The sequence below is a fragment of the Argiope bruennichi genome, chromosome 3 (assembly GCF_947563725.1).
Source record: "Argiope bruennichi chromosome 3, qqArgBrue1.1, whole genome shotgun sequence".
Classification (NCBI taxonomy): Eukaryota; Metazoa; Arthropoda; class Arachnida; order Araneae; family Araneidae; genus Argiope; species Argiope bruennichi.
In genome coordinates this window covers 20127777-20379244 of record NC_079153.1, presented here as the reverse complement: position 1 = coordinate 20379244, position 251468 = coordinate 20127777, and the positions used below count along the sequence as shown (strand labels likewise).

The 251468-nt window shown below is 29.4% G+C and overlaps 7 protein-coding genes across 13 annotated transcripts; 3 read left to right on the top strand and 4 right to left on the bottom strand.

Annotated features, from left to right (window-relative positions):
• Positions 1–36184: 36184 nt before the first annotated feature.
• LOC129963473 (putative OPA3-like protein CG13603) lies at positions 36185–41478 on the bottom strand. The gene is made up of 2 exons (XM_056077880.1): positions 41188–41478; positions 36185–36767 (listed from the first exon to the last, which is right to left on the bottom strand). The coding sequence occupies exons 1-2, from the start codon at positions 41321–41323 to the stop codon at positions 36415–36417; spliced, it is 489 nt and encodes a 162-aa protein (XP_055933855.1). The 5' UTR covers positions 41324–41478; the 3' UTR covers positions 36185–36414.
• A 263-nt stretch (positions 41479–41741) lies between these two features.
• LOC129963682 (E3 ubiquitin-protein ligase FANCL-like) lies at positions 41742–59203 on the top strand. Of its 2 annotated transcripts, XM_056078182.1 has the most exons (13): positions 41742–41862; positions 44018–44137; positions 45310–45366; positions 45453–45550; positions 45657–45753; positions 47553–47618; positions 50599–50752; positions 52326–52409; positions 53416–53461; positions 54262–54343; positions 54788–54904; positions 57071–57142; positions 58622–59203. In XM_056078182.1, the coding sequence occupies exons 1-13, from the start codon at positions 41791–41793 to the stop codon at positions 58643–58645; spliced, it is 1089 nt and encodes a 362-aa protein (XP_055934157.1). In that variant the 5' UTR covers positions 41742–41790; the 3' UTR covers positions 58646–59203. The 2 variants fall into 2 exon arrangements, with proteins under 2 accessions (XP_055934157.1, XP_055934159.1); XM_056078184.1 differs by lacking the exon at positions 45310–45366.
• A 643-nt stretch (positions 59204–59846) lies between these two features.
• LOC129962772 (galectin-4-like) lies at positions 59847–65838 on the bottom strand. Its single transcript, XM_056076767.1, has 4 exons — positions 65713–65838; positions 65067–65108; positions 63404–63492; positions 59847–61595 (listed from the first exon to the last, which is right to left on the bottom strand). The coding sequence occupies exons 1-4, from the start codon at positions 65836–65838 to the stop codon at positions 61268–61270; spliced, it is 585 nt and encodes a 194-aa protein (XP_055932742.1). The 3' UTR covers positions 59847–61267.
• A 6097-nt stretch (positions 65839–71935) lies between these two features.
• Positions 71936–161609, top strand: LOC129962695 (H(+)/Cl(-) exchange transporter 5-like). 4 transcript variants are annotated; one of them, XM_056076619.1, is made up of 25 exons: positions 71936–72026; positions 76624–76668; positions 80356–80444; positions 86133–86324; positions 88704–88829; positions 89562–89633; positions 107619–107844; positions 108996–109223; positions 113418–113563; positions 118561–118722; positions 123043–123249; positions 127112–127192; positions 130560–130742; positions 131876–131965; positions 134357–134481; positions 139112–139247; positions 140971–141056; positions 142488–142609; positions 143641–143755; positions 148212–148310; positions 150107–150162; positions 151889–151996; positions 158212–158330; positions 159603–159697; positions 161411–161609. In XM_056076619.1, exons 4-25 carry the CDS (start codon positions 86295–86297, stop codon positions 161484–161486), a joined length of 2688 nt encoding a protein of 895 aa, XP_055932594.1. In that variant the 5' UTR covers positions 71936–72026; positions 76624–76668; positions 80356–80444; positions 86133–86294; the 3' UTR covers positions 161487–161609. The 4 variants fall into 4 exon arrangements, with proteins under 4 accessions (XP_055932594.1, XP_055932595.1, XP_055932592.1 ...); XM_056076617.1 differs by lacking the exon at positions 71936–72026 and adding an exon at positions 75601–75725; XM_056076620.1 differs by lacking the exons at positions 71936–72026; positions 86133–86324 and adding an exon at positions 75600–75725.
• A 374-nt stretch (positions 161610–161983) lies between these two features.
• LOC129962696 (uncharacterized) lies at positions 161984–179035 on the bottom strand. Of its 3 annotated transcripts, none has more exons than XM_056076622.1 (8): positions 178756–179035; positions 175111–175259; positions 169078–169212; positions 166075–166161; positions 164947–165113; positions 164657–164714; positions 163341–163609; positions 161984–162466 (listed from the first exon to the last, which is right to left on the bottom strand). In XM_056076622.1, the coding sequence occupies exons 2-8, from the start codon at positions 175240–175242 to the stop codon at positions 162292–162294; spliced, it is 1023 nt and encodes a 340-aa protein (XP_055932597.1). In that variant the 5' UTR covers positions 175243–175259; positions 178756–179035; the 3' UTR covers positions 161984–162291. The 3 variants fall into 3 exon arrangements, with proteins under 3 accessions (XP_055932597.1, XP_055932598.1, XP_055932599.1); XM_056076623.1 differs by lacking the exon at positions 178756–179035 and adding an exon at positions 178319–178382; XM_056076624.1 differs by lacking the exons at positions 175111–175259; positions 178756–179035 and adding an exon at positions 170508–170632.
• Positions 179036–187252: 8217 nt separating this feature from the next.
• LOC129963213 (SWI/SNF-related matrix-associated actin-dependent regulator of chromatin subfamily A containing DEAD/H box 1-like) lies at positions 187253–215039 on the top strand. Its single transcript, XM_056077398.1, has 19 exons — positions 187253–187383; positions 190945–191129; positions 197438–197534; positions 198610–199231; positions 200356–201681; positions 202483–202691; positions 203431–203621; positions 203712–203850; positions 204392–204527; positions 204630–204767; positions 204944–205039; positions 205700–205804; positions 207401–207544; positions 208772–208867; positions 208965–209057; positions 209141–209259; positions 209916–210098; positions 210609–210715; positions 212816–215039. Exons 2-19 carry the CDS (start codon positions 190985–190987, stop codon positions 212899–212901), a joined length of 4032 nt encoding a protein of 1343 aa, XP_055933373.1. The 5' UTR covers positions 187253–187383; positions 190945–190984; the 3' UTR covers positions 212902–215039.
• Positions 215040–217206: 2167 nt separating this feature from the next.
• Positions 217207–239601, bottom strand: LOC129962771 (uncharacterized). The gene is made up of 2 exons (XM_056076766.1): positions 239371–239601; positions 217207–218073 (listed from the first exon to the last, which is right to left on the bottom strand). The coding sequence occupies exons 1-2, from the start codon at positions 239599–239601 to the stop codon at positions 217207–217209; spliced, it is 1098 nt and encodes a 365-aa protein (XP_055932741.1).
• Positions 239602–251468: the final 11867 nt, after the last annotated feature.

Here is a 251468-nt window from a genome sequence, read left to right as displayed (position 1 = left end):
AAATATAAAAAAAAATAAAATTTTAAGCAATGGCAGTGATCTCCCCAAAACTTTCCCGCATACTCTCTAATAAACTCGTCATGTCAGAGAGCGCCTTACACGGCATTGACGAACAATAATTACGAAATATTAACCTTTGACGGGAATTTAGAATTTTTACTGAATCAATCGTGTTATCCTTGGTGAGTTATTTAGCGATTAAGGTGTACGTACACACTAGAAGATTTTTTTAAAAAATTTTAACTTTTAAAATCCAGTTTTTTTACAGTAGGTCATTAATATATGTTTCAACTCATTCCAGTGACAAAAAACCATATTACACTAATTGTCAATTAATTAAATAATATTTATTGAGCTAATTAGCATATTTTTTGAAACATGGTGTCTTAAATTCTAATTTGTACAGACACACAATTCTAGTTGAAAATTATGCCTAATATGAGTCTTCATGTTGTCTGCTTCAATCAAGTTATAAATATATATACAGGTTTTTTTTACCAATTTTTTCATCAACGATGAATAGAAAAAGCGAGATTTTTCCTGTAATTTTAACATTTAAATAGCTGTTAAGAATTTATTTCTATAAATATAATTTTGATTGAGACAAAAAACATCCACTGTTTCATACAGATTATTTTGATATATAAATAATTGTACTTGGCCAATTTCTGGTTGAGTTATGATACATTTGAATGAAGCAACATAGTGGAAAAAGATCATTCTTCATAAAATGAGTTTTTAAAAAAAAACCGTAACTAGAGTTTTTAATGAAAGCATCTCAAGAAAAATAATTATAACTCGAGAAATTTTTCGAATATTGACAACATCTTGGTATCGTTTGAAAGCTGAAGGATCAGAGAACATTATTAAGCAATAAAAAATATTCGATATTTGGAATGATTTTCAAGTTTCAAGTGTGTACATACACCTTAAACCCTGACATGCGGATAATACAATCGGAAAATCGAATTTGTATTTCAGACACATTTTTCTCAGCCGATTGAAACAAAAACTTGCAATTGTAGTCACGAAATCTCGTACCAAATTTGATATATCTAAGCCATTGCGTTTCTGAATTATCGCTTTTGCATGTTTCTAAAAGAACAGACCGACAGATGGTCAACCTCTCATTGAATTTGGCTCAAAATTTGATAAGTGTCTATTCTATAGACGTTAAATCTGTGTCCCGATTTTTAGCTATATAGATCTCTTAGTTTTGTAAATTTACATTCGAACAATCGGACTTCTACAGCACGGATTTTGTTCAAAATTTGACAGAAATCAGCAAATTTGGTGTAAATACCGTATACCCAATTTCAACCATCTAGATCAAAGCGTTTTTGAATGATCTTTGTCACAGACAAAGATACATTTTATAAAAATCTGTTTTTCGAACTCAGGGAGATCTGAAACGAGAATAATCGTCAAAATTTTGAATTTGATTATTTTTTTTTTTTGACAATTACTACACTTTCTCTGTACAACTTATACGAAATAGTAAAAAACTAGGTTTCTACCTTTAATCCAACCTATTGTAGCATCATAATGCTTTAGTGCTTATTCTTTTGTTTCGTTTTCTTCTGTCTTGATTACTTTAGCTGTTTATCATATGTGTAATGTGTTTTGGCATCATGCAGCTTACAAAAATGCCAGCCTAAACATTATCTTGTTAAAAAAACACCCAGTTTTGAGATTTGCATAAAATATTAGCTACTAATAGTGAAATCTAATATTTATTTTTATTCAGTTGTACATGTATATTATACAATATTATATGATATTAAACAAATCTTTCTTAATATGTATTTATTATCCCAAATGTAACTGTGTGGCAAATTTATTAATTCTAAGTCCAACGATTAGTCCTGTTGAGTGCTTTAATCCATTTTCGAATCAAACATCGAACAATTTACAGATGAAAGTCAACATATAAATGTTATTATTTTAAAATCTGGTTGAACATTTAACACTTTCATATAATTCTAATACTAAATAGGCATATGAAAATTAAGAAGATTAAATTCAAATGGCGCAAGGGTTAGATACAAAAATACTGTGCCAAATACTATAGAATCTGTAGACGGTAGAATCTCTTTCTTAAACTTGCAGGAGTGGTTATCCCAAAGCAGTTTTGCATATGATCCAATAAATGAATTTTTGTATTATTAGTTTTAGGCCGAAAGTGAACAATATTTACGAAGAAGCTTATTAACCTGTTAACTTTGACAATTAGTCATTGGAACGCAGTTAATATACAAGTATGGAATATTGAATATGTATTTTCGATATCTTTTTCTGGTCTATTGGAGTCAAAATTAGACACAGAATTACAATTATATACCAAAAACTGCATACCAAATTTCAATTCTTTAAGTGATTGCGTTTTTGATTTATCGCGTCTTTATACTTGTAAAAGTACGGATTTGCAAACGGTTAATCTTTTGACAGCTGTAGTTCAGATACTTTTTTAAATTTCTGATTCAGATTTTATTTTTAAAAAATCAAATGTGAATATAGGGCCAGCCATTTGGGGGGGGGGATGCTATGCACCGTGTCCCTACGATTGAGAGCCCCCTGACATGATAAAGAACTAAAATAATGTTCTGAACGGTAATAACGGGATGGAAAGAAGGGAGGAAGAAATTTAACTGGAACAATAGATGGGTTTTGAAATATACGAAATGTACAGATATATTACAATTTAGTGCAAGTGTGAAACATGTTATAAACCTAAAGTACGGTCATTTACCGCACCTACTAGGTTAAATTCATTTATACATTTGATAACTCATACTATAAAATATTTAATATTATTAGATATAATCATGTCCATGCCAAAGAAATATTCCTCTAGGTGTCGAAACTTGACTTCAAAAAAAGAAAAAAGAGAAAAAGCTAAAATTCAAAAAGTCATGAGTATGTCTCTCTCTCTCTCTCTTTTTTTTATCTACAAAGTAATTCTGGCAATGAAATTGCTTCGACTTCAGAAGTTATAATTCAAACTTCAACTGGTGAAGAATGTTCCCCAGAAACTACACAATCTTGCAATGAAAGAGTAGAAACTGAAAATCTTTGAAGAACGATATGTTTATACAAATATGATTGAATCAGGAAACAACGACAAAAATGAAAATAACAAATGTGATCAAGTGCATATAAGTGATTCAGGTTTATGACCAAACATTATAACTGTCAAGTGTAAAATGTTTTCTATTAAAAACATACCTGTACGACACAAAGGAGTTTGTGCAAAGAATGCTGAAGATAGATTATTTTCAACTACTTGTTACTTTTTTTAAAAAGTGCCAAATGTTTAAATGCAGCTTCGCAGCTGGTTGATTTATTCAAAAACACGACTCGATATTTTGTTTTTGCTGTACATTATTTTCCAGAGGAAATGAAAATTTTCTATTTATAGGTTCCACTATTTATAGGTTCTATAATAACTGGAGATAGCTATCAATAGTAATTCAAGATCATGAGCGTTTTATTTGTCTCTTAATTCATTTATTGCTTGGAAATAATTACTGAAACGACTAAAGTTACGTTCGACAATTAATAAAACAAATCAAGTTAATATAAATAAAGGAAACGGAATGACTTAAATTGTTATCTCAAATAATTGTAGATGTTATTCTATTTTCAGCAATTAATAAACTTTCTCTTCGAGGAAACCATAAAATAATAGACACGTCTAATAATGGAAATTTTTTGTTCGAATTATTAAGTAAATTCGACTTTGTGTTTATGGATCATATACAAAACCAACAAAAAACTCCAAAAATAGAATTGTGCATGATTTAGCACATATATTACAAGAACAAATTATTCCTACGTAAGTAAAGGAAGATCTTAATAAAATTAAAGACTATACAAGAGTAGCCGCATATTACAGTATCCAGATGGATTTTATAGTTGATTTTTCCCATAAAAAACAAACTTCCCGTTTTTATTAGGTATGTAAATTTTGAAGAGAAAAGATTAAGTAGAAATGAGACATTTATAAGGCTTATTGAAGTTACTGATGTGACATGAGAAGGACTAGAGAAAGCTCTATTAGAAATATTAGGTGAGCTTTATTTAGATATTATGGATTGTAGTTGAAAGGCATTCGACAACGGTAGCAACATGAAAAGGAAATATAAAGGTGTACAATCTAGAATAATTGCTCATGTAATTTATGTGCTTTGCCTATGACACTCTTTTAATTTATTAATTTGTGATGCCGCTTCCAGCAGTAAATATTGTAATTTTTTTGGATATTGCAACGTTTATATTTCTTATTTTCTGCTTCTACAAAAAGATGGAAAATTCTACAAAGGATTTAAATATTACTCTTAAACCATTTTGTAATACTCTTTGGAAAGCCAAAATAGATTCGGTTAAAGCAGTATATGAACAAACTTGTAATGGATTTATTGTTGCAAATGATAATAATACAACGGTATCCGGAGCTAAAATTTTAAGGGATTCAATACAAGAAATGACATTTATTTTATGTTTAATAGCCTGGTTGGCAATATTTTCAAAAATAGCACTATCAATAATCTATTTCAAGTAAAGGCAATTGTTCTCTATTCGGCTCTTAATTTAGCCAATAAAATTAAAACAAAAATCCAAGATTTAAGAAAACATTTAACTCAGTTTTAGACGAAGCAAAAACGATAGCATGTAATTTGAATATTTCAGAACATATTTCTGAAAAAAGGATTTGAAAAAGTGAAAAATTATATTTTGAAATAGCAGAAAATGAAATTATAGAAAACCAGGTTGAGGAATTTAGACGTTATTTTTTTTAACTCTGTAAAGATAAATAGATTTCAAAGTATTTAAGTTAATCACTGATATAAATACTCTAGAAAAATATAAATTAGAAAAAAATGTCCCCAAAACTTTGTAACGTTTTATGATAACAATGTAGATTAAAATCTAAGCCAAATAATTGTTTTGCTACGGGATTTCATTTTGAATGAAAGGGGTTTAAATAACGCTTAATATGTATTGCAATATAGACTAATTAATAATTATAATGATTTATTTCTCAATGTATTAACTGAGTTAAAACCTTTTTTTTTACATTGCCAATTACTATAATAAATGCTGAGCGCTTTTTTAATAAATTAAAATTAATAAAGAATTATCTTCAATCAAGCATTTGTGCATAACGTTTAAATGCATTTGCCATATTAAGTAAAAAAAATAATTGCAAAAAATTGTAATTTTCCGGAAATAATCGCAAAAACAAAATCATAAATTAAATAAACATGCGATAGTAATATGTGTTCGTATTTGTAGTTTTTTTTTTATATTTCAAAAAATTTAGGGCCCCAAATGGTTTCTTGCAGCTGGGTCCTTTCGTACAGAAGGCCGACTCTGTTTCAGAACTGCATCTAGAGAAGGAACAAATAGTTTCTGAGCAATCATTTCTCTTACCAACCTGGAAATCTAATGGTAGTCAATACTTGAATTCCTTTCAACATTTTGATAAACAAAATACTGAAGATATCATTTATTAGAAAATTTTTGCTGACCATCGTCAAAAATATTGTCAATTCAAACCTATTTTTACAGATGGCTCTAAAGGTTTCGATCATACTTCTTTCGCTTGGATTATTTCAAATTCTACAATAGCTAATAGAATTCATCCATTTTATTCCATTTTTTAACAGCAGAAGTAACTGCTATTTTAAAAGTTTTATCGTTTATTAAGATCGTTCTGTAGATAGCTATAAAATACTCAATGATTCAATCAGCATTCTGGAATCCCTATCATCTTTACAAGCTCGCAGTCATCTTTTGCTTTTCAACATTTTAAACTTGTATGACAAACTTATCTAGAAGGGCTTTCATTATTTTATGTTGGGTCCTCATACATGTGGGAATACCGAGAAATGAAAAGGCTGATATGGTAGCTAAATTGGCCATTTACTTTCTTGACAACACAGATTCCTCGCTCTGATTATAAAAAATATATATTATGTCACATTTTGCATTCCAAATGGCAAACTGAGTGTGACACGCAGATCCGTAATAATCTTCATACAATTAAACCTACAATAGATCTTTGGCCCATTTTACACAGCAGAAAACTGGACAGAATTTTAACTAGGTTGAGGATTAGGCACACTGGATTTCCTCGACATTTGTTGATGGAAGACCCAACATCATTTTGCCCAATTTGTGACAGTCCTATGTTTCTTTTACATATTCTTGTAGAATGTCCACGGTTTTCTTTACAGACTCTTACATATTTTCAGAAATCTCCCATGATTTGGGAGAGTTGCTTTCCAAACCTTCACATGTTAACCTTTTTAGTTTTCTAAAAAATATTGGTTTTTCTAATCATTTATAAACGTTAGAAGCACTTTTTAGTACCACCATTTCTTACATCATCGTTACGCTTTTTCATGACTCACATTTTTACGCTTTTAGACATTTGGATTTTGTAGAGACTCTGTATTTTGAATTTATAATAAATTGATACAAATATTTTAATTTCATGAATGGGACACAGTTTAGGCAAAGATGCCTTTTGTGCCATACTCAAAGCTATACCCAACTCAAAGCTACCAACAGGCAAGAAAAAGGCTAATTCCCATAGATGTTCTACTAGTTGAAAAACCATCTAGTACTGATTGCTTAACTCTGATTGTACCTTATCAGACAACAGATAATCCCCGACCCAAACCATTCCCATTTGTATTTCTGTTCATTCAGTTCCACATCTTTCAGGAAGGATCAGGGCAACATATTGACCATAAAGCCTTTAATCTATTTTGTCCTAACCGGCTATAAATATATGGCGACGAATTATGTTATGAATTTGTAAATTTTTGTCACTATAATTTTTCAAGTCATTATAAGATTCCTCCATCATGCTTATGATTTTCATTGCTACTGAATTTCTGTATGTGTGAGTTCTGCAACAATTCTTTGTTAAATACATATTTTAATTTTTAATTTTTTTTTATTTTTTGTGATTAAAAAATATATAATTCTTACGTATATCTAAAAAACATTGCAATTGCTGTTACCATAAATACAAGCATACATGTTCTGAATTTGATGCTTGTAATGAAATTTTGTGGCATTAAATCTCAAAATCAAAAGTTAGGTGTGCAGTTTTGTTAAACTAAATAATAAGATCATTATTTATTAGTTTTCACTCTTAAGTAGCCTCTTAGCCGATGCAATTCCAAAGAACTGCATCGTTGCCCAGGGAACACCACGTGGAGGTGGGCTACTTTCGTTCCCCGCCCACCCACCCTCCATAGCTGCATCCGAAAACAGTTCTGATCTGAAAACTGCATCGGGCAGCCGACGACAGTTCTAATGTTAAACTGCGTCCTTCTGCGACCGGTATCTCACTGGAATATCCAAGGCTAAGCAGAACTGGTAGATCGCAAAGGATTCTACAACTGGCACTCCGACAGGAGCCATCCGTGCAGGCAAACCCAGAGCAGAACACAGCTTGTAGACCGTATAGGATTCTACAACAGGGATATCTAACTTCGGGGTTGCAGATGGAGCCAGTTTCGCTGGAAGTTCTAAAGCCTGGCAAATCCTAAATACCGTATAGGAGTGAACCACTGGAACGGATTCTACTCTAGTCGCAGGTGGATCAGATGGTGTATCAACATCTTGATCCAAATCGGGATCGACAAACAGATCTCCGATTGAGGGTAAGTGAGGGAACATGTAATATTTCAACAGTTCCAAGATCGTCCACAGGACGATCCATCCAATGATGGCCGTAGCCTCATTGAAATGTTCAAAAAACGCACTAAGCATAGCTCAGCAAAAAAAGTCACACAACGATCAGTTGCAAAGAGAGAAATGATTCTTAACAGAGCAGCAGAAGGTGGATTCATTGTTTCGTCGATTATATTGTCTGTATTTTGTGCGTTTGTTTAACATTAAACAGTAATATTTCTGCTAACAACAATAATAAGAGTGATTGTTGAAACCTTCTGCATCCAATAACAATTGAAGTTTAACCAATGATTATTACTAAGTTAACAATGGAATAAATCTAATCAAGCATAGAATACTTGAGGGGTGGCAACAATGGGAGTTAATATTTAATTAAGTTATATAGGTTTTAATTAATATATATTTTTTCGAATATTATCTAGATTTTTCCTGAGGGATTTAAAACGAATACTATCGATCGAGATTGAAATTGAATAAAATTTATAAAAAATGTATTGAGTAAAATTGGAGAACAATATTTCCTTTTCGCTTAAAGTTAAGAAAGCTTAAAGTTTCGCTAATAAGTTAAGAAACAATTTTCTTCTCTATGCTGTATTTCAGGCAAATTATCATTTCATATTAGAAGTATAGTAATTAGTTAAAGAAAAGAAATGGTAGGTAAAAGAAAAGTGAAAGTAAAAAGAAAAAACACACAAAAATATACTGAAAAATAAAATACACGCGAAACTAATGCACAAAAATCTACATATTTTTAAAGTCTCGCACGTGAGCGTTTAGTATTTCGTTGTATAATGGATAAAACGAGTATGCATTTTGGACGCCCACTTGTCAACCAAATGAAACTCAACACTCCACACTAAACTATTTTAATAATAAGATCAATTCTCGGATTTAATTTATCCAAGTGGCTGTTACCACGTTTATACGCTTGTGAACGTGCAGACCTTAACACTTAACATCTCTCCATGCCCCTGCGACTATAATCTTAACGATTATTTAAACAGTTGGTGGACATGGAGAGTGAGAGTTGCAGATGGCTAAGCTAATGATGTGGAGGTAATGGTGATTGGGCTGATGATGTGGAGCTGATGCTGGCTGAGTTGTAGTTGGCTGGGTTAAAGATTTTTAGGCTGCAGTGGGTTGCAAGCGTTTCTCAACCTTTCAGTATTCGTGGCCCAGTTTTCAATCATAATTTTCATCGCGCCCCCCGCTTACAATAAAATGTATACAACAATAATGTATATTGAGTATTTTGGATTCTGTTTTTTAACTAACTGCCAAAACAAGAGTAAAAGCGAGCCAACGATAGTGAGAAACCACATCTTGCATTTTGGACAAGCGGGTGGTCAACAGATGAAGCGAATGAAAGCGGAGAAAATTTAAATATTATATTTGAAATGACAGCCAAACAGGGAGATAACGTTAAAAGAATATGAAAGTAGAAAAATTCAACAATGAAACTTAACCTATACGGGGTGAGCTAAATTTAGAAACTGGAAATACACTTTTTCGAATAATAAAAGAAATAAAACAGAAGCATGACAAAACAAAAAAGTGAAAAAAATAGCAACGTTTGTGGAAAGGTATACACACGACCGATGCAATCTCGAGCATGCGTGGTGCAAATGTTTTCTCATAAGAAGAAGGAAAATATTCGATAACGCAAGTTTCAATTCCAGTCAGTCTCATTCGAGTCGATCCTTCTATCGCTATCGAATCTATCGTGAATTTATATGTTATATATGTTTTCATGTTAACTGCAATTCACCATATTAAATATTCAAGCCAGCAGATTTATGCAGGCTCATGAATAAATTTTTAAGCGGAAGTAAGCAAGCATTACACGATAGTCAAGCATCAACAAGTACACAGACGAGCGTGGTACCGAAAATAAAATCAAAGAAATATTCTTAAAAATACTTAAATTTTGGGTTTACCAGTACTGAAGTAAATGAAGAAGAAAGGCCCCTGTGTATCATTTGCTCAAAAATGTTGGCCGCAGACAGCATGAAACCTAATAAACTTAAACGACATTCGGAAACGCTTCATAGTGAGTACGTCAACAAACCCAGAGAATTCTTCGAATTAAAATTAAAATCATATAAAAAGCAAAAATCATTTTTTAAAGAAACTTTGTCTGTAAATAAAAAAAGCTTTAATTGCATCTTACAAAGTTCATATAATTGTAGAAATTCTCCCACCATTGGTGAAGAGCTTATTTTGCCAGCAGCAATTGAGATTGCAGAAACTATGTTTGGAGATAATTTTTCAAAAAAATTGCAGTCCATACCTCTTTCAAATGATACTGTTGCCCGTCGAATTGGCGATATAGCTGAAGATGTACAGCGTCAACTTTTCTCGAAGTTTCGTGACAAATTGTTTTCAATACAGCTTGACGAAGCAACAGATAGTAATAAAGATGCTCATTTAATTAATTAATCACATTTGTGATAATATGTCAGTAGTAAAACTACTTTTCTGCAAACCAATAGAACTCAAAACATCAGCGCTCGCTTTATTTGTTATTTTAAATGATTTTATGAACGAGGCAAACATAGAATGGAAAAATTGCATCGGAATATGCGCCGATGGTGCTCGTTCAATGTCCGGAAGATTCCAAGGTAAACAAGCACTTGTAAAACAAAACTCGCCTCATTGCAACATTGCATGATCCACAGAGAAATTTTGGCTTCGAAAGAAAAGAGTCCTGGTTTGAATATTGTGTTAACTACAGTTGTAACCGTAGTAAATTATATAAAAATGAGATCCCTGAAATCGAGGATCTTTTCCGTTCTTTGTAAAGACATGGGTTAAGTACATTCAGCGTTACTATTTTATTGCAAGGCAAGATGGTCATCATGTGGGAAATTTTTGCAACGTGTTTATGAATTAAGAGAAAAAATCGCCATTTTCCTAGAAGAAGAAAACAGACAGGAGGCCAAGAATTTTCGCGATAGTTTATTTGTGATGAAATTGAGGTACTTGGTCGACATAATCGAGAAATTAAATAACTCCAAGGAGCAAATACACATATGTGGGATACGAGTGATAAAGTTAATGCTTTTTGTAGAAAATTGGAATTGTGCAGCAGAAATTTAAAGCAATAAACCTAACAATGTTTGTAAATGTGGATGATTGTACTAAAACTTACAAGGCTGAAGAAGAACACTTAAAAGTTGTTTTTGTAACTATTGAAAATCATTTAGCCATGCTGGCAAAGAATTTTTTAAAGTATTTTCATGCTGACGACAAACTGATAGCAAGTTACGAGTGGATTAGGGATCCATTTCATAAGACTCCCGAAGGAGTCTCAATTGATGAGGAAGAAAAATTCATAGACTTCACGACAAGTGGCGAAACTAAAAGGCAATTTTGTAATAAATCACTATTTGAATTTCGGGCAGGAGTAAAGTTGATTTTTTTTAACTAAAAACAAGGACATTTCACATTCTATTACCATTCAACATCCTACCTTTGTGAAACTGGATTTTCTGCTGTGGCTTCCTTGAAGACAAAATATGGAAACAGAACTGAGAATGGCTATTTCTAATATTAAGTCTTCCACTTTGCTCTGCAAGACAGGCCCAAGGAAGTCACTAATAATTATTAAATTTGTTTTTAATTTAGTATGTTTTGATTAAGTAAGTTGTTTTACTTTAATAAGTTATTAAATATTTCGAAATGTATTTTGTTTTCTATGTGTATGTGTGCTTTCCTTTCAGTCAGTTAAACAATTTTTTAAAATAATACTTTCTCTTGGATATTCTAGTGTGCTCGCGCGCCCCTATTGGGGCGCGCCCCACAGGTTGAGAATCGCTGCTTTAGCGGATTTGGTTCCAAATTTGAAACATATCTATACTTTAGATTTTCAATTTGTGCATCAAATATTATTCATTTAGCGTTCTTCGTTTTGTTATAATCGTGTTAAATGATATTCGGACCACCAGATTAACAGATTTTCTCTGAATACATTTCGTTCAAAATTTGATAGAAATTTAAAAATCTGAAGTAGAGACCATATACAAAATTTCCCCATCAAGCTGAAAATGCTTTTGAATAATTGTATTCACTCATAGTCGTAATTTTTTAGAAAGATATGTTTCTCCGATTTTGGAAGATCTAAAAAATGTACTAAATATGGAATTTGATTTTTTTAAACTATTATAAGTTCAAACTATAAAATTATATTTAAACTGTTATATATAAACTATATTTTTTAACTATTATAAGTCAGGGCTAGACAACCCGTCAACCTATTCTCATTTGATTGACTGCTGACTTTTCAATTAGTCGGCACGATTTTGTCATCTTTGACAAGCAACTGTAGATTAATCTTAAATCTTACCAAAACTTTAACTACTGTGTCTAACGATAAACGGTACGAGGCCGGCATAACCTGATTGGTCGGGTGTTGGATTCGCATCCGCTCGGTTGCGAGTTCGAACCCTGCCAGTCGAAGATCCTCTGTGTGATTGATGTAATTTGCAATCCATGTGCATGGTATAAACTGTAGCCCGTATAACTCCGTGTACAAGGCATAAATTTTTCGTATCCACAAAGTTCTCCAAGTCGAGACCATACCACTGGAGGTACTTGATCAGAGGTGATTGCTCTCTGATTCAGGTCTAAATTACAATCTGTGAATGAAATGTATGAATGAAGTACGTCCCGTGAAAAGGGCTGTGACGCATGAGTAGCTAAGTCGTATCCTTGGCACTAGATGGCGCTATTGCAACAAGAGATGCTAAAATTCGGCTTAAAATCGCTGACTTTGTCAGCTTGCCTATGACAAGTGCTATACGCAACAACAATATGAAAAGTATCCAAAAGCTGAACTGAATTTTCAAGTATCACAAATAATGCTCAAAACTTGGAAAATGAAATGTAATCATTCATTTTATTAAAATTTAATAATATAGAATGTATTAATTTAATATAATTAGTATTTTGTAGCTTTTTTCATGTTCTGTTAAACTAATCTTTAATTAGGAATCTGTTTTATAAATTAAAAAATTAATATTTTGAAACATGCTGATATAAATAATTTATATACCTTCTTCCTACAATTACCCTTTAAGCTTTATACATGAATTCAGTCTTAAACCCTTAGAAACCACAAATAAGTCAGAAAAAATAAAATTTCTTCTAAGTAAGCGATTGAGGGCTATTAAAGGTGTTTGTATAGCTGTCATCAAGCTTTGTCACAAGACTTTAATCGCTGACTTTGTGAAATGTTTCTTGAAATTCTTCACCTATGAAATATAATCTTCATGATCCATGTTTATAAGACTTTGTATTTGGCGATTTTTCTCCGTGTGTAAAGACATGTGCAAGCACATTCTTTTGCGTCATATAGCCGATTTTCCATGTGATATCGACAGCGATGGACTTCGTATTTGGCAATATTTCTCCTTGTTTAACACTTTCATCCGAGGGACGAGATAACTCGTCTTCCAGGAATATTCGCTATGCGCGAGGGATAACTCATAATTTACTCAAGGTTTTTATGTATTATTGCAGCGTCTTATATATAATTATATATAAGAGAGAGTGGCGCAGACTCTTAGCGCAAAGGGTGGAACAAAGGCGCGTTATTGCAGCGATCAAAGTGTTAAGAATATATGCATGCACATTTTTTTTTTTTTTTTGGCGTCGGTATTTCGATTGGTCATGATACACGATGGTGTAACAGAATTTTGTATTTAGCCAATTATTCCCCAGCATGTGTAAAAGCATGTGCATACACATTTCTTGGCGTCAGATTGTCAACTGGATTTTCAATAACGATAGGGTTGCATGGCATTTACATGATAATTTGATTATTATTTCAATATAAGAAATATAAAGAAATAGAGAGATGAGATGAGAGATTTTGAGATTTAATGGCGCAAGAGCCAAATATGGCTATACTGCGCCAAACAAATGGTTTTAAAAATGTCACGTATAATTCAATCAGTTTAAATTTATAATTTATCGTGATAAAAATAAATACATCCAATAATGAATAGTATCAGCGTTTATAAAAATGCCAATTACATCCCGGAAAGAAATTTTTTCCAAAAATGTTAAAAGATTAAAATATCGATGAAATTTAAAAAAAGGTGAAAATGCATCTTCCATAAGATAAAAAAAAGGTACAATAAATTACAAAACGAAGTGAAAAGAAAAAATCATTGCAATCTTTTGATTCGGTGTTTCTTCTAGTATTTGCTATGTATAGGGGTACTTGAAGTTTCACTGTAAAAATTTTTAAGATTAATCCATTTAACTTGACATTCTTGGGGACTTTGTTTAAAAACAGTTTTATCAACTGTGGTGGAATCGGTAGAAGGTTCCGCAGCAAGTGGTGTTTCGTCAATTGTTTCATGAGGGTTGTATTCTATTTCATTATCCGATTCTATTTCGCTGTCAGTGTTTGGTTTAGGTTTATTTGTGGTCATGAATTCAAGCTCAGGCTTGGCTTCATCCATTTTATCTGCTGATTTAGAATTAATGGAAGAGCTCAAATTTGAGACTGGCATAGGTTGGGAGACTTGTCGAGGTGAAGTCTTCCAGAATTTAGAATATGATATATTTTCAGAGTTTTGCTTGCGATCTTTTTTATATTTTTTCTTATAAGTGACAGTTTTAAATTTATTCAGGTCCTGTGACATTTCATTAGATGGAACATGAAGCGTTTCATGTTCATGACCAGTTGGCTGGTTAACATTTTTACTATTGAGATCTACTGGCAATGACGTTACAATAGCGGACTCGGGACTATTATCAGTAAGTATATTGTTTCTTTTGTTTTGAATACGATCAGTTGCAGGTGGTTTTTTCATCATAGATGAGTAGCTGGTTCCAGACACAGGAGTTTGAGATTTTACAAGTTTACGAGCTTCGGAGTAAAAAATTTGTTTTTTAATTTTTGTACTAATTATTTCCTTTCCTAACTTCCATGCTGGACAGTTTCGAGAAAAGGAAGTATGTGTACCTTGACAATTAAAGCATTTCTCCCTAGATGTGCATTCCGAACTATCGTGACCTGCTTCTGCACAGCGGGCGCAAGTTAATGTCCCTCGGCAAGAAGTTCTTGAATTTCCGAACCGTTGGCACTTAAAACAACGAAGCGGATTCGGTATATATGGCCGAACCAACAGGTGCATGTACCCCGCCTTAATGTACTCGGGTAATTTGTTGAAATTAAAAGTAAGAACCAGATGTTAGGTATTTAGGAGCTGGCCATCTCTCCGTATAGATATACGCCGTACATGGCTAACCCCTTGTCCTTTCAACTCTTTAGTTATTGCATCTATCGGTTCATTGAATAGCTCCCCACAGGAAATGACACCTTTGGAGGAATTCAGTGAAGAATGTGGAGAAACAACAACTGGTATATTTTCGAATGATTTTTTCATAATTTGTACAGATTGTTTACGAGATTGTACTTCGACCAGAAAATCGCCAGATCGAAGTTTTTTAGTACTTTTAACCTCACCAATATTGCCAGTTATACATCTTTCAACAAGAAACGGAGAGACAGAATGAAATGTATCATTAGTAGCAGATGATCTTTTGATAATGAAAAAGGTTGGAAAATTAGGTACTGTTGAAAAGGTAGAAACATTTTGTTGCCCACTGAAGGGAGCAGCTTTGCGTTTGCCCATACGACATTGGTACAAATTCAGGCCCGACGGCACCACCCACCACGGAGCCCAACAAGGGAAGGCAGCCACCGGCTCTGACCATTCCCAGCCTCGGCGCTTACCTTGGTGCTAGCCGGTACCTATACGCTCGGAGTTACCCCCGGGGACAGTGACCACCCTTAACGCCAAGCCCAAGGAGTAACCCCTTTGCTTGATCCCTAGCAGACTAGCCACTCAGGTGACTAGGTACCAGCCGATTGATGCACAGGGGACCACAGTGCACCACCCGTCTAATGGGTTGCCACGCACGGCAAACACGTGGGGGTATCTGCTGTCCATGAGAAGCAGGAAGCAAACAGAGCGGCGACAGCTTCTCATGGAGAGTTCCCTCGCCTACCCTTGAGGGAAAGAAAAAAGGAGACAGCAGAAGGCGCAGTGTAGAGTAAACATAAAGGGAGTAAAGATCCTTGGGAACCTCGGGATTGGACACCCGTACTCACCTATAGTAGGTGAGCCCCTGAGGGGTATAAAGAAATAGATACAATATAAAGAAATAGATATTGAATACGGTTCACATATAAACAAACAGAATGCACTCGAAGCTTAATGATTAACAGCAATTTAACATGGTATAGTTTTTTTCCTTTATTATTCCTTAATGTAATAATTACATTGCAAATGCATATTGTTACAAAATTTTTGTTCTACAAATATTGCAAATTAATCGTAATAATGCAGCGCATTTACTCGCTAGTTCAGCAGCTGTCTTGCTGTCTAATTCTCCAGTTTCTCTACGTGTCGGCGACTCCGACTCCTCTTACACACGACTTCTGACGATACACACACTTCACTGCAGCTTCAGAGTGCCCGTCTTTTATAGTTCCGGAAGGCGGGGCTAGAATCTTCAGACCAATCAGGGTGTATTTGAATGTATCTTGGTTCCTACTGGATGGATCGTGAAACTTCTCGAACTTTCCAGTATGATCCATTTAGTCTCCAAACTCGCCAAATTCGTCACCAAGTCGCCAAATGGTCGCCAAGCTCTCAGGTCATTGACGCGGCAGCCGCTCAGCACAGATCTTACAACGGTCTTTCTCACGATGACACTATTCGTACCGGGTAGCAAAATTACAGATTTATAACAATATATTTGTAAAGGATTATTGTAAAGGTATTTGTAAAGGATTTCTTGTTTCATTTTAGCCAATTGACTGCAAGGACCCAAAATATTTTTTCCCGTGCAAGAATTTCGTCTAATTTTCAAAAAATGACAAACAAACATAGTTAATCTCTAAAAGAAGTTTTAATATTCAAGATTTAGCAAATAAAAAATACTAGAGAAGTATTATTTGCTAAATATTGAAACGTTTCACTACAGAGTTTCAAAATACTGTTTAAAAAGAAGACGCCTTTTTCGATTCATTCAATGAAAACTATTTTGAATTTCAAAGAAATCGAGAAGTACAAAGTTATAAAGGCTGACGAAAAATAAATAATTGTCGAAATGGCAAGTTTTTACTTGAAAAATTTGATCTCTCATGTGTGATTTTCATAAAACTTGTGTTAATTTATTTCAGAAAATAATATGATCTCATTAGCGAACATAGGAAGGGAGGGCCATCGAGGGGGGGGGGGAGAGCGGCTGATACAATGCATCTGGGCCCGGGATTGAGGGGTACCCCTACGTGATCAAGCACCAATATAATGTTCTGAACAATAATAGCGGGGCGAAAAGAATAAAGGAAGAAATTTAATTGGATCAATCGGGTTTGTAAATATACAAATTTTACAGATATATTACAGTTTAGTGCAAGTGTGCAACACATTATAAGCATAAAATACCGCCATTTACCTCACCTACTGGATTAAATTGCATATATTACCTTGATAATTCATAGTATGAAATGTTTCATTTTGTTAGATCTAATCATGATCATGCCAAGGAAATATCCCTCTGGGTGTCAAGACTCTAGAATAATTGCTCTAAACCCTCATGCCATTTATGTGCCTTATCTATGAAACTCTTTTAATTTATTGTGACACCACTTCTAGCAGTATGTATTGTAATTTTGTTTGGATATTTCAACGTTTATATTGTTTATTTTCTGTATCTACAAAAAAGTTATGAAATTCTACAAAAGCGTTTAAACATTACTCTTAAACCATTATGTGACACGCGTTGGGAAGCCAAAATAGATACGGTTAAAGCAGTGTACATAGATTTTAAACAAGCATGGTCCCTAGAAGAATTTATTGATGCAAATAATGGCAGTATCTGAAGCTAAAAATCTACTGGATTCACTAGAAGAAATTACATTTTATGTCTAACAGTATACAATCATACTGTTAAACATACAATACTGTCAGAAATTAATCGACTATTAATCGACTGGTCTTTTAATTTGATCAATAAAATTAAAACTGAAATCCAAAATTTAGGAAAAAAATTTAACTCACTCTTAGACGAAGCAAAAGCGAAATAGCATGTAATTTGAATCTTTCAGAACATTTTCCTAAAAAACGAATTCGGAATAAAGAGAGAGAGAGAGAAATTTTATTTCGAAACAGCAGAAGATGAAATTATAGCAAATCCGGTTGAGGAATTTAAACGCTATTTTTTTAAGTCTGTAACTGATATGGTTATTCTACAGATAGAAGATAAATTATTTCATATTCCTCACTGATATAAAAACTTTAGAAAAATATACCAAAAACTTGGTAATGTTTACAATAAGGATGGAGATGAAAATCAATCCAAATAATTATTTTGCGGTGGGATTTGATTTTGAATGAAAAGGATGTAAATAACGCTGAACACATATTGCAATATATATTAATTAATAATTATAAATGTATTAACTGTGTTAAAACTTTTTCTTATATTGTCAGTTACTATAATAAATGCTGAGCGCTCTATCAGTAAATTAAAATTAATAAAGAATTGTCTTCTGTCAAGCATGTGTACATAGCACTTAAATGCGCTCTTTTTACTAAGCATCGAAATTAAATTGCCAAAAAAAAATGTAATTTTCCTGAAGTAATTAAATAGCGAATACAAAATCACGCATTAAATAAACATGCAATAATAATATTTGTTCATATTTGTTTTTTGTTTTTGTTTTTTACTTTTCAAACAATTTTGTGCCCCAAATGGTTTTTTGCACCCGGGCCCCTTCATAGAGAAGGCTGGCTCAATGTGAATATATTATATCCTCTTGATTATATACTATATTATTTGAATTTAGATATTGATTTTTTAAAAATGAAATGTGGTTAATATTTTCGTTTCTATAATCTATTTACCGTTCAATAAAAATCGATTTTTTCGAGGTATTTAATCGAAAGATATGGCTAATTTCAGAAGCGATCGGACTGTTTTCGATATTCCAAGACAAATGCTGGATTTCATTCCTTCGGTACCGACCGAAGTTGTACTTTACCCATATAAATAGACTTTTTTTAAAAGGAAGACGAGTGACATCGCAAAATGAAACCATGACATTTGCAAAATGAAACCAACTTTCATTTATTGTTCTTATGATCGTTTTATATTTTTTAAGCCGATATTTTACAAAAAAGACTTGACTTGATTAATATGTTTTGTGGGGAAAAAAATCTTTCTTTTTATTTACCAACTTTTATTCTTAGTTTGTCTTTATATACTTATCACTCTGTTATCTTTAACAAATCAGGTATACAACGTTCGTTAAAGAAAAAAGTAACCTTGAAGATAAAGCCATAATTGAATCAGATAACATTCTACGAATTTACATTTTATTTTATGAATCTGATAGCATGCTGAGATTTTACATCTTATTTTTGTTTTACGATTTTTTTTTATATTTGCATAAAATTCTACAGAAGAAATTTAAAGGAAATAAAAAGATTTGTCCTTTAAAGTCTTACCTTCTAAGTTAAAATCTTTTGCATTGCATCAGTATGGTAAGTTTTAAAAACTTACTCAAGATGCAATAATATTTCTTTTTCTGTCATGAATAGTTTTATTCGTAAATAAAGGGTGTTTCAAAATTAACGCAAGACTTGAATTTGCCACCATTCGTGCAGTAAAATATTAGCGACCTTATTAAAAAAAACCCATTTGACAGCTGATAGGGTCGGGTAAATAAAAATGGAGCGTTACCTGATAGAACAACGTATTAACGCATGATCTGAATTAAATAAAAAACACTGCTTTTTTTCCTTTCAATTGTTATATTTTTATTGAATCGTAAAGTATACAGGATAGAGTTATGTATAGAATAATACATAGGACATGGCTTTGCTGGCACATTCGTACTCTTTTGTCGATATGTTCCAATGTCCCATGACCATTTCGCATAAATGTGGCTGAATTTCGTTGATGCAGCGTTGAATTTCCTCCTTCAATGCACGCGTGCTTGTGGGCTTGTTGGCATAGACCTTTGATATCAAATAACCCCATAAAACGAAATCCAATGGTGTTAAATCACACGATCTAAGGGTCCAATTCTCAAATTTTTGAACTGTGGACACCAGACTTTCATTATTTCTGAAATATTTTTCAATGATGAAAACACGTCGTTCTATGGTGTAACGCTCAATTTTTCATAAACCTAAACTATCAGCTGTAAATGTTTTTTTTTTAAATAAGGTTCTCAACACTTTATTGCCCGAATGGCAACAAGCTTAAATCTTGCCTTAATTTTGAAACATCCTTTATTTTATTATTTTAAAAGCAACAATGTTTTTTTTTACATACCAGATATAATTCTAATTCTATTTATTTATGATTTATTTAATCATAAATTTATCAAGGCAAATTATCTCACATGCATATGATTCATAATTTTTAATTTCTGGCAAATGATTAAAGTGCAATTTTGTACGATAGACCAAAAAATTTTTAAGAAATAATCTATTTCGGCGTGTCAGGTTTTGTTAAATTTTCTTTTTACTCTAAACGGCGCGGCACAATTTATTATTTTAACATACTACTACTTACAGAATGCCATACAACCTGTAAATACCGACATACGACATGCATTCTGAAAAAAATCAATCCAAACGTTCTTCAGAACTGTTTGTTGGATCTAAAACTAACAAATTTGTTACAAAGTGACTTTTAAAAAAATAGGTACTCACTAATTTCAAATTTTAACTATATTTTTAGTTGAAAATGAATCAACATTTTTCATCAATAACTTCAGATATATACCTAATTCTATAACTATTTTTGTAAATATTTTCGATTCTCTTTCTTGGTACGACATACTTGTAATATTGATACAGTTCTTTTTTTTTATGTTTGTCCTGTATTATTTTGCTGCTCTTCCAACTACGTATATATTTTAACATTTAATAAATATCTTCCGTTTGTCGAAACATGTCCGAAGTTGATTTTGTGACGAAACAACATACAACATATATTCAATGCCACCAGCATGAGTGGGAATGTGCATGAAAATAATCAAATTTTCGTTATTATTTGACGCAAACTTGTTATTATTATTTGAAATAGCTTATTTGTAAAGTCTTTACAAACAAAGGCTATCATCTTATTAATTCAAAAATATTAGATTTTGTAGCTTTTAGCATTTCAGCTCTCGAAAAACATTATTTATAATTGATATTGATTAACTTATCAAAATTTTGGTGAGCAAATGTTTTTAGTGATTTGGTTACAAAATATTTTTAAACACCTATCTATCAGCTAATGGTGGATTCCTGATAAAGTAGATTAGGCAGCAGCCTAGAATCTGGCACTGCAAAATCAGTGCTGGAAAATGGATTAGAATGATGTTATAAGGCTATTTACCAAATAGATAAATTCGAAAATGCAAAACTTGCGAATTATAAAACATTTGGGTAATATTAACACTTTGTCAAGTATAATCGGTCACCTATCAATTCCTATTTTTTTGCATTATGTTCAATTAATTACAACAGTATTTATAAACACTAAATTATAGCTAACGTGGATGCAGTGTAATCGCAAGTTTAGTTTAGTTATATTAACGTCCCGTTTAAGCAACACTAGGGCTATTTTGTGACGGACCTCGTAATTTTGAAACGCGGTCAGATGATGAGGACGACACCTGAACTGGCACCCTCCCTCTCCACACCACCCCACCCCACACCAGCGGGAGGACGTTTGGTCAGGACGGATTTAACGTGCAACAGACCCCCTTACACGACGGTTCCTCGGTAGTTTTTGGGTCTCGAACCAGAAACCCTCCGGTTCCGAAGCAGAGACCTTACCACCAGGCCGCCGCGGCCCGCAGCGCAATCGCAAATCATAACAAATAAACAAAAAATAATTATATTTCACGCATCACTAAACTAAAAAAAAATCAATCCACCATTAATCATTAATATTTTATGATTAATGTTGGTTATTTTTTAAAAATGGATTGAAATGTGAAATTAAATTGACTAAGTAATGTGCCCTACATAGCGTCACGAAATGCCTAAATACATCTCTGCTACCTATTACACACAGTTATCAATTTATAAGAATGTGATTAATATTATTTTACCATATCTAAATACCGATTAAAAAGTTTCACAACATAGCCAAATATAGCGAGCTGTTAGATGAAATTCAGAATTATATTTATCAAGTGTTTACCATATCTTATGAATTGACTTCATTATGATCGATAGATTTTTAAAGCAACATTAGTTGAACCACGAACGTTTCAATTTTAGACACAAATAATATATATCGTCAGATTTAACCTTATTAATGTATAATAAGTAACGTGAATACATTAAAGCAAAAAACAATGTATTTCTTGTAAATAAAAGACTTTATATGACAACACACAAACGTAACGTTTTATAGATAACAATCAGCAGTGTGCATTCAACAACAACAAACAAAGCGATGCTTCAGTAAGCAGTTTGTTTTTTCTTACGCAACCTAATTTGTATGTTAGATTTTACTTTATTCCGAAAATGTTTGGATAAAGCACACTTACACTTTCCTTGCGGAAGTATTTTATTGTTACGAATCTGTAATGTTGCTTCCCGGCACAGTTAGTTCCATCGTAGAAAAGACCGTTTTACGATCAGCTCTACTGGATGCTGCTCGGATGCCGGATCAAAGACCCCCGGGCTTGGGGACAAAATGAATGATAATAGAATCTTCAAGAATTTTGGCGATAGGACCAATAAGAGCCGAGTTATACTTGATTGTTCGAGAACCTTCTCTGCCTTACTCCGGAAACTTTAAAAGGCCAGTCCAAGCCGAAGAGAGTCGTGGAGTAGTATAGAGTCGTCGAGAGTTTTAGAGTTCGCATAGCAAGTCGACACGAGTTAGTTGAATCAGTCCAGCAAAACGCAAGCGTTGAGTGGAACTCAAGTGATTGGTGAATTGAACTGTGAGCCAAATCCTGGAGTTTATAATAGAAGCAGCGTCGTATGAGGAGTAGTCAGTCGAATCGGCAGTTGGATACCGCTAAAGCAAGGAGGCAGTGGAGAATTGCAGGCGTTTGGTAAGACCGTAGAGTATAGCTACGTAGATTCCCTCCTTCTGCTGAGTTCTATGTGCTGGGTTGTTGTTTACTACGATAACTACTTGTGGTCTGCTGTTTATTGTAAGTGTGCTGCTGCGTGTTGCTTGTGTACGTCCCGGCAGTGTTTTGTTATCTCTGTATTTGTGTAATAAACGTAATCGTTTGTTATGCTGACTGTGTTACACCATACACCCACTACAAACGAACCTGAGGTCGGATTTTAGCAAAATCTTGATTTGTCCATAATGGTATGAATGTGCAGTAAGAGAATGGGATTTTAATAAAATGCAGCAGATGATGTGCATCTCTTGTTACATCCCTCATTTTATATATATATTTGGATTTCTGCCCGACCGCGGTTAGATGCAAAACGCAGTTAGAGTGACTCCCCAAAACTTTCTCGCATACTTTCTGATAAACTTTCCATGCCATAGAACGCTTTGAATGGCATTGACGTACAATAATTACGAAATATTTACTTTTGGCATCAATTTAGCATTTTTATTTAATTTATTGTATCATCTTTGGAGATTTATAGTAGCATGATAGCATGCAGTTAATAGTATACGGATATCTAATTTGTGCTTTAGACACATTTTTCCCAATCGATTAAAACAAAGATTTGATGCAAAACTGTAAATGTAGTCAAAAAGACCCATACCTAGTTTGATATATTAAAGTCGTTGTGTTTTTGAATTATCGCATTAACATATTTCTGAAAGAACAGACCAATAGACAGTCAACCCATTGTTGTTTTTGTCTCAAACTATGACGTCTGGATTGTTAAATTTGGGTACGAAATCTTATCTATCTAGATCTCTTCGTTTTGTAATTATCGTGTTAACTTATATTTGAACAAACGGATTTTTTCTGAACAGATTTTACTCAAAATTTGATAGAAACCTGCAATTTGGTGTAAAGAGCGTATACCAAATTTCAAAAGTGTTTTTGAGTTATTTTTGACACAGACAGACGAACATTTTCCAGAAATGTGTCTTTCGAACTCAGGAAGGTCTAAAACGTGGAGATTCGTCAAAATCTCAAGTTCGAATTTTTTGGTTCCATCTTACAATTTTCATCTTCGCAATTGGTTCCGATCAGTTCATACTCAGTAGGATTTCTTTTTTTCTTTCTCACATAGATCATATGACTTTTCAAGGATGATGAAGAATATATACATTTACACGTAGAAAAGAAAAAAAATGCGAAGTAAGACTTTTTTTAAATTAATAATAAGCTTTGTGTGCCGGAAAAAAAATCGGACTTTTTCGTATGTTTTAGAATTATCACATTCCATTCACTATTGACATTAAAGATCACAATTTGTAAAAAATTCTTCATTAATTTGGGAATTTTGTGACCTTCTTTGTTTTTTAAGATCTATATTCAAGGTCTTGTAGTAAAGAATATTATATTTGCTATGAAATATTTGATGAAGCCGCCTCGATAGATTAGTGATTTTTTGTCGTGGATTAGAAAAGAAAATATTTAAATTAATCAGGAAATTAATTAGTTAAAAATTAATTAAGAAAAGTATTTTATCGTTCGGTTAAATTAGAGAGAAATGTTCGAACAAGGATCTTAAAATATTTGAAAATATCTTACGAATTTATCGGATGCAGGATTTTCAATTCCAATTCTTAAAAATTTCCAGAAAAAATGAAAGTTAAAAGAAACTTTTTGAAGTCCAGTAAATTTGATCAGAGTTGTAAAATTTTAGATAAAAAAAATAATAATAAATAAAAAGATCAGAAATTCTGGAACAACAATTGCTTATTCTTTTTGATCATGTACACATTTTCTCCTGTAATAAATAGAAAACATATCACTGGTAAATCCATGTGAAAAATCATTAAAAAAATAGCACAAGATATCAAATAAACAACTTTCTTCATAAAATTCGTCCATCGAGTTGAAATGAATCCACATTAAGACTACCAGTGCATTAAATTTCATCGCTGTGATTGCAGAAATAATAATAAAAAAAAATTGCTATGTAACAAATTTTTACTATGTATGATTTTTCTGGAAATCGTACGCATGCACGCACTTTTTCTATTATACTTAATGATTCGTGGATTGTATAACCATTGGAGGTAGCGGATCCGACATATTGTTTGAGAGACAGGTTTTGCTATGTAACAGAGCTAAAATTTCCCACAAGATACAACAGATCAAAACAAAACCGAATTTAGCAATTATAAAGATGCGTTTAATAGGTGCAAACTTCCATATACTCAAACACAGCTCATTTTGAGTAGCAGCAAGTGGTAATGTCTCCAGTGAAGTGATGATCCGTCTTACAGCCATCTGCTCACGAATCTTATTTCCGATTCGAACATTGCTCTCGTAAATGAAGGATGCCTTTATTACCATGCAAATAAAAGCTGTGCTGTTAATAATGCAGAGAATCCACAAAGCTACAAAATCAGAAGGCTTATAGTTTTCAGGATGAAAAATAGTAAGAAAAACTCTATTGGCAGAAAGACACATTAGACTAACGTTGAAGAGACTGAAAAAGAAAAACAGAACAGATACAACTTCATCAGTAGATGTAACTAATTTTTTAATAGATTGGTAGCGTTTCAATATTTCATGATAGTCAGAATCTAGTGCATCCAATAATTTTATCACATTCGATAACATGCGATGTAAATAACGAACACTAACATGAAATACAGAGAAAAGATACTGGCTGGAAAGATTAGAAACATGTTAAAAGAAAAAGATACGATCATTCTAAGAAATATGATAAAAATATCGATGCATGGTTCGAATAAAAATTCGGATTTCATATATGTTTCATGTAGACGGTATATACATAAAATAACATTCATTGTAACAATAAATGTAGTCAATACTAGGAAACTTAGATCTTTCTTTTTAGGAGAATTGTCATTTGTCGATTCTACAAGATTACCAATGTGGGTTAAAAGCTTTCTGCAATCATTAATATAATAACACAAAATGAGTCTTTGAATCGCACATATTATTATGATTGACAGATTAATTTTTATGAGAGGGGAATCATGAATCTTCGGTATTCGAAGTTCACTTGAAAGCATATATAAAATGATAAGCAAACAGTTGAAAATTATCATCAAGTATTTCCTCCAATTTGAATATATGCTGGTATTCAGTCTGATATCAAATATCAAGCATAGACTAAATAATTTTAGAACAAATTTTATCAATTTGTTTTCGAGATTTCTCTGACTTTGTAACGCATTCATTTTAAAGCAATTTAAGTTGACATTTTCCCAAAGGTCCTCTGCAATAAGTCCTTTATCACATATAAGAATTTAAATAAAAGCTGAGATATATTTGCATTTTTGAAGAAATAATACTAGTTTTATGCTATCTTTAATAAGTAAAAAAATAACGGAGAGATATATATTAGCAAAAAAGTGATGGCTGCCTGTATAATTTGGACTTAACATGTCATTTTCTTTTATTGTACAAAAAATGCCCCAAACCAGACATTTTTCTCAATAACATTTATTTTGTAAAATGGCATAAACTCCATAACCAGATGCATATAATAATTAAACCTTTTAAATTTGTAATCAATTTTAACATTTTGCTTGCTGCATTATAATCAACTTAATGACTTTTCAGTCATAAATTCCACAATCGAACAAAGCCACATATACAATTTTTTTTTTTTTTTTTGTACAATTTATTGCAGAGTAGTCACCAATAATCAATATCGAGTACTTGCGAGTTATTATCTTGTCCTGATACAATGAGTTGCCTCGAAACCAAAATATTCTGATTGCCTTTTGAAATATCGGTTGTATAATAAGGATTGATGAGAAACATTATCTCAAATTTATGGTAATGATATCTGTTACCGTTACAATAAGTGTGCTTTCATTTTATTTACATTTCTCAAAATATGTTTCATTGTAAACGAAATATATTTTTTTCAGTTTTAATGTCATTTATGGGAATACATGTTATTAAAGTTCGTGATAGCTTCCCCCTTGTCTATAAGCCTTTTTTGTACACTTCAGGACGTTATTAAAAAAAGCTTATCCTTTATTTGTCACCGATTCCAAATACGAATTTGTATTCAATATTTGCACGCTTTGTACAGTTTCTTACATATTGTTGTATAATTTACTTTATCAGAGATTTCCTATTAAATTTTGATTTTTACAATTTCGAATATGCAATTACACCATGAGACTTGTTTTGTTGTTACCGGATGAATTATGTCTCCTTTTCATATGAAATATATCTGTAGGTGATTAAAAAATCGTCAAAACATCAGAGAATGGACTTTTTAAACAATTGGAGATGGCTCTTTTTTCAAAATGACTGATTCAGTTGAGAAATTGAATTCTCTGTAATTTAATTCTCTATGTTGTTACGATAAAATTGACCATAAATAAAATTATAGATTTCAATGAAAATGCACTATCAATTTATTTCTAAGTTACCACATATATATTTCAAAAGATTTAAAAAAATAATATTTAACATACATGCAAAAGCTTGTAAAACAGAAAAAGAAATATAATCGATTTAAACACATCAATATTAATAGTATAATTGCATTGATTTGTAGTTTGGTTTTGTGGTGTTTTATGGCGCAAAAGCCAGATCTATCCATACTGCGCCAAGCAAAAGGTTAAGCATTGATTTGTGGAAAATCTTTAAAAAAAGAGGGGGGGAATAGAAAATTTTGCCTTGTCCTCTAAAGGAGTAGAAGTATAAATTATTTTTAAAGAATTGCAAACCACATTTTATTGAGTAATTCTGACGAGTTGGCTGGCTGCTGACCTTGACGTAAATAGCATAAGGCATTTCTGTAACGCAGAAACAAATGAAAGGGGATCGCAGAGAAATACTTGGTTTATAATAAATATGATTGTCTTCTTTTCTTACTTTTTCATTATTATCTATCTTCAGTCCCGAGTTTTGAGGAATCCAAATACAGCCTGATCTGACAAAAATTGATTTACGCTCGTCTCCTAATTTATCAAAATAGACTCGTTTGATATTACGTAGTTCTTACGTCATACCTGACAACTAATCAGAGGCAAACTATAATCTGTAGACTTCCCTCAGAATATAGCTATAGCCTCAATAAGTTCATTTTTAAGTTGTGCAGATGCAGTGAAGAAGAAGAATTAGTATATACATTCAGAATCAGGATATATTTCTTATACGTAATCATTTCCTCATTGCTTGTTTTTTAAAACTCTAAATTTTGTGTTATTGCATTTTTAAAGGCTTAGTTTTTTAAGTATTGACTAACAACACTAGTCTGAAGATGCTAGGTCAAAGTTTTCTGTATCCCTTTGTAAATGAACATCTGTTTAGGAAATGCACTTTGGAAACGTATAGTACAAATCTTTTAATTGCATGCAATGAGTTGTATTTTCGCACTGTGTAGTTCTGACTTTTTAGAAATTAATTTTTTGACAATATTTTGAATTTGTGATGATATAATTAATCAAGTTTTTTTTTATTTGAAAAAAAGTGTATTAGTAATGTTATTGATTTTTTAATGTTAATTAATGCTGAGATAATATTACACATTACTATAGACGCATTCCTTTTTTAATGGATAATAAAAAGCAGGTTTAAACATAATACTTAATGAAATATATGAAACTTGCCCTTGTCTGGGTATCTATATATACTAAAACTTATATTACATTTAGGAAAAAAACAACAACATTGGTAGTATTTACTTTGCTACAACTTAGAAGTAATTACTGCATATGAGAGATATCTCAAAACAGAAAAGATGACACGCAAAAAGGAGAAGGTTGAATTAAGACGGACCTTTCGAATAAAGAATTAGTTTTTCAATTTTATCTTAATTCTTTAAAGTGGGGGGGGGTGAAGGTGATCGCTCACTGACGATTTTAATACAATGCATCATGCTTCTTTCTCTCTTTCCATTTATCCTCCCCTGGATGGGAGAACGAGATCTTACGTGAGCAATGCCTCATACATGAACATTTGATTAAATTTATATCTTTAAATGAGTCACTCTGTAAATTTCGTATAAGAGAAAGTAAAAAAGATGTTGCAGAGGATTAATGATATCTTTGATTTGATAATACAGAAAAGAAAGAAGCAAAGAACAATAAATAGATGCGTTTAACCACAGAAGAATTGTGAGGGTACTTTTAAGTTTTAGCAACAGCTAAATTATTTTAGCCAAATCAGATACCAAATACAAAGCAAGTCAAAAATCAAAATTAGGTTTACCACAATTAATTAAACGTCATTGGGCCAACAGTTTTTTTATGACCCTCGGGAAAGGAAAAGTACCAGTGTGAGTGAATAAAATGCCATTCTGTCGGAGATGTTATTAATGAATTTGGAATTGCTCAAATCACTATTGAATAGTTGTGGAAAAGATTTTATAATTGTCAATTTTTAACTTTTTATAGAGTTTCCTGATTTAACCAATCATATTTAGCAAAATATTCTTGACATTCAATATTTTTATCAAAAAAAAAAAAAAAAAAAAATCCCGCTCTTTAGCGACTAAAACTGACCGAATTTTGAAACCTTGAATATCGCTATTTTAGACCATTTTATTGGCTGCCTCATTGTAGATCCATCAATGAACAAGCAGTGCTTATTCATTGGTGGATATTATTCGACACGGTCATAGACTGATTTAAAATAATAAAATGCAAAACTTCATAAATTGGTTAGTTGCAAAAGCTAAAGGCGGCAACGTCGTGATGTATCGGATTTCCGCGGTGAGATAAAGAGGTCTCGAGCACCTCCACATCGTGATTTGGAATAGCAATTTATAATTTGTTAAGTTTACAGAAAAGATATGGAATCTTTTTACTTGTAATCGAGAAGAAAAAAAATTCGAATTCGAGATTTTGATGAATGTCCCAGCTTTATATCTCTCTGAATTAAAACAACAGGTTTTTGGACCTATATAATAAATATGTAGATATCTATCAAATTTTGAGCAAAATCCATTCAGTGGAAATCTGTCCATCCGTCTGCTCGAATATAAGTTAAAAAGCGAATAAAAATAAAAAAGGGTTAGACAGATAAAATTCAGCACATAGAATTAATACCTATTGTAGAGACACCTTTGAAATTTTGTGGCAAATGCAAGAAACAACATTATTGGATAATCATTTTGAAACCGGAAATACGTTGTATTTCCGGATGAACTGTCATTGGATGTTTGTTCTTTTTAAGTAAAAAAAGAAAATGGACACCGTCTGTGTGTAAGCCGTAGCTGTATACTCTGCCAGATGCAAACCTTTTTATTTTTTCATTAAAAGTATTTGATTTTAATCTAAATGCCTGGGTTTTTTTATATTCTGCTATTTTTGTTGAGAAAAACTCCAACATGGTTATGGGCCCAGCACGCTTCCACTGCGAATTCCAACATGAACACAGAAGCGCAAAAATATACTCACTTAAAAATATCAAATTTAGTATGTGATATTGCTTACTGAAGTAGTAGTTCTGTGGCAAATTTTGGATTCAATCGATTGAGAAAAATGCGCCTAAAGCACAAATTCGATGCTATTAACCGCATGCGAGGGATTAATCTCGTATAGATCTCAATAGATTCAGTAAAGATCTCAATAGATTCAGTAAAAATGCTAAATTCGCGCCAAAAGTAAATATTTTGTAACTATTGCTATGCAAGGTAATTTTTTTAGGGGATTGGAGGATAATATCATTATTGGAGTGTATATGAGAAAGTTTTGGGGTGATTATTCAAGCTGGCTTTAAATATAGCTAATAGATAAAACAATATATACAATAAATAACACTCCCGAGTATCCGGGTTAGTTTTCTTTTATCCTAATTAAATGAGGAATGCAAGGCAGAAACAGACATCTATTAAGGACTTCTATTTTAAGAGTTACATTTTCATATCTCTGTAATCATTTATCAATGAAAAATAAAATCAGTTTGAGTCAATTTTCTTAAGAAATAGGCCTAGGATTTACTTTAACGTTTTGTTTATATTTCCTGCATTTAAGATAGGCATTACATAATTTATGTTAAAATGTGAACACTCTATATCCCTTAACTTACTTTTTCTCTAATAAATTCTTGAAACGTGCAGTGCAGTATATAAACATATACAAAATACCAGGACAGAGCCTTCTATTTTAACTCGACACGTTACCGACAACTGCTTCTATGATTCACCGAGCTGCGTTCACATTCTACTTGAGATAAATAGAGGGCTTAGTACTCAATAACAAGTGGGTAAATACCTATTTCGTAATACATTTGGTATACGAATACCTATACATAATACATTTGGTATACTTTGTCTTCTGGTATTGGTGGGTAAAGAAATGAGTTCATAGAACTCCGGTCATCCGGCTTTTTTGTTATCCGTTCTACCCTTCCACCACATGAGGCCGGATACTTGAGAGTGTACTGTATTTCTAAATACGATTAATAGATAGGAAGATTGTATAAAAGCGGACGATGGGTGATGGCCAAATGAGCATGAAATGTATTGTTGGTCTGTTTTCAACCGTTATCTTTCAGCTCTTGTCCTTTATTTGAAAACTTATGATTTTATTTTATATAAAGTTTTATAGCAACGGTTACTTTTATAGTATCTTTCTAATTTTAACTATTAATTTTGAATCTCAAAAAAAAAAAAAAAGTTCTAAAAGGAGTTTTAATTTCCTGAAAATTCTAAGATTCCAAATGATAATCATTTTCTAATTCTTTTTATCAAATTGTCAATTGTTTTCTTTATTTTTAATGGTATTTCTGATTTCAGAGCCAATAAATACTGTCTAGTCATTCCATTCTATTTATACATCTTGTCAATTGATATTCGTATTTGTGCCGCGAATGGTTCAGACATTCTTTTTTCTTTTTTGTCAGTGCAAACATTTATATTTTAAATTTAAAATTGTCGGATTTAAATAAAACTTTGAATCAGTTGTGGAACATGAAAATTTTCATATTTCGTAATTTTTCTTAGAAATATATATACAAAATATCATTATGAAAGCAAAATTTGCATACTAATTCATAGAAATATCATTTAAACGAAATGGAATTTGGTAAGAAGAAATGGCAATTCAATACGCATCCCAGTATACAGCTAGAAAATTTCATTGGTTCAATGCTCTTACGCAATTTTAAAATGCTCAAAAAATTCTAAAAATAGCTGACACTAAATTTAAAAGATTTCGTTTGCAGGTACTATGCGAGTTTTCGATTGGAGTCATCTAGAATTCTGCGACTATAAGTGCATCGTACGTTTTCAAGAAAATGCATTTTATCACGCGTTTTATATTCTATTTGTACTGACTAATAATTAATGGGTTAATGGGGTATTATGATTTTTTAATCGTTTTGTTAAGAAAAATAGCTGGTTTATATATTATAAAACCAGCTATTTATAATATATAGCTGGTTTATATATTATATAATCCTAATAGTTCAGAATACCATTTATAAATTAATAGTATTTTACATGATTTAAAATGCAAGAAAACAGAATGAAAAGGTCATTTACAGACTTAAAGAATATGACTGATAAACAGAAACAAGCCAATTTTACAATTGAACATGGAAGGAGGGTAAACACAGAGGGTGGCCATTACAAGAATATTTTTTTCTCAGTTCCGATTCTTTTTCTCAGTGAATTTTCTAAAGAAGAGGCTACACAATATGGTTCATAACAAAGGTTTAATGAAATACAAATTCACAATACGGTTGTAAGAATAACAATATTACAAATTGTAATGACAGCTTTACTGTCGGGATTAGTTTTCCTTCCTAACCCTAGACGGCAGGACATTCCCGTTGTCTTGAAAGTTATGCACAGATTTCTTGTTCACTTGGCAGTCAAGAAACGTAGACGTTCATGTGCAGTGTGAGTGATCAGTAGCTTGCGAGGAAAAATAAAGCAAATTTATTTTAGCGATCAAGCAGAAACATAGCCAGTTTCTTGTGAAATAAGTAGTTTATGAAGAAAATAATTTTTATTGTCTTTAGGAAATATTCGTTACCATGATATAGAATTACTTAAAGGAAATTGTATAAAATAAGGAGTGGCTTAATGTGAATAAATAGATGACTAGTCAAGAAAGCTGCTTCCTGATTTCTCTTGCGTAGAATCCTTTATTTTTTGCAAACAGGAGCACAGGGTATGTGCTCATGAACATTGCAGAAATACTTCGTTAGACAAATGTCCCCTATATTCGACAGAAGCGTATGTAATTTCGGATGGCAAACACTTAAAATATTTTTTTTTAATCCTAGGAATACCAAGCTCAATGTTTGTCTTAAATGCCAAACGTGGAATCATTTTGGCTCTGTAGATATTTATACATTAGGCAAAAGAACTGAACAAAAGACGAAATACTATTGGAGATAAACATTTATTACAAAGAGAACAGCATAGTGAATATTTAAAATAGCATTAAAACTCACATATATATAAAAAAAGCAATTTTCAAGAAAAATAGTAGCAATGTTTTGTAACTGCCTTCATTTCAACTGTTCATCGATTTGAAAATAAATAAAAAAATTTAAAAAAAAAACATTGGAAGCATGATTTTTTACAAATAAAATTCCTGCAGTTTTGTTCACAATGTTTGTTTCGTTCGAAATTTAATAGAAATCTACAAATTTGATGTACAGATCACATACTAAATTTCAAACATCTAGCTCAAAGCGTTTTTTGTTATCATGTTAAAACAGGCAGACATAATTCCAAAACTCAATTTCTTCGGACTCAAGAGAGATCGTCAGGACTGAGAGACTCGGAGATTAGGAGAACAGTCAAAGTCTCGAGTTCCAATTTTTTGAAGACAACAATATATCTTCTCTTTCTTTACTTTGCATAGAAGAAAGTAAAAATAGAAGCATGTAAAACATTAATTGAAAAAAATCATGAAAGAATTTTTTTTGGTGAATTTATGGGAAATAATTTTCATAGACACTTTGAAAATGTTTAGGTGAAATCATATTGACCCTATCTTAGAACTCTGAAGGTCAAATCTCAGTCTGTTATGGATGTGCATCCAATTTTCCATTGTATCTGCCTTGCTACATATGACTTAAAATGATGATAATTCAAGAAACTATGTTTTTGTACAATTTATTTTCCATTAAACCTTTATTATACACTTTATCTGGTACGTCCGTCTCTTTTACTTAATCCAGATACAACCAACTCCTATAACAATTGAATCCCCAATTGCTTTCTTTATCCAAATATAAAAAGCTTTTGTTGTCCAATATTTGATTTTTTCATAATTGGAAGTGTTTGTTAGATGGTATTTTACTTTTATTGAGATAAATATCAATCAATCGTAAAAAAAAAAAAAAAAAAAAAAAAAAAGATATATATTTGCTAAGCTTTAAAACGATTATTCAACTAATTACAATTAGTTCACTATTAAATATCTTTAAAAAGTTGTTGAAAATATCAGAAATTCGTTAATTAAAAATTCAGCTTGGTTTGATTTCAAACCTCACTTTTTATAAAGAAACTTATGTAACATTAAAAAAAAAAAATTGATTTTTAAAGAGATACGAAAATATCCAACGAACTTATGCTCAGCACAGCTTTTTAGTATAAAGATTTAAATAAAAATTCGAAAAATATATAAGAAAGATAGTTAATTATTATTATTATTTAGCACTTTAGTAATTGTATTTCAGGAATCTCAAACATAGAAAAAGGGATTTAAATAAAATATATTTTTAATAACAAAAACTATATGGAGAAACAGATTTCAACATCTACCCGATTTTCTTTTCACTTAAGAATCTCAATTCTTGTGACTAAATAATGTTTAAATTTGCAGGAAAAACTTGTTTAAAGAAGCACCAAAATAAATATTTCATTTCAATTTTTTTTTTTTTTTTTTTTTTTTTTTTGTAAAAAAAAAAAAAAGTGTTACTGTTATTTTAGTCTTCAGACACCACACTGAATTTGAATTCAAAATGAATATTGTTTTTTCTAAATAATGTACCTACTAAGTGAAAGAGGAACTCACAATAGTTAGTTAATAATGTTGAATATAGGAACTCAGAATATTTAATTTAAGATTCTTTTGTATGAATCATGAAAAATGGGGGAAAAAATTGTGCAAAAGAAATTGCTAATAAAAAGTTATTGAAGGATATATATTTATTGTATTAAATTAAATGCTTTTTATGATATGAAGGTTTTAAGAATTTGAATCATAATTCAAATATAGTATTACCTTGCTTTTACACTTTTCAGGGAATCAGAAGAACAGTGCATATATATATATATATATATATATATATATATATATATATATATATATATATTATAAAAACTCCTAATGCAAATAAGAAATAAAATTTCTAATTGAAAAAAAAAAAAGGAATGAAAATTAATTTTTACATAACGAAGTATTAGATATTTTTAAAGATAAACAGCCTTTGATTATATTTATTGAATTTGATTGAATTTATGACTTACAGCAAGTAGTTTTAGCTTGGCATTCTAATACAAGTTCAATAAAAATTTCATAACCTTTCAAAAATATTAATGTAAAAATTAATATATAGATAAAAAGAACATATATAGTTGAATTTATAATAGAAAAAAAGTAAAATATTTATTTTAATAGCAAATGAATAATTTTGGCAAAAATTTTCACTAGGGCAATTAAAAAAAATTATAATGAAAGATTACAACAAACCAATTTCCTTCTTCTACCCTACGGATCCTCTGAAAGGAAGAGTGACTTTCAAATATAAATATGAAAAATCTCTGGATTAGTAAGTATTTTCTTGCTCCACTGGAGGACAACTATGATGTCATGGTTTTGTCAGCAAAACTCCTAATGAAGTGTTATACTTCTCATAGAAGAGATTGATGCATAGGCCTGTGAAGGTTATAATATTACTGATTATAGTTATGTTGTTAGTACCAGTGATCGGCGACTTATTTATTTATATTACCTGAAGGGCCTTTCAGTATAATACTTATGGCAATTAATCAATCAGTGCCGTAAACAGAAGAATATTTTTAACAGGAGAAGACTTAATAGCTGAAAAGTTGAAAAGCAGATTGAAAGAGAAATAAAACTAACAATGTCAGTACCAAAGTAGAAAAAAAAAAATCTGTACACCCATATTTTCAAAACATTGATGTATAAATTTACAAGATTTATTTTACAAAAAACATTGTACATATCTTATCCATAATATTTTCAATTTTTAATTAATATGGTAATGAACTTAATCTCAAAATAGAAGAATAAATGCATTTAAATAAATAATAAAATAAAATATTAAGTAGCAAAATAGAGAAATATGTTATAAAAATTATTTAATTGAAACTAAATGATTCTGACTTAAGAAGAAAGCTGTCTATAATGTGTACTTTTTTATTTATTCTCGATGTACATTTTGCACAGAAATTGAACTATTTTATCACAATAAAAATAAGTAATAAATCTTTGAATTTTAGAAACAATCCATAGAAATAAAAATTATTTTTTAACAAATTGCATATCTAAGAGAATGATTACAGTCTCAGAGTAGCAAATGTTCTATTCATATTTATCCTACATTATAAAATATTTCCAATGTAATTACTTTTTCTTTTTAGCTTCCATTGTTTCCACTTTTTCCTCCATTGCATTGTACATTCTAGTTAAATGCAAAAGCTCTGCATTTTGCTTTTCTACAATAAATTTTAATTCATCTATATCATCATGAATATTTCGAAATCGCTCCTCTGTAGCAGCTAGCTTAGCTTTTTCATTACGTGAAGTTCTTACATATTCTGCTGATAATGTCAATACAGCAACCATAAAGATAGTTGCTTCCCCAAGTAAATCAGCCCCTAATTCAATTGCCATTGTTTCATTCAATTTTGGAACTTCAGTAGGTTTTCCTAAATTCAGCATTCTCATCTTCACATTTACTTCAACCCAGTGATATACTAAAAGAAAAAAGAAAAAAATATATGTATAAATTTTTTTTTATTATATTAGATAAATTTATTTAAAATATTAGAATCTTTTTAAAAAATACACAGGGTCGGTATAAAGTTTACCTCTCAAAAAAAAAAAAATGTTATATAAATTAAAATAAACAGCAAAAGAAAAAAAATAAAATAATATAGCCCTGCTTTTACACATTCTTTCTTTTCCTTTTTTTTTTTTAATTTTTGGATAGATATTATAATAAATCCATAAAAGCTAAGAAGAAAAAAAGTCATAAATTCATAGAGATAAATTAGACATTTCTATTCAAGGAGAGAGTTTACATATTTTGTTACGGAACAAATCATGATATCAAAACATTGAAGGCTAGGCTAACAAATATTAGATTCATTGTTTCAATATGTATGTGTCTAAATATAACAGTTTCAGTGGAATAAATTTTTGTAACCATAAAAAGACTTCAAGGTTATTTTACACTTATACACATGCAAGTGAAATAGGCATTACAAACAAATATCCTCATTAATCATTACATTAAAAATACTATAGTCTGATTATTTGAAAGTAAAAACTAATATACTCTAAGTCACACTATTTCATAATAACAAATAATTAGTTATGTCATATAGAGACCAAACATGATAATGCCAAGGCTTTAATGATCTTCTTATTTATATATGTGGCCATGACTAGAAATCATATACAGCCAGATTATCATTTTATCTTATCATTAAAAGAATTTAAGAAACAGGATCTATCATCTCCTAAATATAGGGATCGTTCAGATATATAACACAAAAAGGATTACTTTTCGAATTGGGTATTAAAATAATATCATTTCACACCATACCTTAAAAGAAGCAAGAGTGAATTTTTTGAGTAAACAGAGTTGATTTCCAGAATTACTTAAAAAATTATTCAAAGAAATGTACAGTTCATTTTTTAATTGATTGATATATTTAATGAGATGAGTTCAAAATATGCATAATAATGAAAAAAATATTAGCTCAATCAAATATACATCTTTATATTTACAAGAAATTTTTCAACACTTATGAAGAATTGTAGAAACTATGCACCATGCATAATTATACTGCATTAAATTCTGTTTTTATTATTTTCCACAAAATTACAATGTATCTCCATCAAAATTGACTTCTGTGATAATGGATGGAGGTCCTCTAAGGACTGAAAAGTAATGGCTTTGCAGCTTACAATAAAAGCAAGACAAAGAATTTTGCAAAACATCCAAGATCATCCATCCATTATGATCATCAATACATAAAGTATTTTATGTTATTGTAATAAATATAGAAAATTTATTAAAAAATAAGAAAGAAATGATCAAACTCAAAAAGATCTCATAGTTTAAATCAGCAGCAATTCTCAGCTGTTTTCAGTGACCTTGAAAATGATCATTCAAGTTCATCCAATTCGAATGGGGTAAACATTTTAAGCAGTTCTGATAATAAAAGTAAGAAAAGATTCTATTTTTAAAAACTAAAAAGTTAAAACTGAAAGAAATTAATTTATTCAGGTCTCACATGGTGCAAAATCTATCATTTATGTTAGTAAAAATTAAAACATTTTCCATTTTTAATTAAAAACTGAGGAAAAGATCACACCATTATCAACATCAGGAATCAAGTTTAAACACTCAAATATAAGCCCGATCTTTGGGAATAGCAACAGAAAGATGAAAATTCATAAAAGCATCTATAGCTTCCGTATGCTTATATATTTACCAATGTAATAAGTTTTTGTCATTAAGAGATCTGGTCCTCTTTAAATACTTTTTTTCCACCAAGACCATCTGAAGTTTGCAAATTCCTGAATATTTTGTTCCAATTTCTTTGCTACATATTTGATCTATTTTTTACTAGTAAAAAAATAATAATTGGCCGTCAAGCCTTTAATTTGAAATGTTCAAGATACAGTTTCACAAACTATATATAAACATTTAAACTCAATTAATTTCTTTCACTGTAAATCTTGTACTTATTGCGACAATATGTCTTTTGATTCTTTTTGCACTTAAAAGTTTAAAGACAAATGGAGAGAACATATTTTTATATTAGAATCAATAATATGGCATAATTCTATTATGAAGAAAAGACATCAACATATAGCTCTAGTCCATTTTAAATCTAATATATCTTCAGTAAGATATAGAAAGAAATTTTTTTAGTTAAACAAGAGAAGTCTTCCTTAAGTCTAACCAATATATAAAAGGTGTCTGCTTATTGTGACTCACTAGTTAATTTCTAAACTTTTAAAATTATGTTTGTAGTTCCAGTTAGAAAAATGTGTTAAATAATGGGCAGAATTATATTTTATTTTGTAAGACTCAATAAATACATTTTCACAAAAAGGTATGAAATCTAACTTGTAAGATCCTATCAATCATATTTAGTAAAACTTTTTAGACATTATATTTTTAAAAAAGAACCTGCATTCTTCTGCAAGTAAAACTGTTTGAATCATGAAGTGTTGAAAGTCGCTATTAAAGAAGATTTTACAGCTAAATTTGCAGTCCAGGAAAGACGTCTTGAGAGATTATCTGGAGATTGAAATTATGCATTGTTGTGCTCATAAAATCATAATTTTTGGAATGCTTTACACTACTACTACAGTTTTGAAAACATTTTTAAGATATTATTTCTTTAATCAGTATTATTTCGTTAACAGTAACCTTTAATTTATATTTCATAGGACTATGAATACTTTTGTGCTCATTTTAGCAAAAAATTTACAAGATATGTTTGAGATAAGAAGACTTAAACCTCACATAACCAGTTAAGAAGGATTAACCTAAATACTAGAGATGAAGTCTAGCATGACTTAGCTCTATTTTTGCCCTTCTATGTCTTATCTTTATCAGTATATACTTTTCACCTGTTTGTCCATGCATGCAAACATCAGAATTATAATGAGACAGTTCAACTGTAAAATGCATTCAAAACTACTTTATCATCAAATTGTCTGAAAGTGGAATGATTATACATCTCCTATTCTGAGGATTTAATTTCTAGAAATAATAGATAAAAACTTATTTACAGACATCACAAAAGTTTAGAAAAAAAATAAAAAATACATTTTTCCAATTTTGTGGAAAGTGTTTATTATCCACAAAAGCATTTATTTTTTGAAAATGGAACTATTGTTATCAGACTATTAAATCATTTGTTCTGTAACTTCTTCAGAGGTTTTAGATGTTAACTGTTGTGTTATTAGAAAATAGTTCTAACATATTATTCATATCAACATTCATGCACATACTTATCCTCATTTTAAAAAGGTTTAAAATATTACATGTTGCCTAAGAAGTATATAAAATGATCAGAAATATATTAAATATTTCAACATTAAGAACTTATTAACTTTCTTTTATATGCAAACAAATAAGTGTAGATAAAAATCACAATGTATTGCTTAAATACCTCTTTCTAATTATACTCCCAACAATACAAACAAAAAATATTCAGTTGTTTCAATTTTTTCACTAGTTACTAATTTATAATATGTTTATCTAAATATATCAGAATTTAAAAATACATTTGTATACATAAATGCATTTATTATTCCTTAATAAGACTTAACAATATCAGAGGTCACATAATCATTGCTTAAACAGGAAATATTCTATTATAAAAATCATTTTATTTTTCCATAAATGTATGAATTATTCTTCTAAAGTAATGCTTAGATAATTTTTATCACATAAAATAAAATACTAAAAAAAAAAATATCTGAGAACAATTATTACTAGTATTATTTTACTTTATGCATAGAAAAATTCCGTTGTATTAAAAACCTATTTACAAATTTATCATTAATAATAATAAAAAAAAACATTTTATGGCATATTTCCTTTTTTAATAGTGGTGGCTTATAATTTAAATTTAGAAAAATAACTCCAATAATACTCCAGAATCTCAAAGAAATAGAAAAGGGCTGTTTGTTTTTTCCCCAGTTAAATATTTTAAATATGGAAAAGGACTTATAATAATGATAATATTTAATAAATCCAGAATAAATAGTTGCAAAACCTCGGTACATTTAATAAAACGTTGCATGGATATAAGTTGTTTTCCTAATTCTCATGCAATGTGTAGTTAAAAATTGTTACACAAATTAATGAATTATGCTCATGATAATCAAAAAATACTTACATTACAATATAACAGACGATACTGTTTTTACAGGTGAAGATATGATTTAAAAGAAGAGAAAAACTTTATAAAATCTTTAACAATAAATTATCAAAAATAACAATAGTCTTTAACTAACAAGAATCTTTAACAATTAAAAAAATTATATATAATCTAAAAATAAAATACATACATACATATAAGAATATAATTTTTATATATCATCGTAAAATTATATAATTGATAAAATAAACTAGGAGCTTACACTGAGCTGGAGGCATACATATATAGGTCCTAAAAAAATGACTGTTTTTTGCTTTGGTTTTTAATCTGTTCGCCAATGGTTTACTAATCTGGCGGAGAGCCAATGCTCCTAATTTTACTAATGGAAATGCAACCATAATTTTTCTATAAATTCATAACTGACTAAACTGTAAATATCTTTTTGACCATTGAAATAAAAATTTCACTCCAAAAAGCTTATTTAACTTAAGGACCTCATGTAAATCAGGAATTTTAAACAATATTTACTATTTGGTTCAATATTTACTTTATAATGTTGCCAATCCGTAGAGCAAATACATTAATATTTTTATACTATTCGGATAAAATTTTTCAAAAGAAAAGAAAAGAAGAATGAAATTTTTCTCCTTGCTATTTTAGAAAAATAATTAGTTGTTTCCTTTTTACAAAGTTACTTATTCAGTTTTTCATAGATTTATTAAAATCGGTTCTTGTTGGTATAGAGATATGACAAAAAGATTTGGAATAAAGTTTGGCATTCCTAAGGCAACAGTTTCGTTTTATTTATAATCTGGCCGCTAAAGTTGAAATTTTCTGTGATGCTCATGTAATAAATCTCAATAAAATGGAACAGTTCGATCAAATAATGCCCTTGGATTATTCCGGAAATGAAGTTAGTGGTTACATTAAAGCGATGGTGAGAATAAAGTTCATTTATTTAATTATTATTTGTTACTTATTAGTAGGGATTGGCCGCTAAAAAGATAACTTAAGATTAATGTTTCAAAGAAATGTCATCGTCAGATTTTATGTCAAATTAAAATTCCAATCTCCAAAAACTTTACAGATAAAAGTATTTAATTTTCCCATTTGTAATTGATTAAATAACACTGCTGCTTCTTTCTGGTTACAGTAGTTGAATAATGCGATTACTTCAAAACATCAGAATTTTTATGGCAATAACCGAATTAGATAAAATCAACTATGTTTGAATGGAGATAATATTCTCTAAGAGAAATAAAAATAAAATTAATAATTCTTTAAGATTCTAATCTTTTAAATTCTTTTAGAGAAGGAATGAAAAAAAAAAAAAAAAAAAGGAAATTCACTTATTTCAGAGCTTCTATAATTCATTTAAAACATCGACTTCCATAATTTTTACATATGGACTATTATTCCTAAATAATTTACTTATATGTTGTTTATTGATGTATTTTTTTAGGTTCCTTTGATTTCTTGATTTTTTCTGCAATTTGGTTACATGAAAACATTTCAAAATAATCTTAAATGTTTTCATATTGCCAAGTAATAAAAAAAGTCAAATGAGCCTTCAGTATTTGAAAAACATTTATGAATAAAATGGAAATGTCTACTTTAGCAGCTACACAGCATAAGTCTGTTAATCCTTTAACTGCAGGAATTTTTATGTATGTATTTTATGAACCTCTTCTGCAATTAAAGGAATACACATTTAAAAATTTAAACTGATTACTCTGATTAAACTTTCTTAATAATAACAAAAAGAACAAATTTTAACAGAATACAGAAATAAGTTTAAAATTTTATTTGCAAGTATAATATTTGTTATTACTATTAAGTAAATAGTCAATTTCACATGAGACATTGAGGAAAAACTGACTGTTTCACTGTTATGTAAAACATTTTGACATACTACTCTCTATGAGATTAATATGTAATATAACTATTAATAATATATATGTGCATAAATATAGATCGAATCATATGCTTCCAATTGATATTTCCAAAATGGCAAAAAATTTTCTTGCCACCTTTTGGTCGCTGTTACAATTGATAAGTACTGAGCACTGAGCAGAATTAAAAGTTTTAATTAAGAAACAGTTTTTCAGTTTCATTTATCTGATAGGCATTAAACATACTATGAAAACTCTTGTTGTAATTTAAAATGCAAAATAGCTTATTTAAAAGGTAGAGGAAACCCTTACTTTATCCTTTACTATTCTTTGTTGAACTTTTTTAATAAGTTTGGTAGAGAATAAGAATAAAATAAAACATAATTAATACTCCTCTATTGTGCACACACGCACTATTTCACAAAAAAAAAAAAAAAAAAAAAAAAAAAACCTCTTAATTTTTTTATTTACATAACATGCATTTTCTGTTAACTTGAAATTTACATAAAAGCACTTTTATTCAAACAGCTATTGAATTTCAAGCTAACCAATACTGGTCGCAGATATTGTTGTGTATGATTCCAATTTAGTATTTTGCTTTCTTTACAAGTGGTGTTAAAGATATTATGCTGTGGCCATGATTTAGTCAGTGATTGATAAATGAATGAGGGAAAAAAAAATAAAAAAAAGGCAGTGGACTCCTTTGTTTATATAATTCATATAGTAGAAGGCAGAGATTCTTGAGTGGATATACATCTTTATACAGGATATACATCTTATAATAGTAATGGTTTGAGATGAAATATATATAATTAAAAAAAACCATACATGCTAATACCATCACCATGGCAGAACAGCAAACTAGACTATGTTGACCTAGTATTTTTTTAACTGATTTATATAGAATCATCTCTCTGAAAGCTAATGCGGTCAAAAAATTATTAAATACTTTTCAATTGAGTTTAGAAACTGATGCCTGGTACCACTATTCTTTATCAATTTTATGTACCTGATTCAAATAATCAGGTTGATACGGCATCATGCAACACTAATGGATACTCTAAATGTTGTATAGCTATATAGCAAACAAATTGAGAAAGTTCTTTTTGGTTATTGTTGCATAATGCTTTATAGAAACAGTTTTTTTAAGGAGAAAAAAAAATGCACTTTTTTTATTTATTATATGTAATTTTGTTTCAGAATGAAGAATTTTACATCCATTTAATTATTCAGGAAAATGTTTATCCAAAAAAAGTATCTTTGAAAGGATGTGAGAAATTGTACGAAGTATTAAAGCCTATACTTGATGGTCTTGAACAGGTTTGTAATAATTTATTTCTTGAAGAAATTCTTTTACTATATTTTCTAATAACGGATTTCCTTTAACTCTTTAAGTGCAAAGCGTACAATTATTTTTTGCAGTGATTTTAAGATTTAAATGGTGAATTTTTAAATTGTGTGAACTTAACATTTTTGTATTTAATCAAATCACTGAAACCTTAAAAAAATACTTTATCCATAGAATTTAAAGAATATATACTCTTGAGAATGGATTATCTGCTTTTGGATTTTAATATGAAAAAATGGAGAAAAAATAGATTCGGCCTTTAGGGGATTAATTTAAAAAATTAATTTTCAGGTAATGATTGATAATCAGATGGATTTTATTAACTATGCCGATAGTGAGTTGTTGTTATGTTATAAATATAAAAGTTATTCTGATTTACAAAAGAGAAATAATGTACCAATAATAATTCATTTTAGAATTTTCCATTTAGTTAGGAAGAACCGCCAATACTTTTAATAACAGGCTTACAATTTATATATTAATATTTAATTGTGTTATGTTTGGAATAATTTTATACCTTATGATTTTCTTTTAAAGAGTTTTCTGCTTGAGATTATTGTCAATAAGCTTTTGTAATTTTTTTTTAGAAAAGGAGAGGTATTAACTCAATAATTTTGTTCTTAAAAATACATCTAATAATATACATGTAAACATAATTTTTTAAGCAGAATCTAGGCTGGTGACAGAGAAAGCACTTTGAATTTTTATTTTAGGTTCATTCCATCCCGGGAGGCATGATTTATGTACAAGCAGAAGCAACAAGCACACCAACACAGAACGACATAAGAGCGAAATGAGGAAAAGCTAATGAAAAATATATCACCTTGATTATATTCTGTGAGATTTTGATAGGGATATCTTCACATGTGTCAAATTAAGTAAAGGAATTATAGGGATCTTTTAAAAGGAATTTGGCTGACATTTTTTAATCCTTTGACTCTAAGTTTGGGAACTTGTCGATGTCAGCAATTTTAGAACTCATGTTGAATTAATTAAATAAAAAAAAAGTGGAATTGGATCAGCGAGAACATTTTTGAATGAAGTTAATATGGGCTAAATTAAGCTAAAAATTAGGAAATCAATTAAGTTTAAATTAGATTTTAAAATATAATTACTTACACATATATATCTGTACATCTTTCAGAACTTGCATCATATAGACACCATTACGGAGATGCAGTATGAGATTCAAAATGCTTTGGTAAGATTTGAAAACTAATTAAAAAACTTTTTTTTTTTTTTTTTTTTTTTGAAATCTGTTTGCTTTCTTATTTTTTTATTGTTTAGGAACAACAAATACGTGCAAGAGGCCCAAATCAGTCCATTGATGGGCATGCAGAATACAAATATTTTTTTGAACAGTTACAGGAATGTGGATGGGATAAGTAAGGATTATTTTTTTTTCCTTCCAGATTTAAAAATATATTCACATTTCATGTATATTTAGTGATTTATTTATATTTATATTAAAATTTTGATAATCTTTGTTAGAGTTCATTTTATAAGTCCAGATTTTCATGAACTACAACTTAAGGCAGTTGATGATTCCGATAGAGAACATATTTTAAAAATATGGATACCAGATAAGGTAAGTGTATGCAGATGTAAACAGATTGTTTATAATATTGTTTTTTAATTTAATAAAAAAAGACAAGCACTGCTCACTTTTTATGTAAAAAAAAAAGTGGCTTAAAATTTAGTTCTGCCTTGTATAAGAAAAAGAAGAAAAAAAATGTCCTTTTTTTTGGGGGGGGGATGATAAGTATTTATGAGAAGCAAATGATTGAATTAGAAAAGGTATTAAATAGTAAAAAGGAAAAAAAATCTTATTCATAAAACTTACAGTTGCACTTTGTTTTGACCTGTTCCACTTGGTCAAGCATAAATAATCCAGGGAAGTGTTGCAGCCTATGCAGATCAAGGTGACTTTGAACCACCTAAGTGTAATGAGATTGAAGTCTGACATTTGCTTATATGGTGGAACTCCTCACAGGAAGTTGCCCACATTTATATTTTTCTTGTAAGGAAACCTCTAGTGGGCAGTCCATTTAAAGCAAACCATGCATTTAATATTTTGTATCATGTGAGTCAAAAGCTTAGCCTACATTCATAATTTTTTGACTAAAGTTCTTCAATCATATAATGTCTTAAACCTTTAAGGATACCGATGTAATAGTTTCTCTTTATTAAGCAAGTCGGTAGAAATTTTTTTACTTATCAAAATTCAAGGAATTACTCTACTTATAATAAAAGTGTGTGCATTGGTAAAATACTTGTATGTATGTTGGCATTTTGTATGCCAGCCTTTTGTATACCAGAGTTACCAAACTTTATATATATATATATATATATATATATATATATATTAGAGAAAATGGAAATGTTCACCTTGAAGCAATTTTCTTGGAATTAGAAATTAAGCTAAATTTAGGTATTTTCTGTTACAACTTCTTAAAATATTGAAGTTAAAAAATAGTTTTCATATGATTTAAAATTTAAAAATATATTTTTTCAATTATATATTAATTGGGTTTTTTTCTATTTTTAATTAATTTTTAAAGAATTATTTTGAGTGTATTTTGCAACACTACATTTGTTGACGAGAAACTCAAGTCGTCTTCATTTTTGCTTATTTCTAAACATATGTCTAAGTGTCTGTAATAAAAGATTCTAATCTTTTTTTTTTTTTTTTTTTTGCTGCAATGCTTTTTTGGTTCAGTTTGTTGCTTTTAGAACAGAATACCACAGAAATTAATGAAATATATGATTCAAAATTCTAGAGAGAACAGAATAAGCTCTATATTATTTACATTTAATTTTTGAAGTTCTTTCACTATTTCCAAGAATTTAATTTCAGTTAACTTTATTTATGTTTTTCTTTCCACATGGAATGTATATTATATATGATGTTGAACAAACATTTTAAAAATGTTTTCTGTACTTAGATGGATTTTTTTTTTCTTCTTACAATCCTTGAATATGCTCTTATAACTATCAAAATTGGATTAATAAAGAAAGCAGTAATGGAAATTAGTATTTTATGTGAATATCTTCTTATTGATACAAAATTTAGTTTTGCAAAAATAGGATCTGCAGCAGAGTTTAAAAAATTCAATGTTCAGAATGAATGTATTAATGCTTCTTGTATATAAATGTTATTTTGTATCATAAATTCACAGGTATGGATATACTGCTTTTGAATTTTTTGAAGTAACAGTCTTGAGAGTGCTTGAGTTATATTCAGCTGTACATAAAATATCATGATATTTGAAGTAATTAATTGTAGATTTTCTTATCAATTAATTGTATTTTATAAATATATGGGATTTTCATATGCTGTTTAATCAGTGTGTTTTATGTTTAACATATTATCTTTATTCCTTCAAGTTTCCAAATGAAGAACCTAAATATGAAAGTGATCTACCACAAGAATTTCAGTATAGATGGCTACCGGTAAGTCTCCCACTCTCCTACATTATAAATATATTTTTTTTTTCTAAAATTATTTCCAAAACTGACATGTTTTTAAATTAATGAATACTGCTTTTTAAAATTGTATTTCAACTTTTTTTTTTGCTCTGAAATAATTAATATTTATGACATTTGGCCAGTAACAAATAGAATTTTTAAATTAGTTATATTTTTCAATATTTATTTATATTGATCCATTGAATGCAAAGATTTCTCAGTTAAAAAATTAGAAAATTGTGCAAATATATGTTCCGAATGTATTGTAACTGTACTGTTCTACTCATTAGTTACTTCGTCTGTTATGTTTGCATTTCTGATAATTTTTTAAAGTTTTTTAGTAGATATCCATATTTTAAATTAGGAGTAAATTATTTTGCAAATGTAGTAATGGTCAAAGTGTGGGAATTTTGGAAAATCTTTCAGAAAAAGTACATTCTAAAGATTTAATGAGTCATAAAAGCATTAATACTTACATTAATATCTTTAAGTTTCACATCATTTTAACAATAATTTAACCAAGAACATAATGTATTAAATATGTTTTTTCTTTTTTAAATTCTTATTTTAAGTTAAATCTAATTAACCAAGAAAAAAAAGCTGCTCACTTTCCTTAAATTGATAGGACATTTTTTTTTCATTTGAATATAGCCAATTAGTATTAATATTTAGACAGCCATTAAGGTGGTATCTTATTATCAGTAATAATCAGCAATTAACGCCATGTTTAAAACTGAGAGAAGGTCATTTTTCCATGTTTTTTTCAATGACTATTGTAATTATCATTTTTCTTTTTTATTCTTCCATTATGTGAGTTATGTATACTTATTAAATAAATAGCATAAAATTGTTCACTGTTGACCCAAAAAATGATGTGAAATTTGAATATTGCATGAACAAGGCTTTAGTCGTAATGAAATTAAAAAGAATATTTGTAGAAATCTAACTAAAGGCAATATTTCTACATTTTTTAATAAATATAAGAAAACTCAATTGCTAGAAAACATGACAAAAGCAGGAAAAAGTGCTGAGTATCAAATGAGGATAGAATAAGCAAAGAACTCTGTCTACATAATAGAAAAAAATTTGGGGGAGTATATTTTTTGAGAGTATAATAGAACTTTTTTTTTATGAGCAATGCTAGGTTGAGTAGGAGGACTATTTGATGTAGATTGCAGGAATCATAAAAAGTGCATTCCTTGATTTATATTTTTAATGTGAAGTGCTTGTCAAACGAAATAATATTTCCCACAGCAATCCATGTAAATTAAGACGGTGTGCTTCCTTCTGAGGAAAAAAAAGGTACTCAAGCAAATTTATAATAATATAATTTATTTTTTATAATGCGTGTTTTTTACATGAAAATTCCCTGATGACATTTGTCTTTGGCTTCAAAATTTAAGACACTGCATTAAATGAATTTGTATCACACATAGTATACTGCCTTGGTGATACTCCTTAACATATGATGCAATAATTTCCCATGCTTTCAGCATCTCCCCTTACTTCAATGAATGATTGTTGTTCTGTAACATCTATTATTTTCTTTTTCTACTGACCAAATCATTCCTGCAGATTTTTGCTGTGACACAGAACACAGCTCCATAAGTTCTTTGCTAATTCTGGCTACGTTCTTTCAACAGCTCACCAGTCCCATTGTTATTCATCTCTAATGCTATAATTTTGACAGAAACAAAATTTCATTGATTAAGACTGCACAGGCATGTGCTCAAACTCCTCGAAACATGAACTGTGTATGAGGCTGTGAACATAACTGCATTTTTCAGTTATGTTCACAGGCTTTAAAAAAAATTACCATGTTGTCACTACATTATAATTGTAAATGTACGTAACATTTTGCATTCAGTCTGTTTTTCTTTGTGTATATGTAAATATAATAGTTCAGAAACAATATGGGCAAGATGAAAAAAATTTTGTCTTAATAAAAGCATTATTATTTATATGACACTTTTGTAGGAATTTGTCAGTGGTAAGAGCTGGTTTCTTGTTGTTGTTGTTGTGTGCATGTATATGTGGAAGTATTTAATCTGTTTATTGTTTCTTGAACAATTTTTTCTTATAGTAAGCATAAGCATTGCTGTAGCAAAAAAATACAATTTCTTTTTTATTCAGAAATTCATAAAATTTAGTTCTCTAAAATATCAATTCCATAAAATACATTTTAAGATGTCTTATAAATGAAAATTTATAAGAAATTTCTTTAAAATTTTCAGGTGTCAATTTTTTTAAGAGGTTTAAATAAATTTTTATTTCATTTGAGATAAGAGTTAATGCCTAATAATCAGTTTCATGACTATTGAAGTTATTCTTGGAATTATTTGAAGAATAATTTCAGTGTTTACCGAGAATTTATGTTTGCAAGTTTCTATTTGAGTGCCAAAAGTGTAACCCCTCAATTTCTCTGCATATTTCAACAATATAATATTTATTGGACATGGCTTTATCGTATAATGAAGAGAATCAGGGATGCAATATAGAACAATACTTCTTTTCTTTGAATATTTTGGTCCAAAATTTGTCTCAGATTTATATATAGAAATATAAATAGAAAATGATATAGATTTCATTGCAATATTGATTTTGTAAGAGAAACGCCTTTTAAAACTGAAAAAAAAAAGTATAATTGATTTTCTCAACTCTAGCTTTAATCAGATATTATTATTATGAATTTTATCTTCTTTATCAAAGGAGGTAGATAAATTTTATTATATTTTTTTTTATTAATAAATATGTGTTCCTAAATTTCTACACCCTACTAAATTTTGTTTGTTTCTTTATTACACTTAGAAATGGTCATTTTAATAAATTACATGCAATGATCTTTTCTCAAAAATGATATAGATCTAAAATAATGCAGCCAGAATCATCTGAGTTAAGGTGAAATTATGAGATAAATTAATGTAATAGATATGAAACTTCATGAACTTTCATTTTCTTAACATAGGGCGACACTTTGCTCAATATGTTCATAGTATTTCAAGAAACTTTAAATATGTATGCTGAATTCTGGAATATTATGGATGAATTAGATAAAAATACTTGGATTTTAGAGCCAGAAGTCACCTCAAGAAAAGATTGTAAACGGAGAATAGCTTTGGGTATGTTCAATTTCCTTGAAGTTCAATATTCATTTATTATCCTGTTTTATTTTCTACTAGAATGCACTGTTGAGTATAATAATTAAAAAGATAATTATTATGCCTCAGACAATATGAAAATGCTCATCTTAGAGATAATAATCAGTTAATTATGTGTTTGCTTTTATTTATATGCTGTGCATTTATAAATTTAATTTATAGAAAGATTTGCTTTGTAGTTTCTCCACCTATTAGGCAGAAAATTATTATCATTTTTTTCAAACATAAAAATTAAATTATTATTTTCCTTTCAGAATCATTGTTGAAACTTGGGCCTTCCTCTTCTATTATCTCATATTTGTCCACCATACTAGTTTTGCTTAGATTATGTTTATATGCAGTAAAATGTCAGAGAAGTATTTAATATTTACTATAAAAAACAACAAAACAAAAGTACAAAATAAAGTTTAATGAATTGCATAAAATTAACTAGAATACTGTTTATATATAAAAATCTTTACTTATATTTTGAATTCATCTTGATATCTGTGAGATAATTATATTGTGGGTTTCTTTAATTGTTACCCAAACATTTCCTTTATTATGTAGAGGATTGGGATGTGTGAGGATAGAACCTGGGATCTTGTGGTTTACAGCCCAGCAACATGACCACAATACAAAAGCAATTGCTCGGGTAGCGTAGCTGTTAACTGGCTTATAAGCTTTCGCCACAGACTCTCCCGCCAGTGAGTCGGAGGTGAGACGAACGATATGGCTGTTGAGTGGTGATGTATTAGCTGTTGATTCTAATGCGCCTGTACTCATTTGAGTAGCACCAAGCATTATGGCGAGCATGTGTGGTTGTTGATGCTGTTGCTGCATAAAGTGAATCTGACGACTTGGGATTACTGCAGCCTTTTTTTGTGTGTTGCTGCATAAAGTGAGTCTGACAACTTTGTGTTGCTGTGTCAAGTGAATCTGACGACTTTGGTTTGCTGTGGGTAGATGGTGCCACAACAGCTGTGCGAAGATTGAAGGTTCATTGTCTGAGGTTACCAATATAGAGGATTGAGATGTGCGAGGATAGAACCTGGGACCTTGTGGTTTGCAGCCCAGTAACATGACCACAATACAAAAGCAATTGCTCGGGTAGTGTAGCTGTTAACTGGCTTATAAGTGTTCACCACGATTAGTACTGCAATCACAATCTTGCAATTTTTAAAAATCTAATTTAATAAAATCCTTTTTTTTCTGAATTATTATTATAGTGCTCCATTTATTTTGCTATTCAAATGTATGCTTATAATTTTAAAAGCATTTTTCTACTAAAGAAGTTATGAAAATTTTATGAATAAAAAAAGATGGCCCTTGTGTAAAAGTTAAAGGAACCTTTATCTTAATTATTCTACTTGAGTTAAGATGCATGAATGCTTCATGGATAAATGTTTTCTTTATTCAATAATTATATTTTGATTTGATTGATAGATTGTTCATCTGTCTGTTATTAAATTTTAATAATAGTTTTATTGAGTAATCATTTTTAAGTAATAATTGTGATTTTTTTTTAATGATTGAATTTTGATTAATTTTCCAGCTTCTGGGGTTTCTTTGCTTCTGGTGATTAATCCTCTGATGCCAACTTCTATTCCAACTTGCCATTACCTCGGACCTGAAAGAAGTATTTATATAAGCTTTCATAATCTTATGTCTCCCTTAATTTTTTTAATATAATAATATTTATAGTTTTGCATACTATCTGTAAATTATAATATGAGTGACGTGACATATATGATGAGGAAAGCATTAAAAATACTCTATAAGTCAGATATAGATCTTTGAATCCAGCTTACCCCAAATATGGCATGCAATTACTTACAATTACTTATTGGTTAATAGGTGTTCATTAAGAAGGAGTTCTTCTGAGTTTTAATTATATATTTTTTATTCAAGTATTAGCATTTTATCTACATAACTTTAGCATAATATTAAACAAAAGCAGCTTTTGCATTACTTTGAAATGATGAAAAATTTTGTTTCCTCTAATTGTTTTCTTTAATTGTAATAAGTTTAAAATAATTTTAATTTTATTTTGCAAGAATATTTCATGATTTCAATTATTGCATTTATACTGAGTTGCAGTGTGATAATATTAATACATTTTTTTATGTGCATTGCATCTCTGCTAAATAATTAAGAACAAATTTAAAAAAAAAAAAAAAAAAAAAAAAAAAAACTAAGGATATACTGAGTGTGTTGTGATTTTCTAATGAACTGCCTCGTTTTAAATATAATATATATTTTTTTAAATCTACACAAACACAGCTACACTACAAAATTTACAAACACGCATAGACAATTAGGTTAAAAAAAACAGTATGGTGGAGGGATTCCACCGTTTCCAACTGAAAGCATTCGGTGTTAGCGCAAGAGTTGTGCATAGGGAAAAAGTCGACCTCAGGATGCAGGTCTCCCGTTCAAGTACTTGTCTACTGTAAAACGCAACGAGGGGGGCGCTCTCTGCTCGAGGGGAAAAAGAGTTATTACAAGGATAAATTAACCAATCCTAACACATTGAACAAATTATGCTTTGAATGAAAAATTATAATTTATTTTAAATTTTGTGTTGATTTAATACAAAAATGTTCATTTCAGGCTTTGAATCTTTATGTATTTGTTTATTTCAGTTGTTGAACCAATGAGGTCAAAATTCAACAAGAATATTCACTTGTGGTAAGTTTTTACTTCCTTTACATAAAGTATTGAAAGAAGGTTATGTGAAATTATGAGTGAAATTAAGCGATGAAAGTGAAGTAAAAATAAATAAGTTAAATATATTTGATCTCAAGATTTTGATGAATTCTCTTGTTTTAGAGTACTTAAATATGAGAACACATTTTTGGGACTTTGTCTATTTCTCTATAAACATATCTTTAAAAAAATTAAATTAAATTTTAATTAAAAAAACAGTTAAAATTTTGTTTCTGGTCTTTACATCAAAGTTTCACATCCATATTAAATTTTAGGTCTAATTGATTGACAAACAGGTTAATTATTTTTTCCTTACATATGTGAACACAATAGATTATTAATCATCATTTTGATCTTAAGAATAATCTAATAAGTTGTTTTTATCATTATTCAACTCATCATGCTTAAGATTCACTTTAAACATTTAAATACTTAAATTTTTTAATATCTCAAGCTCTGTTCTTATAATTTTTGTTCATTTGATTGTTCAATTAATCATATTTCTCTTATTTCTCAATGTTTGGCTCTATTCTTTATTTTATGAAGTTTAGTTTTTGTTCCAAGCCTATGTCATGTCTGATTTTAATTTTCATCTATCAGTTTAATTTCGGTTCTAAAATTATAGATAGTAGTTTTGAATTATTTTTATATATCACATTTTTAAAAATGTAGATAAAATTTTTACTGTATATTGAATCTTAAAAAATATTATGTGATTTTAAAATTATTAATTTATGCATTATTAATATTGTTGTTTTATTCCATGATAAATTTTAAACTAGGAGTGAATTTGATTCAGTATTAGCAAACCTTCAGCAAATTTTGGAGCTAGAGTTTCCATCACCAACAACTTCTGTTAAAGAAGTAGGTACAAGTTTTATTTATTTTCTATTGCTATTTCTACTTTAAAATATCATTTCTAAAAGAATGTACATTATATTTTATTATTAATTCCCCTTCCCTTGTTATTGATAAATATTTTACAAACTGTTAAACATTTTATATAAATGAGTATTACTATAATTGATCTTCAATTGTTGAAAAATTCTCCCTTTGTATGAATTTTTTATCTATATTATGTTTTTAAGCCAATTTGATATGTGTATAGAAATGGTATTGCATTTATAAAATTTTAATCATCTCTTAATGATTTAACTTTAGTTTAAATTTTAAATTGTTTGAACTTTTTAAATGCTAATACTATACTAAGTACTAAATAAATTACTTCTGATATGCAATACTAAATTTTTAAAAATTTTCGTCTTTTAATTTTTTTTATATTGAAAAAGAGATTTTTCATACTTTCAGGAGTTTTGTATGGAATGTGGAATCTGTTATTCATATTTGTTAGGTGAAGCAATCCCAGAAATGACATGTGACAATCCAAATTGTAATCAGCCATTTCATCATGCATGTATATATGAAGTTAGTACTTCCATTTTTTTCATTTCATTTTTGTAGAAATGCATTTTTTTCTCCTTATTTTTTTTAACTAAATTTTTCAATTTAGTTCAAAGTTTAATTGCTCTTGAAAATTTCCTAGATTAAAATCATTTATAGTGAGAGTACTTGGAAACATGTTTTAATATAATTTACACAGACAATTTGTTACATTTCTGAGATATTTCATCTATTTATGCAACATAAACTATTATTTACTGCTTTTGATCATATATATATTAATTACTTTTGCCTGTTATTATTTATAATAACAAATTAATCATATTATCCATAACATGTATACAATTTAATATAGTTAATTTAATATTTTTAGTTTGAGGTTATTAATAATACAAATTTTTCCTCTGATACTTTAAGTTTTTTATCCAACTAGTGTTGAAATATCACTATGAATTCAAATTCATTTTAATTAATTACAAGTTAAAGCTGAAAATGTCTTTTAATTCTGATTCATTTTTGAAGTTTAAATAATCTGTACCTCATATTCATCATGTATGTTGACATGCATTCAATTCAAAAAATGTAAAAATGTTACCTTAAAACAAATGAAAATGGAAGATGTATAGTATTTTTTTTATTTAGATTACTGATTTTTATTTTACTTTATATTCAAAACATATATAATATTTATTTAGTAAAATTATAATTTTTAAAATTATAAAAATTTATTCATAATCATTATTACTTTCTTAAAATTACTGACTTTTTGTGTATTATTTTTTTTATTTATTTTGTTATGCTTATATGTTATATACATTTATATTTTAAAATTATCATTTTCTTTTGTTATTTTCATTTTTAAGATTCTTTTGCTTTATAAGGATTTTAAGATGAATTAAATTTCAATTAATGAAATTTCTCTGTAAATATTATTGTTTTAGATTAGATTGATGATTTATTTCAAATAACTTATTTGTTAAAAGAATATATATAATATTATGTCCATCATTTTTTTTTCACTCTTAGTATTGGAACATTTATGAGAATTTGTATATTATGAGAATTATTATTTGTGCATTATGAGAATTTGTAAAATTTTATCAATTTTGCTGCTGTAATCATGTTAAAATTGTTTAAACTAATCTGATACTTCTGTTTAAGAAAGTCATGAAAGTATGGACTTTACAGGCAATTTAATAAATAGATGAAAATAACATTCATTTAGGAACATTAATTTCTAATATGACCATCAGAGAAAGTTTTATTATTGAATTAGGCATTTAATTATGCTTGTTTTCTTCCTCTTCTAAGATGAAACAGCAATAATAATCTTTCTTTCTCTGCCCCCCCCTTTTTTTTTTAGTTTAAAACACTTTAGAATCAAAAATTTCTATTGAATAACTAGCATGGAAGCATTTTGGTAAAACAATTTAGCTATCAAATTGCAATTTTGTAAACTCAAGGCCATTGTGGATAATGAGCACACTGAAAACAAGTTCTTGATTATTTATAATTATAAAGTAATAGCTTTTAGGAACAATAATATCCCTTTTCTGGAAGAAATAATAAACATAATTGGAAATAATTTTTTTGGATTTTCCCCCTATCTCTTTATTAACTAATTCACAAAGCTTCACAGTTCCCAGATGACTGAAATTGTATTCTACATAATTAATGCATAATTAAAGGTGACAAATCACCTTTATTATGGACATTCTGTAATTACTAATTTTATGAAAGTTTAAATACAAAGATAATTTTTAGTTTCATAATGACATACTTGTAAAAATGAAGTTATTAAAGTATAACTATTTTTTCCAGTGCGTAATTTGTTAGTCTTTATATTGTTTTTTGCTTTTCCTCTTATTACTTAATGAAGCTATGTAGTGAAACTAATTTTCTAGTTTGTTTAATTCATCTTATTTTATTACAAGTAAAGACATGATTATCATTAAAATGCTTTTTTCTAGTTGACATGTTTAATTTACTCATCAATTTTATTTTTATAATAATTTTATGCCATCTTTGCTTCTGATTTGGAATATTTATTTTGATATTTATAATATCATATGAACTTATTATTTGGTAAACCTATTTTTCAATTTAACACTGATTTATTTTTTAATGATAATTGAAATCCGAACCATATTTTGAACTCATCTGAATTGCATTTATTTTAATTTTATATAGTATTTAAGAATGCTGCCAGATGTGCGAAGTAGTTTTAATAAGCTGTTTGGTCAGTGTCCATATTGCAGTCAGGTAATGTTCTTTTGTGTTTGATTGCATAAATTCTTGTTAAACATTTTTGCTTTATAAAAAAGATATATAATTAGACAAAAATGCAAAAAAAAAAAAAAAAAAAAAAAATGAGAAACATTTTTCAGATTTTAAATAAACAAATTTTAAAATGTAACCCTCTCCATATTTATTTATTCATTGTTATAATACTGATGCTGCACAGTTAGATAACATCTCACTAATGGCTAGTCCCCCCCCCACCCTCTTCTTCAAAATATGATAGAATTTTTATTACAGATGCCTTGGATATCCCTTTTTTTTGGGGGGGGGAGGGGTCTGAATAGAGCTTAGAAATGTTTCTTACTTATGTGACTGGTATAATTTTATTTAAAACTAAATATTACATATCTAAGTAGGATGTTACTTATCTATTAAATAATACGAAATTCTGCTATTTTAAATTAAATTTAATCATGTTCAAAATAAAAAAATAATTTACACATGACCAAAATCATTAAGTTTATATTGTGCAAAACATTTAGAACATCTTTATTTTGTTTATCCATAGAAATGTTAGTGAAATATTTCCTATGTATTATTGTTTTCTTATACTTTTTTCTAAATTATTTCTTGTCTTTATATAACAATTAAGGCTCTCAATTTACCACCAATAAAATAAATTATGTAATAAAATAATTATTATATAATGGATTCACCAGCTATTTCGCAAAGGCAGATCGTTCAAAATAATATTTTTAAAAAATGTATATTGTAATACATTTTTGGGGGAAAATAGTTTTTAAAAAAGTACATAAGGATAATCTTGTAAGGTAAATATTTTGATTGCCCTGATAGTGAAAACATAGGAGGGCAAACTGTTTTTTGAGAAGAAATGCTTTTTCTACTAATGATTCATTACACAATTCTTTTGCCTCACTTTGGGAGGCCAATTATTGAAGTATGAAGGATGCGTATTGAAGATTTTTCAGTGTGATGTCAATAAATTGTCAAATTTATATGTAATTGAAAATTTGACAAAATTCCTTATAAGATTCAGTCTTGGAGACTCCTCATAAGACCATTGGAGAGCTTTAAGCATTAAAAAAATGTTGAGAAGCTCATATGTTCATTTTCCATAGATTTTATGAGCATTGCTTAACACTATATCCTATATAATACCAATAGGCATAGACATCATTCTCTTTTACAAGTATTAATTTAAACATTATTGTTTAAATAAAAATGTACATTTTATGTATAATGTATTTGTTAAAAATGTATATAAAAAATATCAGTTATTTATATGATTTTATTGAAAATACTTAATTTGGGTTCTATTTAAATTTTAAAAGAATTATCACTCGCTATTGCAGAAATGTATTTTTAGAAAACATATAAGATAATTCTAATTATTACGAATGTCAAATGAATGTAATATATTTTAATCATTAAATTTGAATTATCATATTTTTAATCTGTTTTCCTTTCTTTCTTTTGCAGCCTTTATGGTGTACAATAATTTGAAATTTGCTTTATCCTTATTTCATAGATTTATATGTACAAGATGATTCAAAAATCCATAAACATACTTAAAAGGGTAGATATGCAAAAATAATTCATTTTTAAAAACTTGGAAGTTTCAAACACAAAGGTTGATCATAAAAGAGAGTTACCTGTCAGTGAATGAAATTTTAATGAAAGGAAGGGATGCAGCAGATAAAATGTACAATATTTGATGAATGTAAATTCACAACTGCACAGTTGCATGAATGTCTATTTGTAAAGCTTCTAATAACTTCTTTTAGTACTTATTTTAAATCTGCCAAAGATTTATTGTGTTCAGCTTGCCTTATTATCTGTCATGCTGTTTACAATTTGTAGTTTTGTTTTTCATGCCTCTGGGTTGTTGTACTATTATGAATTTGTATTTCATTAAACTTAAATTCTACTGTTTATTTTGTTTATTCTTTTCCTCTGGCTTAATTCACTAACAAAGAGCTCTTGCAGCAGTTATATTTCCTGTTTATGATCTGTCTTCTATTGTAAAGCTTTTTTCTAATGCTTGATCTACCTTTTTAAGTTTGTTTAAGGACTTTTAAATCATTTTATATATGTAAGTATATATGTATATATATTTATATAAACAATTGTAAAAACTGTAAATAAAAGTTATTTATTTATCATATTTGATTAATTATTTTCTTATTTATAAATTGTTTTTTTAACAGGTGGTGCTTTACTTTACTTTTTACAGAATTGTTTCTCTGTCTATTTTATTCACATAAGATAAAATGGATAGACAGCTGTTAATAACAGCTATTATATCATGTGATATAATTTGATAATCCAGGAATGTCAGCAAGTGTTTAAGGTGCAGTGTTAGAATTACGAAACCAGTCCTTAAACAGCTCTTAAATAGCTTTTTAATGAGACATCAATAGTAAAATCATTTTTAAGAACAGTGGCGGCCTCATGCACACTATTACTAAATCCCACGTCATTTCTTCCCTCATGGTATTCTTGTAATATTATTTTAATTTTGAACAGACATTAGCCCCTAATTATTATTAAAAACAGGATTTTCTAAAATTGATAATATCCAGAAAAACGTAATTAGATTCCCCCCCCCTCCCGTTTCTTATCAAGAATATTAATGGAAAACTCAAAATTTTTTTTGTAAATAAGATATATCTCTTTTTAATAGAAATTTATAAATGCAATAGCCTTTTCCAAAATATTTTCACTTTTTAAATTTTTTAATGAAATAGGGTGGAAAAATATTAATTCTGAAGAATTAATGCTTATTTAGTTAATATAATGAGACAAGAGCAATGTTCTATATGCCTATTTAATCAAAACATCTCAGTTGAAGACCTTCCTAAACAATGAGCCATTAGTATTTTTAGTAATCCAGCATTACTATATCATTTCATTAGGTATTAAAAATTAAATCTATTTTCAACTCGTGAAACTCATTTTGCTCAAGCTTTTTCAAAACTTTCCACAGTTCCTTATTAACTTCTTCATAATTCGTTAGATACAACTGAACAGTCTTTAACAAAAAGTAATGTGGTGTCTAGGACCGCTTCTTTATTTTATTTATTTATTTTTCATAAGATAATGTATACAGGTTTGGTATACTGTCTGTAATGATGAAAAAAATCACTCAAAATGTTCTGAATAAGACTGTTGGACCTTGATAAGGAATGATCAAATAAGGAATGTAGTTATTTCTTGGATAGTAAGTGCTTGCTAAAGGAGAAATTTTTAAAAAATCTTTATTAGATCTTTAACTAAATAGCGATTGGTATTTTTACATTTTGTCTCCCATTTTGTGTTATAAGTAATGTGCATTATTTATAAGCTTATTATTACATAAGAGCAATTTCAAATCTCTTTGATATTTCAAAAAAAGAAATGGAGGGGGGGGGGGCTTTTTTTAATACCCATTTTATGTTTGTATATTTTTTTCTCAAATTTAAATAATTTTTTCAAAAATTTTTAAAGTTTATTTCTATACTATACAATATTTTCTTCATTTTTCCAGTAAATGTGCTTATATATACGAGCGTTGCGACTGTAATTAAATTTGGTCAAAATTGGATAGAAATTTACAAATCTGGTGTAAGGACCATACATCAGATTTCGTTCGTCTAACTCAAAGCGTTTTTGAGTTATCTTTGTCACAGACCGACATTTTCCAAAAAATGTGTTTTTCAAATGCAGGGAGATCTAAAACGTTGACTTTCGCCCAAAATTTCGAGTTTGAATTTTTTTGACAATTATAATATTTTCTGTATATTTCATATGCGAGAAAGTAACTAGACAAATGGAAAATTATTCGTTATGTGGTTGACACTACAGTTTTAGATTTGAATTAAATTTAATGCAAAGGAAAGAGCTAAAAATGCGTATTCGATCATTAGCAATCGTGGTTTGAAATGTGGCACAATACATGCCGAATTTAGGGGAATACACTTTCCAACCCCTAAAAAAACAAGAGCAAAAATTAAAGAACCCCACAAACATTTAGTTTTGGGTGTGCTCATCTTTTATTAAAATGTATAAGCTCCCAAAATCTCAAATTATTTTTTTGGGGATATCCACAATTAAATAAGAATTTGACATCAACAAGCTGCCAAATATTTACGAGAATCGAATTGCAGAAATGCTGACATCATTCTCTATGTAGAGGGTATCAAATATTTCCAATGGTCTGAGACGATGTCGGAAATCTGTGAAATGCTGACCATTGAGGGACACTGAGTATCTGTCTGCCTCTACACGGATGACCAGATCGAAACTAACACCCGGTTGGAATGGGAAGTGACTGATGTAGGTCTCTTCTGAGGCCCAGACGCCGCTGGATCGAGTATTCCTCACGACGGATCTGTTGAAGAACCGAGGATCGAAGTGGAAAGCCACGTCAGGGGGTGGATATTGAGCTGCTCCCTTCTGCAAGTTGATGGTGAACCTGCGGAGAAAGAATATACAAGGGAATGTAATTTTCTGGTTGTTGTTTATATTAAAAATAATGAGAAAAGCCAAAGAACTTGTGTCGTAGTCACAACAGGAGGTTGTGGTGTCCTGATGGTAAGGTCTCGGCTTCGGAACCGGAGGGTTTGAAGTTCGTGGCCCGATTCCGCCGAAGAACTGCCGTGTAAGTGGGACTAGTGCACGTTAAATCTGTCGAGGCCAAACGTCCTCCCGCTGATGTGGTGTGGAAGTTTGGAGAGCCGGTGCCAGTTCAGGTGTCGTCCTCGTCATCTGACCGCAGTTCAAAATTACGAAGTCCGACCCAAAATAGCCCTAGTGTTGCTTTAAAAATGGGACGTTAATATTGTCACGTAGAACTATAGTATAGAGTTTAATGGCACACACAAGAGGTAGAGCTAAACCGATTTATTAACTGAACACAGAACTGAGAGAATACAGTAACTGACAAATCTTCTGCTTTTATACAAGCAGAGAAAGTTCCAGAATACTCTTCTGGAGACAGTAAGAAAAATCCAGAACACTTGTCTGGTTAACTAAAGAAATGTCCAGTATCTTCTGGAACATTAGTAACCTTTTAGCTGCCACGATCCTGATTTGGGGATTTTTGGAATTTTACGTACTCCATTTGGCACACCTGACAGTTTAATTTCATGCAGTATAAATCAATCAATATTATGTGTAGCAGAAACAATATTCGGTGCTCCGTTTCTTTACAACAAGTGAACGAATTTGAAATTCGTCAGCAAGTTAAACGGAACAGAATTGTCATATTTGGCACAAATTTTTGATTTGGTTTTTATATTATTGCCAAGCAGATACTTTAGTATAGAATTCAATGATACACACACGAAGCATAGCTAAACTAATTTATTAATTGAACACAGAACTGAGAATACAGTAACTGACAAATCTTCTGCTTTTATATAAGCAGAGAAAGTTCCAGAATACTCTTCTGGAGACAGTAAGAAAAATCCAGAACACTTGTCTGGTTAACTAAAGAAATGTCCAGTATCTTCTGGAACATGAAATAAAGGAAAACATAAAATCGAGGAATTAAGTATTTACATATACTATTAATCGCATTGTCACTAGCGGGATTCGAACCCAGGTCTCTTGATCATGAGACCAGTGCCATGACCATTCGGCCATGGGTATTCGACTGTCTTTCTTCAATGCGGCAATATAACTAAACTTAAACTAAACCTAGTCCCAACTACTGGCTCGTTTTCATAACGTTCATGTCTCCTAAAATTGCCAATATTGGTCGATTGTATACTATTATTACCTCATTTTCGTGAACGATCTAAAAAGCACTACTTTATTGTGCTTTCTCTAAGAGAGAAGGGGGGGGGGGGACGCGACAGACTTACTTATAATCAGTCACTCTACCGATTTCGCAAATATTTTTTTTATAGAAGCTGATATCCCTAAACATATATGCCTTTCGTCATCCTTTATTTTTGAGAGATGCTTTAAGAACACTACTTCACTATATATTCTCTATGGGGGGGGGAGGGGGCTAAAGGGCTTGATTGAGTTTCTTAACCACAACAACTGTATCGATTTTGTTAATTTTTATGTTCGTTTCAGTGCCCTAGCAAGTCACTAATGGCTGCCTACTCCTCCCCATACTTGCAATTTCGATAGATATTACAAATTGCAGCTTTGATAAAATCCGTAGCCTCAGCAAATGCTCTGATTGTTTTTGTTGTTTTTTAATTAACTTTTGATTTACTTGTACTTCTGCGTTATTCTCTTCGTGTGCTATATGAGAAATGAACTTACTTGTGAGGATTTAGAGAAGGTCGACCAGTAATGTAAATCGTCAATCCGGGATATAAACCACCATAAATAGGATATGCATATGGTATATTCTAAAAAATATATGTAAAAGTAATCAATAATAAAAAAATTTCTAAAAACATATCTTTTTTTTTTTTAATATTGTAAAAATAATTTTTTTTCATTTTAATTATTTTTTTTATTGTTTATTTCTTGAACATAATTCATATGTACAGGATTGCTATAAAATAACTTTCTCTGTTTGGAAATATCTGCAGCTAAAACTAACGAACGGAATGAGAGTAAATTTCATATACAGATTTTGGAAAGTACGGAGAAATAAATTCCATAAAAATATTTAGTAATTAGAATCACTGGAGCTGTTTTAATAGAAACGGACCACAAGGAAAAGATTAAAAAATGGATTATAAAACATTTCATTTATGTTAGAATGATATAAAATATATGTACAGAAATAAAGGGCATAGAATATGAAACTTGCAGAAAGTAAGTTTTTGCTATCAGCATTAAGATCCTACGTGTGGCATATGCAATGCATTGACTTTCCCTGCGTAAAAAGATATTGCATCAGTACTTTTTTTTTTTTTTTTTTTTTTTTTTTACGCAATATATTTTTTATGACCTTTTTTCATATGAAATTTGGTTCCATTTGGTTCGTTCGTTAGTTTTATTTACAGATGGGAATACAGAAGCTTTCCCATCTGTATTTTCAAATAGGAAATATGTTCCAAAAGGGTTCCATATAGGGATGTTGTTTTATTATAACTCTATATGCAAGCATTTATTTCGTAATGTATATAAATAATATGGAATATGAAAATCAGATTTTCTCATTTGCTTCTATCAGATAGTGCTATTCTTATGGAATTAAAATTAGCAGATTATTTATTTAAGTTCTAAAGATATTAAAATAGTATATTGACTTCTAAAGTACACAAAATTTGAAAATTCTAATACATAAGAAAGCAAATGTAAAATCTATTATTAAATTCTATTTTTACTAACATGAAGCAAATAAAGTAAAATAAAAGTATGTGAAAAAGAAAAGAAAGTATGTAAATCATTCAGTTTGGAATGAATAGTAATATTTGGATGTGCGTCAACTGCAACTACAATTGCTGTTGCTTAAAGTTATTTATTGCCGCTGCAGTTACATTGCTATTGTTTTTTTAAATTTCTTCTCAAAAATTAATTTGAGGTACAAAAACATTATTTTTTAATAGCAATATTTTTTAAGCAAACTTAAATGTCAGAATATATGCATTTTTTTTCTTTTTCAAATGTTTTATACTTTACCAAAGAAAATGAACTGAATAATTTTGTAAATTTATTCGAAAATTAAGCAACGAAAAGCGTTTGCTAAATTTTAGATTTTATGAGGAAAAAACAAATAACAAAGTCCGAATGTTGGTAAGGTCTTTTTTCTAGCATAAAATGTAAAATTATATGCAATCAAAACAAGAAAGTAAATAGTGAAATTTTATATATGCTTTTAAAATGAGAAACCGTTGACAGAGCCAGAAAATATTAATAATCTAATGGTGACTAGCCAAATAAATTATAGAAAAACCGTTTCATCTTAAATTTTTGTGCATTTGGCAGTCACACTTTATGAATTCATCAAATACATAAAAACATATCTTACTGGATTGTACACAGGTGGCAAACTCGGTCGTGCCGGTGTAATCTGAAAAATAAACGATTCAGTAAAAGTTCATTTAAGCAATTAACTAATAATCATAATTTTGAAATTATTACCATTAATAAATGGTAAAAATATAAACGAGTTTTAGTATTTTGTGTTGCGATTCTTCTTTTTGAAGCAATAAAAGTACTGTGTGGAGTAAGTTGAATAAACAGTATCGCGAACGATGAGAATTACAAATTCACTCTTTGAGGGCTTTTGCATTCGGACAAAGAATAAGTATTTGAGGCGGGGATAACCTGGTTGGTAGAGCGTCGGATTCGCGTCCATTAGGTTGCGAGTTCGAACCCCGCCGGCCGAAGATTCCCCGCGTGCTTGGTGGCTGACGCGCGTTAAATCTGTCGTGGTCACAAAGTCCTCCATGTCGAAAGTAATACCACTGGGGGTACTGGATCAGGGGTGATCGTTCTCTGGTTCAGGTCTAAATTACGATCTGTGAATGAAGTCCGCAACGTAAAAAGGGTTGTGACGTGTGTGTAGCTAAGTCGTTCTCTTGGCCCTAGATGGCGCTACTATAGAAACAAGAGGCACTCCCTCCCCCCAGGCCTAAATCACGACCCCCGTTAGAGAAGGCCGGAAAACTTACGTCACAGAAAGTAATGACGTAGCTCCGAGAGGTTACACGAGTGGGTGCGAATTGGGGGACCGAGGGAGGAATTTCACCCTCTTCAAGTTTACTGATAAGAAACGAACTCTTTTCCACCCACGCCATGTTTTAGCCAGTGGCCCTCCTGTGTTTGAGTAGACAGGAAGCGCCATTTCTTACTTGCAAAAAAAATCATTTGGATTACTAAAAATAAGGAATAGAAATGCCTTTGATCTGTTGTGTTCCAAACTGTAATGGGAATTACAGGAATGGCCCAAGAGTAAGTGTTTTTGCCTTTCCTAAAAATGAAGAGCTTAAAAAGAAGTGGTTAAGTGCCATACATCGTGAAGGATTTTATCCGACGCAGCATAGTAGGGTAAGCTTATTTAATTATTTTAAACTAATGCTTAACGTTTCTAAATGAAAAATCATTTATTCTCACATTAGAAATTTAACAGTAATACAGCTCAGTAATATCTATTATTCGTGCTTTTAATCAAGTGCATTATGAAAAGAATTATTTTATAAAATACTGTAATACAGGTAATAATGTCTGTAATTATTGTCAATAATAATTATAATATTTGCCGTAATTGTGTTTACATGCTTTATTTACTATTATATCTATAATTACGTTTATATAGGTAAATTTTATTATATAACATAACGATAAAAGCATGAGAGTAAACAATAATAATTATATATTGTTTTATGTTGTATATTTCTTACTGTATTTAAATTAAACATTAAAGGAAGTCAATAGTTACGAATAATTTCCTTTACTGTAGGTCTGTGAATTACATTTAAAAAAAAATGATATTGAAAGAGAAACGAGTCTATTTGATTCGAAGTCAGGAAAATTATTAAGTGCCTCTCTTAAATATCCGAGACTAGTGATTGGAGCAATTGCATCTCAGATGCCAAATTGTGCCGCTTACATGTCATCTTCAACATTTCATGGGGAAAATCCAGAAATAAAATTATATTTACATTCTTTGTTTACTATTATATCTATAATTACGTTTATATAGTTAAATTTTATTATATAACATAACGATAAAAGCATGAGAGTAAACAATAATAATTATATATTGTTTTATATTGTATATTTCTTACTGTATTTAAATTAAACATTAAAGGAAGTCAATAGTTACGAATAATTTCCTTTACTGTAGGTCTGTGAATTACATTTAAAAAAAAATGATATTGAAAGAGAAACGAGTCTATTTGATTCGAAGTCAGGAAAATTATTAAGTGCCCCTCTTAAATATCTGAGACTAGTGATTGGAGCAATTCCATCTCAGATGCCAAATTGTGCCGCTTACATGTCATCTTCAACATTTCATAGGGAAAATCCAGAAATAAAAAAGATGAAATTGGAACAACAATATGTAAAGAAAGCTCTCCAGGAAAGCATAACAGAAAAAAAGAAATACGATGAGACAAGAGAATTTAAAAATTTGGAAGAACTAAAACAGCGCATTTCTTTAGTAAATTTGAAAAATTTCTGGAATGTCATTCATAAAGAAAACAAAATTTTATTCGTGAATATTGAAGTAAGTTCTGGTCCTGAAATTGCCTTGTCTGTTGTAATAAATGATGTATTAGAGGTGTCAGCTTTTGTTGGAAAAACAAGCTTGTCAAATATTCCAAACATTTCTTCTTTACCTATAAAAATCAATAATATCAACACTTTAAATGAAATATTAGAGCATCTGCCAGAAATGAAGAGAAATAAATCATTGCTGAATTCTGATATTGTTTCCCAGATTCATAGTTTCATGGATAATTTAAATATAACCCAAGAAAATTTAACCAATGTTGTAGCATTTATTAAAGAGCAATCTGCCTTGATTATTCAAAATGAGCACAGTAAAAGGTACTCCACTGAAATGATGATATTCTGCTCATTATTTTATTCAATGGCTCCGCATGCATATAAATTTGTCAGAAAGTCTGGCTATATTTTGTTACCTCATCCTGTAACTTTGAGAAATATATGCATACCTATCAACACTTGCCCTCAGTCAGAGCAGACCGAATTGCATTTCTTAAGGTACATTAAGCAGAAATTACAATTCATAGTATCTGCAGATAAAAATGTGATTCTTCAAATAGATGAGATGCACGTCAAACCCTACTTTGATTACAAAGGGGGAAATATATCAGGTTTCAGTTACAATTCAGAAAATGCCGCCACAAGTAATGTGACTTTCATGATAAATAGTATTTCATCGTCATATAAAGATGTTGTTCACAATCTTCCTGTAAATAAAATAGCAGCAGACGTTTTACATGCATTCATTAAAAAAATTATTATTGGATTAGAAAACATTGGTTTTAAAGTGATATGTGTAGTAACAGACAACAATTCAGTCAATCGAAAATATTGCAGAGAAAAGATTAAATATAAATGCATCGTTTATAGGGTTTATTAAAGTAATCATTGTGACTGGAGAAGGACTAGCAAAACCTCTGTTGAAAAGATTAAGTGAGCTGGATTTAAATATTATGAATTGAAGAGGATAGGCGTAAGGCAAAGATAGCAACACGAAACGGAAGTACAAAGTTTTGCAATTTAGAATAGTTGCTCTAAATCCACATGCAATTTATATGTCTTGCACATCATACTTTTTAAATTTATTAATTTGTGATACCATTTCCGGCAGTATATATTGTAAATTTTTTTTTTGATATTACAACTTCTATATGCTTTTTTATACCCTTTGGGAAGCCAGAATGGATTCAGTTAATGCAATGTATACAGAGTTTGAAAAAAATTGTAATGTCCTAGAAGAATTTATTGAGGTAAATAGAGATAGTACAGCGGTATGCGAAGTAAAAATATTGGAATCAATAAAAGAAATGCCATTTATTTTATACTTAATACTATAGTTTTCAATATCGCCCAAAATTAACACTTAAATGAAGTATTTCAACTAAAAACAGTTTTTTTTATTCGGCTTTTAAATTGATCAGTAAAATTAAAACTGAAGTTCAAAATTTAAGTACAAAATTCAACACATTTTTAGACGAATCCAAAGTGACAGAATGCAATTTGATGAATTCTGAAAATTTTCTTAAAACACGAATTTGAAAAAGAAAAAGATCATATTCCGAAATAAAAGAAGATGAAGTTAAAGAATTTGGGTATTAAAAATATCACAGCAATTGATACTGTCATTGTACAGAGAGAAGGTAGATTTAAAAATGTGTCAATTTAATCACTAATATAAAAAATTTCAAATTAAATTCAGCAAATTAAAAGTAAGGAAGAAGTGTAGTTGGTCAAGGCGTGAAGAAGCTTACAAGCATTTCCTATACAAATCATCGAAAAAAAAAATGGTGATTTTTCTAAAGTAATTAAAAGCAAAAACAAATTCATTTAACAAATATACACGCAATAGCATTATATATAATGTTTGTAATTTTTTTTTTTTTACTTTAAAAAATATTGCGGCTCCAAATGGTATCTTGCACCCAATCTCCTTTATATTTAAGGCTGGCTCTGATTATAATTCAGAACTCCTGTACCTTATGTGAATAAGAAATTTTGAAATTTCCTAATCAAAAATATTTTGCAACAGATATAATTTTGAATGATGTAGTGAATGAAGAAGAAGTACATGATTATGGCAAAGGCATTTCAGGGCATAAACCGGAAAATGTTTATAGATTGGCAATCTAGTCTGCAGTCAATGCATTAGTGAATAATTACATGATAGTTTGAAAAGCTCTTCTAAAACCGGAAAGGAAAGAAAATTTGATAAATTTAGTAAAGATATTTCTGAAAAAGTAATGATAAAATATATAGTTAAATAAGAAAGCTCTTCTAATGTTTCAAAGATTTATTGGATATTTTTTTTAATAGAATACTGTTTCGTGAAATATTGTTTTTATTGCTTTCTTGGAGTTGACGCCACGGCAAATATTCATAAAACCCTTATTGTATGGAATTGTTTTGAAATTAATCAACAAGAGCATTGCAAATGTATTTTTTATATTATAATTTAAAAGTTTATGTACCATATCTGAAGAAGAAATTTTGAAATTTCCTAATCAAAAATATTTTGCAACAGATATAATTTTGAATGATGTAGTGAATGAAGATAATAGTTTTAAATCTAGGGGAGATACACCTACTGGGAAACCTGCCCTGCACTTAATGCAAAAAAAGGTAATGCATACCAAGCACCGTACCTCCAGGGTGATGTGGAAAGCGGCTGCATTTTAATTATTAATGAATTCTATAATATATGTGTGTTGAATTGCATGATATGGAAGTATATGAAATGATATTAACAAGTGAAAAGTAATTTCTCTTCACTCTCTAGCGCGCAGAGAATGGAGTGGAGTGTACCGTCTCGTTGTGACGTCACGGAAAGCCGCAGAGGCCTTGTCTATCGGGGGTTGTGGTTGTGCAAGCGAATAAGTGATGTGTGAGTATCAAAGTCATAATCTTGGCCCCAGTTGGCTCTACTAAAAAAAACAAGAGACGCTCCCTCACTGGCTTAAATCGCTGTCTACGTAACAGCGGGCTTGTCCGAGGCAAGTGCCATAAGAAACAACTACAACTATGTGATGTAATCGTGTGTTTCGGATGATCAATCTAACTGCTTTAAATAATCAAAATAATTCTAAATCAAAATACAATTCGATTGGGGCTATAAATACGTTCGCGCCTTTCCTTCTTAATGTTCGTAAATGGATATTCCTCGATTCTATTAATTCATGTGAGAACTTTACTTCAGTGCAATTGTATATTCGGCCTAATTCATTCAATCTAAATGCTTGAAAACAATAGAAATTTTCAAATAAACAACATGCGTTATATGTTTATATAATACATATATAACATTGTGTTATGAGTGTATGTGGTTTTAAACAATAAACATGTTCTCACTTGTTTTAATAACCATTTAAATTCATTAAATGCGAAATGTAATGAATGTTTTGAAATTGATTGCACAAATGTTATATTAAAAGAGTCGTATATATTTTTTTCTTTTTAAAAAAATGTATTTATTAATTGAAATTATTTAATTGTTAAATCTTTCTTGGATCAATACTGTTGTTTTATTTATTAACATTAGTTAAAGTTCATTTGTTAATTTAAAATTACCTATTAAAATAAACCCTTGTATCTTACCACTTTTAATTTTTAAAAATGCCTTTAGGCAAACAGTAGCTAAATTGTATATTCTGAAGGTACGTGCAAGCACTGACTTATATACATGATGTATCTTACGTACAATAGTCTCTAATGTCCACAGTCGATCCATCTGTTCCGTAATTGTCTGTATTTCAACCACGAAGCTAGCCTACCTTTCGGACCTAAAAGGAAAGCACAAATACATATTGCTATGTCTTTATATATAAGTAAAATTATTGATTCTTCGAATTACTCTTTTAAGTAATATCGGATAATATAAAAATTTTAGAAAAAAATTTGCTTTTATAATGAGGCAGTTATTCGCCTAATTTGAATAATCGTTCGCTCTTACTTTATATTTTTTATTATAATTTTTCTGCTATAGGGAAAGTAAATTTCATCTTCCCATCATTTACTCTCCCTTTGAATGGTACTACTCATCCACGAACTCGTCAGAGGCTTTTAACTTCCTAAATTATATCTCTTTCCAGTTCAAATTCAATCAGAATTACTCTAGTTATCATTTTCATGGAATAATATGAGCAAAGCAACCAACCAACCTAAATTTAACCAACTGATATATGAAAATATATCAACTACATACATACACACACGCACGCACACGCACACACACGCACGCACACACACACACACACACACACACACACACACACACACACACACACACACACACACATACACATATTGATCGGAGAAGATATGCAGAAATATCCAGGTATTTGCGTCATGAGAATAATTGTAATAATTTTAGACAGAATTTATTAAAAATAATCAACCAAAATGTATTGCTTTGTTTTCCTACAGCTATTTTAGATTTGCATTTTTTAATTCCAATTTATATTGTAGTTCCTTCAGTTCCAAAATATAAAATACCACTGTAAAATGTATCACGAGGAAGAAATTTTATCGGCAATCCCTCTCCCACCCCTCTGTTTAGGCACCTTTAACCGCCTTGAAATGAGTCCGTTGTCTTTTCTTTCGCTTTTACTTCTGATGACCTTTGTTGCAGCAGCAGATTACAAGCGATTGATAATAATTTTGCATAGGTGATAAAGATATGCCAAAATAGGCAAGTGTGTCACTTTTCTAATTCGCATTGACTTTCACACCCACAGGATTGGGTTTGTTTTTTTTCGAAAAGGTAAGTTCTTTTTTTTTTCTTTGTTTCCTTGAATTCAACAAATGTGTTATTTAAAAAGATTTTAAACGCCATTTCTAAAGGCTTTTATTTTTTCTTCTATTAGACGTCTATGGTGCGCAGCTGGTTCACCGGTGATATTGATTATATTTAATTTCAGCTAAATCGGTTAGATATAATTTCATCGCCCACGATTCTGTCAAATTGTTAGACATTAAAATCGTGTTATTTAAATTATTTTACATATGAACTTATTCATTCTCAATCTGACAAGAACCTTTCTAAGATAAATAAGTTCATGAGATCATAACACTATTAAAAACATATTTATGCGTTTCACCTATTTTCTGAAATTAGTGGAAATGGTTTTGATTTTTCGGTTTGTGCTTCCTTTTTTTCATTCGTCTTTTAAACTATACAGAAATTTTTAAAAATTCTTTTTTTTAACTTGAACAGTGGAAGAAAATTATGCTATAAATTATTTCATGAAACGATGGAAATAGTTTGAATTTCAATGCAACAAAATAATCTATTGTGAAAAATTAATAAAAAATATTTTTAAAAATATATTAAATGTATTAAAAATAAAAAAATAATATATATATATATATATAATATTTTACAAAATAAATTCTGGGAAAATTTACACAATTGAGCCGTTTATTTTGAAAGTGAGGCAAGTTCATTTTTGAAGAAAATGGAGATAATGGTGGTTATAGATAAAACGTGTTATGATCTATTTATGCGTAAACAATTTAAAGTAAAAAAAATCAGATTCTAGTATTTTAGAGATGGAAGTTTTAGCTCTTAAAAGTATTGAAAATCTGTTTATTTTGAAAGTAGTGCAAGTCCATCTTAGATTGAAATTATTTTTGACCGAATATATTACGGCAAAATTTAGCTCAGGTTGCTGTATTGTGAAGCAAATGTGGCCGTTTGATATCATGTCTGAAATCTAGGGTGTTTCGATCTATCTATCTTTGATAATGAAAATCGGTGGTTGTACAGTATTTCATAAATCATAAAAATTTTGTGTTTCAATAATATGTTTACTTCCAACACCAATTGTTCAGTCCAATGACAATAAAATAAATATCATTTATCAGAAATTTTTGGTTGTCAGGACATTCAATTTTACCGAACGATCGTGATTTTGGAGTGGTAGAACTGGCAATCTGGAAAACCAGTCCCTTGTATATTCCCCCGGATTACTATAAAGTAATACGAAATTGTCGAAAACATAATAAATGTTTAATGCATGAAATGAAACGCGGATATTTATTTTCAACCCAACCTCTGTAGAAAGCGGTTTTAAAAAGAAATAAAAATACCGATAGAGAAACGGTGAATTGTTTAACTATAGGCTGGATCAGATTTATAAGGGATGCACCATACAAAATGTTCTACAAAACTTCGATAGAACGAGATACTGAATTTAAAATTATCGATTTGCAACCACAACGAGGAAGACCAAGTAATTTCAGAAATATAAAATTATTTTTTATGTATTAAAAAAAAGAGATCTATAACATCTGAAAAATGCAAGGACATGATGGATTTATTACCATATATACCTCCTGTTCATCACAAACATTTTAAAATGCTAAATCCTGAATAAAATTCAATTTAATTATACCTATGTATAAATTGAAAATGTATAATTTTATTGAAATTCTTAATAAAACTGCATTGTTTTTCGTTATATTATATTTTTTACAAGAATATTCTTTGTTTTATTTCACTTTTTATCAAATGAATAAATAATTAATTTTGAAAGTCAGGCAAGTCCATTATAATAGAGTAGTTATAATAAAACTCTTATTTTTTTAGTTCAGTACTGTAAACACTACTGGATTATAAACTTACAATATCTGGTACCACAAAATACAAAAAATATATCTATTAATACTTACCAATATTTTAAATTTATTAAAATGCAAACCTTTAAAAATCTCGCAATAGCAAAAAAAAAAAAAAAAAAAAAAAAAAGGATTTTTCCTATTTTCAAATTAAACGGCTCAGTTAATGAATTAGAATAAGAATTGTTAGTACATTAATACAAGAAAGACAAATTTTTTTTAACTTTTGAAAGGTGTCAAATTTATTTTTGTACTGTAATATTTTCTGAAGTTAATTCAAATTTTTGGTTCCAATTTCAATTAATAGAAATTCTTTTTAAATAAAAAAAAAATTCGCTTCGATAATTTGTACAATTTGGCATATATGTGCCAAGTTGAGAGTAATTGAAAAGTTAGGCGCTCTGACACTCAAAGCGCCAACACACACGCACGCACGCAAACATTCATATTTACTATTAGTAGAGTAGATAAGAAAATTATTAAGTAGACGTCTTATAAAAATGCTATTTATTGCAAAGGTTCTCATGACACGACTAAAGAGAAATTTCAGTAGATTTTCACTTGATCGTGGTCCTTTGAATCCACAACCATCTTCCGTTCAAAATCTCATACATAATATCAAGGAATATTGCTTGTTAGGAGCGGATTCTTTTACTAAAAAGTCAACAAATATTACAATACATGCTATTATCCCTTCAAGAACACCACCATATGGAATTGAGCAATTTTAAATTAAAAATCAATTTGCTGAAGAATATATAAAAGGAAGAAGCAAAAACCAGTTTAATATTGTTAACCGTCTTTGCAGATTACCAACACCAAAAAACAAAAATAGCTACAAGAAAAATGAAGGTTTGAAAGAATTCAAAATAAAATTTAGCACAATAATGTTTTTAAGAAGTTGTACCTTTAAGTTATTAATTTGTTTTGCGTCAGTATTTTTGTGCGTTCGTATAGTATTCATACATTTGTTTTAGAAGCGCGTTTCTTTGAATTTTAACTGAAATTTAGGTCAATCAGAATATGTATCTATTGGTAGTGGTGACAGTCCTTCTTTTTATTATAAATACCAATGACAATAATAATATAAATTTTCATGTTTTTATTTCTTAATCCACACAAAAAAAAACCTGTTTGGTATTGATTCTTATTTAATTTTTTAATATATATATATATATATATATATAATATGTATGTATGTATGTATATATATATATATATATATATATATAAAGAGGGAGGGAGGGAGGGAATTTTCACTTCTCCATAGCTTCTTAAGAATTGAATATAGAAAATTAAATCATTTTGATATAAATTGATTTGAGATATGAGTGGAATTATCAAAGTAAAATATAATTTAGAATTCTATTTAACATTGTTCTTTACTCCACATAGCCTTTTTCCATATCCATGTAACCCCAAATAAGATGGTATTTCTATAACACGGTTCAGAAATTGGGTAGAAACTATCGAATAACGCGTTATCCTAGTGCAGAATTCCAGAGCTTGGGGAATCCCCGGATTGTAGCCAATTGAACTTTGTTATAGGAACTTTGAATTAAATGAACTCCTCCTCCAAATCGAATTACGATTTTGTCGTGAAAGAGATATTCTCTTTTTCTTAGATATGTTATCTACCTAAGCTATTTATGTCCGGTGCATGCATTCGATTGCGTCGGAAGAATAAAATATTGGCGATACAGAATGCCGAAGGAACGGCTTGAAATGAATTAATAGCAATTGAGAATTACACATTTATCTGAGTTTCTATCTGATTTTTCCTCGACCTCAGGAGAAAATTCTAAACAAGAGTCGTGGTAATATTTATCTGGCACTTTTCGAGGTAAGAGCTCTGTGTCACAGCGTTAATAACATCTTTGCCATTTCTCTGTCAGTGACACCTTCGATACAAATCGGTTGTATGTGCCGGGTCTTAAAAAACAAATACCAACTGTGAAAGATCAACCGATATGTGATAACAAAGCAACACACTATATATTTTATATAATATTCAATATTTTAACTATCCCTTAATAATGATGTCTTTATCATTCATAAAAATGTAATACGATGCATAAAAGAGAAAGGAAGACAACAGGAGAATTAGTTTATCCGAGACATAAATGAATTTCTATTTAGATATTAGATCACAAAACTTAGTGTGATTTCGGCTAGTTGGAAGCTGACATTTGAACTCCAACTGACTAGTTCATTTTTTTAGAGAAAGAAATGTATGAAAATGAAAGGAGGGGAAAAAATAAAACCGTAATAAATACAATTGTATTGATTTCATCGCGTTTTTTATTAAATCCTCATAAATGATATATTTTCAGTAGCATATCACTGGGAGAGAAACTCAATCAGATCTGCAAATGTTATCCCCATTTGTCTCCTAATTTATTTCGGAATATAAATCATGACCGAACTTCTCATCATAAATACACTTTGTCACATTCTTTTGGTGTAACGCAATTCTTATGCATACCCGCCAACTCGTCAAAACTAGAATATAGTACAATGATTGTATCACTCTTAGAAAAATTAAACTAATGATTTGAAGGGTAGTGAACAGAAAAATAATGGAAAAGAGATGGAAGCATGACTCACTTAGTGAAGATCCGAAGATGAAGCCTCGACTTTCTTCAAACGAATTTTTTTTTTTTTTATCCTTCATAATTTATGTCATTTTTATCTGAATTTTGTTTTGGTATTTTTTGTAAGAAATGTTTGTATTTTTGCAGGTAAAGAAATCCATCGGCAACATCATGTCGAAAATTATAAGACCTGTAAGTATTAATATTTAGATTTTTTTCCCTCTAAAATTTGCAAGCGAGGTTCTTTTTTTAGTAAATGTTTTTTAAAAAAATTGTTTCAATGTATTGCCGAAAAAATCTTAAAATTAATTAGAAAAAAATCTGAAAATTTCTAGTTACAATAAATTCTTTTCTGCTTGTTCCTTCCATATCAAAACAACACAACAGGAATCAATATATTAATTAGATTCTTCTCTAAACTCTTCTTGAAAACTTAAGCTTTAAACACCTTTATTTAACTCGATGGGTTTCATGTTTGTAAATATGTATTAATGTAAAGATTACTGGTTTTCGCTCACTTTTTGATGCACTGTTTTTTGTTTGTTTGTTTTAATTTTGTATGTTTATTTTTTTCGATAACGGGAAATAATTTTTTAAATTTTCAATTAATCAGTTAGCCTTCATTAAATTCTGTTTTTATAAATGTGATATTACTTGATAGAAAATTTGAGAAAAAAATATCTTAAAATCCTATTATATTTATATTTAACACTCTTTCAAGGCCAGTTTGTTTATTGACAATCGGGATTAAGTTTCATTTTAATTATATAGTTTATAAATAACATGACATTCATGCTTCCCTTAAAAATTATTTTTGAAATTTGAATTTTTATTGACATTTGAAATGTGTTATTACGGCAATATTGCTTCATTTTTTTGTACAAGAGTGTTACTAATTTTGTCAAATTATATGATGCACTATAAGAAATCGTTTTTGGGAGCAAAAATAATTTTTTGTGAAATAATATTTATATACTTTATATATAGAAGGAGATACTGTGGATGACGTTTAACCCTTAACTCAAATGTTTGAGCATAATTATTCGTCAGCTGCAGAGATTAATGTTCTGCTTCACGGTGCGGTAAATTTTTGATTCAATTAAACTTTTGATTGTTTGCATGAACCAATTGACAGTGAAGGAGAAGTTACAGTTTTTGCTCTAGCTGTAGTGGTGTTGTCTTATTCTAGTTTGTTTAGTCAAAAAGTAAGAAGTAGAAAATAATTATTTGACTATCTGATTAACGAAGGCAAAATGACTTTCTGCCTGAAGAGACACAAATAGATTACTTTCTATTTTGCTCTATACTTCCTTTGACACAATTGTAAAAAAGCGACAACTTCAGAAATATCTTCATAGGCGAATGTTTGAATATATAGGTAACTAGAAAGTTGTATGCCCTACCATACTGTACTAAAAATTAACAAGTGTCCATTGATGGAAAGTGTTCATACCATCATATAGTCCTGGGTTCATTCTAACGAATTGTTGGCTTACGAATGTAAAGGGTGTTCCAAAACTAACGCAATATTTAAATTTGCCGCCATTCATGCAGCAAAGTGTTGGCAACCCTATTAAAAAAGCCATTTGACAGCTGAAAGTTTAAGGTTAGTAAAAATGGAGCGTTGCAAGATAGAACAACGTGCTAAAGCAAGATTTAAATTTAAAAAAAAAATTTAAAACTGTTATATTTTTATTGAATCGTAAAGTACACAGGATAGGGTAATGTATAGAATAAAACATAGGGAAAATGGCCTCTATGGCTTTGCTGACATATTCGCAATCTTTTATTGAAATTTTCCAAGACCAATTTGCATAAATGTGGCCGAATTTCGTTGAAGCAATATTTAATTTCCTCCTTTAATGCACGAATACTTGTCGGCTTGTTGCCATAGATCTTTGATTTCAAATAACCCCATAAAAATAAATCCAGTGGTGTTAAATCACACAATCAAGGGGGTCAATTCTCAAAATTACGAACTGCAGCCATCAATTTTTGAAATATATTGTTCAACAAAGAAAACAAGTTATTCTATCGTGTAACGCTCCATTTTTACTAACCCTGGACTATCAGCTGTCAAATGGTTTTTTTAATAGGGTTGCCAACACTTTACCGCACGAATGGCGGCAAATTGAGCGGCAAATCTTGAGTTAATTTTGGGACTCATTTTATAACATCTAATTATAGTTGTCAGCGAAAACTTCACTTTTTTATTCTTCATATAAAATATGCGGCTAGTAATAACATTAAAATGCTGCAGGGTATTAATGTCCAACAGCATTCTTTAAAAAGAATTAAAAAATAGTAGTTGGACAGATATTGGGTAGATTTGCAATTATACTTCAGATCTCAGAAGGCTTTATTTACATACTCCACAAAAATTTTGATCAAATAAAAAAATTAAATAGGAATTATACTCTTTATCTTTAAGTAATAAAGGCAAAACTAAAAATTAAATATATCTAGTATCAATGTAAAAAGTCAGAATTTCATTGCAATAATGTAAAATATTTTTACAAATTTTGAGCAAAAATATCTCATAAATATTTCTTAAGACAGGGAAAGAAGGAACGGAAATAAAATTCGTATCTTCAAAAAGACAGTTTTTGAATTTTAACATGATTTTAAAATGAGTTTTGGTCAATAATATTTTTAAAAGTCACCTCCGAACAATACTAAAATTTTGCTTCATTTTTTAATTAATTAAAATTTGAAAGCATCGTTCCGAAATACATATTTCTCTACTGCAAAGATTGTAATTGTACATATACATATTTCCATTGTGCTAAGTTTGTAATTGTAGGTCAAATGATCTGGCCTGTAGAGGTCTAAATTTTATTATTTGTAGGTACAAAGAATTGCAGTAAAAAGTTGATTAGTGAAGATTAAATTTTGTATTTGAGATTTTTTTTTCTTTTTCTGATATATTAGATTTTTCAAAATGAGTATATCTGTGCTTTTTAGATTAAAATACCTTATTTTAATATTTTCAGTACTTGTATATTAGTTATCCAATTTCAGCGAATTTTGGTTCTATACACTTGGCGCAACTTGGTAATGAATTTGGCGAAAACAGTAAATAAGATTTATATTGAAAAACTATAAATCTGATTCTAAAATGTTAAAAAGAAGAAAAAAATTTAAATATCTTTCTTAATGCCTGAAAAACCACATACAACAACTTATATTTACATATTAATAAATTACATATAAATTACAACACATATTTTTTATGAAAGATCTGATTTTTAATACAAATGTTAAAAATGAGAGTCTAAAAATGATAATTTAGAAAAGGCTCCAAGGAATTTCAAAAGAAGGAAAATTCCTAAGCATTTCTCAAAAGCTAAAATATGTTATAATGCGAATAAAATTCCAATTTAATTAGAAATCTCTATTACAGTTTGAATTTTTGATAATTTTGTTTTAGTCGTTAGTTTTTAATAAAAAATAGTACTCTACTTTCTAAAATGCTAATAATAAAATCGTACATTTAAAAGCATTTTATTTATATGATCTCTTTCCAATCAAATAGTCAAAATTCCGTCTGGATGCAAAAATTTATGCTTGTTATCAGAATATTTTTTCATTACAATCTCTGAAAACAAAAAAAAAAAAAATCATGCTTTTGAAATTTTCCCATTTCAATATACATATAAAGATAATGAATCACTTTCATGTCAACTCGATCATGAAAATAAAAGATATCAGTTTCCATTACTTCCCACAACTTTACATATTTTTTCCTTATGCAACATAAGTCATTTTGTGTTAGATTTTAGGAAACAAATTTAAAATAAAATTTAATGCTTCTTCGCTACCATTTTCTTGGGATTTTATTTTATTCATTTATTAATTATTATTATTATTATTTTGCAGTCTATGCCTTTTCAAACTGGAATCCCCGGAGGAATTTATGATGGAAAAATGATTGAAATAAAAGGCAGAATTCCGTATGGAGCTGAGAGGTAAAAAAAAAAAAAAGATGTATGTCCAATTCAAAACTGTTTTTATTAAATTGCTACCACATTTGATATTAATCCTTCATAAAAAATATTAGTGGATTAAAATCAAATCTGAAAATTTAATTTTAAGATTGCATTATCCAGAATTCAACCTATTAGCACAATATATTGTTACAAACATGTTATATTGCTTCCCTACGCAGTCTGTCTCACAATAAGAAAAAAACACATTCAAACATATTTTAATGGGTGTCAGGCCAAAGATCCCTAAACGTGATGATCATTTGACGACAAAAAAAAATGGTTCTAGAAAATACAAGAATTATGGTGACATTTCTTTTGGGAGCCGAGATTCGAAAATTCTTCTAGAAAATAACATACCCTGTTGTGAAATTATAAAAGACGAAGATAACACAAATAATCAATTCTCTCTCCGGAGTGTAAAGCACAGTGATCTTTAATTGCAATCTGAACTCTGGTGTGCTGATACGATTTCTTAGTGATGATTTGCTTTATGCTTGTGTGTTATTGATTTCTACAAGTGCTGTTTTTATGTGCGCTTTGGCTGTACTTATGTTACCTGTACTTTTTATTTTTCGTGGAATAAAGCATTGTTATCTGTTGCCAAGTTTTTTGGACTTATCAGTTCAGTTCTCACCATATACCTGCCTTGATTTTCGTAACAGTTTTAAGTCTTTGCCATATTGTTTGATATGCTGAATACTGTACATTAGCATCAGGTGCTATTGGAAAATGAGGCAAATTCAAGTGGCAATGAAAATATACAGCACGTTCAACTACTCAGTCTAGAATAAGTAATTATTTACATAAAATTATAAAGATAATATTTATAGTTACAGGTTCAGAGAACCATTGCATAGAAAATATCACGGCTGAGTGCTTACTGAATACCAGTTGGTCGAAGTCTCTGTCAGAATCAAACTTTTGTATCTATATCTGATAATACATTATAGTTATGGAAAATGTCAAGCACAGTCCCAGAATTCCCTAGTACCCTTTTAATATTTCATCAACAATACCCTGTCAGTCAGACTGTCAAGTTTTTCTTTCCATCGAAGGGATACACTGAACGGATATGGAACGAAAGTTTAAAAAAAAAATAGATTATCAAGGTCTCACATTCTTCAAGATTAAAGGCAAAAAGGATCAGTGGTCTTAACATCTTTGCCCTACATTTCAAATCTCATCCATAAACCGTTTATAAATGTCTTTTATTTTTGGTCAATTACATATCTTTCGGAAAGATTTATTATTCCAAGTTCAAAAAGTTATAAAAATTATTACTCACAAACTTTGTTTCATGAATAATTATATGAAGATAAGATATGCATTATGTAATAGAAAAGAAGGTCGACATTTGTTTTATTTTGCTTATAGCTATTTTATGTGATTAACTTGAACACACGAATAACATATAACTATTAGCTCATTTCATGTCATACACTCTGCAGCATCCACGCACGAATTAAATTCTGTACAAATTCATGTAGCTGGATTCTAAGAGTACTTCAAACAGTTTTTGCGGAATTTATAGCTCCCTCTAGGTTTTAAAAGTCGATACCATTGAATTGTGTTTAAAAGAAAGACCAATTATCTCAACATTTCATGCTGATAACTAGATAATTCCCCATTTTCCCATTTGTGCATGCATTATGTTTCGACGAACTGCCTTTTACTATTTATGTTTACTCAATAGTGCACCAGCGGAGTTGGTGAAGCATCAAAGATGAGTTAAATGCAGAGGATGTCAAACTACGCTATGCAGACAAAACGTTATTACCTTTATGTTCCTTTTTAAAATCAAATTCCATGATGAGACGAAGAAATAAGGCTTGGGTACCATTTACATAGGCTGAATAATTAACGGAGATTGAAAGCGAAACCAGCGGGAATGGTCTCCTCTAAATTTTCTCGCATACCCCGTAATAATCTTGTCATTGTAGAGAACGCCTTGCATGGCATTGGCGTACAGTTATACAATAATAGTTACAAAATATTAACTTTTTGCATCAATTTAGCATTTTTACTGACTCTATCGTGCCATCCTTGACGAGTTATTCAGCGATTATTTTCCAGCATGCGTTATTAGTATCCAAAAATAAAATTTGGGTTTTAGACACATTTTATTTAACCCATTGAAATAAAAATTTGACCCAATATTGCACATTTAGTCAGAAAATCTCCTACCAAATTTGATATGTTTAAGTCCTTGTGTTTTTGAATTACTGAATTTATGTGTTTCTGAAAGTACAGGCGAACAGACAGTCAAACTGCAATTGGATTTAGCTCAAAGTTTGATAGATGTCTACACTATAGATGCTGAATCTGTGTACCGAATCTTACCTAACTAGATCACTTCGTTTTATAGTTATCGTGTTAACTTATTTTCGAAAGCCAGACAGATGAATTTTCTCTGAACAGATTTTACTCAAAATTTGATAAAAATCTGCACATTTGATATAAAGACCATATGCAAAACTTTATCCGTGTAGCTCAAAGCAGCTTTAAGTTTTCTTGCCACAAACAGACAGATGGACAGAAATTTTCTAAAAATGGGCTTTTGGAACCCAAGGAGGTCTGAAACGTGGGGATTCGTCAAAATCTCGAGTTCGAATTTTTTGACAATTACAATACTTTTTTATACTACATATACGAGCAAATAAAAAGACCATAATTTGCCCCAGGCGCCACTCAGCCTCGCTACACATCCTCTAGGCATAAAGAGTTGTATGGTTTTCTTCCACCAGCAAAATTCTCTCTGTATGATGGAGGCAGAAAGCCATTTTATAAATTAAAGAGCAGAATATATTCATCCCAGAAGAAACCATCCTTGTTTAAGATACAGCATACCAATTTACACATAGTTGACAAAATGTTTATTTGTACACTTCAAATTTGGAATATTATAGCAAAATAAAATAAGGTAACTAAGTTAAAATTGCAGAAATATATTCTAGTGAGGTAAAATAATAATATATTATCAACAAAAAAACAATCACATAAACTTTAGTTGATTAATGAATAAAACTTTATAAAAACTATACAAAAAGAGTATTCGTACACTTACTTAGCGACAAAATTTAAACATAATTATAATTATTTTATAGAAATTTAATACTTTGTATGCATTTCATTGGCTTTTACAATTGCTTCAAGACGTCTTGGCATTAATTCTATTAATTTTTTGGTGGTTTCTTGATCTATTTCTTCCCATCCACAAATTTTCAATTGGATTTATATCCGGGGATTGTGGTGGAGTTTCAAGGCGTCTTGGCGCATTATAAAGCAACCATGTTTCAGTAACTATCGCAGTGTGTTTTGGATCGTTATCTTGTTGAAATAAGAAAGTGTCACCGATACCCAATTTTCTAGCACTGTCTAGTAAGTTATGCCGCAACACATCAATGTAACCTAAAGCTGTCATTTTTGTGTCAATAAAGTGTAATTTTCCAACACAGCCCCAAACCATCACATTTCCACCACCATGTTTCAGGGTCTAAAGTACATTTTTACTATCAAGGGCTGTTTTATTTTTTCGCCAGATTTTTCGGATACTAGGGGGTGAAAAAATTTCAAACTTACTCTCATTTGAAAAAATAACCTCTTTCCAGAAGTCCATCGGTTTGTCTTTGTATGTCATAGCAAATTCTAGACGCTTCTTTCTATTTACTTCAGAGATCATTGGTTTTTTTTTCTCGGAGTTCTGCCTTTGCGGAGTTTTTCAGCACTATGTAACACATTTCTTATTGTTAGAGCGGTCACTCTAATGTTAGAAGATGCGAGAAGGTCATCTGCAATTTTCTGAGCAGAAATTTGTGGTTTTCTAATAGCTGCTTTAACAATACTTCGTTTATTTCTTGAAGTTAATTTACTCGGGCCGCCTGGCCTGCGTTCATTTTCAACGCGTCCAGTATTTTTATATTTTCTTACGATGTAACCAATAGTTGTAAAGGGTAACTTAACCATCTTTTGAATTTCGCGATAAGATTTTCCACTTTTATTAAGGTTAACAACATGAGTTCTCATGTCTAAAGAGACTTCTTTTGATTTCGTGGCCATTTCTCAACTTTTCTCTGCGAGTGACCTTCACTGTTAAAAAAGATAACCTTCAATGTTTAAAAAATACAAACTATCCAAAAAATTAACTATAATGTGAAAAATTACATCAAGTGATAGTAATACTTACCGGAGATATAGGTGTACAAACATACTTTTTGCAACAAATTTTCCAAGTTTGTGAGATATAGATTTTATTTTCAATTATTTTAAAATATTTTTTTCGTTTACTTAGAAACAAACAACAAACTCACGCTCACACATCGCAATGAATAAAATAGCTGCTTATATGTTTCTAAAACTTTAAAAAAAAAGTGGTGTACAAATAATCATTTTGGCTACTGTAGATATTACATGGTGTAGACATAGAGAAATCAAATATCTTTGCTTGAATTCAATAAATCTTTCATTTAGTTATTTTCAGTCTCAAATAACTATATGTCTGAAGACTTGGAAGACCCACCACAAGTTCTTAATCCGACACCTTCTCCCAAACCTTGAAAGGAAAAATACTACCCAGATTAAATACAAAAACATGTATCATTTGTGTGTACCTTTTTAGCTTCTGTGCATTATATTTTTCTTATTACCCTGTTTTTCCATTGGCTTTTAGACTAGAAAACAGTCGTTTCATATTTTTAAGTCTGTGTTTAATTATACAGTTTTTAACATTTTTATCTGCTTGGTTCAAGTCTCTGGTTTGCTTTGGTTTGGTTATATTAACGTCCCGTTTGAAGCAACACTAGGGCTATTTTGAAACGGACCTCGTAATTTTGAACCGCGGTCAGATGACGAGGACGACACCTGAGCTGGCACCCCCCTCTCCACGCCACACCACACCAGCGGGAGGACGTTTGGTCATGACGGATTTAACGTGCAACTGACCCCCTTACACGACGGTTCTTCGGTGGAATCGGGTCACGAACCTGAAACCCTCCAGTTCCGAAACCGAGATGGTTCAAGTCTCTGATTGTATATTTTCCAGCCCATCACTTGATGTTTTAAATTTACTTTGTATTTAACATTTTACAATAGGCGATATCTCTGTTACTTCTAATCGGTTTTGACAGAACTGAACGTTGTCTCGTATTCCCTTAACATGCCCGTATACGTAACCATTATGGTCACTGGACGGTTTGATGGCCATGTTTTGTATGCATGAATTTTATTAAATACCAGAAAATTTACAGAAAAAAAATAACTATGCACAGAATTTACAAACATATAAGAAATGAAAGTGTATAAATATTTTTAAATTTCCCGATGAATTATTTCATAATGTTTTAAGAATTCTAACTCCTTTTATATAATATTACCATATGTTTTATCACCACGAATCATAAGTTAAAATTAATTTAGTGCAGCACAGCCAAAATAGCTCTTGCGTCATTAAAACCTAACCAATCAACCAACTAATCATCAACCTTAAATAAATTCATCATTGACTGCCTTTTATTTCTTTCTCCATATCATTTAATTATTTCTGAAATATTCAAAATATTTTTTTTAATTATCTCAAAAGTTAATAATTTTGAAAGAATAGACTTTACAAAAATACTTGCTCTTCTTCTTCGATAAGTAACTACTATTTTTGCCTCCGTTTTCCACCATTAGATTCGAAATAAATTTGATAGCCGGGTTCGATTCTTCTTCGGATCGAGTTCTTCATCTCAGTATCCGATTCGATCAGCACGGAATCATCGGGAGTATGGCAGGTGGGGACCTGAGGAAAGGCAGGGGGCTTTCCCTTTCTCGTTTGGCCGAGAGTTCACGCTAATGATTGCAACTGAGAGGACTAAATATCGAGTAAGTGTTATCTTTCGATGCAGTTATGAATTACAATTCTACTATGATATCAACAATCAATTATAAGCAAATCGATAGATGAATGTTTTAGACTGCTTCATTTAAAGCTTCTACGACTGCATTTAATTTAACTGTTCACTAATAAATGGGACTGCAAAATATTATTTGAAATGTTCTGAAGAGGACCCGTCGTGTCATCAAAATTTCCAATCAATCAGAGAAAAGAAGATACAAAAGAAATTAAGAAAACGATGTAAACAGAAAGCATAATCGAGACTGAAAATAGGTTTCATCGTCGGTAGGAGTAATTGCTATGACATACTTGCTAATCATATCTTACAAAACTATTATATCACAAAAATAGTTTTTACATTACAGTAATAATTTTAATAATATCATTTTAATTTCTGTACAAATTATTTTCATTATTCTTAATAAATTTCAAAATTTAATCTAATACAAAATCTACATTTTGGTTTTAAATATTGTGACGACATTCAAACTCATCTATCCAAAACATCCAATCACATGATTTTGTCAATTTTAAGACTAAGACTTTAAAAAAATTGCTTTCTTTTGACATCAATAATCAACGACATTTCCAGGTTGGCTTTTATTTCACAGTAAATACATGTTCTAATTTGTACCTATAGTAATTTGTAATATATTGATTCAATTAAATTCATGTTTTTCAAGCCTAAAAAATAACAAGATCATCAAAAATTTAGTCATCAAAAATTTGATGGCTAAAACGAAAACATGAAATCTTGAGACATTAAAAACGATAAGGAAATTAAACTACTGTGAAAATCTGTGAAAAGAAAGAAAATTCTTAAACATTTATTAAAGAATAAATATGTTTTGTATGTAACTAAAATCGAAATTCCGATGAAAAAAGAGTTTTTCTACTAATGAGTTGTAAGATTTTGGTTCCGACCTGCAGATACTGGCTAAGAATTTTTAAAGGAGATTGGAATCCATAATAGTCCGAAACATCATAGCTTATAAATATTATTACGAATCTGTAATCTTGCTTTCTAGCACAGTTAGTTCCATCACTGGAAAAATAGTTTTAAAATCTTAAGGACAAATAAAATTCCGCTAAAACTTGACGATGGATTCGCCTATAGTGGGTGTATGGTATTAACATTACTCACATTAATACAGTCAGCAGGCCTCAATGACAAATGACGACGTTTATGAATACGTAGACACAAATGCATAAACGCACGCAACGTGTACGCACGCAGCATACAATAGCACACTTAAAATAAACAGTGGCCCACAAGTAGTAATCGGAAGTAAACAACAGTCACAGCACACAAAGCAGCCAGACAGAACTCGGCAGGAGGAGTGAATCTATTTAGCTACTCCCCTACGGTCTCTTCAAACGCCTGCAATTGTCCACTGTCTCCTCTCTTTAGCTGTATACAACTGCCGACTCACTACTATATGACTGGCGACCTGATCTGACTCCACACACGATCTGATTCTGCTTCTATAATAAACTCCAAGATTCGGTTCACAGCTCAAATCAACAATCGCTTGAGCTCCACTCGACGCTTGCACTTCGCTGGATGATCTAAATAATTCACCGTTGACTCATTATGCGATTCTATACTACTCCTCCACTCCCTTCTGCTTGGACTGTCGACCTTTAATAGTTTCTAGAACAGAGCAGAGAAAGTTCTCAAACAATTAAGCATATCTCAGCTCCTATTGGTTCAATCGCCAAAATTCTGGAAGATTCTAGTATCATCCATTTTGTCGCCAAATTCGTTGCCAAGCCCGGGGGTCACTGATCTGGCATCCGATCAACAGTCAATAAAACTGATCGTAAAATGTTTTTTTCCCTACGATGGAACTAACAGTCCTGGGAAGCAAAATTACAGATTCGTAGCAATATTTTAAGGTTTAATCTATTTTTATTTTATAAAAATTTCTCTTAATTCTATGGAAACGATAACGTGGATATTAAAAATGTATTTAATATGGTCGCTACGCTCGATATTAAATGCATTTTCTGCAGTAAAATGTTCTGAAATTAAGTAGAAACGTTAAAATTTTGAAAAGTAAAATTACGAAAAATAAAGATACCAAATTTGGTATCTCTAGATTCTTTCTATTCTTGGTATCTCTAGATATTCAAGAGAGTTTTGAAATAATTTTTATCACATATGCCGCAATTTACAATTAATACGTAACCTATTAACATTATCATGCTGAAATCAGTTTCTCCTATTTGGTACACTTAAATAAAGGTTTTTTTTTTGTTTTGTTTCAAATTTTCTATTATTTAGTTGTAGATATTCTTTTCTTTACTTCGGATATTTTGATAGTTTTAAGATTATGTTATTTTTTAATTTCGTTTTTTTATAGATTGCGGTGAATAACCAGCACTGCTGGGACTTCAAACACAGACTACGGATGGGACGAGTTGTGTCACTAGGCATGTCCGGCACCGTTGACGTCTATGAAATCGATTTCATTGAAAGACCAAACCCTGTAAGAAGTATATTTTAAAATTTTTGTAACCGACTGAAATATATTTTTACTTTCTCGTATGCGACCATTCGGGCGGCAAAATAACTATTATAATGCAAACTAATAATAATTATTATTATTTCTACATTAATAATTAATTGCTTTTATTTGTAAATAAGAAAACCATTAATTAATATTTAAAGTTAATTTTTTAAGAATGTTATTACTTTAATGATTTTTTTATAATATACATACAAAGAATATAAATAAAAGCATGCATTTTCATTAAAGTTACTAAAATAATAATAAAAAATATTAAAAATGAAATAAATCATTACTATGTGGATCAAGTTGAAAATTTACTAAAATGTGAAACTAAATTTAATCAATTATTGAAAAAAAGACCTCGTACTGTCTGGTATTGTAAAAAATCTATATCCATCATTATATCACAACGCTTAGTTTTCAATTTAATTGCAACTTGAATTGTTTGAAAAGATTTTTTAAACCTAAATTACCATTGTATAATGTTGGTTTAAATTGTACAATCTAAATATTTATGCTATTTCAGTTTGAAAGTTTTCAATGAAAAGGAGGGAGTGCCGAAATGATATAATAATAATATTACAATTATTAGTTCCTTAAAATACATATTAAATCATGCATTTAAAACTAAACGATAGGCACAATTATACAAATTTTTTATTCCTTTTTTTATGATCTAATAATATATGATGAATTCCTTTTCCCAAGTGTCTGCCTGCCTATTTGCCTACATCTGTTGTCCAGCCAACTTCTTACATCAATCCTGGTCGTGCCGCATATGTATGTTAAATAGTTTTTTTTAATTATTTATTTCAGTGAAGTATTATTAGATTAACACCAACATTTCCTTGAGATGAGTAATTGAAAAATGTTAGCATTTCAAAATATTTTGATCATTGTTCATACCAAAGGGAAAATACTTTTTTTTTTGTTATTAAATCATAGCTAATAAAGATGTTCGAAAGTTTCTGAAAAAATTGCAGTTAATTTTAGAAAATATTTTTCAAGTTTTGCATTTATTTATGTTTTATAAAGATACATATTCAATTCTTATACACTTTTATTTAACTTGGCTTATTTCATATCTGCAAAAATGGAATTTTGTACAGTTCTTCATTTACAACCTGCTGTGTTAATGTTTCCAAATTTTCTACACTTATACATATTCGATAACAATTCTCCATTTTAATATTTCCAGATATTGTTTTATATCCAATGTTCGCTAATTTTATTGAATTTTGATTCCATGTGACAAACACTATATAATGAAAACTGATTAAAAGATTCCGTTATATATAAAATTAGATCTAAAAGTGAGCAATAAATAAAATTAAAAATTTATTTTTAGTTGATTACTTTTCTATAATTTGTTTATAATCATTGAATATATTCTCAATTACCTCATAAAGTGTGTAATAATGAACATAAACACTCAAAAGTAATATTCACTAACCTTTATTGTATTCATGATTAGTTTCTTCGATGAGTATGGTTTTTGACATTCTGCTTTTTAAAAGTATCAATGCTTATTAGTTAGTTAGTTTATTGTTTTCAACAAAAAGTCGAGAAAATCCCTGAAAAGAATCCAGTGGCAGTGATTCTCCATAAAACTTTCTCGCATATTCTCTAATAAACTTGACATGCCAGAGAATGCCTTGAATGGCATTGGCGTAGAATTGTTAGGAAATATTAATATTTGCTGTGAATTTAACATTTTTATTGGGTCTATCGTATTTCCCTTAGCGAGTTTTTGACAATTAATCCCAGGCACACCTTTAATGGTATCCGAAAATCGAATATGTGTTTTAGATACGTTTTTCTCAATCGATTGAAACAACGATTTGGCACAAAAGTCACAAAATCCCTTACCAAATATGATATATTTAAGTTATTGCGTTTTAGAATTATCGCTTTTCCATGTTTCTGAAAGTACAGACCGACAGATGGTCAACCTGTTTTTGAATTCGTTTGAAAATTTGAAAGGTGTACAGATCTTAAATCTGCGTACAGAATCTATATAGTTCTCTGCGTTTTGTAATTACCGTGTTAACTTACAATCGAACAGCTGGGCTTTCTCGGAACAGATTTTACTTAAAATTTGATAGAAATCTACAAATTTTGGTGTAAAGACCGTATACTGAATTTCATCTATCTAGTTCAAAGCGTTTTTGAGTTATCTTTGTCACAGACATTTTCCAATAAATGTGTTTTTTGATTTCTAATCGTAAGGAGGTCTAAAACGTACAAATTCGTCAAAATCTCGAATTCGAATTTCTGTGATGCTTACTACACTTTCTCAATATTATGTATATGAGAAATAAAAAAAAAAAAAAAAAAAAAAAAAAAAAAAAAAGAAGACAGGGAATAAAAAAATCAGATGCATATTTATTATAAAGCTTTGATTTGCATTGACAAAATTTCATCCTTCAAATTATTCATTGATTTCCTTGAAAATCTTTATTTTTTTTTTATTTTTTTTCCATTCTTATCTGCTCACCATATCATTTCCTATTGTTTAAACAACGGATTCTAAAACCCTCCGTGCTTTAAGATGAGTTTAATTCGTCAAAATAGGGGTGAGAGGAAAGATGAAGGGAGGGGATGTTTGCATTTAACAATAAAATAAACTCGGATTACACGCAGACTGAATTAAATTAATACGGTTAGAAATGACACGATATTCATATACACGTGAGAAAAAAAAAATTGAACAAAAAAGTATCTAATAGGGCGAACATCAAGGTCAAGGAATGACGAAGAATTCCGAAAATGCGCTCATCCTTCCACGTCTCACGCCTTAGTGAGATAGAATCGCCGAAAAGTAGTTGTTTCAGAATACTGAAATGAACAGCAGTTGTTCCTGTTAACCCATTTTTATTTCTTCCTGTCTGTTGCCAATGGTAAATGAATCAAATTCCTCAAATGTGACACAAGATTCTTTATCTTCTATTTGATCTGGGAGGGCCCGCTCATCAAATACCTATTGTTGTTGTTGTTTCTTATGGCACTTGCCATAGGTAAGCCCGCTGTTCGAAGACAGCGGATTTAGGCACAACCCCCGATAGACAAGGCCTCTGCGGCTTTCCGTGACGTCACAACGAGACGGTACACTCCACTCCATTCTCTGCGCGCTAGAGAGTGAAGAGAAATTACTTTTCACTTGTTAATATCATTTCATATACTTCCATATCATGCAATTCAACACACATATATTATAGAATTCATTAATAATTAAAATGCAGCCGCTTTCCACATCACCCTGGAGGTACGGTGCTTGGTATGCATTACCTTTTTTTGCATTAAGTGCAGGGCAGGTTTCCCAGTAGGTGTATCTCCCCTAGATTTAAAACTATTATCTTCATTCACTACATCATTAAAAATTATATCTGTTGCAAAATATTTTTGATTAGAAAATTTCAAAATTTCTTCTTCATATATGGTTCATAAACTTTTAAATTATAATATAAAAAATACATTTGCAATGCTCTTGTTGATTAATTTCAAAACAATTCCATACAATAAGGGTTTTATGAATATTTGCCGTGGCGTCAACTCCAAGAAAGCAATAAAAACAATATTTCACGAAACAGTATTCTATTCGGAAAAATATCCAATAAATCTTTGAAACATTAGAAGAGCTTTCTTATTTAACTATATATTTTATCATTACTTTGTTAGAAATATCTTTACTAAATTTATCAAATTTTCTTTCCTTTCCGGTTTTAGAAGAGCTTTTCAAACTATCATGTAATTATTCACTAATGCATTGACTGCAGACCAGATTACCAATCTATAAACATTTTCCGGTTTATGCCCTGAAATGCCTTTGCCATAATCATGTACTTCTTCTTCATTCACTACATCATTCAAAATTATATCTGTTGCAAAATATTTTTGATTAGGAAATTTCAAAATTTCTTCTTCAGATATGGTACATAAACTTTTAAATTATAATATAAAAAATACATTTGCAATGCTCTTGTTGATTAATTTCAAAACAATTCCATACAATAAGGGTTTTATGAATATTTGCCGTGGCGTCAACTCCAAGAAAGCAATAAAAACAATATTTCACGAAACAGTATTCTATTAAAAAAAATATCCAATAAATCTTTGAAACATTAGAAGAGCTTTCTTATTTAACTATATATTTTATCATTACTTTTTTAGAAATATCTTTACTAAATTTATCAAATTTTCTTTCCTTTCCGGTTTTAGAAGAGCTTTTCAAACTATCATGTAATTATTCACTAATGCATTGACTGCAGACCAGATTGCCAATCTATAAACATTTTCCGGTTTATGCCCTGAAATGCCTTTGCCATAATCATGTACTTCTTCTTCATTCACTACATCATTCAAAATTATATCTGTTGCAAAATATTTTTGATTAGGAAATTTCAAAGTTTCTTATTCACATAAGGTACAGGAGTTCTGAATTATAATCAGAGCCAGCCTTAAATATAAAGGAGATTGGGTGCAAGATACCATTTGGAGCCGCAATTTTTTTTAAAGTAAAAAAAAAAAATTACAAACATTATATATAATGCTATTGCGTGTATATTTGTTAAATGAATTTGTTTTTGCTTTTAATTACTTTAGAAAAATCACCATTTTTTTTTCGATGATTTGTATAGGAAATGCTTGTAAGCTTCTTCACGCCTTGACCAACTACACTTCTTCCTTACTTTTAATTTGCTGAATTTAATTTGAAATTTTTTATATTAGTGATTAAATTGACACATTTTTAAATCTACCTTCTCTCTGTACAATGACAGTATCAATTGCTGTGATATTTTTAATACCCAAATTCTTTAACTTCATCTTCTTTTATTTCGGAATATGATCTTTTTCTTTTTCAAATTCGTGTTTTAAGAAAATTTTCAGAATTCATCAAATTGCATTCTGCCACTTTGGATTCGTCTAAAAATGTGTTGAATTTTGTACTTAAATTTTGAACTTCAGTTTTAATTTTACTGATCAATTTAAAAGCCGAATAAAAAACAACTGTTTTTAGTTGAAATACTTCATTGGTAGTGTTAATTTTGGGCGATATTGAAAACTATAGTATTAAGTATAAAATAAATGGCATTTCTTTAATTGATTCCAATATTTTTACTTCGCATACCGCTGTACTATCTCTATTTACCTCAATAAATTCTTCTAGGACATTACAATTTTTTTCAAACTGTGTATACATTGCATTAACTGAATCCATTCTGGCTTCCCAAAGGGTATAAAAAAGCATATAGAAGTTGTAATATCCAAAAAAAAATTTACAATATATACTGCTGGAAATGGTATCACAAATTAATAAATTTAAAAAGTATGATGTGCAAGACATATAAATTGCATGTGGATTTAGAGCAACTATTCTAAATTGCAAAACTTTGTACTTCCGTTTCGTGTTGCTATCTTTGCCTTACGCCTATCCTCTTCAATTCATAATATTTAAATCCAGCTCACTTAATCTTTTCAACAGAGGTTTTGCTAGTCCTTCTCCAGTCACAATGATTACTTTAATAAACCCTATAAACGATGCATTTATATTTAATCTTTTCTCTGCAATATTTTCGATTGACTGAATTGTTGTCTGTTACTACACATATCACTTTAAAACCAATGTTTTCTAATCCAATAATAATTTTTTTAATGAATGCATGTAAAACGTCTGCTGCTATTTTATTTACAGGAAGATTGTGAACAACATCTTTATATGACGATGAAATACTATTTATCATGAAAGTCACATTACTTGTGGCGGCATTTTCTGAATTGTAACTGAAACCTGATATATTTCCCCCTTTGTAATCAAAGTAGGGTTTGACGTGCATCTCATCTATTTGAAGAATCACATTTTTATCTGCAGATACTATGAATTGTAATTTCTGCTTAATGTACCTTAAGAAATGCAATTCGGTCTGCTCTGACTGAGGGCAAGTGTTGATAGGTATGCATATATTTCTCAAAGTTACAGGATGAGGTAACAAAATATAGCCAGACTTTCTGACAAATTTATATGCATGCGGAGCCATTGAATAAAATAATGAGCAGAATATCATCATTTCAGTGGAGTACCTTTTACTGTGCTCATTTTGAATAATCAAGGCAGATTGCTCTTTAATAAATGCTACAACATTGGTTAAATTTTCTTGGGTTATATTTAAATTATCCATGAAACTATGAATCTGGGAAACAATATCAGAATTCAGCAATGATTTATTTCTCTTCATTTCTGGCAGATGCTCTAATATTTCATTTAAAGTGTTGATATTATTGATTTTTATAGGTAAAGAAGAAATGTTTGGAATATTTGACAAGCTTGTTTTTCCAACAAAAGCTGACACCTCTAATACATCATTTATTACAACAGACAAGGCAATTTCAGGACCAGAACTTACTTCAATATTCACGAATAAAATTTTGTTTTCTTTATGAATGACATTCCAGAAATTTTTCAAATTTACTAAAGAAATGCGCTGTTTTAGTTCTTCCAAATTTTTAAATTCTCTTGTCTCATCGTATTTCTTTTTTTCTGTTATGCTTTCCTGGAGAGCTTTCTTTACATATTGTTGTTCCAATTTCATCTTTTTTATTTCTGGATTTTCCCTATGAAATGTTGAAGATGACATGTAAGCGGCACAATTTGGCATCTGAGATGGAATTGCTCCAATCACTAGTCTCAGATATTTAAGAGGGGCACTTAATAATTTTCCTGACTTCGAATCAAATAGACTCGTTTCTCTTTCAATATCATTTTTTTTTTAAATGTAATTCACAGACCTACAGTAAAGGAAATTATTCGTAACTATTGACTTCCTTTAATGTTTAATTTAAATACAGTAAGAAATATACAATATAAAACAATATATAATTATTATTGTTTACTCTCATGCTTTTATCGTTATGTTATATAATAAAATTTAACTATATAAACGTAATTATAGATATAATAGTAAACAAAGAATGTAAATATAATTTTATTTCTGGATTTTCCCCATGAAATGTTGAAGATGACATGTAAGCGGCACAATTTGGCATCTGAGATGGAATTGCTCCAATCACTAGTCTCGGATATTTAAGAGAGGCACTTAATAATTTTCCTGACTTCGAATCAAATAGACTCGTTTCTCTTTCAATATCATTTTTTTTAAATGTAATTCACAGACCTACAGTAAAGGAAATTATTCGTAACTATTGACTTCCTTTAATGTTTAATTTAAATACAGTAAGAAATATACAACATAAAACAATATATAATTATTATTGTTTACTCTCATGCTTTTATCGTTATGTTATATAATAAAATTTACCTATATAAACGTAATTATAGATATAATAGTAAATAAAGCATGTAAACACAATTACGGCAAATATTATAATTATTATTGACAATAATTACAGACATTATTACCTGTATTACAGTATTTTATAAAATAATTCTTTTCATAATGCACTTGATTAAAAGCACGAATAATAGATATTACTGAGCTGTATTACTGTTAAATTTCTAATGTGAGAATAAATGATTTTTCATTTAGAAACGTTAAGCATTAGTTTAAAATAATTAAATAAGCTTACCCTACTATGCTGCGTCGGATAAAATCCTTCACGATGTATGGCACTTAACCACTTCTTTTTAAGCTCTTCATTTTTAGGAAAGGCAAAAACACTTACTCTTGGGCCATTCCTGTAATTCCCATTACAGTTTGGAACACAACAGATCAAAGGCATTTCTATTCCTTATTTTTAGTAATCCAAATGATTTTTTTTGCAAGTAAGAAATGGCGCTTCCTGTCTACTCAAACACAGGAGGGCCACTGGCTAAAACATGGCGTGGGTGGAAAAGAGTTCGTTTCTTATCAGTAAACTTGAAGAGGGTGAAATTCCTCCCTCGGTCCCCCAATTCGCACCCACTCGTGTAACCTCTCGGAGCTACGTCATTACTTTCTGTGACGTAAGTTTTCCGGCCTTCTCTAACGGGGGTCGTGGTCTTCCCCGTGATCTGGGCGTCCTGGGTTCGAATTCCGGTTTGGGCATGGTTGTTCTTCCGTTTTTCTATCTGTGAGATGTGTGAATGTGCCCTCCTTTTAAAAGGGGTTGTGCCACGACCCCCGTTAGAGAAGGCCGGAAAACTTACGTCACAGAAAGTAATGACGTAGCTCCGAGAGGTTACACGAGTGGGTGCGAATTGGGGGACCGAGGGAGGAATTTCACCCTCTTCAAGTTTACTGATAAGAAACGAACTCTTTTCCACCCACGCCATGTTTTAGCCAGTGGCCCTCCTGTGTTTGAGTAGACAGGAAGCGCCATTTCTTACTTGCAAAAAAAATCATTTGGATTACTAAAAATAAGGAATAGAAATGCCTTTGATCTGTTGTGTTCCAAACTGTAATGGGAATTACAGGAATGGCCCAAGAGTAAGTGTTTTTGCCTTTCCTAAAAATGAAGAGCTTAAAAAGAAGTGGTTAAGTGCCATACATCGTGAAGGATTTTATCCGACGCAGCATAGTAGGGTAAGCTTATTTAATTATTTTAAACTAATGCTTAACATGTCTAAATGAAAAATCATTTATTCTCACATTAGAAATTTAACAGTAATACAGCTCAGTAATATCTATTATTCGTGCTTTTAATCAAGTGCATTATGAAAAGAATTATTTTATAAAATACTGTAATACAGGTAATAATGTCTGTAATTATTGTCAATAATAATTATAATATTTGCCGTAATTGTGTTTACATGCTTTATTTACTATTATATCTATAATTACGTTTATATAGGTAAATTTTATTATATAACATAACGATAAAAGCATGAGAGTAAACAATAATAATTATATATTGTTTTATGTTGTATATTTCTTACTGTATTTAAATTAAACATTAAAGGAAGTCAATAGTTACGAATAATTTCCTTTACTGTAGGTCTGTGAATTACATTTAAAAAAAAATGATATTGAAAGAGAAACGAGTCTATTTGATTCGAAGTCAGGAAAATTATTAAGTGCCTCTCTTAAATATCCGAGACTAGTGATTGGAGCAATTCCATCTCAGATGCCAAATTGTGCCGCTTACATGTCATCTTCAACATTTCATGGGGAAAATCCAGAAATAAAATTATATTTACATTCTTTGTTTACTATTATATCTATAATTACGTTTATATAGTTAAATTTTATTATATAACATAACGATAAAAGCATGAGAGTAAACAATAATAATTATATATTGTTTTATATTGTATATTTCTTACTGTATTTAAATTAAACATTAAAGGAAGTCAATATTTACGAATAATTTCCTTTACTGTAGGTCTGTGAATTACATTTAAAAAAAAATGATATTGAAAGAGAAACGAGTCTATTTGATTCGAAGTCAGGAAAATTATTAAGTGCCCCTCTTAAATATCTGAGACTAGTGATTGGAGCAATTCCATCTCAGATGCCAAATTGTGCCGCTTACATGTCATCTTCAACATTTCATAGGGAAAATCCAGAAATAAAAAAGATGAAATTGGAACAACAATATGTAAAGAAAGCTCTCCAGGAAAGCATAACAGAAAAAAAGAAATACGATGAGACAAGAGAATTTAAAAATTTGGAAGAACTAAAACAGCGCATTTCTTTAGTAAATTTGAAAAATTTCTGGAATGTCATTCATAAAGAAAACAAAATTTTATTCGTGAATATTGAAGTAAGTTCTGGTCCTGAAATTGCCTTGTCTGTTGTAATAAATGATGTATTAGAGGTGTCAGCTTTTGTTGGAAAAACAAGCTTGTCAAATATTCCAAACATTTCTTCTTTACCTATAAAAATCAATAATATCAACACTTTAAATGAAATATTAGAGCATCTGCCAGAAATGAAGAGAAATAAATCATTGCTGAATTCTGATATTGTTTCCCAGATTCATAGTTTCATGGATAATTTAAATATAACCCAAGAAAATTTAACCAATGTTGTAGCATTTATTAAAGAGCAATCTGCCTTGATTATTCAAAATGAGCACAGTAAAAGGTACTCCACTGAAATGATGATATTCTGCTCATTATTTTATTCAATGGCTCCGCATGCATATAAATTTGTCAGAAAGTCTGGCTATATTTTGTTACCTCATCCTGTAACTTTGAGAAATATATGCATACCTATCAACACTTGCCCTCAGTCAGAGCAGACCGAATTGCATTTCTTAAGGTACATTAAGCAGAAATTACAATTCATAGTATCTGCAGATAAAAATGTGATTCTTCAAATAGATGAGATGCACGTCAAACCCTACTTTGATTACAAAGGGGGAAATATATCAGGTTTCAGTTACAATTCAGAAAATGCCGCCACAAGTAATGTGACTTTCATGATAAATAGTATTTCATCGTCATATAAAGATGTTGTTCACAATCTTCCTGTAAATAAAATAGCAGCAGACGTTTTACATGCATTCATTAAAAAAATTATTATTGGATTAGAAAACATTGGTTTTAAAGTGATATGTGTAGTAACAGACAACAATTCAGTCAATCGAAAATATTGCAGAGAAAAGATTAAATATAAATGCATCGTTTATAGGGTTTATTAAAGTAATCATTGTGACTGGAGAAGGACTAGCAAAACCTCTGTTGAAAAGATTAAGTGAGCTGGATTTAAATATTATGAATTGAAGAGGATAGGCGTAAGGCAAAGATAGCAACACGAAACGGAAGTACAAAGTTTTGCAATTTAGAATAGTTGCTCTAAATCCACATGCAATTTATATGTCTTGCACATCATACTTTTTAAATTTATTAATTTGTGATACCATTTCCAGCAGTATATATTGTAAATTTTTTTTTGGATATTACAACTTCTATATGCTTTTTTATACCCTTTGGGAAGCCAGAATGGATTCAGTTAATGCAATGTATACACAGTTTGAAAAAAATTGTAATGTCCTAGAAGAATTTATTGAGGTAAATAGAGATAGTACAGCGGTATGCGAAGTAAAAATATTGGAATCAATTAAAGAAATGCCATTTATTTTATACTTAATACTATAGTTTTCAATATCGCCCAAAATTAACACTACCAATGAAGTATTTCAACTAAAAACAGTTGTTTTTTATTCGGCTTTTAAATTGATCAGTAAAATTAAAACTGAAGTTCAAAATTTAAGTACAAAATTCAACACATTTTTAGACGAATCCAAAGTGGCAGAATGCAATTTGATGAATTCTGAAAATTTTCTTAAAACACGAATTTGAAAAAGAAAAAGATCATATTCCGAAATAAAAGAAGATGAAGTTAAAGAATTTGGGTATTAAAAATATCACAGCAATTGATACTGTCATTGTACAGAGAGAAGGTAGATTTAAAAATGTGTCAATTTAATCACTAATATAAAAAATTTCAAATTAAATTCAGCAAATTAAAAGTAAGGAAGAAGTGTAGTTGGTCAAGGCGTGAAGAAGCTTACAAGCATTTCCTATACAAATCATCGAAAAAAAAATGGTGATTTTTCTAAAGTAATTAAAAGCAAAAACAAATTCATTTAACAAATATACACGCAATAGCATTATATATAATGTTTGTAATTTTTTTTTTTTACTTTAAAAAAAATTGCGGCTCCAAATGGTATCTTGCACCCAATCTCCTTTATATTTAAGGCTGGCTCTGATTATAATTCAGAACTCCTGTACCTTATGTGAATAAGAAACTTTGAAATTTCCTAATCAAAAATATTTTGCAACAGATATAATTTTGAATGATGTAGTGAATGAAGAAGAAGTACATGATTATGGCAAAGGCATTTCAGGGCATAAACCGGAAAATGTTTATAGATTGGCAATCTGGTCTGCAGTCAATGCATTAGTGAATAATTACATGATAGTTTGAAAAGCTCTTCTAAAACCGGAAAGGAAAGAAAATTTGATAAATTTAGTAAAGATATTTCTAAAAAAGTAATGATAAAATATATAGTTAAATAAGAAAGCTCTTCTAATGTTTCAAAGATTTATTGGATATTTTTTTTAATAGAATACTGTTTCGTGAAATATTGTTTTTATTGCTTTCTTGGAGTTGACGCCACGGCAAATATTCATAAAACCCTTATTGTATGGAATTGTTTTGAAATTAATCAACAAGAGCATTGCAAATGTATTTTTTATATTATAATTTAAAAGTTTATGTACCATATCTGAAGAAGAAATTTTGAAATTTCCTAATCAAAAATATTTTGCAACAGATATAATTTTGAATGATGTAGTGAATGAAGAAGAAGTACATGATTATGGCAAAGGCATTTCAGGGCATAAACCGGAAAATGTTTATAGATTGGTAATCTGGTCTGCAGTCAATGCATTAGTGAATAATTACATGATAGTTTGAAAAGCTCTTCTAAAACCGGAAAGGAAAGAAAATTTGATAAATTTAGTAAAGATATTTCTAACAAAGTAATGATAAAATATATAGTTAAATAAGAAAGCTCTTCTAATGTTTCAAAGATTTATTGGATATTTTTCCGAATAGAATACTGTTTCGTGAAATATTGTTTTTATTGCTTTCTTGGAGTTGACGCCACGGCAAATATTCATAAAACCCTTATTGTATGGAATTGTTTTGAAATTAATCAACAAGAGCATTGCAAATGTATTTTTTATATTATAATTTAAAAGTTTATGAACCATATATGAAGAAGAAATTTTGAAATTTTCTAATCAAAAATATTTTGCAACAGATATAATTTTTAATGATGTAGTGAATGAAGATAATAGTTTTAAATCTAGGGGAGATACACCTACTGGGAAACCTGCCCTGCACTTAATGCAAAAAAAGGTAATGCATACCAAGCACCGTACCTCCAGGGTGATGTGGAAAGCGGCTGCATTTTAATTATTAATGAATTCTATAATATATGTGTGTTGAATTGCATGATATGGAAGTATATGAAATGATATTAACAAGTGAAAAGTAATTTCTCTTCACTCTCTAGCGCGCAGAGAATGGAGTGGAGTGTACCGTCTCGTTGTGACGTCACGGAAAGCCGCAGAGGCCTTGTCTATCGGGGGTTGTGGGAAGACGCGCTACCCCTTTGCCAGGAAGCCAGCATATCACTTAGTAGAGCGTTGGGACGAATTGGTAAAGGGTTAGTTAGCCGAGAAGATAAATTAAAATTACAAAAATTATATTTATTAAAATCAATACAATAAAATAACGTTACCAAAATTAATAACAAATGTTAAGATAGTTTAATTAGATGAGCAGTTATTTAAACCAGAAGAAATGGTCTTCCCAACATTCTCGCACATGCACTAGTAAAATTATTAACCCAGAGAACGCGTTGCATAGCACTAGCTTACATTAGTTACGAAATATTAACCTTTGGCGAGAATTTAGCATTTTTACTGAGTCTATCGTAACATACATGGCGAGTTATTTGGCGATTAATTCCTGGCATGCAGTTAAGAGTATCCGAAAAACGAATTTGTGTTTTAGACGCGTTTTCACCAACCGATTGAAATAAAAAATTTCCACAAAACTATATTTGTAGACACAAAATCACATAATAAATTTGATCAATGTAAGTCATTGTGTCTTTGAGTTATCACGTTTACGTGTTTCTAAAAGTACAGACCGACAGACAATCAATCCCTCATTTGATTTGGCTCAAAATTTGATATGTGTCTAAACTATAGATGTTAATTCTGTGTATTGAATTTTATCTATCTTGCTCTCTTCATTTTGTATTTTTCGTGTTAATTTGTATGCGAAGAGCTGGACAGACAGAGTTTTCTGGACAGATTTTGCTCAAAATTTGATAGAAATCAACAAATTTGGTGCAAATTCCGTATGCAAAATTTTCTCCATTTATCTCAAAGCGTTTTTGAATTATCTATGTCACAGACGGACGGACATTTTGAAAAAATATGTTTTTCTCACTCAGGAAGGTCAAAAACGTGTAATATTGGTTAAAATTTCGATTTCGAACCTTTTGACGATTACTATACTTTCTCTGTACTTCGTACACGAAATTATTAAGGCGTTAAAAATAATTTTTAATATGGATGCAATTTCTGCCTTTCCGCTAAAAATCATATTTTATTAATTGAAATAACTACTAAAAATTCCAAATCTATTTCTGCAATATTCTTTGGAAAATTCGACTATGGTATGAAAAAATGGCGACCAAAAAATGCCTATGTATACTTTTCTACTCTCGCAACTTTACAGAATCCTGAAAAAATCCTGTTCTAGAAATATTATATTTCATAACAGTGTCATTCAGAAAAAATAACGGTGAAAATCAAATTTGATATTAATATTTTATCTCAATTATCATACCTGTACAGATTTTCCATACCAAAAAGATATTTTTTTCCCTGTTGGCATCTAAAATATTCAAATACTTTTTAAACTAATAATTGTGAAGTTTCGAATTGTGAGGACCACCCTAAATATTTCCATAGCCCATACTGTTCAAATGACGCTACTACCTACAAGCTGAATCTGGCGCTGTGAATTGATGATGGGAAGCAATGAAATATATTCAACTTCCCATGCAGGCTAAATTTCGTTTCTTTCACAGAAACGATTTACATGTTTAAAATTCGTTTCATTGCTGAATCAAAGAGAAGGCATGTCTAGTGGACGGGTGACAGGCAGCTGGCATTTATGCTTTGATGAAGGACGACGCTTTTGCTCTCAGATCTGGAAACGGGTGAAAAGACACAGCAACAGCTGGTGGCTTGGAAGAGACACCTGTCTGTGAAGTGTCTTTTGGAGTATCATATCGTCTGCGTTTATGAATTGATGAATTTAGTGCCTGAAGAACAAAATCGTTTTCATTGAAATAAATTTAGAATTGAACAACTCAAAATCTAAAACAAGGAAAGTGGTAAGTCTAGCTTTGAGAAACAGAAACAAATCAATGATTTGTACTTTCACTAATTACTAGTAAAAATTTATACTATTTGAATAATTCTGTGTTTAAAAAAATGAAATTGTTTCCTGATAAAAACTAGAGAACAAATATTTATTTCGGTAAAAATATTAGCTTTAATTTAATTGGAGTAAACCAGACAATATGGAATCTACTATTATTTATTTATTTATGATTCAATAATTTATTATTCTATTTTAGTATTTAATTTATTATTTTATTATATTATTTCACTAATTACTGATAAAAATTTATGCTATTAGTCAAATCTTAAATTTAAAAAAATGAAATTGTTCTCTGTTAAAAACTTGAGTGCAAATATTTATTTCAGTAAACATATTAACTTTAGCTAATTGCAGTCAATCAAATAATAGGGCATTTATTTTTATTCATTTATTTAATTGCGTTAAGATTTTTTCCAGTCTTCTACTTGATTTTCTCCTTAAAATCTAATAATATATTTTATCTCCAAATCAGCAGCTTGATTAATTTGTTCATGTGCATGTTGTCGTAAAAGCCCAAAAATACAATAAGCTAGAAAATTGAAATTTGTTATGTTATCTTTTCATTAAAATCATATATCTGCCTACGTTTTTTTTTTTTTTTTTTTTTTTTTTTTGCAATCAATTAACGGGAAGAGGTCCGAAATGTGTACTTAATTCTCTTGAATATTCGATGCAGTTAAAGACAAAACAAATCACATTGTGGATGTATACTCAAAAATCGAGATATTTCTGAAAATGACAAGAGTTTAGAAAAAAAAAAGGGGGATAAAAGGAGAGGAACAGGTGACCATTGATGACATAAGATCATGATTTTTCATATGAAAAAAAATTCGAAATCGGTCAGTATTTGTAACTGGAGAACTCGATTGTCACCTCTCTCGCTCCACTTCCATAGAGAACATATAGTGAAGAAGTGATTTCGAAATTTCTCTCGAAAACGAGAATAAGAGGTGAGCGACATATGATGCCAGATTACAAGCGTCATGAGCTTTCTTCTAAAATAAAAATAGGCAAATCGGACCTGAGGTAGAAGCTGATTTTTAGGTTTTATCAATTAATTGAAATATATAGATGTTATATTTCAATTAATTGATGTAGTTATTTTAAGTTTTAATGCAACAATTAATTTTTTAACCGTTCATATTTGTTATAATTAGCTTAAAGATATGTTAGTTTAGAGGTAGTTAAACTAGTATGGCTTAAATTAAAAAGTTTTTTCATTTTATATATGTATCAAAATTTATTTCAAATAATTTTTCTACGCACATTTTTTTTCAAGTATTCCAATTTATTATTTAACCTTTTGTATGAATCAATGCTTGAAATGATCGAAAAGGTTGAAAATGATTGAAATGATCGAAATCAATGATCGAAAAGGAAGAAATTAAGAATCCGGCCTGAAGACTTTCTCAAGGATCACCCTTAGGCAAGAATCCAAACAAGGGATTTTTTCTGCGAAGGGTCTGACTTTGTCCAACAGTAATGACAACTTTGCCAACAGTAATCCCCTGAAATTGAGGCCTTGGAGATAAACCATTTTTTACAGAAATAAAACAATAAATTACAATCTCCAATTTAAGTGAAAATTATAATAACATAATATAAACTATAAAAGCCGACGTCCTGCCATAGGGATAGCGCATCTTCCCCGTCCCGGGTTCGAGTCCCGGTTTGGGCATGGTCGTTCTTCTGTGAGGTATGTGAATGTGCCCCACTGTAAAAAGGGGTTGTGCAAGCGAATGTGCGAGTGTCATCTTCCTATGAGCTAGAAGTCAGATTTCTGCCCTCGGGTGCTCAGGGGTCTTTACCCTCAGATGTTACTGCACCCTCTTTCCATTGTAACGCGGACACGACATCATCATCATCATAAACTATAAAAAACATTCACAACCAATTATCCCTGGAATCCCTGACAGAGGGTGACCTTTGAGAAAGTCTACAAGCCGGATTCTTAATTTCTTCCTTTTTGACACTATATTTATTCTTTTTGCTGATATTAGTAACTTGGTATTTTTACTAATTTGGTTAAGTTCATCTATGTTTTAGTAGTAGGAGCATTAGCGCTTCCTAAATACAATTGTATCTTTTTTAGTTTAATTCAGAAATAATCTTTAACTTTTTTAGTTTGTTTTCAGAAATAGATTTTAATTTTAATTGAAATTTCATAATGCATATATTTTTGATTTTCTTATATATATTAGAAAATATAGGAATGGGCATTAATTAACTAAATGCTGTTAAGTTTTTTTTGTCATAATATGTAATGAATAATTATTGTGTTTAATATTCTAGCTATAACATATTAATACAACTCAAAAACCTCTTTTCATATATATAATCAGAAAAAAAGAGCATGAATTTCTTTCTTAAGTTTCAGCATCTCTTATTCCACCATATGCAACTTATGAACATTCTGTCTTAGTTTCCTGATGAATGGTTAAAATAGATGTCATAGTATTTAGAAGCTGCAATACATTTTTTAAAGAGATTTAAGGTCATGTCATCAATGTTAGGAAAGAAATTTCAGTTTCGTAATAACATTTTTATTTCGCATCCTATAATCCTCTTACTTTTGTTGCTTTTTTTGTTCTTGTTGTGCCTTATGCACTTTCTTTGGAACTTACAGATCTTTCAAAGGTTATATTGTTAAAATACTATCTGTATGCGAATTACAGTATGGATTGAAACAGTTTGTGGATAATGTTGAACAAGATAATTGTACAAAATAAGTGGCAAATGAATATAAATGTCTAAAAAAATACAAGTAACATTTGAGACAAGATGATAAAACCTACCCCTATTAGAAACGTTAAAAGTTTAACGTTTTTTCGGTAGAATCAGCAACGGTAGTACATAAATAAATTGTAAGTATAAAAAGTAATTGTCTAAGGTAATCACTTATAACAAAGAATAATCAAATCTATTCCTTACTTGTCAACAAGATCTTGCGTTGCACACCTTAAAATGACACTACATTTATCAAATATACAAATATCATTGGAGACAGTGGCTTTAATGCACAAATTTTTAATTTTTATCTCTTTATATCGTTAGCAATATCAGTAAGTTGGTGTAATTGAAGTAATTTGAACATAAACTAAGATATGCTTTGGTTTACCTCGGACCCTTGCCTCTAATCCTCTTTGCAATTTGAGCTAATCTTTTTCAAAGGAAGATGGATTCTATATATTTAAAAAAGGTGGAATATAAGCCCAAAGCTCCAGTTTCGAGATTCCAACTGTTGTTCTCATTTTTATTTTACATGAAACTTCATGCTCTCTTGATACGTCACTGAAAGTCACCTGCCCCTCCTACCCACTCTGTCTTTTTGAGAGAAATATCGACATTTCTTCGCTCTGCATTTATTACAAAGAAAAAAAATCTACGAAAGAGTCTCCCAGCTCCAAGCAATTTACGGATTTCACCAATTTTTACTTTATGCAAAAGTTTATGATGCTTCCATTCTGCATTTTCAAAAGATCTGACAAAATGAAACTTTAACATAGCCAATGCCATAGCGAATTGAACTAAGCTCGCCACTTTGCAAATATTGCGATCTATGTTTATGAGGGGAAAAAATTCGTTTAGTGTGATTCGTTGTAATTCGAAAAACTGGATTGGCATTACTAATTTAATAATTTTAATCTTGTGGGTGAGTATTTGGGCAGCAAAAGAAACTATTAATTTAAAAAATATATTTTCAGGCTTGGAAATGTGGAGATTTATCAAAATCTGAAGATGGATTTTTTTTTTTATCCTTACAAAATTTTCCTTTTCTGTATTTCATGCACGAGGGATTTATAAAATTATAATGAAAAATATAATCATTTCTATTGATTGTTTCTAGCGAAACATGGAGAAAGATCCTTTGACCCCTAATCATGGCCGATCGTATGAATCCATTCGGAGATCTCTACGGAAACTTCGGGAGATACCGGAACATGCCGAATCGAATGACCAACTCGCAAAGCAGAGCAAGCAATGGATGAAACGAAGACACAGCAGCGAAGGGTCATTCATCCACATCACCGGGACTGGAACCATCACCGAAGACGCACTCTTCTGCGGAAAAGGTTAGAATACTTAATATGAAACATTAATTTTCGTAACGTCCCACTTTTTATGAAGAGACTCTAGATGTCCTTTTAATGATTTCAGAATATAAATATTTATTATCGAAATTTTTTCTGTTATTTTTATGTATTACTTATTCTTGGATTCGAAAACCTTCCACGCTTTTGCGCATGCGTCAGGATGCGTTTATTTAGTCGAAATAGAGATGAGAGGAAAGATGGAAGGATGAGATGTTTACATTTAACAATAAGGTGAGCTCGGACTAGACGCAAATTTAGGAGTCGCAAAAGTTCCGGATAATTCATAATATTGTTGGAAGAAGATTGTGTGGGTACTACTGTTTCATTACCCATTATGTAATCTGGCCGGCAAAAACTTATACTTCTTTTCAATTCGAAAGAGCTATTTCTACTTGTTCCGTTAATCTTTTTTGTTTTGTTCTTTTTGTATAAAATAAATCTACTCTTGTTCTTGTTAAAAATGCCGTAACGTTTTTTGAAGCTCTGAACATTTAAGTGGAGGAATCATACCATCCCTCACAATTGTAATTCACAGTAAAATACTTTAGAGCAATTTTTATTTACTGTAAGAGACCTACGCAATCATTTATGACGAATAAATGGAAAATTTATGTTCTTAATATTTACTAATTCATTTTTTTTTTGTAAAAAAAAAATTTAAAAAAATAATAATAATTTTTTATGTTGGAACACTTTTTTTTATTTGTCATTGAATTTTTATTACACTTTGAGATTAACGACGGTCATATTACGTAAAATATTCTTCGTTCCACTCCCGAAAGGGTTTTTTTTTTGTTGTTGCTTGAATTAGCCGTATAAGCAATCAATACGCAAGTTTGAATTTAAATAAAATAGCAGGGACAAAAGCATCACGATATGCACATACACGTGGAAAAAAAACTGGATCAAATACAATATAATAGGCCGGAAATCAAGGTGAAAGAAGGAATAAGAATTCTGGAACTGTGCTCCTCCTTCCGCGTCTCGCCCTTTAACGACCTACAATCGTCGAAAAGTAGTAATCTCAGAATACTGGAATGAACAATAACTTTTTAAGCCAGCGATAAATTTATGGAATTCCTTTATTAGTTTTGAAAACGATATTCTATGCTTCTGCTTTGATTTTTCAGGTGGCATAGCAAGCGCAGGAAGCAGCCAAGAGCTGGACGAACTGCCCCACTGCATTGGTCAATACGGCGACTTCCACACCATAGATTGGCAGCGCGACCTATCCAGGGACACTTACCGCCAGAAGTATATCGCGAGGAAAGCGAAAGAATCCTACCGAGAGCTACTGAAAAGTTACTACGACAAGCTTTCTGGCTGGCTCTGTGTTTTCTGCGTCGGCGTGGCAGCAGGTATTTACTCGAATTACCCCTACTAACATAAATATGAAATCACACAAGGCCAGCTACTGCGCACAATAACTGTCTTTCTGCCGTTATCCCAATCTCTTTCTAATGTGAACTATTGGGATCACGTAATTGGGGAATTGCAAATAGTTGTTCCGATGAGACAACTATTTGTTTTTGCCCCATAGGGATCACGTCATCTTCCTGAGGCAGGCGTGGTTTTTTATTGCTTAAAATATCGTACGATGTAGCTCGATGTTCTAAATGCTTTACGATGTCTTGAAGATTGTGTAATAATATTGTTACTTTTTGTGCTAAAAGAGGTGCATACTTTTCAAGCAATAAATACGGTGAAAATTTGATTGAACTACTTTTATGGGTTTTACAAAAAGTTAACAAATCTTTAAATATCTATTTCGAAAATAATTTGAATAAAAGTTATAAAGAGCTTGTTAAGGAGCTCATTAAAAATGTGCTTATTTCGAAAAGCAATAATGCTGTAGTCACAATATTTAAGCATCTCACCAGGGGCATAGCACCCTAAGACTTCGTATCTCCGATGACATTCCATTTAAAAGACCGTGAATTCTATCTTTATACCATTAAAAATATTTAACCTGCATTTTTCAAAATTCTGGTATATTGGTGTATTTTTAGCAAGATATTAGTTGTTACAAGTTTTGCTTGTTGATAGAGAAGAGGTTTGAACTACAAACCACCTTACCACCACTGAAAGTAGACTTTTACATCATCTCATATCTAGGTGCTTCAAAATTGCTTTGGCTAATCGAAGATGTTACCTTTCCCCAAATCATGGTAGAATGAGTAACAATAGAACAAATTACACTTTGTTTTACAAATTATATAAATAAGGTTATACTGAAAGGACTGAACTTCTATTTTCTCTGCCCAAAGTTTTGAAGTTGTTCGTTTTTCTTGAATCTTCTGTCATAAGAAATCTTTGCTTATCTATAGAAATAGCTTGGTTTATTAATTGGTTACAGAATAGGGCATGTCTGAAGAGCATAACTGACTTCATAAAATCTTAATGTAACATATATCTATTTTTTTTCTATGGAAGCACATAAGAAAAACTCTCTGTCAACTAAGTTTGTTGAAATCAAAATGAGAATTGTTGTCCAAATCTTAACACTGGATATGCGGCAAAAAGTAGGGGAAAAGTTTGATTACTGAGTAGATATTTTTCGGGTTTATCGTGAGGAATACATATGTCCTCAGGGATCTTATCGCTAGATTCACAGGAATCTTTTCTATCCTCAATCTTATCCTTCTCTACGTCTCCTTATTTTTATTCTATACTTCCATCCTTCCATGGCAAGCGAGGGAGCTCTCAATGAGAAAATAATGCCGCTCTTTTTGCTTTTTCATCTCATAAAGAACCAAAACTCCCACATGTTGGTTGTGTTTGACGACCTATTAAATGAGTGGTGCACAATGTAATAATGGGCCAGTGGCTAATAACCTGAATGGTTAATCTACTAGGGATCAAACAAAGAGATCTGTCTATTGGGCTTCGTGTTAATAGTGGTTATTTTTCCCAGAGATGACTTAACAAGTATAGATTCCGACTAACGCTAGATAGCAGCTGAAACCAGAATGACAAAAGCCAGTAGTTGCTTTCCCTTGTTAGACTCAGTAGGGCGGCGCTGTTGGGTCTAAATTTCTAGTAAGGGCGTATGGGCTAACGAAAACCGTGTCCCTTCAATAGACAACAAAACTCACCAAACTCCTCTGATACTTATTAATTAGCAGTGTAAAAACCAAAACTCGCCAATTGACAAAAGCCAGTAGTTGCTTTCCCTTGTTAGGCTCAGTAGGGCGGCGCTGTTGGGTCTAAATTTCTAGTAAGGGCGTATGGGCTAACGAAAACCGTGTCCCTTCAATAGACAACAAAACTCACCAAACTCCTCTGATACTTATTAATTAGCAGTGTAAAAACCAAAACTCGCCAAATTGAAATCGTAACCTTATCTACGCGCTTCTAACTTACGAGAAGAAGACTAGCGCCGGCGTCCTGGCAAAGGGGTAGCGCGGTGCGTCTTTCCCGTGATCTGGGTGTCCCGGGGTCGAGTCCTAGTTTGGGCATGGTTGTTCTTCTTCTGTTTTCTATCTGTAAGGTATGTGAATGCCCCCCCCCCTGTAAAAAGGGGTTGTGTAAGCGAATGTGAAGTGACTTTGTAAGCGAATGCAGGAAGTAGCTAAATCGTACTCTTGGCCCTAGTTGGCGCTGCTGAAAAAACAAGAGACGCTCACTCGGCTTAAATCGCTGACAGATAACTGTCAGTGGGCATGTAAAGTGCCAGAAGTCACAAAGTAACATCAACAGAAAACAAGCATCTGTTTTCCCAGTGTTTGTACAAAGTTTCCAGGAATGAAAATCGTACTTTTTTTAGGAAATTTGTTTTTGCTAACGAAATTATAGGCAATCCTTCATCGTTAATTATTAAGTACCACTCCTCCACCATATGAAATTTCTCAACCTTTCTTCTCGTCAAAAAATTGTAGCTGCAAATGAATCATTCCATTCTGTTCCTCCATTTTTAGTTGAGAAGACCATCAATGGTAATATCAGTGAAATTAAAGTATCCGATTAGTTCGAGGCAATTTTTTTAAAACAACGATGCATAGAAAATTTATAATGCGAAATAAATAAAATAGACTTAAAAGATAGCAAGTAGAAAAAAATCTATATGTATTATCATTAATTTTTGAAAAAATTATTAATTAATGAAATGTTAACAAAATTTTCAGTGTTAAGAAAAACATCATAAGTTATAAAATAAGGGAAATATTTACTTTCTGCTTCACCTACATACTTCTCAAACTACCTAGAATGTAATAGACCTCAAGTATAAAATTATTTTAATAAAAAAATATTATACGAGAATTTGACGTTGTCATTAATTACTTTTTGTTAAAATTTATTTATGTTTGAAATTGAACGTGTCTGTAAAATATAACTAAATAAAGTTATCTTACAATCCGAGGTCTATTACATTATGAATATTTATTCTTCAGAAAATGCGTTCAAAAATATACTCGCATATTAGTTCATCTAGATACATTGAAAATTAATGACGTTTCCCAACTTTTTTTTAACAGAATTTCATGGAATAAGTAAATTGTGGCTGGGCAAGTGGAGTTACTAGAAATATTTCAAATGTTATTTTTGGTGTATTTTACGGTAAAAATAAAGAAAAATATTCTCCTTCGGTTGAAATATCACTCCTTCTGGTTTCATTTTTATCTATTGCGTATTACTGAAACTACTGTATCTACAGATCGATCTTATTTATATTGGAAACAAAGATAATTTCAGAATATATGAAGTTCGAACTTTATTTTAAACCATGAAAAATTCGAATTTTTTTTAGGAAAAAGCATTTTTACAACCTAGTTGTATACCTTAAAAGTATTAAAAAGTTTCGATTTGGCTGCTTGCTAATCGAAGTCTTATCCAGGAAACAATTTCGACAAATCATATTTCATAGCTTAAAGCCTTTCCAAATATCCCCATCATTACATCTCCACATGCAAAATTTAATTCCTCCAAAGGGGTTATTTCCTGCAGAAAACTGCTAACAAGAGTCCTTAAAGAATTGGAACGTCAGTAAGCAGCGAGGCATATACAACGTATATTAATACAAGAATAGGCATCTTTTAAACACCAAGGACTTCATTTTAACATTTAGTTCTGCAAATATACTAGAGTGCATTAAAGCGGGGTATATGCATGCATCTTTCTGTTCGATTGTATATTCCCAACCCTTTATATCGTTATTATTTTTTTTTACCATTATAAAACTTCTTGTTGCTGGACAGTGGCCTGCTCGCTGTGCAGAAGTCGGCCATGCTAGTACTCAACATGATTCTCCCTTTTCCCTAAATAAAGGAACTCTAGTTACTACTCGATAATCTGAACACAAGGAAAATACAAGAATTGATAGATCTTTGTACAATGAGCGATGGAAATACTGAATGGAAACAGCACTGTACGTTCTCTTCCTGCGCATGAGTAGGTCCTTTATATCCGATAACTACTCACCTATATAACTTTATAACCGATTATTAGTAATCCTTTATATCTGATGCGTCCGTCCTTTATAGATAACCCGTCAGATTTTGTCGAAATTATGTGAAAGCAATAGTCCCAATGTAAATGCTGCTTTATCTTCCTAGGGTCTGTGGCAGGGTTTATTGACATCGGCGAGGGGTGGATGAAAGATTTGAAGGAGGGAATTTGTCCGGATGCCTTCTGGCTCAACAAGGAACAATGCTGCTGGTCCTCCAATGAGACATTCTATGAAGGTGACGAGTGCGACCAGGTGAGGAATTGCTCCATCAATAACAAAGCATGTCTTAATAAATGCTTACTTTACAGCAACTTTGATAATCCCTTGGAACAAAATCCAAACTGTGCAAGGTGTTCATTCTAATCATAGAGCTGTTACTAATTTCCTTTTCAGATATGCATATCCTTTCGATTAGAAAAATGCTTTATGGAGTATATGCATTATAATTTCATGGTGTTTGAGTCAATAAATATACTACTGAAAAAATTACGTAATATTTATATACTCAACTGGCTTATAAATCAATTTCTTAAAATATTTTTGAATAATAAATAATTCCACACTTCGGCAACTAAAACTGGTCGGATTATGACGCTTTGAATGTCATTGTTTTAGACAATTGAGCCGTTTATTTTAAAAATGGATCAAATCCATTTTGTTGTGGTTGTAAGATATTTAAAGGTTTGCATTTCAATAAATTTAAAAGTGTTATTAAGTATTAATAGATATATTTTTTGTATTTTGTGGTACCAGATCATGTAAATTCGTGTAAAAAATATAACATAACAAAAAAAAAATTCAGTTTTATTAAGAATTTCAATGAAATTATACATTTTCTATTTATACGTAGGTATAATTAAATTGAATTTTATTTAAGATTTAACATTTTAAAATGTTCACGATGAACAGGAGGTATATATGGTAATAAATCCATCATGTACTTGCCTTTTTCAGATGTGATAGATCCTTTTTTTTTTTTCATACATAGAAGATAATTTTATATCTCTGAAATTACTTGGTCTTCCTCGTTGAGATGGCAAATCGATAATTTTAAATTCAGCATCTCGTTCTATAGAAGTTTTGTAGAACATTTTGTATGGTGCATCCCTTGTAAATCTGATCCAGCATATAGTTAAACAATTTACCGTTTCTCCATCGGTATTTTTATTTCTTTTTAAAACCGCTTTCAACAGAGATTGGGTTGAAAAGAAATATCCGCGTTTCATTTCATATATTAAACATTTATTATGTTTTCGACAATTTCGTATTACTTTATAGTAATCCTGGGGAATATAGAAGGAACTGGTTTTCAGGATTGCCAGTTCTACCACTCGAAAATCACGATCGTTCAGTAAAATTGAATGTCTAAATGAATTGAATGCCATTATTACTGAACTGAACAATCGGTATTGGAAGTAAAAATATTAGTATCGAAATACAAAATTAAGATATACTATTTATTACTTATGAAATACTGTTCAACCACCGATTTTCATTGTCAAAGATAGATAGATAGAAACACCCTAGATTTCAGACATGATATTGTTACGGAATTTCCGGGTTCTTTTGGATAGTGGGAGTGATATGGTGTGGAGAACACTCAATCAGCAGGCGGCAGTAGAAAATGAAACAACGACGTTTATTTACACGAAGACACACAGGATAGCACAAAGACGACAACTATATACAGCACAGAAGACGATTATCTTCAGCCGAGACGTGCAGTATACAACCAGACTCTACTGCAGACAGTACCGCACAGCTTAGTTCAGCACTAGCTTCACTCCGTCGCTGCTCCGCTTATCTCTGGAAGACCAGTTCTTCACCGTCGCTTTCGACTACTCTCCGACTCCACTGGTTCACGACTCAATTCACCACTACTCCCCGGCAGCTGCAGCTCCTTTTATAGGTCTCAGGGGGGCGGGGCTAGAAGCCTCTCAAACAATCAGGAACGTTCGAGGCGTAACTCGGTTCCTACTGGACGGTCGGGAAAATTCTCGATGTTTCGGGTATAATCTATTTTGGTGCCAAAGTCGCCAAATTCGTCGCCAAGTCGCCAAATGGTCGCCACGTTTGCCGCCAAGCTTTGGGACCTCCTATGGAACCAACCATGCTGGGAAGCAGCATCACAGGTTCGTAACAATATCAAACGGCCACATTTGTTTCACAATACAGCAACCGGAGCTAAATTTTGCCGTAATATATTCGGTCAAAAATAATTTCAATCTAAGATGGACTTGCACCACTTTCAAAATAAACAGATTTTCAATACTGTTAAGAGCTGAAACTTCCATGTCCAAAATACTAGAATCTAATTTTTTTACTTTAAATTGTTTACGCATAAAAATATCATAATACGTTTTATCTATAACTGCCATTATCTCCATTTTTTTTCAAAAATGGACTTGCCCTACTTTCAAAATAAACGGCTCAATTTTAGATTACTCCAGCGGGTTTCTCGATAAAGATATGCCAATCAACGGGCGTTTGATTGATTGGAATCAATTGATTAGTTTAAACTAATGAATTTAGAAATTTCAAGACTTAGTCTGTTTAAATTTTAAAACAGTGGAACTTTAATTTAATTTTACTATCACAGGAGTCATTTTCTTAAATATGATCGATAAGATAGAGTGGCTGTATAAAGTTTTAAACGTAGCTGTATATTTATCGACTCAAACAACGTTAAATATTAATGTCAAATCTTACATCAATAAAAATACTTTTTCAACAGAAAATAATGCCTGTCTATATTGTTTTAGAAATAGCTGCTGAATCACAATTAGAGCGGACGCTCTTTATATTCTTGCGAATAATTAGTAATTTTACACGTCAAGATATGTAAATGCGTGGGGTCCTTTCTCTAATTGCTTAATCATTTTCGTAACCCTAAGATACAAGATTTTTGCTGTCCGAAATAGGGAACATTTCAATGAGCTTAATGAGGAAAATAAAATAAATAGACAGTACTTATTCGAGGCAGCTATTGATTGGCTTAAAATTTAAAACTATATATATGCATAACTTTATAACTAAATGAACTTTGATCGCAGACGAGTGGAACTTTCTTTGCCAAAAATGGTAATATTCGAAAACATTTACCAAGATATGACTAATAATAAAATTGTATGAAAACGTAGACCTTCGTAATTCTCCCATAAATTCATTTATTAATTCAAAACATAAAATATACTATATTGTTTACGATATTTATAGATCATTACGTTTTTCAAAGATCGCTTAAAATAGTCATTAGTTTAGTTTCCAAATAAATTAATTTGTAATAAAAATAATAATTTTATAAATAATAATAAACCAGGTAGTCAAAATTAAAATATCCGTACTCTGAGCTCTCTATACAGCGAGCTACTCAGTGTAAATGTTCCAAAATTGTTGAACATACTATTCAAGACATTCGGAAACGGATTACATGGAAAAAAAATTAGTTCTAGAAATTCCATCGATAGATGGCGGTGTGTACAACAGAAAATATGCTGAAAAGATACAAATAATCCCACAAAAAACATGTGATATGAAGGTTTCCCTTTCTAATTTCTATTCAAGATATGGAAAAAAAGTAGATAAAAAAGTGAAGAAACTTAAACTGTCTTTGTAACTGCAATTTTGCACAGCAAGCACAAAAATTTGTATAAACCCTTGTTCTGCAGTTACTGTTCTGGACATAAAACGGGATAAAGCTGGGAAAATTTCATTCTTATCAGCTATAGCTTCGCGCTTTGCTTGTGAATCTGTTTTATGAAAACGATGGAAATGCTACAGCTGCCCTTCGAGAGTTTCGTCGACTTGAGAATTTACTCAATAGGCCAGAAGATACCCAAAAAAAGGTGAAAAATTTTGTTGTACCTCAAGTGCAACAGTGCCAATGTCTTGATTCAATTACCTTTATGCAAGATGAGCACTTCCACATACTGGATTCGGTGTACAACAGTTTCTTCGGCAACATTTTACTAATGATAAGAGTAATAAGTCGCGTGTTTCCGGAAACCTAACCATCTCGTTCTACATATCTTAATCTCTGTGATTTTTGGCTTTGGGGATACTTAAAAAATCTTGTTTATCAAGGATTTCTGGTAACCTTGATAGGCTTGAAAGGCAGTATCACTCTACATGTGAGAAGCATCTCCATCGAACCATTACGATCCGCAGTAGAACAAGCTGTCTGCAGAATGCAGACTTAATATCTTGAAGAAGGGAACCATATTCAGCAGTTTTCCTTGCGTCTATAAGGTCCTTGTGATAGCCTTTTTGACACTTCGATGAAATTTTTACACTTCGAATGTGTTACAAATGTGTATTTTGTAACTTTTCAGCATATTTTCTGTTGTATTGCGCCATCTATCGGTGTTTCTGGAACTAATTTTTTTCCCGCATGATTTTTTTCCACGTGTTTTGAATAACAATTTTGGAATCTTCACACTGAATAGTTCATTGTATAGAGAGCTCATAGTAGGAGTGTTTTAATTCTGACCTCCTTGTATTTGTATATGATTAAAACTATGTCAGGTATAACTGGTCAGGTTATATCTGTTCCATTATGTTTGACCAGTTATTATAATATTTACAGAAATTGAGTACTTCGTTCAGTAACATTCAACAAACACGAATGCTTCGTTGGCACAGGTCGTAATAAATAACTAATAGCATAACATTAGTTAGTAAAATGAAAAATAAACCTAAACTGAATCATTAATATTTTTATTAATTTAAAAATGTATTGAAATAGCAAAGTAAATAGAGTAGCTTATTAAAAGAAAGCATCATAATGTACTGCCATAAAATGCTTATATCCACCGCTACTTCTATCGACAAAATTCCAAACTTAAAATTAAGAAATCTTGAAGGAGGATTAATTATGGAGTGCTGAACTAATCACTGAACGAAGAGTCATTAAATATAATTTGAAGAAAATGTTACAAAAAATGTCTTGTAGTACTTTACGCGGAAATAAAAATACTTTTGGTTGAACAAACGATTTCAAAACATATAAAAATGTTTACTTCACTTCTGCATATATTATAATCAGATTCTTTTTATCTAAAATGCTGTCGAAAAAAGTTTCCATGTATGTTCCAAATTACATATTTATATGGATGATTATATTTCTGTTTAGAATGGAATGTTTTAATATAGTTATAAATTTACGTATACTGATTTTTCTCTCATTTTTTAATGTATTTCTTTTTCTTCTGAGAAATTCTGTGGTTCATCATGTCCAACTTTATTTATAGTGGGTTTCATGGTACAGATTTTTCAAGTTGGACTACTTTTCTACAAAGGAATACTTTTTGTCGTACACACTCTACGTTCTTTGGAGCTTGTTATTCGCTCTGCTGGCCTGTTCCATGGTCAAGACGTTCGCCCCTTACGCGAGCGGCTCTGGGGTGCCAGAGGTGAGCAAATAGATTTTTTTTTTAAATAATCTTATCCTACGAGAACGAGATATTTACAATGTATGCATTGTTTATATGTAAGAAGACCGTCTCAAAACGACTCATTAGAAACATTCGATACAATAGTAAGGTCGGTTTCCGATAAGATAACTATCATAGCACAGTACGACTACCTCAATAGTTCTTCCTAAAGTTAAATATTGAAAATGAAATTGCGACTTTACGTCTTGAAGAATACGTTATTTAAAGTGTAAAAATTGCATTTATTTATAGGGGCTCTTCTTCAAATGAACAATATTGTTACGAATCTGCAATATTGCTTCCATGTTGCATAGTAAGGAAGGCAGTTTTACAGATATTTCTAATCGATACGTGAAAGGATGCTAAGTCAATAACCTCTTGGTCTTGGCGATTCATTTGGCATCTCAGGTGACAAAAAAAATGCGTCAGAATTTTGACGATACCTATCTCTATTAGGACTCGAGATTCGTAGTTTCTACTTGAATATTCGATATTCTATCAAGGAGACTATAAAAAGAATCAAAAGTTAAAGAATCGAGAATTCAATTTTTTCTTTGGAGTTTTCAACTTCTTCAGTTGTTTTATTATGGGAGTGACTTTGTGTACACTTCGGTTATATTTCATGTGTTCTGTGGAATAAAGCAAGGTATCTGATATCGAGTTATGTTGAAATTTTCATCATGTAATTGTTAAGGGGGTATTTTCTGTAATCATATCCTTTTTTCCTTGTTACATAAATTTTTCCGCTGTCATGGCATTAATAAGTGCTTCAAAATAAAGTGCTTATAAATGGTAATAGATAACTATAAATATGATTGTTTCTACTTCGCTCAATAACATGGCTACCAGGACACAAATTGCAATATTTGATGCAGTCAAGCTGTAAGTTATTAATAGTTTATTAAAATGTTACTTGAGCCTCGCTATTATAAATAAATATCATTAAAAAGATAATGTTTTAAAATTTAAGAAGATGTAAAATTAATTTTTGTTCAATAATATTTTCGAAAGTTATTTTTGAAACAGCTGAAATTGGCCTTAATTTTTAATTAAAATCTCTACAAGATGCAAACTCCTCCCTTCATAACATAATTCTACCACTCTCGATAGTTGTAGATCAAATGGTCTGGCCTATATGGCGCCAACGATACTCACATACACACACATTCTCTTTTATTATAAGTATTCTTCTTTATTAAAATTACTATAAATACGATTATTTTGTATATTCTGTGGCGCTGTTTCTGACAAGTAGGGATTGCAATACCGGTATACCGGGATACCGAATACCAGTATTTTGAACCATTTCTACAATTTTGTAATACCGGTATTCACAAGTTTAAATACCGGTTTTTCGGTATTTACTAGACATTTTTTAAATTGTCTCCACTATATGTTTAGGTATCGCGAACATAGCAATATAGTATACGTTTCTGTTTTTATGTCTCTCTAAAGGGAGAAATTAATTAGCTAATTAATGGCTTAATTAATTGCTTAAATTTAAATTAGCGAAACATGGATTATCCCTGAAAGAAAATATTGTATCTATAACGACTGATGGAGCAACAATTATAAAAAAAGTTGGAAAGTTGATTGGTGCAAATCAGCAGTTGTGCTTTGACATGGAATTCAATGACGAGTAATAGATATATTATACCAAAAATATAAAGAACAGAAGAATCCAAATACTGTGGATATAGACACTTCGGATTCCAACTTTGAAAAGAGTAAGAGTGAGAGTGATATTGACAAGGAAGATAATGGCAATGTAATTGTTGAAGAAGATATTGCTAATGAGGATGAAATATTAACCTATCAAGAATTGCTTCCTACAATTTATAAAGTTCGAAAAATTGTTAAAATATTTAAACGTTCCCCTATAAAAAGTATATATTATTAAAATATATACTAACTGAAATTAAAACAGAATATATGTTAATATTAGATTCTAAAACACGTTGGAACAGTTTACTCCTAATGATGGAACGATTTTTGAAACTGAGAAATCCAATCCAAAAAGCAATAATCGACTTAAACCTGTAAATTAATTTTTCAGATAGTGAATTCGACTTAATATCCGGAACTATATCAGCTCTAATTCCAATAAAACTGACTATTGAGGCATTATGTCGGAGAGATTCTAATTGATTAACAGCTAATGCAACAATAAATTTCATGTTGCAGTCAATGAAAGAACAGCACACATTAGTATCTGAAGAATTATATATTACATTGAAAAATCGCACAGAAGAAAGGTATACCGAAATAGAAAATGTCTTATGATATTTACATAATTCTAATGATTTTAAAAATGAAAATGAAAAGAAGAAAAGAAAAGAACAAATTCAAATCTGATTAAGTTAGTTAAGTTAGAGTAAAGTTTCTTAAAATTTTTTCCCCACAAACCTATCCACATACAAAATTCGGTTCAATTATCAAAGATTATGATGTCACTACTGTCGATAGTGAAAAGGAATTGTCTCTTGAACAAAAATTAGAATTAGCGATAAATAAAAAAAATTCACTGACCTAGATACAAAGGCTAAGTTCTTGCATCTTTTTAATAGTACAATTTAAAAATATTATAAAAAGATACAAATTTTTAAGCGTAAAATAATGGATTTCTGTAAAAAGCAGGCTTTGTAATTCCTGAAGAATCGTAAAAGAAATTCAAACACCATTTGCTTTTCAGAATTTGTCACATTTATTACTTACTTTTATAGTAATATAGTAATCGACAAAAAATTCGAACACGAGATTTTGACGAATCTCCACACTTTAGACTTCCCTGAGTTCAAAAAACACATTTTTGGAAATGACCATCTGTCTGTCACAGAGATAACTCTAACACATTTCGAGTTAGACGGATGAAATTTGGTATACGGACTTAAAACCAAATTTGCAGATTTTTATCAAATTTTCTACAAAATCCGTGCAGATGAAGTCTGTCTGTCCGGCTGTTCCAATATAAGTTAGTACGATGATTACAAAACAAATAGAGTTAGATGAATAAAATTCGGTAAATAGATTTAGCATCTGTAGTGTAGATGTGTATCAAAATTTGAGCGAAATCCAACAAGGGATTGACTGTATGTCAGTCTGTACTTTCAGAAACATGTAGAAGCGATAGCTCAAAAATGCAATGAATTAATATCAAATTTGGTTTGTGATATTGTGACTTTAAATGTCGTTTTATACCAAATTCGATTTTTGGATACTTTTGACAGCATGCCACGGATTAATCTCCAAAATACTCGCCAAGGATGAGAGGATAGATTCAGTGAAAATGCTAAATTCCCGTCAATACTTCGTTACTATTGTAAGCCAACACCACGCAAGGCGTTCACTGGGAAATAATATTTATTAAATATTATGCGAATATGGTTTAGAGAGACCACTCCCGTTAGTTATTCTCATGTTATATCCTCTGTTTACCTTAATAAAATTTACAATGTTCATAACTAGAAATCCCGAAGAGATATTTATTTTATACTATTTTGTCTATTAAGCTGATAAAAACAGGTCTGATTACATGACATACTCAATTTCATTCTTTTCGACTTTCGACCAAAAAATCCAAATATTGAAGATCTAAAAGTTTTTATTAAATCAAATTCTTAATTTTTTTCTTACATAAACTTAATAAAAATATAAAGTATTCTGAAGACCTTAATGTCTTCAATATGTCTTTTAAAGTATTTAGGATTAAATTTCTACAACTTTCAAACTTTTGAATTATTGAAAAAATCTGTAACGTGTAGAGATTTTTTTGTATTAATTTTGTATTACTTGCCAATTTAATTGGATTTTCGGTTATGGGCATTTTAAAATAAATCTATGCATTTCTGATTAGATATCTGATCGTATAAAAGCTAGCGATGTTGAGAAAAACTCAAATTCATCAATTGAATTATCTTCCACCCCAAAACAGTTAACCACTTTTTGGGAGTTACGGGTTCAGAACGTGGTTTCACTAAAAGCGATTATTGTGTGGAAGATGATCGCTTTTAAAGCGATAAAAGCGATTATTGTGGTGCATACTAAATTTATTGTGGGTTAAACAACATCCGTTGTCGTTGTATAAAAATTTGTGAAGAAAGGTGACCCGGAATCGCCCTCGTCATCTCTCACATCGGCTCAAAGTGACAAGATGAGTGTCAGCTTAGCTGATGTAGTAATTCAAATCGGGCATTATTTTAACTCAATAAAATCTTGCACATCATGTAACCTCTATGACACATATTGTAGAGTTCCTCTTTTATGCATTTGCTTTATAATCTCTATGCAATTCACTTTCAGATTAAGACGATTCTGAGCGGCTTCATCATGAGAGGGTATCTGGGGAAATGGACCCTCATCATCAAGTCCGTGGGCACCATGCTGGCCGTCTCCGCTGGTCTGAGTCTTGGCAAGGAAGGTCCTCTCGTGCATATCGTCTGCTGTTTGGGGAATATCTTTTCTTACTTCTTCCCCAAGTACGGAAAGAATGAAGCAAAGAAAAGAGAGGCAAGTACGTTTCACAAAATCATCAAAATCTCGCATAATTGTTCTCACTAGAAACAACTCATACATGATTTCAGTCTAATCTTGCCGGGATGTTCTTCTTTCAACTTTCTCGTGAACATTATTAGTAAGGTGATGCGTTTTGGGCTTCATTGTATGAAGTCGAAAACCAAGAAGATATTTTAGATCCTTTCTTTTGAACCAATTGGGTTCAAAATTTGATATCGCTCCATAATTGCGATGATAAAATATCACTCTAAATTTCATTTACCTCTGAATTTAGAATCGCTTTCAAGTACCCATGAACGAATAGACAGACAGATTTCTTTTAACTGATTTCGTTTAAATTTTAACAGAAATTAACAGCTTTGGTGTAAATGTTACTTACTGAATTTTACACGTTCATTTTGTTCTGTTTCTGAGCAATCGAATTCATAGAAGGGCACAATTCCAAAAAATTGTACATCGAATTATCGAATTTCTAAACTTCTAATTTAAAATTAAGTTATTTGATGCAAAAATAATGTTAATTGATTTAAAATATTCTATAGATTTTTAGCTTAATCAGTATGGTAACATATTTTCAAAAGATGTTATTTACTAAGATAACAAAGAAAACATCAAGGTTAGGAAATTGATATCACTGAAACGAAACTTGGAAGAGATATTTTGTTGCCGTAGAAAAAGCTCCAATAGATAAGTATTTTTTTTTATCAGTGTACGAGGAGTGTATTTTTTATCACTGTTATAAATGGAACTATCTTATCTACTTTCTTTTACACTCCTTAGCTGCTGCATATTTAAGCTTTGGGACTGATGAAGTTATTGAAATATCTTTAATCAATGAAGTGAGGAATACATAGGAAATAAATTAATAAAGTTTGTACACAATTGTTATCCCTTTAATGCGTTTGGCGTGCATACACGTCAATCTATATCTTCATTTTGGTGCAATCGATGTGTAATTTTTTTTATCTAAAATGAAATATTATTTGCTTAATTAAGATATTTTTTTGCAAAATTTACAAATCAAGCATTTGTATTGAGTTCGTCGCATATATCTCCCACCACGGGCATCTCAGAAATGAGGATTAGAAGAGTCCGATATGGGGGTTGGTTCTCACCACCCTGGTCAGCTATCGACGACGGAACGTACTTTCCACGGGTTGCACCGTGGGCGGTGATAAACCTTAGGACTGAATTATAATTCCCGTCAGTGTTTCTTCGCTGCTGTACAGTCATTCAGATTTATGCGTGTGCCTTCAGGCTAATCGGAGAGTTGGTCATGGTTCAACGTCTATATGCGTCATCGCTTGTCCTTAAAATAGGACTTTTCTAGAGTACTAGGTTCTAGGGTAGCACTTTTTGTAATTGAGCTGGTCTTGACGAGCTGGAAGTAGAATGGAAAAGCGGAGTCAGCGCTATACCATTAATAGTAAGGTTACTACTACTCTACGTGCCCTTCTCATAGTTTAATAAACCGCTTTTTATAATTAGTATCGTATCCAACATTTTTTAACTACACCACAATTTCTGCTCTTTAATTAGCATGTTAAGAACTATCATCAACCTCTACAAACTCTATTAATTTGTTATAAAAGCACAGCAATTAAGTTTATTAAATCTAAAGTTCTTTAAAGCAAGAAATGTGTAAAAGTGAAAATGTATGGTCAAAAATATTTGTATGATGAAGAATATGTACTTTACCATGCATAAATTATTTGCAAATGTTAGAAAATTTTTACTAATTCAATATCTATAGATTCAAATTTTTAATGAAAAGGTTTGAAAAAATCTTTGAAATTTTGTTAATTATATTCAATTAGATTTAATAAAATCACTACTAATTTTAATTACAATATCAATAGATATAATTCATTAACATATTCTAAAACATCGAAATGAATTTATTAATGAAATTATTAACAATTTACCTTTTGAGATATATTTACTTGATCATCATTGAACAAGATTTTAATATTTTCTTTATTAAAGGTTCTATAGTAACAAGGTGGAAATTAAAAAAAATAATAATAAATAAATAATCGAAAATTAGAAAGTGATTTTTTTTAAAAGTAATTTAAAGTAATTTTTTTAAAGTACATTAAAGTTATTGGAGAATATTTGCATATAAAACAAAATAATGAAAAGCTAACAGGAGTATTCTATCCTTGAACTTTCCCAAATACTTAGATAATATATATCCTTCTATTCAGCTCTTCTTATAATAGTGTTAATCTTCTGACTGTATCATGAGGGTAAGGGGTGAGAAAAGTAGCAGCAAACTCTTCAAGGTCACTACAAGTTCGCAAGAGTGAGTTCTCTCAACTCACTCAACTTACAACTTGACAACCATACGGTGTCACTCAATATGAAGAATTCTGCATTTCGTAGTATAGTGATTTGCCGATTTGTTTAGAGTAGGTGAAGTGCTTGAACTTACGGCTCTTAACCTCCAGGCATTACAAGTGAATGAAGACTGGCTTGGCATTGACATTATCTAGAAAGATGGGTAGTATAATGTAGAAAGCTATGAGTTTTAGACGTGTCCTTTTCAACTGATTTAGGTTTTTGAAAAATTAACACATAATCTACGACATTGATCACAAAAAACGCATTATTGTGTTCACATGCATATGAGTAAACAGGTAGATATATGAAAACCCCATCGACAGATTTGGTTCAAAATTTATCACATACCTACATCTATGATGAAACATCATGCGCCAAATTTATTCCTTTTAATTCTTTGCGTCTTTTTTTTTATTATTATTATCATACTCACACACACATCGACAGACAAACAGACTCCTATGAATGGATTTCATCCAAAAGTTGACAGAAATCTGAAAGTAGGTTTGGTAGATTCATATATTGGATTTAATTTCTATAGATCAATGGTTTTTGAATTACACAGAGATCAATACATAATCCCAAAAATGCTTTTTTTTTTTCTGTGCCAAAGAGATCTGAAACGTCCAAATTCGTTACAATATCGAGGTGGATTTTTTTGTGTAACGAATATCGATGCCTTATTCCATACACACACACACACAAAAAAAAAATACACAAATAGAAAAACATAGCCAAAGCGTTCACAAAGGCAGCACTTACAAAAATCTACAACACACACTCAAACAGCGAATTGCTATTTTACAACAGCAACAGCATAAAAGCAGAATGCAGTTAAAGAACTTGTTCCATAATCAGGATTCGAAAGAGAGTTAACCCACTAGACTATCTCACTTGCTTTAGCTTTTCAGTTTATGTAAGTTTTTAAGGGTATCGATAAATCCGAAAGGATCTCAAAAACTTGACTTTCTAATAATTATATCTCTTTAATTCTTGCATTTTCTAGAAATTTCATTTTTGCCTCAAATATTGCGATATGGTCGCGAAGTCCGGGATTAACTGATCTAGCATCCATTCAGCAACCATTTGCAATTCTTTTCCTTACTATGAGACTAAATAAGACGAGTTATTACAAATTCATAGTAATACTGTCACAACACAAAGGGAATTGAAGGAAATTGAAGAAATCGATATTTTACCATTTCTAGCATATATATTACCATGATCTTGTACGTGTTTCTATAGATGGCATGCTGTTCTAGTGATAGATGACACTTTTCGAATGTTAAAGGCTTGAAAGATTTATCTTAACTTTATCCAACATCCAGACCTAAAGATTGATATTGCAGGTATCGTTTGTTATTATTACAAAAGAAGTATTGAGTTAACAGCTTTAAGAAGCTAATTACAGTGAAGAGATTGGAAAAAAATCTGAATAAATTAATAGACAAAACTGAACTGATGTTATAAATTCAATAAAATAAGCCATTTCACTGGAAGTCTTCTATTTCAGGTGCTATCTGCAGCAGCAGCCGCTGGGGTGTCGACGGCTTTTGGTGCTCCTATAGGGGGCGTTCTTTTCAGTCTGGAAGAAGTAAGATAAACACATTCATTGTGACATATTTGAATTAATACATCACAGTTTCCTTTCAACAAACTTTCGTTTCACGTTGTTTCCATCAAACGAAATTTCCAACACAGCCTTGACTACGAAAGATGTTTGAATGTTAGTTGCTTTCCATATTATGAAAGATAATTACGTATTATAAGAAGTAAACAGGGAAAAAAATATATGGATAAATTTAGTCGACTACAACTTCTGTTTGCACATTTACAATGGACCTTCTCTTTTTTTCAATTATTACTACTAGTTCACACTCTCCCTATATATATATATATATATATATATATATCATGTTCAAATTTTCAATCTTTAATAAAATACTTTTTATTCATCCACTCAAGTTCAAATACATTTTTTTAAACTTGTAATGGATGACACTTGATGTTAATACAGTTTTTTCGAATATTAATTTATTCATTATTAAATTTAATTCATTTTTAATACTTTAAATAGAGTTTTAGCAGTTTGTAATGAAAATTGAAATCAACAGGCAATCGGTAAAATGCAAGGATTTGACGTGAAGGTGAAGAATGCGAGTTCAATTTTTGTGAAAGTAGGAATTGACTTACTTTTTTTTATATTACTTGTTTTTAATTATTTCGCAGCTTTGTTCGTCGAAATTCCAACAAAATCAGCCAAGTCAATTGCCGTGGAAATAATGGAATTTGACAGGCATGAGTTGAGGAATATAAAAGCTGTCTAATTATATTTACCTTGATGTGTTTGTACGTACTATGATTGGCGAGTATTCTATGTAACTGATGAGAATGAAAAATATATGAAAAGTAATAAAGATACTACAGTGAGTAAAGAAGGTGATAGTGATGAGTTTATTACAAAAGCCTCGCAAAGCAGCATTTAATAAAGTACGAACGAGTTTACGGTTTCAGTAAAATGCTATCGAAAAACCGTACCATCGCTTACTCTACCAAAGATAATTTATCAAAAATTAAATCAGTTGAGAGTTCACCTCAGATTAAATAAGTCTTAGAGTCCACCAGCTGAGCTACACAGAGTCTAATAGCTGGTGGACCTTCTTATTGCCAACAGGTGCCAAGTCACAAATGTCATTTTGCTTTACGATATTTTAAGCAAAATCGCCAAATTCATCGCCAACTTGACATCCATTGGCGATGAATGGATTTCAACTAAATTTAATGTCTTACGTGAGATGCGATACATAAAGATCATTGATCTATTTTCAATCATTACTAAAGTGCGAATATTTTCTTGAAAAATGTATTCTTCTTAATAGCGTTTTATAAAGCAGTATTGCAGTTTTTTTTTTTTTTTTTTTTTTTTTTTTTTGCAGTTTGGAACATGTATTAAATTCAATTAATTGTATAAATAAGTTCCAATTTTCGCTTTCCTTGTCGTTTTTATTACTTAATTTAAAAAATTTCTAATTAACGAATTTTCTTTATAGCGAAAATCGTCAGTAAATGGCTGAAATTTCATTAATAGAGACTCGAACTGTATTTTGAAAAGTGTGCATTCTTATACGTTAGCAAACAAATTATGTTTGGTCGGAAAAAAATGGTTCCCTCATGAGGACATTTGAAAATTTTATTGATCAAATTTTGATAAAGATTTAAGTCGTAATACTCTAACAGTCTCGAAGTGGTTCTGTTTATTACGTACGTGAAGCTTCTTAATGAAGTCGAGTCTCATATCACAGTTCACTCAAAAACTTAAATATTTGGGTAACCTAATCCAAATTGCATGTTGTGGTTTGCTGTAATGTAATTTCAGTTTCTGCTTCTCATATAAACTATATAGATAAATTGAAGAACCTTTTATCCTTATTTTTCAGTCATGGAAAAAAAATCACTCGATTAAACATAAAAATTTCACTGAAAAGTAGACATTACGTCATTCAAAACATGAGTGCTCCAAATGTAGTAGCTTTTTCTCAGATGGTCTAATCTATAGAGCGAAAAACATGCATACTAACTCCTTAATTTTTAATGAAAATTATGTTTTTTTTCTATTTTTCTTTATTATTTTCCCATTCTAATTGCATTTAGAATGGTTTTAGATTTTAGGATACTATTTTAGGTTTGATTAATGTCTTCTGTTTATCGCTGAATCCTTAACTATTTAAGCAGAAAAATCACCGTATTTTCAGATCTTGATAAATCTTCTCTATCGTATTCTTTCCATTTTTCCCTTCTACTTCTTCTTTCCTTTGTTTTCATCATTTCATTTCATTTTTTATATGTTTTTTGAAGTTTTACTTCTTCCATTGATGTAGTTTCTGAGCTAAACGGAAAATATTTTGTTTCATTTGTAGTATTCTTTTATATTTTTAAACACATTTAACAGTGGAGTACAAGGGGCATAAAAGTCCTGCAAGCTCAATAACAAATAATAGCAAGAAAACATGAAACACAATTAGTAAAACACAGCCATAAAATATAGACAAATGTAATTTGGCTACAGCAAGCAGATAGCAAATCATTAGTTAGACCACAGCAATAGCAAGCGGCCCAATCTTTTGCAGTGCGATTACACTTCAGAGTATTAACTCTACAAAGCATGAATTTTTATTTTTTACAAAAAGTGCGTGTTTTGAATAGCTGCATATAATTCAAGAAAATTATTAAATAAAATAAATAGTTTTTTCGTAAAATTTAAAACAAGAATTAAAATGTGCCAAGTGATACAAATCACATTACAACAATTCTGCAATAAAACAAAAGTCCCTTTTTACCAATATATTTTTTATGAAGAAAAAAAAATATTTTGATTCTATTTTTAATGGTAGAACTATTCATAAAACAGCTTTCCTGGTATTTTTCCAATTTTCCAGTTTAAATCTAATTCTAGTATCTATCAGTTTTTTTCCTACAAATTTTTATCAAAAAGCATTTAAAAAAAGGATTTCTATACATTCATCGTTACTCTTTGGAACGGTCATGTGAAATTTATAAATGGAAATAAAAACACGTAGCCAAATAGCTACACGATGCACTGAAGGGTTGACTCCTCTTGTAAGGATGTCATTATAACCACTTGCTATGGTACAGAATTTCTGAAAAAATTTCCAAACTCCCTCCCAAAATATATCGCACATAATTTTTGCATTTTACAAAACCTCAATTTTTTTTCGCCAATGTCGCCAAATTTATTGCTTGTTGGAAAGGGTCATTGACCTGATAAGTATTCAGCATTCATTTTGTAAATTTCTCTTTTCGGCAACAATATTAAAACAGCAGGAAAAGAACGTCATAGATTCGAACAATATTTTTTGTATTTGTATATTTATATTTTTTTATTCTTTTTCTTTATATGTTTTAAATATATCAACTAATATTTGATTCATCAATCTTTGTAGTTGAGTTATTACTTCCCCATGAAAACTCTATGGCGCAGCTTTTTTTGTGCTTTGGTGGCTGCTTTCATCCTGCGCTCCATCGACCCTTTCGGTACAGACCATATGGTCAAGTTTTACATGAATACGACACGGGCCTGGATCTTGGTGGAACTCCTACCTTTCATGTTGCTAGGAATCATGGGGGTATGTCTCTTTTTAAACATGCAATAGATCTTTGTGCTCATGCATGTTTTAGAATATATGGCTTTATTACATGCTTTTATTTAACTTTTATTATTAATTTATTTTATTTTTGAACACTTTTATTAAATTTTACATGTTTTATGTTTATGAAAATAGAATTTTGTTATCTATCTTTCATTTACTTCCTGATGTGCTAGAGTTATGAAATTATCCACAACTGTATATTCTCGATGAAATGCTCAATATTTAATTAACTTCATAGCTTAACTATTAAATAAATTATTACTTATTAATTTATTATTAGTAAATACTAATTTACTATAGATAATTATTAAATTATTAAATATTTCTGCATCTGGTAAAGAATTTAAAGCGAATTTAATGATAAGACAACATAGTGATTATAATTTTAAATTATGAAATATATTAATAACAGAAAAGTAGAAATAAGTTTTTAAAAAGCACACTAGTGTATTAAAATGTAAACATTTATAAATTTACAAGAAATCTAGTGATCTCAAAGTAAAAGTTAAAAAAAAAAGAAAAGACTGAAGTTCAGAAAATTTTTTTTCTGAGTTTTTCTAACAATTTTTTTCTTCAGAAAATACTGTTATGAAATTAACTTCCATTGTAACCCAATTTTTTATACTATTATTTTAGCATGTTTCAAACTTTTAGATTTTTCTTTGATGTTCATAATTTTCTAATATCAAGAACCCTAATACAAGCACATTTTTAAAAAGTTTTTATTATTTATTATTTTTTTAGTTTTTAATTCAGTTCATAATGAATTATTATACTTATTAATCTTTTATTCAAATTTCCTTAAATTTACTGACAGATAGCGCTTCTTCTTATTATATTAAATCGGAATTAAATTTATCTTTGAATAATAGTTCAAGACTGAATAATAATAAAATTTTGAAAATTTTAAAATAATGTATTATCATCGAGAATATGCAGCTGTACAAATTTCAGAATATCAATATATCAAAAAGTAAGAAGCAAATCGATTATAAAATTCCGTCTTTCCAAATTTAAACCATCTTGAGTAAAATAAAAGCGTGTAGACAAAGGTTATTTAAAATAAATGTGGAATTTCGAATATAATTTTTAAATATTTTTCTTTTCAGGGAACTATTGGGGCAGTCTTCATTAAATGTAATATTGCGTGGAGTCGATATAAACAGTCTTCCAGCGTAGGGAAATTTCCAGTTTTAGAAGTAAGTCCAGTTTTAAAGGGAAGGGGGGGGATTGGAGTTCAGAAAATGTGCTTGTAGATAGAGTTTTTAGGTACTTTCCTTTCTTTCTTTATTTATTTTGAGAGACAGCACATCCTTTGATTGCAATAATTTGATGAAATAAATTAGAAATAGAGTTGATTTTGTTTAGGTGTAAATGCATTCATGAAAATGTAAAGAAATTTTATAAAAAATAATTAAGAATTGAACTGAAAATTTAATACGACATTTTTTTTTTAAATATAAAATACATTCGAATTATATTCAAGATAATGTTCGAATAAAGAAGATTCAAGATGATGTTTAAGTCTTTATTTGTCTGTCTCTGTTTTATTTTTAAAATTTATTCTAAATTATATGACAGCGATAACATGTATACAAAATAATTTATTTGATATCGTAGCAATGATTGTGAATATTAATCCAATAACAAATAATGAAAATTATCGTTGTAATTATTCTAAAAAAATTTCTGAAATTTATTAGAATTTTAGAATTTTTTTTTTACGTAAATAAAATTAGTATCAATGAAAAGCTTGTACTTTTAATTTTGTAATACATAAGACAGGTTTTCTGCAGTAATAAGCCCCGGAGTTATTGGAAAAAAAGTTTAAAATGCTCATTATTTTTAATTAAATATCTAGGGAATAATTTAAAAAAACTTTTGTACTGAGCATCTACTAGCCAAGAAGTAACAGTGTTCTAAATTTATTCAAAGGTCTGTACCGTAGTGCATTTTGAATTATTTTTTTAAATATGTATGTCGCAAGACGAAAATTAGAATGTAATGTTTCATTTATATAAATATAACTGAATTTTATGCATATAATTGTTGTTACATAAAAAATATTTTAAAATATCATTTTTATTGAAAGAAGAAAACTTTTTTCGCTATTTAATTTTTAATTTATATATATTTATTATATACCTTTTTCAGAAATATCATGGGATTTTTAAATTATTTTTTACACATTCGCTACTAGATGGTATTCTTTTACACAATTAATTTTACAATCTCAATTTAATTAAAATAATTGACAATTCATATGTAAAAATATTTATCTAATGTATTACCATCAGGAAAACACAACTAACAAGATTTGAGAATTTTGGCGCATTTTTTTTTTATTTATTTATTTCAAGAAGAATGACAAAAATCGACTAGAAAATTTCATCTTTACAAACTTGGAATCAAGAATCAATTGCAAAAATTTCTTTTTGCAAAAAGAATTAAATTTGAGAAGGAAAATGATCTAATATGTATCTTTTCAGAGTTCTTAGGAGCTGCAAATCCCGAAGCCATTTTCAAGATTTCGCAAGTCCAGTATCTTTCAAAAAGAAATGTTTGCTTAAAGGAAACTGCCATCTCTGCTGTTTCTGAGTCCAAGTTTTTTCATCTCATTAATACTTAATACGAGTAATAAGTGAGATCTATATTATTTAAGAGCCCTTCAGACACTTTTACGTAAAGATTGAATGTAAAATCACGCAAAATTAAATAAATTATGTCTTAAAGCAAGCAAATATAATTTAAACTATAGAGAAAAAACATTTCGGAAAAATTCATTCAGCAAATGAATACATGATATTGTAGAGCTGATAGTAAATGTCTGTATCAATCTATATCTCAACTACAGTACACTCCCTATTATCCGCGGAATTGGGTGGCGCGGTCGCCGCGGATAATCCGAAAAATGCTAAAAACGGGTATAGCAAAAGAGAAAACAGTCATTCCAACTTGGAAAAATCGTTTTATGTACAATAAAACGTAAAATAAATAGCAGGAAAGGTTTAACTAACGCTTAATATTTTAGTATATCACTCAAAACTAACCTAAAATGCATTTTGTTAATGAAAACAGAAAAGTGCTTTGTACTTACGAGAGGCGTCAAGGATACACAGAAAAATTAATACATATGTACTGTTTTAATACTGTAATGTATTATGTAATTACAAAAGCATAATTGTAAAACTACACCTTTTTGAAGAAATCAGTCATTTGTGTTTGCTTCTTGCTTTGGAAGCATTTTCTCTTTGCTTGGAAGCAAAAAAAAAAAAAAAAAAAAAAAAAACCTTAGTGCAGCAGGCGCGGATAACCCGCCCGCGGATAATCGGGAGTCTACTGTATTGCGAACGAACACAGTAAAAGATGCAAGTTAACTAAAAGGGTTTATTTAATATAACTCAAACTCAAATTCAAAAGTACAAAACATAACAAATAATTCTAAGGAGAGGGAATACCAAAAACACACAATTCATGAATTCCTTTATAAATTAAGGAAATACTTCACTGCCAAGCGCATAAACATTTTCGAAAAACGATAGCGAATATTGTATCGATTGCCACAATATATACACATATTCTCTTCGTAGGTAATGGTGGTGACTCTCCTCACAGCGTTGATCAACTTTCCAAACGAATTCACTCGTGTGAACGCCAGCGACCTCATCAGGACCCTTTTCAGTCAATGCGGAATCAATGACGTGTCCATTCTATGGTAAGCAACCGCTATTCTGTTCACTAACACATATTTATGCAATTTTTAGTTGTGTATTACGTCCAATATGAAGGTCTCCAGCAGGGTCGTCCCGAACAAAACCGGAGTTTAATGTAAAATCCATTTGTGGGGACATAAATTTCGTACAACAAAGAAAACTAATTATTGCGTTCCACTATTTCACATTGCAGCAATGCATAAAATATTAAACAAATAAAAAATTGAATTATTTTTATACACTTAATATTTCAATCACGAAAACTATCTTAAATAAATTAAAAGCATTGGGAAAAGTTTCCCCGAAATTTTCTGGCATATTCTTTAATAAAAGATCACTAATAATTCTTGTCTCTTTCGAAATACTCTCTAATAATAATGTCCTCTCTATCATCATGAGGCCACGGTGGCCTGGTGGTAAGGACTCGGCTTGTGAGCCGTAGGGTTTCAAGTTCGAGACCTGATTCCACCGAAGAACCGTTGTGTAAGGGAGCCTGTTGCACGTTAAATCCGTCAGGGCCAAACGCCCTCCCGCTGGTTTAGTGTAGAGAAGGGGTGTCAGCTTAGGTGTCGTCCTCATCGTCTGACCACGATTCAAAATTACAAGGTCAGTCTCAAAATGGACCTAGGGTTTCTTTACAACGAGACATTAATATAACTAAACTATCTATCAGTATAACAATTCTAAACCTTGATTAGTGTCATGAAAGCATGAGTGCTCAAATCTTTATCTTCATAGTTCCGCACATGTGAGTTTGATACTTCATTATATGGTTTAAAAAATGTGTATACATTTTTTGACTTTGTTTTCCGACGGAATAAAACCAAAATTTGTTCAGAATTACAATTTTAGATTCAAGATCACATACAAAATTCCATTTATCCAAGCAGTAGTGTTTCTGAATTATCTCGTCTACTTACCTGAGAATATTCAGGCAAATCAATCTCTCGATGGACTCGGTATAAAATTTGATGAAAATCTACACTTTAGGGGTAAAATTCTGCATACCAAATTTTATTCATCTAACCCTTTACATTATGTAGCTAATTTTGCCACCTTTACTCGGAAGTCCAAACAAGTCGATTGCCTGCAAATAGATATTTTTCAAAATTTAAGACGAATCTCAATTATATCATGAATTTAGTATGTTGTCAGCAAAATTTTAAAATAAAATTTATGTATTAAATATAATAAGTGTCTTACAAATGGTTCTGGATTCCTTGTAAATGAAGTGTAAAAAGAAAACAAATTGAACACAGTACAGAAGCAAACTTAAACTTTTGTTTGGGTGTTTATTTAATAATTTCTTTTATGTGACTGTCCCTGGTCTTAGTAATAGCATCAAAGTGACAGTTCAGTCTATGTTAACTCGAATTTCGTTTTAAATTAAAGAAAACATTAAGTTAAATGGTTAGGTTAATCTCACCTGGATGCCAACACATACTGGTAACCCGGGAATGAATTGTTCTCACCATTTGGTTAAAATTGTTATTAATTGTGAAGAAATGTTGACTGTCCTGGCATCATATTCTTTATCTGAAAAAGCAGTGTTTTTAAACATAATTTCTAATTGCAATATACGTATACTAGAATAAATTTGGAACTGAATTGGGTGTGAGGGGTTTTTCACCCAAGATTAAAACCCAATTATTACCCGACAACTAATTTTCATTGATACTAACCATTGACCCTTTCCTATCAATCTTTTCAGATTAAAATTTCCTATCTATCTTTCAGATTATCTATTAAATTCACCGAAATGCCTTGTGAAATTAATAGTTTAAATCTGAAACTGTGGGAAATTTAGTGTTGCAAACCATTTTAGTTTTCATTGTGTTTTACAAAAGATTTTCATCTTTTCTATCCTTTGCATGCCCTTAAGTCTGATAAGGTTAAAAGCTCCCATTTTGCTGGATAAGCTGTTTAAAATAATTTATTTTCAAATTTGTGATTTCCTGAAACTTCAGGAATAATTTTTACTGATTTATTTATGTTTTTGGAGGTACTCTCATCTTCGGTTTTTTGTCCTTTTATTTTATTAGTAACGGATAGTTTCTTTTAAATTTATAATTTGTCCCATTATTTACTGTGTCCTAATATTGTTACGAACTTGTAATATTACATAGTTTCCTGTTAAGGAAGAACGATTTACAAATATTTCTAACTGATTCTGAATAGATGCTAGGTGAATGAACGCAAAACTTGGTAATCATTTGGTGACAAAATGAAAGGGCCAATATAATCCAAGAATCTTGGAGATAGCTCCATGAGATTTCGAATTCCTAGAATATTCGATCAACTGTCATGGGAGCTATAAATAAGGAGCTACGTTAATGAAAGGAGTCAGTAGTAGTTGAACTCAGGCGAGTTGTTGAGCGAAGTCTGATTTCTGAGTTTTCTTTGAATGCTTTATGCTGTTGCAATTATTTAATAGCGATTTGATACTTGTGTGTTGTTGGTTTCTACAAGTGCAGTTTTTGCCGGCTTCGTCTGTGTTTTATTACTTGTGTTTCATATTTTCATGAAGAATAAGGTGTCGTTATCTTTTACTTAACCTGCTGACTTTTTCACCATACAACTCATGGACGAATTTTGGATTTTTTCTCGCAACATTATTTATTGTATTATGTTTTGTTTATTTGAATGTAACAATTTTAATTAATATAATTATATTCGGTGAGTCTCCTAGTAGCTGGATGTGATTTCGTCCTCTTCGGTTGTTTAATCATTCAATACCTGTCTTAATTTGCCTGTGCCAGTAATAGTGAGCCTCTGAATGAAATTTTCCTTTTACTATCATTTCATAAAATTCCTCCGCCTGAGAGCGAAATGGATTATCACATCGATAATGTCAATGCGATCATGGGGAATCACAAAGAGTACTTAGACAATCAAATAGACTAAAGTTTAAAGCTTTCTTCTGTATTCTGCTTCTATCTACGAATCAACTGTTCCTATATTTCTGTTCAGAGGTTTTCTATTTCGATCATTTCTTCTAACCTAGCAACTAATTCTATTTCATCAATTTTGGCTTTTATATGTAAGCTCACGACCCCTCGATATGACATCAATAGTCGCCTTTCCTTCATTTTCTAGAGAATTTCATTTTTTAATTCTCTATGAGGGAAAGCCATGATAAAATTCTACATCCATAACAACTGCATCGATTTCGGAAATTTTTATTTCATACTAGCCGCCTTTTACTAAAAGCCGGTTTGCCAATCTTTATGCACTTTAAAATTTTAATAATTAAATATTTTATGTAATTCCTACTTTAATAGCTTCTTCGTTAAAATATTTTAAAACTTCAAATTTCAATTCACTTATAATATTATAAAGGCCTGCAGTCATAACGTAATCTGTATCTCTCTGATTTTCTGTTAGCTCCCGTAGAATTTATGCTTTAAATTAAAGTGGAAATGATTAATCTGCAATTAATATAATAATATTTTTTACTGAAACAAAGCATTTTTTTTTATAATATGATTACTGAAAACAGAGTCACTGAGCATTTAAACCTTATGGGAACTAAAGAATATCTTTCTTAATTTATGTAATATCTCAAGAAGTTTGCAACAAAATTTTCTCAGATTCATCATGAACAGATCGATTCATTAACAATGTTTAGTTTTAAATGCATCAAACTCTAAAAATATAAACAGAATCGTTTGAAATAATCTGTCGAAAACATATTAAGCCTTCAAAACCAAGTCCGTATGCGTTGAAAATACTTGTCAACAATCAGAACACAATGCGCATGCGTGAATTTTCAACGCCACTTACGGTAACGCAAATGCGTGAATTTTCTACTCTAGTTGGGGTAACGCTATGCAGATTAGAAATTTTTAATTTCTTTTATTCTGTTTTATTTTAATTCAAAAGTACTTCAGAATGAATCTGAAAGATCGATTCATTAACAATGTTTAATTTTAAATGCATCAAACATTAAGAAAATGAACAGAATCGTTTGAAATAATCGGTCGAAAAATGTTAAGCCTAAGTCTCATTAACGCGGGAAAAAAATGCTGAAGCCATACTCATTTAGCGGTGGGGAAATGAAGATTTTTTGGCGGGAAAGTTAGTTTTTAATTAATAATTAAAATTTCAAAAAAAGGGACCCTAGGTGCACATTCCCGACCTCCAAGGTATACATGTTACCAAATTTGGTAGTTGTAGGTCAAATGGTCTTTTCTGTAGAGCGCCAACACACACACACACACATACACATTGAGCTTTATATAAGTATAGATGAAAGCTCTGATCCCTAGATATGTCATAAATAGTTGCCTGCCCCTTTCTTCCACCATCCTAAAGTTTCTAACTGTATCGCAAAATAAAACTCTGATAAAACCCCAGTCATCACAGTTGGTCTGACTTCTCCAATTTGCAGACATTTCTATTTAATATTTAAGTTCTTTATTTATTGACATTTAATTTTTCAAATAGTGTTTTCTTTCGTTGTAGTAAGAATTAGTGCATCGAAATTGGCTGACGTGGCTAAATGAAAATGTTTGGCGAATAGTGGTTTGTCGAAGACTTCTATTATTTTTTGCATTGAAGTACTTATCATTTGTTGTCACAATAATCATTATGTGTAATCTGTTCTTCATAAATGCTCCCCTTTCATTTCAGTGACTACAAACGAAATATTTCATCAACGGAAATGCATATTCTGGAAGCCGGTCCAGGGATCAATCAGTCTTTGTACCTGTTGCTGTTGGCCTTGCTGTGGAAGTTCACAATCACCATTTTTACGTTTGGAATAAAAGTATGAAGCTGACTTAATCCAGTCAATCCACTCATATCATCAAGCTTCATCTTTAAACATTGATCATCTTCACATTTAATTTTTCATGAATTAAAAAAAAAAGTAAATTAATAAATATGTCATATTTCAAATTCAATCGGTCAACAAGAAGAAACACTGTTCTAATATGGATTTAAAATGCTACTTTTCCCTTTACGACGAATCTAAGTATCAAATGTGCCATATAGTCAAATACGCAAGTCAATCACTGTTCACGCTAATTTTGAATTATATTGCTAACTTATGTCGATTTACTCATTTCTCTTGAAAATGAATAAGCAACATATTACATTACATACATAATTTACATTACATAAACTTGCATTTTTATTAATTTTTGACACCTGATTATGAATCCCGGAGGTCATTTCTCGAACGGATTCAGATCCTAACTCACGCCATCAGTACGGGAAAGATCATGCGGTACACGAGTAAAACACCGAATAACAACACCGAGTACAACACCGAGTTACAACACCGAGTAAAAAAAGCGTTTATTTTTTATATATTGTTATGTCAATATAACTTCTTTTCATAATCATTGCTTTAACCATTTATTTTCTTCATAATCATTACTTTTAACCATAAACCGTTTTTCCCTAATATCGCAACTGCATAAATACGCTTATTGCACATTTGCTGGATGGCAGCTAATAAGCTTGGAGTTGACATGTTAACACATGCCCAAAATGCGGAATCGGCGTAAATCTCCTATAAAGCCTTATTATTTTTGTCTGGAAACTAAATTTTGCATTGTTAGTATAATGACATATAGTTCCGAATGTTAAAAAAAATTTTGCACTGAATTTGAGGTTATTTATGATTTTTTGATTGATAGATATTAAAGGTTAATGAGCTGGAGCTAGACAATGCTGCTATTCAGTCAATGGAAACAGAGTCAGTGGTGTAAAAACTTGGAGGAAGGTGCAGATAATGCTCCTGTCATCAATTTTAGTCTGCCGATTCGGTACAGAAAATTAATACATATTTGGCTATTTTTTTACAACAAAACATGACCAGGGGTAAGAAAAAAATAATGTCAGATTATTTTCTCTTGTTCAGTTACTTACAATTTGGGGATGGCCAAAATAAATTGAATTAAATCCCGGAAGCTACTTACCCTCCTTAAGCCAGTGGATTGAGTATGCTTCATAGGAAGTAAATGGATCTATCACATTCATAAGTTCAAGGGGAAAGTTTATACAGCACTTTTTCTGAAATAAGCGCTCCATGTTTTGTAGTTCAGCTGAAAAGGGGAAGAAAAAAATAGTACTGACTGAGTGAGAAAGATTTCGTAAAATTACTTATGAAGTATGTTTAATTTCTTTAATGGAGATTTAAAACTGATTTTCTGAAAACAAGATGAAATGCTTTTAAATCAGCGAAAGTGGTCTTCCCAAAACTTTCTTGCATATTCTTTTATAAAGATAAAAGACTTGCACATCATCGGCGTACAGTAGTTACGAAATATTAACCTTTGGCGTGAATTTCGTTTTTACTGAATCTATTGTATCATTCGTGGCAATTATTTGTCTGTTAATCCCTGGTATTCGGTTAGTAGCATCCGAAATGGAATTTATGTTTTAAAAGCGTTTTCCTTAACCGATTAATCTTCTTCTCCTTCTTAATCTTGAATAATAACGAAAAAAATTAATTTATTATTAAATCTCCGAGCTTCTGACAGGTTCCAACCGGTCTCTTCATCCCGAGTTTGGCGATGGGTGCGATTATGGGAAGAATCGTTGGCGTTGGAATGCAGCAATTGGCGTGGTAAGTTGTTTAAATTAAATATTACCTCCTAAGTTAAGAGTAATTTTCTCCCATGGCATCATCAATAATGTTGTACGAACGAACTAATCTTCGAAACTTTATTCTAAACCTACAGGAATTTGTTATGAAATAAAATAAAACAAATACATTTTTTTTTTTTTTTGTTATTTAACCCTATGAGCCCTGACCGCCCGATATCACCCGATCGACAAGGTCCTGACTCAGGCGCTTTGGGGCGGTTAATGAGTTTAAGGGGTGAAAATATTTTGCTCGAGCAGCGCTCATTTAACCCCACCAAAGTGCCTGAGTCAGGCCCCTGTCGAACGGGTAGATATCGGGAGGTCATGGCTCATAGTATTAAACAGGTAAAACAAAGAGTGCCATAGAATTAATAGTTCATGAGATATGAAATCACCAAGGCAGTAAAGAATTCGAAAACAGTGTTTTGTGATTAGTTGCAGTCACAGATAAACAAAGAGTTTCACCATGGCAGTAAATATTTACAATTACATAAGATAATAAGACCGTATTTAACTTTCGATTTTCAACTTTTATTTTCATTTGCCTTCCAAATTCGGTATGATCTACGTTTCGAAATGTTTGAGCTGATATCCTGTAACAAACATCTGTCTAATTACAAAACTGAGTCCAATTTCTGGCCCTGGACTGTATTTGGGATAACATGTTCGTTGTAAATATTGTTAGATTAAGTCTGTTTTACTAATATATAAAGCTTGATCATGAATTCTAAGGCATGTATATTATATTTTGGTATGATGAAAAGATGGCATGAAAAAATATATACAAAAAAATGGCATAACTAAAAGTTACATTTAGCTTTTTAAATGATGATAATAATATGAAATTAAAAACAGAATTATTATTTAAATTTAATTTAAAATCTTTTATAATAATAAATACGAATATGTGTATGTATCTGTCAGCGCTCTACAAACCAACTGATTCCATAAAATCTTTTCCAGAAACATATTTAAAAAAAAAAAATGCAAGCCATACCTTATTTTAACATCAGCTGGAAACAACCAACCGCTTAATTTTTCCTTTGATTTCAAAGAAACTAGACATCGCATAGAGAGCACTTGACAATGGTATAAGTTTTATATTATGTATTCACATTTTAAAAATTTCGGATTATCAAAGGCAACACACATAATTTAAACGAATGCTGTTATTACATAATAATTAAATATTATTATGTAATAACATTATGCACTAAGACCTAATACTTATATCTATAATTATAGTTTAATTAGTAACACCTACAAATATAGTAAGTAGTAACTACAAATAGTACAAATATAGTAATATAATTACTACCAATAGTACAAATATGGTAACTAATACCTACAACTATAGGAATTTATGCTATACTAACCTGACAATAGCCTAGAATGAAATTCGTTCTTTCAGGAAATACCGTTCTTCGTGGCCTTTTCGCTCTGCTTGCGCCACTAACGAGAACTGCATGGCCCCTGGCCTGTATGCCATGATAGGAGCAGCTGCATGCCTCGCAGGAGTCACCAGAATGACAGGCAAGTAGCTCATCCCTTTTAAGAATATCATCTTGCAGAAGTATATTTCATCTCCTTGAATTCATTAAGAATCAATAATATTACGAATTCACATTTATTTAGAATCGTCAAACAAATTGTAATTGGTCTAAGGCCTAGATTAAGTTGGATTTTTTAATATTATATGACTGTTTAATAACCAACTCCCTTTGGTTACCAGCTGTTCACCCACCATAATACTAACATTAATTTAATATTATTATTATTATCCAGCCAACTGCGATTAACTATATCTTATCATGCTAAATGAAAGTAGTATTGTAAAAAAAGGCCTTGCTTTATAAGTATAGAGCATTTTAATTGGTTGGTAGAATGTCTGAAGTGGCAATATTTATCTTTTTGTTGAAGTTGGATGCAATGTGAAGGTTTTTATTCCTTTCGATATTTCCCGAAACTGGAATGCAATGGATATCAGACGATTGTGGAAGATATAAATAGATAAATGAAATAAAAAGTGAAGAAATCATTAAAATAGCTGAGACTCTCAACGTTTTTTCTCATACAGAAAGACATCGATAAAGTAGCATTTATGAGATTTCTCTTAAAAGTAGATGGTGCAAGGTGGACAAGCGAACATTGATGACAGGCTTCATGAACTTTCAAATGAAAATTAAAATTTACTTATTCTTTGCTTTTGCTATTTATTTTAAAGAGATCGATAATTATTTAAATATTCAATGTTTATTAGCTGTTTAACTGTATCGTTTCTGTAGACTGCTATCTGTAGATCTTTTCTTTAAAAATCCAAGAAACATTTAAATTGGATTTCGCATAATTTATGTATAGAATTAGAAATCTGAAGAGGACAACAATTAAAAGAAGACGCGATGCTATTCGATATTCGGAATGCCGAAAAATATAGAGAAGATATCGTAATAATGTCGTTGGGCGATTTATGCTAATAAGAGAGGATTTAAAGAATCTTGTTTTTAGTTACATATTTCATGGAAAAATATGGATCATTTCAAAATTTCGTTTGGTTTTTCTTTCAGTGTCTCTGGTTGTCATAATGTTCGAACTCACGGGTCGTGTGGACTACATCGTGCCCTTGATGGCCTCCGTGGTTGCAAGCAAGTGGGTGGCTGATGCAATTGAGAGGGAAGGAATGTATCCTTATTCAATTTATGTTCTAAAGTAAAATATTTATATTTATTTAAAATAGATGGAGAATTCTCCTCTCGACATCTTCACTTACGTACACGATATGAAACCTAATAAAATGAAGAAAAAAAAGTGGATTTGCAATTTGGACGTTATAATGTGACCGATTTGTTCTAGGATCTGACTCTTATCTATAATTTGGTCATATTAAAAAAGTTCTACATTATATAGATTCGTATATTGATATACGATTTTCTGCGCTTGGGATTATCATAGTGACCCCACTTTTCGTCATCGGCCACAATGCGATGTTGAAAACTCTTCCAATTCTCTCTTCGAAACAGTTGTTCGCCAACAAAAAACGCTGCTCAACATCTCTCAGCTTCAATTTGGAATCCATTTCTTACTTCTGAATCGTTCCCAAGGCTTTGAGATGCTTACCTTATCTGGCTTGTTCAGTCATTCGCTATGATAATGTCGATTCTTGCGCTTCATCAAGTAATGCTTCCAGTTCTGAATCTTCAAAAACTTTTTTTCTCCCACAGCCATGCTAATCCTCTCATTCAAAATCACCATTCTGGAACAGTTGAAATCACTCATGAGAGGTTTTTCACTAGGAGCAGACTCACCATAATTACTTGAGAATATTCGATGAGGCCCAACTGCACTTTAATTGTAATGGAAACAGAAAATCAGAACTTTTCTCCCAAATATTAGAATTCGGCTCGAAAATTGGCATTTTCGATAAAGAATAAATTATGATGCAAACACAAATCCATTAATGTAGAGCTGTCGTCATTTTGGCAGATGTCCAAGTTTACTTTATGACATTTTTTTTATCTACCTGTTTGAAACTGCATTTATCGCTGCAGCCATTTATTGAAAAATGATGGATGCAAAATTGTACACCTAATACAAAATTTAATGCATTTTTGGAGTTACCGCGTTCATCTACATACCGATAGACATACTGACAGATAATAAACCGGAAGTTAGATTTAAAATTTGATAAATATCTAAAATTTCGATGATAAAACCAAATTCTTTCTTGCTAGCTCGTTGAATTATGTAGCTCACACCCATAAGAACGGTTAGACCTTACAGGCATATTTCCTTTAAAGTCCGAAAATATTCTATAATTCTGGTGTATACTAGAACATATGAACAATCCCCAAAACGTGTTTTTTAGATTCGTAAAAATCTGAAATGTGCAAATTCGCTTAAATATTGTGGTCGAATCGCTCAACAGTTGTTATATTAAATCTTCGCTCAATAAAAAATTATTAAAATTTTTAATCCATAAAAGTAGGCAGCATGAATTAAAATTTTCATTTTTGTTATGGCCAAAATAATGAAATTGACCATATGAATAATTTATAAGTCATAAGTAAAGTTACTGTTTAAGTAATGAATAATCTTCGCATTGTGCTAATAGAGTGGACCTTCATACAACATGGGGGCTACAGTTTTCCTCATAGGAAATCGCGTTGCACTATCAGACGAATTAATGCAAGTTCAAATGTGTCTTTAAATTGTAACTGTGCGTATTACTAAGGAACTATTTTTTTAACTGTCAGCATATATGAAGCAAGTACAAATGTTTGCTTTTCTAAATAAAACACAACACACACACGCATACATTATGTAAAAACAAATTAAATTATCTTAAGTGTAATAAGTAACTATTTATCGCTCAGTGCGACTGCGATTACTACTATCCGGTTTAAGCAGAACAGAACGCCGTCTCATACCCCCGTATCCGTGACCATTCTGGTCACTGAACGGTTTGGTAGGCATGTTACGGGAATTTTATTTAATTAACAAAATATTTACAGTAGGAAAACGAAACAAAAATAACTATTTACAAAATTTACAATTATATAAGAAACTAGCCGCCTTTGGCGACCAGCCGGTTCGCCAATCTTAATGTTCGTTAAAATTTTAATAATTAAATATTTTATGCAATTCCTACTTTAATAACTTCTTCATCAAAATATTTTAAAACTTCAAATTTTGATAGTCATATAATTCTCTCATAATATTATAAACGCCTTCAGTCATAACGTAATATGTATCTCTCTCGTAGAATTTATACTATAAATTAAAGTGGAAAGGATTAATCTGCAATTAATATAATAATATTTTTTACTGAAACAAAGTTTTTGTAATATGATTACTGAAAACAATCACTGAGCGTTTAAACTTTATGGGCAATAAAGAATATCTTTACTAATTTATGAAATATTTCCAGAATTTGTCAACAAAATATTCTCAGATTCATTATGACCAGAACGATTAATTAACAATGTTTAATTTTAAATGCATCAAACACTAAGAAAATAAAACAAATAGTTTAAAATAATCGGTTGAAAACAGGTTAAAAAAAACTAAAAAAACGATGTACTTAAAACTATAAGCGTATACAAAAAAATATATAACTAACATAAATACTATTTAATTACAAAAACATGAAACTAACCTCAAAATAATTTAAATCATCCGTTGATAATGGTTGTCATGTCAACAATCAGAACACAATGCGCATGCGTGAATTTTCAACTCCAATTACGGTAACGCAAATGCATGAGTTTTTTTACGCCAGTTGGGTTAACGCTATGCAGATTAGACATTTTTAATTCCCTTTATTCTGTTTTATTTTAATTCAAAAGTACTTAAGAAGGAATCTGAAAGATCGATTAATTAACAATGTTTAATTTTAAATGCATCAAACATTAAGAAAATAAATAGAATCGTTTCAAGTAATCAGCCGAAAAATCTTAAGCTTAGCCTCATGACTGTTGGGGAAAAAAACTGAAGCCGTACTCATTTGGCGGTTTTGATTTCCCGCCAAAGATTTTTTTGGCTATCCTATCTTGTAAGTTAGATCAAACTGCACACGGTGTGCAATTTTGATTAAAATCGGTTAAGTAGTTTAGGAGTCCATCGCGGACAAACAACGTGACACGTAATTTATATATATTAAGATTATATTATGATGAGACCGTTTACATAAGTTTTCAACTTAGAAATATAATTTGTAGTAATTAACTTAGAAATATAATGCAGATTGCGAGATAAAATTTTGTAAAAATATACATATAATCTGTGTTCACATTTTTTATGTTATAGTAGATCAGGATGCAGTTAAAAAAAAATCAGATGGAAAATGATTTGAGAAATGGAAATGAAGACAATCTCTGTTTGATTGAAATGTGTGACAGGAGACTGCAGTGCTTGTTTTTTCCCTTAGTCTTTTTTGGTATGAGACTTGATGTTGAGTGCTATGGAGGCGAGAATAGGTCTCTATTTCCACTTATAAATTTAATTATACTGTGGAAAAGGGCCGTGTTCTGAGAAGAAAATAATTTCCGGTTTAAGCACTGAGTCTGTCTGTTTAGACGGTTTTATCCGTCATGAGGCTGATAAGCGGTGAGTAAGAGGAGTGCAGTTCCAGAATTCTTTGTTAATCTTTAACTTTTATATTAAGAAGGTTTTACATTTCAACTAGCACCAATCGATCCAGTAGCATCACGTATACGCGGAAACTGTACAGCAGTCAGTACTTGTACCATAGAAACAAGCATTTGCGATTGCCAACTCTTTCAGGGCATACAAAATTTTCTTTCTGCACACGCCTGACTTTTACTGGAATTTTATAATTGACTTAATGTAAATCCACCTTTAGACGCATTTTTCAATTTTTTTGTTCCCTTCTGTATGTCGTATTATGATACAAAACTGCTATTCAAATGGTTAGTTCAATTTTGACGTTTATCCGCAGTTGATATACCTTCAAATTCTCTGATAGCCGGGGTTTATTATATTGCTAAAAATGTAAATACCCCTTGCGCTACCTTTCATCTCACCTCTAGTTTGGTTAAATTGATCGCCCCTGGCGCATGCTCAAAAGCGTGGAGTGTTCCCGTATCTGGTAATAGAAAATAGTTCCAATTTTTTCGCTTCGTTGTACAGGAACGCATTATACTCGAATCCAATGTATTTCAACTTGTTTGTTTGTTTGTTTCTTATGGCACTTGTCACTGACAAGCCCACTGTTACGAAGACAGCGATTTAAGCCTGAGGGGAACGTCTCTTATTTTTTATAGCAGCGCCAACTAGGGCCAAGAGTACGACTTTGCCACTCACGCATCACTCATTCGCTTGCACAACCTCTTTTTACAGGAGGGCACATTCACACATCTCACAGATAGAACAACAGAAGAACAACCATGCCCAAACCGGGACTCGAACCCAGGACGCCCAAATCACTGGGAAGACGCGCTACCCCTTTGCCAGGAAGCCATTTATTATTTGTATTATTAGGAATATTTTTGTATTCAAAGAAAATAATATCACTCAAGTATTTTGGTAGCATTTTGCTATCTAGAAAGAAATCTTGGAGAAAGAAATATAGGAAAAGTGATTTCTTAAATATAGATTCTTCCTTGACGAAATATTTCAGATATGATGCTCACATTCAAATCAATCATTACCCATTCCTGGACAACAAACACTCATTCAGACATTCCACACAGGCTGTGGATCTTGTACGAAATGCAGCGTAAGTATCAAGAATATATTTCATCCAATTTTTATTTCTAAAAATTTCATACTCCACAACAATTTAATTTGAAAACTGAATGTTAAGTAGATAACTTTAAAGTCAACATTTTACTGATATATGCATTTCAAGAATTTTCCAATAATATGATAAAAGATAAAATCATGATATCCTGCAAAAGATAAAATCATGATTGCCAAAAACGAATTATAAACAATAATAGAAAAGCAGGATATTTTTGGAGGAAAAATTATTAGTAGCATTATAGGTCATCACTCCGTATTTATTGCTGGGATGATGCATGAGTGACAGTTTTTCAATTCATAAAGCCACCTAATAATAGGATTCATTTCTAACACAAAGAATAAAGAACTTGCTGAAGGACCTGTCGAATGGCAAACTCTAGATTTGCCTCTAATATGAGAAATTTTAAATAATAAACTTCGAAATAATTTTTATTGCCTATTTTTAAGAATAACATTCGTACTTTAGTTGGAATAAAATGTCTTTTTATTTTCATATACCTTGCAATAATTCCCTTTTTCTCACACGTGATCTCGAAAACTAGACTAGATCACTGTATTATCCGAGACAGTAGGTTCTCTTCTAGACTTCCTCAAGTATTAACACCATGTGTTTCGCAGCATATTGTAAAATCGCAAGCATGAATTTTGAAAGCATTTCTTACTCCCAATTGGAACTAAATAATTATTACAAATCTTTAATATTGCTTCTCTATGCAGTTAGATTTACAGTAAGAAAAAGAGTTTAGAGGTATGTTTGGTTTTATTTCGTTTATTCTCATTTCTTTTGCATATATTTGTAATGGAAGCTAGATCAATAACTAACAACTTTAGTTAAAAAAAATAAAGCTTCTCAAAAATATAGGATTTAAGGTGATATCTTTATTAGGAACCGATCTTTCTAGAAGCTTCTATACTCTATCACAGAGACTATAAAAATCCAAAAATTGTTAAAGCAAGTGAGTCCAGTCGAGTGGGCTCTTTCTTCGGAATGAAAATCATAGAGTGAACACTCTTAGTTACTTTCTTTGAGCATTAGTGCTGCTTTCTGGCTGCTTGTGTTACAAGTTTCCATGAGAACTGTTTGAATACATTTTTGCTCTTTTTTTCTACTTGTGTTCAGGGGTATTTCTAGAGGAGTAAAGTGTCATTATTCATTAACTTGTTGGACTTCTCATCATACACACACGACATATTTTTAATAACGATATGATATTGATTTATAATTTTGGTAACACGACCACATACAAAAAATCATTCAGTTTTTGCGTTATAGGATTCATATCATATAAAACCGGTGACATTTTCCACACATCAACATGCCATTTTTTTAAAGTAATTCAATCCAAAATTTTATACAGCCCTACAATTCTGAAGATAAATCTATGTATTAAATTTCATTTTTTTAATTTTTGCCTATCAGAGTAATTTTGTTCTCATGCACATATTTGGATATAGAGACTTCTCTTTCACGTATTTTATTCAAAATTTAGTAAGTTTCAACTTACTAAATTTAGTATAAATATCTCAAACTAAATGGTTTCTGATAGTTTCAAATTTGTGATCTCAGACAAACAGGCGTAATTCCAAAAAAATGTATTATTCAAAAGTTTTGTAAAGAGGAGAACAATCGAATTCTCAAAGTTGAAAGATTTTTGTCGATTACAGTATCAGCTAGGAAAACAAAAATAAATCTTACATCTTAAAATGGTCAAAAAATTATTGAATTTTTATACAAATTATTGAATGTTTTTTTTTAATTTATTTATTTAGGCTCTATAAGGAATTAGTTTCCCTAAGTCAAAGAGGGATGACACTGCAAGATGTAGGTAAGTGCGAGATTTTCAATTTTAAAACTCAATTCATAAATAAAATGTGTATTCCTCGCTTACATACAGCACAAAACATATCAAGAATTCAAGCTTAAAATTGCAAAATTTGATTGTTTATATAGGTTTTTTTTTTTTTTTTGTAAGACACAGAAAATGAATGAAACATTTATTCCTCATATGTTTCAAAATAAATTACAAGGTCCAGACACAGCAATGCTACAGAATACGCAGAAGAAAATCTTTATTCATGCAAACTGTAGGATTTGTAAAAGTTTTCTAACAAATACTTGAATCGCCATGAAATATTTGAATCTGGGTCTTTCAGAATGAATGTTTTTATAGCAAAAGATTCAACAAAATTCCACGTAAGAACTTCGAGGGAAAGTACTGTTATATATATACGTGTGTGCGTGTAATGATGTCTCTTAATTTAATTGAAATTCTAATTAATTTTCTAATTTTTATCTTAAATTAGTCCATGTTATTTCATTCTAATATTTTCTCATATTTCCTGATTCAGCTTCCTTAATTATTTTTAATATGCACTCTAAAAAAAATCGATGAATCTTTCCTAATTAGACACGTGTCAAAGAAACCTCTATCATAAACTCCTAGTAAAATCATTTAAGGGAAACATTTCTGTCTTTTTTTCTTCTCTTCTGGTGCAAACAGATGTGTTCCATCTTTTTTCCACGTATACAAATTGTACTTCATGTGGCAAAATAAATTGAGTTGATTCCAAAAATATCTTCCTTTCGACCGCGCATCTGTCAAAATTATGCTATTTATACATTATATACATATATGGAATACTTTATGTAACATACATATACAGGAGAAATCGTTTGCAAATATTTATAAATTACTTTCACGACGTATGTAAACATCTGGCAATATTCAACATTTGATTTCATATTACTCTGTAAAAAAAAATCAAGAACAACTTTAACCTTGCTGATCTTCCCAAATGGTTTACTGGCAGATCATCAAATAGGATATATATTATATATTGCTCATGCAATACAATTTCTCCTACAAAAATATTTGAAATGTTGCCAAAGACTAAAGTTTTATTAAACACAAGAGTATTTAATGGCATAAAATGTTTAAAGCATGTAGAAATCCTGTCGTACATTAATTACATTCTAGCAAACCACCCATAATGTCTAACCATCCTACAGATCAGATTGGAAAACCTGGGCTTAGTGATTATCGTTTAACAACTGAACATGATTAGACAAGTTCATGAATTATATCGAAAATGACCTAATATGTAGCGAGATAGCTCATGGGTTACATGTTATGACAATGGACATTCTACCAGTGACATTATTTGGGAATATTTGATTAAAAAATACGACACCTCAATATCAGTATTTACCAGATATGCAACCATGTGATTTCCACGATTAATCCTCAAAATAATGACCATGTCTCTTCGTGATCGTCATTTTGAGTCTATTGATACAAGTAAATTCTATTGATATAAATAAAACCCAGAGAAAATTTCATGAAATAGATTTCTTTGATGGAGTTCGAATAAATATTGTCTAATTTATATCTATTTAGCTATAAAACAATACATCTATGCAAAATGACGACGAGAAAAAAATACAAAAATTGTGAGGCCTTAAGAGAAATTTGGCACGCACATTTTTTGTCGTACATTCTATTTTATTTATGAATTTCACGATGCTTATATTTTTATTCTTTTTTCCCACAGAAAACATTCTCCATCGAACAACCCACAATGGATTTCCTATCGTTATATCTAAAGAAATACCCTACTTAATTGGTTTTGTTCTGAGAAGGGACTTGTGTCTAGCAATAGGTAAGTGAATTTAAGAAAGCAAAACACAAAGCCTAATCTAATAAATATTTGAGAGGAAATGTCTCAAATTTCAGGCTTCTGGTTTGAAGCATTTAAATATGTTAATATTGATTGATTCATCAGTTTTCTCTTCGACTAGCTTGACTTTATAGGCTATTGAATTCTATGTACAATAATTTTCTAAATTATACAATTTATAGAAAGTATGCCAGCCTAAAAATTTGTTCACGTTAATAAAACCAAAAATATAAATTGTGCTTTGAAATAAAATATATTATTTTATTAATAATTTAACATTAAATGATATTTAAACATAATACGCAAAGAAGGGTTCATATTAATAAAACCAAAAATAAAAATTGTGCTTTGAAATAAAATATATTATTTTAATCATAATTTAACATTAAATGATATTTAAACATAATACGGAAAGAAGGGTTCATATTAATAAAACCGAAAATAAAAATTGTGCTTTGAAATAAAATATATTATTTTAATCATAATTTAACATTAAATGATATTTAAACATAATACGGAAAGAAGGGTTCATATTAATAAAACCGAAAATAAAAATTGTGCTTTGAAATAAAATATATTATTTTAATCATAATTTAACATTAAATGATATTTAAACATAATACGGAAAGAAGGCTTCATATTAATAACACCGAAAATAAAAATTGTGCTTTGAAATAAAATATATTATTTTAATCATAATTTAACATTAAATGATATTTAAACATAATACAGAAAGAAGGCTTCATATTAATAAAACCGAAAATAAAAATTGTGCTTTGAAATAAAATATATTATTTTAATCATAATTTAACATTAAATGATATTTAAACATAATACGGAAAGAAGGGTTCATATTAATAAAACCGAAAATAAAAATTGTGCTTTGAAATAAAATATATTATTTTAATCATAATTTAACATTAAATGATATTTAAACATAATACGGAAAGAAGGCTTCATATTAATAACACCGAAAATAAAAATTGTGCTTTGAAATAAAATATATTATTTTAATCATAATTTAACATTAAATGATATTTAAACATAATACGGAAAGAAGGCTTCATATTAATAAAACCGAAAATAAAAATTGTGCTTTGAAATAAAATAGATTATTTTAATCATAATTTAACATTAAATGATATTTAAACATAATACGGAAAGAAGGCTTCATATTAATAAAACCGAAAATAAAAATTGTGCTTTGAAATAAAATAGATTATTTTAATCATAATTTAACATTAAATGATATTTAAACATAATACAGAAAGAAGGCTTCATATTAATAAAACCGAAAATAAAAATTGTGCTTTGAAATAAAATAGATTATTTTAATCATAATTTAACATTAAATGATATTTAAACATAATACGGAAAGAAGGGTTCATATTAATAAAACCGAAAATAAAAATTGTGCTTTGAAATAAAATATATTATTTTAATCATAATTTATTAAATGATATTTAAACATAATACGGAAAGAAGGCTTCATATTAATAAAACCGAAAATAAAAATTGTGCTTTGAAATAAAATATATTATTTTAATCATAATTTAACATTAAATGATATTTAAACATAATACGGAAAGTAGGGTTCATATTAATAAAACCGAAAATAAAAATTGTGCTTTGAAATAAAATATATTATTTTAATCATAATTTAACATTAAATGATATTTAAACATAATACGGAAAGAAGGCTTCATATTAATAGAACCGAAAATAAAAATTGTGCTTGAAATAAAATATATTATTTTAATCATAATTTAACATTAAATGATATTTAAACATAATACGAAAAGAAGGCTTCATATTAATAAAACCGAAAATAAAAATTGTGCTTTGAAATAAAATATATTATTTTAATCATAATTTAACATTAAATGATATTTAAACATCATACGGAAAGAAGGGTTCATATTAATAAAACCGAAAATAAAAATTGTGCTTTGAAATAAAATATATTATTTTAATCATAATTTAACATTAAATGATATTTAAACATAATACGGAAAGAAGGCTTCATATTAATAAAACCGAAAATAAAAATTGTGCTTTGAAATAAAATATATTATTTTAATCATAATTTAACATTAAATGATATTTAAACATAATACGGAAAGAAGGCTTCATATTAATAAAACCGAAAATAAAAATTGTGCTTTGAAATAAAATATATTATTTTAATCATAATTTAACATTAAATGATATTTAAACATAATACGGAAAGAAGGGTTCATATTAATAAAACCGAAAATAAAAATTGTGCTTTGAAATAAAATATATTATTTTAATCATAATTTAACATTAAATGATATTTAAACATAATACGGAAAGAAGGCTTCATATTAATAACACCGAAAATAAAAATTGTGCTTTGAAATAAAATATATTATTTTAATCATAATTTAACATTAAATGATATTTAAACATAATACAGAAAGAAGGCTTCATATTAATAAAACCGAAAATAAAAATTGTGCTTTGAAATAAAATATATTATTTTAATCATAATTTAACATTAAATGATATTTAAACATAATACGGAAAGAAGGGTTCATATTAATAAAACCGAAAATAAAAATTGTGCTTTGAAATAAAATATATTATTTTAATCATAATTTAACATTAAATGATATTTAAACATAATACGGAAAGAAGGCTTCATATTAATAACACCGAAAATAAAAATTGTGCTTTGAAATAAAATATATTATTTTAATCATAATTTAACATTAAATGATATTTAAACATAATACGGAAAGAAGGCTTCATATTAATAAAACCGAAAATAAAAATTGTGCTTTGAAATAAAATAGATTATTTTAATCATAATTTAACATTAAATGATATTTAAACATAATACGGAAAGAAGGCTTCATATTAATAAAACCGAAAATAAAAATTGTGCTTTGAAATAAAATAGATTATTTTAATCATAATTTAACATTAAATGATATTTAAACATAATACAGAAAGAAGGCTTCATATTAATAAAACCGAAAATAAAAATTGTGCTTTAAAATAAAATAGATTATTTTAATCATAATTTAACATTAAATGATATTTAAACATAATACGGAAAGAAGGGTTCATATTAATAAAACCGAAAATAAAAATTGTGCTTTGAAATAAAATATATTATTTTAATCATAATTTATTAAATGATATTTAAACATAATACGGAAAGAAGGCTTCATATTAATAAAACCGAAAATAAAAATTGTGCTTTGAAATAAAATATATTATTTTAATCATAATTTAACATTAAATGATATTTAAACATAATACGGAAAGAAGGGTTCATATTAATAAAACCGAAAATAAAAATTGTGCTTTGAAATAAAATATATTATTTTAATCATAATTTAACATTAAATGATATTTAAACATAATACGGAAAGAAGGCTTCATATTAATAGAACCGAAAATAAAAATTGTGCTTGAAATAAAATATATTATTTTAATCATAATTTAACATTAAATGATATTTAAACATAATACGAAAAGAAGGCTTCATATTAATAAAACCGAAAATAAAAATTGTGCTTTGAAATAAAATATATTATTTTAATCATAATTTAACATTAAATGATATTTAAACATCATACGGAAAGAAGGGTTCATATTAATAAAACCGAAAATAAAAATTGTGCTTTGAAATAAAATATATTATTTTAATCATAATTTAACATTAAATGATATTTAAACATAATACGGAAAGAAGGCTTCATATTAATAAAACCGAAAATAAAAATTGTGCTTTGAAATAAAATATATTATTTTAATCATAATTTAACATTAAATGATATTTAAACATAATACGGAAAGAAGGCTTCATATTAATAAAACCGAAAATAAAAATTGTGCTTTGAAATAAAATATATTATTTTAATCATAATTTAACATTAAATGATATTTAAACATAATACGGAAAGAAGGCTTCATATTAATAAAACCGAAAATAAAAATTGTGCTTTGAAATAAAATATATTATTTTAATCATAATTTAACATTAAATGATATTTAAACATAATACGGAAAGAAGGGTTCATATTAATAAAACCGAAAATAAAAATTGTGCTTTGAAATAAAATAGATTATTTTAATCATAATTTAACATTAAATGATATTTAAACATAATACGGAAAGAAGGGTTCATATTAATAAAACCGAAAATAAAAATTGTGCTTTGAAATAAAATATATTATTTTAATCATAATTTAACATTAAATGATATTTAAACATAATACGGAAAGAAGGCTTCATATTAATAAAACCGAAAATAAAAATTGTGCTTTGAAATAAAATAGATTATTTTAATCATAATTTAACATTAAATGATATTTAAACATAATACGGAAAGAAGGGTTCATATTAATAAAACCGAAAATAAAAATTGTGCTTTGAAATAAAATATATTATTTTAATCATAATTTAACATTAAATGATATTTAAACATAATACAGAAAGAAGGCTTCATATTAATAAAACCGAAAATAAAAATTGTGCTTTGAAATAAAATATATTATTTTAATCATAATTTAACATTAAATGATATTTAAACATAATACAGAAAGAAGGCTTCATATTAATAAAACCGAAAATAAAAATTGTGCTTTGAAATAAAATATATTATTTTAATCATAATTTAACATTAAATGATATTTAAACATAATACAGAAAGAAGGCTTCATATTAATAAAACCGAAAATAAAAATTGTGCTTTGAAATAAAATATATTATTTTAATCATAATTTAACATTAAATGATATTTAAACATAATACGGAAAGAAGGCTTCATATTAATAAAACCGAAAATAAAAATTGTGCTTTGAAATAAAATATATTATTTTAATCATAATTTAACATTAAATGATATTTAAACATAATACGGAAAGAAGCTTTAAGTTTTGTTTGTGTAGATAATTATTTATTTAAATAATTAATGTTAATAACATCTCCACTTCTACCTGTTAAAATACTATCCAACTCCTTTGATGTATGCATACATCCTTTCTTGCCATTTGGTAAGCACAATTTTTCTAAATATTTCGATTTTTGCATGTATTTTAAGAAACAACTGAAATAAATAGAAAACCTATAAAATAACTTCCTTTTTGGAGGAATCTACAACCGAGTTTTTTGATATTAAAACTAAATATTTCAGAAACCAGGGGGGAGGGAGACCAAATTTGTAGATCTGTAAAAGTTTGAGTAAAATCTGTTCAGAGGAAGTCCATCTGTTCGAATATTAGTTAACACGATAATTATAAAACGAAGAGAGCTAGATAGATAAAATTCCATACACAGATTTAAATCTATAGTGTAACCACCTGTCAAATTTTGAGCCAAATCCAACTACAGGAGGCTGTCTGTACTTTCAGAAACATATAAATGGGATAATGCGCTGTGCCTTAAATATATCATTTGGTATCGGATTTTGTGTCAAATTTTTTTTCAGTCGGTAGAGAAAAATGTGTCTAAAGCACAAACTCGATGCCAGAGATTAATCACCAAATAACTGTCCTAGAATGACATGATAGATTTAGTAAAAATGCTAAATTCACGCCAAAAGTTCGTATTTGTTAACTATTGTACGCCAATGCCAGGTAAGGCTCCTCCCGCTGGTGTGGTGTGTGCCAGTTCAGGTGTCATCCTCGTCATCTGACAGGGGTTCAAAATTACGAAGTTCGTCCCAAAAATAGCCCTAGTGTTGCTTTACAACGGGACGTTAATATAACTAAACTAAACGAAGCAAAACCAGATAAGGAGTTCTCCGACATGACAAGTGTATTAAAAGATATGCGAGAAAGTTTTGAGGAGACCACTGCAGCGGATTTACTTTACCTGAGCTACCTCACAACACTTTGTTCTTAGATAAGTTAAACTACACATCTGCATCATTGTCAAAACCATATAGATTTCTGTGTCGTAAGTATATAAAGTGGTTATTTCGCGCACCAAGGGGGAATACAGTTACTGTGTTCATATCATTTTTAAAAGCCAAATATGATGAACAGGTACATACAAAAAAAATCGGTCGAAATCTTGATCAAATGCAAAATTTTTTTGAAATTATGATTTGAAAATTTATCAGCGTAATATTTTTAGACAGCTTTTAAATACATATAGAAATGCTCCTAATAAGGCACATGCATGCTCATCAGATTTTTTTCCCTCCCTTTATTTTCTAGAGCATTTAAAAGAGACAAATCCTGAGGTAACGGAAAGAACGACAGTTGATTTTAATCACAGAAGCCCCGAAAATTGGAAAGACTTCCATTCTATAAATCTCAGTAGAATTGTTGACATGGTGAGTATCATCTCACTTTGAAGATTAAAAAATTTTATCCAAAATATTTTACAACATTCCTGATTTGTATTATTATTGTTAATGCAATCATTTTCTGATTCATTTTCAATTTAGAAACGCTCTCACTGTAAGTTAGAGCAGTACTTTTTCTAGCTATTTTTAAATAATACTCTGATTGGATAGTTCTAGAATTTTCTAATGAAGTACCTGCATTGATAGAATATTTGAAATCTTAACATTACAGGATGGCAAGTTTTTGAATGGTTGGCACGATTTCCCGTGCTTGGCGAGGAACTGGACATTAATCTTATTTTCCAACATCAGAGGTTTGACTGAAATAAATTTCAAAAACTTAAATAAATGGAATATGGCAATGTTTAATCTAATAAATTAGAAAAGAAAATAGAGAAATGCTGACTACCATGCAAATACAATTTAGCAGAATATTTGAAATATATTATAAATCAGAGTTGATTTCATGGTAAGAGTAAGTTTCATTGCGTCACAGAAGAACTTCATTAAATAAAAAGTTGTAAAATAAATTATAAAAACAAGGAAAACAAAAAAGGCCGAAACTTATCTATTGAATCATATCCTAAACTGCAAGTCTGTAATCCTGTTGTGTACAAATTTTGCATAAAGAAAAAAATTTTCATAAAAGCACTCACACTTTCGTATAATGATTGAAACAAATTATCTGTATTATTTTCTTGAAATTATAGTTCCCTTCAAATTATCTCAAATACTATTAGTATTTCTTCTTGTGAATATATTCTTTAAATAAACAACGAATTCATTACCATCTTCATTACTCACTCTATTGTTTTCATAATATTTTGCATTATTTCACAAATATTTAGCAAATGCAATATTTTCATCAGCATAGAGAATATCAGATGGAGAGAATAATCACAGAAACTTCCACAAATAAAATGTCACAAAGTGTTGACAGAGTGAGAAGAGACTTTCTTTAATAATTAATCATAGAATGTAAATGTCATTCAACATCAAAGCACTGCAAAAAATTTCGTTCATAAAAAGTTTTAGGAAATGCAGAATCTTTTGAATTTTCAGTTATAAGTTTGTTTTCTTTTTAAAGAGTTTTTTTTTTTTTTAACGAAACAAAATAGAATATTTCTAAATTAATTTTCCTTTGTTAAGTAGTAAATATAACTATTCATGGCTCTCTAATTAATACTATGCATTAACCCCATTGTAAAATGATTTATTCAAGATAAAACAGCCCCCAAAAAATATTTCTATATGTTATAGGCTCCACTAACAGTCACAGTACAAACACCAATGGAAACAGTCATTGAAATGTTTTGTAAATTAGGTCTTAGACAGCTTTTAGTAACAGAACATGGGTAAGTATAATATTTCTTGTTTGTTAAAAGATAAAAGTTGCTTAAGAATTTAGACTGCAAAAAGATAGTAAGGATATAAAATTGCCTCATGTATCAAATAAGGATGAATGCAATTTTATTTTATGATAAATAAATATGCAAGTTACCTCTAGTTTTGAGTAGGATATAATTCACATCTTCGAAGATTTACCAGTAGGATCTACTTACTTGTACACTTAATGATGTAACATATTTTATATTTTATTATTATGGAAAACTGTCCACAAGATTCCACTATGCTCTTCTGACAACAAACCGTTATACAAAATTCTGTAAAATCAATGGGTTTGATGTAGTTTGTGTATGTTGAAGCAGTCAACAGGCCTCAATAGCAAATAACGATATCTATTAACATGGCGACATGAATACACAGACAACAAATCACAGCTGAGACATACACAAAAACAGTTGCAATAAGCAGCACATTAGTACTTAATCGGTAGCAAACAACTACAACAGCAGACAAAGTGGCCATACAGAACTCAGCAAGAAGAAAGATTCGTGTCTCTTTAAAAGCCAGCTTTCACCAGACTTCTCATTTTAACTATATTCAATAGCCAACATACTATTATATGACTGGCTAATCGGCACACAATTCAATGCTGCATCAATACTTGACCTCAAGACACAGTGCATGGCTTAATCTTCAATCCACTAATCACCTAATCCTCCACTCAATGCTTACGCTTTCCTGGACTCATCCAACTGACTAACTATACAGCTTGGTCAACAGGCTTTTTATAGCTTCCGAAGTAAGTTAGAGAAAGTTCTTGAAGGATTGGCATAATTCACCTTCTACTGTCCTGGTGATTCTAGAAACTTTCATTTTGTTGCAAAGCCTGGGATCATTGATCTGGCATCCGATTAGCATCTAATCAGTGTAAAACTGTCTTTCTCACTATGGAACCAACTAAGCTGGGAAACGGCATTATAAATTCGTAAATTATGGTAATAAATTCTTAATAATATAATGATAAGTTTCAATATTGTGATGCTTAATGACACACAATATATAATAAATATACAGAACATGCATTTTCAGTGTCTTCTTTTTGTTCAATTAGTGTCAAAGTTTGAAAAAGAACACAATTTTGGTATTGATAAGACTATACCCTAAATTTTGTTGATCCACATTATTATTTTTTTGAGTCAACACGTTTTTTTGACACATGAAACATTTTAGAGTCGAATTTTTTTTCGCAATCATAATATCTTCTCTCTGTATAGCAGAAAGCAACTAATTATTTAAAAATTTATTAAGGGTAATTTAATTGTCCTTAACATAATGCATTATGCTTACATATTTCTAAAATGAATATAGAAGAGACGATTAAAGGTGAAAATATGTCTTTGAATGAATATTCTTCCAAATAAGAATCTTGATTCTTTGGTGTGTCTTTGAACAATGCAAATAATTTAATCAATAAATTATTCTACTGCTTAAGTGAAAATTAATTAATATCAGTTGTTTTAATTTATTTCTTTTTAATTAAACTAAAGTTGCAAAACATTTAGCAACTTAGAAGTAAAGTGAATTGAGCAATTAAATTGAGAGTAGTAATAAGTTGACTTAGAAATTAATGTTTAACTTTTCTGTTCTTACATTTTGAAATATAATGTAGACAGCAATAAATAAATAAATAATATACATAGCTTATTCTATTACTCTTGCAGGAGGTTGCTGGGTATCATCACAAAGAAGGATGTCCTAAATCATGTTCAGGAGATGGAAAAAAAGACTGAATCATGAATGAAAAACTGACTTTATCTACATTTCATGTTGTTCTTCATAAAATATTTTATTAAACTTCATAAACAATGCTGTATACCAGATAACAGTTTTATATGCCCATAAATTGATATTTATTATTCATGCATGGTTTCCATTAGATTCTTCATTTCATAGTAAAATTAAAGCCAAAATTAGAAATCACTATCCAATTTTGAAAACAGAACAAGTCTGAAATTTTACCTTTAACTATAAAAAATACCTTTAATACTAATTAAATATAGTTAACATTAAAAAGTGGAGAATTACTATTGTTTATATGAAATTTATAACTGCAAAAGGAAACAAAATAGCATGCTTAAAACTTTGCAGGAAAATGGATTTGGTATAGCCTAGAAATGGTGCACATTGTATAAGAGATGAGTCTATTTTGATAAGACAGACAGACTAATCTCAAATTTAGACTAATCTCATGTCATTAAAGATGAGGAAAGAAAAAAAAAAAAACATTCACCAAGTTCAATATAATTGTATTTATTACAATCTGATTAATTTTCTATAACCTGTTGATCATTTCATATTTTTCTGCATCTCATTCAAAGCATCTGATTATCTGAGGTTTAAGATCAGAGGCCAATTCATTAGAGCCATAATTTAAAATAATAACAAAAACTAAACATTAAGTTTTCTAATGATCACAATAAATAAATGTTCATAATTATGATTCCTTATTAAAAAAATAGAATTATAAAATATATTTTGGATATATATGTAAAAAAATAAGCTCATTTTCAGTTTTTTTGTAGCAGGATTTGTAAGATAGATGTCAGGAGAGAACATGTGAGCAGATATCATGCCAAATTGATGATTTAGCTTCACTAGTCAAAAGAGATGACAAATGAGTTTTAACAGTTTTGCAGAGATCATCTTCAATACAGAGTAGGATTTTAAAATGTTCCAATATCTCTTGATATTCAAGTGTTACTTCAGTCATTGAGACCCTGCAAAATAATAATACAAAGAAAACTTTTATACATAATAACTTTGGAAACATTTGTGCAGATTAATTAATGAGAATGACAATTCAAAAACTACAATTGTACTGGATTAAAGAGAACAGAATTAAGAGAATTAAGTTTAACAATCCGATATATTTTATAATACTTTTTTTAAAATTGTAATGCTCCATAGATATATATTTTCTCATTTTTAATAAAGAATATTAAAGTGAATGTTCTGATTTTAAAGCTTTATAAAGAAAAAATTGGTTGATGCAGTTACATGAAAAATCACACTTCAAAATTAATATTATCTATAATGACACATATTATCTATAATGCAATTATTGCCAAATCTTCTTTTGCATAATGTCTCTGCTGAAACTTGCAACTGTGGTTAGGAAATGACAGATATTTATGGAAAACACAGAGAGGCATACAGGCAATCTTCTATAAGCACTCACATCCTCCTCTGCCCCCAAAAGCATTTGATGCGATATGAGCATTGACAGATCTAAGGTACTAGTTCTCTGTCAGCTGATTTTAAAGTCATACAATATTTGCTATTGCGACATACTACACTAATGAGAAATACCACAGAAGATTTGGCGATGAATTTATTTATAGACCATGTGACAAACAACAATAACAAACAAATGTTTTTTTTTTTAAATTTAGAACTTAAAATTATTGCCTTTTAAAATTTATATAATTCAAATAAACACAACAACTATTTGTTTCACAGAACAGATTCAAGATTAGAGAATTTATTTTGAGTTAATCTGCATAAATAGGCTCAATTTTCTTAATTTTGTTTCTATATGCAAAATAAAACATTAAATATTTTTTTATAATAAAGAAAAAAAGCAATGCATACCTTTTCTTCCAGCATTTTGTAAAATTTTCATATTCTAGGGATAAAGATGAGGCACACTGGATTAAGTGATCAATGTAATAGCTGCTAAATGCAGAGAATTTTGCAGCAATGTTTCGTAACTTCAAAAACGGCTGTTTCCACAAGAAATGAGCTAAAGAACCATTCTTTTCATCTAGAAGTTTGAGAAGAATCCAATTCATAGCAAAATCTTGAATTTCTGATGCAATTTCCGAATCTTTATCTGATATTAAGATATGAAGAACAATTTCCTATAAGAGGAAAACTGTTTAATAATGCATTACAACTGGCAGGATAAAATTAAAATAAGAGGTAAGCATCCAAAGGGAAATAGGTTTGTGGTTCTAATGGTCTTTTATTTTACATGGTAGAACTTTAAAATTTCTCTTTTTGATAGTTATAAATATCTAAATAAATCTAGTATAAAACCAATATTCATTATGGTTCACAACAATAAAGGATGTTAAGTGGGACAATAAAATAAGTGATGGCAAATCAGATTCCTTCAAGCAATGCACAGTAATCCAATTTTTTTTAAGGATAAAGGTGTTATCGTGGATTTGGCATGAGAAATTTCCAATGGTTGTTTCATCATTGAGAATTTTCCCAGTTTTGTAGTGTTTTCATCATGGACATTGATCCATTCATCATGTCATGAATGGATCAATGACATAAGTCATTTATGCCAAATTTACATCACTGGGACATCATGGCTCAGTGATGTAACTTACTGATTTATATTCAGTCCCATACATGCTCCACTAATATTTGAGTGATAATATGAATTACTGTATAAAACTTGTTTAGAGAAATTCAAGGCATAGTTATTGTTTGGTTTAATAAAATACTGCCTCTAACCTTTTTCCATATTTCATTAAAAAATAATAAATGCTATCTTGAATCATCTTAAAATATTACAAAATTCTACAGATACAATTAGAGCCTGAGGGTCAATTTCCCTAGGGAATACTTAATAAATTAATTAGCTGTTACAAATGTCAACTTAATGTTTTACAGAACTTTAAAGATGATTTTTAATGACTAACAATATAATAGTAATCATAATACAAACATTGAACAGGAGCTAATGTTTGAAATAAACAGTTTCATTAAAAAAAATAATTAAACTTTATTAATCTGTATTACATATAAAATATAGCTTAATTAATAGGAAGATACACAATTTAAATAGAATGAAAATCACCTTTTTTAAGGTTTTAAAGCTTGATTTTTATTGAAAATTTATTTTATTGAAATTTGTAATAATAATAATGATAATAATAAAAACAGTCACTTACTAAAGTTTCCAGATTTCCACAGAGTGTATCAAATACAAAAGACAACTGACTTTCATATCTGTAAAGAACAAATACTATGTAATTTTCAACTAATATTAGGTAAAAAGAGTATGAAAGAAATAATAAATAGACAAATTAATTTTGAATCATTAAGAAAAACATTTCTATACTATTAATTTATAAATGAAAGAAAAATTTCTAAATTATACAGCTCAATGTTTATATACATAAAATTCTATAAATTAATTTCTTTCAAACTTACAAGTTGTTGCAGTTATATTAGTACATACTGTTTTTCTGTGGAGAGTTGAATCATGGTATCTTTTAAAAAGTCTAAAAGAAGCTCTGCTTTAATTTCGTAGTAAAAAGAACAGTCTGAATCAAGAAGAGTGATACATTTCAGTGATTGTAGAAGTTCCAAACATAAAGTATCCAGTTCATAAACATCCGAAGAAACCTATAAATTCAGTATTATTACTTGTAACTTTTCACTTATTTTGTAAAAGTTTTATTTAAAAGCAATATATACATGTGTGATAAATTTTTTTGGACTTTTAAAATTAATTCTTTTCTAAAGCCAATTTCAAAAATAAAGCAACTTTATTTTAATTCCAAAATAAAAGCTCTTCTTTTATAACCAAACTTTATTTTTCCTACACTTTAATAGATTGCTGATTACATGAAAATCTAGGGATTTTTTTCCAGTTTCCAAAGTATAAATCTGAGATAAGTACTATTAAAAGTAGAAAAAAGATGAAAAATCCAAAAAAAGTAGAAGAATCACATGCCTGAAAGATCTCTACACTTCTAACCAACTTATATTTTATAAGGAAGTAAGTAGGATTTTACCAAAACAAAACATCAAATTGTGTTTTCTTTGCTTATTCAAGCAAGTCTGATGCAAACTGCATGAATTTTAAATAACTTTCCCATCTTGAGGAACAATTTCAAATTATAGCCTTTTACACTTATTGTTACCTAATTTTTTTCAATATTTAAAACATAATTTAAAATTTTAAAAATAATATAATATAATAACTTATATAAAATTTAAAACAATCATTGTAATATTTCTGTGAATATGAAGATTTCACTTAACATATAATTATGATATATATTTAGGTTAGCAAATTAGAAACTTTTTTAAAACAGTATAAGGAAAATTACATTTTGCATGCATTTGTATATTTTCATCAGTTCATTACTTAGTTATTAGGTTAATTGGAAAATACCATATAAACCTAAAGCATTTAACTTTACATGAAATGTGTTTGAATTACAGATTTGCCATAGGTTTAAAAAAAAAGTTTTATTTTTTATTTTTTTACAAAATGCACACAGAAATGAAAAGAAACAAATGTTTAATCATTTATATTTATTATCAGTAAAATACTGAATAGAGGTCTAAAACACTTTACTTTTTCAAAATCTAATTCAGATGGCTTGATTTTCAAAATTGTATCTTGCAAAAAATTCTTTTGAATATTTGGATTCTGTAAAAACGACTAAAAAAGAAAAGATTATATTATATACATACACACAAACTTCCATTTTCAACATATTTATCATCAATTTATGAATTGAAGTCTTTTCTCCCTGACTAATACAATGCAAAAGCAGTGGCAGTCAGGTTTGTTTATACAAAAAGAAAGTGGGGAAAAAAACAACAACCTTAAGATAAAAGATTCTATTATGCATATTTCGTAGAGGGGAAAAATTGTTTTCCTTTTCTTTCATACCAATTTGTATGCACCTTGCTATAATCAAATTAAGAAAATAGTTGATTTAGTACATCAAAAACTATGCCATAGCCAAACAAATATAGTATTCCCATTTCCTATATAAAGTAACTGTACTATATTTCCTCTGATAGCAATACACTAATATGTATTGAATGGTATGCAAAAGAAATTCAACACAAATGCACTCATTTATATATTGTTACAAATCCAGCAAAGCACAAGCATTGAGTGGAGCTCAAGTGATTAGCTCCACTCAATGAGCTAATCACTTGAGACTATGATTGAGTGGAGAGTTAAACTATGATTGAGTGGACTGAGAATTGAAGTAGTCATGTGCTGTGTAGCCAGTCACATAATAATGAGTCGGCAGTTGAGTACAACTATAAGAAGAAAGTGGAAAGTAGCAGACTTTTAGAGAGACATTAATCCCTCTTTTTGCTGAGTTCTGTCTGGCTGCTTTGTGTGCTGTTGTGGAGTATGTATACCTTAGAAGTTTACTCCGATTAACTACTAATGTGGTGCTGTGTTTTTTTGTAAGTGTTGTTCTTGTGTGCATCTCAGTCATGTTTTGTCGTCTGTGTATTTGTGTCATCATATTAATAGACATTCTTATTTGCTTTTGAGACCTGTTGATTGTTTCATCATGCTCCCACTACAGCAAGCGAATTTATTTTATGGAACATTGTTGACAATTTTCAGAAATAATATTAAATGAAGAGAATTGAAGCAAATGTATATTAAAGCCTTTTCTTTCTGTAAAATACCAAATATTTAATTTCATAAGGAGAGTCTACATTAATATGTAGATAGATAGCACTATTTAAAAATTGCTGAATATCTGACAGCATTTCACCATTTTTTAAGAGATAATTATGAAATCAGACAAATCTTCAAGAATCAAATTTCACCTGAAGGGAGGGGGGAAGGCTGCAGAATATTATTCATTTCCCTGTTTCTTATAGTAAACACTATTCTCAAAAGAGAAAAAAGAATTTGGGCCAGCTTTACAAGAAATTGATAACTATTCCTTGCAAATCAATATTTATTAATTAATTTGAATAAGATGCAGCTTTAAATTACAACTGTTTGCAAAAAATTAACAAAAAACCAAAATTAGTGATAAAAAAAATATCTTTTAAAAATTTTGAATATTAGTAGAATCATAATTAAATCATGAATTTCTACAACACCCACTAATTTTCTAGTCTAGAAAAGTACACTTACCTTTTCAAAACTGTTTCTACCCTATTTGAGACTACTAATTATTATTATTTACTCACAATGAAGATAAATTTCATTCCTCTCAATCAATAAATCTATGCAAAGTCCAAAATATGCATTATTTGTCTATTTCATTACAGCCCTATGCATGAGAGTCTTTTTTCTTATTGCGGAAATCACTAACAGTGGGGGAAAACAACAACAACAACAAAAAAAAAAAAAAAAAACTGTCAAACATTTTCCAGTAATGGCGAGAGAGAGAGAGAGCATGTGTGGTGAGTGTCAAGGTCAAAGAGAAAATATCTTAAAATTTTTTATATAAGTAGAATGCATAAGACTTGCATTGCAATTCTAAAATTGTTTCAAAACATCTAAAAATGGAGAGGGAAAGATGCCCACTCCAAATTAAACTTTCTTAACACAGCCATTTGCTGAGACCTATTTAAGAGAAAATAGTCTAAAAAAATGCTGCTTTTTAAAAGCCTCTAGTGCCACTCGATTTTACTAATAAGAAAACTTAGTACTAGTAGGTGACAAACTAATATATTCTTATAAATAAAAAGTAATAATTCAAAATAAATATAATAACATTCATATAACAACTACATAATAGCAAAATTTTACAATGAATATTCCGTATTTATAAAACAGATTACATTTTTTTTTTTGTACAAAACTATACAAGTATGAAGGGAAACAAGAAAATGAAATATAAAAAAATTCCTTTAATAAGAAAATATTTGAAATAAATGTAATAAAATAAGCTTTAAAACATACTTTATTAACATTCTAAAAATGACTTTAATTTTAATAATCTAATATTTATTCTTTAATTTATAATCTATTTTAAATAATCTGAAACCTTGAAATTAATTTTTCCCCAAATTCACTCATATGGAAAAAAGATTAAATTACTTATGATTAATTTATTATTAAATTGAGAAAATAATAAAATAATACATTATCATTGGCAATGCACAAATATATATAATTTCAAAACAGTCATATATAAGAAAATGAATAAAAACTAATTATGAAATTCTGTATTTACTAAAATGGAACAAATGGGAGTGGGTCAAAATCAATAATTAATGCAATAAAATTTTTTTAAATAAAGCCATGGAATGGAAAACTGGATATCCAAAAAGCATTAGTTTCCACTGCACTATTTTAAATGAACATGGGCTAAAAGAAAAAAGTTTTAGATATATCTAACAAAGCATTCAGTCATATGGTTGGCATGAATGCTTGCGATTAAGTGGCTTAAGTGGAATGGAGTGTCACTATTCAATTGGTATGGCGAAGAGTGACTGTAAATGGTTGTCAACCAACCTGATCTTTTGCTTCCTAACATACATATAGAAGTTATAACAAAACAAAAATCTCTAAAAATAAGTTAAATCAATTTCACTTTGATAATGATAAAAATAAGTAGTTTAATAGCAAAAATTAATTTACCTGACAAAGAAATGAACTGCTCTGTTTTAAATTTTTAAAGCAATAAGTCAATCCTGTACAATTAGTAGTAATCTGGTGTATTTGTTCATCTAAATCCTTCATAATCTCAGTATTATCAGAAAATTTATCATATACCTGAAATGAAGATAATATATATAAAAATCAACAAAAGTTTGCATAGCATACTTAAAAAAAAAACTGACATATACATAAAATAGTGAGGAAAAATCACAGAAAAATTTTAAATATAAAATTATAAATAAATAGTGATTTTGATATAATGCTATGTCAAGTATTAAATTCTTTTAATTAAATATCAACTAAAATGCAGTTTTTAACATTCTAATTATGAACAACTATTAAACGAGTTATTTAACAGAAACGTTATTCTTGCTATTTTGCAAATAATAATAGACCCAAAATTTTATTATTTGCAATAATGGTATCAATTATTAATTTTATTATTATTTAATATTTTACCTATTGTTGAAAAAATATTTGAAGGAGACAAAGTACAATTCAGAACACTATTTTATACAAAAAGGCAATTATAACAATTGTAGTTACATACAGAAATCAGATTTCCCCATTACATGATCGACAATATAGAAAATAAGACCAGTCTGCAAAGTAATAAACTAAAATAAAATGTATTTCTACTAATATAATGGAAAATATGTATTTGTGTATTTTGACACTCTATAAAGCAGATGGTGCAATTCAGAGCAATCAATATATAGCAGATAATGTACAGCAAAATAATGGAAATGAAGATTAGAACTCTTATAGTCTGGTCATGAAGAAATAGCTTTTCATTGGCTCTGGATGTGATAATGTCGTAAATACATGCTCTGTAACAAGCATTTTTAAACTCTCATGTATACACATTATGCTGTAATAGTCTCTGCTCAAGATTTAAAAACTTGGACATTTTAAAGAGAAAAACCAATCTTGATGATCCAGGAAAAAAAGATTAATCATTCACATTAATCACACATTAGGTAGCAATAGTCCTTACAGATTTCACAAGTCTCTGCCAATCTTAGTCGATAAACTGAACCAAAAAAATATGAGAGGTTGCAGTAATTTACAATTTTACTGTGGAACTATGATTCCAAGAACAGAAACATCATCATTTCAAAAGCAGATAACTGTTGCCATCTTTCAATATGGAATTGTAAAATTTCTCAGGGACAAACATTTCTAAGTCTTGTAGAAAGATGCTGTATTTTATGTCTTGCATGCATTCATAATTGAATCCATTCAACCAATGCATTATTGAATTTTTCACAACCTTGCCCTAGATAAAAAGCACCAAGAAACCAAGAAACCTTGGCAGAAACCATGATCATCATTGATTCCATATGAAATACAGGATAAAAGACAATTTCCCCCACATGCCTGTTCCTGTAGCAAGGCAGATTCCTTACCATCAAATCCAACAAGTTTGTCAGCAGATTTTCATTCAGCGAATTTTAAATGAAAGGCCAATAAATGAGAGTTGCAGTTTCATGCAGAAATTAGATTTCCTTGCTACATGTTCAATGATATAGAAAATAAGGCCTGCCTGCAAAGTGATAAATTAAAGAAAAATAGTTATTTATGCATTTTGGCACTCTACAAGGTAGATTATAAAATTAAAAGCAATCAATATTGATACAAACATACTCTAGAAGAAAAGTACATTTTTCAAATCATTAAAATTAAATAAGATATTGGCCTTTTTCTGCAATATTTTCCAAAAATATAACTAGATAAAAATTATTATTACACCATTTTAAAATTATCTTTTTGATAATACCAATTTTAACTGTACATTTTTTTCTCTAATTTTAATTAATTTTTGGCAAAATTTGCAAATACTTTTTTTTAATTAAACATTTAGTCATATGTTTTCCATCAGTTGCAAGAAATTAAAGAATGAAAATTCTATTTTTCATGATCTTTGACAATACAATAATGAATTTTTCTTTTCTGATTGTATTTTATTAAGTTTCTTTGTGGAATATGTAAACATATTTCATTTAAATCCAATAATAAGTTGGGTTGGAGGAAAAAAAAAGACAAATGTATATAAACAATTTCTTTTTAAAAATGTTTTGTTATGTTTGTGGTGGTAGCATCATAATCCAGATAACAACTTCCGGACAAGAGTGTACACTTTTGTCTAGTGGCTTTGTTACGCGGCTATGAACCCTAACGTTGCGAGTTCGAACCATCAACCCGCACATTGGTGACCCTGGTTCTGAACAACCTCATCCTTCATTCAGCTGTCGTGGCTCCATCTACCGGCAGCAACCGCTCACACACGCTCGCCATCGCCCGCCATAACACTTGGCGCGATAATAACGTTCGTCGCTCGCCATAACTGGCGCGATAAACTCTATCGACACACTGGTGGGGGACTATTGTGGTGGTAACATCATAAGCAAGATAACAACTTCCGGAGAAGAGTGTACACTTTTGTCTAGTGGCAATGTTACTCGACTATAAACCCTAACGTTGCGAGTTCAAATCTCAAACTTGCACATGTTGAATCTTTGTAAAGAAGGATATATACTAAAGTATAAAGAAAACTTCCTTTATAGAAAGAAAAAAAAAAAAAATTCTTTTATGTTTCAATAATGAAAAAACACAGGTTAAAAAAAAATGGATCTCAATTATTTGAAGCTAATTTAGATTGTGATCAGCTTGGATAGAAGAAAACTTGATGAATAAGAATTAAACTACAATTTTTCTTTTTTAAAATTTTTCAAAATAGTTTATTTGAAATTATAAAAAATATAATTGCAAGACAACATTATAACAAGCTTTTTTATTAATCATCAAACTTATTATAAGCATTTTTTGAAGCACTAATTAGTTTTGATAAACATTCTGAGAATGGAAGGTATCTGGGGGCACGGCAGTGCCCCCACCAAGTCGAGCAAAAACAAGCGGCACGGCCGTACTATCCTTTTCTCGAAGCAGTTCAGGCCATTTTCAACCCCCCATAACTTCGTTGTGGATAAAACTAGAAGCCGGAATTTTCAGTAACCAAGCAGGCATTATATAAACACGGTATATTTCAAATTTCATTAAATTTGAACCAGTAGTTTAAGAATTATAACTAGTCAAAGTTTGTGAATTTTGTCACTGACTGACAGATCATCAAAACTCTAAGGCACTTCTAGTCGACATAAAAGCTTCAAATTTAGAATACAATTAGTGTTTAGTGTATAAATCAAGGAAAAACTAAAATATCCATGTAATAATGGACGGATCGATAAATTTTTCGAAGTTTCGAGCATTATCCATTTTGTCGGCAAATTCGTCACCAAGTCGCCAAGTTTGTCACCAAGCTCTCGTATCACTGGCTCGGCATCCGGCAGCATCCAATACAGATTACTGTAAAACGGTCTTTCATATGATGACACTATTCTCGCTGGGAAAAATTAATTAAATCTCAAATTTACAGGTTTCTAACAATAACTAATTTGAAATAATTCAATTTGAAGCTGTGGAAGCTGCAAACGCAATGGGTGACTTTCAAAAAATCAATCTGGTAGAAGAAAGCAAACTGATCTTTAAAGTATGATCGCAAAACTTAATGTCGATCAAAAAAGAGTCTTCGAAATGATCACAAATAAAATGGACACAACCGATAATAACGCTGACGTTTTACGCTGTTTTGTGAGTGGAACTGGTGGCACTGGAAAGAGCTTTTTAATAAAAACTCTGAAAATTTGGGTTAAGACTTATTTAAACAAAAAAAGTGGCAGTTAGTACTCCAACAGGAATAGCTGACTATACATAGAATAGATTGACTATACATAGACTATTGCAACTGCCTGTAGAACACAAGCAAATACCGAAGTACAAACAACTTTCTGATGAAGTGCTCCTTCTGAGATCAGATTTGAAAGAAGTAGTATTGTTTATAATAGACGAAGTGTCGATAATATCCAATGTTTAACATATATTTACTTACGCTTATCTGAAACATTCGACACAAGAGACGATCAGAATGGGTAGTTTGGAAAAAAACATCTTGTAGTTTTCGGAGATCTCTTACAGCGTCCGCCGGTAAGAGAAAAGTCACCTTTTGAAAAACTATCAACTGCTGAAACTAACAAGTTATTAGGTTCCCTCAGTGTACCGAATCTGTGGACTGAACTGTTCATATACGATGAACTTACAATTAACATGCGACAGCTCAATGATTTTGACTCTGTTGAAATGCTAAATAGAATAAGATTAGGTGTGACTACACAAAAAGACCGTGACTTACTCTCGACTAGATTAATAACTCTCAAATCCAATTCAAATGAAAACAGATTAATTGAAATAATTGAACACCTCTCGAAACTTCCTGGTGATATCGTTTGCTTATTATCTACAAAAAACATGTGTCAACAATTAAATACTGCAATGCATTTAAGCATCTACATCCCAAATCTCTTCTACATCCCAAAATAAAACTTACAGCTGTAGATAGCATAAATTTCCCCAGATACCTAACAAAAAGAGCTCGTGAATGCATAAAAAATATGAAGACGATGCTTCTATGACTGCAGGCCTGGAAGAGAACATAATTATAAAAATAGGAGCAAAAGTCATGTTAAGGCGAAATATTGACGTGAGTCTTGGTTTAGTTAATGATTCTATCGGTATAGTGCAAAGAGTAAAGGTTGATCTGGAAAATACAAAAAATAAGTAAGAAAATATACATTGCATTTAATAAAGAACATGTTTACGAGCTTAGTCCGGTCAAAACTAAATTTGAAATTATTAATAGAGCTTATGTTCATCGCGAAACGTTTCCCATATGTATAGCCTATGCTATAACTATACACAAAAGTCACGGTCTAAGTCTAAATAATGCACTGATGGATATTGGTTCTGCAGCGTTCACATCCGGTCAAGCTTACGTGGCACTTCCGAGAGTTACAAGTCTGGACGGCTTACATCTAATAAATGTCGACTTTGCAAGTATTAAAGCGCAGGAATCCTCAATTTGTGAATACAATAGACTAAGAAGCATTTACCGTCCAGACTTGTCAAAAATTGTAACATCAAAGCTTACGAGAAAAACCCATAGAGACAGAGACTGGGCTTTGAGAAAAACTGTGGCTGAATCTCAAGAAGTAGAACCAGAAAAGAAAAAGAGAAAGACTACATACAAAAATAAGAAAAGGATTATCTACAAAAAGAAAGGAGATGCCATCAAAAACATAACTTGTAAAAAAAACCAAGTCTCGCAACTCAATTCTTCTATCGTAAAAAGTTGTGAGATCCATGTAATACCAAGTCGGTCCATTTATTCAGTCACTACTTAAGCGTCCTTCTGTCTTAAGTTATTACTTAATTAGCTAACCTATCAGCATCTTATAGTGACCATATCAATATTAAAACTCTTTTATGGTTTAAATAAATAGATTGACTTGGCAATCGCACTAAACAATCTAATTTAATATAATATGTTAATGTAATCTAATTTAATGTAAAGATACATTGTGTTTTCATGCGATGGCCCAGTCAATCTATTTATTTAAACCATAAAAGATTTTTAATATTGATATGGTCACCATAAGATGTTGTTAGGTTAGCTAATTACGTAATAACTTAAGACAGAAGGACCCTTAAGTAGGGACTGAATAAATGGACCGACTTGGTATTACATGGATCTCACAATTTTTTACGATAGAAGAACTGAGTTGCGAGACTGAGTTGTGAGATATCTTAGATTATTCAATTCCCAAAATACTAAAATATCACTAACACACACAAGAGTACATGATTTTAAAATCTAAGATATCAGAAATTGAGAGCAAAGTCCTTTGCAGAACTCTTTTACAAAGAGGAAATAACTCACATTAAATAAAAATTTATTTAAAAAATTCTATTGCTTTACGACTGAACAACAGAATAAAAGTATATAAGTATAAGAAGATATTTAGAAAAGTCAAATTCTCAAAATAAATGAAACAATGTGATATATTAGAATAATTTTACTTTGCAAGAGAAAATTTTAATTGCAAAAGTTAAAACTACCTGTTCACAAAAACTGGCCCAATTAAAGGCATCAGCAATGTTTTTTTCGTTCCAACAGGGAGAGCATCGAGCCTTAGGAATAATGTTTCCATAAAAGTGTTGGATTGACTTAATGATTTCAGTACAATTCATCCTTTAATTTGATTAATCTAAAGGAAAAAAAATTAAAAAAAATATATTCATTTTTACTTTTTTTACTAATGAATCATCAAAAATAATCATAAAACTGTTATTCATATTTAAATTCTGATATACTCATCTGATTATAAAGTACATAAGACACAGAATTTTTATGCATTAAATTGTGAATTAGTAAAATATGTATCATCAAATAGTTCTGCAAGACTCCAGTTTTCTTCAAATATATGCATAATTGCAAACAAATTTGATTGATATAAAATTTATAATAATAGAATAGGCGAAGAAAATGAATATTATTAATTTTGGACTTCAAATATTCCATTACAATTTTTTTTTAAAAAAAATTAAGAACTATAGTCATGATTAGAAAATTATATTTATTATAGTTTAATTTTTATAAATTAAAATTTTCAAATTTTTTTTAAAGCATATCTTTTAAAAAATTTGAACAAGAAAAAAAATGTGTTCAAATTTACTAGTTAACAATTACCGAGGTGTTTTTGAATAATAAAAAAATTAATGAAGAATTTTATTTTTTCAGTATAATAAGCATCTATAATAATATCAATAAAAATCCTTTAACAAATATGTGCAATAAATAAAGATTGCATTAGAAGATATTATTAATATGACTGCAATTTAATTTTTAATGGAAATAAAAAAAGTAAGATTTATAATATTTCTTGAAATGTAATTATAATATCTATTATGTTTTGTATGCAAATGGGAAAGTTGCATACATTAGTATAATAGTGTAATAATGAATAGGAAAGTTACCTATATTAGCACTGATCGATTTTGTAAAGTATAAAGACCAGGAGTATCAGAAAAGCTTAAATTAAAGGAATTAACTCACACTGTTGAATATTTTTAAATGTGAAATTTCTTTAAAGAAAGTTTACAGCAAAATGCCAAAGAAAATTGAAGATAATCATTGCAATGAATGCAAAAGACCCTGAATAAAATACATGCAATACCATAGCTTTATGGTATTGTAATCAGCAATAAAAGAAAGGCAGTCAATCTGAAAATATAAATTAAGTTCAATATATATGTTAATATAGTTAAAGACAATAAGATATATTGTTTTAAATTCTGATATCATAATTCATAGAAATGTCTGTTTAAATAAATTTTAAAAATCCATTCTATAATAGTAAAATAAAAATTCTATTCTTCTGAATTAATAATTCAAAATTTTTAACTATCATAATGTTTTCACTGCCAAATGGCAAAATCTTAGTCTTTTAAAGAAGCAAAACTGTAATTCATATTCAATGTCAGACATGAGAGAAATTGAAATAGTTACAAACATGAGATAATTTATGATAAATTGAATAACTATTTCATTTTATCACAAATACCCAAAATTGGGTCTTTAATTACATAAATTTTCAACTACCAAAAAAGAGTGATAAGGAATATTATTCCATTAATCAAAGCACCTTATAAAGAAGTTTAAACATAAGAGATCTTGCTCTCCATCACACATATAAAAAGAAATAACTAGAATATTATAAGCTTTTTTAGAAATAGTTAATAAACGGATATGTATTTAGGGATATAACTGAATATAAAATGCACATTTCAATATTAATTATTATAATTTTTTTGTCATTACTTGTTACCATACTATTTGATAAAGTGTTTTATATGTTTTTCTTCTTGTTACATATATGCAAGGTTAATAATGTGTTTTTTTAAAAAAAATTACATCAATTACTTTTCTATCCTTATTCATTTGATAGTTGCAAAAATAGATTAATCAATAAAATGAAATAATTTCAAAGTATTAACTTTATGTAATATTTACATCAAAATGGTCACCACAGATATGCAAAATATATACATTTTTCATGAATTACATTTTCAATATTCCATTAATATCAACTTCCAAGTTATGAAAAATGGAATAAAAATTTTTAGTAAAACAGGAGGATCAAGAACCAAGTTTAACTTCAAGCCAAAAAAATTCTAGCCAGATTTATTAAAACTCAGTAAATTAATATAATAAGAAACTCATTTTTTATAATTAACACATTTGGCAATTTATCACTTTAAAATGTTTCAATTTGACCTCATTTATATATTTGGTACAGATTCTCTTCATCATCATACATGAGGTTTATAGCAGCTCATTAGCCATCAGCCGGGACCTTCAGCTGCAATCTGAGAGAAGTTTAAGCTTTTGTTAATTGTGAAATTTAGTTGCATACAGAAAGCATGGGCAATTTGGGGAATTAATGACTAAGTTTCATAAGCATTTTGAGAAAAAAAAAAAGTAAAATTAAAATATCATTTATAAGAAAGTAAGATTTTTAGAATGAATTATTAATATTTAGTTTGAAAGAAGGATAATTAGAGGTTGGTGAAAGCGAAATAATCAACTAGGATTGAACTAAAGGAAAAGATTGGAAGGAATGTGAAGAATTGACCATGCCATGAATGCTGCAGTGAGAAGTCGAAAGAACTTGTTTAATTATAAAGTTGTGTGAATGGGGAGTGGCTCACACAAGACTAAGGAAAGAGTTAAATTTTATTTAAAAACAACTGCTTTGGGCATTTTTGGTTTTTAGAAAGTCAACCATTATAATATGGGATATTTCAGACTGTAGGGTTTTTAATATTAACTTAATCCAATTCTCTTGTACAGCAAATTTTTTATCTCTAATTTAGCCAATGAATAAGAAAAAAGATTTATGCCTGCATAAAGTAATTATAAAATTTTTTTATTCAGAATAACTTATTTTTACTTATCGAACTGCCTCTTCAATAAACATTGCATATAGTCAACAAACAGAAACAGTTGTAAACCCAAATGTCCATGAGCCATCTGACTTTTGCTAAATAAATACTTTAAATGGCTGACAGCAGAATGATACTAAAAAAAATCATTATCTAGGAAAATTTATTAAATTTTAATAATTTATAGTTAAAATCCATCAAATCTGCTTTGTACTATATTTAATTATTAAGATATTACACTATATTACAATATAGTGGTGAATTATCCAGTACTATACACAGGTGGATGTTATCAAATAAAATATTGAAAAATATATCTTACATTTGAAAGTATAATTCTTTTTTTTTTTTCACTTTTTTTACAATCACATACATTAAAGACAAAATGAGAAATCGTAATTGGCAAAAAGTTCGACATGAAGATTTTAATATTTAAGCACCCCCCTTCCCCTGAGTTCATATTTTTAAACTAATTTCTAAGGTTTCGATAATTACTCACTTTTTATTAATACAAAAGGTGGTGTTTTTAAAATATTCGGTAACATTTTATAATCTAGTCACTTCTCCAACATATTTTATTTATTAAACAGTAAGGGGAGGATAGCTCAATAGACAAATTACAAAAATAAATATTAAAGCTTGCTAATTTATCCTGTATATTATATAATCTCAAGATTTACATACTTTGGGTTTTAAAAAATTGTTTCTTTACAAAATTAAAAATAACACATATAATACAAGTGCATCTTCAAACTTTACCTTTATCCTAATATTTATATATTAGTCTTATTAAATATAAATCCTTCATTTTTACTGTCTATTTTCACACTTCCTCCTATAAAATATTACCAAATTTTGATTTTAAACTAAATAATGATTATCCATCTGTTTGAAAATAGTTTCAACACCATTCGCTCGGAGTTGCCGAAACAGAATAAGGAAATAAGATCAAACTAACAATAAATAAAATAATGTTAAAAGTGATTGATTGATTGGAAATCTCATGCCTTGCTGTTGAGGGGGCTGCTCCAAAAATTCTGCTCCGAGGGAAAAAGAAGGGGAAAATTTGCGCGGGGAAAATTTTCAGACTATTAGCTTATTATGCCTATCCTCAATGGTCGATATGGTTGTATCCGTTATTTATCGGCAGTTGAAAGATTGTTTTGAACTTATTTAAAATACTTTTATTTATTAATAAATGAAATTATAGTGTGCATATGAAAAAGTATTATCTTTCAATCATTTACGAATGTAATTATTTTGTGGAAAAATTTGCGCGGGGAAAATCTTAAGAATATTAGCTATGCCTATGGTTGCGTCCGTTGCAAGCTGTACACGATACAAATATTTTGAATCATTAAATGCAATTAAAGTGTGCATATGAAAAAGTATTATCTTTCAGTTATTTACGAATGTAATTATTTTGTGAAATAATGTTTAATATGGATGTAAGAATTGCAAGCTGTACACGACACAAATATTTTGAATCATGTACAACTCATCACACATTTCTGTTTCTGTACCTGTTCATGTCAATTAAGAAGTTACAGGATTAGATGTTAGTTCTAGATATTTATCTTTGTTAAGAAAATAACTTTTTATTAAATCCTCTAAATCATTTTTCCCCCAGATTATTAAGCATGTAAATTACATTTAGAAAGTCATACTTTATTTACCTGAAACATTTTGTGCATATATTTTTACAAAGTTTACATATGTTGATAATAAATTTGATACACATTTATTTTTATAATTAAAAAAAAAGCATTTCATTGGCAACTGATGTAAAATGATGGACAAAAGATTATCCTCAGTTGTGTAAATAAATTGCACATCAAACTGGGAATTAAATGAATATCTTGCATTTAGCTAGGTAAAATCTTGCATTTGATTTCTTAAGATTTTAAAATTATATTTACTTATATAATATTATGAAAGTTATTCAAGAGATTTTGCTATTGTTGAAGCCTAATACAAAGGCTTTTTATTACAGGATTTTTCCATGTAAAATTTTTAAAGAAAATGCTTCTCTTTATTTAAAAGCAAAAATGTTTATTAAAAAAATCCTTTATATTCAATGGGATTGTATGTTTGAAATTACGGATCTATTTATTCTGTAACAGCTATGATTTCGTAATATGCTGAAAAGAAAAGCACTGCCAATGTTTTTATTTATTCAGAAAGAAAATATTTATATGATAAAATACCTTGTATATTTCATTATATCTGAAAATTTTTTAAGATAAATCTTACTTTATTTTTTTTAAGAATTATATTTAATGATTGTTAAAAGATTTTCATCGTACATAGTTTGTGTGTACCTGTAATGAGTCATGCTCTACTATTAAAATTTGACCATATGTTTTTTGCGTTTGATTGATTTAATTCAAATACTAGCTACTCTTATGCAATAAAAATATAAAAAAGGTCAGTTAAATATCCCTAATATAGAATATAAGTGAAATGAATAATGACAAATTCTTCTGTTTGTCAACTTTTTTAGTGTTATATTGAATATTAGAACAGCTTTAGATTTTTTTAATTGTATTAGACTGTATTTTAGATTTTTTTTCCCTTCTTTTTTTTTTTTTTTTTACCATCTCAATTCAAGAATTTTTTTAGAGGTTTACTATCATGCATTTTAGTTCAGAAAAATATGTATATACAAGTAAGATAATGAAAAAATGTAAACCTTTTGGGTAATATCAATTTGAATGAAATAATCAAACTTCTAATGTGAATAAATTAGCCAAAAATGCAGTAATTTTTTTTAAATAAACATCTTTGTATCGCATAAATATTCTAAATTATTTTAGATTTTTAAAGTGATTTAATTTTAGTATTTAGAAATGGAGTTGCTATAACCCTATCTTGTAATCTATCTACTGCATAAATTATTTAATATATTAATTTACAAATTGCAAGTTAGTTTGGGTTTAGATAGAGAGGTATGCACTTACAATAATGGCTTCATTTAACCATCATCATATTGTGAAGAATTATTTAAAATTCAAAAAGTAAATGATAATGCAACTGTTCTGTTCGATGTAAAGACTGTGATTGTTGCATCCATAATTATATCTGCAGCTGCATTGATTCTTCAATCAGATGGAATATGTGCAAGCATATTCATTTTGTATGCATGTACAATAAGAAAACAAATAATGTTTCCAATGATAGAAATTGATAATTGGTGAAGCTGCAGAAACCTACAATCTTAATGAAAATATAGCATCAATTTCATCTCCCAGACCAACCAATGAAACAAATAATTTAACTTTTAATGAATCGGATTCACTTATAAAGTATGTAAATAACAATGAATCTGTGATACCTTTATCGCCACAAAAAATTGAGGGAATATTATAATAAAGTTATTGATTCCCTTGTTACGGCAGAAGAATTAAATGTTGCTCGGACAAAAATTTCTTTCATTATGCCCATTTTGAATGCTTTAAGATGTAATTTAAAACCTCATCCTGCTGCTTTTCAAACCAAAAGTAATGCTCCTGCCAACAATCTTGAGCAGCAGAGACGCTTTTTTTTACAAGAAGAAAAAATTTCAAGTCATGAAAAAATATTTGTCCTTTCTGCCAGTGAATCTAAAGCAATAGCTTTAAGTCTTTTAAATCAGAATATTAATTCAGCAAGCCAGTAACGAAAGTAGTGTAATTATCCAGCATAATTTTATATTAATATTTTGTTAATGCATTAAACCCAGCATCAAAAGCCATAATAATTTTAAATATTTTATCAGTTATTTATAAATAAAATTAGTGTGTTATTGAAAAACTATTATCTGTATTTAGTCATTTACAAATGTAATTATTGTGTGAATTTGAAAAATTATGAACCTGTTTTCAATTATTTATAACCATTATTGTAGTACATACTCAAAATAATCTGAACTTATTTTTTTAGTTAATTTTAGATGTGATTATAATATGTATTTCAAATTTACTTTGGATTATTTCTAAATATGATAGTAGTGTGAATATACATGTATGATTAATATAAAATGATTTTAACCTTAATTGTTTTAATAATCTTTTTAAATCTTAATTTTAGTTGCATTTCAGAATTAAATAAATATATATGTATGTTACAATTAAACTTCCAATTGTGTACAACTTGTTACACAATTCTATTTTTGAAATTGCTCATGTCTAGTAAACAGGTATAAGATTAGATGCTAATTATAACTAATATTTATTTTTATTTACAAAACTTTCAATGAATTTCCCCATGTCACTAATTTTTTCAGATTATTAAGCATGCAAATCGCTTTCAAAAAGTTCACTTTATTTACTTGAAATATTTTATCCACATATCTTTAGAAGTTTATATATGTTGATAATACATCTAATGTATAGTAATTTTTATAATATAGATGAATATTTCATTGACAATTGATACAATAATAAATTATTTGTAGTTTTTTAAACATGAAGTAAGCATGACATTGAATATGAGCAAAAGATTATCTTCAAATGTAAATTTAAATCCTACATCTAACTGGGAATTAAATGCATGTCTTGCATTTAGTTATTAAAATACAAAATCTTGTTTTTTTTTAAATTATTAAATTGTATTTTGTAATGAGATATGAAAATAATTCAATATTTTTATTATTACTGAAGACTAATACAATGTTGTTTTTTTCTAAAACAAGATTTTTTTGTATATAAAAATGTACATTTTCAATCAAATCTTTATAAAAAATATGTTATGGTGAATGAGAATACATATTTAAAATTACATTTCTTTGTATTCTGAAAAAGAAATGATTTCATTGTATGCTGAAAAGAACACTGAAAACAATTTTATATTATAACATCTCAGCAAAAAAGAAAATACATATATATGATAAAATATCCTTTTAATTTGCATTATATCTAAGAATTTTTTTAAAAGATAAGTCTTGCTTCTTTTTAACTTAAAATTTCATATTTAATGTCTTTTAATATACTATCATCATTTCATGTCGAGAAGACTTATTTGTATATATGCATAGTTAGTCATTTTCCAATAATAAAATTTCATTTCATTTTCTTTATGTTTGATTGATTTGATTTTTAATTCATTTGTTGTTACTTTTCAATAATCTCAGCATGGTTTTTGAAGACAGCACATTTATTGGACATAGAAAACGAAAAGAAAAGAACACAGGTATTTACAATTAAGCACACAGCATCTTGTTCGCGGGAGGAATGGTGCCGGAACGAAGCGCCAAAAGCGGAGTCACACAGATATTCCTACGCGAGAAAAATAGTCCGCTCGCTTCATCCCAACAAATTCAAATACCAGCTATTCTTGTACAATGAAATTATTAAAAAGACCAGTTAAATATTCCTAATGTAATGCGCATGCACATAAAATGTTTAAATACAATTCTGTAGCTTAACGCTTAACCCTTTCAGAATCAACTCTGCCATAAATAATAGTACTACCTTCAAGAATCAGAGGGTTGAATTTATTAAACTATTTACTTTCTTTACATTATATATTTATACATTATTTACAATATATATATATATAGTGATATTTTGTGCAATCAGTTACACTCTTCTTTAAATATCCCTTAGGAATAATTCAAAAATATTAAAATTAGTTAATAACAAATTAAAACCATAAAATAATTTTAGATATCTTCAAACCAACAATTATTTACTTAAAAGGATACTTGACAAATGGATTTAACAATTTGTTTAAAATAATTTCAAAAATAAAATCTTGCTCTCATTACATTTCAAAATAATTAAATTTTTTCATAAACTCTTTTTATAGTAAAGATGTCCAACTCAAATGCTAGCTTTAACAAAATAAATAGGGTTTGAGTTTATGTGGGAGAAAAAAATATTTTTAACAGAAATATTAATCTATTTCAAAAATGCCATTAATAAAAACTAAAAACAAAAATAATATTAATGCTGCCTTTCTTGCATGTTTATCTCAAGGAATATGTTTTGCCTACAGTGATCAATTTCAAAATGATACAAGGTGAATATCAGTAATTCCGGATCTGACATAAAACATATTTCATGTCATAAGCAAAAAATAATTGCTCATACTTATAAGTATTTCCAAATGTAGAAATAATTAAAACCTGCCTGAGAGCTACTTCTAAAATTTTAGCCTTTCAGCTTAACTGAACTTTACATAAAAAATGAACAGAATCACATTGATATATTACATATGGTTAAATACCAATATTGTAATAATGGAGAAAATTGAGATCAATCAATAAAGCTGTACATACAAGGACATTAAATCCTGAAACTTGTTTCATATGCAATTTCTCAGCCTTAACAAAATGTCTATATATTTTTGATGCTATGCAGTTTTTCTTAAAATTAATCTGTTGAAGACTGTAAATAGGTATTTTTAAAATTATAGTACAAAAATTTCAATATATATTAAGGTTACTAGGCCATTGTCATATTTATTGCAATTCATACTCTTATTTTGAGGGATAAAATATGCAATAGAGATGCAAGATTATTAAAAGTACCATAACTTTAACATCTATAATAATCAGATACTTAAAAATATTTTGTCATGGACATTAAGCATTATGTTATGTAATTTTTTTGTATTAGCTATATTTCTATACTAAACTTTAATGAACAAAATCACAGCTTTGGGCCTTTATATTTTATCTTCTACTAACACTGGTTATTTAGATGTGCTTCATTTTACAATGATAAAATTCTAATAATATCTTAATATTTTAAGAGTTTTAAAACATCGTAAGATCCTGTGATTTACATATGTTGTCAGCAAATAAAAATATTAAAAATTAAAAACTAAATTTCGAATCATAAAATCTCAGTTATATATATATATATATATATATTATTAAATATTAATAAGCAAAAAAAAAAAAAAAGCAAACCTCAAAAGGCATGGAGCTAACAATAACAAAAGTCTAGTAAAATATTATTGAAGAAAAAAGGATAATTTTTCGATCATGAATAATAAATGTTATCATTTCGAACTGTTAGTTTTTCACAATTTTTTTAAATATAGGTACATTTAACATTTTCAATAAGCTATTATATATATAACATTTCCAATGGTTAAATCGTGCAAATTTAGATTACAATGTGTAACATTTCCAATAGTTAAATCATGCAAATTTAGATTACAATGTAATTATTAACTTTTGTTCTCATTGAGACATGAGTAAGGCTCTCCATTTAATTTATTAAAAAACAAAATTCAAAACTTAAAAAGAAAGGTAAAAAAGACCAGCAAATTAAGATTGAATTAAAATACATTCTCATAGCAGAATAAGCAATTAACTCCTTCATAATCATCAGTTTAATAATAACTGATTTAACACTAATTTAATAATTTGGTAGTCAAATGAAACAAATATTTCAATGACACAGATATCACGGCTAAGTATGCATGTACTCAAAACTGTAATATTAATTTACTGCAAAATAATAATATAAATAACTTTTAAAAATTTAAATGTCATTTCAATATAGTTTAATAAAATTCACTTGAATTATGAAACTGAAATGTATGCACTTTAATATATAAATTTATTTTTCATTTATGGGATTGAAATATTAGACTCGTATATATCCATATTTCTTCATAATTACATTTTCAGATCTATGTATTTAATACATATAGTTGGGTATGTATTTAATAATACATACCCAACGGTATGTATTTAATAATACATTCCCAACTATATGTGTTTGAAAATATTCCTTAAAAATGCATATTGGCGCTGAAATATATATATAACAGTAAATTGATCAAATCATAATTTTCTCAAAAAAATACAAAAGCTTTCAAGTTACTAATTGATAATATAAAACAAAAAAATACTTGTCTGTTGTCACAATAACTTAAGGTGACCATTTTTTTTAACCTGAAACCATGACAACAGGAATTTTGACCAGCCACGCCCAAATTTTATAAATTTTTATCAAAAATTCACCCAACGGCCAATCTGTATACCTAAGTAAATAAAAAACTTTTAGATATCAAAAAATGTTGCGTTTATTTAAACACAAGAAATGTGAAAACTAAAATATGATTTTACAATACAAAAATAAAACATAATAAACATAACATAACATAACATGATAAGTCATACCTAATATAATAAAACATAAGGAGTTATTTAATTTAGTTTGTTTTTTTATATTTTTCTGAGGAATGAATTGGATGAGAAATTTATAATGTATTCTTTATTTGAACAACAATTTTTTGCAGCACCTTACTTTTCATATAATGTCATAACTTCTATATAAAAAAAGCGTCGTTATATTTAGTTCAATAACACTATTCTAAAATCAAAGGCATCTACATTTCAGAATTCCGAAGACAAATTTCGAAACATTTTTGAATATACAGAATTATACAGTTCAGGAATCTGACGGAGAAATCACGTAGGCTGAAAAACTCCGTTTTCCCTAAACATCAGAAAATCCCTATGTTTTTCCCTAAGAGCAAAATTTTGGTGCTGTCCCTAGAGTCTAGTTTGCTGTTGTGGTTCGGTTATTCCATGTAGGATTTAAATCTTCTCAATATGTTGCACTAAAAATGACGGAAATTTTCATATAGTATTAATATTTAGATTTATTTAGGATCTATTTCTAGTCATATAGCAAAGTGATCCACACCAACCAAAATTTTGTCTTTCATGTTCTGAATACTGTGGAATATCGAGAGAAATTGTGACAATATTGAAGAGCATTTTGTATTTTTAAAGATTTACTTGAAAATTTCACCGTACCGTATATGTCTTTTTATTTTTCTTTAATCAAGATCATAAAATCCTAAATTTTTGTGTAGTAAGCCAGTAAAAGTATTCCCACTTGAACCATAATAAAATACCACAAGTACAATTGGTACAAATACTAGAAATACTCTAGTTAAAAAAAAAAATCATATTTTTATCTAATTGTAGGGTTAAAAAAATTTTGCTGGAGCGCAAGAGCAATTTTTCATTTCTCGTCAAAACATTATTGTTCCTTATTTATTTTCCAATTTTTACAATAAAGCCTAGGCCTTTAATTCGTTATATTCATTGTTCAGAAAAAATATGGCTTATATTTCCTTAGCGATATAACGGGAAATCAGATTATTTTTATTTGATTTAATCTTTTGTGTCCGAAATTATTTATACTTCATTATTTAGCAGTTCTTATAACTGGGTGACAAATTTATTTATTTTCGAAGTTTAATACGTTTTGTTCTGTAATGGCATCATTTGTTCCCGCTAATCGCTCATTTTTGTTGAATGAAATGAATGTGACGGTTCTTGAGCATTCTATAAAATTATTATCATTAATTTTAAAGGCTTCCAGTATTTTAGAAGTATTATGATCGGCTTTTAGAAATTGTTCTTCCTTCTAAGAAGTATGCATTTGTTTCTTTCCCTTTTTTATGCGGATGGTCTATATTGTCTTGATTCTGCATGTTAAAATAGTTTTTATCGTGATCGAAGTTATTTGATATTATTACACGTAATTTTACTTTGTTTCATTCATTTTAAATTTATAAATGAAAATTCTTTGTTACTGTTAGAGATTTTCTGCAAGTTTATAGAATGTTCATCCAGCTTTTATTGAATATGTTTCCGCAAAATGTGATATGCCTTCATATTTGCACTTTTTATTTAGTAGTTATTTCCTACAGAAAAGTAAGAACTTTTCATGTTACATAGGACTGAATTTTTTTCTCTCCATAACTCTAGCATTGTCAATTTTTTTTTTTTTTTTTTTTTTTTTTTGAGATTTCATAGTACTGATCTATACATTACTTTTCGTTTTATTTTTTTTTTTCAAAATTCTTTTTATGTTATTAATTTATTTCTGAAATTATTACATTATTGTCTGTATTATTTTGTGGTCTATTCTATTCCGTTACTGCCAATTTCATAATTATAAACAAATAAGTATGTTATTTATTGAACATGCATCTTCAAAATCAGGATGTCAAATTTGTTAGTTACGTAACAGATGCTTATTAATAATACACTGTAATATTTATCAATCACTATTATTTCTCATAATTATAATAAGGTAAATCCAATATGACAATATTTTTCTAAATCTATTTCAATGAATATTTTAGTAGAAAATAGTAATGTTTATTAAATTTTTTGCCTTATTGCTATCTTCTTGCGGTTTCTGATTTAGAATGCTTTACTATTGGAGAATTAGGAAAATCAAATATATTTCTACAGTTGTATTAAACATCAATTTTTAAAGTTGTTTGCCTTTCGAATGTTGAAAAAAAGATATTGATTCCCTTGAAAATGTTTTGTTATATGGCATTGGTTCTTGATCTGATTTTCGAATTTTATATGCTTTGATTGATAAAATATGATGAAATTCAATGATTGCAATGAAATGTCTTAAAGATGGCTAATAATTATTGAGTTTTTTCAGAAAACAGAACTAGATGATTTTTTACTATAAAATTCCATATCTGTATGTGCAAAGTGAATGCAAAATTATCTTTATCATAAAACATATTTATATCAGTGCAAATATAAGTAAGATAGCAGTGAAAAATTAATGACATATTATATTTTTCAAAAAATGTTTTTTTCCTAAAAATTTTTTTAAAAAAAGGCACTTTTCACAAGATTTGACCTAATTTATTTATCTCCATCTTTGTTTATGAATCTGATTATGTTGTTTTTAGTTTTATTATTAAGCATTTTTTTAATCTATAATTTGCAGTTATAGATAATATGAAGGTAAAAGTTTTTTCACTTAACCTTTCAACTCATGCACCTAATTTTTGAACATTAGCTCACATATGGGGAAATTTTTGTCCTCAAATTGTCAGATACTCTCTCTTATTTTATTAACTATTTGTCTAAAAATAAAATATTGTCAGAGTATAAAAAAGTTTTTCCATGCAAATCTGTTCTTATTTAAGATAGAAGTGGGATTTTGAATAAGAAAATCCAAAAATGAACTTAACCCTTTTTTTCCCATAACTTTTCTGTATTCATTTCCTATCCCCATTCCATTCATATAAAATTTCATATTTTTTTAAATTTAAGCAGCTTTTTTCTATGTAAAAGTATTGGAAGAGTAAGAAAAATCTATATGTTATGTATAGTATAAATTTGAAATTTTTTGAAAAAAAAAAAAGCTTAAATATACATGTTTGGAAATTTATTACATTTGCCTTTCATTTTTACATACTATTAAAAAAATATGGTACTTTTCCATTATACCGGCACAAATTTTGCCAAGCAGACTTTTTGGCACAGTAGCCGAAACACATCGCACCAAGCAAAAGGTTACCATTGGCGATATTCCGTTTGGCGTTGGTTGCATCATTATTGGCAACTTTATTGCCTGTGCCGGTATAATGGAAAAGTACCAAAAATAGTTGTGTTATTCTTCATTATATTCATATTGTAATTGCTTTTTATAAAAGGATTTGCTACATTTTTCACGAGCAGGAAAGCGTTTGATCAGATTTTCTAGAGGTATTCAGAATCTGTGTTTTTTTCCCAATTCTGTATCATATTCTCTTTCTAAAATTTCATGAATATATGATGAATTTAGCTATCATCATTTTGTCTATAAGTAGGAAGACTTAGACTAAGATCTCTGAATTTATACTGCTCACTATCAAAACCATAACATTGAACGAATCTGAAACATTAGCACGTGCAGGGATCCATTTGACCCCAATTCTCCTGTAAAAAATGAGATGCATTTTCCATTGATTTTTATTTTTCTAATCTTTTTCTTTTAGTTTCTTTATGAAAGTATATGAAGTAACAGGTGTAAATTGTTATAAATCCCTAGAATTTCTATGCAAAAGAAATTATGGGGTCAAAAAGATCTTTGTGTGTGCTGACTTAATGATAAAATTTGAGTAGAATTAATATGAAATAAATCCTTTAGATATGACAAAATATTAGTACAGTCTTATAAATTAGAAGTCTGATTTTCTTATATTAGTCGTTTTTAGTAATCAGTTTCTTTTTTTAGATATAATTTTCATTTTTAATTCTATTGCATTTAATTTTTCTCTTCTTAGGTAAACTCATTAAAATTTTAATGATTAAGCTTTGTTTTGCATTCTAAAAATGCATCTTTATTTATTTAGAATTTTATGATTTTTTATTTCATTCATTTTTATCTGCTTTTCCCTTCTCCGCATTTTTCAGTTATATTTTAGATAAAATGTGTGTTGGAAATATTGTTATATATTACGAGAGCTATATTGTATGAGATTATTGAGGAGATTTGTGTTATTATTTTAAAGTATGATATTTCTGATGAAAATATGTATTTTTATTTAAAGTAATAACTTATTCATAAGTTATATAGTATTCTATAGTATAATGAATTCCTTTTCTGATCTATTTATATCTTTTTCTTGTTTGCTAGCTTAATTTGGTAATTTTTCATATGTTAAAGTTTTTCCCCCTCCTATTGCAATAATTTTCTATCCAAAGAATGAAAGTGTTTCTACAACATTCATTCCTATTTTTGTAGAAATAATTGTTTTTACTATTTATTTTTCATGATAGAACTATGCTCTTTTTTATTAGTAGGTATATTTGATTAGACTATTAGTTTGTATATTTTTAGCAGTTTAGTGTAATTATGCAGCCTGTTGTAAAACATGTGTTTCTTATGTATTATCATTAGTTAGAATTTGTTTATTTTGTATTAAACTGTTAATGATGTCCTATTTGTTATTAAGCTTAAATGTTAGCATTAATATTTTTCAATAATACTTTTAATAGAATTTATGGTGTCATATTTCAAAATAATTCCTGTACTTAATTTTGAATTCAGATGCTGTGCATTGTTTTTATTTATTTTGCATTCTTTAAAATGTTACAAAAGCAATTTTTTTATCATTCCAAAATATTGTTGAAAAAAGAAGCCCTTTAAAAAGCTTTTAGATTTATTATTTGTATTTGTTTTTTTGTAGTGCCGAAAGGAATTAATGTAAGGTTTGCAGATTTATCAAAATGCCAGGTAGCTGTGAGACTGATAGTGAGCCCTCAAAAAGTGTGACATTAAGTCTCAGGAAATTCAGATTTCAAAATAAAACTAATCAGTATCAACCACCTCTTCAACCATCCTCTGCTGATAATCAGAACCTCTCTAATAAAGGTAAAACTATTTTTTTAGAGCTTCATTATAAGACATATTGATTATTGTGTTTAAATACTAGCTTATGTTCTAAAATGATCTCACTACCTGGTCATGTTAGATTGTACCGATAAATTATTATTCAGTGAATGTAGTAGAAGACTTGATATTCCTAAACAAGGAAATACCTTAATTCTTTCTGTATAATTTAAAATTACCTTCCCTGTCAAGTTGGAACTTTTCAGTAAATATGTGTGAATAGATTGTGGTAGATGTAAATATAAATTTTATAGTCAGTTACAAAATGGCTATTATGATCCTCTGTACCAATCTGTCCTTAAAGTCTGTTATTCTTGATCACTCCATATAATACCAGAGGATTAAAGGAATCGATATCCCCCCCCCTTTCCTATTCATTTAAGGGGGCTATTCCATACAAATCTCATACTCTGATTCCTCATCCTGTCTATTCTCCCACTGTCTAGTATTGATTCCTACCTGCTCCAATTTTGTTGCAGGTTTTGCTTTGGTTTTGGAAAAGAACATGAAAAACAAATAACTATATTATGCAGCTATTGGTGCATGAATATCAAAAAGATGAAAAATTGTAAACACTGACTGTTAAACAGGAATTTAATGGTCTTTCATCGGGAGCTTTATGATCAGAGGATCAATGTGACTACTTACTCTCAATTACTTAATTTTTCCTTTAATTCCTTAATAATAATTCTTAAATTAATAATTCCTTTAATTGAAATTGAATCAATTTTCCTAGAAATATAAAAACATTTACAATTAGAACTTCAAATTAGAAGTTGGTGAAAAAAAAATCATTTACTTGGGTATTGTAAAAGATGATTTTGTAGCTGCCATTATTACAATTTTTTTCATCATTAATTCTCTTTTATGCTATTATTATAAATTATTTCAGATTTGAGACTTAACATCACAAAGGAACAAAAAAAAAAAAATGATTTTACCATTAATAATTGATAAAAGCTTTTATTTTAAGATACTTTCACACATCTGTTATTTTTAATATGATTTGAAATTTTTACTACTTATATTATTTTAAAAAGGCAAAAATGGACTTTAACAAAATTGAGCTTCAAATAAGTTTTATGATTTTAATTAAAATAAGAAGACTCTTTCCTTCTAGAATGATAATTTTTTTTAATATTAAAAACATAAAAAGCAAACTAACAGTAGTTTCACATATCCAAATTTTCAAACAATGATAATTATTTCAAAGTAGCAAATAGTTCTATAGTATATAATAATTAGTTTTATAAAATTTACTAGTCACTTACAGACATTTATTCCAGATATTTTTGATTTAGTTCTTTTTTTTCCGTCTGTTTATTAATAATCTTCTTTTTTCACTTGTACCATTTAATAAACAGCAAAGAGATTAATAAATAAATGAATTTCTCGAATAATGAATATTATTTTTTAACATCTGTCAAAATTATGTTGCATTCTAATAATTGTTTAAAAAAATGTATCTTAATAACTAAATCTATTTTTAATTGTACTGCAATAAAGAGTAATTCTGAAATTTTCATGCTTCATGGAATTATTATAATTGCATTCTTTCGAAAATGTTATTAGATTACATTAGACGATTTCAGTAAGATGTCTATATAAATATATAATCACAATAAAGATAAATTAATAAAATTTTTGCAGAAATAATAGAATACATTTGTTGTAGATTTACAGTGTTTATCTTTCAGAGAAATAATTGTTCAGCTATTTGCATTTATGTATAATGTCAATAATAGAATCTTTCAGAAAATTTTCGTGGAATTAGAATGTTTACTCTTTTAATTGCAAAAGCTTCTAAACACAACTGAAAAAATTCTTGATTTTATTGATAAAAATCATTCAAGCATCAAATGAAATTTGAATCAAATAACAAAATCAATCTTGTAATTCCAGCTTCTGAAACTTATTCTTATTTTGACATCAAGGATGATTTGCTGCATTGAAGCTTGTTTCCAATTATATTCAAACAAACACAAGTGTTTATTACTTGGTCGCATTAATGTTGCATTTATTTCAGACTTGATAGATTTAACGTTCACAATGTTATATATAAAAATGGTCTCAGTTAAAACTTTGCATTATTAAGGTGTGGACCAAAAATGTTTTTAAATTTATATTTTATAAAACTAAATTTCATATATTATCTACTGTTATTCATGAAGAAATTTATCTTGTAAGAATTTCATTATTATTTTCATGATTGAAAATTCATTTGTCTGTTCTCTTATTACTTTCTAAGGTTTGTGATGGTATCTAATTCAATGATAAAGGCAAGCTTCTTTTTTTTTATTATTTAAATGTAAAGTTAATTAAAAGTGATAATTTTTCTCAATGGAATTCTGTTTATGCACAATATACATAAATATGTATAAAGTGTGCAATAAAATCGAGAATTTAGTCTATTGTGCCCTTAACTAACTTAAATTAAGGCCCTTACTATGTTCCAAATGATGTATAGTAACTTCTATATTTACATGAGCCTCCTTTTTCTTGTTGCCCAGAGCAGCTTCTGCTTGTGTCTAATCTTGTGATTCTAGAAGTTCATGCTAATTCATATGGTTTGAATTGATTTAAATTAAGTTGGGTATCCAATCAACTATTCTAATTCTAGTTTTTCCCATTGGTGATGGATTTTGAATTAACACAAGTTCATTGATGTGGTGTGAGATGATCAAGAATGTTGGTTTTGAGGAATTGTTTTCTAGCATGAGTGATGACTTTCTCCACTATTGTTGCTGTTCATGGAAAAGAAGAATCAGCAAAATTTAATTAACTTTTTCTCATTACTATTGTGGCATTGGTCTAGAATATACTATACATTAATTTATTGAAGAATATTATCATAATTTAGATATAGAATTAAGGTTAAATACAAAAACAATGAAATAGCAGTTTTTGTGAAAATCAGTTGTAAATTATGTTAAAGCCAAGATATAAACATTTAGTATTTTATATTTTCTGTGACACCACAAATCACTGAATTTTATAATATTCAAAGCAAGATGCTGAACTATCTTGCTAAAATCCATTATCAAGACATTTTGTATACAATGAAAACATTTTCAACCTTTTTATTGTATAAAACAATTTCTATTTTAATGATTTGAATTCATGAATTATTTTCAATAGTTATACTTTAAAAAATGTGAATTTCTCACATTTTCAAAGTATGAAGATAAAGTCATCTGACTCTCCAAATCAAAGTTTTAAATTATCTTTTATGCATGACCTCTCAATTTTAAACTATCTATAAAATACTTTATTATCTTTAAATCAAATATTCTTTACTGTCTATAAAATCAATATTTCATCTAGATTGATTGCAGTAATTTTTTTATATGTTGAAATTAAAAAAAGTTTTTGGATCATTCAATTCATGATTATTATCTTTTTCATTATTTTATACAACACTGCATCGCATCACTAACTTATTATCTTCAGAAATTTCATGCATTTTGGAAGCTTCATCTTCTTGTATCCACTTATTTAATTTTTCTGACTAATTGCTACCATTGTATTCAGTGGTTTTGCAATCTCATTAATCATCAGTTTTGTATATATATATATATATATATATATATATATATATATAGAGAGAGAGAGAGAGAGAGAGAGAGAGATATTTACTAACAAAAGTTTTTAAGACTAGATTATGATATTTCAGCATTATTCTGAAATTTATTAGTATATCTTGAGATGAGTATAAATGTTTTATCATTTATAAATTTTAGTTTCTGTTTTTAAAATGCTATAAATTTTGTAATTCTAGAGGTTTTTTATTAAATAAGGCTGGAGTCAAAATCTTTTCTGTACATTGAAACATAACTCTTCATTATATATATATATATATATATAATAGTTGAAAAGTTTTTACTATAAAATTTTTGTATCCTGCTCACAATATATAAGCAGAATTAAAGAAAAAGAAAATCTTGAATTTTTCAGTTTTTGATAGCATACCAATTGTTAACAATTTTAACTTATTAAATGGATTTATATTGCCCTTTTAAAAAAGAATTTTTTTAAAAAAATAATCATGAATAAATCATTAGTGTATAGCTATACAAACTTCTTTTTCTGCTTTATTATTCTGACAGATCAATCTGAAAGTAGCTGTTTTAGTTATTATCACTTACTAAGAATGCATGCTATTATTTTATAGTACTTAAATAATGGGTGAAATTGAAATTTTATTTAGAGTAGACTCCCGATTATCCGCGGTCGGGTTATCCGCGCCTGCCGCACAGAGTTTTTTTTTTTTTTTTGACTGATTTTTTCAAAAAGGTGCAGTTTTACAGTTATGCTTTTGTAATTACATAATACATAACAGTATTAAAACAGTACATAGGTATTAATTTTTCTCTGTATCCTTGATGCCTCTCGTAAGTACAAAGCACTTTTCTGTTTTCATTAACAAAATGCAATTTATGTTAGTTTTGAGTGATATACTAAAATATTAAGCGTTAGTTAAACATCCTGCTGTTTATTTTACATTTTATTGCACATAAAACGATTTTTTCAAAGTTAGAATGACTGTTTTCTTTTTTTGCTATACCCGTTTTTAGTTTTTTTCGGATTATCCGCGATTTTTGTTATCCGCGGCGGCCGCGCCACCCAATTCCGCAGATAATCGGGAGTGTACTGTATTTATATCAAATTAAATTTATGTGTATAGCGTGCACTTTACAATATGTTAGTGTTGTAGCTATAGTTCTGTTATCAGATTAAAAAATATATATGTTAAATGTCAATCCTGTTTACAACAAATTAAAATTATTAATACAAGCAAAATTTAATTTTTTTTAGTTCATAGTTTCAATTTTTGCACAAAATTGGTGATGTGTTCCAAAAATATATAAGAAATTCCAAGCAAAATAAACTTTAAAATAAAGCATTTCATAATTACTAGAAATTAAAATGAAAATTTATTTTACAAATTGTCAAGAAAGCTTGTAGATTAAAACCATTTTCTTTATTTACTTACTAATGTTGATGAATGGGGAAAAGTTCTTGAGAAACTGTTCATGTCTGAGATTTCATATTTTTTTTCTGTATATTTTTCATAAATTCCTGTTATAAATACAGCCTGATTAGGTGATAGCTTTCAAAATGGAACTTCCTTTGCACAAGAAGAGAGAGATTCTGGTGCATTTATTGTTAAATATCCGTATCAGTTTATATGCAAAAGAATAAATTTTCTGAAAATGTATTTGCTATTCCGCATTTTTACACATTTCATCCCTGGATTTTACTTTTGTGCTAATGATTTTTTAAAGTTTAATCATCCATGTTTTTATATGAACATATGAAAACATAAAGTATTTTACATTTTAATTCAAAGAAAATATTATAGCTTAGCATAGCGGATTCATTTTTGGCTTTCCTGCCAAAAACCTCTGATTACCAACCAACCTACCAACCTAGACATCATCAACATCTAAATGGTTCTTAGTAATGCATTTTAGAACAATGAGTTTATAGTTTTGTATCAAAGTTGATCACTAGATTTAATTAGCTGTTTTTATTTTGTGGCAGTCTTACTTCTTTTTTAATAATAAATTAAATTTTCCTTCTCTCTAGTTTTCGGGTTTGGAATTTTTATTTGACAGTCTTTTTGCCATTTTTCAGAGTAAAATGTATTCAAATGAAATCAGTATCTATTTTTAAAATTAATATTTTATTTTGTTCCCTCTATCTATCATTAGATAGAAAAAAAAAAAAAAATGTATAATTTAAACTGAGATCTACTTTTTATTTTTATTATGTCTTTCCTTTGATGGCATTCTGAATGTTTAGTTATTAGTTAATGTTTTCTAAAAGATAACAATTTTAGTGTGACATTAAATTATAATATTTAATGGCATAATTATACAAAATGACTCACTTTCAAATTTTTATTTTGATGAATTTGTTTTATTTGGTTGCCATTGTAACATAAAATATTATGAATAGTTTTAAAAATTTGTTTCTGGATAGATAAGAATATTAAAAAAAAGACATTGAAATATAATTTATCATTAAGAAAACCTCATAATTTCTGTTTCAGAAAAATAGAAGATTAATTACCAAGAAAAAGAAGGAAGGAAAATTAACATATTTCTGCCATATATTGATTGTAAAATACAACAATATCATCCTTCCTCTCTTTAGATCTAATGAATATCAAAGTAATTTTTATCAAAATTCTTCTAGTTTTTTCTGTTTCTAAAATAATAAAAAAATAAAAATAATGAAATATAAAATAATAGAAGAATACTGAAATCTAAAATTTTAAATTTCAGATTCATCTGCAGAAGCACAAGATCCAACTGTTTGTAATTCTGCAAATACTAGCAATCTATCGCAGAAAAATCACACCAGTACTGCTACAGCTGATCAGTAAGTGTAATTTTCTTGAAAAATTATTAAAACTTCATTTTAATACTATATTTATGTCTCATCTATTGAAATATCTTGATCTTGTTGAGTCTTAGAATTAGATTCAACCCCCCCCCCCCAAGCATTTTTTTTTTTTTTTTTATTGCTGAAAATTAATATATGTTCTATCCTAAATTCGAAAATGCAAAATATTTTAGTTGGCAAGTAGTTTTTTGCTTGACCTATTATTGGTGAAATATGTGATGTCTTGTCCACTGATCTCCAGTTTTCCCTGCAAAATGCACCCAAGTTTTAAATTTAAAAAATACACAGCGATAACATTTATATGATATATTGTTATTTATGTGATAGTTTACTAATATACCAGGGTTTACTGTGAAATTGTAATGAGGAGGAGTACGACACACTGTTTTTTCTTCAAGCCTTACTGAGTTCATATAGTCTTTTGATTCACTAGACTGAATAAATATTATCACTTGATAAATCAGAATTATTTTCTGACTGAGGGATGATAAATTCCCTCTCTGAATCCATCATAAAAACTGTTTTGACATGCAACGGTAACACTAATGAAAGTGAAATTATAGAAAGTACAAAATTATTTTGATTTCAATTCAAGGCTGGAAATCTCACTTGAAAATTGTGAAGAAAGTGGGACTAGTTGCACCATCTCTTAGCAATATTCAGAAATACAAAAATAATCATGGGATTTAAAGAGACATGTAAATAGCAACAAATTCAATTTCAATGAAGCAATTTTTCTCTTTGTCCCATGGAATGTGATCAGAATTTAAAAGTTAATTAATTTTCATTGTTAATTTTAAATAACTTAAAATTATAAAGAGCATCATTTTTTTTTTTTTTTTTGCTAGGTAAACAGATAGGCAGATAAAATAAGTTAAAAGAAGGAGTAATTATTATATTTAATACCCCTTTTAACAAACAGCCACAATGCATAAAAAAAATGTCTTAATTGCACTTTTCCATCCTCTAAAGTACATCTAAATCAACTTTCGTAGCTATTTCTCTTTTCGTAGATTTTTCTGTTTATTTAATATTTGTCACTTTTTTTTAGGTTAAAATCAATTGATGTTGCTTCTGATACTTCAAAATATGATTCACGGAATTTCAGCCCTTTGAGTTATCGTAGATATGAAGCTTCAACCACTTCCCAGTTCTTGATACCTTGTATAATTACTAAATTTCAGCAAGCTCTTAAAAAGAACGGACACACATCTGCAACTGAGGTTAATCTCAAGTTGTCTATTGAAGAATTGAAGAAGCTGAAACAGCTCATTTTGCAAAACACGTATATTTCTGAAAGGTGGAAGCAATTTGTTACATCTGAGGCTTTTTGTTTAGATACTCCTGAGAAGGCTCTGAAAATAAGTCGCTCTTATTTGAATGACTTATTTAAGTTTATAAAAAACTTATATAATAGTAATTTTCGGAATTTAAAGTCAGAAGAGGAAGAGACTTCACCTCAATTTAATATAAAAACTTATAGTAGAAGTGTAAAGAGCCCGTTGAATGATGAATCGCCAACTGTGACTGCAGCTGATAATAACCTTACTGATAAGCCAGCCTCAAATCAGAAAGAAGGAAAAAAAGGCATTATGGATGAGTATGAAGTATTTTGTGGAAAGGAGCAGAATTTGAGAAAGCTTCTTGATACTTTCCCGGGTGCTGATATAATGGTAAAGTTGCTTAATTTTTTAAAATTTCTGTTTTATTATAATGCATTTATTTAAAATTCAAATATTTCTATATTTTGGCAAGTTTTGCAAGATTGCTATATAGTAAATTATTAATTAGTTAGAATCTTTATACAATTGGGTTATTTGTAAAATCTTGAATGTGTTCATACATGGGCCATTTAGCTTGCTGAAAGGAGGTAGAAATAATAGGGGGGGGGGAGATAAATTTTCATTTTTCTAATACTTATGAAAGTTACATGGAAAAATAACCAATTATTTAGAAAAATTGATAAAATTAGGTGTATAAGCATCTCATTAAGACAAGTTTCTTACTAAAAATTTTGAATTGCTTAAAGTGTGGAACTGAAAAATGATTTTCAACCCTAGCTTCAACTATTTTTAATACAATCTGTATCCACATTTAAATAAATAAAATGAGTTTTCATTCATACTTAGTTACCTTAATTTGGCATTGTTGAAATGCATATAAACTGAAGTTTAATAGTTGAAAGAAAATTATTAAAGTAGAGGAGCAGAAATATTTATTGACATGTAAAAATGATCAGGTTTAGAAAATTTCAGGAACTGTGTGTGCTTTAGTTTCAATTTATATCATAATAATTATTTATTTAATATAATATAATGCTGCATAGTTTGCAATAAATGCTGGATTATGCAATATCAATAAAGTTATTAATTATTGTTGCTTTAATATGCAATATTTCATTATTTTTATTTAAGGATTGAAAGGAATTTGGAAATATAAGGAATCTATCTTTACCTTCCGGCTTGCCAAGAGGAATTTTTTAAACTCTCTGCATTTGACTGGTACTGCTATGGCAATCATGGGTTCCATGCCTATTTTAGACTTAAAACACATATAATTATTTTTATTTAAACAATATATACAAATTTTTACTAAAATTACAGTGAGATATATGTAATTGCACCATGATCAGGATTAAAAATTGTTTTTTTTTTTTTTTTTGTTTAAAGTATGCATATAACCTGATTTCACTGTAGCAATGCCAGAAGAATAAAGAGTTCTTTTAATGGCTTATCTCACTAATATATCTGATGCGAACTAAAAATGTTTTGTAAATTAATGAATTTTCTTTTTATAGGAAGCTCAAGATATTTTGGTGAAATGTAATTGGAATTTAGATAAGGCAATACGAGTGGCACAGCAGCAACCTCTAAAATGTTCCAAAAAGCGATCATTATCTATTGGCAGCTCTTCAGCTAATGAGACTCTAGTTTGTCAAAATCAAGAGCTTTTTAATAATTCCAAAAGCAATCAAATTGCTCCTCCAGCTGAAGAAATAGTCTTAGATAGCAGTGATGATGAAATTGGTAAGCCAAACAGCTCAAATTGCAATAAAAATGGTCCCCCACCGGCAAAGAAAGCAAGGCGGAGGATTTCCTCTAGTGAATCTGAAGAAGATAGTTCTAAGTCAGCTAAACTTTCCTATACTGCTTCAAAACAATTAAATTGTGTTCAAACAAACCCAGCAGTATCAAATGCAAATAATGAAAAACCTTTCAATATTCCCTCATCTTTGTCAATCAAACCTGTACCTAGCTCATCTACCGTAGTTCACAGTGAAAAACCCAAAAATATGGGTATGCCAAATCTGCCAAAAGGATTAGTTATTCTGCAAGTGAATGATTTATCTTCTGACCTGGACATGTCAAATGGAAAATCTACTACAAATGAGGCTGATTCATCACAAATAGTGAATAGACTAGAAAAAGTTAACATTCCAGCTGCAATTAGCATTTCAAGTACAAACAGCCGTTCTGCACAATTAGTACGTGTCAAACCTTCGACAAATGGTGTGAAGCATAATGAAGATTCTGCTGTCTTATCCAAAGCTAATTCTGTGAATAAAATAGCTAGTGGGACTCCCATGTCTCATGCTCAGAAAGATTTTAATGATAGTGATGACAGTAACATATCTAAACCTGAAACTGTGTCTCAGAATCAGAACGAATCAAATTTCATTGATATCAATATTACAGCTAAATCTGCCAATCGTGGACGGAAAAAGTCTGCTGAGGGTAATAAGCACAAAGTACCTAAATCTGCTAAGCGTGGGCGGAAAAAGTCTAATGACAGTGATCGTGGCAAATTGCCTGCAACTGCTGTGTCCCGCATAGGACAAGAATCTGATGATGATAATGTTAGGGCACCTATACCAAGGGCATCTAAAGTAAGAGGTAAAAAGTATGGCTTTGATGATGATGACGATGACGAATATGGCGAGGAGCTTTTCTTTGATAGTGATGACAGTGACTTTGAAGGAGAGAATCTCACATCGGCACACAGTGCAGTATTAAAATTTTTTCAGGAAGCAGCAATTGAAGAACTTCTCTGTATTCCTGGATGCAGCAAGAAAAAAGCTGAAAGTATCATGAATCTTAGGCCGTTTGCTAATTGGGCAAACTTGGTATGTAATAATTATTTATTTGATTTATTAATTGAATTATTACTTATTTGTAAATCTCAAAATGTGTTGCAGTGTTAGATAATTTTCTGTTAACAAAGCAGCAAATAAAGCATAAATTTACCAAGATTTCCATTTTCTCTTTGCTTGATAGCTATATGATAAATTTGTAAGTGTAGCAATCTTATGCCTTAAAGTTAATGAGAAATAATAGATTTTGTGATGTATGATTGTAATATTTGGCACATTTTTTTTATTGTTGTCGAATTTTCTGAAAAGACTAAAAATAAAGATGTATAGATTCTAAAGCAGTAAAATATAAACTTTCATAGTAGATTGAATGTAAAATCGAGATATTTCAGTTTCCAGTAGTTTTAAATGATAAAACAAAACAACAATTCAAATTAAAAAAAAAAAAGCTAAAAGAACTGTTTAAAAATGGGAAATGTTTTATTAATTATTGTGGTGCCAGGTTTATGTTTTATTATAGCTGATATATCTGCTACTGATCTCTATGAAAAGTATTTTAATCTCTTATTAATAAGAAATGAATTATTTAATCAATTATCATAAAATTTTTATTGAAAAGTTCCTTATGCTTTATACATATTGATATGCTTGAATTTCATATAACAGATACATGTAATTTAAAAACATGCATTAATTTAAGGGATAATTTTTTTTAATGTTGTTTGTGTTAATAATTTATATATTATTTCAACATTTATGAAAATAGTTGATGTTAGATTGCTTTTGTTTACTTCTTCTTTTAAGATTAAATTGATTTTGAATATTCTCTTACAGGTTGATAAATTAGGAAATGATAAATACCTATCTACAGATTTATTGAATGGTGCTAAGAAAGTTATAGATATGAGAAATGCAATCACAAAATTAATGACCAAATGTCAGCAGATATCATTTGATATGGAAGATTTGGTTGAAAATCTGAAGTCTAACAAAGAAAAAAGTTCAGATTATGTCAGTAAACAGCCATTTTTATTAAATGACAGGTATGTTGGTATTTTATGATATATTTTTAAGAAAAATAAGTAGTGTTTGTTTAAAGTAATGTTTTAATTTGTAATAAAATATCTTCACGTTTTTATTTATAGAATTTTATTTTAATCGGGTTTGATACAAAAATACTGTACTATATTTTTTATATCAGTTTATCATTTTCTATTCCTTTCAAAATATATTTGCTTTGTTAAGCTATTACAATAAGACTTAAATTTTTAAAAATTGTCCTTGAATTAGACTACAAATATTTGCCTATTGTACATTATTTATATAATAGCACATTTTAATTTGATACATAAAATATGTATCATACTGATATATGATAATGATGTCTCATTTTCTCTAACTTTTTAGTGTAGCTAAAGAATATTTTCTTTTTGGAATGGAGTACATTTTCCTATTTTGCATGGATTTCTATGGAAATTTTTTCGCATAAGATTCAGGGGGGAAATATGCTTGTTAAGCTCAGTTTCACTGTACTCTATTCATTGTAACATTATTATGTATCTTATTTCAGTCAAAGTGTACTGTAAAGAGCTTATTTGCTGAGGTAGTGATTATAGAAATATAAATATCATTCCTGCAAATTATTCTATTGTGATGTGCAATTTCTAGTTAAATGGTACAGGAATTGCAGGAATAAATTTTTACATGTAGTTAGAATGCAATTGTACCCATGTTTAGTTTGATTATTTCAAAAATTGTATTAAAAAATAATTTCCATTGCAGAATGCACTTAACATCATATCAGATGCTTGGATTGAATTGGCTTCTACTTATGCATAATCAAGATGTGAATGGAATTCTAGCAGATGAAATGGGCTTGGGTAAAACTGTTCAAGCAATAGCATTCCTTGCATATCTTAAAGAAATCAGTACAGCAGGACCACATTTAATTGTGGTTCCATCCTCTGTTTTAGGTGAGTTTTATTCATTCTTACTTTTGTTTGATATAGTGCTTTTCTATATTTTTTTATTTGCATTTTCTATAATATAATACTCCTTTTTAGAGAATTGGAAACTAGAGTTTAAGGCATGGTGGCCTGATGTGAAAATGATATGTTATCATGGTTCCCAAGATAGTAGGCGTGAGTTACGAATGCAAGTATTGTATGACGAGGTTGAGGATTTTGATGTAATGATAACTACGTGAGTACATGAATATGTTTCTTTTACATAAATTCTAAAATATTATGTATGTATTCTGTTACTTATGTTGTAAATTCATATAAAAATTTAAGAAATAATGCAGATAATAGGAAAAAAACGCAGAAAAGTTTTTTAAAAAAGATATAGAAAATGAATTTTTTAATAAAATTAAATTTGGAATATAAGTTTTGAATTGTAACATTTTTTTTTTCAAATATTCTAATCCTAAAAAGTATTTCATTTAATTTATGCATAGAACTTGTGCTATTAGACTTAAATGATCACAGTAATTAAAATTGGCTTATTTTAAAGATATTTAAATTTTTACTTCTATGTTGTTTTCATTTTCATTCTTTATATTTTTTTTATACCTCTCTTCCATAGTTATCAAAATTCATCATATTATTCACTTTGAATTTTTTAAAAATACTAGTTTTATTAAGATAGTCAATTTGTTCTAATTTTGTTATTTCGTGAAGAGAAATGTGATTAAGAAAACATATTAATCAAAATTTAATGCTTAAGATTATTTATTTCCTAGTTACAATATGGTTACAAGCAGTGCTGAAGATCGTGGGTTCTTCAAAAGACTCAAGTTCCATTATGTGGTTTTTGATGAAGCTCATATGCTAAAGAATATGGCATCACAGCGGTACCAACATTTAATGAAAATAAAGGTAAGAAAAAGGAATATCTATCTCCCCTTCTTTTTTTAAAGCTGTTGAATCGGATATGAACAAATCTTATATATTGATCTTTTTCATGGTTTTTAATTTTAGGCTCCTAGACGACTTCTGTTGACTGGAACTCCGTTGCAAAATAATTTGGTTGAGCTAATGTCGTTGTTGATATTTGCAATGCCTCATATGTTTTCTGGGAAAACTGATTTTATAAAGCAGATGTTTTCTGCTGTTTCTGTAAGTAAATAATTTTTAGAGTAAAAATTGATCAATTGCTGTGAAATTTACTATAATTGTAAATATTATTTTGAAATTATATTAGACAACTCATAGATTTTGAAGTAGTTTTTCTTCGTTTTCTTATTTTAAATATTATTTAAATTATTCTTTTCCTTTGTCTTTTTTTATTTTAGAAAAATGAAGGAAATAAGAATACTTACGAGAAAGACAGAATAGAGCATGCCAAGCAGATTATGAAACCTTTTGTTCTTCGAAGATTAAAGAAAGATGTAATACTTTATTTTTTCTTAATGCAGTATCTGCACTCATTCTTTATATTTAAATAATTAATTTTTATAAATACTTCAAAAAATTTTATACTAGTTACCTGGTAATTATTGTAGAAAATATTTTGAGAATAATGTCGGTATTATATAACATGATAGTTCTTTTGAATATATTGTGTTAAGTTGATTTTTCTTATTAAAAGATAATTAAATTGTTTCAAAAAATGAAACATTTTTTTTTATTTGTTTCAAATTATAAAGATTTTTTTTATTGATAAGCATTGAACAATTTAAGGAGATAGTATTTTTTATCCATATCCAGCAATTCAATTATTGTAGTTTAATTAAATATTTGCAATCTTTTTATTTAAAACAAAAAATCTTGTTATCTTTTTATTTTTTATGGATTTTTGATCTCATACCATTTGTGATCATAATAAACAAATTTATCATCAAGTCATTTTAAGTTGGGACGCTAATCAAAATTGTGATGTGGTTAGAAACACTTGTGCATAATTGTAATAATTTAAATTCTGAGTATTTTTTTTAAAGCACAGAAGCTTGTATTGTTAAACTTATTGATTCTAACATGATGTCATAGAATGTTTCCTTTTATTATCTTTTATATCTAAAAATTTCTTTCTATTTTTGTGAATGCTTAAGGTTTTACAAGATTTACCTGCTAAAACAGATGAAATTAAAATCTGTCCAATGAGCGAAGACCAAGGGAAAAAATATGCAGATTTAGTCCAAACATTCACTGCAGAGGTAAATCTTGTTACAGCATGTGTTTATTTTTTATATGTCTGTTTATTGTTTTGTTTATCTTAAATGTGAGCTTTAAATTCCTTGCTTCTAATTCATCTCAGCTTATAGGATTTTAATTATCATATAGGCCTGTTGACTTTTTTTTTAAACAAATATTTTTGTTTTTAGTAATTTTAAGTTAAATAGGTTTAATTATGCTTATGTTTTATATGAGATTTACATGTATTATTTAAATATGTTTGTATAAGATTCTTTAAGAAATTTCTTTCCAATATTTTATTAGAAAATTCCTGTTGGTAGACTTTTCATTATATATGTTTGCAAACTTTTACCTAAAAACTTCAGATTGGGGGGGGGGGGGGGTAAATATTTTCTTAACTTCTGATTGTGTATCCTGTGATGTATGTGGGTTAGAAGTCTGTATTTTTCTCACTTCATTTCCTGATTTCAATGGTAAATTGGCCTGCTTTTAATTTTGTATCACTGCAAATAAATAATTCTTACCAAAATATGTTCTCCTAATTGTAAACATTTAAACTAAAAATTGTTTTAAAAAATTACTCAATTGATAAGTTAAAATGGAAATTTTGACTAAAAATGTGGGTATTGCTTGACTTAATATGTTGTATGACACACCTGTGTTTCACATCTCCTGTCTAATTATACTGAACCATCAATCAAGTGTAGATAATATCAGGCATGAATCTCAAGAGCGAACATCATAATTTAATTGCTATGATTTCACTATGAAAATTGTTGTTGTAAATCTTCCAAATAATCTTCTAAAATGATTATTGCACAATAATGATTTTTGCATTATTTAAAAAAAAAAAACTTTTTAATTATATTAGTTTTATTTCCTTACAATTTCTTCCTTTGTTTTCTATAAATTTTTAAAATTTAATAATGTTAACAAACGCATCCATCAAAACATTTTTTCACTTTCTTTTACTGGTATTAAAATTAAGATAAAAAGAGTTTCTTTTTTGAGACATTAACTTTAGTAAAAATTTTATTTTGACTTTTATTATGTAATATATACACTTTTTAATCTACATACACAATCATTTGTAGTAGACTGATTGAATTAAATTCATGTGTTTCAATCATATCAAATAACTGCATGAATTTTTGAAAAATGTACTAAAATGCAATAAAATATGTGATCCAAAGGAGCAAATAAGCTAATGCTTAAAGACTGCTTGAATATTTTTTAAAAATGAAAAAATAATTTCTAAATTATGTAGTATATATTTAAGTACATAAGAAGTCTAACGTGAATTAAATAGAATTTATGAATATAACTTCATTAGTAATTAGTAATTTCAGAGATTAAGTTAATAAACTTTTTAATAAAATTTCTTATTAGCTTGCCTTAGCTACAAATATGTTCTTTGTGGGTCACAAGTTTGTCACCTTAGTATTAAAGCATCTATACCAGCTTTGAAGAAAAAGTCCATTTTTGAAAATAATTTTGATGCCTTGTTTTTTAATTTTATTGTTTGATTATCAGTGTTTGTGCTATTTTTGTAAAATTTATAATCATTCTAAAAAATACAAGTAGTTTAATTATTTTTAAACTTTGCTTCATTATAGTTTGAAAGCAAACAGGAAAAGGATCCTTCCTCTTCTGGGGCAGGCATGATGATGCAACTTCGTAGAGCTGCTAACCATCCATTATTGTTAAGACGTTTTTATGACGAAGACAAATTAATAAAGATGTCAAATGACATTATAAAAGTTAGTTTCTTTCTATTAAATATTTAATTATTTCAATGAATTATTTAAAAAGACTGTTCGTGATAATTATCTCCAAAAAGTTTCCATTTTTATTTGCTTATTGTACCACATCTCAAAAGATTGTCTTATTTTACTCATTGACTTTTTTTTTTCGTTCATTTCATTTTTCCATGCATTTTATTTTCTAATTTTTAAAATCTTTTGTCTAGAAAGTTGCTAGGTTATTTTAAGTTGAGATTTATTATTATTTGATCAAATTAAAGTACTATTTTAACTAGAAAATTGTAAAAAATTTTTAATTTTAGAAGTTATTGAATAATTTTATATTTGGGTTCTTTTTATTTAGACCTGGTTTAAGGCAATTGGTCTTCCATATTAGGTGCTTTCTATATATGTGATCGTAATTCTATTTTTATGTTTTTTTAATATTGTTATTACCTTATTATATTTTGCTTCAAATTTATCTTGTTTTAGCTGATCATTTAGATGTAGAATGTATATGATGAGTTGCTCAAAATAATTAGGCAGGCAGCTTCATAATTATTTGTCTTTTCAAAATATTTTAACATCAGCTCAACATTTCATATTTGTGCTGAAAAATGTATGCAATTAAACATAGAAGGCATGATGGCTTATGTATAACAGATATAATTTTGGTTCTTATTGAAATAATAAGGAAAAAAAAATTAAAACGGTTCTATAAACTATCCATTTTCCTAAGCAGATGACTTCTTCAGTTAAAACTTCTATTCCTGATTAAAAATATCATTGTGTTGATACTCTGGACTGATGAATTATTTAATAGGAATTTGGCTTTTGTAATTCCTAAACTCGCCAATTAAGATGGCCACAAATCATTTTCTTAAAGAAGTATTAAACATGCAGCCTTTTAACTGAATATATCATTAGTATCATTAAAATTGTTTATAGCTAAAGTAATTTTCATTTTTTATAAATGTCTAATAGTTTAAAAAAGATGTTAGCTTTAAAAATGAATTGATACTTAAAAATATTTTTCTTATATAAATTTTAAATTTTAAAATTCAAACTAATTTGCTCAAGTATAGGAAAAAAAGTATCAGAAAATGTATGCATTTCAATGATCTGCTGTTTTATTAAAAGATAAACAATTTGAAAGTTTGATAGTTTTAGATATGTATCATACATTTTTCTCATTTACTATGGATAATCCTCCAAAATATTTGTTTACACATATTTTCTTTTCAGGAACCTACACATTGCGAGTCAAATCCAAATTTAGTATTTGAAGATATGTCTGTGATGTCAGATTTTGAACTTCATGTTCTCTGTAGAACTTATAAGGTACAAACTTAAATTCTCTGCTAATTGTCTTTTTTTCTTAAAGAAACAATGCATGTTAGAAGAAGATTAATTTGGAAGGTTTTATTTTATATTGCAGTCACTAAAGAAATATATGCTCTCTGATGAAGAAATCCTCAACTCAGGGAAATTTAATGTTCTGGATAGTCTGTTACCTACACTTATCAAAGAGGTATGTATAATTTTTTTTCTAAAAAAATGTAATGTATTTTTATCTGATTTTAAAAATAGTAAATTTTTCACAACATTTTTTAGGGTCACAGAATTTTGTTGTTCAGTCAATTCACGATGGTTTTAGACATAGTTGAAGAATATATGAAAATAAAAAGTTACCAGTTTTTAAGGTTGGATGGCCAAGTACCTGTTTCAGAGAGGTAAATATTGTAAATTAATTTATTTTTGATAGATATTTTTAAAAATGTTAAGTAAATATTTTATATGGGACATTACTGAAACTTAAAATGAAATCCTAATTAATTTCCAAATTTTTATCTTAATTTAGTCTATATTAACTTCATTCTAAAATGTTCTCTTATTTCTGATCCAATTCCATCTTTTTTATTTAATTAATTCAGCACAAGCTCTGTCAAGTTGCTGAAATCAACAAGTTCTCACACTCCGAGTGAAGGGATAAAAATGTATCAAACTAAACAAATTCTTTTAAAATATTCCTATTTTTCTCTTCCCTAAATTGACATGTTTAAAGAAGTCCCTCTCAGGATCTTGATCTATAATCATGGGGATAAATATTTTCTGCACTCTTTTCCCTTTTCACTCTCGTCTGCTCTTGTATTGCTTGTGAACGGATTTCAGTTGGTTTATAAATTATGCTTCCCATTATACAATAAAAACAAGGTTTAAAAATTCAAAATGTCTTCTCCCTCTTCGGCCATAAAACTGCTTTAAAAAGATGTGTTTACATATATAGAATTCTAATAATGGAATCATACGAGTGTAATAACAACAATAGAAAGGAAGAAAATATTTAATGTCTTGTTTTTTTTAAAATTTATTTTTTAATTATTTCCAGGCAAGCTTTAATAGATCAGTTTAACAGTGACCCTTCAATATTTATATTTCTACTGTCTACGAGAGCTGGTGGTTTAGGAATAAATTTAACAGCAGCTGATACTGTCATCTTGCATGACATTGATTTTAATCCTTATAATGACAAGCAAGCTGAGGATAGATGCCATCGAGTTGGTCAAACAAAGTAAGTAATTTTGAGATGTGCTTTATTTCTACTATATAATTTTTTATGTGAAGTCCAGTTGAATATTCCTGTTAAGATTATATGTCATTATATTATGTCAAAAATTTATAATTTTAAAAAGCATCATTTTTTGCTTATAATTAAAAAAAAGGACATTATTCTAAATTTGATTATATTTTAAGCAGCATTAATCATTGCAGCTGAAAATTTAATCTTTTTTCTTTAGAATTTACAAACCAATCAAAATGTATCTGTATTTGCAGTGTAGTTTTTTAATATTATATTGCTTATATTTGTTTGAATTAATTCCTATGAAATTTTAAATGTTTGAAACACAATACTTGTTTACTATTTCAAGCTATAAATAAATTTACCCAATAAGAATATAAATGCTATTTAAACAGTTATCGAATTTATAAAAATATTTAAAACTGAAATATCAAGAAAGTCCTCCGGTTATACTCAATAGTGGGAATTTACTAATTGTATTTTAACCCATTTGTTTTGCAGGAATGTCACTATTATTAGGTTAGTTAGTGAAGGTACTATTGAAGAAGGTATTTTGCAAAGAGCTACTGAAAAATTGAAATTGGAGCGAGACATACATGATGAAGATGGTTAGTATTTTCATATTTCTTTTATTGACTAGTTAAAAATTTAATTCTTGTAAATTGTTGGGAATCAAGATATAAATATTCTACTAACATTATGTGTGAGTACTTTGAAAAAAAATCATAATTTTTTTTTTATTATAAGAAATGGAATTAAAATAAAGAAAAAATACTATATTTTTACCACTTATATTTTTATTTATGCAATTTATGTTTTAGAAAAATAGGAAAATGAAATAAATTTCCTAAGATTTTCCTTTTATGCATTATAGTTGCTGGAGTAAAATTGTGCTGGATCCATTTATGATTCTTTAATCTTGATTATTTGGGTGGCTGTTTTGTGTTATGAATTGAATCATTTGTCAAAGTAACATAAAAGTTATGCTGTAATCATGTTTGATAGATATTTAGAAGCTATGTTTACCCTTTTTCTCATCTTTTGAATCTGGATGCTTAAATACTACTTTAGGATTTAAAATATGTGGATAGTTGCAATTCAGTTGCTCCTGAATAGTAAATAATTAGCTTGAATTTTTTTAACAGTGCAGTTCATACAACATTTAATTTTAAGAGTAACTCATAGAATCTGAGTAATCCAGTGAATTTCTACTTAGCTAGGGAAAGGGGAGGATCTATGTCACTATTTATATTTTAAACATTCAATCATAAAAATCTAAATAGAATATTTTGATTACTCTAATGTTTTGGTCTTTCATAGAACATTAACTTTTTGAAAGGTATTTTTGCATTTCAGATTTATTTGTTGATGCACAAAATAGTATATAGTTTGAATGACAAATTGATTCCATCATCCAGAATTATTAGACAAAACAACCCATTTGTGTAAGTTATAGATGTCTCATCTGTCAAATGTATCAAAGGATAACTCTTTCATTACTGACCCATCCTAACTGGCCATGCAAATTCTATACTGGCAGGGCAGATTTTGTTTTAAATGAGGGGTGCTGGATGTAAAATGTGCTATCTTTGAGGATGTCCTTGCTTAACATCCTGCAACTTTCATTTGAAACAGAAATTGGAAAACCAGTGTAGAATTTATATGGTCGATTGAACCAGGGTTGTGAAAGGATTAATCATTATTGAATATTTTAGTCTTTGCCAGGGGTTTGATTTATTTGGTCAAATCTCAAATTTCAAGATCTCAAATTTGGTCAAATCTTGTTGTTCAATGGTAAAATATCTTAAGTACAATAAGATATTTTAGTTTTATGAATGTATCATTGTAATAATGAGGTAAGCTTATGTGTAATTTTTGAATGAGAATAAAGTACTTCCACTGTGCCATTTCTCTGACAAAAATTTTGCAATGACTCCAAAATGGAGTTTGAAGATAATGAAATGAAAATTCATTTTGAAAAAAAAAGAAAAAATTGTTAATTGTTCTTGTAATCATCTTTACTCAAAAAATTAAAAAATATATATTCTGTGATCATTGCAAAGGCTGAACCACCCCTTTCTCTCTGATTCTAAGAAAATGGGGGGGGGGGCTTTACGTCCACAGCATTAATTTCATTTCATATTTATTTAAATTGCTCCCAACAATTTTATAAGTGCTAAAGTGAAGATTTCTAGTATTTTCTAGTGTCATACCATTATTTGGAATGCATCCCCACAAAGATTAAGGATGTTAAAAAAAAAATGACAAATGTAATATATTTATTTTGATTTATATTAGGGAAGTAAGGACCAAACGTTTTTTGTTCGTGATATTAAATTTAATATTTTGAAAGAAAATTATTTAAAAATTCCATCATTGTGTCATAAAATTTTTAAAAATATATGTATGTTTTTTTTTTTTTTTTTTTTTTTAATACAATGTTGCTTATAGTGATTGTAAGTCTTTTATTGTAGTGTAGTAAAAATTTGGTGTTTGCTTTAAATTAAGATTTAACTTTCTGTTAACATTCTTAGCATTGTGTAAAACTTTCATATTTATTTGGTAAATATTAGTATTTCTCTCTCATTCCCACCTATTTGAATGGTAGAAATCAAATCAAAATGGAGTTCTGTATTTATATTGAATTTAATCTAATCTAATAGAGTTTTATGTTATCATATATATATATATATATATTTCTCTTTTAGAAACTGAGGAAAAGGATTCTGCAAGCGTAGCTAAACTTCTCAGAGATGCCCTTGGTTTAAGTGCCAAGAGCAGTACAAAGAGTTGATCTGTAACATGTGATTGAAAGTGATGTGCTTCTGTTTAAAAGATTTAACTTTCTATTGCACCATTCTAGAACATGTTTGTATATTTGTGTCAATATCAAGAAATGCATTTATTGAAGCTGTGTCAGTACGTTTCTGTGAATATTCATAACTTCAAATTGGCTTGTACATTAAAAAATTTTCATATTGTCCTAAATATTCTAACTTGTAATGGTTTAATTTGCACTTTTAAGAAAAGAATTTCTTATTACTGTAAGTACATGAACTCAAAATCTATGAGTATTTTTTCTTCCTTCATTGCATATTAAATAAATTTTTCAGCAATAAGTTCTCCTATTTTTAAAAAGATTTTCATGTAAATATTGTAAAATACTTATATTGGCCATACTGAACTAAAGTCACTTGTGCAGTTATTAATGTAGTAAACTGAGTTCTTATTTATTGGTTATGCTACTAAAAGATAAATAAGTTAAATCTTTGTTATACGATCCACCTGTGTATTTTGCTACTATTTATATCAATGTGTGAAGTTTTATCTGTATTATGGGCTTAATGTTAAGCAAGACTTTTATAAAATTTTATTTTGTTGTAATGTACTATATTTATTTGAAAGTTGAAAAATTCTGTAATATTAAGCCAGTTTGTAATACTTTAATTTATTGTAATTTTATTTTATTCTAATAGGAATAGATTTACAATTGTTTGAATTTATCGAATCTTTCATTTTTCAAGCAAATATGATATTAACTTAAAAGCAAATATTGTTTGCCATGAATTTAATTAAACTTAGCAGTAAACTTTTACATTATCCGTTCTGTTTACTTACTTTGTCTTTATTTGTATTATTTCTCTTGATTTATGCTTTTGAAACCATTCAAAAAATCTTGTGGGAAAAAAAAAATGTTAGCTTATATTTTTCTATTTTCATCTTAGCATAAATTTGATACCAAAGATGCACTTTTTATGTATTTGAAGCACAGAGGTCAGTTGAAATCAATCGTATTTTCAGGGACAATTGTGTAAATATAAATATGATGCTTGAGGAGAGGAAGATTTGTTTTGAAATAACTTATTTTTTTCTATATTTATATGTGAATGAAGTTTCAATGCGAATTGTAGTCTTTTTCGGGTTTCACTGTTTATGTTCCTTTTACCAGTTTCTTCAAGAAAATACTTAAAATTTATTCTTAATTTTTTTTTTTCCTAATTAAAGTAAATTTTTACTACTTACTGCAATAATATATGACATTTCTGGTAGACCATTCGTATTTTATTTTTGTTTAAGGAGGGATAACCTTATTTAATTATTTCAAATTATAACAGGGTAAAAAAAAATGTAAACTTTTATTTTAAAAATTTGTATACTTATATGAAGGCATTTCCATTTCTTTTATCAATTTCACAATTTTGAAGTTACGAGTGATAAACATTTTTTCCTTGAAAGTTTTTTTTTTTTTTTTTTTTCCTTCTTTTGTACAATCAGGAGGAGGGAGAAGTTAGCTTAACAAAATTTTTGTATGTTTTGTGATTGTACTGTACCCTCCAAAGAGTTGTTTTCAGAAATCAGTTACAGCTTTCAAATTATTTGAAAACAAATTCCCAAATGAAACTTCTGTATACTTCATTCAACACTGAAATGTATTTATGTATGATTGATTTTACATTATTAACTGACAATTTGGTGCTGTTGTCTTTTTCTTTTAATTGGATGAAAAAAAATTTCACATGGAAAATGTTAGAAAATTGTTGAAATTTCCTTTGAGTTGAAATAATAGAGATTTTTTTAAAATGCTTTGTCAGCGCACACATTGTTATTGATTTTTGAAAATTGCTGTATACCTATGCAGAATAAGTTAATAATCGATTTTGATAAAATTTTGTGCAGGTTGTTTCAGTGATGGCATATTGTCATCCTTTCATTTACATTCATTGCACTGTTGGAAACTTGGAAAAGTGATGGTTATGTACAGCATTTGTTGTTTTGTTCTGTGTATTTCTGGAACTTGTGAAATGAATCTGGCAATGACATTTGTGATAATTTTTTTTTTCTTTTGAACCTAAACCATGTGTATTTTAAGAAGAGCTGTTGCATATTTTTAGGAAATAAAGGACGAATTAACAATATAACTTATTGCTCATTTCACATAAACAGTTTTCAGATTGATTGCTGGAAGGGTAATTTTATATTCATTAATTATGCATTTTTTTTTTTTTTACAAAATTGTAATTTAACAGAAAATCATATTTTTTTATATCTTACATTTTGGTTGCATAGAAAATAAAATGAAGTAAAATCTTTTGTAACTGACACTTTCTTAACAAACAAAACTTATTGACATAACACAACATCATGTTTCAAGGTTAAATCTTAAATTTACACTTACGAAATTAAAAACACCTTTTTTTTTAGTGAAGAGGACATATAAAGCTTTTGTTGATATAATGTTGACCCAATCAAGTCGAAAAAATAAAAGTGAAGTCATGTCGACATGCAAAGAAGCAGGGTCTAATAGAATATCATGTAATTTACTAAACAGAATTCATCTGAGTCTGTTCATAATGTCAAGAACCTTTATTATGTACACAATTTTTTTTAAACTTCCGTTCACAGTCATATGAACAATCTGACATTTGAAGTTATATGCCATCACATTAAGAAATATATTTTCATGATTATCTGTGAGATTATTTTAAAATATTTTTCTGAAATATAAGATTACAGATTTTAAATGATTTGTATGGTTATTGATAAGAAAACATTGTCTAAGTACTTTTCATGAGGCTATTTCCACCAGTAGCATCACAAAACATGAAGTTATTTAGAATGATGTAGATACATAACATGAAATAAGATCTAGAAACATGAAGGGAAAAAAATTTCTTTGGTAAAGTCCCATTGCTCTCAATTAAGGCAGTAATAGGATTAATAATCTATACTTATAATCAAGTTCAATGTGTGTGTTAGCGCTCTACAGGCCAGGTCATTTGACATACAGCTACCAGATTTGTGCATGTATACCTTAGAGGGCGGGAATGTGCACCTGGGGTCCCTTTTTTTGAATTTTTAATTAGAATTTTAGTTATTAATTAAAAACTAACTTTCCCGCCAAAAAAATCTTCCCTTTTCCCCACCGCCAAATGAGTAAGGCTTCAGTTTTTTTTTCTCCCAACAGTAATGAGGCTAGGGTTAACATTTTTCGGCCGATTATTTCAAACGGTTCTGTTTATTTTCTTAATGTTTTATGCATTTAAAATTAAACATTGTTAATTAATCCATGTTTCAGATTCATTCTGAAGTACTTTTGAACTAAAATAACACAGAATAAAGGAAATTAAAAAATGTCTAATCTGCATAGCGTTACCCCAACTAGCGTAGAAAAATTCACGCATTTGCGTTATCGTAACTGGCGAAGAAAATTCACGCATGCGCATTGTGTTCTGATTGTTGCCATGACAACCATTATCAACGGATGATTTAAATTATTTTTAGGTTAGTTGCATGCTTTTGTAAGTAAATTGTATTTATTTTAGTTATATATTTTTTGTATATGCTTATATTTTTAAGTACATCGTTTTTTAAGTAGTTTTTTTAAACCTGTTTTCGACCGATTATTTTAAACGATTCATTTTATTTTCTTAGTGTCTGATGCATTTAAAATGAAACATTGTTAATGAATCGATTTGTTCATGATGAATCTGAGAAAATTTTGTTGACAAATTCTTGAGATATTACATAAATTAAGAAAGATATTCTTTAGTGCTCATAAAGTTTAAACGCTCAGTGACTCTGCTATCAGTAATCATATTATTAAAAAAAAATGCTTTGTTTCAGTAAAAAATATTATTATATTAATTGCAGATTAAACATTTACACTTTAATTTAAAGCATAAATTCTACAGGTGGTAACAGAAAATGAGAGAGATACATATTACGTTATGACTGAAGGCCTTTATAATATTATGAGTGAATTATATGACTCTCAAAATTTGAAGTTTTAAAATATTTTGATGAAGAATCTATTAAAGTTGGAATTGCGTAAAATATTTAATGGTACGACCGGAGTTTAATCACTTGCTTGGCGCAATTTTTAAAAATCGCCAGCAACGGTCTTGCGAAATGTTCAAAAGCAAAGGAGCAGATGTTCAATTATAGTGCATAATAAAGATTGCCAGCTTTGGCGCGTTATCGCAACTTGGCGAAGAAGAGGATTAAACTCCGGTTCAACCTATTTAATTATTAAAATTTAAACGAACATTAAGATTGGTGAACCGGCTGGTCGCCAAAGGCGGCTAGTATATAATATGTTTCAAGACCGGGTAGGATTGATGATTTGGCTATTACTTTTATTGATAACTTCAGCATATGATCTTCTGGGGTAGTTTGCAGTTTGGGTTTGGGCTCTAGGTATTGCAGGACATCCTTTCCAGGCTGCTAGGTGGCCGGTCGCATTGCAGTTAATGCAAACAGGGTTCCCTATTTTTTCTTTTATTTGGCAGTCACGGGTGGGGTGGTTTCCGTTACATTTGATGCATCTGGGTTTTATTCGACAGTTCCTGGCAGAGTGGTGGAATCCGGAGCAGTTGTAGCATATAGTGGCAGTATTTTTTGTCCTGTAAGGCTCTAATTTCACGGACAGGAAACAAAGGTGTTTAAGGTTGAAGATATTCTTGTAGTTACCGGTTTTTCTGACTTTTACGAGAAATAATGGGAGGAGGGTTTTTGATCTGAAGTTCTTCATTTGGTTGATTCTTTGAATTTGATAATTATTCGCTTCAAGTTCGTTTTTGATGTCATCTATTGTGGTGTAGTTCGGGAGTCCTCTAATAACTATTTTGATAGGTCTTTCTTCAGGAGCTTCATTGATAATGAAATCTTGTTTTTTGCTTTGGAGTAGGCTAATTATTTCACGTCTGCTTTCTTCTGTTTTTGGTTTTATTTGTATAAAACCTCTTTGAAAATGGTTTTCCGTTTCAGGATGTTTCCTCATTATCTCTTGTAGTATTTGATTGAAGTTTTCTTGGATAACTAAACTGATCGGTGCTATTGATTTTGGTGGCCTATCACTTTCTTCTTGTAGATGGGAGTAGGAGTTTTCCGTGCTGATTTTGAAATTTTCTTCGGTGCGGGGCTTTTTATTGACTGCGGCTTGAGACTGCCGGCCTTTTATAGTTCCCTGAGGCGGGCAAAGAAGGCTCTGGACCAATCAGGCGTATCTCTGTTCCTATTGGCGCAATTGATAAAATTCTGGAAATTTCCAGTAATATCTATTTTGTCGCAAAGCTTTGAGATCATTGACGTGGCACCAACAGAGTTGACCGTAAAACAGTCATACTTTTGTTGGAACTAATTGCGCTGGGAAGGAACATTACAAATTTGTAACAGTATAGTGAGAACTGTAGATACTTCAGAACTCAGGCAATCACGTAGTCAAAGGGCGGATGACGCATTAATCGAGTATGTTTCAAACAGTTTTTTAATTAAGATGAGAATCAATAGAACTGACATAAATGAATTCAAAAATTAGATTTTAATGTTGTTGGCAATAACCCCTTAAAAAAGAATACACATTTATTTGTATGTATTTTTTTTCTTAAAATTTATTATTTTTTATTTTGATTTTAATGACCTTATGTGACATGCGACGGTGATTGTCATTTGGAATGTTGCTAATTTAAATCTAGAATTTCCGGATCTATGAAATGTAGCTAAATTTGCCTAATTTCGTTCATAGAACAAATATATCATTTAAATATTAGATATATGGATGCTGTTATACTCAGGAGAATATGAAGTATCTCTAAATATTATCTATTTAAATACTATACAAAAATATTATTTATTTTTACCAAACACAAAAAATTGTGAAGTTTTTATGTATGAAAATATTTCTCAAAGTCATTTGCTGAAGAATCTGGAAATGACTTATAAAATTATATTATATTATTAATATAATATAATATATTATTAAAATAAAATAATATTAGATATAATATAAAAATGACTTTTTAAATTATATCTAAGAAATAATTTTAAAAAATAGTTATTCCGATTAATCAAATTCTTTTCATGCCAAGAGCCACAAATTTAATACATATAAAATATCTGATACAAGTAAATACATACAAAGTAATTAAAAAAACTTTGATTTTGTTTATCAAATGCCTCCAGATATACACATAAACTTTATGTACTGTGCGTTTCAGTATCCCGAGGCTACCACTTTTCGACGCTTCTACTTCATTAAGGGGTGAGGCACGGAACGTGAACGCATTTCCGGATTTCGTCATTCTTTAACCTTGATTTCTTATCCATTAAATACTTTTTCGTTTAGTTATTTTTTTTCCCACGTGCATGTATTCAAGCCACAAAAAAGCTTTCAAGAGTTGCATGAAAAATATTTTATATATCATTAAATATGACCGTGATTATCGCGAGTTCGCAAATCGTACAGACTAAGTCTATGGCAAAGGATACCGACGTGCGCTGATTGGTTTAAGCCTTGGCAACTTTTTGGCAATGTTTTGCACTCATAATAGTGTAGTTTTCGCTTATTTGGCTCAAACCTTGTACCTTTCATTAGTTTTATGGAAGATACGAGTGAATATCAACACGATGTAATTTTTATAATTATAATTGTTTTCTCTAAATATTACTAGTAATACTACTAATACTAATTATTAATAATAATAATAAATATTACTAATAATACTAGTAATACAAGTAACTAATGTTGTTTATGCACAGGAGTATAAAAACTAAATGAAAATAATTACTCAACATATGATGCAGCAATTAAATAATTCTTCTTTTTCTATGATTTTCGTGCCTTTATTAGATAATTTATGCAGTCATTGAAACTTGTTGCTGAACGTTTGTTACTTTCCCATCAACTACATATGGGGAGATGATTACTTAATGCCCAAAACGTATAAATATGTAAGCTTTAACGGAATATGGTATTTTTCGGTATGACATCTTTTTGGCAAAACGTTGCCAAAAAGATGCCAAGGCTTAAACCAATCAGCGCACGTCGGTATCCTTTGCCATAGACTTAGTCTGTACAATTTGCGAACTGGCGTGATTATCTATCGTTGTTAATTTCAAAAAGTTATAAAAAAAAGTCAATGCCAAATAAAAGAAAAAGTTTTTTTATCATAAAAAATTATTATTATTTTGTAAAAAAGTTAATTATAAAATTTAAAGAACAGAATTTTATTCATTTTAATTTAATCTTTTATTTACTGTTGAAACATTATAATTTAATATTTTAACAGTAAAAAAGATTGTTCTAAAGTATTTTATTATGAATTAGTATCTTTTTCCCATAATATTACGAGTAGGGATTGCAATACCGGTATTTTGAGCCATTTTACAATTTCGTAATACCGGTATTCACAAGTTTAAATACCGGTTTTTCGGTACTTACTAGAAATTTTTTAAATTGTCTCCACTATATGTTCAGGGATCGCCAACATTGCAAAATAGTATACGTTTTTGTTTTTATGTCTCTCTAAAGGGCGAAATTAATTAGCTAATTAATGGCTTAATGAATTGCTTAAATCTAAATTAGCGAAACATGGATTATCCCTGAAAGAAGATATTGTATCCGTAACGACTAATGGAGCAACAGTTATGAAAAAAGTTGGAAAGTTGATTGGTGCAAATTAGCAATTGTGCTTTTCTCATGGAATTCAAATAGGAGTAATAGATGTTCAAAAAAATAAAGAACAGGAGAATCCAAATACTGTGGATATAGAAACTTCGGATTCCGACTTTGAAGAGAATGAGAGTGATATTGACAATGAAGATAATGACAATATAGCTGTTGAAGACGATATTGCTAATGAGGATGAAATATTAACCCATCAAAAATTGCTTCCTATAATTTATAAAGTTCGAAAAAATGTTAAGATATTTAAACTTTCCCCTACAAAAAATGCCATATTACAAAAATATATACTAACTGAAAATAAAACGGAATATATGTTAATAATAGATTCTAAGACACGTTGGAACAGTTTACTCCTAATGATTTTTGAAATTTAGAATTCCCGATTTTTGAAATTTAGAAACCCAATCCAAAAAGCAATAATCGACTTAAACCTGTAAATTAAATTTCAGATAGTGAATTCGACTTAATATCCAGAACTATATCAGCTCTACTTCCAATAAAACTGACTATAGAGGCATTATATCGGAGAGATTTTAATTTATTAACAGCTAATGCAACAATAAATTTCATGTTGCAGTCATGAAATAACAGCACACATCATTATCAGAAGAATTATGTATTACATTGAAAAATCGCACAGAAGAAAGGCATACCGAAATAGAAAATGTCTTATGGTATTTACATAATTATAATGATTTTTAAAATAAAAATGAGAAAGAAGAAAAGAAAATAATTTAAATTTGATTTTTATAGTAAATTTTCTTAAAATTTTTTACTCACAAATCTATTTACATTCGGAAGAATTCGGTAGTTATCGAAGATTATGATGACACTCATGTCGATAGTGAAAAGGAATTGTCTCTAGAACAAAAATTAGAATTAGCGATAAATAAATTTAAAAAAATCAACGAACTAAAATACAATACAGAAATCAGCTATATCCAAAACCATCCGACAAGAAATTGATTTATTTGAAAATGAGGGATTTAGAGGTAAATACTTGGAAAAAGTATATCGCGCATTGCTAACAGTACCACCAACTAGCGTAGATGCCGAAAGAGCGTTTTCGACAGCTGGTCATTTTCACACAAAATTACTTTTCAGACTTAAAGGCAGTACAATTGATACATTATGTTTTTTAAGATCGCATTCCAAAAATTTGTAATAGTACCACAGACTGAATAGTGATATTTACACTTTTTTTGTGATTTAAATAAATAAGTTGTTCCTTTACTTTTTTGTGATTCTTTATATGCTGTTATAATTTATAAGTTACAATATTTTTTTGATATTTACCCTCTCTAATAAAACTGGCTAATAAAACAAAGAAACACCTGCGTTTTCTTTCTTTTTCTAAAATTTCTAATACCGGTATTAAAACCGGTATCCCGGTATTAAGGTCTAAAAAATACAGAATACCGGTATTGAAATTTTGGTCCGGTATTGCAACCCCTAATTACGAGTCATCCACTGTTTTTAAGTTTTTGTCCGCAAAAAATCTGAGTTCACCTTACTGTTAAATGTAATCATATCCTCTTTTTCATCTTTTCTCTCATCCCTATTTTGACTAAATAAACGCATCCTGACACATGCGCAAAAACACGAAGGATTTTCGAATTTGCGATTGAACAGTACATACAAGAACATTATAAACAAGATAAAAAATATCCAACAAAAACATAAAATAAACCTGTAAGTAAAACTAGATGAAAGAACAAAATTGCCGAAAGATATTTCCGATATTGAATCTTTCATTTTTGGGATCTATTAATTTTCTTTTAAGTAAGATTCTATAATATTTTTAATATTTTAAGTGCTTATTGTATAAATTCATTCATTTTATTTTTCATTTAATCTTGCTTATTTTACTCCTTGATTTTTACGTTTGATGGAATTCATTATTTTGTGAAGTTCAGCTCTTATTGTACCAAGGTTTCTGATATTTTTGTCTTATATATCTGATTTTTTTGTCTTAGTAGTTCGCGCTGTTTTTCTCAACCCGATTTTAGTGATTAGTTTTTATTTGAGTGTTAGTGAACATTATGGAAAGGGAAGATGCCTTTGTAAAGAAACAAGACTTAAGATCTTATTGTCTATTTAGATCTAAAGTGTTCTGCAAATGATATATATATATATATATATATATATATATATATATATATATATACCCAATATTCCTGGTGGACTAGCTAGTCGTATCTCTATCTCTATCTATCTTTATATATATATATATATATATATATATATATATATATATATATATATATATATATATATATATATAAAGATAGATAGAGATAGAGATACGACTAGCTAGTCCACCAGGAATATTGGGTGTATTTGCATTTAGATATGACTTCATATCCATGATTCCACCGAACTGACATCCAACTAAAGCCGCGTGAATTTAAATTCTGTTTATTGTGTACATTAACCTTTCTAATAAAGACCAGTCTTATGACATCATAAAGTTATTAAAAACGTAAATGTCCGATTCTCTATTAACTTTTGAAATCATGTAATTTTTGCATTTTTTTTTATTTGCCTAATAAACAACAGCAGCAAAGATATTAAACATAATCTTTCTTCTATAGTCTTAACAATGAATGGGGAAAAATCTTGGGATTAAAACAAATTCTTCTAAAAGATCCAAATTCGACATGAGTGGAGAAATCCCTATCGGAATCTCACGGTATATAAGTACTGGGAAAAATATTTTCCTTCTCTTTTAGTTTTTCCTCAGTTCGCTCTGTGTCGTTCTGTGTTGATGTGCTCGTCGCTAAATCATGCCTCACGGGATGAAATAAAACGAAGTTAAAAATTGAAAGTGTCCTTTCTGTCTTTGACCACAACTCTGTTTCGAAAATTATGGTTATATATATATATGCAATGGTATTTTAATATCTAATCTATTCCAAATTAATTTCTTAAATTTTTGCCTAATTCGGCCCATGTCGGGGTCGTTCTAAAGCAGCGTTTCTCAACCTTTCAGTATTCGTGGCCCAGTTTTCAATCATAATTTTCAACTCGTCCCCCCCCCCACTTACAATAAAAAAGTATACAACAATAATGTATATTGAGTATTTTGCATTCTGTTTTTAAATTATTTTTAACTAACTGCCAGAAAAAGAGTAAAAGCGAGCCAACATTGGCGGGAAACCACGTCTGGCATTTTGCAAAGCGGGCATTGAACAGATGAAGCGAATGAAAGGGGGGGATTTTAATTATTATATTTGAAATGAAAACCAAACAGGGAGATAACGTTAAAATAATATGAAAGTAGAAAATTCGTTAATGAATGTTAATCTAGACGGGGTGAGCTAAATTTAGAAACTGGGAATACATTTTTTCGAAAAATAAAAGAAATAGAATAGAAGCATGAATGAACAAAAGAGAAAAAAATAAGTTATGTTGTGGAATAGAATCCACATGACCGATGCCGTCTCGAGCATGCGCAGATGTTTTCTCATAGGAAGAAGGAAAATGTTTGGTAACGCAAGTTTCAATTCCAACCAGTCTATTCCACCTTCTATCGCTATCGAATATATCGTGAATATGTATGTTATATATGTTTTCGTATTAATTGCAATTCACCACATTAAATATTTACGGCAGCAGATTTATGCAGACTCATGGATAAATTTTTAAGCGGAAGTAAGCGAGCATTAGAAGCATTAGACGACAGTTAAGCATCAACAAGTACACAGACGATCGTGGTTCCGAAAATAAAATCCAGAAAATATTCTCAAGAATGCTTAAATTTTAGGTTTACCAGTACTGAAGTAAATGAAGAAGAAGGCCCCTGTGTATCATTTGCTCAAAAATGTTGGCCGCAGGCAGCATGAAACCTAAAAAACTTAAACGACATTTGGAAGCACTTCATAGTGAGTACGTCAACAAATCCAGAGAATTCTTCGAATTAAAATTAAAATCATATAAAAAGCAAAAATTATTTTTAAAGAAATTTTGTCTGTGAATAAAAAAGCTTTAATTGCATCTTACAAAGTTTCATATAAAATAGCCAGATATCAAAAACCTCACACCATTGGTGAAGAGCCTATGTAAAAACTATGTTTGGAGATAATTTTTCAAAACAATTGCAGTCTGTGCCTGTTTCCAATGATACTGTTGCTCGTCGAATTGGTGATATAGCTGAAGATGTATAGTGTCAGCTTTTCTCGAAGTTGCGTGACAAATTGTTTTCAATACAGCTTGACGAATCAACAGATAGTAATAAAGATGCTCATTTAATTGCCTATGTTCGATTTTGTGATAATATGTCAGTAGTAGAAGAACTACTTTTCGGCAAACCAATAGAACTCAAAACAACAGCCCTAGAATTATTTGCTATTTTAAATGATTATATGAAGGAGGCAAACATAGAACGGAATATGCACCGATGGTGCCCGTTCAATGTCCGGAAGATTCCAAGGTATACAATGTAAAACAAAAATCGTCTCAGTGCGTCTGGACACATTGCAGCACGGCAAAACTGAGAGAGGCTATTTCTAATATTAAGCCTTCCTTCGAAAAACTTTGCTCTGCAATATGTCCCCAGGAAGTCACTAAAAATTATTAAATTAGTTTTAATTTAGTATGTTTTGATTAAGTAAGTTTTGATTTAGTAAGTTGTTTTACTTTAATAAGTTATTTAATATGTCGAAATGTTACCTGTTTTCTATGTGTATGTGTGCTTTCCTTTCAGTAAGTTAATCAATTTTTTTAAAATAATATTTTCTCTTGGATATTCTCGCTCCCCCCTTCTAGTGCCCCACAGGTTGAGAATCGCTGTTCTAAAGTGTTCTCTTATTTCCTGATCCCATTCCACTTTTTCTGTTTAATTAATTCAGCTTGTAAAAATGATGCGCCATTAGTTCCACATGTCGAAAAAAATGATCCCTCCGTTGCTTTTTGAAAGTTGAACACGTATATTGTGGCGGAAATCTTATCTTATATAAGATCAGGGATAAAATGTTAAGTTGGCCTTTATTTTTCTCTTTTCGCTCTGTGTCGATCTATGTTGTGTGTGTTCTTCGCTTTCGCTTGTACATAATGCGTGCTTCTCCGAGATAAAATAAAACGACATCAGACCTTCGAACCTGCCTTCTGCTTTCAAGAATTATATGCTCTCTTTCTATCTTTCTCTCTCTCTCTCTCTCACACACACACACAGCAATTCCCTGAATTCTAACACCCATTCTTCCAATAATGCATATTAAATGTTTTTAAAAATTTCGAGAAAAAGTAAGCAAGTCTGTCACGTAACGCTTTGCAAAATATATAAGCTTTTTAAAATTTACATTTTGTTTCAAAAATTAAATTGTTTTCGTATTTGTATGCATATTGCATTTATATTCTGAACTGAAAACTAATTTGAATGCTAGTCATCCATTGTTACGAATTCGTTGTTATGATTCATGATGGCTTTTCAAAGTATGAAACCATCGGTGCATTTTTTCTTGACATAGGCTAAAGCCTTTGATAAAATTTGACACGGAAGAAAGCAATTTTTTAAATTTATTTTATCGTATTTTTTAATACCAGTCAGCGTTTGCTTGAATAGCATATTAGAACGAACTTTTTTATGTATACGGTGTAAGTGACACTCACGCTGCAATACACAAGAAAATTGAAGTAAGAACACTATCGATTTTTTATTACCATTTTACGTGAAACCCTTTCCTGTCAAAGGAGGCCAGAATGTGCCTTGGCGCGAATGGCTGCATTTCCTTTCTTAGTGTCAAGCGAATCACAAGATCCTGCTGCCACGACGAAAACTTATCGGCTCCATAAATAATTCATCTGAAATTCCCTCTTGAAAAAACTGTTTAGTAATCCGATTACTCGAGTGAGTGTAGAACAAGAACTGCGAACTTTTTTACCAGGAGAGTATTATTACAGGAAATAGGAATTATAAAACCATCCAAGACGTGTACTACGGCCCGGCTATCCGATTACTACTTTAACGATAGTAATGCATTATGGATAGGAAAATGGTATTTGAACCTGAACGTAAAACTTTCATATTTCAAGTGTTGACATGAGAAGATTGCCTAAGGTGCGAATGCAAAAAGTCTCGTTTCATGGACTTATTTTCTTAAAAGAAAATGGCTTTATTTTCTTTCTTTTTCTTCTTCTATATTTTTGTGTCTTTTTTTTCTTTTTTTTTTTGTGTGTTTTAATCCGAATATACGTAAATTTGAATATTACTCGCGAAATTTTGGACATTTTGCCTCCATCAGTCTTAGCATCGAAATGTATAGTTCTAATCATAATCAAAAGTATCGGTATCTCTAGTAAAAAGAAAATATACGAAATTTATCTCTAACTTAAGGTATCGTATGCTTTTTTTTGTGATAATTCAGACAATATTCACTTTTTTATGTGTTTTAATCCGAAATACGTAGATTAAAATATTACTCGCGAAAATGTTGGACAGTTTATATCTCCATCCATCTTAGTGCCGAACTGTAAATGTTCTAATTATAATCGAATGTATTAGTATCTCTTATAAGAAAAAGAAGAAGAAGGAAAAAAAAAATCGAAATTTATTTCTAACTTAAGAAGCTGTATTGTTTTTTTTTTTTTTTTTTTGATAATTCAGATAATATTCTTAAACTATATTTTCATACATCAGACGATATTTTTCATTGAGAATATAGATTACAGAAATTCATTAAATGAAATCAAAATTTGTTGTCAAGTTTTGTAAGATCACAAAATTACAAATATTACAATATCTATTTAAATATAATTTATTTGAATTGCACCTAAATTATGTTACTTGTCTGAAAATTACACTGCACTGGTTTTAACAATTACAATCATATATGCCAAAAGATCGCGATCAAAACAAAAAATAATAATAAAAAAGTTTTTGAGATTCAATATTAGTTAGAAATTTTATTTACTGATTATTTTATACTCACTGGGTGATTTTTTTAAACAATATTCTGCTCTTTAGTTTAACACTTTAAATGTTACTACAATGAAAAAAAAAAATTATTGTAAAAAGCTAAATATACAAAAATTAGGGAAAAACATTAATAAAAAAAATTAAGAAATATTTTAATCTTAAATTATTTTTATTTGTTTTTTTAAAAAATTTTATTGATAAAACTAATCTTGTCTTAAATTCTTAAATGAAAGCTCAGCTCTTTTCAGACTGAGTTTTTTAAAAAATGAATATCGGATTCTTTATATATATATATATATATATATATATATATATATATATATATATATATATATATATATATATATATATATATATATATATATATACCATTAAACTTTTTTCTGTTCTTTTGGGAAACGCTTAAAATGATTTAAGGCTTTTTTCCCCCTCGAAGGTATTTGATTTTATCTTCTTCAGCTTTTCCCCCTTAACAGTAATCCCCTGACAGTGTTTTTGTATCTTCCTGGAGAATATCACGTTTCTTCCAAAGGATATTTGCTGATCGCATTGATTGCCACGTGCTGGTTCAACTAATCGTCAGATTTTCGATCTTGGGACATGGTATATCATTTTTTATTTTACGAAGCATATAAAGAGTTAAGTATTGTAATTTGGAAAAACTCAGAACTCGAGATTTTGATGTTTCTCCACCACCCTGAGTCTAAATAACGCATATTTTGGAATTATGTCTGTCTGTCTGTCTTCCGATGAACACGATAACTCAAAAGCAACGTTAGAAATATGAAAAGTGGCAAGTGGTGTTTACGCCAAATTTGTATATTTCTGTCAAATTTTGAATAAATTCTATTCACTGGAAGCTTGTCTATGTGTCCGAGTAGAGATGTCGACGATAACTTCAAAAGTTAAAGAGCTACATGTATAAAATTTGGTACATAATTTTAGCATTTAAATTGTAGATTCGTATTGAATTTGCAACAAAATCCGTCAAGGGGATAGCTGTCCGTCGGTCTATACATTCTCATGCATGTAAACATCGTAATTGAGAAACGCAACGTTAAAAAATGAATGTTGATATGTAATATTGTTGCTAAAATTGTTGATATGAGTCACATTTGGTTTCATTTAGTCTGAAAACAAGGCGTCAAAAGTGCTGTTTCAGTTTTCTTTATTATGCTACTAGCCGCCTTTGGCGACCAGCCGGTTCGCCAATCTTAATGTTCGTTTAAATTTTAATAATTAAATAGGTTGAACCGGAGTTTAATCCCCTTCTTCGCCAAGTTGCGATAACGCACCAAAGCTGGCAATCTTTATTATGCACTATAACTGAACATCTGCTTCTTTGCTTTTGAACATTTCGCAAGGCCGTTGTTTGCGATTTTTAAAAATTTCGCCAAGCAGGGGATAAAACTCCGGTCGTACCATTAAATATTTTACGCAATTCCAACTTTAATAGATTCTTCAGCAAAATATTTTAAAACTTCAAATTTTGATAGTCATATAATTCACTCATAATATTATAAACGCCTTCAGTTATAGCGTGATATGTATCTCTCTAATTTTCTGTTACCCCTCGTAGAAATTATGCTTTAAATTAAAGTGTAAATGATTAATCTGCAATTAATATAATAATATTTTTTACTGAAACAAAGCATTTTTTTTTAATAATATGATTACTGATAATAGAGTCATTAAGCGTTTAAACTTTATGGTCACTAAAGAATATCTTTCTTAATTTATGTAATATCTCAAGAATTTGTCAACAAAAATTTCTCAGATTCATCATGATTGATTCATTAACAATGTTTCATTTTAAATGCATCAAACACTAAGAAAATAAAATGAATCGTTTAAAATAATCGGTCGAAAACAGGTTTAAAAAAAACTACTTAAAAAACGATGTACTTAAAACTAGAAGCATATACAAAAAATATATAACTAACATAAATACATTTTACTTACAAAAGCATGCAACTAACCTAAAAATAATTTAAATCGTCCGTTGGTTGTCATGCCAACAATCAGAACAATGCGCATGCGTGGATTTTCTTCGCCAGTTACGTTAACGCAAATGCGTGGATTTTCTTCGCCAGTTACGTTAACGCAAATGCGTGAATTTTTCTACGCCAGTTGGGGTAACGCTATGCAGATTAGACATTTTTAATTTCCTTTATTCTGTGTTATTTTAATTCAAAAGTACTTCAAAATGAATCTCAAACATGGATTAATTAACAATGTTTAATTTTAAATGCATAAAACATTAAGAAAATAAACAGAATCGTTTGAAATAATCCGTCGAAAAATGTTAACCCTAGCCTCATTACTGTTGGGAGAAAAAAACAACTGATGCCTTACTTATTTGGCGGTGGGGAAAATGGAAGATTTTTTTGGCGGAAAAGTTGGCGGTGGAGAAAATGGAAGATTTTTATGGCGGGAAAGTTAGTTTTTAATTAATAATTAAAATTCTAATTAAAATTTCAAAAAAAGGGACCCCAGGTGCACATTCCCGACCTCTAAGGTATACATGTACCAAATTTGATAGCTGTATGTCAAATGACCTGGTCTGTAGAGCGCCAACACACACACACACATTGAGCTTTATTATAAGTATATAGATGAAACATATTACGCTAATGTGTCAGACACTGAAAATAAAATTCTGAGCAATTGAGATGGTCAGAACTTGTTCCAAGGTACAAATGTTATACGAGAAGATTATGTCTTTATTAAGGAATATGTGAGAAAACTTCAAGGAGACCATTATCGCTGGTTTTAAACCTTTTTTGTTAACTAACTTTCTTGTTTGTCTAGTCGATGCAAAATTTGAAATCGATTTTAAACTAAAGGCTAGAGCTAGGCACTTTAGAATTTAAAAGTAGTTCAGAACTAGATGATAATGCAATATTAACTGGCTTTCTTTTCTGTTACGTATTCATTTTGCATCTGGTGTATTTCACCAGGAAGTAGTTTTTGCAAGATTTTAATCACACAAGATTAAAAGGCAGGAAATAAATATTTAAATATAAATTGTTTTAACATACCACATTTTTAAAATGGATAAAATGATTTCTACTCGCCCCATGCTAATTGTCCTGGAAATCTGTCTTTGTGAGTTTTTAAAATTCAAAATCACAGAGTATCATGAAAATTCGCGATTGTGAATTTTAAAAATTCACGAGAAATTTTCAGGATAATTAATACGGGGTTAGAGAAATTATTTTATATTTTCAATCCATTTTAAAAACGTAGTGTATTATTTTTTTTATTTAAATAATTATTTTTTGTTTACTACTTTAATTTAAAAAATGAGTATAATAGTTTAGATTTTATACAATGGAGGTTAATGATGGGAAATACAACTTCTTGCCCGGCATTTTTATTAGTTAAATCTTTAATCCTGTATTACTTTATTATGTATTGTAAATAATAAAAATATAATTGCAATAATAAAATAATTTAATTTTTACACTTTTAATTTGAACAGAGATACTTTTAATCAACATTTTGTAATTAAACTATATAAATGTCTTAAAATTCACTTCAATAAAATTTTAAAATTATTTTATGTGTCCCTTATATTGATTTGCATAACTATAGCGCAAAAAATGAGTAATGTAGAGTTTATTTACTTTATTTGAAATCATAGACGAATATTATAATGTTGAAATCATAGGCAAATGTTTGAGAAAAGCGCAATTAATCAAGTAATTTTTAAAAATGTACGATGAGAAAATAAAATAAATCTCTAACTAATAAATATTTATATTTATAAAAAAAAGTGTTCTGCGCATCGCTGTCTGCTGTATCCAGGCGAATCTATTGTTCTTTCATCCGTAAAATTTGACATACAATTGTAATTGAGACTAAATGCACGAAGCCAGCATTTCATACTTAATGTAAAGCAATTCTTTCCAAAGAAAATTTTTTTAATATAAAGATAGGAAAATTTGACCTTGATTGCAACAGATGTATGTAATATTAATAATTAATATTTATATTAGTAATTGTGACGTATCATTTTTTAAGTCTAAATGATAAAATATGAAAATTCTTTTTCTGCCTGGAAACTTGCAATTTTATATTAAGGTTTAGACTTTTATTTTTCCTTATATTGATATGCATGACACCAATTAAATTTCCCCCGAATAAAAATTTGCCGGAAAAAAAAACTTTAGCCGTATTCTTGACTAATGCAAAATCCCGAATCCATAGGAATGATACCTTATTTCAACATAACGAAAATAAGGATTAAAATTTCAATCCTAATTATAACATAAATAAACGAGTAGAAATTTTGTTCTACTTAATTGAGCTGAAATTTAAACATCGCAAAATCACAGAACTAGAAAAAAAAAAAAAAAAGAATTTGGCTTTAATATCATAAAGGTGAAAAGCTTGATTTTCTCTCACTATGAGGGGTCTCCAAAGTATTATATTTGGGCTCTCTCATTATATTCTAAAGGAAGGATCATATAACTCAAGGGGGGAGGGGTAAACATTTTAGCTATAAAGTGGTCTAGCTATATCAGATCAGCCGATGAATGTTATTTTTTACAAATATTCCCTATCAGATTTTGTATATTTACTGAATTCTTCACCTCTAGACCTGTTCTTCACAGAAGCACGTAGTGATTTGAATATCAAAACACAGCGAAATTTATGTATCTTTGTTGAGTTAGTAGGAATTTTCTCAGTATTTTTTTCTACCAAATATTCTATTGCTACAGAAATCGTTTATTCTGTATATATAGAGTGTAAGAAATTCTCGGTGACGGATTAAGATTCTTTATTCTACAAGAAAGTTCACAATACCAGTAGTAAAACTCTGTCGAAGCTTTTACAAAGACAGTGCTTTCAGAAATCAATAACATACTGTTCGTTTCTGTATTCTGAAACGACCACTTTTCGACGATTCTATCTCATTAAGGAGTGAAACGCGGAAGGATGTGCTCATTTCCGGAATTTCAATTCATTGTTAAATGTACATATCCTCCTTTCAACTTTTCTCCAATCCCTATTTGGTCTATTTAAACCCATCCTAATATATGCGCAAAAGCACCGGCGGTTTTAAAATCCATTGGCAAATAATACTAGCAGGCAGAAAATCATGAATTAAATAGCAGCACAGCACAACAATGGTCAGGGTAAAACAACAAAAGAGGTCGTTCTGCGCTCAATATTCCAAAGAAAAAATGCGTTGGACTGACTGGCTTTATTTCTATTGTGTTTAAATAGGTTTTCTGACAGGGTATATAATTTTAGGTCCTCCAGTTCTAATTGATGCATAACCATAATTCTTGTATTTTCTAGAATCTTCACTTTATCGTCAAACTCATCCGCAATTCACCAATGAAAAATGGTCGACAAGTTCGAGAATCATTGACCTGACATCATTTCAACATCTATTAAAATATTTGCAAATCTCTCTACTTCAGCATGGAATTAATTGAGCTAGGAAACAATACTAAAAATTTATAACATTATGCTAATCTAATCCATTACTTTTAACACCGTGCACACAACAACATGTAGAGATTGAATATTCGAAAAGAATAGTATGGGAATAAGCAGAGTACTGATATGACCAATTGGGTTTAGACATAATGACAAAGCCAGCGCAAATTCATATGATTTAGCAAATACTTTCTAAGATGAGAAATAATTATATGAACCAATCGACGAAAATAATATTACAATTAATGAAAAATGAAATATGAGTACAAATAGGGCTTGGAAAAAAAAAAGAAGTTAAATAAAAGTCAAAGAGCTATATAGATAAACGAAATAAAAAAAAAGTGCTACAACTTTATAGAAGAAATGTCTGAAAGATTCTGAAGGCAATATAGGAGGCTCGAATAAAAAACATATATGTAAGCTCCACAGAAATACGATTGTAAAGAAAGATATATGGAATAGTATACTATTGGGCGAATATCTGATGTCTGGATATTGCTAGTAATAGTTATGAATATCTTTATAAATATTTTCTATGGATGAAACGTTTGAGTTTGAAGAAGAATCTTTGGTTACGTTAGTGTAAGGCTTATTGAGTAATACTAGAACAAACGAATAACTTGTCTAAGGCAAATGTTTGACATCTGAACTTCATATATAATCAAAAATAATGTTTCATTCCATTGAATATACGTTGCAGAAACTCTATGATTTCTTATTATTGTTCATGAATTAAATCTATAATTCAGATGTCTAAGATATATTAATGTTTAGCTGTCTGTGCAAATGTAATTTAAACTTGCTATTAACATTTGGGTTGGTATTTAAATAAATTGTGCAATTAATTGGATCATCTACAATGCTTCTTTATTTCAGATAGAATAAAAAATAATGTTAATTCAATATACTGACCAGTATAATTTAAAATGCTACAGTTCTACTAAATGATTGTTGTAATGCAATGAAGCAACTGAAAATCTAAGAAAAAAAAACATATTTACTTTATAGCTTTTTTTTATTCAGTTGATTTATTTTTGTTTCATTTCTTGATGTTCTAGAATAAATCTTTTACATGTGTATTCTCTATGAAAATACACTATTTTAATATGTTCGGAATTTAATTCTCAGCTTATAGATTGGTTTAATTAAATTTTGATACCATGAATGGCGCCATCTGATGATGTATTTCAGAATGAATTGGTTTCAAGATTTTATTATACAAAAAAAATGGTTGATAAATTAAAGACTAAAAAATATCAAAAATAATTCAAATAAAGATTTATTATTTATTAGTTCATAAATAAAAGTGATTTTATAAACATTTAAAAAAATTTCTACAGAGTTTTGGAAAAACAGTTATACACCTTTAAAAAAGTACTTTCGTAAATTTAAATTCTACGCCTCTTATGACATTTTCTACCAAAATTGCTACTTTAGCCCTTAAAAAATAGGAATCACCAAAAATAGAACGCGAAATTTATTTGAAAATATAAATTATCGACCTTTAATGTGCATAACATTCCACCTAGTTGAAAAAAAATATTTATTTTTACCAGATCTAAAAAAAAAGTGACAGTAAATCACCTTAAATGAAATATTAGCTTTCCAAGATTCTAAGAGAAAAAAATCGATATAACACCAAAATGTCTGATGGGAAAAAATAGTTTGAATTTTATGTCATATAAAGTAAATTTTTATTCGAAGTTATATCATTATATATATATATATATATATATATATATATATATATATATATATATATATATATATATATATATATATATATATATAAATCGAAGAGAATCTATATTTTCTTCATTGATTTCTCATTATGTATACTATTTCATTTTTTTAATGGCTAGAAAAAGAAAGTATTTAAATGTTAACATACGTGCAGACGAAAAGTAATTTTTACTTTACATTAATTTCAATCTGTTCAAGAACTTCAATATCCATGGAAAGTTTTGCCTTTTTCTTTTCATTTTACTAGTTGAGCCTTCTTGAATAAAAGGATTAGTTCTCCAAGGACAAGTTTGCCTTTTAAGGAACTAAAAGGTATAGGTATAACATTAAGAAGGCTAACTTCACGAATCAATAAAGATTCTAATGAAGCAATTCCCTACGCCTTTAAAGGATTCCACAGAATTTCCTTTTTTTTTCTTTTGTAAATTAGTTTTCCAGCAGATGGCCTCCATTAATAGCTTCTTTTTGCAAGTTAATTCCTTTTAACCTTCTGAACAGATGACTAATAATTATTTAGAAATAAAAAATGATGTAGACCGTGTTCTCCATTTTGTCTCCTTGGATAAATGAACATTTGTAGGCTTTTTACCCACGAATGTAACCACTACTAACAATAAAAGAGAATGTAGATCACAATGTGTGTGTTTGTTGGTCCTCAAAAGAGTTCACTGTTTGACTCATAGTTATCGAATTCGAAACAAATATCTTTGAGAAAAAGTGATTGTGGGTTCGGAAAATTTTTTCAAAATTTTAATTAGAATTTTGTTTTATAAAATTTAATAAAGTGGTTTTTCAATGACAATTTCTAGAAATATTGCCGAAAAAATATTATTTTTATAAAATCTTAAAATTTGAAATCTTGAATTTTACTTGAATTTTCACAATTTAAAAAAAAATATTTTTATTCAGTATTTTCAATAATACTTTCCATTATTTCCATGAAAGATAAATCAATTACATCATTTCTACAAATATCTAATCACGTGCTTTCTTGAAATTCTGGAAAGCAAAGAAATGAGAATTCTTTTGGTTGAATATAGAGTATGTTTGTTTTATTAATTTTTACTTTCTCGTATAAGTATATATAAGTAAAGTAATCATCACAAAATTCGAATTCGGGATTTTGTCGAATATTTGCGTTTAGCTTTACATGAATCTGAAAAAACATATTTTTGGAATTAGATTTAGGTACATTTCCGTTTCTGAGAGCTGTAAAAAAATCGCCAAACTGTTGGGGATTTTTTACGATTTTTTTTACTATTGACGATTTGGTGAAAATAATTTAACTGTCGCCAACAGCTCTTGGAATATAATAGTATTTTTCTGTGTCCGAGGACCTTAAAAAAATCGCCAAAATGCTGGTAAATTTTTTTTTGTTGGCGATTTGGTGGATATAATTTAACTGTCGCCAACGGTCCTCGGAATATAATGGTACTTTTTCGTTTTCTTGGGCCGTAAAAAATCGCCAAACTGTTGGCCCCTCGGAAATGGAAAAATACCTAGGTTAATATATTTTTCACTTTGTCTGTGAATACGATAGTTTAAAAACGCCTTCTGCTAGAAAGATGGAATTTAGTAAATGATCTTTACACCAAATATGTAGATTAAAAAAAAGTTATTCCATTTCAAAATCTATTTGCAAGAAAACTGTATGTTCAAGTACAGGTGAACCCGGTAATTAAAAACTGAAAAGCAAAGTGGAAAAATTTTGGTGCATGTATTTAATGTTTAAAGTTCAGATCCCATCCAACAAGATAAACTGAGAATCAGATCCAACAAGAGATTATTTGTCTGTAGGACTGTACTTTCACACTCAAGTAAGCGCGATAAATTGAAAATGCAACTATTTAGATAAATGAAATGTATTTCATAATTTGAGTATTTAAAGTATAAATATATACCAAATTTTGAATTATATCAGCCAGAGAGTGAACCCTTTGTCAGTCTATATTTTCACATAAATGTAAACACGATAACTTAAACTCGCAATGATAAAGGAAATTTTGTATGCGTTCTTATTATTACACTTACAGCACTGTGTTAAATTTTGATTTCAATCAAACGAAAATAATGCATCCAAATGCTTATTCCGTTTTATCTATTCTACTGCGAAGTACAAAACTCTCATGCGTGGGTCTTTGAAAATAAAGTCCTGAACACTCGTTTTCGTTACAACCTTCCCAATGCTCACAGTTTTATGGGATATCTATTAATGGGGGAGGGATAACATATTCATTAAAGAGCCCACAAGGGAGTTTTAGGCAAACCCCTCCACCTGATTATGTGATATCTATTAACAAATTGCTCGAAGATAATACAAGATAATTCAATGAACTCAAAGATTATATTTGTTATATATATTTTTTCAATATCTTTGAATGCAGCTGATAAGTTATAAGACATGCTGGCGCATTAAATGAATCATTTCATATTGGAATCCATTGCTTATTTTATAAGAAGAACCAGTGGGAATGGTCTCCCCAAAACTTTCTCGCATACCCTATAATAGACTTGTCATGTCAGTGAACACCTTCCATGGTATTGGCGTACAGTAGTTACGAAATATTAACTTTATCTCGAATTTAGTATTTTTACTGAATCTTTCGTATTTGATCGAATCGAATTTATGCTTTAGACATTTTTTCTCAACCAATTGGAACAAAGATTTGACCTAAAATTGCACTTAGTCATAAAATCCTATGCTAAATTTAATATATTGTCATCGCGTTTTTGAACGATCTCGTTTACATGCATCTGAAAGTGCAGACAGACAGACGGTCAATCCGTTGTTGAATTTAAATCAAAATTTGACAGGTGTTACACCATAGAAAGTTCTATCTGTGTACTAGATCTCATATATCTATCTCTATTGGTTCTGCAGTTAACATTCGAACACCCGGACAGACAGATTTTCTCAAAACATGATTTTGCTCAAAATTTGATAGTTATCTGCAAATTTACCATATTCCAACCTTCTAGCTCAAAGAGTTCTGTCACAGACGGACATTTTCCAAAAATGTATTTTTTAACTCAAGGACGTCGAAAACGAGAAAATGCGTCAGAATTTCGAGTTCGAATTTTTCGATGATTACTATACTTTTTTCTATACTATGTGTAGGAGAAAGTAAAAATTTAAGGTACCATTTAAGTTGCGAAAGTTGTATTGATGCCTCTCTCAATATTTAAATAAATATGTTGAAGAAACAAAGAATGATTATGAAGAAACAAATAAGAGAACTGAAATTACATATAACCCATATTCCCGACGAACTAGTTAATCACTCCGAGAAAGTTAGTTTATGAATAAAAACAATGTCAGCTTATTTCGGCTATCTATACGCAATATTATCATGAATTATTCCAAAAAGAATTGTAACAAAACACACAAATTTATTGTTCCTTACATTAACCACAATTATATTTTCAAAGGAATTCATTGGTAATATTCGAAAATAACCTCAAATATTGTATAGTTTTGTATATTATAATACGGCCCCTTTATGTAATCTTTGTGCTTAGTTTCATTTTTAGGTAATAAAAAACTTTAAAAATATAAATATATAAAGAAATTTGTTCTACATTTCTATGTAATAGAATTCGAAACAATTCAGAAAGAAACGCAATTAAAAAAAAATTCCATCAAAAATCGCCATAGAAAAAAGAATCTTATCAAATGATGCAGATAATTGTCAAAATATTCGCAGTTCTCAAACACATTTTTTTCTGGATATTACTTCATATTAAATTACATTTTTATGACATTTGGAATTCTAAATTGCTTTCCTACTTCAGCTTTGCTGCCACCGTCTTTTAGAAGTATTCACACAAATTTCTGGCAAGACATGAATAAAAAATCTTCTGAGCGATGGTGAAAAAACTGTGACAGGGCCATTAGAATCACATTATTTATATACAAAATTTTTCTTCATGGCAACATGTCGGTCGTCAAAAGAAAATTCTTCACAAGATTCCGATGAATTTTTAAAGAAAGACTAACTCTTTGATAGTATTCTCACAAGTTATTCTCCAACGAAGTTCTTTACTTTGCGTTATCGAATTCGATCAAGTATCAAACATCAGACAAAAAAAAGCATTTGGAAAAAAATTAATTATATTTTAGTCAAAAAAAAAAAGAAAAAAAAAACTCTATCCTATAATTTAAATTGACACAAGATAAAAATATGGAAATTCCTCTATAAATCAATCATTCTTACTTCTGTAATAAGTAATAATTTAAAAAAGGATAGAAATTTCTCGAGAGCGAAGTCTGATCAGCATAAAATCCAAATATACTTTCCAGGATGATCTTAATATAAATCTTGATCAGCATTTCTCTATCTGTGGTACGCTATTCTTAGAAGTACACGAAATGTTCTCAAAAGGGTACGAGAGAAAAGGATTTAATTACGGCCACTGATAGGTTGGATATATGATAAAAATAAAAAGAATATAAAAAACTGTTGTACCAATTGACATTTCCGATTGAAATTATATTTTATTATAAAAAAATCAAAATAATTAAATTGAATCCAAAATTTTTTTATTTTAGAGAGGTGAGAATGTTTTAAATCCAGTTTAGGTATATATACTATCCCTCAATAAGTAATTGGACACCTGTGATAAAAGAGAAAAACACAATTTATTCATATTTAATAGTTGATGGAGCCTTCACCTGTGGCACTTACAGCCTTAACCCTACGGGGCATACTTTCCACAAATGTTTGGATGACAGACAGTGGTATTTTTTCCCACCCGGCATGGAGAAGACATGTACGTTCTTTCACCGATTTTGGACGGTTGTCGCATCTCTTAATTCGGCGATCCAACTCGTCCCAGAGGTTTTCTATAGGATTCAAGTCTGGACTCTGGGCAGCCCAGTTCAGTCGGTTCACCCCATTGTCCTCACACCAATTCATGATGGACTTAGCAACATAACAAGTGGTGTTTTCATCCTGGAAATAACAATGATCCAACCCGTGTGTGCCAAATCCTGTTGTCTACTGTGGAGGCAGCGTCGTATATTGTGTGTAGCCAGTTGTGAGAAGTAGCGAGTCGGCAGTTGAAGCGAGAGAAGACAGCGAGAAGTTCAGTCATTGGAGAGACCTTAGAGCGAAGCTCTGAGGAACCCCTCTCCTGCTGGATTCTGTCTGTCCGCTTCGTGTGCTGTGGATGATTACTACTTGTGGGCTACTGTCTGCTGTCATGTGTTCTTCTCTGCTGTAAATATTTTTCGTCTATGTACTCGTTGTCTTTGTGTACTCGTGGTATAAACGTCGTTGTGTTCCACTGAGGCCTGTTGATTCTGTGCTTTCACACCATACACTACTCTATCAAAAAGAACCAAAAGAAGTGAAAATCCGTAACAATATATACGGGATTATATACATGATGACATATATAATCTCATCATTGAAATTAATTTTTTTTTCAGCATTTAAAGATTAAAAAAAGCTTTTATATTAAGGTTTGAATAGCATTGGATTTCGTGAATTTTTTCCACAAATCTCATAATCTGATCATCGTAACTTGAACGATTTGATAATATTCTAACTTTAAAAATAACATCACTAGATCTAGAGAATATGAAAGGTGTACATGTGTTTGTCATCCCCGTTTACGGGTTTTCAGCAAAAAAAATGCTACTGTGATTTTTGATATCATGGATTTACAAACTCCCTTTCTAGTCTGAACAACAAAGAAACCTCAGAAATTTTTAAGTTTAAAATAAAGATATACGAAAGAAAGCAATGTTTTGTTTAGCTACTACAAAATAGTACAATATTTGATAATACTTGAAACGCGGCATTTTGCATATATATTGAAAGATTACGAGCAGTCGTTTTTGATCGTTCACCAAAACGTCACATATTTTTCAAGATTTGTTTGCTAAAATAAATGTTTGAATATATTTGGTAGTTAAATTTTTCATTTCCCCCCTCTTTATTTCCTTGGTATGCTGTCAGAGTAATATTATTGTTCTAGAAAACTTTTCTTGAATATAGTAATCTTTTTTTGAGCTTGAATGATTTGGATACTTTTTACTTAAACTTTTCAGAATACCGAAGAGGGTTCAGAATAATCCCTATTTAAAAATAAAATTCTGAATAGTTTAAACGATCTATTGTTTCGTCTTATAATATGAAATGAATTTGCCAAGGTGCATATCTCGCGTTTGCCAACGATTTCATTAAGGTGTCTACTTCCTTTTTTATATTTATGGAAAGTAACGAAACAAATATTTCGACCGAACACCAGCTGCTATTCAAATTTAAATAATTTTTGCGGCATATAATATGCAAATGAGGTATCATTCTTTAGAATAGCTATTCTTCTTCTATTATGTTTTAACTTGTTTTATAATAAAGTAAATAATTTTCAGAAAACATGTGCAGATTTTTGATAGTCGAGTAAGGGGATCTTTTCGTCCTTTGAGTTTTATTGTGATTATAACGTAGATATTTCAGGATTTATTTTAAATATATTGAATTATAATTTATATATCGTGAATATAATTTAGATCTCAAATGTACTCCATAAATTAAGAAATACCTTTTAAAATTAAAACGCCTGATCGCTTGAATACATATTCCAATCCCGATTCTATAAGGGTCAATGAGATTTCACTTCTTTGCACTGTTTTACGAAATTCAGAATTATTTTTCATTAATGAAATGTAATGCTCTTGTCGTTCCTACTAGGATTGACTTAGAAAATAAATGTAGGCAGTTTTGTTAATTGATGACAACGCTGAAGGAAAATGGATAACATATATTTGAAACAAAACAGCACAGCACAAACATTAAACGGTTTTTCTCTTTCGCCATATTTTCAAAATCTCTCTTACTTCTGTTACCACTCCCGAACAGAGAAACTTACGTCTCACGGAATTTGGTCGTGACGCAACAGCTCTAATGGTAAATGAGTTCTATCCAGGGATTTTTCTCAAAATCATTTTTTATTGCGCTGCAAACATTTTCATAAATGAAGAGTAACAGGTAAGATTTGCAGCTCACACAGTTGTTTCGTTATTTCTTTTATTTGAAAAGAGGGATTTGTTTTTGACCTTTTTCCAGCACTCAACTTCATTTTGAACTCAAGTCGATATTATCTTCAACTTGTTTCACGTGAGGTGCTTGCTCGTTGAGTGTTAACATTTATCAAAGAATTTTATTATTATTATTATTATGTTCAGAGAAGGAATCACTTTTCGTAATTTCTGTCAACTAGCGGGAGTGGTCTCACCCAGGCTTTTTTCGCATACTCTCCAGTAAAAATCTTATAACCTCTCCTTCCATATAAAATTGTGGGTAAAAGTGAATTTTAGTGTGCCCCTTACAGCGCCAACAATGCCAAGTCGCCAATAAAGATGGCAAACAAAATAAACAAATACTTCCTCGGAACAGTTACGGTTACCATTTCCCGCCGTATAATTAGGACTTTTTAGTGATAAGTATTTTCGGCATCTGTAAAAGGCACCGGGCAGAATTTTTTAACTTAAAAAAAAATCATCCAACGGTTTCGCTAGCAGCGGGAGCAGGAACCTAATAACTTCGCTAGCACATTGAACATAAGGACTGTGTGGATAACAGGAACAGTACATAACCAAAAGAAAAGGAAGAACTGTGAAAGAAGCAATCGGAACATTTTCCATACAAAATTTCAAACAAACATCCTTTTCCCAACTTGATCAACTCTTAAAAAAATATATTCCACTCACCCTTCATCCATTCTGTTGGTTCGATATCAAACCATTCTCCAAACAAAATTTCAAACAAGTATCCTTTCCTAACTAATATATATATATATACAGTGGCTCAAAAAATTGAGAGTACACCTTACTTTTACTTCATAAATTCGACTTTCAATATAAATAACACATTAACGGGAAGTGCAAACATGATTTTATTTTTACACATAACAAATGGTTTAATTTAGAGTAAAAATAAAGAAAAATCAACGAAAAATTTCTAAATTGAAAATTTTCAGAAGCATTTTAAATAAACATACGCAGAATTTTACCTCAAAAAATTGAGAATACACCAATGAAATGTTTGCAATATCACGCATAGAAATAAAGTGTCACTATTAAATTGCATGTCTTTTGGCTCTTATAATGGCCTCTAATCGTCATGGTACCGATTCGACCCATTTTTGGTGGTATTTGAAAATATTTTACCCCATTCTTCATGCACCACTTGTTTTAAATGGGTTTTGTTTCTAATTTTGTGTTTTTGAACCCCTTTTTCGGGTATGACCCACGAATATTCAATGGCATTGATGTCGGGGTACTATGGTGGTGTGTGTAACTGCTATTTACAATGAAAAAGACACCATATTTTGAAGTTACGTGTATTCTGTTTGGGGTCGTTGTCTTACTGAAAAATGAAATTTCCATCTAAACCCAAATTTTTAGCACTTTCCTTTAGATTGCTGCGAAGTATATCCAAGTAACCCGTATCATTTATAATGCCATCTATAAAAATTAAATTTCCTACCCCGGATGAAACCATGTAACCTCAAATCATCACGGAGTCACCATCATGTTTAACTGTAGGATGTACATTTTTTGGTTACAAAGCAGTATTAGGCTTTCTCCATACAGTAAGATGGTTGTCACTGGCAAAAATGTTGAGGTTTCTTTCATTACTAAATATAGATTTCTTCCAAGGGTTATTGGTCTGCAATTGATGAGTTTTTGCAAACTTCAAATGATTTTTCTGAATTTGCAAGCTGGTGAACGGTTTCTGTCTAACAATGCTACTTTTATATCCAGCTTGTTTAATGACATTTAGCACAGTTTCAGCACTTACACTTCTGCCTATGATTTGAAAAGTTTCTGCAACAAGTTGGATGAACCATATGGTAGCAGCAATCTAAAGGAAAGTGCTAAAAATTTGGGTTTAGATGGAAATTTCATTTTCCAGTAAGACAACGTCCCCAAACAGAATACACGTAACTTCAAAATATGATGTCTTTTTCATTGTAAACAACAGTTACACACACCACCACAGTACCTTGACATCAATGCCATTGAATATTCGTGGGGGATACTCGAAAAAGTGGTTCAAAAATACAAAATTAGAAACAAAACCCATTTAAAACAAGTGTTGCAAGATGAATGGGGTAAAATATCTTCAGATACCACCAAAAATGGGTCGAATCGGTACCATGACGTTTAGAGACCATTATAAGAGCCAAAAGACATGCAATTTAATAATGACACTTTCTTTCTATGCGAAATATTACAAGAATTTCATTGGTGTATTCTCAATTTTTTGAGGTAAAATTCTGCGTTTGTTTATTTAAAATGCTTCTGAAAATTTTCAATTTAGAAATGTTTCGTTGATTTTTCTTTATTTTTACTCTAAATTAAACCATTTTTTATGGGTAAAAATAAAAACTAGTTTGCACTTCCCGTTAATGTGTTATTTATATTGAAAGTCACATTTATCAAGTAAACGTAAGGTGTACTCTCAATTTTTTGAGCCACTGTATATATATATATATATATATATTCTGCAGGTTCGAAATATTGTCTTCCATCCCATTTACCCGACATCCATTCTTGTACAATTGCCGATGGAAGAATTCCATTGTAGCTAGGGATTGCAATACCGGACCAAAATTTCAATACCGGTATTCGGTATTTTTTAAATCTTAATACCGGGATACCGATTTTAATACCGGTATTAGAAATTTTAGGAAAAGAAAGAAAACACAGGTGTTTCTTTGTTTTATTTGCCATTTTTGTTAGAGAGTGTAAATATCACAAAAAATAATTTGCATTTTATAAAATATAACAGTATATAATCACAAAAAAGTAAAGAAACATCTTATATATTTAAATCACAAAAAAAGCGTAAACATCACTATTTAGTCTGTGATACTATTACAAATTTTTGAAATGTGATCTTAAAACGCATAATGCATCCATTGTACTGTCATTAAGCCTCAAAAGTAATTTTGCGTAAAAATGACCAGCTGTCGAAAACGCTCTTTCGGCATCTATGCTAGTTGGTGGTACTGTTAGCAATGCGCGATATACTTTTTCCAAGTATTTACCTCTAAATCCCTCATCTTCAAATAAATCGATTTCTCGTCGGATGGTTTTGGATATAGCTGATTTCTGTATTGTATTTTGGTTCGTTGAAATTTTTTTATTTATCGCTTATTCTTAGTTTAAGAGACGATTCCTTTTCGCTATCGACAGTAGTGATATCATAATCTTCGATAATAGAACCGAATTCTTCTGAATGTGGATAGGTTTGTGGGTAAAAAATTTTAAGAAAATTTACTCTAAATTTAATCAGATATGAATTGGTTATTTTCTTTCTTTCTTTCTTTTTTTTCATTTTCATTTTTAAAATCAATATAATTATGTAAATACCATAAGACATATTTTTTTCGGTGTGCCTTTCTTCTGTGCGATTTTTCAATGTAATATATAATTCTTGAGATAGTGATGTGTGCTGTTCTTTCAGTGACTGCAACATGAAATTTATTGTTGCATTAGCTGTTAATAAATTAGAATCTCTCCGGCATAATGCCTCAATAGTCAGTTTTATGGGAAGTAGAGCTGATATAGTTCTGGATATTAAGTCGAATTCACTATCTGAAAAATTAATTTACAAGTTTAAGTCAATTATTGCTTTTTGGACTGGATTTCTCAGTTTTCAAAAATCGTTCCATCATTAGGAGTAAACTGTTCCAACGTGTTTTAGAATCTAATATTAACATATATTCTGTTTTATTTTCAGTTAGTATATATTTTAGTAATATATCCTTTTTATAGGGGACGTTTAAATATCTTAATTTTTCGAACTTTATAAATTATAGGAAGCAATTCTTGATAGGTTAATATTTCATCCTCATAAGCAATATCTTCTTCAACAATTACATTGTCATTATCTTCATTATCAATATCCCTCTCACTCTTACTCTCCTCAAAGTTGGAATCCGAAGTTTTTATATCCACAGTATTTGGATTCTCCTGTTCTTTATTTTTTTGGTATAATACATTTATTACTCCTAATTGAATGCTGCTGATTTGCACCAATCAACTTTCCAACATTTTTCATAACTGTTCCTCCATCAGTCGTTATGGATACAATATTTTCTTTCAGGGATAATCCATGTTTGTCTAATTTAGATTTAAGCAATTAATTAAGCTATTAATTAGCTAATTATATTCGCCCTTAGGGAGACATAAAAACAAAAACGTATACTATTTTGCTATGTTCGCGATACCTGAACATAGTGGAGACAATTTTAAAAATTTCTAGTAAATACCGAAAAAACGATATTTAAACTTGTGAATACCGGTATTACAAAATTGTACAAATGGCTCAAAATACCGGTATTCGGTATCCCGGTATACCGGTATTGCAATCCCTACCCATTATGAATCTTCCACACTTCTTGAACGAAGGGCATTTGACTCAGGCAATATTTCTAAAATCAATCCAAGTTGTTTTCTCTAAATTGCTTAAAGCTTTTTCTTAAAATCATTATCCTTCAAAACGTAACTAATCAGGGAGCTAATGAAAATGTCTTCTTTAATTTTTGAGTAACTTAGTGATGAAAATCAACTACGCAGATATCGAAATCTGCGTCTTTCTTTAATCCTTCATTTAACAAAATTCAGTTACGCATGCATGCATATGTGTATATTCCATATCTCCTTCTAAACGATTGAGCAGGTTTCAAGCAAATCTTTCACATTTATTCATTAAGACAAGAGAAAAATTACGTCTACTTTTCATAGGGCAAAAGTTAATTAAACATTCAATCAATTAAAAATTAACCGAAATGTTACAATTTATCTGTAGTAATTTCGGAACAAATACTATTACAAGAAATATTTCAATACCATATTAAAGTCAAAATTTTTCCATTTTCAATTATATAAATTAATTTTTGCATAATATTTCTTTCAACTCTTAACTTGAAAAAAATTTAACCATATTAAAATTAATTTTTAACTTGAATTATCGTAACACTACTTTTTTTAAACTTCTTATTTACTTTAACACGGCATTTTTTTTTTTTTTTTTTTTGCTAGGTTGTTATTTATTTTAAAGTATTGGTCTAATAATGTCTAAAAGCAAAAGTCAATTGCTGAAACCAAATCAAAAACTATAAAGTCTTTCTGAGCCAGAGAAACAAAAATCAATGTTATAAAGTAAACAATATTTTGCAATTCTTTCACCGAAACATCCACAAAAAATTTACACCATCATAAAATTAAAAGTGTTTTCTTCTCGACAATATCATTTTCATTTTGACGTAATTTTACTTACTACCTACTACTTCAATTTTTTTATTAATTCTTTAGGATTATAGATACAGATGATTTTGATATAAGAAAATTTGTGGTAGATACTCCTTTACTGGACAATGTTAAGATTTTAACGAAAGCACTATCACTATTTCTACCATTGTTTTTAAATTTCTATTTCATTTCAATGCATAGACCTTAAAAAGAGATTTTGTACATTATAATATTTTATACAAAAGATATTTCGATTTTAAAAACAATGTATATCAAAGAATTAAAATTCTAAGAAATGACAGATGTATGCAATCGTAAAAGTAATTTCTTAAATTTATTGACAAGTGAAAAATGTTTACTAATATATTCTTTTTCAGCTATCTGAAATCTGTAAAAAACACTCAATGTATATTGAAAAACTAAAAATTCACTAAGACTCAGTTTTCCTGAATTAAATACTACTAATCATTCTTCTATCATAATTTCTCGAACATATTTTTTTGACTTCATTTATATAAAACAAACCTACTATTTACCTGAATATTCCCAAGGTTCATTTTCATTTCGCATATCTGAGGCGGATGGATAATCATTCAATCGTACGTCAGCAGGACTTTTCCTTCCAACTAAAGTCGGTTCGTTGGTTTTGATACTAACTCGAAATCCATTTCTATCTGCGGTATATTCAACTATTCTGAACAGCCCTGAAATATCGGTGTACCCGTAGTATCCTTTGACTGTTCCATTTCCGTTTGATTCTTCATCTCGATTATGTGTATTTCCTTGATCGTCGACTATAAAGTAATTGAATTTGTAAGGTTTTGGGACTACTTACAATGAAATGGCATATATATATATATATATATATATATATATATATATATATATATATATATATATATATATATATATATATATATATATAAATTCAATAAGTTTATAAATTATTCTAGATTCAGTGTACATATTGGTAAAGTTTAATAATTTATGAAACTTACTAGAAATAAAGAAATTTAAAAAAGACAGAATTTGTGTGTGATGATCAAGAAATTTAGGGCTACATTGTCAATAATATTGCAACGTATGATACTTTCAGCAATTAATTTTGAAATGATCAGTCTTTAATAACTCAGGAACCAGACTTAATTTTTACGAGTTTTGGGTTAATTCAACCTATTTATAAACTTCTTTTTGTTGTTTTTATCGAAACCCTTCAGTATTGAGCCCTTATCTGATCACATTAATTTGGTAAGTTAGTGTTTGATTAACAAGCAATTTTGAAATTATAAAAAGGTTATTTTAAGATTAGGCGATAGATAATCAAAATACAACTGATATGTCCAAATGCTTTGAATTTGAAGGGTTTAATATGCATTAGGCCTTGTTACGGCTGATATTTGCCGAAATTAAATTCCAAACTTGCCACCATCCGGTTCCTATTCTAAGATTTCATTATCAATTCACAGCTACCTATTAAAAATATATGCAGTTAAATTCATATTTTTACTAATCAAGTAATATACGAAAAATCTCGGAATTCCTTTTTTAAAAATATGGTGTCTATCAGTTCATGTATACAACATTCCTATCAGATGAGTCAAAACTTTTGTGAAAATATTTTGTGGCAATAATTCAACTTTATTGTAAACTTATTAAAAAAATTCATTTGCTCTTTTCTATTAGAATAGCATCGTATTATGAATAATGGAATATTAAAATTTTTGATTATAAATATTTTGAAAATGAAATGCTTACATCATGGGTATAACCACTTGATGAAGGTGAGGTCCTTGGTAAGTTTCTCGGTGTGGCTAGTAGATTAGATCTCCTTGAGCCAAAGTTGTTACTTCCATAATTCTGGGAAGACAATGCAGGCACTGCTGCCGATAGTATTATTGAGATATAACCATAAAATACCACCATAACCATTACAACCTACAAAATATTTTATTAATAAGATATGCATAAAAATTGATTCGTGATTGCATAGTTAATATATATATCCATGTTCATTCATCAATAGTCGTTTACATTGAAGTACTATATTTTATAGAATATCTTCTATTACCGTGTTCTATTCAGAGTTCTATTTTATTTCTATTCAGTGAAATACAGCTCGATGTGACACTGTCTGAACAAGTCATCGGAAATTTCTTGAGGAAATATTTATCTACACTATCTCTATAGAAGCCCGAAACAGCAAGAGATTTGCCAGTGAAGAATTTTGTGCACAAATTGGTCTTTGGATCATGTCCTGTACATTTTCGTCGAGATTTATATCTCTTGCCTATCTAAATGACAACATCATTTTTTGATATTATCCAGCATGCTCTTGAAATCAACTGCGAACCAGTCTGGCCCAGTGACATGGTGTATTGTTAGACTGAAAAATTGTATCGTTGTTTAGATAGAAGAAATTTAAGAATATGGACAAATAATCTCCAAGTAGTTAGTCATTGGGGAAACAGTCCACATTATAGTTAGCGCCAGTCATATCTTTCCATTATCTGGCTGACAGCTTGAATCCATGGCCTCGTGTCTCCGCCATACTCCACCCTCAGCTCTTAACCCTTTCCTGTATGGGTTATTAAAATTTTTGATATAAAATTAAAAAAAAAACATAAGGAATGGGATTAGTCGATAGTCTAAACATTAATTTGACAGTAAAATGTTTGAAACTTGTTTCCTTCTTCAGACAGAGAGTCCTCATTTAGAGACATGGCCGTCTAGAACGATCAATTCATAAGAAAATCTTCAGAGATGGCTATATAAACTTCTTATTACAGTGATAATAATTCTGAATGTGTTTAAATATATTCTAGGAAATTAAAAACTTGCTAATTTGTTGTTGTTTCTTATGGCACTTGCCATGAACAAGCCCGCTGTTACGAAGACAGCGATTTTAAGCTGGTGTGGGGGAGGGCGTCTCTTGTTTTTTTTAGTAGCGCCAACTAGGGCCAAGAGTACGACTTAGCTACTCACGCATCACATTCGCTTACACAACCTCTTTTTACAGGGGGGGGGGCATTCACACTCTCACAGATAGAACAGATGAAGAACAACCATGCCCGAACCAGGACTCGAATCCATGACGCCCAGATCACAGGGAAGGCGCGCTTCGCCTATGCCAGGGAGCCAGCACTTTCTAATTTAAATGCACATATTTTTGATAAATATTTTTAAACTAAATATAATCTAAGCAAATTAAGAAAAAATAATTTTGGTTTGAAAGAAATATTACCAAAAATTGAAATTAATGAACTGATAAGCAAAATAAACAATTATATTTAATTTATTAAAAATGAAAATATTTATGTTAGATCCGATATATCAAATAAGAAAAGATAAAAAAATTAAAAATATCTTATTATTTTGTAGGAAATGGTAGAAACAAATTTGTGTGCAAAATTATAAATTAATATATCTAGGATATTGGATGAATATGATCGATTAATTTTGTTAGAATTGTAATTTCTATGAAACTAAGTAATTCCTATTATAAAATTTAAAAATAGGTGTATTTTAAAAATTAAATCTATTTCATGAAGAAAACCATATTCCATCGAAATGCCATCGATAGTTTTGAATGGTAAATACTGGTAACGCTACTTTCCCAATAATGAAGAAACCGAGAAGAAAATTATAAAATCTTAAAATTACTGCCCCTTTTTGTGACCATCATGCCTAGAATTGTGATTCAAGCAATGTTTTTCTTGTCATCTAGGATCTAACCTAACAAATCCAGCAGAGACGTTATAACCGATAATTGTACATAAAAAGACCCGAATCTTTATTTTACATTCCATAAAAACCAAATTTTGCTGAACTGTCCTCATGAACACATCTGTCTTACGCTTCCCATTGAATGTTTTATTATTTGTCACAACATTATTTATCTATTAACTTCGACTATGCTGCGTGCACATCACCAATCGCGGTCATTTAAACATGGTAGATCGCTACAATGTCCATGATAAGAATTAATACCTAAAATTATAAATTATCCACATGTTTTCATATTGTGAATAGAGGAATGCTGATTTTCGTCACAATTTTTGAAAAAAAGAATGCATCATAAATACAGTTCCAACTTACAATTCGCATTCAGACTCTGTTAATTACCGTTATACGCTTATCATTACGATAGGAAATCTTTCACTAGAGTCACTGGAATGCAAATGAAAATCCTACCATTTCTCATTTGTGATGCATGATGGACTGCATACAATAATACCATCATTTTTGTGTTTGCAATAGCTTTTAAAACCCTGCTTTCAAAGTAAAATTACCATTAACCAAGATGTTCAGCCTTGTATAAATTCCTAGATTCCCATGAATTTCGTGAACGTCTTGAAATGCTGAACTGGTGATGCTTTAATTATCACGTATCAAAATAAACCTAATTCTCATTTCGAAATTACCCCCTCCCCCGCAAAGCTTAAGTCCACTTCCTATGATTTGGCATTTCTGAATGAGAAGGCTACTTTTAAAATGTTCGTGAATTGGTGATAT

Excerpts from the sequence above, each read along its gene's own strand:
- LOC129963473 (XM_056077880.1), bottom strand. The coding sequence starts at position 41,323 with ATGGTTGCATTTCCATTAGTAAAATTAGGAGCATTGGCTCTCCGCCAG. Across the intron at positions 36,768-41,187 it reads ATGTATGCCTCCAGCTCAGT|TATATCACTGGGTTGAAGTA; the intron begins GTAAGCTCCTAG and ends TTTTTCTTTTAG.
- LOC129963682 (XM_056078182.1), top strand. The coding sequence starts at position 41,791 with ATGGAACAGTTCGATCAAATAATGCCCTTGGATTATTCCGGAAATGAA. Across the intron at positions 44,138-45,309 it reads TACTTGATGGTCTTGAACAG|AACTTGCATCATATAGACAC; the intron begins GTTTGTAATAAT and ends TACATCTTTCAG. Across the intron at positions 45,754-47,552 it reads AAATATGGATACCAGATAAG|TTTCCAAATGAAGAACCTAA; the intron begins GTAAGTGTATGC and ends TATTCCTTCAAG.
- LOC129962772 (XM_056076767.1), bottom strand. The coding sequence starts at position 65,838 with ATGGCGTGGGTGGAAAAGAGTTCGTTTCTTATCAGTAAACTTGAAGAG. Across the intron at positions 65,109-65,712 it reads ACGTCATTACTTTCTGTGAC|ATTACACCGGCACGACCGAG; the intron begins GTAAGTTTTCCG and ends TTTATTTTTCAG. Across the intron at positions 63,493-65,066 it reads TGCCACCTGTGTACAATCCA|AATATACCATATGCATATCC; the intron begins GTAAGATATGTT and ends TATATTTTTTAG.
- LOC129962695 (XM_056076619.1), top strand. The coding sequence starts at position 86,295 with ATGATTGCAACTGAGAGGACTAAATATCGA. Across the intron at positions 123,250-127,111 it reads ATGAAGCAAAGAAAAGAGAG|GTGCTATCTGCAGCAGCAGC; the intron begins GCAAGTACGTTT and ends CTTCTATTTCAG. Across the intron at positions 148,311-150,106 it reads GATCTTGTACGAAATGCAGC|GCTCTATAAGGAATTAGTTT; the intron begins GTAAGTATCAAG and ends TTATTTATTTAG.
- LOC129962696 (XM_056076622.1), bottom strand. The coding sequence starts at position 175,242 with ATGAATTGTACTGAAATCATTAAGTCAATCCAACACTTTTATGGAAAC. Across the intron at positions 169,213-175,110 it reads GGGCCAGTTTTTGTGAACAG|GTATATGATAAATTTTCTGA; the intron begins GTAGTTTTAACT and ends TCTTCATTTCAG. Across the intron at positions 165,114-166,074 it reads CTGAATTAGATTTTGAAAAA|GTTTCTTCGGATGTTTATGA; the intron begins GTAAAGTGTTTT and ends CTGAATTTATAG.
- LOC129963213 (XM_056077398.1), top strand. The coding sequence starts at position 190,985 with ATGCCAGGTAGCTGTGAGACTGATAGTGAGCCCTCAAAAAGTGTGACA. Across the intron at positions 199,232-200,355 it reads TCCCGGGTGCTGATATAATG|GAAGCTCAAGATATTTTGGT; the intron begins GTAAAGTTGCTT and ends TTCTTTTTATAG. Across the intron at positions 204,768-204,943 it reads AGATGTTTTCTGCTGTTTCT|AAAAATGAAGGAAATAAGAA; the intron begins GTAAGTAAATAA and ends TTTTTATTTTAG.
- LOC129962771 (XM_056076766.1), bottom strand. The coding sequence starts at position 239,601 with ATGAATTGGTGTGAGGACAATGGGGTGAACCGACTGAACTGGGCTGCC. Across the intron at positions 218,074-239,370 it reads TGCCCCGTAGGGTTAAGGCT|GGAACTATAAAAGGCCGGCA; the intron begins GTAAGTGCCACA and ends TGCCCGCCTCAG.